The 278,666-nt window shown below is 52.7% G+C and overlaps 6 protein-coding genes and 1 long non-coding RNA gene across 9 annotated transcripts; 4 read left to right on the top strand and 3 right to left on the bottom strand.

Annotated features, from left to right (window-relative positions):
* Nucleotides 1-7,056: 7,056 nt before the first annotated feature.
* On the top strand, nucleotides 7,057-10,713 carry LOC135183234 (SKI family transcriptional corepressor 2-like). Its single transcript, XM_064158174.1, has 4 exons — nucleotides 7,057-7,061; nucleotides 8,430-8,660; nucleotides 9,569-9,768; nucleotides 10,112-10,713. Exons 1-4 carry the CDS (start codon nucleotides 7,057-7,059, stop codon nucleotides 10,711-10,713), a joined length of 1,038 nt encoding a protein of 345 aa, XP_064014244.1.
* On the top strand, nucleotides 10,437-22,792 carry INSYN1 (inhibitory synaptic factor 1). Its single transcript, XM_064157235.1, has 2 exons — nucleotides 10,437-11,045; nucleotides 22,034-22,792. The coding sequence occupies exons 1-2, from the start codon at nucleotides 10,827-10,829 to the stop codon at nucleotides 22,754-22,756; spliced, it is 942 nt and encodes a 313-aa protein (XP_064013305.1). The 5' UTR covers nucleotides 10,437-10,826; the 3' UTR covers nucleotides 22,757-22,792.
* Nucleotides 22,793-50,678: 27,886 nt separating this feature from the next.
* LOC135182786 (zona pellucida sperm-binding protein 3-like) lies at nucleotides 50,679-57,476 on the bottom strand. The gene is made up of 9 exons (XM_064157234.1): nucleotides 57,058-57,476; nucleotides 55,389-55,504; nucleotides 55,202-55,305; nucleotides 54,902-55,079; nucleotides 53,782-53,902; nucleotides 53,600-53,691; nucleotides 53,378-53,523; nucleotides 51,054-51,167; nucleotides 50,679-50,851 (listed from the first exon to the last, which is right to left on the bottom strand). The coding sequence occupies exons 1-9, from the start codon at nucleotides 57,463-57,465 to the stop codon at nucleotides 50,709-50,711; spliced, it is 1,422 nt and encodes a 473-aa protein (XP_064013304.1). The 5' UTR covers nucleotides 57,466-57,476; the 3' UTR covers nucleotides 50,679-50,708.
* A 7,598-nt stretch (nucleotides 57,477-65,074) lies between these two features.
* CD276 (CD276 molecule) lies at nucleotides 65,075-90,980 on the bottom strand. Of its 2 annotated transcripts, XR_010305312.1 has the most exons (9): nucleotides 90,898-90,980; nucleotides 84,814-84,953; nucleotides 78,640-78,990; nucleotides 76,795-77,091; nucleotides 73,954-74,094; nucleotides 70,473-70,514; nucleotides 69,115-69,150; nucleotides 65,768-66,138; nucleotides 65,075-65,732 (listed from the first exon to the last, which is right to left on the bottom strand). XR_010305312.1 is itself a non-coding variant. In XM_064157236.1 (8 exons), the coding sequence occupies exons 2-8, from the start codon at nucleotides 84,860-84,862 to the stop codon at nucleotides 66,116-66,118; spliced, it is 939 nt and encodes a 312-aa protein (XP_064013306.1). In that variant the 5' UTR covers nucleotides 84,863-84,953; nucleotides 90,898-90,980; the 3' UTR covers nucleotides 65,075-66,115. The 2 variants fall into 2 exon arrangements, 1 of the variants encoding a protein (XP_064013306.1); XM_064157236.1 differs by having other exon boundaries at nucleotides 65,075-66,138.
* A 20,741-nt stretch (nucleotides 90,981-111,721) lies between these two features.
* Nucleotides 111,722-188,979, top strand: NPTN (neuroplastin). 2 transcript variants are annotated; one of them, XM_064157238.1, is made up of 8 exons: nucleotides 111,722-112,038; nucleotides 152,871-153,039; nucleotides 158,856-158,950; nucleotides 171,583-171,716; nucleotides 175,196-175,469; nucleotides 185,482-185,491; nucleotides 187,038-187,111; nucleotides 187,494-188,979. In XM_064157238.1, exons 1-7 carry the CDS (start codon nucleotides 111,951-111,953, stop codon nucleotides 187,096-187,098), a joined length of 831 nt encoding a protein of 276 aa, XP_064013308.1. In that variant the 5' UTR covers nucleotides 111,722-111,950; the 3' UTR covers nucleotides 187,099-187,111; nucleotides 187,494-188,979. The 2 variants fall into 2 exon arrangements, with proteins under 2 accessions (XP_064013308.1, XP_064013307.1); XM_064157237.1 differs by having other exon boundaries at nucleotides 185,470-185,491.
* On the bottom strand, nucleotides 188,580-221,769 carry REC114 (REC114 meiotic recombination protein). The gene is made up of 6 exons (XM_064158173.1): nucleotides 221,572-221,769; nucleotides 219,222-219,311; nucleotides 199,887-199,970; nucleotides 195,696-195,908; nucleotides 192,267-192,335; nucleotides 188,580-189,214 (listed from the first exon to the last, which is right to left on the bottom strand). The coding sequence occupies exons 1-6, from the start codon at nucleotides 221,767-221,769 to the stop codon at nucleotides 189,053-189,055; spliced, it is 816 nt and encodes a 271-aa protein (XP_064014243.1). The 3' UTR covers nucleotides 188,580-189,052.
* Nucleotides 221,770-234,634: 12,865 nt separating this feature from the next.
* Nucleotides 234,635-241,396, top strand: LOC135182792 (uncharacterized). The gene is made up of 2 exons (XR_010305315.1): nucleotides 234,635-234,718; nucleotides 241,259-241,396. It is a non-coding gene; the product is annotated as an uncharacterized LOC135182792 (long non-coding RNA).
* Nucleotides 241,397-278,666: the final 37,270 nt, after the last annotated feature.

Here is a 278,666-nt window from a genome sequence, read left to right as displayed (position 1 = left end):
CCCAACGACCAGAAATGAATGAGGGGAAGAAGCCACCTTCAGTTGCACCACTTGAGGGGCACCCAGAGGCACCCAAATGCAGCAGCTCCTAGCTCCATGCATCTGCCTCAGGGAGAGATCCCAGGTGAAGGTGGCTTGATAGGGATCCTTTGCCTCCAGCCCTGCTCTGCAGCGAGTGGAACCTCATTAACAGCACCAAAGAGCCTCGTTAAAAGCAGCCCAGACCTCAGAGCGTCCAGAGAGGGAGGGAATCAGGAGGGGAAGCCTTGAGAGCTAAATGCCAAGGAGAAGATGCCCATCGTGGGGGTTCTCACTCGTGCCAGCTCCTGCACAGCTTACACTGGGACAGATTTTGCTTGCAGAGGTCTTCCAGGTCAGTGAGCCTAAGCTTTAACTCAAGCAGGACAGGTCAGCACTAAGCCACATCCCTCAGCATCTTATCTACACGTGCCTTGGACACCTCCAGGGGCAGCGACTCCCTGGGCAGCCTCGGGCCAGGTTTTAACCCCTCTCAGCAAAGACTTTTCACCTAATCTCCAACCCAAACCTCCCCTGGCACAACTTGAGGTCCTTTCCCTCGATCCTGCTGCTTCTTACCTGGGAAGAGAGCTCAACTTCCACTTCACTACAACCTGCTCTCACATGGACTGCAGAGTGAGAAGGTCTCTCCTGAAGCTTCATCTTGAGCAGAAGAAAACTCCTTGCTCTGAGCCCTAGCAGGGGCAAACAGAGCCTCCTTAAAGCCTTTTGTTCTGCTGCTCCCACCCTCCCCAGGTGGGCTGCGTTAGGGCTGAAAGCCCTGCAGTGAGTGATGGAGTGCCCCTGGCTGCTGGGGTGGTGATTTGCTCACCTGCCTCTCTCTCCCTCTCTCCCTCTCTCCCTCTCCCCCTCTCCCCCTCTCCCCCTCTCCCCCTCTCCCCATTCTCTCTCTCATTCTCTCTCCCCTTCTCCCCCTCTCCCTCCCTTTCTCCCCTTCCCTCTCTCTGTCTCTCTCTCTCCTTTCCTTTTTCTCCCTCTCTGTTTCTCTCTGTCTCTTTCTCTCCCTCTCTCTCTATCTCTCTTTCCCTCCCTCTCTCCCTCCCTCCCTCTGTCTCTCTCTCCCTCTCTCTCTCCCTCTCTGTCTCTATTTCTTCCTCTCTCTGCCTCTCTCTATGTCTCTATTTATCTCCCTCTGTCTCTCTCTCTCTCTTCCCCTTCCTCTCCCTCCATCTGTCTCTCTCTTTCTCTCCCTCTCCCTCTCTCTGTCTCTCTCTCCCTCCTTCTCTGTCTCTCTCTATCTCTCTCTACCTCTCTCTCTCCTTCTCTCCCTCTCTCTGTCAAGCTTGGCTTCAACACCTCCAGCCACAGCCACTCCACCACCTCCCTGGGCAGCCCATTCCAATGCCAATCACTCTCTCTGCCAGGAACTTCCTCCTCACAGCCAGCCCAGACCTGCCCTGGCACAGCTTCAGCCTGGGTCCCCTTCTGCTGCTGCTGGCTGCCTGGCAGCAGAGCCCAACCCCAGCTGGCTACAGCCTCCCTGCAGGCAGCTGCAGGCTGCACCCCCCCAGCTCCCTCAGCCTCTCCTCACAGGGCTGTGCTCCAGGCCCCTCCCCAGCCTTGCTGCCCTGCTCCAAACACCTTCCAGCACCTCAGCAGCTCTCTGCAATGGAGGAGCCCAGAGCTGGACACAGCACTGCAGGGGTGGCCTGAGCAGTGCTGAGCACAGGGGCACAAGAACCTCCCTTGTCCTGCTGCCCACACTGCTCCTGAGCCAGCCCAGGATGCCATTGGCTCTGCTGCCCACCTGGGCACTGCTGCCTCCTCTGCAGCTCCTCTCTGCCACCACCCCCAGCTCCCTCTCTGCCTGCCTGCTCTCAGCCACTCTGGCCCCAGCCTCTAGTGCTGCTTGGGGTTGTTGTGGCCAAAGTGTGGCTGGTGATCAGCCTACTACCTTCTAGCCTCTTCAGGGATGATTCCTCATCCTCCTCCTCAGACTCTTCATCATTTTCCTTGGATTCTTTCTCCTCCTCCTTGGACTCTTCATCCTCCTTCTTGGACTCTTCATCCTCTTCCTCAGTCTCTTCCTCCTCCTCCTCGGACTCTTCATCCTCCTCCTCAGACTCTTCAACCTCTTCCTCGGTCTCTTCCTCCTCCTCCTCGGACTCTTCATCCTCCTCCTCAGACTCTTCAACCTCTTCCTCGGTCTATTCATCCTCCTCCTTGGACTCTTCATCCTCCTCCTCGGTCTCTTCATCCTCTTCCTCGGATTCTTCCTCCTCCTCCTTGGACTCTTCATACTTTTCCTTGGTCTTTTCCTCCTCTTCCTCAGATTCTTACTCCTCCTCCTCAGTCTCTTCACCTTCTTCCTTGGTCTCTTCATCCTCCTCCTCAGACTCTTCATCCTCCTCCTTGGATTCTTCCTCTTCTTCCTTGGATTCTTCATCCTCCTTCTTGGACTCTTCATCCTCCTTCTTGGACTCTTCATCCTCTTCCTCGGTCTCTTCATCCTCCTCCTTGGACTCTTCATCCTTCTCCTCGGACTCTTCATCCTTCTCCTCGGACTCTTCATCCTCCTCCTTGGATTCTTCATCCTCCTTCTTGGATTCTTCATCCTCCTTCTTGGACTCTTCACCCTCTTCCTCGGTCTCTTCACCCTCTTCCTCGGTCTCTTCACCCTCTTCCTCGGTCTCTTCACCCTCTTCCTTGGTCTCTTCATCCTCCTCCTCGGACTCTTCATCCTCCTCCTTGGATTCTTCCTCCTCCTCCTTGGACTCTTCATCCTCTTCCTCGGTCTCTTCATCCTCTTCCTCAGATTCTTCATCCTCCTCCTCAGATCCTTACCAGACCCCCTGCAGCTCTTCCCCAGCAGGCAGGACCTGAGCTGCTTCCTCTCACCTGCTACCTCCTCTGGGTCACCTCCTCACATCTCTCCCAGCCAATCTTCAGGGGGGAGAGGTGGAACCGACAGAAGGGTGCCAAACTCACTGCCCCTCCAACCAAAACACACCAAAACCCAAGCAAGCCCAAACAGAAAGAGGAGCAGAGAGAGGAGGAAAAAAAAAGGGCTCTGCAGAGAGCAGCTCCAGTTAATCAGAAATTAGCTCTGTGCCAGTGAGTCACGGCAGGGGATGCCACACAGCAGAGAGCTCCACCGCCAAGGGCACCTGCCGGCAGCATGACAATGGACCACCAGCTCCAGCCCCGAGGCTGCCCTGGGACATTAGAGAGGACAGAAGGGACCTCTCGATGCTTAGCATCCCCCTGCTGAGCTTAGCCTGCAGGAACCAGCCTGCCGCGACCCCCCTGGATAAGCAAAGAGCCTGCAAAGCTTTGCAGAGAAATCTCCTCCCAGCAGTTTGTTCCTGCTGGAATGGGAAAATCCCCAGGAAAAGCTGCTGTAATGAAAAGCATAAATAAAGACTGCAGGGGGAGGGAGGGAGGCAGGCAGGCAGGGAGAGAGAGATGAGGGAGGTAGGAAGAAAGCTGCTCCTCTCTCTCTCTTTCCATCGTGGTGCTGTCATAGGCTTCCCAGAGGGACAACTTCCACTCTCCATGAGTGGGGTAACCAAAGCTGGGCAGCATCTGGGGATGCTCCCCAGCTCCTCCAGGAGACCCTGAGGAGGGTGGGATGAGGTAGGAGAGGATCTGGCAGGGAGATGAGTGAAGTGGGAAGAAAGCTGCTCCCCTCTTCCTACCTTGGTGCTGTCATATCCTTCCCAGGGGGGAAACTTCCACTCTCCATGAGTGGGGTAACCAAAGCTGGGCAGCATCTGGGGATGCTCCCCAGCTCCTCCAGGAGAGCCTGAGGAGGATGAGATGGAGTATGAGAGGGAGATGAGGGAGGTAAGAATAAAGCTTCTCCTCTCTTCCCACCTTGGTGCTGTCATATCCTTCCCAGAAGGGCAACTTCCACTCTCCATAAGTGGATAGCAAAGCTGGGCAACATCTGGGGATGCTCCCCAGCTCCTCCAGGAGACCCTGAGGAGGGTGGGATGGAATAGGAGAGGACCTGAGAGGGAGATGAGGGAGGTGGGAAGAAAGCTGCTCCCCTCTTCCCACCATGGTGCTGTCATATCCTTCCCAGGGGGGAAACTTCCAATCCCCATAAGTGGGGTAACCAAAGCTGAGCAGCATCTGGGGATGCTCCCCAGCTCCTCCAGGAGACCCTGAGGAGGGTGAGATGGAATAGGAGAGGGAGATGAGGGAGATAAGAATAAAGCTGCTCCTCTCTTCCCACCTTGGTGCTGTCATATCCTTCCCAGAAGGGCAACTTCCACTCTCCATAAGTGGATAGCAAAGCTGGGCAACATCTGGGGATGCTCCCCAGCTCCTCCAGGAGGCCCTGAGGAGGGTGAGATGGAATAGGAGAGGACCTAATAGGGAGATGAGGGAGGTGGGAAGAAAGCTGCTCCCCTCTTCCCACCATGGTGCTGTCATATCCTTCCCAGGGGGGAAACTTCCACTCCCCATAAGTGGGGTAACCAAAGCTGGGCAACCCCAGCTCCTCCAGGAGACCCTGAAGAGAGTGGGATGGAGTAGGAGAGGACCTGAGAGAGAGATGAGGGAAGTGGGAAGAAAGCTGCTCCCCTCTTCCCATGGTGGTGCTGTCATAGTCTCCCCAGGGGGGAAAGTTCTGCTCTCCATATGTGGGGTAACCAAAGCTGGGCAGCATCTGGGGATGCTCCCCAGATCCTCCAGGAGACGCTGAGGAGGGTGAGATGGAATAGGAGAGGGAGATGAGAGAGGTAAGAATAAAGCTGCTCCTCTCTTCCCACCTTGGTGCTGTCATATCCTTCCCAGAAGAGAAACTTCCACTCTCCATGAGTGGGGTAACCAAAGCTGGGCAACATCTGGGGATGCTCCCCAGCTCCTCCAGGGGAGCCTGAGGAGAATGAGGTGGAGTATGAGAGGGAGATGAGGGAGGTAAGAATAAAGCTGCTCCTCTCTTCCCACCTTGGTGCTGTCATATCCTTCCCAGAAGGGCAACTTCCACTCCCCATAAGTGGATAGCAAAGCTGGGCAACATCTGGGGATGCTCCCCAGCTCCTCCAGGAGGCCCTGAGGAGGGTGAGATGGAATAGGAGAGGACCTAAGAGGGAGATGAGGGAGGTGGGAAGAAAGCTGCTCCACTCTTCCCACCATGGTGCTGTCATATCCTTCCCAGGGGGGAAACTTCCAATCCCCATAAGTAGGGTAACCAAAGCTGGGCAACCCCAGCTCCTCCAGGAGACCCTGAGGAGGGTGGGATGGAATAGGAGATGACCTGAGAGGGAGATGAGTGAAGTGGGAAGAAAGCTGCTCCCCTCTTCCCACCATGGTGCTGTCATATCCTTCCCAGGGGGCAAACTTCCACTCCCCATAAGTGGGGTAACCAAAGCTGGGCAACCCCAGCTCCTCCAGGAGACCCTGAAGAGAGTGGGATGGAGTAGGAGAGGACCTGAGAGGGAGATGAGTGAAGTGGGAAGAAAGCTGCTCCCCTCTTCCCACCATGGTGCTGTCATATCCTTCCCAGAGGAGCAACTTCCACTCCCCATAAGTGGATAGCAAAGCTGGGAAACACCTGGGGATGCTCCCCAGCTCCTCCAGGAGACCCTGAGGAGGGTGAGTTGAGGTAGGAGAGGACCTGGCAGGGAGATAAAGGACATGGGCCAGTCCCAATGAACGTGAGCTGATGAGAGCTGGGTGCTGCATGACCTAGCCCAGGATGTAGAGGTGGGAAGCAGCATCCTCAGAGAAGCTCCTGCTGAAAGCTGTTAACCTCCACTAAGTTCTTTGTGCTTTTGAGCTTTGAAAAGCATCAAATCAAAGCAGCAAAGAAATGCTTGAAAGAGCAGGGAGCAGCCTCCTTTGTAGCCTTCCTCCACTGATGAAGGGTCCAGCAGCAGCTGCAAACGTGGTGCCCATCCCAGCAGGAGCCAGGCAGGACAGAGGAGCATCTCCCTCCCTCCAGCTACCCAGAGCTGAGGCTGCTCAGGGCCAGGCCTGCCCCTCAGCATGGGACCGGCTGAGGATGTCCACCCTGGGCTTAGGAGAGAAGGAAAGCAGGAGCAAAGGGGGAGGGGAGGATCGCTGTGGGTTTGGCTTCTCGGCTGTCTCAAAAAGGCTGAGCCTTTCTGGCCCCTTCTCAGCAGCAGAGCTCGCTGGCACCCCCTTGTTGCACCTTCAAACACCAGCCAGAGGGCTTCATAAGCTCCTAGGAAGCACAGCTCCAGCCTCCAGCCTCTCCCTGGAGGCTCTGAGCATCCCTGCAGGGCTGTCTCTGCTGCCTTAGCCTCACCACTGTGGACAGGGTTAGCCAAGGCACTCAGACACCTCAAGACATCAATCCAGAGGGGTTTAGGTCCTGGGAAGCACAGTTCCAGCCTCCAGCCTCACACTGCAGGCTCTAAGCATCCCTGCAGGGCTGTCTCTGCTCCCTTAGCCTCACCACTGTAGACAGGGCTAGCCAAGGCACTCAGACACCTCAAGACATCAATCCAGAGGGTGCTGGAAGCTCTTAGGAGGCACAGCTCCAGCCTCCAGCCTCTCCCAGGAGGCTTTGAGCATCCCTGCAGGGCTGTCTCTGCTGCCTTAGCCTCACCAGTATGGACAGGACTAGCCAAGGCACTCAGACACCTCAAGGCATCAATCCAGAGGGTGTTAGGAGCTCCTAGGAAGCATAACTCCAGCCTTCAGCCTCTCCCTGGAGGCTTTGAGCATCCCTGCAGGGCTGTTTCTGCTGCCTTAGCTTCACCAATGTGGACAGGGCTTTCCAGGGTGAGCTTTTGGGCAGAGCTACCACTCAGGGTCCTGCTCTCCAGCACTGGCAATGGGTGGGTTTGAGCATCCTTTATCAACTTGGCTCAGAAAGAAAGTCCCTGCAGGGCTGCTGGTACCCATCAGAGATGTTCACAAGCAGATGCCTGAGGGAGAGGAGGAGAAGAGCAGGTCATGGGTGGAGTCGTGTGTCCTCCCCAGCCCACATCTCAGCCCCTCCCTTCATCCCTTGCTGTAGTTGACTCAATCCTCCCCTGAGGCAAATCATTTGGTGTCTTCTGTTGGATCCACTCCGGAGGTGAAGCCTCTCCCAGGTCCATGTGGTTAGTTCAGGGTGGGTTTCCTGGAAGCATCACCTCCACCTTGGCTTTCTGCCTTCCTTCCCCACATCCCTGTCCTAACAGCCCTGCAGATTTTTGCCTCTGCCCAGCTGGAGGTTTCCTGTTTCTCATCCAGAACTGGATGCAGGACTCCACCTGTGGCCTCATTTGGGCAGAGGAGAGGGAGAGGAGAACCTCCCTCAACCTGCTGGCCCTACTCATCTTTGCATGGGTGGTTTCCAGCTGAGCAGAAGTGGAACAGATCTGCTCTCTGAGGGCACTCAGAGTGGGGAGACACTGGAACAGGTTGCTCAGGCAAGTTGGGGATGTCCCCTCCCTGAAAGTGTTTTGAGGCCAGGTTGGACAGGGCCTGGTGGAAAGTGTCCCCTGCCCATGGGGGCAAAGGGGTCAGAACTGGATGACCTTTAGGACTCAAACCAATCTATGAGTCCACGAAACCAGAACCTGGCTGAGGAGGAGATAAGTGTGGTGGTTATCAGGGCACCTAAGTGGGCACATTGCCCACCCTGGCAGAGCTTCAGCTGCAAGCTACTGCATGGGGAAGCTTCCTGCTGATTCTTTCCACCCCAGCCATGTGGTTGGCCTGGCAAACATCACCTCCACAAAGCTCTGCCCAAAGAGGATGCTCCACCAACCACCCAAGCAGGGCAGCCCAGCACTGGGCATCCACCTGTGACCTGAATGCCCTTTGGGCAGCAGAAAGAGCTCCCTTTTGGTGGTGGTAGTGGTGGTGGTGGTGGGAACAGCATCATCTTGCCCACAATCTGCTTGGTTCCAAGGCCAAAAAGTGTGCTCAGCACTTCTGAAGGTACCCAGGGAGAGGCCATCCGTGACACATTGCCACCTACCGTCACAGTTCAACCCTAGGAGCAGAACCTCCCTTTCCTCCCGCTTCTGGATGGGTTTTTTTTCCCCGAGCTGGATCTCTCCTTTGAGCTGATTCCCTCCCCTCGGTGTAGCCCACCCAGACCAACCCCCCACCCCACGCACGGGCAGGCCTTTCCCGTGCTTTGCTAGGCTGATGCTCCTTCACCCTGAGTCTACTGATGGCTTCCTACAGGCTCCTGCAGCAACCAGCCCCAAACGTGACCCGCAGGGACGGCAGGAGGAGGTTTCACAGCCAGCCAGGACCGTCCTTAGCGAGCCCGTTCCAAGGAGGGGCAGACAGAGAGGGGGGAAACTGAGGCACAGCTCCTGCCCTGAGTAAGCGACCCCTACCCCCAGCACTGCCTCGCTTTCCCCGAGGGCTCTGGGCCCCCTCCATCCCCTCTGCCCACCTCGCAAAGGCTTTCCCGGCCCCTTTAAGCCCCCCCCCGCCCGGCAGAGGCTCGGCCCCTTTCTCTGACACAGCAACCGCCGGAGAGAGCCGAAGCGGGGAGCCGCGGGCAGCGGGGAGGCTGCGGCCGGGGCCGGGGGTCGGTCGGTGCCCGGGGGGGGGGGTGGGGTGGGGGGGCGGGCCGGGCTCCCACCGCCGCTCCGCCCGCCCCATGGCTCTGCCCGGGGCGCCGGGCGCCGCCCGCCCCGCTCCGCCCGCCCGGTGCCCGAGGAACCGCCGGCCCTGAACCGGCAGCGCTGCCGCCGGTCGGTCCCGGGGGCAACTGGGGTGGGGAAGGGAGCTGGGGGCTGGGAAGGGAGGATGCGGAGGCAGTGGGGAGAGAGGGAAGGGGAGTGGGAGGGTGGGTGAGGGGATGAGGGTAATGGGGATGCGGGGATGCGGGGATGGAGGATGCGGGTAGCGGGGAGAGAGGATGAAAGATGCCGGTACCGGGGATGGAAGGGTGAGAACAGCGAGGATGGAGGCTGCGGGTACCGGGACTAGAGGCTGCGGGTAGCGGGGATGGAGGATGAGGGAAGAGAGGATGAAAGATGCGGGTACCGGGCACGGAAGGGTGAGAACAGCGAGGATGAAGGCTGCGGGTAGCGAGACGGAAGATGCGGGTACCGCCGTCCTCCATCCCTGGTGCCCCAGAGGATGCGAGTACCAAGGATGAAGGATGCGGGTGTCGGGGATGAAGGATGCGAGCAGCGGGGATGGAGGATGCGGGTACCGGGACTAGAGGATGCGGGTACTGGGGATGAAGATGCGAGCATGCCTGGACCCCCCCCCCCCCCACCACCACCTTCCCTGTGCACACCCCCGAGATGGGGGGATGCGCCCCCCTCCCATCCCGCACCACCCCCGCCCGTGCTGTTCTCCCCCCGCATCCTCACACACACAATCCCCCTCCCCCCCCCCCCGGCCACGGAATGAAGGGGGGCGGAAGGGGGGGGGGGGCATTTGAGGGCAAGGTTGGGTTCCTCTCCTCCTTCCTTGTCTTGAACCCCGGAGGACGATGGCGGTGGGATAGTCCCTGCGGGGGGGGGGGAAGGTTGCCTGACCCCCTCCCCCCATCCCCCAAAGCGAAGGAGTCCCCTGGGACATGCTCCCCCCCCCTGCCCCCAGCCAGGGAGGGCTGTCACCTCTGGTAACATCTCACCCCTTCCAACAGCGACCGAAGGGAAGTGGCCCCCGGGCTCCTCTTGTGCCAAGCAAAAGCCCTGAGGGAGGAGGAAGAAGAGAAGGAGGAGGAAGAAGAGAAGAAGGAGGAGGAGGAGGGGGAGGAAGGAAGAAAAGGAGGAAAAAAAAAAACAACCCAAGCCAGGAGAAGGAAGAGCTTGGGCTGGAGCCAAGGCAGACCTGGATCGGACGGTAAGTCGCTGAGCTGCACGGCTGTCTGTCTGTCTGTCTGTCTGTCTGTCTGTCTGCCTATCCATCCATCTGGCTCAGCGACTCCCCCGCCCAACGCTGTGCCCGGTCTGCAGGTCTCCAGCTGGGGAAGGCAACAGGAGGGGTGCCAGGTTCCATCCTTCCCCCTCAAACAGGAGGGTGGGGGTGTGGGGGGGGGGGGCTGCTATGGGGCTAGCTGGGGGCTTGTCCTCATTCCCCGGGCTGAGATCGAGACAAGGTGGGAGCGGGCAGGACCCCCCCAGCCCAGCAGCTTTCGGGCTCCTGAAGGGATGGCTTCTGCAAGTCTGTCTGTCTGGCCTTGCAGGAGGGGACGCTGGACTCCCTCAGGACACCTGTGCCCAGCCAGGAGACCACCCCCGCCACCCCCCCACCCCCCCAGTGCTGGAGACTCTGGAGCGAGGAGAACCTGACCCTGCCGACGGGGAGCAGCACTGCCCAGCGAGGTCGGGGGAGGGCGAGCATCCTCCTCCCTGGAACCGGGGAGCAGAAGAGTCGTCAGCCTCTGGATTCCCTCTTCCCGGGACATCAGACACGCTCTTCCCCTTCTCCCTCCTCCTCCTCCTCCTCCTCCTCCTCCTCCTCCTCCTCCTCCTCCTCCTCCTTCTCCTCCTCCTCCTCCTCCTCCTCCTCCTCCTCCTCCTCCTCCTCCTCCTCCTCCTCCTCTCCCAGCTCCTCCGCAGCAGGCAGGGACATCCCTGCCGGGCTCGGCAGCTCTCTCCCTCCTCTTCTCACTCCATCACCTCCCCGCATCCCGCCGGGACCGTGGGTTTAGCTCCGTCCTACTACAGCATTCCCACCTCTGCATGGTGCATCCCGAACCTTCTGACCGCTCCGAATCGGAGCCCTCCGACCTCGCAGGGAGGCGAGAGTGCGGCTGGGACTTTCTTGGAGGCAGGGCAACGTTAAGATGTTGAAAGGTCCCCGGCCGAGAGGGGCTGCGTGGACGCCAGGCCACCCGGCTAGAGGGGAGCAGGATGGACAGAGCCGTTGGGGCCGGGAATCGAGGCCGGTAGGGAAGGATGGACTCCCAGACCTGCCAGGACAGGCAGCCCAGTGACCACCCCAGCAGCAGCAGCAGCAGCAACAGCAGCAGCAGCAGCAGCAGCAGCAGCAGCAATTGTAGCAGCAGCAAAAGCAATTGTGAAAGGGAAAGGATCCGGAGTCGGATGAAAATGGTGATCGGGCAACTGGAAGGCATCTTACAGGAGCTCAAGGAGGTGGCCAAGGAGCTCCGGGAGGTAGGAAAACCCTGGAGGGGGTAGGGGGTGAGGGGGTGATGGCATCCCCGTCCCTGCACGGCTCAAATGGGTGGCTTGGCACTGCCCTCTCTGCCCGTGCCCAGCTCAGCACTCGCAGCCCACCAGCCCCAGGGGGAACCTGAGGTGGCACAGCCTGGCTGATGGGGGGGGGGGGGGGGGGGTAGGGAAAGGAAGGAAGGAAGGAAGGAAGGAAGGAAGGAAGGAAGGAAGGAAGGAAGGAAGGAAGGAAGGAAGGAAGGAAGGAAGGAAGGAAGGAAGGAAGGAAGGAAGGAAGGGGGAGGGGATAGAGAGAGAACGAAATGAGATGCGGGTTGCAAAATCGCTCTTGACCTTGACACGGAGGTTTGCTCGGGGTCAGGGGACCCTGCTGAAGGTGCTGGGGGAAGGTGGGGGGTGAGGAGGTGGCAAGAGAGCACCCTAAGGTCACAGCGGGACTGGGGGAGCTGTTGGCACCGTGCCACAGGCAGCTCTGCTCTGCCTCGTAGCGGCGAGGACCTGCGCGGGGGGGGGGGGGTAAAGGTGGGGGTGGGGGGAATGGGTGGTTGAGGGATGTTTTCCCAACCCCCTTTTTGGAGCAGGGATGTGGATGGAGAGGGGAGAGTGGATCCCTTTGGCACTGCAGAGAGCAATGAAAACGTAGCATCAGACCTGAGCGAGATGAGGAGGGGGGGGGGGGGGGGGCAAAGCCTTAGGGGCTGTCCCTCTAACCTGGCTGGCGGGGGGGGCTCATTGCTCCAGCAGAACCCCCTCACACTATGCATATCCACAGCCCCAAAGTGTGCTTAGGAGTTTCCTGCCGGCGCTGCAGAGCTGCTGGGGTTGGGAATTCAGCACCACCACCACCGTAGCTCAAATATTTGGGCCACTCATCCCCCGGGGTGGAGGGGAATGGGGTGGGGGTGGGCTGGATAATTTAGGGGCACCTCTGCAGAGGATGCCAAGGTTGGGTAAGCCTCTGTGGCAGGAAGGTCTTTGCATCCTTGCATCCTTCAGGCAAGTTTGGGGAGAGATATGTATATATCTCTATCCCCAGAGCAGTGCAAAAGCTCTGGGAGAGGCAGAAATGGGTGGGGGACTGCCACAGAGCATCCCCCTCCCAGGCTGGTGACATTTGGGTGTCACCAAGAGAGTGCTGATCAAGGTGGACCGATGTCATCCTCGGTGCAGAGACAGCTCCGGTCAGGGAGGTGACATCTTCCAGCCTGAAGCATCCACTGGGATGCAGTGGCCTGGTCTGGGGTGGCTCTGTGTGGTCCAGGAGGGTTTAGGAAGGTCATCCCGCTGGGAAAACTGGATCTGGGGAAGGGGTAGGGGGGGAAGGGCCATGCTACATCCCACCACAGGGAGGTCATCCCACTAGGAAAACTGGCTCTGGGGAGAGGGGGGGAAGGGGGATGCTGCATCCTAGCACACAACCCCCACTGGGTCTCTGTGAGGGCTCGACCTGGCCTTGGAATCCATGGGGATTTTCCTTTCCTGATCCCTTCCTGCAGCATAGAGCAAACCTGGGCACCCAAAGCAAAAAGTCCACCCCCTCTCTGATGCCTGCAGCACCAAGAGGGGAGCCCCAAAGCAAAAAGTCCAATCCCTCTCTGATGCCTGCAGCACCAAGAGGGGAGCCCCAAAGCAAAGAGTCCAACCCCTCTCTGGTACCTGCAGCACCAACAGGGGAGCCCCAAAGCCAAAAGCCCAAACCCCCTCTGATGCCTGCAGCACCAAGAAGGGAGCCCCAAAGCAAAGAGTCCAATCCCCCTCTGATGCCTACAGCATCCAACAGGGGAGCCCCAAAGCAAGAAGTCCAACCCCTCTCTGATGCCTGCAGCATCCAACAGGGGAGCCCCAAAGCAAGAAGTCCAACCCCTCTCTGATACCTGCAGCACCAACAGGGGAGCCCCAAAGCAAAAAGTCCAACCCCTCTCTGATGCCTGCAGCACCAACAGGGGACCCCCAAAGCAAAGAGTCCAACCCCTCTCTGATGCCTGCAGCACCAAGAGGGGACCCCCAAAGCAAGAAGTCCAACCCCTCTCTGATGCCTGCAGCACCAAGAGGGGACCCCCAAAGCAAGAAGTCCAACCCCTCTCTGATGCCTGCAGCACCAAGAGGGGAGCCCCAAAGCAGAAAGTCCAACCCCTCTCTGATGCCTGCAGCACCAACAGGGGAACCCCAAAGCAAAGAGTCCAACCCCTCTCTGATGCCTGCAGCACCCAAGAGGGAAGCCCCAAAGCAAAGAGTCCAACCCCTCTCTGATGCCTGCAGCACCAAGAGGGGAGCCCCAAAGCATAAAGTCCAAACCCCCTCTGATGCCTGCAGCACCCAACAGGGGAGCCCCAAAGCCAAAAGCCCAACCTCTCTCTGATGCCTGCAGCACCAAGAGGGGAGCCCCAAAGCAAAGAGTCCAACCCCTCTCTGATGCTTGCAGCACCAAGAGGGGAGCCCCAAAGCAAAGAGTCCAATCCCCCTCTGATGCCTGCAGCATACAACAGGGGAGCCCCAAAGCAAGAAGTCCAATCCCTCTGATGCCTGCAGCACCAAGAAGGGAGCCCCAAAGCAAAGAGTCCAACCCCTCTCTGATGCCTGCAGCATCCAACAGGGGACCCCCAAAGCAAGAAGTCCAATCCCCCTCTGATACCTGCAGCACCAAGAGGGGAGCCCCAAAGCAAGAAGTCCAATCCCCCTCTGATACCTGCAGCACCAAGAGGGGAGCCCCAAAGCAAGAAGTCCAATCCCCCTCTGATACCTGCAGCACCAAGAGGGGAGCCCCAAAGCCAAAAGCCCACCCCCCCCCCCCCCTGATACCTGCAGCACCAAGAGGGGAGCCCCAAAGCAAGAAGTCCAATCCCCCTCTGATACCTGCAGCACCAAGAGGGGAGCCCCAAAGCAAGAAGTCCAATCCCCCTCTGATACCTGCAGCACCAAGAGGGGAGCCCCAAAGCAAAGAGTCCAATCCCCCTCTGATACCTGCAGCACCAAGAGGGGAGCCCCAAAGCAAAGAGTCCAACCCCTCTCTGATGCCTGCAGCATCAAGACACCAAGAGAGGAGCCCCAAAGCAAAGAGTCCAACCCCTCTCTGATGCCTGCAGCATCAAGACACCAAGAGGGGAGCCCCAAAGCAAGAAGTCCAACCCCTCTCTGATGCCTGCAGCACCAAGAGGGGAGCCCCAAACCCCTCCAATACATCACTGCTTAATTAAGGATGCTTGTAACAGCATTAATTGGGAGGCAGAGCTCTCTTCTGTTTACCCCCCAGCTCACTTCATGCCCCTCCAGGAGCTTAAAGAGGCTTTCAAAGTGATGGCAGCTGTGGAGCCCATTGATGTGAGGCCAGCTGAGACCACCAGGAGCATACTACCTCCTGCTCACAGGCTCACAGGATGTTAGGGGTTGGAAGAGACCCAAGAATCCACCCCCACCCCCCCCCTCATCCCTGCCAGAGCAGGACCACACAATCTAGGTGGACCTTCTCCTAGGCTATCCCTGTTCACTGGTGACTTTGGGCTCTGGACTGTGGGATGAGGTTGACCTTCTCCTGTGTTGTCCCTGCCCAGCATGGCTCCTGATCCCTGGACTCAGCTGGGACTGTAGGATGAGGTTGATCTTCTCCTAGGCTGTCCCTGCTTCAGCAGTGATGTTGAGCTCTGGACTGAACTGGGATCTTGGGATGAGGTGGACCTTCTCCTAGGCTATCCCTGCCCAACAGTGCTCCTGATCCCTGGACTCAGCTGGGACTGTGGGATGAGGTTGACCTTCTCCTGTGCTATCCCTGCCCAGCAATGCCTCTGATCCCTGGACTCAGCTGGCACTGTGGGATGAGGTTGACCTTCTCCTGTGCTATCCCTGCCCAACAATGCTCCTGATCCCTGGACTCAGCTGGCACTGTGGGATGAGGTGGACCTTCTCCTGTGCTATCCCTGCCCAGCAAGGCTCCTGATCCCTGGACTCAGCTGGGACTGTGGGATGAGGTGGACCTTCTCCTGTGCTATCCCTGCCCAGCAAGGCTCCTGATCCCTGGACTCAGCTGGCACTGTGGGATGAGGTTGACCTTCTCCTGTGCTATCCCTGCCCAGCAATGCTCCTGATCCCTGGACTCAGCTGGCACTGTGGGATGAGGCAGACTGTTGGGCTTGTGAGGGGAGGATTTGCTGGGGGCTCACCATCCCTGCTGGCACCAGAGCCTGGTTTAGGTCCCATCCCTGCTTCCCAGGAGCAGTTCCCACCTGAAGGAGGTCATTCCACACATCCCTTGGAGTCAGGGCTGCTGTCTGAGCAGATTCCTTCCCTCTCTCCCTGCTTCCTTCTTGTGTTTGATTATTCCCCAGTGCTCACAGCTGGGCTGGATGATGCACAGAGAAGGTGAGGGAGTAGAAAGGAGGCAGGAGGAAGGCAGGGATGGCACTTCCACAGAGCCCTGCCCTTCCATAACCCCTCTGCCAGCTCTGGCCTTGTTCTGTGATGCCACCAGGAAGGAGCTACCTCAGGAGAAGGGCAACCAAGCTGGTGGAGAATAGGGCTGAGAGATCTGGGGGTGCTTAGCCTGGAGAAGAGGAGGCTGAGGGGAGACCTCATTGCTCTCTACAACTCCCTGAAAGGAGGTTGCAGTGAAGTGAGGTTGGGCTCTTTTCCCTAGCACCAGGTGCTGGAATGAGAAAAAAGGGCCTCAAGTTGCACCAGGAGAGGTTTAGGTTGGAGAAGAGGAAAAGTTTCTTGGCTGCAAGAGTGGTCAAGGGTTGGAGGACCTCAGAGGGGCTCAAGCAACCTGTGACCATGGCACTTGGGGACATAGTTTGATGGCCATGGTGGGGTTGGGTTGACAGCTAGACTTGACCTTAGGGGCTTTTTTTTCCAGCTGAAACAGTTCTGTGATTCCAGGAGGTCCAAAACATCTCCACCTGAAGACTGAGCTCCTTCCCAGCCTCTGGGGTGTTAGTGCTGGGAGGCTCAGAAACCATCCATGGGATATATCCAGGGATATTCAGGGCCTTATGACAAAGGCATGGAGTGAGGGAATGAGTAGTGATGGCTTCAGAGTGGAAGGAGCTGGATTTGGATTAGGCATTAGGAGGAAATGAGGGAATGAGACACTGGAAGAGGTTGTCCAGAGAAGGTTGTGAGGAAGAAACTGGATTTGGATTAGGCATTAGGAGGAAATTCATCCTCACAAAGGCACTGAGACACTGGAAGAGGTTGTCCAGAGAAGGCTGTGGGCAAGAAGCTGGGTTTGGATTAGGCATTAGGAGGAAATTCATCCTCACAAAGAGACTGAGACACTGGAAGAGTTTGTCCAGAGAAGGCTGTGGACAAGAAGCTGAGTTTGGATTAGGCATTAGGAGGAAATTCATCCTCACAAAGGGGACTGAGACACTGGAAGAGGTTGTCCAGAGAGGGTTGTGGGGAAGAAGCTGGGTTTGGATTAGGCACTAGGATGAAATTCATCCCCACAAGGGACTGAGGCACTGGACCAGGTTGTCCAGAGAGGGTTTTGGAGTCTCCAAGCCTGAAAGTGTTCAAAATTCATCCCCACAAGGGACTGGGACACTGGAAGAGGTTGTCCAGAGAAGGCTGTGGGCAAGAAGCTGAGTTTGGATTAGGCATTAGGAGGAAATTCATCCTCACAAAGGGGACTGAGACACTGGAAGAGGTTGTCCAGAGAAGGTTGTGGGCAAGAAGCTGAGTTTGGATTAGGCACTAGGAGGAAATTCATCCCCACAAAGAGACTGTGACACTGGAACAGGTTGTCCAGAGTAGGTTTTGGAGTCTCCAAGCCTGAAAGTGTTCAAAATTCATCCCCACAAGGGACTGGGACACTGGAAGAGGTTGTCCAGAGAAGGCTGTGGACAAGAAGCTGGGTTTGGATTAGGCATTAGGAGGAAATTCATCCCCCCAAAGGGACTGAGACACTGGAACAGGTTGTCCAGAGAGGGTTTTGGAGTCTCCAAGCCTGCAAGTGTTCAAAATTCATCCCCACAAAGAGACTGAGACACTGGAAGAGGTTGTCCAGAGAAGGCTGTGGGCAAGAAGCTGAGTTTGGATTAGGCACTAGGAGGAAATTCATCCTCACAAAGGGACTGAGACACTGGAAGAGGTTGTCCAGAGAGGGTTTTGGAGTCTCCAAGCCTGAAAGTGTTCAAAATTCATCCCCACAAAGAGACTGAGACACTGGAAGAGGTTGTCCAAAGAAGGCTGTGGGCAAGAAGCTGGGTTTGGATTAGGCATTAGGAGGAAATTCATCCTCACAAAGGGGACTGAGACACTGGAAGAGGTTGTCCAGAGAGGGTTTTGGAGGCTCCAAGCCTGAAAGTGTTCAAAATTCATCCCCACAAAGGGGACTGAGACACTGGAAGAGGTTGTCCAGAGAAGGCTGTAGGCAAGAAGCTGAGTTTGGATTAGGCATTAGGAGGAAATTCATCCCCACAAAGAGACTGAGACACTGGAAGAGGTTGTCCAGAGAAGGCTGTGGACAAGAAGCTGGGTTTGGATTAGGCACTAGGATGAAATTCATCCCCACAAAGGGGACTGAGACACTGGAAGAGGTTGTCCAGAGAGGGTTCTGGAGGCTCCAAGCCTGAAAGTGTTCAAAACCAGGTGGAATGGAGCCTTGAGCAACCTGCTCTAGTAGGAGATGCCCTTGCCAGTGGCAGAGAGTTGGAGCTGGATGATCTTTAAGGTCCCTTCCAACCCATCCTAGGATAGAAACAGAAGCAAATATCCCTGCGGGTCACCCTGGGTGCAACCCTCCCCTCCCAAAACTCCCATGGGAAAGCTCCTATCAGCCCAGCAGCAGGATCCCAGCAGCCAGGGGAAGGCAGCACCGAAAGGCTTCTCCTGCAAGCCTTTGGCAGGGAGGAAAATCCTCCCTGCAGTCCCTGAGGCTAAAGAAGCCCTTTCAGAAGGCTCTAATCAATAGGTGATCAGCTGGGATGGCTTGGGGGGAGGGGAGGGAAGTCCACTTCTTTGCCAGGGCTTGGGGAATGTGAGGGATGGCTTTGAAGTGTGATCAAGCAAAGGATTCTGACATCCATGGCTTGCTCATTCCTGAGCAGCAGCTCCGGGGAAGAGAGAGGGCCCCCCCTGAACCCAGCTTTAGCTGGTGAGCTCCCATTAATCATTCAGCCCTCATGAAATATTTACTCCCCTTGCCTGAGCCAGGGAGTGGGATGGGGAGGTGTGGGAAGGTCCTTGCTCCTGCACTGCTTGGGCTCTTGGAGGCTCAGCAAGCTTTGAGGTGGATATTTTCTCCCTGTGGAGGAGGGGGATTGATGTTGGGGGGAGGGGGAGAATGTTGTCATTGACCTGGCCCTGAGCAAAGCCTTTGGCACTGTCCCACACCACATCCTGGTCCCCAGGCTGGTGACACAGGGCTCTGGTGGGTGCACCACTGGATGGGTACAGAACTGCCTTGGTGGCTGCACCCAGAGAGTGGCTGTCAATGGCTCCATGGCCAAGTGCAGGCCAGGGACAAGCAGAGCCCCTCAGGGATCAGTCCTGGCCCCAGGCTTGGTCAGCATCTCTGTGGGTGCCATGGGCAGAGGCACTGAGTGCAGCCTCAGCAAGTTTGCTGCCCACACCAAGCTGTGTGGTGCAGCAGCCAGGCTGGAGGGCAGGATCCATGCAGAGGGAGCTGGGCAGGCTGCAGAGGTGGGCACAAGCCAAGCTCAGGAGGTGCAACAAGAGCAAGGGCAAGGTCCTGCAGCTGGCTGGAGGCAATGGCAAGCAGCAATGCAGGCTGGGCAGTGCCAGGCTGGAGAGCAGCCCTGAGGAGAGGCACTTGGGGGTGCTGCTGGAGGAGAAGCTGCACAGGAGCCAGCAGTGAGCACTTGCAGCCCAGAAAGCCAAGCAGAGGCTGGGCTGCAGCAGCAGCAGTGTGGCCAGCAGGGCCAGGGAGGGGATTCTGCCCCTCTGCTCTGCTCTGCTGAGAGCCCACCTGGAGTGCTGCATCCAGCTCTGGAGCCCCTGGGCCAAGAGGGCTGTGGAGATGCTGGAGAGTGTCCAGAGCAGGGCCAGGAGGATGCTGAGAGGCTGCAGCAGCTCTGCTGTGAGCACAGCCTGAAAGAGTTGGGGCTGTGCAGGCTGGAGCAGAGGAGGCTCCCAGGGGACCTTCTGGTGGCCTTGCAGGGTCTGCAGGGGGCTCCAAAAAAGCTGGGGAGGGACTTTGGAGGCTGTGAAGGAGTGTCAGGAGTGGGGGGAATGGAGCAAAGCTGGAGGTGGGGAGAGTGAGGCTGGAGGGGAGGAGGAAGTTGTTGAGCAGGAGAGTGGTGAGAGGCTGGAATGGGTTGCCCAGGGAGGGGGTTGAGGCCCCATGGCTGGAGGTGTTTGAGGCCAGGCTGGCTGAGGCTGTGGTCAGGCTGTTCTAGGGTAGGGTGTCCCTGGGCATGGCAGGGAGGTTGGCACTGCCTGCTCCTTGTGCTCCCTTCCAACCCTGCCTGATTCTGTGATTCCATGAGTGGTAGGAACTGGGGTTTGAAGTGGGAATGAGCTCAGCACATCCTGCTCAGAGCCCACTGGGGCCGTGGGACCATCCCTCTGCTCCAAGCTCTCTGTCTGGCCATTGAAGTCTCATCCCCTGCAGATGAGAGCTGAGCACCCCTGGGCACCCAGCTCCTACCTTCAGGGCACTTAGGCACAGCAGAATGAGGCTTCTTGGGATCACCATGCACGAGGTCAAGGGGAAATGGTTTTGCTCCCTCTTTTGCCACTGCCAGGTACCTCTGCTTTGGCCAGGGCTGCTCTGCTGGCACCAACAAGGTGAATCCTAGAACCAAGCAAATTGGAAGAGAGCTCCAAGCTCAGCCAGCTCAACCTAGCACCCAGCCCTGGCCAAGCAGAGAATCAAGCAGGTTGGAAGAGAGCTCCAAGCTCACCCAGCCCAACCTAGCACCCAGCCCTGCCCAACCAACCAGTCCATGGCACTAAGTGCCCCAGCCAGGCTTGGCTGCAACACCTCCAGCCACAGCCACTCCACCACCTCCCTGGGCAGCCCATTCCAATGCCAATCACTCTCTCTGCCAGCAACTTCCTCCTCACATCTTCCCTTCTTGGTCACCCCTGTGGACCCTCCAGCACATGCTAAGGATACCCCAACCCTCCCTGCCTGTTTGTAAGGGGAGAGAACCACCCCCCAGCTCTCCAAGTGCCAGGGGGTGACACCATCACCATGGTGTCACTGCTGGATGCCAGGCAGTGGGGCTGGGACCTGATCCATCACCTTCCCCTGAGCTCTATCTGGCAGCACCCATGGCCTCAGCTGAAAGAGCTTTGACAACCTGCCTCAGGAAGGAGAGAAGTGGAGGGGGGGGGAGGAAAACCCCAAATCCTACTTTACATTTAAATCCTCTGTGAGCACCAAGTGTCACAGAGGTATTTAACACCTCCCCCACCACACACACACACACACCCTGGTTAAAATAGAAAGAGCTCCTAAAAATAGTCCCCCAGAAGGAGCCAGGGCTGATGTGGGGCTGCAACTGATGGCATTGACCTGCAGCTGGCTGGAGGCAATGGCAAGCAGCAATCCAGGCTGGGCAGTGCCAGCCTGGAGAGCAGCCCTGAGGAGAGGCACTTGGGGGTGCTGCTGGAGGAGAAGCTGCACAGGAGCCAGCAGTGAGCACTTGCAGCCCAGAAAGCCAAGCAGAGGCTGGGCTGCAGCAGCAGCAGTGTGGCCAGCAGGGCCAGGGAGGGGATTCTGCCCCTCTGCTCTGCTCTGCTGAGAGCCCACCTGGAGTGCTGCATCCAGCTCTGGAGCCCCTGGGCCAAGAGGGCTGTGGAGATGCTGGAGAGTGTCCAGAGCAGGGCCAGGAGGATGCTGAGAGGCTGCAGCAGCTCTGCTGTGAGCACAGCCTGAAAGAGTTGGGGCTGTGCAGGCTGGAGCAGAGGAGGCTCCCAGGGGACCTTCTGGTGGCCTTGCAGGGTCTGAAGGGGGCTCCAAAAAAGCTGGGGAGGGACTTTTGAGGCTGTGAGGGAGTGTCAGGAGTGGGGGGAATGGAGCAAAGGTGGAGGTGGGGAGAGTGAGGCTGGAGGGGAGGAGGAAGTTGTTGAGCAGGAGAGTGGTGAGAGGCTGGAATGGGTTGCCCAGGGAGGGGGTTGAGGCCCCATGGCTGGAGGTGTTTGAGGCCAGGCTGGCTGAGGCTGTGGTCAGGCTGCTCTAGGGTAGGGTGTCCCTGGGCATGGCAGGGGGGTTGGCACTGCCTGCTCCTTGTGCTCCCTTCCACCCCTGCCTGGTTCTATGGCCCCATGATTCTGTGACTCTATGCTTCTATCTTCCACCCCCTGCCTCAGTTTCCTCACCCTTAGATCTGCACTTTCCAGGGGGAGGAGGTTGTTGTTGGCAGCTCCTCATGGCTGAGTGTGAGGGGCTGAAGGGCCCCACAAGTTTGGACATGTGGTCACAGGGGACAAAGCAGACCCCACGGCTTGGGAAGGTCCCTCAAAGGTCATCTTGAGCAGGGCCACCTCCAACTAGATCAGGGCTGCTCAGGCCCACAACAGAGCCAGATCTTGAATGTCTCCAGAGTCAGATCACGTTGGGAAGGGCCATACTGGGCACCCAGGGGCACCCAAGTCTTCCCCATGGTTGCTGTGCCACTGCCTGAGCTTTAGTCCCTGCTGAGGCTCTCCTAAACCAACTCCACTTGTGCTGAGACCTCCCAACTCATCACACCGGCGGTGCCGGGGCTGAGGGGAGGGGGAAGGGGAGGAGATTTAGTTGTTATCACAGTATCATCAGGGCTGGAAGAGACCTCACAGATCATCAAGTCCAACCCTTTACCCCAGGGCTCAAGGCCAGACCATGGCACCAAGTGCCACGTCCAGTCCTGCCTTGAACAGCTCCAGGGACGGCGACTCCACCACCTCCCCGGGCAGCCCATTCCAGTAGCCAATCACTCTCCAATCCAATCACTCTATTAAGGAGCAAACCCAGGAGAGCCCTGCCCGCTGACTCCTCCTTGCCCATCTTCCTGTCCCTCTGTCCCCAGGTGGTGAGCCAGATCGACCGACTGACGTCCGACTTCGAGTTCGAGCTGGAGCCCGACGACTGGACCACGGCGACGGCCAGCAGCACCTCCAGCAGCGACAAGGGGGGAGGCGTCTTCGAGCTGGGGCCCCTCGATTTCCCCACCTCCGACATCCTCTCCGACAGCTGGGAATTCTGCTCCTTCTTGGATGCTTCCACCCCTTCCGACCCGGGCGACGCCGTCGAACCCCCGCGGGCTCAGCCTCCTCCCCCGCCGCTCCGCCAGCCCGATTACCGGCTGATGAACGGGGGCATCCCCATCACCAACGGGCCCAGGGGAGGAGGAACCCCGGATTCATCCAGCGAGGAAGCCTTCAGCACCACAACCACTCAAAAGCTCACCTCTCACCACCGCCCCGCCGGGACCCGGGAACGGGTCCGGTTCAGCGACAAGGTGCTCTACCACGCACTGTGCTGCGACGACGACCGGGACGGTGACAGCACAGCGTCGCCAGGGGATGATGGTGGTGGTGGTGGTGGTGGCTCCGAGGAGCCTACCCGTAAAGTGACGGCTGGACCACCTTCAAAGCATCCTTCTGCCAGCAGCAGCGGTAGCGGCGGGGGTGGTGGAGCCGCAGGGCGGCGGCTGACGAGGAACAGCAGCACGCAGACGGTGGCCGACAAAAGCACCCAGACGGTGCTGCCTTATGTGCCAGCCAAGCAGAGGCTGAAGAACAAGAACTGACACCCGAGCATCTCCTCCACACGGATTTGGGGGATGGGTGGGGTGGGAGAGGGTTGAGATCCCTGGGGATGGGGAGTAAAAGGGCAGGGTGGGGAGGGGGAGGGGACAGAGAGAGAAGAATTAATATATATATATATATATAAATAAATAAATATAAATATCTATATTTCAATAAATCCATACTCCTAATAAAAAAAAACAGCAACGTGCAAAAAGGTGGCAAAAGAGAAGAGAAATAGTCCCAAAATTCCCTACCCCCTGGCTTACTGAGCTCAGGGAATTTTCAGCTCTTCTTCTTGACTTGGGTTGGTTGAGATTTTCACCTCTTCTTCTTTACTTGGGTTGGTTAAGATTTTCACCTCTTCTTCTTTACTTGGGTTGGTTGAGGAGATTTTCACCTCTTCTTCTTTACTTGGGTTGGTTGAGATTTTCACCTCTTCTTCTTGACTTGGGTTGGTTGAGGGTTTGGGGTGTTTTTTTTTGGGGGGGGGGTTGGGTTTTTTGTTTGGTTTGGTCTTGGGGTGAGTTTTATTTGCTTGGTTAGTTTGGGTTTAGTGGTTTTGCTTTGGGTTGGGTTGGGTTTTATTTGCTTGGTTGGTTTGGGTTTAGTGGCTTTGGGTTGGGTTGGGTTGTATTTGCTTGGTTAGTTTGGGTTTAGTGGCTTTGGTTTGGGTTGAGTTTTATTTGCTTGGTGGGTTTGGGTTTAGTGGCTTTGGTTTGGGTTGAGTTTTATTTGCTTGGTGGGTTTGGGTTTAGTGGCTTTGGTTTGGGTTGAGTTTTATTTGCTTGGTGGGTTTGGGTTTAGTGGCTTTGGTTTGGGTTGGGTTTTATTTGCTTGGTTAGTTTGGGTTTAGTGGCTTTGGTTTGGGTTGGGTTTTATTTGCTTGGTTAGTTTGGGTTGAGTGGTTTTGCTTTGGTTCAATTTGGTTCAGTTTGGTTTAGTTTGGGGTTTCTTGCTTGGTTGGTTTGGGTTTAGTGGTTTTGCTTTGGTTCAATTTGGTTCAGTTTGGTTTAGTTTGGGGTTTCTTGCTTGGTTGGTTTGGGTTTAGTGGTTTTGGTTTGCTTTGATTTGGTTTGATTCGGTTCAGTTTGGTTTGGGGTTTTTTTGCTTAGCTGGTTTGGGTTTAGTGGTTTTGGTTTGGGTTGGGTTTTATTTGCTTAGTTAGTTTGGGTTTAGTGGCTTTGGTTTGGTTTGGGTTTTATTTGCTTGGTTGGTTTGGGTTTAGTGGTTTTGGTTTGGTTTGGGTTTTATTTGCTTGGTTGGTTTGGGTTTAGTGGTTTTGGTTTGGTTTGGGTTTTATTTACTTGGTTACTTTGGGTTTAGTGGCTTTGGTTTGGGTTGGGTTTTATTTGCTTGGTTAGTTTGGGTTTAGTGGTTTTGGTTTGGGTTGGGTTTTATTTGCTTGGTTGGTTTGGGTTTAGTGGCTTTGGTTTGGTTTGATTTGGTTCAGTTTGGTTTGGTTCGGGGTTTCTTGCTTGGTTGGTTTGGGTTTAGTGGCTTTGGTTTGGTTCAATTTGGTTCAGTTTGGTTTAGTTTGGGGTTTCTTGCTTGGTTGGTTTGGGTTTAGTGGTTTTGGTTTGCTTTGATTTGGTTTGATTCGGTTCAGTTTGGTTTGGGGTTTTTTTGCTTAGCTGGTTTGGGTTTAGTGGTTTTGGTTTGGGTTGGGTTTTATTTGCTTAGTTAGTTTGGGTTTAGTGGCTTTGGTTTGGTTTGGGTTTTATTTGCTTGGTTGGTTTGGGTTTAGTGGTTTTGGTTTGGTTTGGATTTTATTTGCTTGGTTGGTTTGGGTTTAGTGGTTTTGGTTTGGTTTGGGTTTTATTTACTTGGTTACTTTGGGTTTAGTGGCTTTGGTTTGGGTTGGGTTTTATTTGCTTGGTTAGTTTGGGTTTAGTGGTTTTGGTTTGGGTTGGGTTTTATTTGCTTGGTTGGTTTGGGTTTAGTGGCTTTGGTTTGGTTTGATTCGGTTCAGTTTGGTTTGGTTCGGGGTTTCTTGCTTGGTTGGTTTGGGTTTAGTGGCTTTGGTTTGGTTCAATTTGGTTCAGTTTGGTTTAGTTTGGGGTTTCTTGCTTGGTTGGTTTGGGTTTAGTGGCTTTGGTTTGCTTTGATTTGGTTTGGTTTGATTCGGTTCAGTTTGGTTTGGGGTTTTTTTGCTTGGTTGGTTTGGGTTTAGTGGCTTTGGTTTGGGGTGGGTTTTATTTGCTTGGTTAGTTTGGGTTTAGTGGCTTTGGTTTAGGTTGGGTTTTATTTGCTTGGTTGGTTTGGGCTTAGTGGCTTTGGTTTGGGTTGGGTTTTATTTGCTTGGTTGGTTTGGGTTGAGTGTTTTGGTTCGGTTTAGTTTGGGGTTTTATTGCTTAGCTGTTTTGGGTTGAGTAGTTTTGGTTTGGTTTAAATTGGGGTTTTTTGCTTGGTTGGTTTGGGTTGAGTGGTTTTGGTTTGGGTTGGGTTGGGTTTTATTTGCTTGGTTGGTTTGGGTTGAGTGGTTTTGGTTTGGGTTGGGTTTTATTTGCTTGGTTGGTTTGGGTTTAGTGGCTTTGGTTTGGTTTGGGTTTTATTTGCTTGGTTGGTTTGGGTTTAGTGGTTTTGGTTTGGTTTGATTTAGTTTGGTTTGGTTCAATTCGGTTCAGTTCAGTTTGGTTTGGGTTTTTTTTGCTTGGTCGGTTTGGGTTTAGTGGCTTTGGTTTGGTTTGATTTGGTTCAGTTTGGTTTAGTTTGGGGTTTCTTGCTTGGTTGGTTTGGGTTTAGTGGGTTTGGTTTGGTTTCCTTTGGTTTGGTTTGATTTAGTTTGGTTTGGTTCAATTTGGTTTGGTTTAGGGTTTATTTGCTTGGTTGGTTTGGGTTTAGTGGTTTTGGTTTGCTTTGCTTTGGTTCACTTTGATTTGGTTTGGTTCGATTCGGTTCAGTTTGGTTTGAGGTTTATTTGCTTGGTTGGTTTGGGTTTAGTGGTTATGGTTTGCTTTGGTTTGGGGTTTTTTTTGCTTGGATGGTTTGGGTTTAGTGGTTTTGGTTTGGTTTCCTTTGGTTTGATTTAGTTTGGTTTGGTTCTATTTGGTTCAGTTCAGTTTGGTTTGGGTTATTTTTGCTTGGTTGGTTTGGGTTTAGTGGCTTTGGTTGGCTTTGGTTCAATTTGGTTTGATTTGGTTTGGTTCAATTCTGTTCAGTTTGGTTTGGGGTTTTTTTGCTTGGTTGGTTTGGGTTTAGTGGTTGTGGTTTGCTTTGCTTTGGTTCACTTTGATTTGGTTTGGTTTGATTCAGTTCAGTTTGGTTTGGGGTTTATTTGCTTGGTTGGTTTGGGTTTAGTGGTTTTGGTTTGCTTTGGTTCACTTTGATTTGGTTTGGTTTTATTTGGTTCAGTTTAGTTTGGGGTTTATTTGCTTGGTTGGTTTGCTTTTAGTGGTTTTGGTTAGGTTAGGTTCAGTTTGGTTTTCTTTGGTTCAGTTTGGTTTGATTTGGTTTGGTTCGATTCAGTTCAGTTTGGTTTGGGGGTTTTTTGCTTGGCTGGTTTGGTTTTAGTGGTTTTGGTTAGGTTTGCTTTGGTTCAGTTTGGTTTGCTCCAGTTTGGTTTGATTTGGTTTGGTGTTTTTTAGGTTGATTGGTTTGGTTTTAGTGGTTTTGGTCTGGTTCTGTTTGTTTAAGTCTGCTTTAGTTGAGTTTGGTTTGATTTGGTTTGGGTTTTTTTTGCTTGGCTGGTTTGGTCTTAGTGGTTTTGGTTAGGTTTGCTTTGGTCCAGTTTGGTTTGATTTGGTTTGGTGTTTTTTTAGGTTGATTGGTTTGGTTTTAGTGGTTTTGGTTTGGTTCTGTTTGTTTAAGTCTGCTTTAGTTGAGTTTGCTTTGATTTGGTTTGGGTTTTTTTGCTTGGCTGGTTTGGTTTTAGTGGTTTTGGTTTGCTCCAGTTCAGTTTGGTTTGCTCCAGTTTGGTTTGATTTGGTTTGGGTTTTTTTGCTTGGCTGGTTTGGTTTTAGTGGTTTTGGTTAGGTTAGGTTCAGTTTGGTTTGCTCCAGTTTGGTTTGATTTGGTTTGGTGTTTTTTAGGTTGATTGGATTGGTTTTAGTGGTTTTGGTTTGGTTCTGTTTGTTTAAGTCTGCTTTAGTTGAGTTTGGTTTGATTTGGTTTGGGTTTTTTTGCTTGGCTGGTTTGTTTTTAGTGGTTTTGGTTAGGTTAGGTTCAGTTTGGTTTGCTCCAGTTTGGTTTGATTTGGTTTGGTGGGTTTTTGCTTGGCTGGTTTGGTTTTAGTGGTTTTGGTTAGGTTAGGTTCAGTTTGGTTTGATTTGGTTTGGTGGGTTTTTGGTTGATTGGTTTGGTTTTAGTGGTTTTGATTTGGTTCTGTTTAAGTCTGCTTTAGTTGAGTTTGGTTTGATTTGGTTTGGGGTTTTTTTGCTTGGCTGGTTTGGTTTTAGTGGTTTTGGTTAGGTTTGCTTTGGTTCAGTTTGGTTTGCTCCAGTTTGGTTTGATTTGGTTTGGGTTTTTTTGCTTGGGTGGTTTGGTTTTAGTGGTTTTGGTTAGGTTAGGTTAGGTTCAGTTTGGTTTGGTCCAGTTTGGTTTGATTTGGTTTGGTGGGTTTTTGGTTGATTGGTTTGGTTTTAGTGGTTTTGGTTAGGTTAGGTTCAGTTTGGTTTGGTCCAGTTTGGTTTGATTTGGTTTGGGGTTTTTTTGCTTGGCTGGTTTGGTTTTAGTGGTTTTGGTTTGCTCCAGTTCAGTTTGGTTTGCTCCAGTTTGGTTTGATTTGGTTTGGGTTTTTTTTACTTGGCTGGTTTGGTTTTAGTGGTTTTGGTTAAGTTCAGTTTGATGAATTTTGGTTTGATTTGGTTTGGTTTGATTTGGTTCAGTTCAGCTCAGTTAGGTTAGGTTTAGTGTTGGGGTTTTGGGTTTTTTTGGCTGGCTGGTTTGGTTTTAGAGGTTTTGGGTTGGTTTGGTTCAGTTTGCTTTGATTTGGTTGAGTTTGGTATTATTTCTTTTGGCTTGATTCAGGTTGGCTTGGTTAGGTTTGGGTTTTTTGGTTGGTTGGTTTGGTTTTAGTGGGTTTGGTTCAATTTGGATTGGTTCAGTTTGGTTTGGTTTGACTCTTTTTGGTTCATTTTGCTCTGGTTTGATTCAATTTGGTTTGGTTTTGACTTTTTTGCTTGGTTGATTTAGTTTCAGTGGGTTTGGTTCAGTTCAGTTTGGTTTGGTTTGGGGTTTTTTAGCAGCACATGGAAGTGTTGGAGCCAGTGCAGAGGAGGCCACCAAGATGCTGAGAGGGCTGCAGCAGCTCTGCTGTGAGCACAGGCTGAGAGAGTTGGGGCTGTGCAGCCTGGAGAGGAGAAGGCTTGGAGGAGACCTTGGAGTGGCCTTGCAGGGCCTGAAGGGGGCTAGAAGAAGGCTGAGGAGGGACTATTGACAAGGTCTGGTAGTGAGAGGAGGAGGAGGAATGGGTTTGAAGTGGCAGAGGGGAGATTGAGACTGGATTGAAACTTCAGGCCAGTTCATAGAATCATGGAATCAGGAAGGGTTGGGAGCACAAGGATCAGGCAGTGCCAACCCCCCTGCCATGGCCAGGGACACCCTACCCTAGAGCAGCCTGACCACAGCCTCAGCCAGCCTGGCCTCAAACACTTCCAGCCATGGGGCCTTCAGCTTTTAGCTGAAGCCTTCAGCATCTAAAAGGGTTGGTCCAGCAGCTGGCCTTAGAGACAAACACCTTGTACCACAGAACCTTAGAATCCCAGAATCAGGCAGGCTGGAAGAGAGCTCCAAGCTCAGCCAGCCCAACCTAGCACCCAGCCCTGCCCAACCAACCACACCATGGCACTAAGTGCCCCAGCCAGGCTTGGCTGCAACACCTCCAGCCACAGCCACTCCACCACCTCCCTGGGCAGCCCATTCCAGTGCCAATCACTCTCTCTGCCAGCAACTCCCTCCTCACAGCCAGCCCAGACCTGCCCTGCCACAGCTTCAGCCTGGGTCCCCTTCTGCTGCTGCTGGCTGCCTGGCAGCAGAGCCCAACCCCAGCTGGCTACAGCCTCCCTGCAGGCAGCTGCAGGCAGCAATGAGCTCTGCCCTGAGCCTCCTCTGCTGCAGGCTGCACCCCCCCAGCTCCCTCAGCCTCTCCTCACAGGGCTGTGCTCCAGGCCCCTCCCCAGCCTTGCTGCCCTGCTCCAAACACCTTCCAGCACCTCAGCATCTCTCTGCAATGCAGGAGCCCAGAGCTGGACACAGCACTGCAGGGGTGGCCTGAGCAGTGCTGAGCACAGGGGCACAAGAACCTCCCTTGTCCTGCTGCCCACACTGCTCCTCAGCCAGCCCAGGATGCCATTGGCTCTGCTGCCCACCTGGGCACTGCTGCCTCCTCTGCAGCTCCTCTCTGCCACCACCCCCAGCTCCCTCTCTGCCTGCCTGCTCTCAGCCCCTCTGGCCCCAGCCTCTAGTGCTGCTTGGGGTTGTTGTGGCCAAAGTGCACAACCCTGCCCTTGGCCTTGTTCACTCTCATCCCCTTGGCCTCTGCCCACCCATGCAGCCTGGCCAGGTCCCTCTGCAGGGCTCTGCTACCCTCCCACAGCTCCACAGCTGCTCCTAGCTTGGTGCCATCTGCAAACTGACTGCTACTGGACTCAATCCCCTGCTCCAGATCATCACTAAACAGATTGACCAGGACTGTGCCAGGTCCCTCTGCAGGTTATGTCTCCATCCCACACCTCCAGGAGGGCACAGGCAGGAGGTTCAGCCAGCCCTGGCACGGGGGAGCTGTGGGATGGGACAGCTCTTCTCCATTTCTCTGCATGTCAACAGCTGGTTACTTATTCATTGTTAGGAGCTCTTTACAGCCTGGCCCTGCTGTAGGAGAATGATTAATAGATGTGGCTTTGTCCTTTAATAACTCATCCCAGAGGATGCCAGCAAGAGCATGAGGCAAAGAGCCAGAGCTGCATGAGGAGATTGCTCTTTGGCTGAACAAAGATGATCTGACAAAGTAGGGCTGGAGCTCCTCTCCCATGAAGACAGGCTGGGAGAGTTGGGATTATTCCACAGGGAGAAGAGAAGGCTCCAGGGAGCACCTCAGAGCAGAGATTCAATGTCTGGAGGGGACCTACAGGAATGTCTGTCTAGAAGGACATGGAACAATGGGACAAGAGGCAGTGGTTTGACACCAGGGCAGGGTGGGATTAGGCTGGAGGTGAGCAGGGAATTCTTTGCTGTGAGGGTGGTGAAATACCAGGAAAGGTTGCCCAGAAAGGTGGTGGAGACATCCAAGGTCAGCAACTTGATCGAGTTAAAGATGCTCCTGGTCAGGGCAGGAGGGTTGGACAAGAGGATCTTCCAAGGGTCCATTCAACAAGGCTACCTTCCAACCCAATGCATTCCATGATCCTGTGACATTCCAAGGTGAAAAGGAAGAGTCCATTCAACAAGACTAGCTTCCAGCCCAAAGCATTCCATGATCCTGTGACATTCCAAGGTGAAGAGGAAGAGTCCATTCAACAAGGCTACCTTCCAACCCAAAGCATTCCATGATCCTGCCACCTTCCAAGGTGAAAAGGAAGGGTCCCTTCAACAAGGCTACCTTCCAACCCAAAGCATTCCATGATCCTGCCACCTTCCAAGGTGAAAAGGAAGGGTCCCTTCAACAAGGCTACCTTCCAACCCAATGCTTTCCATGATCCTGTGACATTCCAAGGTGAAGAGCAAGAGTCCCTTCAACAAGACTACCTTCCAACCCAATGCATTCCATAATCCTGTGACATTCCAAGGTGAAGAGGAAGAGTCCCTTCAACAAGGCTACCTTCCAACCTTATGCATTCCATGATCCTGTCACCTTCCAAGGTGAAGAGGATAGGCTCTACCTTCCAACCCAAAGCATTCCATGATCCTGCCACCTTCCAAAATGAAGAAGATAGGCTCTACCTTCCAACCCAAAGCATTCCATGATCCTGCCACCTTCCAAAATGAAGAAGATAGGCTCTACCTTCCAACCCAAAGCATTCCATGATCCTGCCACCTTCCAAGGTGAAGAAGATAGGCTCTACCTTCCAACCCAAAGCATTCCATGATCCTGCCACCTTCCAAGGTGAAGAGGAAGAGTCCATTCAGCAAGGCTACCTTCCAACCTAATGCATTCCATGATCCTGCCACCTTCCAAGTTGAAGAGGATAGGCTCTACCTTCCAACCCAATGCATTCCATGACCCTACCACCTTCCAAGGTGAAGAGGATAGGCTCTACCTTCCAACCCAATGCATTCCATGCTTCTACCACCTTCCAAGGTGAAGAGGATAGGCTCTACCTTCCAACCTAATGCATTCCATGATCCTGCCACCTTCCAAGGTGAAGAGGAAGAGTCCCTTCAACAAGGCTACCTTCCAACCTTATGCATTCCATGCTTCTACCACCTTCCAGGGTGAAGAGGATAGGCTCTACCTTCCAACCCAATGCCTTCCATGATCCTGTCACCTTCCAAGGTGAAAAGGAAGAGTCCCTTCAACAAGGCTACCTTCCAACCCAAAGCATTCCATGATCCTGCCACCTTCCAAGGTGAAAAGGAAGAGTCCCTTCAACAAGGCTACCTTCCAACCCAAAGCATTCCATGATCCTGTCACCTTCCAAGGTGAAGAGGAAGAGTCCATTCAACAAGGCTACCTTCCAACCCAAAGCATTCCATGATCCTGCCACCTTCCAAGGTGAAAAGGAAGGGTCAATTCAACAAGGCTACCTTCCAACCCAAAGCATTCCATGATCCTGCCACCTTCCAAGGTGAAAAGGAAGGTTCCATCCAATGAGGCTACCTTCCAACCCAATACATTCTATGACTCTATGATCTGGGGCCCATCTCCATCACCTGAAGTCCTGCAACGAAAGCACCAGAGGGCAAACTGAGGCATGCTGTGGGATCAAGGAACTCCAACTCAGGCACAGCTTGCAGGCAAAGCTGCTAACCTCCAAGCTGGGGCTGTAAAGTTGGTGCAGGCAGGGCCATGGGGAGCAGGGTAAGAGCTCCTTCCACCCCACACCTCCATTAGGAAGGGACTGAGAGCTTTATTCCATGCTCTCTGGTAAATCCAAGTGGCAATGGTGACAAGCTCAGGATTGACCTTTTGGAACCACAGATGGAAAATCTCCTTCAACCTAGGGTAAGTACAATGGGGGCCATGTCCTTGTTGCCCCTCCACACACCCAGAGGAGGCTTCTTCTTGTTACTCAGAACCAAAACCTGATGGGTTTGAGGTGTTTGGAGTAGAATTCACCAGGATTGAATTGGTTGTGTGCACAGGAGGCCCTCAGCATCCCTGCCTTGGGTCAGGAAGAGTGTGGGCAGTAGGAGCAGGGCAGGGATTGAGCCCCCTGTGCTCAGCACTGGTGAGGCCACACCTGGAGGACTGGGGTTGATCTGGGGCCCCTCACTCCAAAAATGGACATTGAGAGGCTGGAGCAGGTCCAGAGAAGGGCAATAAAGCTGGGAAAAGGTCTGGAGAACAGGGCTGGGGAGGAGCAGTTGAGAACAGGGCTAGGGAGGAGCAGTTGTGGGACCTGGGGGGTGCTTAGCCTGGAGAAGAGGATGCTGAGGGGAGACCTCATTGCTGCCTACAGCTCCTTGCAAGGAGACTGGAGTGAAGTGGAGTTAATTCTTCTCCCAAGTATCAGATGATAGAATATGGCCTGAAATTGTGCTAGGAGAGGGTTAGAATTGGGGCTGAGGAACAATTTGCTGCAAGAGTGGTCAGGGATTGGCAGAGGCTGCCCAAGGAGATGCTGGAGTCCCCATCCCTAGAGGTGTTCAAGCAGCCTGTGGCTACAGAATCACAGAATCAAGCAGGTTGGAAGAGAGCTCCAAGCTCAGCCAGCCCAATCTAGCACCCAGCCCTGGCCAGTCATAGACTCAAGCAGGCTGGAAGAGAGCTCCAAGCTCACCCAGCCCAACCTAGCACCCAGCCCTGGCCAGTCATAGACTCAAGCAGGTTGGAAGAGAGCCCCAAGCTCAGCCAGCCCAACCTAGCACCCAGCCCTTGCCAGTCATAGGCTCAAACAGGCTGGAAGAGAGCTCCAAGCTCAGCCAGCCCAACCTAGCACCCAGCCCTGGCCAGTCATAGACTCAAACAGGCTGGAAGAGAGCTCCAAGCTCAGCCAGCCCAACCTAGCACCCAGCCCTGCCCAACCAACCAGACCATGGCACTAAACACCTCATCCAGGCTTGGCTTCAACACCTCCAGGGATGGTAACTCCACCACCTCCCTGGGCAGCCCATTCCAATGCCAATCCCTCTCTCTCTGGCACTTGGGGCCATGCTTTGGTGGCTGTGGTGGGTTGATGGTTGGACTCCATGGTCCTAGAAGTCTTCTCCAACCCAAACAGTTCACTGATTCCACAGAAGCTGTAAGTTGCAGCACAGGAGGTTCCATCTCAACACAGAGGGGAAACTTCTTTACTGTAAGGGTCACAGAGGATGGGTTGGACTCTGATCTTCCAGGTCTTTCCCAGCTGTGATTCTGGGATGGAAGAGACTGGCCCAGATGGTTGCAGAGAAGCCACTCAAAGAAGTCAAATGGCTCTGCAACACCAGTAACAGTTCTTAATGATGCCATTAATTGCACCACCAACCCAGTTATGAATGATATGGGCTGAATGTTAAGGTGAATGAATGGACTTTGCTCTTGCAGGGACAAGTTTCATCTCATCAGGCTTGGGAGGGCAACAGGGGATGTGCAGCCAGAGCTGGACTGCAAGAACACCTTGACTTTAATTAAGCAATTAATGAGCTGCAACAGGTTGTGGCTGCCCCTTCCCTACAGGTGTTCAAAGCCAGGCTGGATGAAGCCCTGAGCAACCTGATCTAGTAGAAGATGTCCCTGCCTATATCAGAGTGTGTGTGGGGGGGTTGGAGCTAGGTGAGCTTTGAGGTCCCTTCCAACCCAAGCCACTCTACAGCTGCTCCAGCAGCCCAACGACGTCTCCATCCCTCAACCCCTTCCCTGTCGCCCAAACCCTGTGTGTGAACACCCAGAGAGATGCCAGAGGGGGAAAAGGAAGGAGCAAATGGATCCTATTTCCTCCAAGAAGCACCAAAGCAAGCAGCAGACAAAAGGAGGACAGGAGACAGTGACCCAGAACTGCCTCTGCCCTGCATCCCTGCTGGGTTTTTGGCTGGGGAGGAAGCTCTGCCCGGAGCCAAGCTTGGATGGGGCTTGAAGCAGAGCTCCAGTTTCAGCTTCCAGCCTCCAACTCTGACCCTCCCAACAGCTCCTCTCAGAGCTGACCTGAATTATGAGCAGCTCTGCTGGGCTTTGTGTTTTGAAGAGAACTCCTCTGAGCTCACCCAGTCCCTTGGGCACGCAAAGGCCAGTTGGGAACTTCTCCCCCACCACCACCACCACCACCAGCCAGAAGATGATGTCTTGGCTACATCTCGCTGGGGTGAGGGCTGAAAATAGCCTCCAAGTACCTGGAGACTTCACTTCTGAGCTGGCTGGCATGAAAGGCAGCTAGCAAAGTGGAGAAGAGGATACTTGGCAGCCTGAGGAAGAGATTCAGCTCAGGCTTAGGCTTTGAGATGCTGCAGCTGGGGGGTAGGGAGTCCAAACTGCACCCACAGCTCCCTCTGCTCATCCTCACCACCTCTGGCATGCCCACACTGCACCCACAGCTCCCTCTCTTCATCCTCACCACCTCTGGCATGCCCACACTGCACCCACACCTCCCTCTGCTCATCCTCACCTCCTCTGGCATGCCCACACTGCACCCACAGCTCCCTCTGCTCATCCTCACCACCTCTGGCATGCCCACACTGCACCCACACCTCCCTCTGCTCATCCTCACCACCTCTGGCATGCCCACACTGCACCCACACCTCCCTCTGCTCATCCTCACCACCTCTGGCATGCCCACACTGCACCCACACCTCCCTCTGCTCATCCTCACCACCTCTGGCATGCCCACACTGCACCCACAGCTCCCTCTGCTCATCCTCACCACCTCTGGCATGCCCACACTGCACCCACAGCTCCCTCTGCTCATCCTCACCACCTCTGGCATGCCCACACTGCACCCACAGCTCCCTCTGCTCATCCTCACCACCTCTGGCATGCCCACACTGCACCCACAGCTCCCTCTGCTCATCCTCACCACCTCTGGCATGCCCACACTGCACCCACACCTCCCTCTGCTCGTCCTCACCTCCTCTGGCATGCCCACACTGCACCCACACCTCCCTCTGCTCGTCCTCACCTCCTCTGGCATGCCCACACTGCACCCACAGCTCCCTCTCCTCATCCTCACCACCTCTAGCATGCCCACACTGCACCCACAGCTCCCTCTGCTCATCCTCACCACCTCTGGCATGCCCACACTGCACCCACAGCTCCCTCTGCTCATCCTCACCACCTCTGGCATGCCCACACTGCACCCACACCTCCCTCTGCTCATCCTCACCACCTCTGGCATGCCCACACTGCACCCACAGCTCCCTCTGCTCATCCTCACCACCTCTGGCATGCCCACACTGCACCCACAGCTCCCTCTGCTCATCCTCACCACCTCTGGCATGCCCACACTGCACCCACACCTCCCTCTGCTCGTCCTCACCTCCTCTGGCATGCCCACACTGCACCCACACCTCCCTCTGCTCGTCCTCACCTCCTCTGGCATGCCCACACTGCACCCACAGCTCCCTCTCCTCATCCTCACCACCTCTAGCATGCCCACACTGCACCCACAGCTCCCTCTGCTCATCCTCACCACCTCTGGCATGCCCAAATCCCAACCCACAGATGCTGCCTTTTTATTTCTCCTTTAGATCTTTTTGGATCTGCTCCTAGTGGACTGCAGCAACTTCTTCCCCCCACCCCCTAACCAGAGCTGGGCTTTCTCTGCCACAGCCTTGGCTCACACCAGGCTAACCCCCAAACCTCTTCAGCTTTCTCTGCCACAGCCTTGGCTCACACCAGGCTAACCCCCACACCTCTTGGAGCTTTCTCTGCCACAGCCTTGGCTCACACCAGGCTAACCCCCAAACCTCTTGGAGCTTTCTCTGCCACAGCCTTGGCTCACACCAGGCTAACCCCCAAACCTCTTGGGCTTCCTCTGCCACAGCCTTGGCTCACACCAGGCTAACCCCCACACCTCTTCAGCTTTCTCTGCCACAGCCTTGGCTCACACCAGGCTAACCCCCAAACCTCTTGGAGCTTTCTCTGCCACAGCCTTGGCTCACACCAGGCTAACCCCCAAACCTCTTCAGCTTTCTCTGCCACAGCCTTGGCTCACACCAGGCTAACCCCCAAACCTCTTCAGCTTTCTCTGCCATAGCCTTGGCTCACACCAGGCTAACCCCCAAACCTCTTCAGCTTTCTCTGCCACAGCCTTGGCTCACACCAGGCTAACTCCCAAACCTCTTGGGCTTCCTCTCTCATAGCCTTGGCTCACACCAGGCTAACCCCCAAACCTCTTGGGCTTCCTCTGCCACAGCCTTGGCTCACACCAGGCTAACCCCCAAACCTCTTGGAGCTTTCTCTGCCACAGCCTTGGCTCACACCAGGCTAACCCCCACACCTCTTGGGCTTCCTCTGCCACAGCCTTGGCTCACACCAGGCTAACCCCCAAACCTCTTCAGCTTTCTCTGCCATAGCCTTGGCTCACACCAGGCTAACCCCCACACCTCTTCAGCTTTCTCTGCCACAGCCTTGGCTCACACCAGGCTAACCCCCACACCTCTTCAGCTTTCTCTGCCACAGCCTTGGCTCACACCAGGCTAACCCCCACACCTCTTCAGCTTTCTCTGCCACAGCCTTGGCTCACACCAGGCTAACCCCCAAACCTCTTGGAGCTGGGAAAAGCATTTCTGCCCCCCTCTCCTTGCCTGGCATGGGCTGGCTGGAAGGCAGCTGCTTTGTTTTGAGAGGCTGAAGCTGTGCCTCCTGCCTTTGCCAGCTCCTCTCGTTCTCTCCTCGCTCTTCTGCAGCTGAATTGCTGCAAGCGCTGGCCCAGCGCTTCCCACCAGGCTGCTGCACAGCTGCAAGAGGAGAGCTCCTTCCTCCTCCTCCCCTTCAGCAGCCAAACCTATCCTGTGCCCTGCAGCAAGGCCATCAGGACTCTCCCTCTTCGTTTTCACCCCTCCATCCCCAGCAAGAAAAGGAGCATCCTCATCCTCCTCCTCCTCCTCCCACCACCCAACAGCTCCACTCCCCTTGGGTCTGCTGCTGCATCTTTCCCCCTCCGATTTTGCTCCTCGGTGCAGTGAGCTGCAGGTCGCAGCCTCCCTGCCTCTGCTTATCTCCAGCCTCACAGCCAGATAAGTGCCTGGGGGCTGTTATCTCCTCGCTAGCTGCTGCCGCTGCTGCTGCATGGGGAGGAGCAAGAAGCCCTGTGCCAAGCAGAGCACAGTTATGCCTATTCCCCCCCCCCCAACCAGTTGTCTAACCCCCCACAGTCATGCCTATCCCCCCCAGTTATACCTATCCCCCCCACACTTGCCTACCCCACACACAGTCGTTATCCCCCCCCAGTTGTCTCTCCCTCCACATCTATGCCTATCCCCATCTATCCCTACCTCCCCCCCCACATATCCCTATCCCCCCCACATCTATCCCTATCTCCCCCCACATCTATCCCTGTCTCACCCCACGTCTATCCCTATCCCCCTCACGTCTGTCCCTCTCTCCCCCACATCTATCCCTATCTCCCCCCACATCTATCTCTCTCCCCCCCACATCTATCCCTATCTCCCCCACATCTACCCCTATCCCCCCCCATCTATCCCTATCTCCCCCACATCTATCCCTATCCCTCCCCCTCATCTATCCCTATCTCCCCCACATCTACACCTATCCCCCCCCACATCTATCCCTATCTCCCCCACATCTACACCTATCCCCACATCTATCCCTATCCCCCCCCACATCTATCCCTATCCCCCCCCATCTATCCCTATCCCCCCCCATCTATCCCTATCCCCCCCCACATCTACACCTATCCCCCATCTATCCCTATCCCCCCCCACATCTATCCCTCTCCCACCCCCACCGCAGCTCAGCCTATCCCCAGCCCTGCCCCTGCTGTCTGCATGGGTCCGGGGCCGTTCCGAGGGGGCTGCTGCCCTGCAGCCACTGATGTGCTCCAGCCCAGACACCTCTTGTCCTAAGGGCAAGGCCAGCCCCAGGCTGCTGCTGCTGCTGCTGCCACCAGGCTACAGAGACAACAACCTCTGGCTTCAACCTTGCCCAGCACTGGAAGAGAAAGGTGGCTTCAGGGACACCCCCAAGCTCTGGGTGGCTCAGCACTGGGGTGGGGGGGGTGGGAATTCACCTCGCTGCAAGCTGGCAATGAGAGCAGCTCCATCCCCCACATCCCACCCAACACCTCTCTGGGCTCTGCCAAGCAAGCAGAGCCCTGGCAGCAGCAGTGGAGTGGGGATGTGCAAGCCAAGCCTGGCCAGACAGGGGCCTGGACTGGGTGCTTATGGCCACAGCATGCTTAATTCATGCTCATTTGAGCCTGGCATTGGCCATCCTCTCGTTTCCCAGCTTGCTGGAGGTCTCTGCACCACAAGGGCAGCTGCCAGGGCTGTGTTTGTGGATGGAGCAGTGGGCTCCAACCTCCCTGCAGGGTTGCTAAGCCATGGATGGATGGATGGGGACAGCTCTTCTGCTCTGCCAAGAGCTGGATGGGAAGCTTGGAGAGATCCCTAGCAGCAAGCCAGAGCCTTCACCCCAGCCTTAGGGGCAAGCCAACATCCAGCAGGGAGCTCAGGCCACTTGGCAAGGTGGGGAGGGTGAGGCTGTTGCAAGGCTTTAAGGTCCCTTCTGACCCAAAGCATTCAATGATGCAGAGGATGAGGCAAGGTGAGGATAAACCTGTGGGCAGTGGGCACGAGTGGAGAGCAGCAACCCCCAGTGCAAGGAGGGACCAACAACCCTGAGCTGAGCTTCAATCAGACCCTGGGGGGGCTTAGGTGAGGCTGCCCAAGCCATAAACTGCCCCTAGAGGAACCAGAGAATGGTTTTAGGTTGGAAAGGACCTCAAAGCTCAGCCAGTTCCAACCTCCCTGTGCCACAGGCAGGGACATCTCCCACTAGAACAGGTCACTCAAAGCCTCATCCAACCTGGTCCTGAGCACCTCCAGGGAGGTTGTGGAGCACAGAACCACCCCTGACACTCTGTGATCCTGTGACATCTCTGAACCCTGCACACGGGACTGATGCTGCCAGGGTAAGGCAAGTTGGAAACAAAAAGCCTCTCTCTGCAGCTGACTGGAGGCAATGGCAAGCACCAATCCAGGCTGGGCAGTGCCAGGCTGGAGAGCAGCCCTGAGGAGAGGCACTTGGGGGTGCTGCTGGAGGAGAAGCTGCACAGGAGCCAGCAGTGAGCACTTGCAGCCCAGAAAGCCAAGCAGAGGCTGGGCTGCAGCAGCAGCAGTGTGGCCAGCAGGGCCAGGGAGGGGATTCTGCCCCTCTGCTCTGCTCTGCTGAGAGCCCACCTGGAGTGCTGCATCCAGCTCTGGAGCCCCTGGGACAAGAGGGCTGTGGAGATGCTGGAGAGTGTCCAGAGCAGGGCCAGGAGGCTGCTGAGAGGCTGCAGCAGCTCTGCTGTGAGCACAGCCTGAAAGAGTTGGGGCTGTGCAGGCTGCAGCAGAGGAGGCTCCCAGGGGACCTTCTGGTGGCCTTGCAGGGGGCTCCAAAAAAGCTGGGGAGGGACTTTTGAGGCTGTGAGGGAGTGTCAGGAGTGGGGGGAATGGAGCAGAGCTGGAGGTGGGGAGAGTGAGGCTGGAGGGGAGGAGGAAGTTGTCGAGCAGGAGAGTGGTGAGAGGCTGGAATGGGTTGCCCAGGGAGGGGGTTGAGGCCCCATGGCTGGAGGTGTTTGAGGCCAGGCTGGCTGAGGCTGTGGTCAGGCTGCTCTAGGGTAGGGTGTCCCTGGGCATGGCAGGGGTTGGCACTGCCTGCTCCTTGTGCTCCCTTCCAACCCTGCCCGATTCTGTGATTCTTATCTCCACACCCTGGAGGCTACAGCGATCTGGCTCTTGCCTTGACCTTGGGCTGAGGGCTGGCTGAAGCCCTCCTTGTTTACAGGGCAGCACCCCCTAGGTATGTTCCCCTCCCCCAGAGCCATCCTGTCCAGCTGAGCCTGCTGCAAGGGAGCTGCAGCAGAGGAGCCCTGGAGGTACTTGTAAGACAAGGGATGACATGCTTGATGGGACTTCTTAATTAGATCTCACTAAGCCAAAATGTACCGGGGCTCCCCTGGCAGCACAACGTCAGACAAAACATTAATCACGCTCCAAGTAAATAATTAAAACGTTGGAAGCTCTGGGAAGGGAAGAGAGGAAAATAAAGCAGCAGGAAAAACAGGGAAAAGAGAAACTGAAGGCGTCAGCAGAGAGCCCCTAACGAGTGACACTGCAGGCTGGGGCCAGAGTGGCTGAGAGCAGGCAGGCAGAGAGGGAGCTGGGGGTGCTGGCAGAGAGGAGCTGCAGAGGAGGCAGCAGTGCCCAGGTGGGCAGCAGAGCCAATGGCATCCTGGGCTGGCTCAGGAGCAGTGTGGGCAGCAGGACAAGGGAGGTTCTTGTGCCCCTGTGCTCAGCACTGCTCAGGCCACCCCTGCAGTGCTGTGTCCAGCTCTGGGCTCCTGCATTGCAGAGAGCTGCTGAGGTGCTGGAAGGTGTTTGGAGAAGGGCAGCAAGGCTGGGGAGGGGCCTGGAGCACAGCCCTGTGAGGAGAGGCTGAGGGAGCTGGGGGGGTGCAGCCTGCAGCAGAGGAGGCTCAGGGCAGAGCTGATTGCTGCCTGCAGCTGCCTGCAGGGAGGCTGTAGCCAGCTGGGGTTGGGCTCTGCTGCCAGGCAGCCAGCAGCAGAAGGGGACCCAGGCTGAAGCTGTGGCAGGGCAGGTCTGGTCTGGCTGTGAGGAGGAAGTTGCTGGCAGAGAGAGTGATTGGCACTGGAATGGGCTGCCCAGGGAGGTGGTGGAGTGGCTGTGGCTGGAGGTGTTGCAGCCAAGCCTGGCTGGGGCACTTAGTGCCATGGTCTGGTTGGTTGGGCAGGGCTGGGTGCTAGGCTGGGTGAGCTTGGAGCTCTCTTCCAACCTGCTTGGTTCTGTGATTCTATTCTATGATTCTCTGGGCAACCTGCTCCATTATTACACCACTCTCATTGTGAGCATCATCCTCCTGATGCTCAGCCTAAACCAACCCCACTCTAGTTTGAAACCATCAAGTCTAACCTTGGAAACCTCCTTGGATGGATTCCTTCTTCCTCCCACCCCTTCCCTTGGGAACAAAGCACCACTTGGTGCAACCTGCTCCATTATTTCACCACTCTCATTGTGAGCAGCTTCCTCCTGATGCTCAGCATAAACCAACCCTACTCTACTTTGAAACCATCAAGATTCACCTTGAAAGCCTCCTTGGATTGGTTCCTTGCTTCCTCCCATCCCTTCCCTTAGGAATGAAGCATCAAATCTAACCTGGAAAACCTTCTTAGGTGGATTCCTTCCTCCTCCCATCCCTTCCCTTAGGCATGAAGCATCAAATATAACCTGGAAAACCTCCTTGGATGGATTCCTTCCTCCTCCCATCCCTTCCCTTAGGCATGAAGCATCAAATATAACCTGGAAAACCTCCTTGGATGGATTCCTTCCTCCTTCCATCCCTTCCCTTGGCAATGAAGTACCAGAGCCCAAACCAACCCTACTCTAGTTTGAAACCATCAAGTCTAACCTTGAAAGCCTCCTTGGATTGGTTCCTTGCTTCCTCCCATCCCTTCCCTTAGGCATGAAGCACCAAATCTAACCTTGAAAACCTCCTTGGATGGATTCCTTCCTCCTCCCATCCCTTCCCTTGGGAACAAAGCACCACTTGGTGCAACCTGCTCCATTATTTCACCACTCTCATTGTGAGCAGCTTCCTCCTGATGTCCAGCCTAAGTCTGCCTTACTCTAGTTTCAACCCACCACATTTAACCCTGGATGAGATCCTTCCTCCTCCTAACCCTTCCCCAGCACACCCCTTGGGATCAAAGCTTGCTGGGAAGGAAGGAGTCCACCAAGCACCAGTTTACTCCACTGCTACTTGCTGGTAATGAAGGCAGCAAGCACTTGGAGCTGCAATCCAAGCAGGGAGGTGCTAATGAACAAGAAGTGCTGCATTAATTCATTAGCAGGGAATTACACTAAATTAGCTCAGCCAAACTTCCATTTCCCAACAGTGTTTTCCAGCCACTTTGGCTCCTTCATCACCATTGACACTGCAGCACTTCTCTTTCCTTGTCTCTCCTGGCAGCAGGAGCACAAGAAAGGACTTCACTCCAGTTCCCTAGGGGAGTGGTTTTGCCTCTCAGATGGGGATAAAAACCTGTCAGAGGGACAAGAATTTCTCCTTGGGGGGGCTTCAACTCCAGGTCTGCCCAGGGAAAAGGAGAGGTTGGTTTGGATAAACAACTGAGGGGCTCAGGAGGTGTTGTTGTAAAGGTCTAGGAGAGGCTGGGATCACAGGACACTAGGGGTTGGAAAGGACCCAAGGAGATCATCAAGTGCAACCCCCCCCCCCTGCCAGAACTGGTGTCTGCTGATCTGCCATCCACCAAGCACCTGGGTGAGAGGCAGAAGTCAGCAAGACCTCAGCCAGCTCCAACAGCAGCACCCAAGAGAGCCCTGCAGTCACAGGCTCACAGGATGTCAGGGGTTGGAAAGGAACCAAGAGGATCATTGAGTCCAACCTTCCCCTGCCAGAACTGGTGTCTGCTGATCTGCCATCCACCAAGCACCTGGGTGAGAGGCAGAAGTCAGGGAGCCCTCAGCCAGCTCCAAAAATAGCATCCAGGAGAGCACTGAAGTCATAGGCTCCCAGGATGTCAGAGGTTGGAAGGGAGCCAAGAGGATCATCAAATCCAACCCCCCTGCCAGAGCAGGAGCACACAATCCAGCTCAGGGCACACAGGAACACATCCAGACAGGCCTGGAAAGGCTCCACACAAGGAGACTCCACAGCCTCTCTGGGCAGCCTGTGCCAGGGCTCTGTGAGCCTTACAATAAAGAAGTTCCTCCTTGTGTTGAGCTGGAACCTCCTGTGCTGCATCTCCTTGTCCTATCCCTCCCTGAGACCAGTTCTAGAGCACAGCCCTGTAAGGAGAGGCTGAAGGAACTGGGGGGGTGCAGCCTGCAGCAGAGGAGGCTCAGGGCAGAGCTCATTGCTGCCTGCAGCTGCCTGCAGGGAGGCTGTAGCCAGCTGGGGTTGGGCTCTGCTGCCAGGCAGCCAGCAGCAGAAGAAGGGGACCCAGGCTGCAGCTGTGCCAGGGCAGGTCTGGGCTGGCTGTGAGGAGGAAGTTGTTGGCAGAGAGAGTGATTGGCACTGGAATGGGCTGCCCAGGGAGGTGGTGGAGTGGCTGTGGCTGGAGGTGTTGCAGCCAAGCCTGGCTGGGGCACTTAGTGCCATGGTCTGGTTGGTTGGGCAGGGCTGGGTGCTAGGTTGGGCTGGCTGAGCTTGGAGCTCTCTTCCAACCTGCTTGAGTCTGTGATCTATAACCTGGGATGAAGGCACAGAGGACACTGTCAGCAAGTTTGCTGGTGCCACCAAACTGGATGGAGTGGCTGCCACACCAGGAGGCTGTGCTGCCACTCAGAGAGACTTAGGCTGGAGGACTGGGCAAGGAGAAATTGAATTCATTTCAACAAGGATAAGTATAGAGTCTGGCACCTGGGAAGGAACAGCCCCAAGGACCAGGATAGGTTGGGGACTGAGCTGTTGGAAGGCAGAGAAGGGAAAGGATCTGGGGGTCCCAGTGGCTGGGAGGCTGACCCTGAGCCAGCAATGTGCTCTGGTGGCCAGGAGGGGCAATGCCATCCTGGGGTGGGTTAGAAGGGCTGTGGTGAGTAGATGGAGAGAGGTTCTCCTGCCCCTCTGCTGTGCCCTGGGGAGGCTGCATCTGGAGCAGTGTGTGCAGTTCTGGGGCCCTCAGAGCAAGAGGGACATAGAACTGCTTGAGAGAGTCCAGCACAGAGGCACAAAGATGCTGAAGGGAATGGAACAGCTCTGTTAGGAGGAGAGCCTGAGGGAGCTGGGGCTGTGCTGCTGGGAGAGGAGACTCAGAGGTGACCTCAATCATGGCTCTGAAGGTGTGAAGGTGACAGCCAGAGGCTGGAGCCAGGCTCTGCTGGGGGATGCCCAAGGACAGCACCAGGGGCAAAGGGCAGAAGCTTCACTTAAACACAAGGAGGATTTTTTTCCCTGGGAGGGTGCCAGAAGCCTGGCACAGGCTGCCCAGGGAGGGCTGTGGAGTCTCCCTCTCTGCAGGTATTCAAGACTCACCTGGATGTGTTCCTGTGTGATCTGCTCTGGGTGCTCCTGCTCTTGCAGGGGGGATTTGGACTGGCTGAGCTCTGGAGCTCTCTTCCAGCCCCTGCCATTCTCTGCTTCTATGATCATCTTCCTCTTCATCACTTGAAGGGAGGTGGTGGAGTGGCTGTGGCTGGAGGTGTTGAAGCCAAGCCTGGCTGGGGCACTTAGTGCCATGGTCTGGTTGGTTGGGCAGGGCTGGGTGCCTCTCCCCAGCATCTCCATGGAACAGGGCACTCAGGGCAAGCTGGAGACACCACACAGCCTTCTCCCCATTATTCACTGCCCACAAATTGATTGTTCTGCCAGCAGCTCACAGCTTCCTAATTAAGTCTTTACTCAGCTGCTCACACGTGTGAGGGCAATGAATGCTAATCAAGCCCACAAGCAGCAGCCCCCAGCCTGGGGGGTCGATGTGGATGGTGGCTGGGGAAGAGCAGGTGAGCTGAGCAGCCACAAGAGCTCTGCTTTCATACCCCCCCCCAAGCAAGTGCATAAGACTGAGTTAAAGCAGGCAGGGGGAAGGCAGCAGCACAGCCCTAGCCAGAGGTCCCACAGGACCCCAGCAGGGTGAGGTGTGGAAGGGACCCCCAGAGATCACCCAGTCCAAACACCCTCCCCTAAAGCAGGGGGCACCCAGAGCAGCTTGGCCAGAACCACCATGGGCAGGTGGGGGTTGGAATCTCTCCAGAGGAGACTCCACAGTCTGTCTGGGAAGGTCGTTCCAGGCCTTCAGCACCCTCACACCAAACAAGTGTCTCCTCATCTTCAAATGGATCTTGCTGGGTTCCACTCCGTGCCCCTTGCTTCTTGCCACAGAATCAGCCACAGAAGCAGGCAGGGTTGGAAGGGAGCACAAGGAGCAGGCAGTGCCAACCCCTGCCATGCCCAGGGACACCCTACCCTAGAGCAGCCTGACCACAGCCTCAGCCAGCCTGGCCTCAAACACCTCCAGCCATGGGGCCTCAACCCCCTCCCTGGGCAACCCATTCCAGCCTCTCACCACTCTCCTGCTCAACAACTTCCTCCTCCCCTCCAGCCTCACTCTCCCCACCTCCACCTTTGCTCCATTCCCCCCACTCCTGACACTCCCTCACAGCCTCAAAAGTCCCTCCCCAGCTTTTTTGGAGCCCCCTGCAGACCCTGCAAGGCCACCAGAAGGTCCCCTGGGAGCCTCCTCTGCTCCAGCCTGCACAGCCCCAACTCTTTCAGGCTGTGCTCACAGCAGAGCTGCTGCAGCCTCTCAGCATCCTCCTGGCCCTGCTCTGGACACTCTCCAGCATCTCCACAGCCCTCTTGGCCCAGGGGCTCCAGAGCTGGATGCAGCACTCCAGGTGGGCTCTCAGCAGAGCAGAGCAGAGGGGCAGAATCCCCTCCCTGGCCCTGCTGGCCACACTGCTGCTGCTGCAGCCCAGCCTCTGCTTGGCTTTCTGGGCTGCAAGTGCTCACTGCTGGCTCCTGTGCAGCTTCTCCTCCAGCAGCACCCCCAAGTGCCTCTCCTCAGGGCTGCTCTCCAGCCTGGCACAGCCCAGCCTGGATTGCTGCTTGCCATTGCCTCCAGCCAGCTGCAGGACCTTGCCCTTGCTCTTGTTGCACCTCCTGAGCTGTCCTCTTGCTGGGCACCACAGAGAGGATTCTGGCCCCATCCTCTTGCCCCCCAGCCTTTAGCTCTTGCTGACAATTGCTCTGACCCCCTCTGGGGCTGCTCTTGTCCAGGCTCTCAGTTTTTGCTCCTCACACAGATTCTCCAGGCCCCTTAGCAGCTTTGTAGCCTCTGCTGGACTCTCTCCAGTAGTTTCCTGTCCCTCTTGAACTAGAAGCTCAGAACTGGGCACTGCTGCCTCCTCTGCAGCTCCTCTCTGCCACCACCCCCAGCTCCCTCTCTGCCTGCCTGCTCTCAGCCACTCTGGCCCCAGCCTCTAGTGCTGCTTGGGGTTGTTGTGGCCAAAGTGCAGAACCTGCCCTTGGCCTTGTTCAGTCTCATCCCCTTGGCCTCTGCCCACCCATGCAGCCTGGCCAGGTCCCTCTGCAGGGCTCTGCTACCCTCCAGCAGCTCCACAGCTGCTCCTAGCTTGGTGTCATCTGCAAACTGCCTGCTGCTGGACTCAATCCCCTGCTCCAGACCATCACTAAAGACACTGACCAGGACTGTGCCCAGCACTGCTCCCTGGGGCACAGCACTGGTGCCAGCTGCCAGCTGGATGTGGCACCATTCACCACCACTCTCTGTGCCCAATACCAAGCCACATCTTGGATTAAGTCTAACCTCAAAGCTTGGCTTAAAAGCTCCTCCTGAGCCTAGGAAAGGAGGTGGTGCTGGCAACACCTGCCCAAGATGGGAACTGAACTTTCACACCTGGGAGAGCCTGCAAGAGAGATGTGACCCCCCAGGCAAGCACAGGTGTGCTGGGGCAGGGGACAAGATGCTGGTCAGTTTGGAGAGCAGGAAGGGAGAGGCTTCAGGGATGAGTGAAGGGCCTTAAGACAGGTGGTTAGAAGAGGACTATGCACATTGAGCTACCTGTAAAGGTAGCTCCAGCTCCCACCAAGAGATCTCTGCTGCATCACAGCTTAGCCACAGCCTCACTGCATTTGGACCTTGCCAAGGAGGAAAAGTCAAGGCCAAAAAAAAAGAAAAGGAGGTTTTAAATCTCCTGCAGCTCCTTCAGGAAGGAGCTTGTGCATAAAACATGCAGGCTGGCAGCCTGATCTGAGCAGGCTTCAGCCAGGAAAGCAGCTTACATGGCTGCCTCGTTTTCTTCCACCTGATTATTTCAGCTCAGCTGCTTAATTCATTGACAAGAGAAGCAGGAAACCTTTGCCCAAAGCACATCATCCCCTGGGCTTTCAAACAGAGCTGGCTCAGGGGAAGGAGGTTCCTGCTCCACACCATGCCAAGCCCATGCAGAGCAAGGACCAAAATGTCCCTCCTGGAGCTGAGGAATCTTCTTTGCAGAGCTCTGGCTGCAAGAACTTGAAGTTGTTGAGACCAGGAGGATGGAGGAGAGGGGGGAAAAGTAGTCAACAGGCTTGGGGATTCTCCCAGCAAAGCACACAAGGGCCACCAGGACCAACCAAGGTGACATGCAGGCTCCAAGGACTCTGCTCACCCAGGGCCTCACTGCAGCAGAAAGCTGATCAGTTGGCCTGGTGCTGAGCTATGGTCCTCATGGCACAGAATCAAGGTGAAGGCTGGAGCCAGTGGTGTTCTCCAGGGATCAGTTCCCCAGGATCATCATCAAAAGGTGATCAGTTTGTCTGATGCTGAGCTATGGTCCTCATGGCACAGAACCAAGGTGAAGGCTGCAGCCAGGAGTGTTCCTCAGGGATCAGTTCCCCAGGATCACCATCAAAAGGTGATCAGTTGGCCTGGTGCTGAGCTATGGTCCTCATGGCACAGAACCAAGGTGAAGGCTGGAGCCAGGAGTGTTCCTCAGGGATCAGTTCCCCAGGATCATCATCAAAAGGTGATCAGTTGGCCTGGTGCTGAGCTATGATCTTCATGGCACAGAACCAAGGTGAAGGCTGTAGGCAGTGGTGTTCTCCAGGGATCAGTTCCCCAGGATCACCATCAAAAGGTGATCAGTTGCTCTGATGCTGAGCTATGGTCCTCATGGCACAGAACCAAGGTGAAGGCTGGAGCCAGGAGTGTTCCTCAGGGATCAGTTCCCCAGGATCACCATCAAAAGGTGATCAGTTGGTCTGATGCTGAGCTATGATCTTCATGGCACAGAATCAAGGTGAAGGCTGTAGCCAGGAGTGTTCTGCAGGGATCAGTTCCCCAGGATCACCATCAAAAGGTGATCAGTTGGCCTGGTGCTGAGCTATGGTCCTCATGGCACAGAACCAAGGTGAAGGCTGGAGCCAGGAGTGTTCTCCAGGGATCAGTACTGTGGAAGAGTTTTGTTCTGTACCTTGATCAATGACCTGGATGAGGGCATTGAGGCTACCCTCAGCAAGAGAAGAGGCTGAGGGAGCTGGGGGGGTGCAGCCTGCAGCAGAGGAGGCTCAGGGCAGAGCTCATTGCTGCCTGCAGCTGCCTGCAGGGAGGCTGTAGCCAGCTGGGGTTGGGCTCTGCTGCCAGGCAGCCAGCAGCAGAAGGGGACCCAGGCTGAAGCTGTGGCAGGGCAGGTCTGGGCTGGCTGTGAGGAGGAAGTTGCTGGCAGAGAGAGTGATTGGCATTGGAATGGGCTGCCCAGGGAGGTGGTGGAGTGGCTGTGGCTGGAGGTGTTACAGCCAAGCCTGGCTGGGGCACTTAGTGCCATGGTCTGGTTGGTTGGGCAGGGCTGGGTGCTAGGTTGGGCTGGCTGAGCCTGGAGCTCTCTGCCAACCTGCTTGATTCTATCACTGGCCAGGGCTGGGTGATCCTGGAGCTCTCTTCCAACCTGCTTGGTTCTATGAGTCTATGAGGGGGTGGCTGAGAGCCTGCCAGGTTGTGCTGCCACCCAACCAGAGTGGGGCAGGCTGAGTGCAGGCAAACCTTATGAAGCTCAGTAAGGACAAGTGCAGGATCCCCTACCTGGGGAGGGATAACAACAGGCACTAGTACAGGTTGAAGGCTGCCCTGGAGGAGAACAGTTCCATGGGGAAAGACCTTGCAGTGCTGGTGGGCAGCAAGTTCTGCCTGGGCCACCAATGTGCCTTTGTGGCCAAGAGAGCCAATGGCATCCAGGGGGGCACCAGGAGAAGTGTGGCCAGCAGGGCAAGGGAGGTTCTGCTCCCCCTCTGCTCTGCCCTGGTGAGACCACACCTGGAATACTGTGCCCAGTTTTGGACTCTGCAGTTCAGGAGAGACAGGGACCTGCTGGGGAGAGTCCAGCAGAGCCAGGAGGATGGCTGAGGGACTTGAGCATCTCCCCCATGGAGAGAGACTGAGAGGCACAAGGATGAGTGGGGGACTTGATCATCTCCTTTGTGGAGAAAGCCTGAGAGCCCTGAGGCTGTTTAGCCTGCAGAAGAGAAGGCTGAGAGGGATCTGCTCAGTGTCTATCAGTAGCTGAGGGGTGGGGGTCAAGTGGAGGGGGCCAAGCTCTTATGGGTGGTGCACAGCAATCAGCAATGGATGCAAACTGGAGCAGAGAAGGTTTCAGCTCAACCTGAGGAGAAACTTCTTTAGAGTGAGGGTGGCAGAGCCCTGGAACAGGCTGCCCAGAGAGGTTGTGGAGTCTCCTGCTCTGGAGCCTTCCCAAACCCACCTGGATGCATTCCCGTGGGAACCACCCTGGGTGATCCTGCCTTGGCAGGGAGGGGTTGGACTGGATGAGCTCTGGAGGTCCCTTCCACCTCTAAGGTTCAACCCAGGTAGCACCTCAAGCCACATGAGCCCCCATCAGCCACGGGAGGATGAACTCCTCCAGCTTTCACATTGGACTGGAGGGGATCAGTGCTCCTCAGGGGTGCAAGGACCACACAGCCCAGAGCAAGACCACCACTGCTGAGGGAGATGTGTGCCACTCGAGCTGCTGAGCAGAGCAGCTGGTGTCCAACACACCACTTCAGGAGCTGTAGCACCAAGAGCTCCTCCTCAGCTGCAGCTACACCAGGCAAAACACACTTCAAGCCTTCAGCAGCCCAAGGCAGGAGGTCAGGAGAAGCACATGATGTGCAGAAGGGGAAGCTGCAGAGCAAGGAGAGCTTTGAAGACCCATCTCATGCAGCTTGACCCAGTTGAAGCATGAGGAGGACTCCCATAGCCTTCAGCACAGCACAGAACCCCCAAAGCTGCTGCAAGGAGAGGTCAGGAGGATCTGGGCAGATCAGCTGAGAGCTTTCTCCCTTTGTGTTCTACACAAGACCAGTTTAAAGGGGCAAACAGCTACTGGTCCAGCCCCTCTGAAGTCATCCTTTCCCCCTGCCCTTGCAGTCACTGCTCCCTGCTCTCTGTGCAGCAGAGGCCACACCAAAACTAGCATCCATCTTCAGGCATCTTTACACCATCATCCCTAGCCCTACCCGCAGCAGCCAGCCCCTGCCAGCCCCAGCTCTGCCCCCCAGGAGCCAGCCCCAGCTCTGCCCCCCAGGAGCCAGCCCCAGCTCTGCCCCCCAGGAGCCAGCCCCAGCTCTGCCCCCCAGGAGCCAGCCCCAGCCCAAATCTGTCCCACCTCTACCTGCAGGAGCCAGCCTCAGCCCCAACCTGCCCCAGCTCTGCCCCCAGGAGCCAGCCCCAGCCCCTACAGCAGTTCTACCTCCTGGGGACTTAGATGTGCTCTTCAAAAGGCACTGCCTCCTCAGCCAGGCTGCAGCAAGCCCAAGACAGAAGGTGCTGTCATCTCACCCATCAGTATCACCTCTAACAAGGAGCACATCAGGACTCCTAGGGTCAGGAACCCATTGGGCAGCACCAATTCTTCCCTCACTGACCTGAAAAGAGGCCCCAGACCTTGCCTGCAGCCAGGCTTGAGGCACAGGATCATGTCCCAGGCAGCCAGCACAGGCCATGGAGGAAGTCCTCCTGCAGAGAGACACCTTCCAGTGCTGTGTTCTGGGAGATGCTTCCAGGTGGCACCAGCTCTCCACAGCTTCCATCCCATCCCTGCTTGCTTTGGTGGCTTCCCAAGAGCTTGTGGCCACCAGCCCAAGGTGATGGTGTCTGAGCACAGCCCCAAACCCTATCCAAGGAGACCACAAGCTGACTGCTGTCACCTCTCCACTGAGGACACAAGGACAAACCTCTCTCTTTATTAGGCTTCAGGAGGTAGAGACACTCCAGGAGGGCAGTTGCACTTCCTGCACCCAAGGAAGAGGCCAAGGGCAGTGAAGCTCAGCAGGGTGGCTGCTAGGAGCATGGCAACTTCAACCAGCATAGGAAGTCCTCCTGCAGCATCTGGGAGAGAGGAGAAGCAACTTACTAACACATCCTATATGACTTCCTACCACCAGGGAGTGGATAAACCTGCAAGCAGCTGCTCCTCAGGCTCTCTTTGGATGGTTAGAAGCTCTCTGCCCAAGTGTGAAGCCACCTGAGGGATTCTAGGCTAGGACAAGCTCCCAGCTGAGGCCTGAAGACACAGTTAAAAGGCACCTACCATGTGTGGTCTTCCCTTCAAGACCTTCTGAGGACCTCCATAAGCCCTGAGCTGAATCAAGGATGAGGAGGGGTCCAAGGGAGACTTCAGCCTCTGCCACACTTGAGGAGCCACCTAAAAGTAGAGGGGCATGAAGGGGTTCAGAAGAGAGAGCTCCTGCTTAGCCTGGGTTTGAGGGCTGAAAGATGAGCTCCCCAAGAGCAGCTCTCCAGGGGTTTTGGAGGGCACACAGCTGGAGGTCATAGAAGGGTTTAGGTGGGAAGGGATCTCAAAGCTCAGCCAGTTCCAACCTCCCTGTGCTAAAAGCAGGGACAGCTCTCACTAGAACAGGTCCCTCAAGGCTTGATCAACCTGGTCCTGAACACCTCCAGGGAGGTTGTGGAGCACAGAAGCACCCAATGTGATCTTTGATCACATTGGGTGCTTCTGTGCTCCACAACCTCCCTGGGCAACCTGTGCCAGGGTCTCACCACCCTCAACCTGTGCCAGTCTCTCACCACCCTCACTCTAATGAGCTTCTTCCTAACATCCACTTTCAATCTCCCCTCTGCCACTTCCAACCCATTCCTCCTCCTCCTCTCATTCCCAGACCTTGTCAATAGTCCCTCCCCAGCTTTCCTCTAGCCCCCTTCAGACCCTGCAAGGCCACTCCAAGGTCTCCTCCAAGCCTTCTCCTCTCCAGGCTGCACAGCCCCAACTCTCTCAGCCTGTGCTCACAGCAGAGCTGCTGCAGCCCTCTCAGCATCTTGGTGGCCTCCTCTGGGCTGGCTCCAACACTTCCATGTGATGCTTGTGCTGGGGACTGCAGAGCTGCACACAGGAATCCAATTCCTTCACCCAAGACCATGGGAGAGAGAGGTTGGGTATGTCCTTAAAGCAAGATGAATTTGCTACAGACCTTCCAGCACCTTGACCACCCCATCCTGCGGGCACAAAAGGCCAAGGGTAAGGTCCTGCACCTGGGTGGGTGCAATCCCAAGCACAGCTCCAGGCTGGGTGGGGAATGGCTGAGAGCAGCCCTGAGGAACAGGCCCTGGGGGGTCTGGGCTGATGCAAAGCTCAGCCTGAGCCTGCAGGGTGAGTGCAGCCCAGACACAAGCCTGTGCTGGGCTGCAGCCAGAGCAGTGTGGGCACAGGGCAAGGGAGGGGATTCTGCCCCTTGGCTCTGCTCTCCTCACACCCCACCTGCACTCCTGGGGGCAGCTGAGAGAGTTGGGGCTGTGCAGGCTGGAGAGGAGAAGGCTTGGAGGAGACCTTGGAGTGGCATTGCAGGGTCTGAGGGGGGTTAGAGGAGGGACTATTGACAAGGAATGGGAATGAGAGGAGGAGGAGAAGGAATGGGTTGGAAGTGGCAGAGGGGAGATTGAAACTGGGTGGTAGGAACATAGGCTAAGGGTGGTGAGACCCTGGCACAGGTTGCCCAGGGAGGTTGTGGAGCACAGAATCACCCAATGTGATCAAAGATCACATTGGGTGATTCTGTGCTCCACAACCTCCCTGCAGGTGCTCAGGACCAGCTTGGATGAGGCTTTGAGTGACCTGTTCTAGTGAGAGGTGTCCCTGCCTGTGGCACAGGGGGATTAGAACTGGCTGAGCTTTGAGGTCCCTTCCAACCTAAAACCATTCTCTGGTTCCTCTAGGAGCAGTTTATGGCTTGGGCAGCCTCACCTAAGCCCCCCCCCAGGGTCTGATTGATGCTCAGCTCAGGGTTGTTGGTCCCTCCTTGCACTGGGGGTTGCTGCTCTCCACTCGTGCCCACTGCCCACAGGTTTATCCTCACCTTGCCTCCTCCTCTGGATCATTGAATGCTTTGGGTCAGAAGGGACCTTAAAGCCTTGCAACAGCCTCACCCTCCCCACCTTGCCAAGTGGCCTGAGCTCCCTGGTGGATGTTGGCTTGCCCCTAAGGCTGGGGTGAAGGCTCTGGCTTGCTGCTAGGGATCTCTCCAAGCTTCCCATCCAGCTCTTGGCAGAGCAGAAGAGCTGTCCCCATCCATCCATCCATGGCTTAGCAACCCTGCAGGGAGGTTGGAGCTCACTGCTCCATCCACAAACACACAGGGGAAGCTGCCCTGGCACAGGTTGAGGGTGGTGAGACCCTGGCACAGGTTGCCCAGGGAGGTTGTGGAGCACAGAATCACCCAATGTGATCAAAGATCACATTGGGTGCTTCTGTGCTCCACAACCTCCCTGGAGGTGTTCAGGACCAGGTTGATCAAGCCTTGAGGGACCTGTTCTAGTGAGAAGTGTCCCTGCCTATAGCACAGGGGGGTTGGAACTGGCTGAGCTTTGAGGTCCCTTCCAACCCAACCCATTCTGTGGTACCTTGCTGGGAGGAAGTGTCTCTCCTCACACGCCTTGCTGGCCATCTGGCTGCAGGGTTGAGTCTCTGGGAGTATCCTCTATGCAAGGGACAGTTGCTGGTCTCACAGCAGCTGCAGATGTCTGCAGTCCCCTCCACAGGAACCCAACTGCAAGAGAATGAACCTTCAAGTCCTCCTCCCCAAGCTGGTCTCCCCCCCATCCCATGTGCAAGCATGGACTCACAGGCTGCTGGCTTTGTTGAAGGAACAGGCTTTGTTCAGTGGGTTTGGGGCTTGGTCAACTGGAAAGACCTTCAAGTGGCAGGTGATGTAGATCTGGGAGGGCCAAGAAAACAAGAGCTGAGGATGCTGAGCTCAGAAGTTGGCAGCTTGGGGGGGGAGGAAGGTTGGACCACCACATCTCACCAAGTTGCCATTGTCTCCTGCAAACCTGAAGGCATCAACCATGAACTGAAGTGTTTCCTGCCTTGGCCTTGGGGAGATGAAGGTTGAAGTGGTGTCTTCTGATCTGCCATCCACCAAGCACCTGGGTGAGAGGCAGAAGTGAGGGAGAGCTCAGCCAGCTCTAAGAGTAGCACTGCAGACACAGGCTCACAGCATGTCAGGGGTTGGAAGGGACCCAAGGAGATCATCAAGCCCAAGCCCCCTGCCAGAGCAGCACCACACAATCCAGCTCAGGGCACAGAGGAACTCTCTGGGGAGCCTGTTCCAGTGCTCTGCGACCCTTACAGTAGAGAGGTTCATAGGATTGGAGGATGTCAGGGGTTGGAAGGGACCCAAGGAGAGCATCCAGTCCAACCCCCCTGCCAGAGCAGGGCCACACAATCCAGCTCAGGGCACACAGGAACACATCCAGACAGGCCTGGAAAGGCTCCACACAAGGAGACTCCACAGCCTCTCTGGGCAGCCTGTGCCAGGGCTCTGGGACCCTTCCAGGCAAGAAGTTCCTCCTTGTGCTGAGCTGGAACCTCCTGTGCTGCAGCTTCCATCCACTGCTGCTTGTCCTGTCCCAGGGAGCAGTGAGCAGAACCTGCCCCCCCCCCCTTCCTGACCCCCAGCTCTCAGTTATAGACATTGATTCAATCCCCTCTCAGCCTTCTCTGCTCCAGACTAAGCAGCCCCAGGGCCCTCAGCCTCTCCTCACCAGGCACTGCTCAGTCCCCTCAGCATCCTCCCATCCCTCTGCTGGACCCTCCCCAGCAGATCCCTGTCCCTCTGCAACTGGGGAGCCCCAAACTGAAGGCAGTGCTCAAGATGAGGTCTCAGCAGGGCAGAGCAGAGGGGCAGGAGAACCTCCCTTGATCTGCTGGCCACACTCTGCTGAGTGCCCCCCAGGACCCCATTGGCCTCTTGGCCCCCAGGGCACATTGCTGTGCCATGGATGCTCTCCCCCAGCACCCCCAGCTCCCTCTCCTTGGGGCTGCTCTCCAGCAGTCACCTCCCAGCCTGTCCTGCTGCAGTTTGTTCTCCCTCCCCAGGTGCAGGACTCTGCACTTGTCCCTGTTGGACCTCATTTGGTTCTTACCCACTGAGGTCAATTAAGGCATATAGAGGAGAGGAGCTCCTGTCAGGGCTCAGGGTAGCAACACAATCATCCACAAAGAGCCTGAGAGGGATGTGGTTCCCAGAAGCAACCTCAGCCTGGAGATGCAGGCTTTCTCCCAGCTGGAAGCCATTGGAAAGCCTCTCAGAGCTCCAGTCATCTGGAAGGGAGAGGCAAGGTTAGAGGCCAGCCTGCACCAACACACATTGCCCTCTTTCCACATGGGAAAGCCACCCCAGGAGTCACTCAGGAGGCAGAAGAGGCTGCCAGGTCTGCACCCACCGTTCATGAGGCGCAGGGAGAACATCAGCTCCTCCTCCACTGCCAGGGTGGAGTAGAAAGGAGCCCATGTGGGCTGCACAGCATCACTGCTCACGTTGCTCTTCCTAGAGTGGGAGAGAGGCAGGTCAACAAAGCTGCCAGCATCACCTGGGGGCCCCACAAGAGGCAGAGCTTCCATTGCTCTCACCTGGGGTAGTGACACTCGATAGGCACCACGGCTGCGGTCGTCCTTACGATGACCAAGTTGGCAGGAGAAGGTTTGTAGGACAGGCTTGTTCTGTAGATCAGGGAGTCTGGGGTCATCTGGAAGGGAGATTTGGGAGAGCTGACACAAGGCAGGAGCACGAAGTAGTCAACCAGAAGCTCAGCACAGGAGGCAGGCACAGATGCTTCAGCTGAGAGGGCTCAGCTCACTCTCTATGCTCCCAGTCCATCACACACAGGGTGCCACAAAGCTTCATGCTGACCCCCCAAAAGATGCCAGCACAGGAGGCAGACACAGATGCTTCAGCTGAGAGGGCACAGCTCACTCTCCATGCTCTCTGTTCAGCACATCCAGGGTGCCACAGAGCTCTGTGCTGACCCCCCAAAAGATGCCAGCACAGGAGGCACACACAGATGCTTCAGCTGAGAGGGCTCAGCTCACCCTCCATGCTCCTGGTCAGCACATCCAGGGTGTCACAGAGCTCTGTGCTGACCCCCCAAAAGATGCCAGCACAGGAGGCAGGCACAGGTGCTTCAGCTGAGAGGGCTCAGCTCACCCTCCATGCTCCTGGTCAGCACATCCAGGGTGCCACAGAGCTCTGTGCTGACCCCCCAAAAGATGCCAGCACAGGAGGCAGGCACAGGTGCTTCAGCTGAGAGGGCTCAGCTCACCCTCCATGCTCCTGGTCAGCACATCCAGGGTGCCACAGAGCTCTCTGCTGACCCCCCAAAAGATGCCAGCACAGGAGGCACACACAGGTGCTTCAGCTGAGAGGGCTCAGCTCACCCTCCATGCTCCTGGTCAGCACATCTAGGGTGCCACAGAGCTCTGTGCTGACCCCCCAAAAGATGCCAGCACAGGAGGCAGGCACAGGTGCTTCAGCTGAGAGGGCTCAGCTCACCCTCCATGCTCCCAGTCCATCACACACAGGGTGCCACAGAGCTCTGTGCTGACCCCCCAAAAGATGCCAGCACAGGAGGCAGGCACAGGTGCTGAGAGGGCACAGCTCACCCTCCATGCTCCCAGTCCAGCACACACAGGGTGCCACAGAGCTCTGTGCTGACCCCAGCAAGGTGCCAGCTCTGCCAAAGCTCACTCTGAAGGACTTTGCCCCCCCCCAGACCAGGCAGGCTGTAGGACATTAGGGTCTCCAAGCCTCCTCCCTGGAAGCTCCAGGCAGCTCCTCTCTCTGAGATCTGCAAGCCTCTTCCCCTGCTTCTCCAGAGCCCCCCACTGCAGCCCCAAGCTGTGCCCACACCCTCACACCTGCAGCTGCATTCAGCCAAGTCCTAACCCCACCACAGCCCTTGCCTGCTGTTGACATGTTGGGCTTAAGGATGGCATCTGCACTCCAAACCCCAGCTCTGCTGTGGCCACACCACCCCTCAAGGGAGAGCTGCTGCAACCAGGTGAGATCCTCCTCACTCCAAACCTTGCCACCACCACCCTTGGCCAGCTCATTTGATCTTTGCCAGGACAAGTTGGGCAGCCTGACAGTTCACTGCTCCTCAGCAGTTCAGGTTGTCCACCACAACTCCCACTGGACCACCCAGCTCTGGGCAAAGCCCACAGAGGGTTCATTTCCTACACAGCACCCCCCAGAGATGGAGAACCCCCTCCAGAACCCCCTCCTCACAACATCCCACCTCACCTGCAGGCTGCTGCCACACTCATGCAGCCCAGCCACGAAGGTCACTGTGCCCTCAGCAGCACTTTGGGCCACAGGCAAGCAGGAGGCTGAGCCCAGGCTCAGGTCTGTAGCCTTGACCAGACGTCCTGTGCCAAAGAGGTCCCTGTGCACAGTGACCACCATCTGTGCCTCCTGGCACTGCACAGCCACAGGGTGCAAGGGGGCAGCTGCCTGCAGCTGGGAAACATCCACCCATGCCCAGGGAGAGGGCTGGGAAAAGAGAGGCACACGAGGCTGGCTCCAAGAAGAGTCCCCCCTGACCCTCAAGACCCCCAAGCTCCTTTGAGGGAAGCTCCAAGGGCTGGAAGCTGCTGCTCCAGCCAGCACCCAGTAAAAGCAAGCAACACCCAAGCTGCCTCCAAACCCCATCCTGACCCACAGAAGAAACAGTCCTTGGAGAAGGGGCTTGCTCAGGAGCCTTTTATATCAGCACTCCCAGCAGCCCCAGCCCAGATGAAGCACACCTGGGGACTGCAGGCAGGTCCCCACCCAGGCAGGAGCTACTCAGAACAAGGTGGACTCAGCTGGCACCATCCATCCCACCCTCTGGAGGTGTGGAGAGTGATTGTTCCTGGCCCTGCCCCTGGGAATTGCCCCACAGCAGTTTGTCCCATGTCTCTCTGCCTTGCCAGCTTGGGGTGGCACCATCTGCTGCCACCTTGGGGGCTAACTGGCCACAAGTCCTCTGCCCAGAGCCTTCTCATGCAGCATATGCATGAGATTAGGATTGTGCTGGGTTAGGAACTGGCTGGAGGGCAGAGCCCAGAGAGTGGTGGTGAATGGTGCCACATCCAGCTGGCAGCTGGCACTAGTGGTGTCCCTCAGGGATCAGTGCTGGGCCCCATCCTCTTTAACATCTGCATAGATGACCTGGATGAGGGCATGGAGTCAGGCATCAGCAAGTGTGCAGATGACACCAAGCTGGGGGCAGATGTGGCTGGGTTGGAGGGCAGAAGGGCTCTGCAGCAGGACCTTGACTGCCTGCACAGATGGGCAGAGGCCAAGGGGATGGTGTTCAATAGCTCCAAGTGCAGGGTGCTGCACTTTGGCCACAGCAACCCCATGCAGAGATACAGGCTGGGGTCAGAGTGGCTGAGAGCAGCCAGACAGAGAGGGATCTGGGGGTGCTGATTGATACCCACCTGAACATGAGCCAGCAGTGTGCCCAGGTGGCCAAGAGAGCCAGTGGCATCCTGGCCTGCATCAGCAATGGTGTGGCCAGCAGGAGCAGGGAGGTCATTCTGCCCCTGTACTCTGCACTGCTCAGACCACACCTTGAGTGCTGTGTTCAGTTCTGGGCCCCCCAGTTTAGGAGGGACATTGAGATGCTTGAGCGTGTCCAGAGAAGGGCAACGAGGCTGGGGAGAGGCCTTGAGCACAGCCCTACGAGGAGAGGCTGAGGGAGCTGGGATTGGTTAGCCTGGAGAAGAGGAGGCTCAGGGCAGACCTCATTGCTGTCTGCAACTACCTGAGGGGAGGTTGTGGCCAGGAGGAGGTTGCTCTCTTCTCTCAGGTGGCCAGCACCAGAAGGAGAGGACACAGCCTCAGGCTGTGCCAGGGGAGATTTAGGCTGGAGGTGAGGAGAAAGTTCTTCCCTGAGAGAGTCATTGGACACTGGAATGGGCTGCCCGGGGAGGTGGTGGAGTCGCCGTCCCTGGAGCTGTTCAAGGCAGGACTGGACGTGGCACTTGGTGCCATGGTCTGGCCTTGAGCTCTGTGCTAAAGGGTTGGACTTGATGCTCTGTGAGGTCTCTTCCAACCCTGATGATACTGTGACACTGTGATATGAGGTGGAGTCAGTTTTGGTCACCACCATGGCAAGGGCTTGGTGGGACTCCCACAGGCATCTCTGCCCTGGTCTCCCCCATCTCATCCACACTGGTGAAGGGGCTGGAGAAGAGGAGAACAAGGGAGGAGTGGATGAAGGAAATGAGCTTGGGAATGGGGAGGCTGAAGGGAGACCTTCTGGATCTCTGCAGCTCCCTGGAAGGGGATTTGAGCCAGGTGGGGCTTGGTCTAAGTTCTTCTCCCTAGTAACAAGTGACAAGACAAGAAGGAATGGCCTCAAGATGCATCAGGGGAGGCTTAGAGTGGACATTAGGAGAAACTTCTTCACTGCATCATAGAATAGCTTCAACTCCAGAGCTGTCAGCCTGACCTCAGTGCCAGGCAAAGGCATGGAACAGGCCATCTTGAGTGCCATCACAAAGCACCTACAGGGTGGCCAAGGGGTCAGACCCAGTCAGCATGGGGTTAGGAAGGGCAGGTCCTGTCTGACCAACCTGAGCTCCTTTTCTGATCAGGTTCCTGCCTGGTGAGTGTGGGGCAGGCTGTGGATGGAGTCTGCCTGGGCTGCAGCAAAGCCTTTGGCACCTCTGCCACAACAAACTCCTGGCACAGCTGGAAGCTCCTGGCCTGGACAGATTCACTCTGATATGGGTCAAGAACTGGCTGGAGGGCAGGGCCCAGAGAGTGGTGGTGAATGGTGCCACATCCAGCTGGCAGCTGGCACCAGTGCTGTGCCCCAGGGAGCAGTGCTGGGCACAGTCCTGGTCAACATCTTTATTGATGGTCTGGAGCAGGGGATTGAGTCCAGCAGCAGTCAGTTTGCAGATGGCACCAAGCTAGGAGCAGCTGTGGAGCTGTTGGAGGGGAGCAGAGCCCTGCAGAGGGACCTGGCCAGGCTGCATGGGTGGGCAGAGGCCAAGGGGATGAGAGTGAACAAGGCCAAGGGCAGGGTTGTGCACTTTGGCCACAACAACCCCAAGCAGCACTAGAGGCTGGGGCCAGAGGGGCTGAGAGCAGGCAGGCAGAGAGGGAGCTGGGGGTGGTGGCAGAGAGGAGCTGCAGAGGAGGCAGCAGTGCCCAGGTGGGCAGCAGAGCCAATGGCATCCTGGGCTGGCTCAGGAGCAGTGTGGGCAGCAGGACAAGGGAGGTTCTTGTGCCCCTGTGCTCAGCACTGCTCAGGCCACCCCTGCAGTGCTGTGTCCAGCTCTGGGCTCCTCCATTGCAGAGAGATGCTGAGGTGCTGGAAGGTGTTTGGAGAAGGGCAGCAAGGCTGGGGAGGGGCCTGGAGCAGAGCCCTGTGAGGAGAGGCTGAGGGAGCTGGGGGGGTGCAGCCTGCAGCAGAGGAGGCTCAGGGCAGAGCTCATTGCTGCCTGCAGCTGCCTGCAGGGAGGCTGTAGCCAGCTGGGGTCAGGGCTGGCTGTTAGGAGGAAGTTCCTGGCAGAGAGAGTGATTGGCACTGGAATGGGCTGCCCAGGGAGGTGATGGAGTGGCTGTGGCTGGAGGTGTTGCAGCCAAGCCTGGCTGGGGCACTTAGTGCCATGGTCTGGTTGGTTGGGCAGGGCTGGGTGCTAGGTTGGGCTGGGTGAGCTTGGAGCTCTCTTCCAACCTGCCTGACTCTATGATTCATGATTCTCTTCAGCAGCACAGCAACCAAGCAAGCTGAAAGGATGCCCATGGGGGGACCTATGGGCAGGCAGCATCTCAAGATCCTCCCTAGAACCCATCCCTAGCTATGCCCACCCTGCTCAAGCAGGCTGGCAGAGAGCTCCAAGCTCAGCCAGCCCAACCTAGCACCCAGCCCTGCCCAGTCATAGACTCAAGCAGGTTGGCAGAGAGCTCCAAGCTCAGCCAGCCCAACCTAGCACCCAGCCCTGGCCAGTCATAGAATCAGGCAGGCAGGAAGAGAGCTCCAAGCTCAGCCAGCCCAACCTAGCACCCAGCCCTGGCCAGTCATAGACTCAAGCAGGTTGGCAGAGAGCTCCAAGCTCAGCCAGCCCAACCTAGCACCCAGCCCTGGCCAGTCATAGAATCAGGCAGGCAGGAAGAGAGCTCCAAGCTCAGCCAGCCCAACCTAGCACCCAGCCCTGGCCAGTCATAGACTCAAGCAGGCTGGCAGAGAGCTCCAAGCTCAGCCAGCCCAACCTAGCACCCAGCCCTGCCCAACCAACCAGACCATGGCACTAAGTGCCCCATTCAGCCTCTGCTTCAACACCTCCAGCCACAGCCACTCCACCACCTCCCTGGGCAGCCCATTCCAATGCCAATCACTCTCTCTGCCAGCAACTTCCTCCTCACATCCAGCCCAGACCTGTCCTGGCACAGCTTGAGCCTGGGTCCCCTTCTTCTGCTGCTGGCTGCCTGGCAGCAGAACCTATCCTGAGCCATCTCCCCCCACTCAAGACAAAAAAAGGTTTTCCTTCTGTTTGCTCTTTTCCAACCAAAACATATTCCAGGATTCTCTCCAAACCCAGGTCCTGGAGTGCCATCCAAAGTGGCACATTCAGAGGTGTGAAGTGCCCCTGGGCTGTGTGTGTGGGGGGTGTGTGTTGGCAGCCTGGTCCAGGCTGGATTTCATGGCTATCTGCTCTGGGTAATTGTAGCTCCGGTAATGAAGGCATCTCAAGCAGCTTCTTTGCATAGAAAGCAGAGGTACAAAAGCTGATCTTCCCCTAACAGCAGCTGATAAGTGACTGGCAGGCATAATCAAGAGATTAATTGGCCCTGGTGTATTAATGATGCTAATTGGCCCCAGCTGCTGGGGCGTGAGGCGCGATGACTACGTCGCCCAGCTGGATGAAGAGCCTAAGGGGGTCACTCTCAGCTGCCTGACAGGGTGGCAGAGCCTCTTGAGATGGGGGGATATGGGGTTTAGGCTGAGTGCTTGTCCTCTTGATGTGTTTCTTTAAGTGGGCCCCCAGGGGAAATGGGGTTTGCTGCCTGGGTTGGCTTCCTCCTGGCTTGCTAGGACCACAGGGTCCCAGAATGAGTTGGGTTGGAAGGAAACCTTCAAGGGCATCTTGCCACAGAATCATTCAGGTGGGCTCTGCTGCCAGGCAGGCTGCAGCAGTGGAAGGGAACACAGCCTCAAGCTGTGGCAGGGCAGGTCTGGGCTGGATGTGAGGAGGAAGCTGTTGGCAGAGAGAGTGATTGGCATTGGAATGGGCTGCCCAGAGAGGTGGTGGAGTGGCTGTGGCTGGAGGTGTTGAAGCCAAGCCTGGCTGGGGCACTTAATGCCATGGTCTGGTTGGTTGGGCAGGGCTGGGTGCTAGGTTGGGCTGGCTGAGCTTGGAGCTCTCTTCCAACCTCCTTGATTCTATGACTCTAGAAGACCCCTGGGGTCACCAAGTCCAAGCATTGACCCTGCTCTACAAAGTTCACTCTTAAACCATATCCCCAAGCACTACATCCAAAGGTCTTTTAAACACACCCAGGGTTGGTGACTCCACCACCTCCCTGGGCAGCTCATTCCAATCCCTGACCACTCTTGCTGGGCACAAATCCTTCCTCACATCCAGTCTAAACCTCCCCAGGGGCAGCTTGAGGCCATTCCCTCTTGTTCTGTCACTGGTTCCCTGTGAACAGAGCCCAGCACCAACCTCTCCACAACCTCCTTTCAGGCAGCTGTAGGCAGTGATGAGGTCTCCTCTCAGCCTCCTGTTTTTCCCTTCTGCCCAGTCTAATCCTGCCCTGTTGTCCAACCTCCCTGCAGGGACATCTCTAGCAGGGACATCTCTAACCAGATCAGCTTGCCCAGGACCCCATTGGGTTTGACCTTGAATGACCTTGATCTGTGGGATGGGCTTGGGTCCCTTGGGGTTGGGGGGACCAAACGAGGAGCTGGATGAGAAAAGCTCCCATCAAGAGCATGGAGCTGCACCCAAATTCCAGGTGGGATCCACTTCCCTTGCTGGTCCATGCATTAAGCATTGGCTGTTGTCTCTCCAGAGCATGAATAATGCCACACAAGCTCAGACCATCCCTTTCTGTCCCTCCCTTGCCCCTGCTATGCTTATGAGTGATGAATAAATGATACAACAAGAAAAACCTCTCTGGCAGCTGAAGAGCTCTTTATTAATTCAACAGGCTGTGGGGCAGCTCCAAACTCAGCTCATCCCTCGGCTAGGTTGGTGTCTCTCTCACCCCTGCAAGCTGGGTTGGCTCAGGGGAGCATCCAAGAGGATGGGAGGTGATTTTCCTGCTGCTCACAGCCCAGCAGCTGGACATGGCACTGAAGGTCCAGGGACTGATTCAACTCAGCCTCCTGCAAACCATCTCTGTGGGGAACCAGGTCACAAAGAATCATGGAATCCCAGAATCAGGCAGGCTGGAAGAGAGCTCCAAGCTCAGCCAGCCCAACCTAGCACCCAGCCCTGCCCAACCAACCAGACCATGGCACTAAGTGCCCCAGCCAGGCTTGGCTGCAACACCTCCAGCCACAGCCACTCCACCACCTCCCTGGGCAGCCCATTCCAGTGCCAATCACTCTCTCTGCCAGCAACTTCCTCCTCACAGCCAGCCCAGACCTGCCCTGCCACAGCTTCAGCCTGGGTCCCCTTCTTCTGCTGCTGGCTGCCTGGCAGCAGAGCCCAACCCCAGCTGGCTACAGCCTCCCTGCAGGCAGCTGCAGGCAGCAATCAGCTCTGCCCTGAGCCTCCTCTGCTGCAGGCTGCACCCCCCCAGCTCCCTCAGCCTCTCCTCACAGGGCTGTGCTCCAGGCCCCTCCCCAGCCTTGCTGCCCTTCTCCAAACACCTTCCAGCACCTCAGCAGCTCTCTGCAATGCAGGAGCCCAGAGCTGGACACAGCACTGCAGGGGTGGCCTGAGCAGTGCTGAGCACAGGGGCACAAGAACCTCCCTTGTCCTGCTGCCCACACTGCTCCTGAGCCAGCCCAGGATGCCATTGGCTCTGCTGCCCACCTGGGCACTGCTGCCTCCTCTGCAGCTCCTCTCTGCCAGCACTCCCAGCTCCCTCTCTGCCTGCCTGCTCTCAGCCCCTCTGGCCCCAGCCTCTAGTGCTGCTTGGGGTTGTTGTGGCCAAAGTGCACAACTCTGCCCTTGGCCTTGTTCAGTCTCATCCCCTTGGCCTCTGCCCACCCATGCAGCCTGGCCAGGTCCCTCTGCAGGGCTCTGCTACCCTCCAACAGCTCCACAGCTGCTCCTAGCTTGGTGTCATCTGCAAACTCACTGCTGCTGGACTCAATCCCCTGCTCCAGATCATCAATAAAGATGTTGAACAGGACTGTTCTCCCCTTGATGGATGAGGGCAGCCCAGTGTGAAGCACTGTGGTGGCAGCAAGGGACAGATGGGGTTGGGCTGAAAGGGGGACATAAAAGTTGATAGTTAAATCTTTCCATCTCTAATGCAGTTACAGTGGAAGCTGCACCCTAGAGACCACACTGAGCCTGGGAAGTGTTGTCTGAACCAGTGGAAGCTGCAGCAGAGATCACACTGAGCCTGGGAAGTGCTGTCTGAACCAGTGGAAGCTGCAGCAGAGACCACACTGAGCCTGGGAAGTGTTGTCCTAACCAGTGGAAGCTGCAGCAGAGACCACACTGAGCCTGGGAAGTGTTGTCTGAACCAGTGGAAGCTGCAGCAGAGACCACACTGAGCCTGGGAAGTGTTGTCTGAACCAGTGGAAGCTGCAGCAGAGACCACACTGAGCCTGGGAAGTGTTGTCTGAACCAGTGGAAGCTGCAGCAGAGACCACACTGAGCCTGGGAAGTGTTGTCTGAACCAGTGGAAGCTGCAGCAGAGACCACACTGAGCCTGGGAAGTGTTGTCCTAACCAGTAGAAGCTGCATCAGAGACCACACTGAGCCTGGGAAGTGTTGTCCTAACCAGTGGAAACTGCAGCAGAGACCACACTGAGCCTGGGAAGTGTTGTCTGAACCAGTGGAAGCTGCAGCAGAGACCACACTGAGCCTGGGAAGTGTTGTCTGAACCAGTGGAAGCTGCAGCAGAGACCACACTGAGCCTGGGAAGTGTTGTCTGAACCAGTGGAAGCTGCAGCAGAGACCACACTGAGCCTGGGAAGTGTTGTCTGAACCAGTGGAAGCTGCAGCAGAGACCACACTGAGCCTGGGAAGTGTTGTCTGAACCAGTGGAAGCTGCAGCAGAGACCACACTGAGCCTGGGAAGTGTTGTCTGAACCAGTGGAAGCTGCAGCAGAGACCACACTGAGCCTGGGAAGTGTTGTCCAAACCAACCCCCAAATTTATTTGTCAAGGCACACCAAAATAAACCCAAAACTCCTCCTTCAGGGTCTGCATTTTAAATAACTACAAAAAACCAGCAGAAGAACCATCCAGGGGGGCACAGCAGGGACAGCTTCCAGAGCAGGACTAAGGGACACACTGCTCACCCCAGCAGCTTGGGCACCCCCATGTACCCAGCAGTAGAGGGAGAAGCCCCCCACCTCCACCCCAGGACACACATGGGATGGGCAAAGACCCCTGATCCCATGGGAAATGTGATGGCTTGACCCCATGAACCAGCCAGATTCATCCTCACCAGCACTTTAGCCCCCAAAAGCATCAGACAGGGGTGGGGAGGCCTTCACCTGGCCAGCAGGTGTGTGTGTGTCCCCCCAAGCCCCTGCCCTTTGGCCACCTTGCAAACCTCCCCCCAGGTTAATCTGAGAACTGTCCCAGTTGGATGCTGCATTTAAGGCAAAAAAAAGTCCAGTGGGTACCACAGTGGTGCAAAGTGAGAACATCTTCTGCACAGCTCCAGAGCTGTCAATCCACCCAGGCTGAGAGCATCACCTCTGCTGCCCCAGGCCTGGGGCTCAGGCAGGTCCCATCCATCTTCCTGAAGCCTCCAGGGCTCTCTTGGGTGCTCCCAGGGACCTCGCTGAAGGGCTCTGTTGGGTGCTCTCAGGGACCTCGCTGAGCCCAGCACCTCTGGGCTTGGAAAGGGCACCTAAACCTGCCCAAGAAGGCAGCTGGAAGTGGTTGGCTTGGCTGTGGCCATGCTGGGAGGAGAATGCTTGAGCCTGGCTGCTCTCAGCTCCACGCAGGGATGGGCAGAGAAGAAGCTTTCACCCCACGCAAATAGGGTGGCAGAGACTCAGCCTCTCCCCAGCCTCAGGGCATCTCAAAGACGTGGCTGGCAAGGGAGGAAGGTGATGGGGCTTGAGGGTGACGAGGTGGGCAGCAGGTCTGTGCCCTCCACAGGGGACCCAGAGCTCATCCTCAGCTGGTTCAGGGCACAGGGGGGGTCCCAGCTGCCATCAATCGATATCTTGCTCGTTACCTGGGGGGGACACAAACCAAAACCACCTCCAATCAACCAACCCCTCCAAAGTAAAAACCAAAGGCCAACAACAAATTGGCAAAGCCTTCAGGAAAAGAAAGAAGCAGACAGAAAACTTCACAGGTCCCAAATGAATGAGGCTCCACCAGCTGCAGGCTCTCCTTGTCCTCGGGCACACCTAAGTGTGTTTTGCATCCTCCATCCTCCTGGCTAGGAGCATCCCACATGGGCCAAGCAAAAAACAAACCCCCCAGGAGATGTTGAAGCTTCTGGCTGGGAGAAAAGTGGTGGAAGAACACAGGTGGAGATGTTCTCACCCGTGGGGTGAAGCAAAGAGGTTGCAGCAGGGATGAGGGAGCCACAGAGGCTGTGCGAAGCCGAGCGCAGGCTGCGGCAGCTTGTGAGGGGGAGATAAGGGCTGGGGGAGGGGAAAAGGGGGGGGAAGAGAGGAAATTTGGAGGCAGTTGATGCTTCACTAAAGGTGTGAAGGGGAAGGGAAGGCTTTATAAAGCTAGGGGAGGGGGTGGGGGGTGGATGGCATGAGAGGAAAAGCAGGAGGGAGGGGGAAATGGGCAGCGATTTGCTGGCAGCAGAGGGCAAGGCTCTGCCTTTAATAAAGGTATAAATTAATAGATTGAGACCTTGGGAGGAGGAGGAGGAGGAGGAGGAGAGGGCAGGGAGGATAAGCTGACCAGGCAGGGAAAGGGTGATAGGCAGCCAACACTGGGGCTGTTGGCAGCAGTGAGCTGGGAGGTTGGGTGGAGATACCTCAAAGGCAGAAATAAGAGGTGGGACTCTGATTTTCCTGCATCTCTCAGAACCATAGCACCAGGCAGGGCTGGAAGGCAGCACAAGGAGCAGGCAGTGCCAACCCCTGCCATGCCCAGGGACACCCTACCCTAGAGCAGCCTGACCACAGCCTCAGCCAGCCTGGCCTCAAACACCTCCAGCCATGGGGCCTCAACCCCCTCCCTGGGCAACCCATTCCAGCCTCTCACCACTCTCCTGCTCAACAACTTCCTCCTCCCCTCCAGCCTCACTCTCCCCACCTCCACCTTTGCTCCATTCCCCCCACTCCTGACACTCCCTCACAGCCTCAAAAGTCCCTCCCCAGCTTTTTTGGAGCCCCCTTCAGACCCTGCAAGGCCACCAGAAGGTCCCCTGGGAGCCTCCTCTGCTCCAGCCTGCACAGCCCCAACTCTTTCAGGCTGTGCTCACAGCAGAGCTGCTGCAGCCTCTCAGCATCCTCCTGGCCCTGCTCTGGACACTCTCCAGCATCTCCACAGCCCTCTTGGCCCAGGGGCTCCAGAGCTGGATGCAGCACTCCAGGTGGGCTCTCAGCAGAGCAGAGCAGAGGGGCAGAATCCCCTCCCTGGCCCTGCTGGCCACACTGCTGCTGCTGCAGCCCAGCCTCTGCTTGGCTTTCTGGGCTGCAAGTGCTCACTGCTGGCTCCTGTGCAGCTTCTCCTCCAGCAGCACCCCCAAGTGCCTCTCCTCAGGGCTGCTCTCCAGCCTGGCACTGCCCAGCCTGGATTGCTGCTTGCCATTGCCTCCAGCCAGCTGCAGGACCTTGCCCTTGGCCTCCATCAGAAAGCTGCCACTGGCCTGTTGCTGGGGAGGGGTTCTGCATGGTGAGGACCAAGTTCACCTCTTCTGCAAGGGAGCCAGAGGCCTGGAGCAGGCTGCCCATGAGTGGCTGTGGAGTCTCCTTCTCTGGAGTGATACCAAACCCAGCTGGGCATTGTGATTCTGGGCAAGCTGCTGTGGCTGCCCCTGCTTTAGCAGGGGGGGTTGGACTGGATGATCTCCAGAGGTCCCTTCCAATCCTTCCCCAAGGCTGGGATTCTGTGTAATTGCTCTAAGCAAACAGCTGGCAAGACTCAAAAACACCCCAAGTTCCTCCCAAATGACCTGGGGTGGTGGCAGGAAGGTTTTTCCCAGCCCCAGGGTGCCCAAGAAAAGGAAGGATAAGAGCAGAAATCCATCAGAGCTGTCACCTGCATCACTCTGGTGGCCAGAGCAAGCACAGGCCAAACTGAAGTGGAAATGGGTGCTGGGAAAGAACTGAACTGGGAAAATCTGACTGAAAATTAGGTGGGAGGAAGAGGAAAAGAAAACTATGTTGAAAACTAGGGGAGAGAAAGGCCCAAGAAAACTCAAGTGATGGATGATGGAGATGCAACAGAAGCTTTACACCTAGATCTGAGCACAGCTACACAGATTCAGAGTGGGTTGGGTTGGAAGGGACCCTCAAGATTGGTTTTCCTTGTGGTCTGTGCACCAGGACACAACCAACCATAGAGCCATGGAATGTGTGGGAAGGGAGCTTCAAGATCATCCAGGTCCAACTTCCATCCCCTGCTGTGGGCAGGGACATCTCCCACCAGCCCAGGTGGCTCACAGATTCAGAGTGGGTTGGGTTGGAAGGGACCCTCAAGATTGGTTTTCCTTGTGGTCTGTGCAGCAGGACACAACCAACCATAGAGCCATGGAATGTGTGGGAAGGGAGCTCCAAGATCATCCAGGTCCAACCTCCATCCCCTGCAATGGGCAGGGACATCTCCCACCAGCCCAGGTGGCTCACAGATTCAGAGTGGGTTGGGTTGGGTTGGAAGGGACCCTTGAGATTGGTTTTCCTTGTGGTCTGTGCAGCAGGACACAACCAACCATAGAGCCATGGAATGTGTGGGAAGGGAGCTTCAAGATCATCCAGGTCCAACCTCCATCCCCTGCAGTGGGCAGGGACACCTCCCACCAGCCCAGGTAGCTCAAGGTCTCATCCAAGCTGTCTTTGAACACCTCCAGGCAGGGGGCATCCACAAACACCTCCTTGGGCAACTTGTGCCAGTGCCTTCCCACCCTCACTGCAAAGAATCTCTTCCTCCTCTCCAGTCTCAATCTGCCCTTGTCAAGCTTCATCTCCAGCATGCCTCAGAAGCAGCCTTGCTCCTGAGGCAGCTGCTGGGCTGCACTCACCATCGTTGTCCTCCAGGTTCTTCAGAGGCTGCAGAGCTGTGAAAAGCAAAACAGCTCTGAGTCAGACCCCACCCCTCTGGGATGAGGCTTGCAAGGAAATGCATCCCCACAGTATACAGCCCCACGGTGGGAAACCCACTCCAAACCCTCCACCCAGCCACTTCCATCACAAACCAACTCCCAGGTCCTAAATCCTACCCCCTCAGACATACACACAGCTCATTCCTGTGCCAGCAGTCACTGGGGTTGTGATTAACCCTTTGGATGACAGCAGAGCACCACCAGTGCTATCCAGCAGCAGGTTGGGTCAGGGAGCTGCCAGCCAGAGGGGTGCATTGAAGAGTGAGGGAGCACAGTGAAGGGTGCAAAGCATTCCAGGGCACATCCTTGTGTCAGGCACAGTGGCAAGAGGAGGCTCTATGAGGTGCTCACATCACAGAATGGGGTGGTTTGGAAGGGATCTTAAAGGTCATCCAGTTCCAACCCAAAATGGGTTGGAAGGGATCTTAAAGGTTATCCAGTTCCAACCTAAAATGGGTTGGAAGGGATCTTAAAGGTTATCCAGTTCCAACCTAAAATGGGTTGGAAGAGATCTTAAAGGTCATCCAGTTCCAACCTAAAATGGGTTGGAAAGGATCTTAGGGATCATCCAGTTCCAATGTAAAATGGGTTGGAAGGGATCTTAGAGATCACCTAGTTCCAACCCAAAATGGGTTGGAAGTGATCTCAAAGCTCATCCAGTTCCAACCCAAAATGGGTCAAGTTGGAAGGGATCTTAAAGGTCATCCAGTTCCAACCCAAAATGGGTTTGAAAGGATCTTAAAGATCATCCAGTTCCAACCTAAAATGGGTTTGAAGGGATCTTAAAGATCATCCAGTTCCAACCTAAAATGGGTTGGGTTGGAAGGGATCTTAAAGATCATCCAGGTCCAACCTAAAATGGGTTGGAAGGGACCTTAAAGATCATCCAGTTCCAACCTAAAATAGTTTGGATTGGAAGGGATCTTAAAGATCATACAGGTCCAACCTAAAATAGGTTGGGTTGGAAGGGATCTTAAAGGTCATCCAGCTCCAACCTAAAATGGGTTGGAAGGGACCTTAATATCATCCAGTTCCAACCCAAAATGGATTGGGTTGGAAGGGATCTTAAAGCTCATCCAGTTCCAACCCAAACTGGGTCAGGTTGGAAGGGATCTTAAAGGTCACCCAGTTCCAACCCCCCTGGCATGGGCAGGGAAAGCTTTCCCCAGAGCAGGTTGCTCATGGCACCATCCAGCCTGGCCCTGAACACCCCTCTGGGGAGGGGGCATCCAAACCACCCCTAGGTCGTGGATAATAAGCAAGCATCATGCACCCACCTGTCTTGGGCTCTTCCCCCTCCTCCTCCTGCTCCTCTGTCCCTGCAAAAGAGCATGTGAGGCACCTGCCAGCCTGCAGCCCAGTGCCCACCCTGAAAGCCACCTGCCCAGGGCAGCCAAGCTGAGCTGACTGACAGACTCATAGAATGCTTTAGCTTGGAAGGGACCCCAAAGATCATCCAGTTCCAACCCCCCTGCCATGAGCAGAGACACCTTCCACCAGCCCAAGTTGCTCAAGGCCTCATCCAACCTGGCATTGGACACCTCCAGGGAGGGGACATCCACAACCACCTCCCTGGGCAACCTGTGCCAGTGTCTCCCCATCCTCACTGTCAAGAGTTCCTTCCCCATCTCTACTCTCAATCTCCCTTTTCCCAGCTCAAAGCCATTGGCCCTCATCCTGTCACTCCCAGCCCTTGTCAAAAGTCCTTCCCCAGCTCTCCTGTGGCCCCCTTCAGGTACTGGAAGGTTGCTCTAAGGTCTCCCTGAAGCCTTCTCCAGGTTGAACAGCCTCAACTCTTCCTGCCCAATTCCCCTTGGTCCACCACACAACCCAGGATCTGCGTGGATGGAGCCACTGGGGATGCTCAGGGAGGAGACAACAAGTACCCACCTGCACCCAGCAGCCCACAGGGCTGTGCCAGGCTGGCACAGCTCCTGCAAGCAGAGCAGCCAGAGCCAGAGCTGCAAGCCAGGCAGACCTCCCTATTTATAGCACAGCCACCATCTGGAGTGGCACTGGGAGAGTGGCTTAGCAGGCAGAGCACAGCTCCCCCAGGACACCCCAGTGCCACCAGGAGATGAGCACCCTCCTGCAACACCCACCAGGCTGCCACTCTGCCTTGGAGCCTGCAGGACCTTTGGAACCTTCCACCAGGCTCTTCCTGGCCAGAAAGACCAGTAAAAAAATGATAACAACCTCCCAAAATCACTGCTCCTGCCTCTCGTGACTCTGCCAGGCTGGTGGTTGGCAGAGCCCCCAGCAGAAGGTCATCTGCAAGGGTGTGCAGCCCTCAGTTGTGCAACACCACGGGTTGGGAGCTGTCTCCTGATGCTCAAGGACTGAGGTCACAGCCTGGCCTGGGGCCATGGCTGAGTGTCAACTGTGCTGCAGATCCCTTGGACGAGCAGAAAATGCTCTTAGGCTAGACAAAGGGAGGGGAAAAAAGACACCAAAGATCTCTTTGGCTTTTAGATGGACACCTGGGAAAGTGCCATTCCAGCCTGGAATCTGCTGGGGTGAGGGGGGGGGGAAATCCTCTTATCCCTGCTCTGGCTGGGGACATCTGTCAGCCAACCACTCTAGTGGCTTTGTGATGGACAGGGAGGGGGAGGAGGAGGAGGAGGAGGAGAAGGAGGAGGAGGAGGAGGAGGAGGAGGAGGAGGAGGAGGAGGAGGAGGAGGAGGAGGAGGAGGAGGAGGAGGAGGAGGGGGGAGGGAGAAGAGGAGGAGAGGGAGAAGAGGAGGAGAGGGAGGAGAGGAGGAGAAGGTGAGGAGGAGAGGAGGAGAAGGAGAAAGAGGAGAGAGAGGAGGAGAGGGAGAAGGGGAGAGAGAGAGGAGGAGAGGGAGAGAGAGAGAGGAGGAGAGGGAGAAGAGGAGGAGAGGGAGGAGAGGAGGAGAGGGAGGAGAGGAGGAGAGGGAGGAGAAGAGGAGAGGAGGAGAGGAGGAGAGGGAGAAGAGGAGGAGAGGGAGGAGAGGGAGGAGAGGAGGAGAGGAGGAGAGGAGGAGAGGGAGGAGAGGGAGGAGAGGAGGAGAGGGAGAAGAGGAGGAGAGGGAGGAGAGGAGGAGAGGGAGAAGAGGAGGAAAGGGAGAAGAGGAGGAGGAGGAGGAGGAGGAGAAGGAGAAGGAGGAGGAGAAGGAGGATGAGGAAAAGGAGGAGAGGAGGAGGAGAAGAGGAGGAGGAGGAGGAGAAGAGGAGGAGAAGGAGGGGAAGAGGAGGAGGAGGAGGAGGAGGAGGAGGAGAAGAGGAGGAGGAGAAGGAAGAGAAGAGGAGGAGGTGGGGGGGGAAACAGCAGCCCTGAGGAAAGAAGCTGCAGGTCCTGGCAGGGAAAAAGCTTCAGCAGAGCCAAGGCAGGCAGGCAGCAGGAGAAAACAAGCAGGGCCAGAGGGAACAGCAAAGCTGCTGCAGCCATTTTCAGAGCACAGCAGCACTCTTAAGGCAACAAAGCACAATCCCCACCCCCACCCCCCCCCAGTCCTACTTTTCTTGGGCAAGTAACTCTCCAGAGTCTTCATGCAAACAAAAACCCTCACCCAACCATCCTCCCAAGCAGCAGAAGGAGGCAGAAAGCAAGAGCAGGAAGCAGCTCTCAGCAGTTGGCACTTTGCCAGGGTGGCAAGAGCCAGAGGCAGCTTCGTGGAGGTGAGCAGAGAGTCCTAAAGTCATTCTGGTTGGGAAAGACCTTGAAGATCATCCAGCCCAACGATGCTCTCCCTCTGCCAAGGCTGGTGTTAAACCCCAGCTCTCAGCAGCACAGCTCTGAAACATCTGCCCAGGGATGAGGATTTAACCATCACAGGCTCACAGGATGGTAGGGGTTGGAAGGGACCCAAGGAGAGCATCCAGTCCAATCCCACTGCCAGAGCAGGGCAATGCTACCTAACACAGATCACAGAGGAGAACATCCAGACAGGGCTGGAAAGGCTCCACACAAGGAGACTCCACAACCTCTCTGGGCAGCCTGTGCCAGGGCTCTGGGACCCTTCCAGGCAAGAAGTTCCCCCTTGTACTGAGCTGGAACCTCCTGTGCTGCAGCTTCCATCCACTGCTGCTTGTCCTGTCCCAGGGAGCAGTGAGCAGAGCCTGTGCCCCCCTCCTGACCCCCAGCCCTCAGAGAGTTATAACCATTGATTAAATCTCCTCTCAGTCTTCTCTGCTCCAGACTAAGCAGCCCCAGGGCCCTCAGCCTCTCCTCATCAGGCAGTGCTCTCCAGTCCCCCTCATCATCCTCCCAGCCCTCTGCTGGACCCTCTCCAGCAGATCCCTGTCCCTCTGCAACTGGGGAGCCCCAAACTGAAGGCAGTGCTCAAGATGAGGTCTCAGCAGGGCAGAGCAGAGGGGCAGGAGAACCTCCCTTGCTCTGCTGGCCACACTCTGCTGAATGCCCCCCAGGACCCCATTGGCCTCTTGGCCCCCAGGGCACATTGCTGTGCCAGGGATGCTCTCCCCCAGCACTCCCAGCTCCCTCTCCTTGGGGCTGCTCTCCAGCAGTCACCTCCCAGCCTGTCCTGATGCAGTTTGTTCTCGCTCCCCAGGTGCAGGACTCTGCACTTGTCCCTGTTGGACCTCATTTGGCTCCTCTGTGCCCAGCTCCTCAGTCTGCTTGATGATGCCACCCCAGAAGCCTGGCCCCAAGAGCTGCACGCCTCCGACTCCACCCTGCACTGCTGACCACAACCCTCTCAGCTCCCTCCTTCAGCCAGTTCTACACCCACCCCCCACCCCCCCCATGCCTTGTGGAAGGGGCAGCCAAGCCTTTACCTGCGTTTTCCTCCTCCTCCTCGGCGCTCTGGCGGATTTTCTTCTGGCAGACGTAGAGGAAGACTACCAAGAGGACCACGACGCACACCGCCAGCGCCACCGTCAGCCAGAGAGCCGCCGTGGGGAAGGCCAGGGGTTGGCCTGGCCAATGGAGCAAAGAGAAGCATCACCACGATCAGCATCACTGCCCAGCTCAGCTCTGCCCAGCAGGAGGAACCAGCAGCGCCACCCACAGCCCCTGGTGGAGGGAGGCGATGGAGCGAGGGGTGGCTCTGGCTGGCAAACCCATGGGGTCTCTAGCTCTGGCCTCCAGCTGCAGGGCTGCATCTGGCCTGGGGAAGCTGCAGGTGGAGTCAATCCCTCAAGGATAGAATCATAGAGTCGAGCAGGTTGGAAGAGAGCTCCAAGCTCAGCCAGCCCAACCTAGCACCCAGCCCTGGCCAGTCATAGACTCAAGCAGGCTGGAAGAGAGCTCCAAGCTCAGCCAGCCCAACCTAGCACCCAGCCCTGGCCAGTCATAGACTCAAGCAGGCTGGAAGAGAGCTCCAAGCTCAGCCAGCCCAACCTAGCACCCAGCCCTGCCCAACCAACCAGACCATGGCACTAAGTGCCCCAGCCAGGCTTGGCTGCAACACCTCCAGCCACAGCCACTCCACCACCTCCCTGGGCAGCCCATTCCAATGCCAATCACTCTCTCTGCCAACAACTTCCTCCTCACATCCAGCCCAGACTTCTCCCAGCACAACTTGAGACTGTGTCCCCTTGTTCTATTGCTGGTTGTCTGGGAGAAGAGACTAACCCCCACCTGGCTACAACCTCCCTTCAGGTAGTTGTAGACAGCAATGAGGTCAGCCCTGAGTAGATTCCACAGAATGGGTTGGGTTGGAAGGCACCTTCAAGATCATCCACATCCAACCCACCCTGTCATGGGCAGGGACACTTCCCACTAGCCCAGGATGCTCAAGGCCTGATCCAACCTTGGCATTCAACACCTCCAGGGCAGCTCAAGGCTGCAGTGTGGTGAGGTTTTGTCATCTCTCTTGATTGACTTTGCCCAGGTAACCTTGGTTGTCAAAACATCAAGTGGGGAGGAGATGATGCCCTTGGCTGTGTTTTAGAGCATGGGCTGGCTGGTGCTGGATGTGCCAAGGTGCCCACTACGGCCTCATTATTCTGGCCCTGTGCTCAGCACTGCTCAGGTCACCCCTGCAGTGCTGTGTCCAGTGCTGGGCTCCTCCATTGCAGAGAGCTGCTGAGGTGCTGGAAGGTGTTTGGAGAAGGGCAGCAAGGCTGGGGAGGGGCCTGGAGCACAGCCCTGTGAGGAGAGGCTGAGGGAGCTGGGGGGGTGCAGCCTGCAGCAGAGGAGGCTCAGGGCAGAGCTCATTGCTGCCTGCAGCTGCCTGCAGGGAGGCTGTAGCCAGCTGGGGTTGGGCTCTGCTGCCAGGCAGGCAGCAGCAGAAGAAGGGGACCCAGGCTGAAGCTGTGCCAGGGCAGGTCTGGGCTGGCTGTGAGGAGGAAGTTGTTGGCAGAGAGAGTGATTGGCACTGGAATGGGCTGCCCAGGGAGGTGGTGGAGTGGCTGTGGCTGGAGGTGTTGCAGCCAAGCCTGGCTGGGGCACTTAGTGCCATGGTCTGGTTGGTTGGGCAGGGCTGGGTGCTAGGTTGGGCTGGCTGAGCTTGGAGCTCTCTTCCCACCTGCTTGATTCTATGATTCCAGAAGCTCCCCAGGCAACCTGTCCCAGTATCTCCCCACCCTCACTGTGAACTCTCTTAACCTTCAAACAGTTCAAGCAGCAGCTGAGCCTTCACTTGCCAAGAGGCTCAAGAGAAGCATTAGTTGATGCTGCACCCATTCCTTTTCCCCTCTCACCTCATGCCACATGGCACTTAGTGCCATGGTCTAGTTGATTGGATAGGGCAGGGTGCTAGGTTGGACTGGATGATCTTGGAGGTCTCTTCCAACCTGGTTGATTCTATGATTCTATGGCCAGGAAGGATGGAGACATCTTCCCCCCAGGTTCTGGATGGCCTGGCAGGAAGCAGCAGGGCTTGGGGGGCACCCAGAGTGTTGGGAACCAATTTTTTTCCCCAGAATATTGCCCCTTCTTCAGATAAAGCCTTGCCCCAAAGGCTGCCCCACCACAGGCAACCCCCCCAAGGCCAACCATTCACTCATGCACCTGGAAAAGCCACCCCTCTGTCCCCATGCAGCAGCACCAGCAGCCACACAAGTTTTCCTGCATGAAAATGGTGCAGCCAGCCAGAAAAAGTTCATGTTCCACCAGGGACCCACTTCCCCAAGCCATCAAGTGCCATAGCAAGGGCAATTAAACACTAATGAATGCCAATAGGGAGCACAGGAGGTTCTAAAGAGCTCCAGGAGGGCAGCAGTTGAAGCTTGGAGCAAAGCACTGAGGCTGAACATGCTTCCTGAGCTGGAATCTGAAAGGGGGGGGGGGGGGGATTGGTGCAGCTGGGATGATGAACCCTAAATCAAGAGCACCCCATGTGCCATGTGCTAAGGAGAAGACAGACAACTGCTGCCTCTGCCCTGGGTTGGCTCCCTGTGGAGGTGGTTGAACAGGGATGGGGCAGTTAACAAACCTGGAGCCTAAGAACTAGACACCAGTGCTAGGTGGGGTGTTGGTGTGGGATGGCAGGAGAGGCCAGCACAGCCCCAGGCCACCCATGTAGGACCACGAGGAGAGAGGCAGAGCAGACATTGGGTAGCAACTCCAAGGGTGGCTTTGGGCCACAGTAGGGATGCCAGAGTCACCACGGTCACCTTCTTCAGCTAGAGCCCATCCCTGTCTTCCCCCACTTTTAGCCCTCACTGGCTCACCTGTGATGGTGACAGAAGCTTTGGTCTCCTGCTGCAGCACTGGGTTGTGCACCAAGCAGGAGTAGGTGCTGCCAGGCTCCACCAGCACCTGGAGGACACTGTTTACTTCAAAGAGACCTTCCTCGTTGGCCACCTGGGATGTGGTGATGTTTTCTGTGATGTTGCTGCCTTGGCTGTCCTGCCAGAGGATGTTGGCCTCAGGGTAGCCACGGGAAGCATGGCAAGTCACTGAAGCCAGGTCTCCTGGCTTCAAGTCCTTGTGGGGCTCCAGGTTGACAGTGGGCTTCGAGTAGGGAGCTGCAAGGGAGAGGACAGACAGCCTGACACAGCGAAGAAGACCAAAAGGATGAGGATCTGGAGCAACACAGTGAGGTTAGGCAAACCCCAGGCTAATGAGACAAACCAGCTGAAGCCTCGTGGGCACACTTACAGGTGGCTCCTCAGCTGAGAGCCTCTGCACCACCACAGGGCAAGGACCACATCTCCCCCACCACCACCCAAGCAACGTTTGGGGGAGTATCACAGTGTCACAGTGTCACCAAGGTTGGAAGAGACCTCACAGAGCATCAAGTGCAACCCTTTAGCACAGAGCTCAAGGCCAGACCATGGCACCAAGTGCCACGTCCAGTCCTGCCTTGAACAGCTCCAGGGACGGCGACTCCACCACCTCCCCGGGCAGCCCATTCCAGTGCCCAATGACTCTCTCAGGGAAGAACTTTCTCCTCACCTCCAGCCTAAATCTCCCCTGGCACAGCCTGAGGCTGTGTCCTCTCCTTCTGGTGCTGGCCACCTGAGAGAAGAGAGCAACCTCCTCCTGGCCACAACCTCCCCTCAGGTAGTTGCAGACAGCAATAAGGTCTGCCCTGAGCCTCCTCTTCTCCAGGCTAACCAATCCCAGCTCCCTCAGCCTCTCCTCGTAGGGCTGTGCTCAAGGCCTCTCCCCAGCCTCGTTGCCCTTCTCTGGACATGCTCAAGCATCTCAATGTCCCTCCTAAACTGGGGGGCCCAGAACTGAACACAGCACTCAAGGTGAGGTCTAACCAGTGCAGAGTACAGGGGCAGAATGACCTCCCTGCTCCTGCTGGCCACACCATTGCTGATGCAGGCCAGGATGCCACTGGCTCTCTTGGCCACCTGGGCACACTGCTGGCTCATGTTCAGGCGGGTATCAATCAGCACCCCCAGATCCCTCCCTGTTTGGCTGCTCTCAGCCACTCTGACCCCAGCCTGTATCTCTGCATGGGGTTGCTGTGGCCAAAGTGCAGCACCCTGCACTTGGAGCTGTTGAACACCATCCCCTTGGCCTCTGCCCATCTGTCCAGGCAGTGCAAGGTCCTGCTGCAGAGCCCTTCTGCCCTCCAACCCAGCCACATCTGTCCCCAGCTTGGTGTCATCTGCACACTTGCTGATGCCTGACTCCATGCCCTCATCCAGATCATCTATGCAGATGTTAAAGAGGATGGGGCCCAGCACTGATCCCTGAGGGACACCACTGGTGCCAGCTGCCAGCTGGATGTGGCACCATTCACCACCACTCTCTGGGCTCAGCCCTCCAGCCAGTTCCTAACCCAGCACAGAGTGTTGCCATCCAAGCCATGGGCTGACAGCTTAGCCAGCAGTTTGCTGTGGGGGACAGTGTCCAAGGCTTTGCTGAAGTCCAGACAGAGCACATCCACAGCCCTCCCCCCATCCACCCAGCGGGAGGCGCCGCTGGTCGCTCTCGGACACAGACCTGACTTCACAGGGGCACCACAACCCCTCAGAGGAACAGAGAAGACCAGAGAACCCTCCTCCCTGGGCAGAGACACGGGTGGGCACCCCACAGCCCACCTCTCCACCTCTCACCTGCCACTTGCAAGGCGACAGCGGCGCTGCTGTAGTCCCGGACGCGGACGAAGCAGGTGAAGGTGCCCTCGTCGGAGATCTCCACCCGCCGCAGCAGCAGGGAGACGTTGCCCTGGGCCAGCTGGTCGTAGAAGAGGGTGGTACGGTTGGCATAGCCTTTGCTCTGGTCTGCCAGCTGGTCCTGGCCACCAGAGAACCTGTGCACCGAGCGCTGGGTGTCCGTCAGATGCCAGATGAGAGTCAGGTCGTTGAGGCTGAAGTTGGCGTCGGGGGAGAAGGAGCAGTGCAGGGTGGCATCGTGGCCAAAAAGACCAACCACGGGCTCCTCTGGGACCTGCAGGTCCATGGCACCTGTGGGAGGGGGGGAAGGGCAGAAGCAGGTGGTGATGGGACCCTGCTGAAGCACCTCTTTAGGAGCAGGGGTTGATCTGTTGGATGGTAGCAGAGCCCTGCAGAGGGACCTGGCCAGGCTGCATGGGTGGGCAGAGGCCAAGGGGATGAGACTGAACAAGGCCAAGGGCAAGGTTGTGCACTTTGGCCACAACAACCCCAAGCAGCACTAGAGGCTGGGGCCAGAGGGGCTGAGAGCAGGCAGGCAGAGAGGGAGCTGGGGGTGCTGGCAGAGAGGAGCTGCAGAGGAGGCAGCAGTGCCCAGGTGGGCAGCAGAGCCAATGGCATCCTGGGCTGGCTCAGGAGCAGTGTGGGCAGCAGGACAAGGGAGGTTCTTGTGCCCCTGTGCTCAGCACTGCTCAGGCCACCCCTGCAGTGCTGTGTCCAGTTCTGGGCTCCTGCATTACAGAGAGCTGCTGAGGTGCTGGAAGGTGTTTGGAGAAGGGCAGCAAGGCTGGGGAGGGGCCTGGAGCACAGCCCTGTGAGGAGAGGCTGAGGGAGCTGGGGGGGTGCAGCCTGCAGCAGAGGAGGCTCAGGGCAGAGCTCATTGCTGCCTGCAGCTGCCTGCAGGGAGGCTGTAGCCAGCTGGGGTTGGGCTCTGCTGCCAGGCAGCCAGCAGCAGAAGAAGGGGACCCAGGCTGAAGCTGTGGCAGGGCAGGTCTGGGCTGGCTGTGAGGAGGAAGTTCCTGGCAGAGAGAGTGATTGGCACTGGAATGGGCTGCCCAGGGAGGTGGTGGAGTGGCTGTGGCTGGAGGTGTTGCAGCCAAGCCTGGCTGGGGCACTTAGTGCCATGGTCTGGTTGGTTGGGCAGGGCTGGGTGCTAGGTTGGGCTGGCTGAGCCTGGAGCTCTCTGCCAACCTGCCTGACTCTATGATTCATGATTCTCTTCAGCAGCACAGCAACCAAGCAAGCTGAAAGGATGCCCATGGGGGGACCTATGGGCAGGCAGCATCTCAAGACCCTCCCTAGAACCCTTCCCTAGCTATGCCCACCCTGCTGGCAGTGAAACTGTCCCACATCCAGTGCAGAAATCATGGGGCACTGCTGCCTTCTGCTGCCAGCTGTGGCCGTGGACACCCAAACTTGCACCTCTCAGGGCCAGGCAGCTCCACTCCTGTCCACCAGGACAGAGGGTCGGTGGATGGCAGCAGACGAAGGACTGCGTCCCCAGGAGGAGCCAGCTCTGGGCAGCACCACGACCAGGCTGGTAGGCACTAGATGGCACCAGTGCTTCAGTGTGATGCCAACCAGCTTGCCACTGCACCACGCCAACTTCACCCCGGTGCCAGGGGACGATGCCAACCACGGCGCCGAGCCGCGGCGGGATGCCAGCCCTGCCCATTGCGTCAGGGAGCGATGCCAACCGTGCCAGGGCTGATGGAGTCTCCGTGCCCAGAGCTGAACCTGGGGTGCTTGTTGGCAGTAAGCAGACCCTCAAAGCAGACCCAGGGCACCGTCAGGGTTTGCTTCCATTCCACCCCCACCAATCTCCCCTCAAACCGAGGACCTGCTTCATATTCTGATGCCAGCACCACTGCAGAGCTGGCACCCACAGCAAGTATCTCCCTGGGGATGAGGGCAGCAAGGAGACAGCAGAATGACAGAACTGTTTTGGTTGGGAAAGCCCTCAGGAGATCATCAAGTCCAACCATTCCCTCACTCTGCCAAGGCTGGCCCTTGGCACCACACCTCCAGGGATGGGGATTCAGCCACCTCCCTGGGCAGCCTGTGCCAGGGTTTGAGAAGCCTGCCAGGGAAGAAGTTTCTTCTAATGTCCAACCTAAATCTCTCCTGGGGTGCAACTTGAGGCCATTTCCTCTTGTCCTATCACTTGTTACATGGCAGAAGAGACCAACACCTATCTGGCTCCAACCTCCTTCCAGGGAGCTGCAGACAGCATTAAAGTCACTCCTCAGCCTCCTTTACTCCAGACTGAAGGACCTCAGTCCCCTCAGCTGCTCCTCATCAGCCCTGATCTCCAGACCCTTCTTTGTTGCCTTTCTCTGGATCTCTTCCAGCACTTCAGTGTCCTTCTCAGAGTCAGGGCCCCAAAACTGAACCCAGTATTCAAGGTGTGGCCTCCCCAGTGCTGAGCATAGGGGGACAAAGTGATTGCCACACTATTGCTGATCCAAGCCTGGCTGCTGTTGGCCTTCTTGGCCACCTTGGCTCATGTCCATCCAGCAGTCCACCAACACCTCCAGATCTTCCTCTGCTGGGCAGTTTCCAGCCACCCTTCCCTAAGCCTGGAGCATTCATGGGGTGGTTGTGACCATCAGATTTGAAGCAAGAGCAGAAGGACAAGGAGCTGCAGGAAGGAGCTGGATGGAGGAGAGCTGCCAGGAGCTGCAGACGGGCAGACAAGCAGGAGAAGAGCTCTTGGGCAGCCTGCCTGGCTCCTGGCAGGCTCGAGAGCTTCATGTCTGCCTCCAGCTAATAATAAATGGGAACAGTCCCCAGCCTGGCCACAACTGCTGCTGGCTGCTGAGCTCCCCAAAAGGATCCAGTCTTGACAGCTCTCCCAGGTTGAGGTGCTGCAGTCTGGGCTGGGGTAGGAACTGCAGCGCAATGGGGACACACCCAAAGAAGTTCAATATCTTTGTTGATGCTCTGGAGCAGGGGATTGAGTCCAGCAGCAGGCAGTTTGCAGATGGCACCAAGCTAGGAGCAGGTGTGGAGCTGCTGTGACAGGACAAGGGGTGATGGTTTGACCTGAAAGAGGGAGATTCAGACTGCAGAGAAGGAAGAAACTGTTTACACTGAGGGTTGGCCAGACAAGTGGTGGATGCCCCTTTCCTGGAACCATTCAGGGTCAGGTTGTTTGGTGCTCTGAGCAACCTGCTCTAGATGCAGATGCCTGTTCAATATCTTTGTTGATGATCTGGAGCAGGGGATTGAGTCCAGCAGCAGTCAGTTTGCAGATGGCACCAAGCCAGGAGCAGCTGTGGAGCTGTTGGAGGGGAGCAGAGCCCTGCAGAGGGACCTGGCCAGGCTGCATGGGTGGGCAGAGGCCAAAGGGATGAGACTGAACAAGGCCAAGGGCAGGGTTGTGCACTTTGGCCACAACAACCCCAAGCAGCACTAGAGGCTGGGGCCAGAAGGGCTGAGAGCAGGCAGGCAGAGAGGGAGCTGGGGGTGCTGGCAGAGAGGAGCTGCAGAGGAGGCAGCAGTGCCCAGGTGGGCAGCAGAGCCAATGGCATCCTGGGCTGGCTCAGGAGCAGTGTGGGCAGCAGGACAAGGGAGGTTCTTGTGCCCCTGTGCTCAGCACTGCTCAGGCCACCCCTGCAGTGCTGTGTCCAGTTCTGGGCTCCTGCATTGCAGAGAGATGCTGAGGTGCTTTTCCTTTGCATTTGCTGCATCCCAACCCAATTAAGCTCACTGTTTTCAAGACTATTAGAGAAGAAACAAATACCCAAGTGCAATGCTGATAATTTGATGAACTGAACTCTTGTGGGTTGTGCTCAGCACTCAGGCTCTAGAGAAAAAATCTTATGAGGAGCAACTGAGGGAGCTGGGGATGGTTAGTTTGAGAAAGAGGATGGTGAAAGGAGACCTCATTGCTGAAGCCCTACGAGGAGAGGCTGAGGGAGCTGGGATTGGTTAGCCTGGAGAAGAGGAGGCTCAGGGCAGACCTTATTGCTGTCTGCAACTACCTGAGGGGTGGTTGTGGCCAGGAGGAGGTTGCTCTCTTCTCTCAGGTGGCCAGCACCAGAACAAGAGGACACAGCCTCAGGCTGTGCCAGGGGAGATTTAGGCTGGAGGTGAGGAGAAAGTTCTTCCCTGAGAGAGTCATTGGCCACTGGAATGGGCTGCCCGGGGAGGTGGTGGAGTCGCCGTCCCTGGAGCTGTTCAAGGCAGGACTGGACGTGGCACTTGGTGCCATGGTCTGGCCTTGAGCTCTGTGGTAAAGGGTTGGACTTGATGATCTGTGAGGTCTCTTCCAACCCTGATGATACTGTGATACTGTGATACCCAAAGGGGCATTGTGGACAGGCTGGAGCTGGTCTCTTCCACAGGTAATTGGAGACAGAACAAGCAGGAATGGCCTCAAGCTGAGGCTGGGTAGGTTTAGATTGGACATTAGGGAAAAGCTTTTCACAGAGAGAGAGTGGTCAGGGACTGGAACGAGCTGCCCAGGGAGGTGGTGGAATCAACCACCCTAGAAGTGTTTCAGAGTCATTTGGATGTGGTCTAAGGGGAATCTGGTAGAGTAGGGTTACAGGTTAGACTTCGTGATCCTGAGGGTCTTTTCCAACCTGGATGATTCTATGTGATTGTGTGTGCTGGAACATGTCCAGAGAAGGGCAAGGAAGGCTGGGGAGGGGCCTGGAGCACAGCCCTGTGAGGAGAGGCTGAGGGAACTGGGGGGGTGCAGCCTGCAGCAGAGGAGGCTCAGGGCAGAGCTCATTGCTGCCTGCAGCTGCCTGCAGGGAGGCTGTAGCCAGCTGGGGTTGGGCTCTGCTGCCAGGCAGCCAGCAGCAGCAGAAGGGGACCCAGTCTCAAGTTGTGCCAGGGAATGTCTAGGCTGGATGTTGTTAGGAAGTTGTTGTCAGAGAGAGTGATTGGCATTGGAATGGGCTGCCCAGGGAGGTGGTGGAGTGGCCGTGGCTGGAGGTGTTGCAGCCAAGCCTGGCTGGGGCACTTAGTGCCATGGTCTGGTTGGTTGGGCAGGGCTGGGTGCTAGGTTGGGCTGGATGAGCTTGGAGCTCTCTGCCAACCTGCTTGATTCTATGACTGGCCAGGGCTGGGTACTAGGTTGGACTGGCTGAGCTTGGAGCTCTCTTCCAACCTGCTTGATTCTATGACTGGCCAGGGCTGGGTGCTAGGTTGGGCTGTCTGAGCTTGGAGCTCTCTTCCAGCCTGGCTGATTCTAGGATTCTAAGTTGCAGAGCTTCAGGATTCCCCTTGCCAGGGCTTTGCCACAGCAGCTGCAGCAGGCTCCTGCTGAGGGGGGCTCATGTGCCACAGAAGCCACCACACTCATCACATTGGTTGGGTTGGAATGGACCTTCAAGATCATCTACTTCCAAGCCCTGCCATGGGCAGGGACACTTCCCCCTAGCCTGGGTTGCTCAAGTTCTCATCCAACCTGCACCTTCAGGGCGCATCTACAACTTCCCTGGGCAACCTGTTCCAGTGTCTCCCCACCCTCTCTGTGAGGAATTCCTTCCTCACCTCCAGTCTCCATCTCCCCTCTCCCAGCTCAAAGCCATTGTCCCTCACCCTGTCACCACAAGCCCTTGTCAAAAGTCCCTCCCCAGCTCTCCTGTAGCCCCCTTCAGGTACTGGAAGGCTGCTCTAAGGCCTCCCTGGAGCCTTCTCCAGGCTGAACAGCTCCAACTCTCACACTGGGTGATGTCCTGAGCAGCTGCAGGCCCATGAAACCAGGAAAACCACAGGGAATTGTGATCCATGCACCTTTGATGGGAGGAACATAGCATTCAGAACATACCCAAACACTCAGAGGCTCACAGATGTCAGGGGTTGGAAGGGACCCAAGGAGATCATTGAGTCCAACCTCCCCCTGCCAGAGCAGGGCCACACAATCCAGCTCAGGGCACACAGGAACACATCCAGACAGGCCTGGGAAGGCTCCACACAAGGACACTCCACAACCTCTCTGGGCAGCCTGTGCCAGGGCTCTGGGACCCTTCCAGGCAAGAAGTTCCCCCTTGTGTTGAGGCAGAACCTCTTTTGCTGCAATTTTACACCCATTGCTCCTTGTCCTCTTCACAGGCAGCACTCAGACCCTGCCAAGCCAAATCCCCACCCAGCTCTGCTCACCTGCCAGGCTGAGCACCAGCATCCCCAGGGCAAGCAGGGAGCTGAGCATCCTCGACGTGGGCGATGCCCGGGTAAGGAAGCAGAAGCAAGCACGGCCCTGGGTGTCCTCAGGAGGAGTCTCCTCTGTCTTGCAGCAAGTGCTGGGGGGAAAAGGGAAGAGAACACTAAGACGGAGCTGGGAAGGAGGGGCAGAGAGGAGGGAGGGGCAGAGAGGAGGGAGGGCAGGGGTCCAGCACCCCTCCCCCAAGCCTCAGGAGCACCCACCCTGTTGCAAAACGCAGCCAAGGGCCATCGGGGACCTGCTGGCCCCGGAGGCAGCTCTTGCGCTGGAGGCGCTGGCCGGTGTCCGGGGGAGCCACGTGTGCCTCTTCCCTCCTCGCTGCATCTCCTCCCCTTTTGTTTCTGCCTTTCCCCGCAGTCTTGGGCTGTTACATCCCTGCCTTCCAAGAGGAGGTGTCCCAAACGGCTTTAAAAAACCCCCTCCAAAACAACCAACGAGAAGTGGGTCGCAGATTCCCAGCTCCACGGCTGGGAAGCTCATCCCCGCGAAGCAGCAGCAAAGCCTCCAGCAGGAGGTTGCTTCCTCACCATCACCACCACCATCCCCTCAAAAAAAATAAACACTGGGAATAAATCCAGAGGTTCCTGGATGCGAGGGCAAGCTGCCCGGCACCTCTGGCCACCGTGGATGCCAAGAGCTAGCCAAGAGCTTGCCAGCTGCGTTCCTCCCTGGGAGCAGAAAGGAGCCGCAGGCAGCCCCGTCCCAGCGCCTCGCCGCTCCGCCCGGAGCCCTCCAGGCGCGGTGGAGTTTTCAGCGCGTTCATTTGTTGGCATTAATCACAGTGTCACAGTGTCACAGTGTCACCAAGGTTGGAAGAGACCTCACAGATCATCAAGTCCAACCCTTTAGCACAGAGCTCAAGGCCAGACCATGGCACCAAGTGCCACGTCCAGTCCTGCCTTGAACAGCTCCAGGGACGGCGACTCCACCACCTCCCCGGGCAGCCCATTCCAGTGTCCAATGACTCTCTCAGGGAAGAACTTTCTCCTCACCTCCAGCCTAAATCTCCCCTGGCACAGCCTGAGGCTGTGTCCTCTCCTTCTGGTGCTGGCCACCTGAGAGAAGAGAGCAACCTCCTCCTGGCCACAACCTCCCCTCAGGTAGTTGCAGACAGCAATAAGGTCTGCCCTGAGCCTCCTCTTCTCCAGGCTAACCAATCCCAGCTCCCTCAGCCTCTCCTCGTAGGGCTGTGCTCAAGGCCTCTCCCCAGCCTCGTTGCCCTTCTCTGGACACACTCAAGCATCTCAATGTCCCTCCTAAACTGGGGGGCCCAGAACTGAACACAGCACTCAAGGTGTGGTCTAACCAGTGCAGAGTACAGGGGCAGAATGACCTCCCTGCTCCTGCTGGCCACACCATTCCTGATGCAGGCCAGGATGCCACTGGCTCTCTTGGCCACCTGGGCACACTGCTGGCACCAGAACAAGAGGACACAGCCTCAAGCTGTGCCAGGGGAGGTTTAGGCTGGAGGTGAGGAGAAAGTTCTTCCCTGAGAGAGTCATTGGACACTGGAATGGGCTGCCCGGGGAGGTGGTGGAGTCGCCGTCCCTGGAGCTGTTCAAGGCAGGACTGGACGTGGCACTTGGTGCCATGGTCTGGCCTTGAGCTCTGTGCTAAAGGGTTGGACTTGATGATCTGTGAGGTCTCTTCCAACCCTGATAATACTGTGATACTGTGATACCTCCCTGCTCCTGCTGGCCACACCATTCCTGATGCAGGCCAGGATGCCACTGGCTCTCTTGGCCACCTGGGCACACTGCTGGCTCATGTTCAGGTGGGTATCAATCAGCACCCCCAGATCCCTCTCTGTCTGCTCTCAGCCACTCTGACCCCAGCCTGTATCTCTGCATGGGGTTGCTGTGGCCAAAGTGCAGCACCCTGCACTTGGAGCTATTGAACACCATCCCCTTGGCCTCTGCCCATCTGTGCAGGCAGTCAAGGTCCTGCTGCAGAGCCCTTCTGCCCTCCAACCCAGCCACATCTGCCCCCAGCTTGGTGTCATTGGCTCTCACAGCAGCAGCAGGAACAGCTTGGGCCATCGGCACCTTCCTTCTTAAACCTCTTTCCAGAGGGGAAGTGGCAGCCCCAAAGCTCTGCTCAGCTCCCCCGGGGCGGGGGGTGTGGAACTGAGGCGTGGCTCTGCAGCAAGAGCTCTGCAAGAGCATCTCTGTCTCTTGCGAACCTTCTCCTGAGGATCTTTCAGGGGAAACAAATCACTCGGCAGGGGTTTTGTTTGGTGGGTTTGCTATCTTAAACCACATCCCAACCTCCCTGCCTCTTCCCGAGGCAGCCCCGTGCCAAAGGCTGGGCAGCTAGCAAAGGAAGCTGTGGTGGGAGAGGGCACCGGGGCAAGGGAATCTGTGACTCATCTCCCTCCTCACGCTGGCCCCAGGAGCTCTTTCCTTTTCCTGGTGCTGCTAAAACAACTCTCCTAGAAGCCTCCTGACCGGAGTGCTGCCAGATCGTCTCTGAGGTGTCAACAGGAAGGGGATTCCCCACATCCCCAAGCCTCCCTCTCTGCAGTCTGGAGTCTTTTGGGGTGCCTGTCACCTTTTCGTGGCTCAGCTTCCCCATTCCTGGGGTGTAAGCCCGAGGGTGGGCTGGGTCCTTCACCTAAGCTTTCATAGAATCACAGAACTGGTTGGAAAGGACCTCTAAGGTCACCCAAGTGGCATCATCGTGGCCATCAAACCACGTCCCCAAGTGCCACGGTTGCAGGTTTCTTCAGCACCTCCAGGGATGGGGACTCCACCACCTCCCTGGGCAGCCTCTTCCAATCCCTGACCACCCTTGCAGCAAAGAAATTCTTCTTCATCTCCAACCTAAACGTCCCCTGGCACAACTTTAGGCTGTTTCATTGCAAATTGGGCTTTAACAATACCCCCACCCCCCAAAAAACCCCTTTGGAAGAGGCACATACACAGCCAGCTGCTGTCTAACAACACCCAGATTCTCAGCTGCCAAATTATCCCCCCATAAGATGGGTGGAGGTGCCAAGAACACATCTGCTGGACCAGGGAGGTGTCCTCACACACCAATCTGAGTCAGTCCCAGTTTTGGGGGTGCCTGTGCTGAGTCCCATGCTCTGATCCACATTATCCCCCCATAAGATGGGTGGAGGTGCCAAGAACACATCTGCTGGTCCAGGGAGATGTCCTCACACACCAACCTGAGTCAGTCCCAGTTTTGGGGGTGTCTGTGCTGAGTCCCATGCTCTGATCCAAATTATCCCCCCATAAGATGGGTGGAGGTGCCAAGAACACATCTGCTGGTCCAGGGAGATGTCCTCACACACCAACCTGAGTCAGTCCCAGTTTTTGGGGGTGCCTGTGCTGAGTCCCATGCTCTGATCCAAATTATCCCCCAATAAGATGGGTGGAGGTGCCAAGAACACATCTGCTGGTCCAGGGAGATGTCTTCACACACCAACCTGAGTCAGTCCCAGTTTTTGGGGGGGCCTGTGCTGAGTCCCATGCTCTGATCCACATTATCCCCCCATAAGATGGGTGGAGGTGCCAAGAACACTCCTCACACACCAACCTGAGTCAGTCCCAGTTTTTGGGGGTGCCTGTGCTGAGTCCCATGCTCTGATGCCAAATTATCCCCCCATAAGATGGGTGGAGGTGCCAAGAACACATCTGCTGGACCAGGGAGATGTCCTCACACACCAACCTGAGTCAGTCCCAGTTTTGGGGGTGCCTGTGCTGAGTCCCATGCTCTGATCCACATTATCCCCCTATAAGATGGGTGGAGGTGCCAAGAACACATCTGCTGAACCAGGGAGGTGTCCTCACACACCAACCTGAGTCAGTCCCAGTTTTGGGGGTGCCTGTGCTGAGTCCCATGCTCTGATCCAAATTGTCCCCCCATAAGATGGGTGGAGGTGCCAAGAACACATCTGCTGGACCAGGGAGATGTCCTCACACACCAAACTGAGTCAGTCCCAGTTTTGGGGGTGCCTGTGATGAGTCCCATGCTCTGATGCCAAATTATCCCCCCATAAGATGGGTGGAGGTGCCAAGAACACATCTGCTGGTCCAGGGAGATGTCCTCACACACCAACCTGAGTCAGTCCCAGTTTTGGGGGTGCCTGTGATGAGTCCCATGCTCAGATGCCAAATTATCCCCTCATAAGATGGGTGGAGGTGCCAAGAACACATCTGCTGGTCCAGGGAGATGTCTTCACACACCAACCTGAGTCAGTCCCAGTTTTGGGGGTGCCTGTACTGAGTCCCATGCTGAGATGCCAAATTGTCCCCCCATAAGATGGGTGGAGGTGCCAAGAACACATCTGCTGGTCCAGGGAGATGTCCTCACACACCAACCTGAGTCAGTCCCAGTTTTTGGGAGTGCCTGTGCTGAGTCCCATGCTCTGATCCACATTATCCCCCCCAAAAGATGGGTGGAGGTGCCAAGAACACATCTGCTGGTCCAGGGAGGTGTCCTCACACACCAACCTGAGTCAGTCCCAGTTTTTGGGGGTGCCTGTGCTGAGTCCCATGCTCAGATGCCAAATTATCCCCCCCATAAGATGGGTGGAGGTGCCAAGAACACATCTGCTGGACCAGGGAGGTGTCCTCACACATCAATCTAGGTCAGTCCCAGTTTTGGGGGTGCCTGTGCTGAGTCCCATGCTCAGATGCCAAATTATCCCCCCATAAGATGGGTGGAGGTGCCAAGAACACATCTGCTGGTCCAGGGAGATGTCCTCACACACCAACCTGAGTCACTCCCAGTTTTTGGGGGTGCCTGTGCTGAGTCCCATGCTCTGATCCACATTATCCCCCCATAAGATGGGTGGAGGTGCCAAGAACACTCCTCACACACCAACCTGAGTCAGTCCCAGTTTTGGGGGTGCCTGTGCTGAGTCCCATGCTCAGATGCCAAATTATCCCCCCATAAGATGAGTGGAGGTGCCAAGAACACATCTGCTGCTCCAGGGAGATGTCCTCACACACCAACCTGAGTCAGCCCCAGTTTTGGGGGTGCCTGTGCTGAGTCCCATGCTCTGATCCAAATTAACCCCCCCATAAGATGGGTGGAGGTGCCAAGAACACATCTGCTGCTCCAGGGAGATGTCCTCACACACCAACCTGAGTCACTCCCAGTTTTGGGGGGAGCCTGTGCTGAGTCCCATGCTCTGATCCAAATTATCCCCCCATAAGATGGGTGGAGGTGCCAGGAACACATCTGCTGGACCAGGGAGGTGTACTCACACATGAGTCTAGGTCAGTCCCAGTTTTGGGGGTGCCTGTGCTGAGTCCCCTGCTCTGCTCCTCTCCTCTCCTACCCAAAGTTTGTGCCAAGGAAGAGCCCAGCTCTGTTCTGGACTATTTTTAGCCCTCACTCAAATTCTTGGTTGGCACAGCAGAAGGTCCCTGGTGGCAAGAGAGGACCCTGAGGGGGGGACATGACCTGCAAAAGGAGGTGGGGGTGCAAGCCCCAAATCTCAGGTAGGGATTACCGGGGGGAAGGAGGGGGGAGGGGACGACACACAGACGATATTTGACGATGGAAAGGAAGGGGTTGGGTTATCCTTGTGCCCACCCGAGCGAAAGAGGGGCACAATCGCTGCCTCTTGGAGCTGGAGCTTACCCCACGCCTGGGGTGGGGTCTAGCTCCATCCATCCGATCGGACGGATCCCGAGCATCCGGCGGTGCCGCTTCGCCTGCATCCCAACGGGACCCGCGGCAAGAGGAGGGGACCCCCAAACCCCCACACCCAAGTCCTCCTCGGGCACCCAGCGCTGCAGAGCACAGCTTAGGGCTGGGGGCACCGAAGGAAGCAGCCTCATTCATTCCGCCCTCCCGAAACAACGCCCGGGCTGCCAGGGCCGTGCCGCGGGAGGGCAAACGGGAGCGCCGCCGCCTCCTCCTCCTCCTCCTCCTCCTCCTCCCGGGACGGCTCCCACCGAGTCACCCCACTCCCCGCCACGTCCCCAGCGCCCGGCCGAGCCGGGTCGAGCCGAAGAGGTCCGAGCCGAGCCGAAGAGGGCCGAGCCGAGCGGACCGCGGGCACTTACCGGGAAGGCGGCGCAGAACGGAGCGGCCGGTCCCGGGGCGGCGGCCCCGGCCCCGATTGGCTGCAGCCGCTTCCTGCTGGGGTCCCGCCGGAGGCGGAGGAGGAGGAGGAGAGAAGGAGAGAGAGGAGGAGGAGGAGGAGGAGTCGGGGCCGAGGTGGAGGCCGATGCTCAGCTGGGGTCGGGCTGAATGGCGTCGGGCAGCGAGGTGCAAGCAGACAGCGGCTTGGGGCACACAGAGGTGGGGGATTGGGGTGCATGGAGGCAGGGATTTGGGGTACACAGAGGTGGGGGATTGGGGTGCATGGAGGCAGGGATTTGGGGCACACAGAGGTGGGGGATTGGGGTGCATGGAGGCAGGGATTTGGGGTACACAGAGGTGGGGGATTGGGGTGCATGGAGGCAGGGATTTGGGGTACACAAAGATGCTGGGGGATTGGGGTGCATGGAGGAAGGGGTTTGGGGTACACAAAGATGCTGGGGGATTGGGGTGCATGGAGGCAGGGATTTGGGGTTCACACAGAGCTGGGGGATTGGGGTGCATGGGGATGGGGAGGTGAGAAGCACCATGCCAAGGCATTTGGGTCCATGGAGCCAAGGATTTGGGGTGCATGGAGCTGGGGCATTGGGAGAGCACAGAGTTGGGTGAGAAGCACAGAGCTGGGTAGGAAGCACAGAGCTGGGGATTTGGGGAGCACTGAGATAAGGAATTGAGGTGCATGGACCCAAGGAATTAGGGTGCATGGACCCAGGGAATTAGGGTGCATGCACCCAGGAAATTAGGGTGCATGGAATCAGGGGTTGGGGAGCACCAGGACAGGAGGATTTGGGTGCACAGGACTGAAAGATTTGGGTACCCACAGCCTTAGCACAGGGGTGCATGGGACCAGGGTGCACCAAGCCAGGAGATGTTGGGGTGCACAGAGCATGAAGCACTTGGAGGTGCAAACACACAGACCCAGGGGACTGGGGTACGTGGAGCCAGGGATTTTGGAGGCTTCAGAGCAGGGAGATTGGGTGCACAAAGCCATGGGATTGGAGCACTCATGCCTGGGGTCCTCGGGGTTAATGGAGCCCTCGGATTGGGAGGATTGGAGTTTGCAGAGCTGGGCTGCGGTGAGGCGAGGAGGGCTGAGCCAGCTTCCCCTAGGAGAACACAAAAGCAGCTGGAATTTCCCTGCAGGGATGGGGGGTGGGGGGGGCACGAATCTAGCTAATGATTGAGCCACAGCAGCTGCCTGCAGCTAGCAGCAGCCCCACCGTGTGCTCCGTGGAAAGTTCTGGTGGGGGCAAGAAAGGGACCCCCACATAGCTGGGAATGGACCCCCAAATAGCTGGGAACCATAGGCTTGGAAGGGGACCCCCACATAGATGGGAACCATGGGTTTGGAAGGGGACCCCCACATAGCTGGGAATGGACCCCCAAATAGCTGGGAACCATGGCTTTGGAAGGGGACCCCGAAATAGATGGGAACCACTGTTTTGGAAGGGGATCCCCACATAGCTGGGAACCACTGTTTTGGAAAGGGACCCCCAAATAGCTGGGAATGGACCCCCAAATATCTAGGAACTGTGGTTTTGGAAGGGGACCCCCAAATAGGAACCATGGTTTTGGAAGAGGACCTCCACATAGCTGGGAACCATGGGCTTGGAAGGAGACCCCCACATAGCTGGGAATGGACCCCCAAATATCTAGGAACCATGGTTTTGGAAGGGGACCCCAAATAGCTAGGGAACAATGGGTTTGGAAGGGGACCCCCAAATAGCTGGGAAACATGGTTTTGGAAGGGGACCCCCACATAGATGGGAACCATGGGCTTGGAAGGGGACCCCCAAATAGCTGGGAATGGACCCCCAAATAGCTGGGAACCACAGTTTTGGAAGGGGACCCCAAATAGCTGGGAACCATAGGCTTGGAAGGGGACCCCCACATAGCTGGGAAGAACTGCTTTGAAGGGGACCCCCAAATAGCTGGGAATGGACCCCCAAATAGCTGGGAACCATGGGCTTGAAAGGGGACCCCCACATAGATGGGAACCATAGGCTTGAAAGGGGACCCCCACATAGCTGGGAACCATAGGCTTGGAAGGGGACCCCCACATAGCTGGGAACCATGGGTTTGGAAGGGGACCCCCACATAGATGGGAACCATAGGCTTGGAAGGGGACCCCCACATAGCTGGGAACCATAGGCTTGGAAGGGGACCCCCACATAGCTGGGAACCATGGGTTTGGAAGGGGACCCCACATAGATGGGAACCATGGGTTTGGAAGGGGACCCCCACATAGATGGGAACCATGGGTTTGGAAGGGGACCCCCAAATAGCTGGGAACCATAGGCTTGGAAGGGGACCCCCACATAGATGAGAACCATAGGCTTGGAAGGGGACCCCCACATAGCTGGGAACCATGGGTTTGGAAGGGGACCCCCACATAGCTGGGAACCATGGGTTTGGAAGGGGACCCCCACATAGATGGGAACCATAGGCGTGGAAGGGGACCCCCACATAGCTGGGAACCATGAGTTTGGAAGGAGACCCCCAAATAGCTGGGGACTAGAGTTTTGGAAGGGGACCCCCAAATAGCTGGGAACCATGAGTTTAAAGGGGGACCCCCACATAGCTGGGAACCATGGGTTTGGAAGGAGACCCCCAAATAGCTGGGGACTAGAGTTTTGGAAGGGGACCCCCAAATAGCTGGGAACCATGAGTTTAAAGGGGGACCCCCACATAGCTGGGAACCATGGGTTTGGAAGGGGACCCCCAAATAGCTGGGAATGGACCCCCAAATAGCTGGGAACCATGGGTTTGGAAGGGGACCCCCAAACAGCTGGGAGCCACAGTTTTGGAAAGGGACCCCAAAATAGATGGGAACCACGGTTTTGGAAGGGGACCCCCACATAGCTGGGAACCATAGGCTTGGAAGGGGACCCCCACATAGATGGGAACCATGGATTTGGAAGGGGACCCCCAAATAGCTGGGAACCATGGGTTTGGAAGGGGACCCCCACATAGATGGGAACCATGAGTTTGGAAGGGGACCCCCAAATAGATGGGAACCATAGGCTTGGAAGGGGACCCCCAAATAGCTGGGAACCATGGGCTTGGAAGGGGCTCCCAAATAGTTGTGAACTATGGTTTTGGAAGGGGACCCCCAAATATTTGGGAACCACGGTTTTGAAAGGGGACCCCCACATAGATGGGAACCATGGGCTTGGAAGGGGACCCCCAAATAGCTGGGAACCATGAGTTTGGAAGGGGACCCCCACATAGCTGGGAACCATAGGCTTGGAAGGGGACCCCCACATAGATGGGAACCATGGGTTTGGAAGGGGACCCCCAAATAGCTGGGAACCATGGGCTTGGAAGGGGACCCCCACATAGAGGGGAACCATGGGTTTGGAAGGGGACCCCCAAATAGCTGGGAACCATGGGTTTGGAAGGGGACCCCCACATAGCTGGGAACCATAGGCTTGGAAGGGGACCCCCACATAGATGGGAACCATGGGTTTGGAAGGGGACCCCCAAATAGCTGGGAACCATGGGCTTGGAAGGGGACCCCCACATAGAGGGGAACCATGGGTTTGGAAGGGGACCCCCAAATAGCTGGGAACCATGGGTTTGGAAGGGGACCCCCACATAGATGGGAACCATAGGCTTGGAAGGGGACCCCCACATAGATGGGAACCATGGGCTTGGAAGGGGACCCCCACATAGCTGGGAACCATAGGCTTGGAAGGGGACCCCCACATAGATGGGAACCATGGGTTTGGAAGGGGACCCCCAAATAGCTGGGAACCATGGGTTTGGAAGGGGACCCCCAAATAGCTGGGAACCATAGGCTTGGAAGGGGACCCCCAAATAGCTGGGAACCATGGGTTTGGAAGGGGACCCCCAAATAGCTGGGAACCATAGGCTTGGAAGGGGACCCCCACATAGATGGGAACCATAGGCTTGGAAGGGGACCCCCACATAGATGGGAACCATGGGTTTGGAAGGGGACCCCCACATAGAGGGGAACCATGGGTTTGGAAGGGGACCCCCACATAGCTGGGAAGTACTGCTTTGGAAGGGGACCCCCAAATAGATGGGAATGGACCCCCAAATAGCTGGGAACCATGGGTTTGGAAGGGGACCCCCACATAGATGGAAACCATAGGCTTGGAAGGGGACCCCCACATAGCTGGGAAGCACTGCTTTGGAAGGGGACCCCCAAATAGCTGGGAACCATGGTTTTGGAAGGGGACCCCCAAATAGCTGGGAACCATGGGTTTGGAAGGGGACCCCCAAATAGCTGGGAAGCACTGCTTTGGAAGGGGACCCCCAAATAGCTGGGAGCCACAGTTTTGGAAGGGGACCCCAGAATAGATGGGAACCACGGTTTTGGAAGAGGACCCCCAAATAGCTGGGAACCATGAGTTTGGAAGGGGACCCCCACATAGCTGGGAACCATGGGTTTGGAAGGGGACCCCCACATAGCTGGGAACCATGGGTTTGGAAGGGGACCCCCATGATGATTCCCCATCTAGGAGAGTTAGGACCTGAGATGTGCAAGGCACTGGGGCACCGACTGCAGTTTGAGTGGAACATTCCCTCCCTGCCTCCTGGAGAGAGTTCTTTTTGGGGTGCTGCAGCCCAGCTGGGCTCTGGGGGTGCTGCCACCAGCACTGCCACAACCCAGCAGGTCGCTTTTGGCTGGGGCTGGGCCCCCGAGTTGAGCTTCCTCCCACGCTCCCATAAACAAAGAGCTCCTTTTATACCACCGCAGGCAGGCAGGCGCCCAGCACCGCTCCCTAACCCCCACTGGGGGATGCTTCGGGACCAGCACCGGGCAAAGGATGGCAGCAGGAAAGGGGGACGAGGAGGAAGAAGAGCAGGGAAGGAGATGGGCTCATTGCAAGGCAGATTTCACAGCAGCACACACACCCCCCAGGTGTCTCCCCAAAGGAAGCAGCTTCTCCAGTCATAGAATCACAGAGTCAGGCAGGGCTGGAAGGGAGCACAAGGAGCAGGCAGTGCCAACCCCTGCCATGCCCAGGGACACCCTACCCTAGAGCAGCCTGACCACAGCCTCAGCCAGCCTGGCCTCAAACACCTCCAGCCATGGGGCCTCAACCCCCTCCCTGGGCAACCCATTCCAGCCTCTCACCACTCTCCTGCTCAACAACTTCCTCCTCCCCTCCAGCCTCACTCTCCCCACCTCCACCTTTGCTCCATTCCCCCCACTCCTGACACTCCCTCACAGCCTCCAAAGTCCCTCCCCAGCTTTTTTGGAGCCCCCTTCAGACCCTGCAAGGCCACAAGAAGGTCCCCTGGGAGCCTCCTCTGCTCCAGCCTGCACAGCCCCAACTCTTTCAGGCTGTGCTCACAGCAGAGCTGCTGCAGCCTCTCAGCATCCTCCTGGCCCTGCTCTGGACACTCTCCAGCATCTCCACAGCCCTCTTGTCCCAGGGGCTCCAGAGCTGGATGCAGCACTCCAGGTGGGCTCTCAGCAGAGCAGAGCAGAGGGGCAGAATCCCCTCCCTGGCCCTGCTGGCCACACTGCTGCTGCTGCAGCCCAGCCTCTGCTTGGCTTTCTGGGCTGCAAGTGCTCACTGCTGGCTCCTGTGCAGCTTCTCCTCCAGCAGCACCCCCAAGTGCCTCTGCTCAGGGCTGCTCTCCAGCCTGGCACTGCCCAGCCTGGATTGCTGCTTGCCATTGCCTCCAGCCAGCTGCAGGACCTTGCCCTTGCTCTTGTTGCACCTCCTGAGCTTGGCTTGTGCCCACCTCTGCAGCCTGCCCAGCTCCCTCTGCATGGATCCTGCCCTCCAGCCTGGCTGCTGCACCACACAGCTTGGTGTGGGCAGCAGAGCAGAGGAGAAGGGGAGAATCACCTCCCTGGCTGCTCCAGCCCTCTGAGCATCCTCGTGGCCCTTCTTGGCTTTAATCTGTTTTTCACAGGAGTCCTCTTGACACCACCAGCCCTGGCCATGGCTCTGAGGCTCTGGTGGCTGCAGTCTGTGTCCCAGAGCCAGGTGCTTGTGTGGGAGGTTTAGGTCTTTCATTGCTTCAGCAAAGGAAGCTCCTCACCCTTTTGATTACAGAGGAACATTGCAACCACTGAACCTGGAGTGCTTAAAATTGCAAGGCAAACAAAAATAACCCCAAACATGCTATATTTGAAACCTCTGGTGTTGTTTTCTTCCCCCTTAACAAAGGATTTTGTAGTGACAGAGCTGGGAATGAGGCTGCCCAGCTTGACCCTTGCAGCACAGGTGACAGCAGCAAGGAGGAGAAAGGATGGAGCCAATGCACTTGAAAAACCTGTGGCTAAATCAGGAGCTCTGTGCTGAGGTGCCCTGCAAATCATGGAATGGTTTAGCTTGGAAGGGACCTCAAAGCTCAGCCAGTTCCAACCCCCCTGTGCCATAGGCAGGGACATCTCCCACTAGAACAGGTCACTCAAGGCTTCATCCAAGCTGGTCCTGAGCACCTGCAGGGAGGTTGTGGAGCACAGAAGCACCCAATGTGATCAAAGATCACATTGGGTGCTTCTGTGCTCCACAACCTCCCTGGGCAACCTGTGCCAGTGTCTCACCATCCTCAACCTGTGCCAGTCTCTCACCATCCTCAACCTGTGCCAGTCTCTCACCACCCTCAACCTGTGCCAGTGTCTCACCATCCTCAACCTGTGCCAGTCTCTCACCACCCTCACTCTAAAGAACCCTTTCCTAGCATCCAGTTTCAATCTCCCCTCTGCCACTTCCAACCCATTCCTCCTCCTCCTGTCATTCCCACACCTTGCCAATAGTCCCTCCCCAGCCTTCCTGGAGCCCCCTTCAGACCCTGCAAGGCCACTCCAAGGTCTCCTCGAAGCCTTCTCCAGGCTGCACAGCCCCAACTCTTGTAGCCTGTCCTCATGGCAGAGCTGCTGCAGCCCTCTGAGCATCTTGCTGGCCTCCTGTAGGCTTGCTCCAACAGTTTCATGCCCTTCTTGTGTTGGGAGCATTTCTCCTCCCCTGCCCAGCCTGGTGTGGGTAGTGCTGGTTGTGCAGCAAGGCTGTGTGATCCCAGCCTGTGCTGGCTCCAGCTGAGGAGCTCCTGCACACCAGACACAAGCCATGCCAATGCTGTTGGCACATTGGCCCCATCCTTTCTGAGGGCTGGCAGAGAAGACTCAGCCATCAGCCCCCCCAGTGCTGCAGCAGGGAGACAGGAGTGGGCTGCAGAGACCTTCTGTGTGAGGTGATTTACTCTCCCACAGGCATAGAAGCATAGAATTGTCAGGGCTGGAAGGGACCTCAAGGATCATCCAGCTCCAACCCCCACCCCTGCCACGGGCAGGGACACCTAACACTAGATCAGATTGCTCAGAGCTACATCCAGCCTGGGCTTAAAGATCCCAGAGAGGTTGTGGGGTCTCCTTCTCTGGAGCCTTTCAAGGCCTGTCTGGATATGTTGCTCTGTGATCTGTGTTAGTATTTCCCTGCTCTGGCAGAGGGGTTGGGCTCGATGATCTCCTTGGCTCCTTTCCAATCCCTACCATCCTGTGAGCCTGTGACCTTCAGGGATGAAGCTTCCACCACCTCCCTGGGCAACCTGTGCCAGTGTCTCACCACCCCCATGCTCAAGAACTTCTTCCTAACATGAAGCACCTCCAGCACCAGAGCTCAGCAACCCCAAAGTTGCAGGTGGAATCCAAGGGTTCATAGAATCAGGCAAGTTGGCAGAGAGCTCCAAGCTCAGCCAGCCCAACCTAGAACCCAGCCCTGCCCAACCAACCAGACCATGGCACTAAGTGCCCCAGCCAGGCTTGGCTGCAACACCTCCAGCCACGGCCACTCCACCACCTCCCTGGGCAGCCCATTCCAGTGCCAATCACTCTCTCTGCCAGGAACTTCCTCCTCACATCCAGCCCAGACCTGCCCTGCCACAGCTTCAGCCTGGGTCCCCTTCTTCTGCTGCTGGCTGCCTGGCAGCAGAGCCCAACCCCAGCTGGCTACAGCCTCCCTGCAGGCAGCTGCAGGCAGCAATCAGCTCTGCCCTGAGCCTCCTCTGCTGCAGGCTGCACCCCCCCAGCTCCCTCAGCCTCTCCTCACAGGGCTGTGCTCCAGGCCCCTCCCCAGCCTTGCTGCCCTTCTCCAAACACCTTCCAGCACCTCAACATCTCTCTGCAATGCAGGAGCCCAGAACTGGTCACAGCACTGCAGGGGTGGCCTGAGCAGTGCTGAGCACAGGGGCACAAGAACCTCCCTTGTCCTGCTGCCCACACTGCTCCTGAGCCAGCCCAGGATGCCATTGGCTCTGCTGCCCTCCTGGGCACTGCTGCCTCCTCTGCAGCTCCTCTCTGCCAGCACCCCCAGCTCCCTCTCTGCCTGCCTGCTCTCAGCCCCTCTGGCCCCAGCCTCTGGTGCTGCTTGGGGTTGTTGTGGCCAAAGTGCAGAACCTGCCCTTGGCCTTGTTCAGTCTCATCCCATTGGCCTCTGTCCACCCATGCAGCCTGGCCAGGTCCCTCTGCAGGGCTCTGTTACCCTCCAATAGCTCCACAGCTGCTCCTGGCTTGGTGTCATCTGCAAACTTACTGATGCTGGACTCAATCCCCTGCTCCAGATCATCACCAAAGATATTGAACAGGCATCTGCATCTAGAGCAGGTTGCTCAGAGCACCAAACAACCTGACCCTGAATGGTTCCAGGAAAGGGGCATCCACCACTTCTCTGGCCATCCCTCAGTGTAAACAGTTTCTTCCTTCTCTGCAGTCTGAATCTCCCTCTTTCAGGTCAAACCATCACCCCTTGTCCTGTCACACCAGGCCCTGCTCAAAAGCCTGCCCTCAGCTTTCTTGGAAGCTCCTTGAAGCACTGAAGGTGTCCCTGAAGCCTTCTCTTCTCCAGGCTGAACAAGCCAAGCTCTCACAGCAGAGAGCTTCCAGCCCTTCTATCACTTTTGTGCCCTCTTCTGGCCCAACTCCAACGAGTCCCTGTCTCTCCCGTGCTGAGGACTCCAGAGCTGGCTCCAGCACTGCAGGTAGGGGTCTCATCAGAGTGGAGCAGAGGGGCAGAAAGCCCTCTCTTCATCTGCTGGCCATTTCATGCTGCTCCCTCACAAAACATCACCTGAATCACCCACCAGCATCACTTGATGCACACAGCAGGGAGTCTGAGGCTTCATTACATCTTAAATCTCCTTAGACCCCAGCTTCTGCCTGGGAGATGCCACCAGGGACTAAGCAGCAGGAGCCAGCAGAGCCATGGGCAGCAGATCTCTCTTGTCAGCCTCCACCACTTGGTTGTTGCTCACCATCTGCTGTGTGAGTTTCTAAGGCAGAGCCTGCTGTCAGCCTACAGACAGAGACACAGCCTGGACCTCTCCTGGGCAGCATCCTCAGTGCTCCAGCAAAAGCCTCTCTGGCACAGCTGCAACCCTAAAGTAACTCTGTGAGAGAGTCCAGCACAGAGGCACAAAGATGCTGAAGGGAGTGGAACAGCTCTGTTAGGAGGAGAGCCTGAGGGAGCTGGGGCTGTGCTGCTGGGACAGGAGGAGACTCAGAGGTGACCTCAGCAATGGCTATAAAGGTGTAAAGGTGAGAGCCAGAGGCTGGAGCCAGGCTCTGCTGGGGGATGCCAGGGACAGCACAAGGGGCAGTGGTGGAAGCTGAGGCATAGGAAGTGCCATGGAAACAGGAGGAGGATTCTTTTCTTTGTGAGGGTGCCAGAAGCCTGGCACAGGCTGCCCAGGGGGGCTGTGCAGTCTCCCTCTCTGGAGATATTCAAGACCTGCCTGGATGTGCTCCTGTGTGACCTGCCCTGGGTGCTCCTGCTCTTGCAGGAGGGTTGGACTGGATGAGCTTTGGAGGTCCCTTCCAGCCCCTGCCACTCTGTGATTAAAAGCTCTGTGATGCCACTGCTGTCCCTGCAGACACAACAACCATCCCTTTGCAGCCTGGTTTCCTAGAGGAGAGGAAGTGCTGCTCCCACTGCTGGCTGTCCTTCCCCTCAGGAATGCACAAGCAAACTGAAACCAGGTCAAGGCCAAAGAGGTGGTTTGGTTCCTACCAGCTTGGCTCAAAATTCAGCAGGAGTCAGAGCAATGCCCACAGCCCCAGGGTGGCAGCCAGCTTGCCTTGCAGAACATGGCCTGGCTGCCCATCAGCAGCTCCAGCCTCACCATAAACTGAGAGGAGACAGGGAAGAAGTGCCTACAGCAGTGGGAAAGAGATGATCAGAAGGTAAATGAAGCCTTGAGAGGGAGTAAGGCCCAAAGTGCTGCTCCTGCAGCAGCTGACTTAAGGAAGCTGAGTGCTACTGAACCACATTTCCAGGCTCAGCCCATCCTGTGCTGCACAGAACCCAGCTTCTTCCAAGAAAAGCCCTTCTCAAAGCAGCTCCTCTGTCTCAGCACCATCATCCTCCTCCTCCTCCTCCTCATTCTCCTCTTCCTCCAAGCCAGCTGCCAGCAAGGAAAGGAGCAGAGCGACGGCAGAAGTCACCACCGAGCTTGCTTGTGGCTCACACTTGAGGCTCAGATGCATTGCAGCTGTCCCATGGCAACGTCTCAAGCTTATCCCACCCAAGATCCACACCATTATCCCTGTCACAGCCCTCCCCACTGCCATCTGCTTGGAGCTGAACCCCCCCCCCCTCGACAGGTGGCTGGTGGGATGGGAAGAGGAACCTGCCAGCTTTGCAGCACGGGATACACCAACCTGCTCCCAAACCTCCTCCTGCCTCCTCAGGAACAGTCCCACAAGGAGATTCCCACTCACAAAGCCAGGCCAAGGAGCTGAAAAGCAGCTGCTTGTTCCCCCCACCCCTGCCCCAGGCTTTTGTGCAGCAGCTGGATGGGCCCTGGGAGAAGGTTGGCAGCGTTGGACCTCCCTGAGCCACAGCAGGACCCTGCTGGGTATGTGGCTACAGGGCCTGAGTGAAATACCCAATGCAAGGGCCAGCAGCAACAGTGGAGTTTCAGGACAGTTTGTTGTGCTCAAACAGGCTTCCCCTGGCAGGGCTTGGGATTCTGCAACCTTTAGCCTGGGCTGTGTTTGCACTGTGCTCACAACCAGCCCAAAGGAGGGCAAATGTCAGCAGAAAGCTGAGAGAGGATTGTAGAATCAGGCAGGTTGGAAGAGAGCTCGAAGCTCAGCCAGCCCAACCTAGCACCCAGCCCTGGCCAGTCATAGACTCAAGCAGGTTGGCAGAGAGCTCCAAGCTCAGCCAGCCCAGCCTAGCACCCAGCCCTGGCCAGTCATAGACTCAAGCAGGTTGGCAGAGAGCTCCAAGCTCAGCCAGCCCAGCCTAGCACCCAGCCCTGCCCAACCAACCAGACCATGGCACTAAGTGCCCCAGCCAGGCTTGGCTCCAACACCTCCAGCCACAGCCACTCCACCACCTCCCTGGGCAGCCCATTCCAGTGCCAATCACTCTCTCTGCCAACAACTTCCTCCTCACAGCCAGCCCAGACCTGCCCTGCCACAGCTTCAGCCTGGGTCCCCTTCTTCTGCTGCTGGTTGCCTGGCAGCAGAGCCCAACCCCAGCTGGCTACAGCCTCCCTGCAGGCAGCTGCAGGCAGCAATGAGCTCTGCCCTGAGCCTCCTCTGCTGCAGGCTGCACCCCCCCAGCTCCCTCAGCCTCTCCTCACAGGGCTGTGCTCCAGGCCCCTCCCCAGCCTTGCTGCCCTTCTCCAAACACCTTCCAGCCCCTCAACATCTCTCTGCAATGGAGGAGCCCAGCACTGGACACAGCACTGCAGGGGTGTCCTGAGCAGTGCTGAGCACAGGGGCACAAGAACCTCCCTTGTCCTGCTGCCCACACTGCTCCTGAGCCAGCCCAGGATGCTTCTACACTCTCCTCATCTGCTTTTTGTGGAGACCACATGGCCTTGCAACCAAGGTTTATTAGCATTCAGGAACCATTCCCAAATGTCTCTGGCATCCTGGGCTGCAAAAGAATCACCTTAGATAGAAGATGTCTTCAAGATTATCAAACCCATCCATTGTCTGCCTCTACCACATCCCTCAGCACTACAGCTCTGCCTCTTTCAAACCCCTCCAGGGGTGGCAGATTCAACCAGCTGCCTGAGCAGCCTGTTTCAGTCTTTGAGAGCCCTTTCAGTGAAGGAGTTTCTTCAATGTCCAACTTAAACCTCCCCTGGTACAACTCATAGAATCAGAGAATCAACCAGGTTGGAAGAGAGCTCCAAGCTCAGCCAGCCCAACCTAGCACCCAGCCCTGTCCAATCAGAGAATCAACCAGGTTGGAAGAGAGCTCCAAGCTCAGCCAGCCCAACCTAGCACCCAGCCCTGTCCAATCACAGAATCAAGCAGGTTGGAAGAGACCTCCAAGCTCAGCCAGCCCAACCTAGCACCCAGCCCTATCCAGTCAACCAGACCATGGCACCAAGTGCCTCATCCAGTCTTTTCTTGAACACCCCCAGGGATGGTGACTCCACCACCTCCCTGGGCAGCCCAGGCCATTTCCTCTCATCCTCCCACTTGTTACTAGGGAGAGGAGACCAACAGACACCGGTAGGCTCAGAGCTGCTTTCCTTTCCATGCATTCACCCCCCAGGCTCAGCAGCTCTCTCCTAAGGTCCCTCTGAACACATCCTTTGCTCTTCTTCAGATGTTGCCCTGCCCAGCTGATCCTCTCTTTTATTTCCCCCTCTCCCAAACTAGTTCTGCTTTCACAAAGCAGACAGGGAAGGAGGTTTCAAACTTTCCACTGCAAACTGGCTGGGTTTTTTTCTCCCCCTCCCCTCCTCCAGCCTTGCTTCCCTTAAAACCCTAATTCCAACCACTTTAATTGTAGATTATTTTTCTCTCTGAATTGTCCTCCTGGATAATTTCTCTTCTCTCAGTGCTAGCTGTAGGGAGCACAATCTTATCTTTCAGCTCCAGCAAGGCAGACAATTTCCTATCTTCTGATGCCTCCTGCTCTTTACTGTGTTGGGGCTTTGTTAGAGAGTTGATTAAAGCAAAATTGCTTCTTTTTTTTTTCCCTTGCAGCAATTTCCCTGCAATCCATCCCAGAAATGCCCAAAGATTCAGAGTCATCTTTCACCAGGCTCAGCTGTTCGTGGCTATAAAAGTCCTCCCTGCTCAGCCTGCAGTGGCTCTAATTCTGTAGCAGCCACAATGTTTGCCATCAATTAAACCTCCCCTCCTGACATTCCTCCAAGCTTTTGTGGGTGAAGATACTGAAGACATCCAGCCCAGCCCCTAGCCACTCACTGCTATCCCTCACTGTTCATTTTCTCCTCTTGATAAGAAACTCCTCTGCTCAGAAATGGCTTTTCTTTTTGACAGTTGCATCCAGAAGCTTTCCCCCCCCCCCCCCTTCCTCAAGTCCTTTCCTCTTCATCTTTTGTTTCTCAAAGATGCAAAAGCAGGCTGAAGAAAAACATCCCCAACAGGCACTGAGTGTTTGTTTCTCTCAGTTTAGCTCATTTACAAGCAGGGCAATGGAAGTCTCAGCCCTGAATCCACTTCTCAGGGGTTGTAAAAATACTTTCTGGCTCCCCTAGGGTGACTCAGGAACTTTGGATTATCCTCAGCCACTCAGCAGAAAGTTTCTGGAGCTGGAGAGTGCATTCACAGAGAGAGTGATTGGCATTGGAATGGCCTGCCCAGGGAGGTGGTGGAGTGGCTGTGGCTGGAGGTGTTGCAGCCAAGCCTGGCTGGGGCACTTAGTGCCATGGTCTGGTTGGTTGGGCAGGGCTGGGTGCTAGGCTGGGCTGGCTGAGCTTGGAGCTCTCTTCCAACCTGCTTGGTTCTATGATTCTGTAATGATTCTATGACACCTGAGTTTCTGGAAGGTCTTCAGCTGCCCCAGCTCTCTGTCAAAAACTTCCTCCTCACAGCCAGCCCAGACCTGCTCTGGCACAGCTTCAGCCTGGGTCCCCTTCTTCTACTGCTGGCTGCCTGGCAGCAGAGCCCAACCCCAGCTGGCTACAGCCTCCCTGCAGGCAGCTGCAGGCAGCAATGAGCTCTGCCCTGAGCCTCCTCTGCTGCAGGCTGCACCCCCCCAGCTCCCTCAGCCTCTCCTCACAGGGCTGTGCTCCAGGCCCCTCCCCAGCCTTGCTGCCCTTCTCCAAACTCCTTCCAGCACCTCAGCATCTCTCTGCAGTGGAGGAGCCCAGAGCTGGACACAGCACTGCAGGGGTGGCCTGAGCAGTGCTGAGCACAGGGGCACAAGAACCTCCCTTGTCCTGCTGCCCACACTGCTCCTGAGCCAGCCCAGGATGCCATTGGCTCTGCTGCCCACCTGGGCACTCTGCTGCCTCCTCTGCAGCTTCTCTCTGCCAGCACCCCCAGCTCCCTCTCTGCCTGCCTGCTCTCAGCCACTCTGGCCCCAGCCTCTAGTGCTGCTTGGGGTTGTTGTGGCCAAAGTGCACAACCCTGCCCTTGGCCTTGTTCACTCTCATCCCCTTGGCCTCTGCCCACCCATGCAGCCTGGCCAGGTCCCTCTGCAGGGCTCTGCTACCCTCCAACAGCTCCACAGCTGCTCCTAGCTTGGTGTCAGCTGCAAACTGACTGCTGCTGGACTCAATCCCCTGCTCCAGATCATCAATAAAGATACTGAACAGGACTGTGCCCAGCACTGCTCCCTGGGGCACAGCACTGGTGCCAGCTGCCAGCTGGATGTGTCCCCTGAGCAATCCCAGCCTCATTGTCTTGCTTTCATTTTAACCAGCAGCGTTTAGTGGAAGGTATTGGCGTTTCTGCCTGGCTGCCCACACCACCACCACCCGGGGGGGAGGTCGATGGGAAGCCATCAGAGCACAGCTGTCTGCTTTTGTGTCACTGGGCTGCCTCCAGGCTCCTTGAACCAGGCTTGAGCACCTCATGAAGTGACATCCATTCGTGGGTGCTCCTTTAGGGAGAGACACAAGGAGCAGGGGCACAGGAGGGAAGAGCCAAGAGCCCAGGTGGCTTGTGCAGTCCTTTGGGGATGGCACAAGCTCTTTGCAGCATCACAGGATGTTAAGGGTTGGCAGGGACCCAAAGAGATCACTGAGTCCAACCCCTCTGTCAGAATCTAGTAGGTCACCCAAAAACACATCCAGACAGGCCTGGAAAGGCTCCACACAAGGAGACTCCACAACCTCTCTGGGCAGCCTGTGCCAGGGCTCTGGGACCCTTCCAGGCAAGAAGTTCTTCCTCATGTTGAGCTGGAACTTCCTTGTGCTGCAGTTTCCATCCATTGCTCCTTGTCCTATCCCAGGGCACAACTGAGCAGAGTTTGTCCCCTCCCTCTTGACCCCCAACCCTCAAATACTTATAGACATTGATTCAATCCCCTCTAAGCCACCAGACCAAACAGCCCCAGGGCCCTCAGCCTCTCCTCACCAGGCAGTGCTGCAGCTCCTTCATCACCTTCCTAACCCTCCCTTGGATTCTCTCCAGCAGATCCCTGTCCCTCCTGAGCTGAGCAGCCCAGAACTGGATGCAGGTGAGGTTTCATCAGGGCAGAGTAGAGGGGGAGCAGAACCTCCCTGGCTCTGCTGGCCACACTCCTCTTAAATGCTCCCCAGGGTCCCATTGGCCTTCTTGGGCACATTGTGACCTCTTCTACCTCTTGAGCAATCTGAGCCTCAACCTTGCAAGGCTGAGTGACAAGAACTGGGGGCACTAAGGGCCCCAAGCAGCCCTTTGTCTGGGACAGCCACCCACAGCTGCCTATTTAAACTCAGTCCAGTGCCCTCAGTTTGTGTTTGAGCTGTCTCTGGTTCGCCCTCAGCTACCCCTGTACCTAACTATGGGTCTTTGTTGATTGGAATCCTGATCTCCCAGCTTGTATTGGGTCTGTTTTGTCACTTTGGACCTGCCTGGGCACCACTTGGCTGTGCCTGACCCTGGTTGCCCTCACCAGGGTTAATCCTGACCTATGGATTGACTTCTCAGCTCGATGCCAAACCTACCTTTGATGTCTGGGACTCCTGGCTGACCCTGATTGCCTCCTGCTCTCCTTACTCAGGTGCTTTGGGGCTGCTCCTTCCTGACCAGCCATGGTATCCCCCTTGCTTCCCCATTCCTTAGGGAGCAGTGCCCTTAATGCCCCCTGACACAACCCCCCTGCTTGTTCTGGGCACCAAAGCCAAGCCTGATCCTTAGGCTAACAAAACATGCCAGGAACAGCCTGGGTGACAAAGTGTCCCAAGCCACCACCCCACACAGGACACAGAGGTGAAGAGGCCATTTCCCTGCTTTTCTGCCTCTTCCAGGAGGTGAAGCTAAGCTCTACCTGCAGGCACTGCCCAGCCTGGCTTGTGCTCACCCTGAGCAAGCCCTGCACTAATCCATGGGTGCCACCTGCCGTTTACTTGTGATGGCTTCAGCCACGGCTTCACCTTTGCCTCCTGCAGACTGCTCCAGGTGGTCAGCTTTTCCCCTCTGCCTTCTTGGAAGCCTCTTGGGAATGAGTTTGGCTGCAGCATGACTATCCCTGTGTGCATCCTGCCCGTGGCTGGCTGGAGCTGCTCCCAACAAAAGCATGAGGATGAAGAGGTCAGGGGATAGCTTTTGTGTGTCTGTCATTGGAAACTAAGCTCTTAGACCTGCTGCCCTATAAAAAAGTGAGTGGAGGAAAACATCACTGCATGGCTGAGCTGGATGAAAAAGTTGGTAGGTGAGAAATGCTTCGAGGTTGGGTCAGAAAAAGGGAGTGTGGGGGGGGAGGAAATCACTTTCCTTTCATCCTCCTTGCTTCTTCCTTTGCAGAAAATAAGGTTGGTCAAGCTTCAGATGTTTAGCAGCAATGCTTGGGGCAGGGTGGTTGGAAAGCAGGTTGGTGGGGAAGGATTTGGGGATGCTGGTGGATGTGCAGCTGAATGTGAGCCAGCAGTGTGCCCAGGGGGCCAAGAAGGCCAGCAGCATCGTGGCCTGTAAGTGTGTGCAGAGGGAGTAGGGAAGTGACAGTGCCTCTGTACTCAGCCCTGGTACTGGGTTCAGCTCTGGGTGCCACAGCATAGGAGAGACATTGAGGTCCTGGAGCGTGTCCAGAGAAGAGCATTGAGGCTGGGGAGGGGTTTGGAAGGTGTCATATGAGAAGAACTTGGAAGGCTAAGAGGAGATCATATTGCTCTCTGTAACTACCTGAAAGGAGGTTGGTGTTGGTCCCTTCTCCCTGGCTAATGACAGGACAAGAGGAAATCATGGAATCATAGAATCAAGCAGGTTGGAAGAGAGCTCCAAGCTCAGCCAGCCCAACCTAGCACCCAGCCCTGGCCAAGCAGAGAATCAAGCAGGCTGGAAGAGAGCTCCCAGCTCAGCCAGCCCAACCTAGCACCCAGCCCTGGCCAGTCATAGACTCAAGCAGGCTGGAAGAGAGCTCCAAGCTCAGCCAGCCCAACCTAGCACCCAGCCCTGGCCAGTCATAGAATCAAGCAGGCTGGAAGAGAGCTCCAAGATCATCCAACCCAAGCTAGCACCCAGCCCTGCCCAACCAACCAGACCATGGCACTAAGTGCCCCAGCCAGGCTTGGCTTCAACACCTCCAGCCACAGCCACTCCACCACCTCCCTGGGCAGCCCATTCCAATGCCAATCACTCTCTCTGCCAGGAGCTTCCTCCTCACAGCCAGCCCAGACCTGCCCTGCCACAGCTTCAGCCTGGGTCCCCTTCTTCTGCTGCTGGCTGCCTGGCAGCAGAGCCCAACCCCAGCTGGCTACAGCCTCCCTGCAGGCAGCTGCAGGCAGCAATCAGCTCTGCCCTGAGCCTCCTCTGCTGCAGGCTGCACCCCCCCAGCTCCCTCAGCCTCTCCTCACAGGGCTGTGCTCCAGGCCCCTCCCCAGCCTTGCTGCCCTTCTCCAAACACCTTCCAGCACCTCAGCAGCTCTCTGCAATGGAGGAGCCCAGAGCTGGACACAGCACTGCAGGGGTGGCCTGAGCAGTGCTGAGCACAGGGGCACAAGAACCTCCCTTGTCCTGCTGCCCACACTGCTCCTGAGCCAGCCCAGGATGCCATTGGCTCTGCTGCCCACCTGGGCACTGCTGCCTCCTCTGCAGCTGAAGCAGTTCTGTGCAAACAGCTGCAGTGTGTTGCTGCCTTGCTCCCATGGTTTTGGCACACTGAGGCATCCTGCTGTGCAAACACCCTGTCTGTGTGTGTGTGTTTTGAGTCTGGAGGAGAGAAGACTGAGAGGGGATCTGATAAATGAATCTAAACATGTGAGGGCTGGGAGCCAGAAAGGAAGGGACAGGGACAGCCTCTGCTCACTTGTGCCCTGGGATAGGACAAGTGGCAATGGATGGAAACTCCAGCACAGGAGATTCAGCTTCAATGTTGAGGAGAAACTTCTTTACTGTGAGGGTCCCAGAGCCCTGGCACAGGCTGCCCAGAGAGGCTGTGGAGTCTCCTTCTCTGGAGCCTTTCCAGCCCTGTCTGGATGTGTTCCTGTGTGACCTGTGCTAGATTCTATGGTCCTGCTCTGGCAGCAGGGCTTGGACTGGATGATCTCCAGAGGTTCCTCCCAACCCTTAAAATCCTGTGATCTTCTGTGTGTCTGTCTACTGCTGTGTGGACCTGTTGGTCCTGGACCTGAGTTTTCCCTGGCATACCTAGCTTCACCTCAACATGAGGAAGAACTTCTTGCCTGGAAGGGTCCCAGAGCCCTGGCACAGGCTGCCCAGAGAGGTTGTGGAGCCTCCTCCTCTGGATCATTTCCAGCCCTGTCTGGATGTGCTCCTCTGTGATCTGTGCTAGATTCTCTAGCCCTGTTCTGGCAGGGGGGTTGGCCTCAAAGCTCTCTGGAGGTCCCTTCTGACCCTCAACGTCCTGTGCTGCTGTGATCTAGCAAAACAAGAGCATGCTGAGCTGGTTGCAGAGAAGAAACAGCAAAGCCTCCTGCTAACTTGGGCGCAGGCCTCTGGCTGCATGAGTCACTGCGAGCTGCCATGGTTACGAAACCAGCATCACTCTGCAGACACCAACCATGCTCTGAGGCAAGCACATCCCCAACTAGCTCCAAACTTGGAGAACAGTGGCACGTAGGTAAGGCCTGATGCTGAGTGGGTGTCTGCAGAAAGGAGACTTTACCTTCTGGAGCTTTACCTTCAAGCAGGCAACGAGCAGAAAGGAGAGCCCGGCTCGAAACCTTGATTTTGAGATCTTCCTTTTGCCCAGCGGTGGTTTGCAAGAGCTGTTGCTGTCAGGAGTGTTCCACAGAGAGAGGAAAAAGAGGATGTTGCTGCACCACGGCAAGACAACAAACAGTAGTGTCCCACACAGCTGATTCAGCTGGCACACGACGTGAGTCATGGAAAGGCACCATGGAGATGCTCCGGCGTGGCGCAGGGGAAGGGCTGATGCACATCTTGGCACTGCATGGCATCCTCGGAGAGTTAAGGGCAGCCGGGATGAGATACAGCACCGGGAAGAGCCCAAAGGCTTCTGCTCCGCTATGACCTCAGCCCTGCGAAGCTGCAGCTATTAAGCCCTCAATCGATGCTTCCCCTCCTTAAAAGTCCTCAAGTGCTCAAGCAGTGATTTCGCTGGCTGCAAGCCAGCCGCAGGGTTTTCATGGCAAAGGTGTGTCCGAGCCTGGTCTGCAGGCTTGGAATCACACCAGCACTAAAAAAGAGCTCTGTGTGCCAACCATCAGCTGAGAATAACCAGGCCAGGGTAAAGGATGTGGGGGGCAAAGCCGAGAGGCTGCAGTGAGGGAAGAGGGGGGAGCAAGGGCACAATCTGCTGCAGGCTGTGCTTGGATCAAACAAGCTCCTGCTCCCAAGGTGGTTTGGATGTCACCACAAAGACAGGAGGTGCTGCACTCATTGCTCCAGGTTCACCAAAGCCTACAGAAGACTGGAAATGGAGGCAAGCTGAAATCCAATGGGATGAGACTGAACAAGGACAAGGGCAGGTTCTGCACTTTGGCCACAACAACCCCAAGCAGCACTAGAGGCTGGGGCCAGAGGGGCTGAGAGCAGGCAGGCAGAGAGGGAGCTGGGGGTGGTGGCAGAGAGGAGCTGAAGAGGAGGCAGCAGTGCCCAGGTGGGCAGCAGAGCCAATGGCATCCTGGGCTGGCTCAGGAGCAGTGTGGGCAGCAGGACAAGGGAGGTTCTTGTGCCCCTGTGCTCAGCACTGCTCAGGCCACCCCTGCAGTGCTGTGTCCAGTTCTGGGCTCCTCCACTGCAGAGAGCTGCTGAGGTGCTGGAAGGTGTTTGGAGAAGGGCAGCAAGGCTGGGGAGGGGCCTGGAGCACAGCCCTGTGAGGAGAGGCTGAGGGAGCTGGGGGGGTGCAGCCTGCAGCAGAGGAGGCTCAGGGCAGAGCTCAGTGCTGCCTGCAGCTGCCTGCAGGGAGGCTGTAGCCAGCTGGGGTTGGGCTCTGCTGCCAGGCAGCCAGCAGCAGCAGAAGAAGGGGACCCAGGCTGAAGCTGTGGCAGGGCAGGTCTGGGCTGGCTGTGAGGAGGAAGTTGCTGGCAGAGAGAGTGATTGGCACTGGAATGGGCTGCCCAGGGAGGTGGTGGAGTGGCTGTGGCTGGAGGTGTTGCAGCCAAGCCTGGCTGGGGCACTTAGTGCCATGGTCTGGTTGGTTGGGCAGGGCTGGGTGCTAGGTTGGGCTGGCTGAGCTTGGAGCTCTCTGCCAACCTGCTTGATTCTATGGTTGGCCAGGGCTGGGTGCTAGGTTGGGCTGGCTGAGCTTGGAGCTTTCTCCCACCCTGCTTGAGCCTATGACTGGCCAGGGCTGGGTGCTAGGTTGGGCTGGGTGAGCTTGGAGCTCTCCCCCACCCTGGTTGATGCTATGCCTCTACGCTCCTACTTCCCAGCAGCAGCCGCAGCCTCCTCCTTCTCCTCCCCCCCTGCCCCCCTCCCCCCCTCCCCGCCCCTCCCTCCGCCCCCTCCAACTCTCGCGAGAGCAGGCGGCGGCGTCGCCGCGAGAGCGGGCGCAGCGCTGCGGTAGGAGGTCGGCGGAGAAGGACGGAGCCAGAGCCGCTGCGCTCCCGCCGCCGCCGCCCGCCGCCCGCCTCAACCCCCCCTTTCCCTTCCCCTCCCGCCGTCCCCCCTGTTCCACCTCCTGCTTCCCCCTCCCCTTCCTCCCTTTTGTTTTAGTTTTTAATCCCCTGGCCACCGAACAGGAGGATGCCGCGTTCCGGGCCGCTCCCCGCCGCCCTTTCGCTGCTCCTGGCGACGGCTGCGCTCCTACCGGGACCCGCCGCGACGCAGAACGGTGAGGGCGGCGGCGGCGGTGGGGCGAGGGCGAGGACGGGGTGGGGGCGACGCGGGGTTGTGGTGGCAGATCGAGGAGGAGGCGGCAGGAGAGGGGGGGTCGGAGACGGGGACGGCATCTTGCTGTGAGGGCGACCGGTTGCTACGGGGGCGGCCACGGTGGGCAACAGGGGTCAGGAGGAGGGGGGGGACGCTGGGCATGGGTTTGGGGAGGGGGCTCGGCCGCTGCCTGAGGGGGCTCGGCCGCTGCCTGAGGGGACGCGGCCGCTGCCTGAGGGGACGCGGCCGCTGCTTGAAGGGGCTCGGCCGTGCTTGAGGGGGCTCGGCCGCTGCTTGAGGGGGCTCGGCCGCTGCTTGAGGGGGCTCGGCCGCTGCTTGAGGGGGCTCGGCCGCTGCTTGAGGGGGCTCGGCCGCTGCTTGAGGGGGCTCGGCCGCTGCTTGAAGGGGCTCGGCCGCTGCTTGAGGGGGCTCGGCCGCTGCTTGAGGGGGCTCGGCCGCTGCTTGAGGGGGCTCGGCCGCTGCTTGAGGGGGCTCGGCCGCTGCTTGAGGGGGCTCGGCCGCTGCTTGAGGGGACCCGGCCGCTGCTTGAGGGGACATCTCCCCCCCCACCGCCCTCCTCCCTGCTTTTTCGGATCCCCCGGAGGAAAAGCGAGGGGGGGGGAGTGGGTTGGCAGGGCCGTGCCGCGGTGGTTCGTTCCCCCCCCCCCCTCTCCCCTCTCCTCCTCCTTTGCTTCTCCTGAGGCGTCTGGTCCTGCCGGTGAAATGGAACATCTCCCGCCTACTAAACCTGCATCTGCCGGGCTGCCTTAAATCATTTATCATGCAAGAAAACCCTAGTTCCTTAGCAACTGAAGAGGGCCTCTGATAGGAGCGTTAAAGAAGGGGAGAGGATGAAAAAAAAAAACCAACACGACAAAACCCCCCAACCGAAAAAAAAACCCCACCACACCGAAAAAAAAACCCCAAACCCCACCGACCTCAGCAGCCCACCCTTTTTTCCCCTCCTTGGAGGATGGCATGAGCTAAATCTAGCGCGGCATGCCGCCTCCCTCCATGAGTTTGCAGCCAAGTGCATGACAATTAGTGGCAGGGAGAAGCAGGGCCAAGAGGCTGCTCTAACCTCCTGCTTGAAGGAAGGTCCTGCAGCGCTGATCAAAATGCAGGTCTGCTCCTGCCAGCCGAAGGCGAGAGCCAGCCGCCGTCAAGGCAGGCTTGGTCTGCTCCGGCAGTGCCCAGGCACAGGCTTGCTGGAGCCGCTTCTTACGCAGTAGCGTGGTGAGGGTAATGCCAGGGATGCTTTGGCCTGGAAACGATGTGAAGGGCAGGGAGCCTGGCTCACAGGAGGCTCTGGTCTACGTTTACTGGGGAGATTTTACCTAGAAGGGAAGGAATACCCTGCAGATAAACCAATCCCCTCTAAGTTTTCATCCTTTCGTTCTCCTCCATCCTTTCTGCTCTGCCGCTTTCCCTCTGGTGAGGTGAATTCTACCTTGCAGCTTGAGGTCCACCTCTCTTGGCTGTTTTCTCTGTGAGGCTTTCAGCATGTTGGGTGAATTTTACCTTGCAGCTTGAGGTCAGCCTCTCTTGGCTGTTTTCTCTGTGAGGCTTTCAGCATGTTGGGTGAATTTTACCTTGCAGCTTGAGGTCAGCCTCTCTTGGCTGTTTTCTCTGTGAGGCTTTCAGCATGTTGGGTGAATTTTACCTTGCAGCTTGAGGTCAGCCTCTCTTGGCTGTTTTCTCTGTGAGGCTTTCAGCATGTTGGGTGAATTTTACCTTGCAGCTTGAGGTCAGCCTCTCTTGGCTGTTTTCTCTGTGAGGCTTTCAGCATGTTGGGTGAATTTTACCTTGCAGCTTGAGGTCTGCCTCTCATGGCTGTTTTCTCTGTGAGGCTTTCAGCATGTTGGGTGAATTTTACCTTGCAGCTTGAGGTCTGCCTCTCTTGGCTGTTTTCTCTGTGAGGCTTTCAGCATGTTGGGTGAATTTTACCTTGCAGCTTGAGGTCAGCCTCTCATGGCTGTTCTCTCTGTGAGGCTTTCGGCGCGTTGGGTGATGATAGGAAAGATGTAGATGGAAGAAATAACATCCCAGAGATTCCAGGTTGGAATTGCTGCCTTAGGTTGTGCAGATCTTGCAGTCTGAAGTTAGAACCGAGCCTCACACCTGTCTTTCTTAAAACCATGCAGAGGAGGCCTTGGCATCCATGCTGTGTGAGTGAAAACTACATGTTCTGCAGTACGAGGGACTTTCTGTGGAGCCTGGAAAGAGTGTGGACAAATCCCACTGGGATTCAGTGGGGATTTTAGGGGCTTGACTTCATGAGCTTCCAGGGAGGTGCTGGTTGGGCTGAGTTGTGGATAAAACCTGGTTCTGTGTTGCAGGGATGCTGTCTGCTTCCTCTGCTGGCTGTGCCATCACTGTCGCAGGATTAATCTGCCCCTATTGTGTATTTGGGTGGAGTGAGGTGAGCTATCCTCTGACAAGCACATTAAATGGGTCGTGAGCCTGCAGTTAGCAAAGGTGTCAAATGCTGGCAGCTGTTGTCGTGGTTCCCAATAGCTGGTAGGCAGTGCAAACATTTGGTGGTTGACGGCAGTTACATGCCTGGAGGTCAACAATTTGAGGCTAGATGGAAGGTTTTAGCCTTTGAGTGCCTTAATCATGGTTTCCTTTCCTGACATGAAGCTAATCGAGCAGTGGTAGGTTTCTTGGCATGAGGTGAGACTGCAGAACCCCTGAAATCCAAGCAATTAAATGGCAAGGCAGAGCCTTTGAGTGTTTGCATTCCTGTAGGAGTTTACACAGGTGAGTGGAAACCTTGGAAAGGAGTGGAGCACTTGAGGCCAAGTGAAAGGTGGATATCCTTCTGAATAAGGTCTGTTGCTGGTGTTGAATTTTTACTCCAACTTGAATGCTGTTGTAAGAAGTTAGAATGGTTTGGGTTGGAAGGCACCTTGGATATAATCTAGTTCCAACCCCCATGCCATGGGTAGGGACACCTACTAGACCTGGTTGCTCAAGGCCCCATCTGTCTTGGCTTTCAACTTACAGGCTTGGAACCTCCACAGCTTCTCTGAACAACCTGTTCCAGTGCCTCACCACCCTCATGGAGAAGAATTTCCTCCTAATGTCCAATCTAAATCAATCTTCTTTCAATTTGAAGTCATTGTCCCTCATCCTGTCACTTCATACCTGTGTGAAAAGTTGCTCTCCAGTGCTCCTGCAGCCCTGTTCAAATCCTGGGAGGCTGCTCTGTGGTCTTCCCAGAGCCTTCTCCAGGTTGAACACCCTCAGCTTTCTCAGCCTGGCCTCATAGCAGAGGCATTCCAGCTCTTGCATGTTTTTATGGCCTACTCCAACAGGTCCCTGCCTCTCCAGAGCCAGCCCTGGCACTGCAGGTGGGATCTCAGCAGAGCACAGCAGAAGGGCAGAATGGCTTCGCTCCCTGTGTGCTGGGGATCAGCCCAGGGCACAGCTGGGGCTGGGCTGTGAGTGCATGGTGTCATGTTGAGCTTCTCATCCACTAGACCCCCTGAGACTTCAGCACTGCTCTCTATCCATTCTCCACCCAGCCTGGCTTTGTGTTTTGGATCTCCTTGGCTGAGGTGTACTGTAGGCCCTGCTGCAGAGAAACGGTTGTCTTTCAGCAGGTAATGTCCAAAGGGATCTTGTGAAGCAGAACAATTTGTCTTTGGCGTGATGAATAGGTGCAGCCATTTCCTGCAGAGTGTGTGCTCCTTGTCGGTCCTCAGAAAAAGGTGCTTTGAGCAGGGGTGTGCAGGTATGTCAGTGGCAGCACCTTGAGGAACAAAACCTGTCTGGCACACAGGTGTGTGCTTTGAAGGGATCTGGAAGGATCCCAGAGTGCTTGTGGAAGAATCACCTCATCCATTATTGACGTGGAGCTGTCAGTGCAGTGAAAGGGGATAGTCCCAAGTGCTGTTGAATGTACAGTGACACCACATGAGCTCAGGATGGCAGAAGAATGGGCATGGACTTGTTGGAGCTGCAGGGCAGAGAAGATATCCGGTGGCATCCCAAGTATCTTTTGGAAGCAGCCTTTTTCCTGCCTCTTAGAGCAGCTGGCTGCTGAATTAGAATCACAGAATCAGTCAGGGCTGGAAACGACTACAAGGGTCACCTAATTCCAACCCCCCTGCTGTGGGCAGGGACACCCTACCCTAGATCAGGCTGGTCAGAGCCTCATCCAGCCTGGCCTTAAACACCTCCAGCCATGGAGCCTCGACCACCTCTTTGAGCAGCCCATTCCAGGCTCTCACCACTCTTGTGCTGAAGAACTTCCTCCTCACGGCCAGTCTGAATTGCCAGTGATCTTTCCCCACCTTCCCCACGAATTAGTGTAATTCAAAGTATTTTGCATCAGGCTCACCTATAGATTTATGCTTATTAAAACTGAAAGTTGGCTTTTAATGCTCATCTGGATTGTTTTTAAAGCTCTTGCATTGACCTAAAGGTCACAGGAAAACAAAACAAAATGGCATGTTGGAAATTCAACTTGTCCTGAACTTTCTGGTAAACTTGTCAGGCTCTTCGAAGCTGCATTTCTGATGTGCTTCAGCTCATCACTGCTATCCACAGCACAGTTCCAGATGAAGTGACAGGAAGAAGGGTTAGAAAAGGAAGAGCTGGAAAAAGCCAGGCTGTGAAGATGATCTGTGTTAAACCTGTGTTTTCTGACTGGTATTTGTTGGAAAATCGCTTCAGTGCATCCCACACAGACAGCATCCTCATGCAATGGTGCTTGATTTGGTTGTTGGTGGTGAATAATGTGCCTTTTCCAATTGCTGGCTTTTAAACTTTGCAGATGCTTGCTTAAAAATAAAGTCTTCACTGTGCTAACTCATCTTGGACTGCTTGGATTTGGAGTGGCATGGCTCTGTTTTTACTGTCTCAGGAGGAAGCTTGAGTTGCCCCTCCCCATGAAACCTGCAGTGTTTCTTCAGCATGCCAGCTGAATGTGAGTTGAGTTGGCAACCAAAGTTCTTCCATTTTCAGAGCTTTGGTCTGGCAGAGTGCTCTTAGACCCCAGTTTTGGGGAGGAGAGAGTTCTTCAACACATTCTAAAACTGAAAGCTGGCTGGGTTATTCAAAGATAGCTGGGAAGTTAAAAATGAAATGAAGTGGTCCTTTTTTAGCTCTGTTCCCATCATATTCTGCTTGGAGCAATGAGAAGGAGCTGATTAGCTGGCTGGAAATCATAGAAATGGCTTAGGCTGGAAGGGACTTCAGAGATCATCCACTCCAGCTCTCAACTCGACTTGATTGCCTGAGGCTTCATCCTCCAGGGAAGGGACAGCCACAACCACTTTGGGCAACCTCTTCCAGTCTTCCTACCCTCATACTGCAGAACTTCTTCCTGAGCTCCACTCTAACCCTGCTCTCCCTCAACTTCAAACCATTCCCCCTTGCCCTGTCTCTAGACACCCTTGGGAAAAGTCCCTCTGCAACCTTCCTGTGGGATCCCTTCAGGTTGCTCTAAGGTCCACAGGGAGTCTTATCTTCTCCAGGCTGAAAACCCCAGCTCCCTCAGCCTATGCTTGTAGCAGAGCTGCTCCAGTCCCCTTGGATCATCTTTGTGGTCTCTGAACTTGCTCCAACAGGTCTGTGTCCTCCGTATGCTGGAGACACCAGAATTAGATGCAGTATTCAAGCTGGGGTCTGGCAGAAACCATCATAGAAATGACCACAAAATCAAGAAAGAGAAGGGTCTTAAAACGAGTTCCTTCTTAAAAGAGCAAGAGAAAAGCCTTCCTTTCATCCTGGTGATGCTATTTTTGCCTGCTGCTTCTCATCCATTTTGCACTGATTGTATCCTGACACGAATTTAATGGTCCCCAGATGAAACTAAGAAACGGTTTCATGCAGCGTTTCTGGAGCCTAAGTGTGGGCTGAGCATGGAGGAAACCGTTCAAAGTTCTCTTCTCTTCCCCACCATTGCTATTCTCCTTCCTCCTACAACTCCCCGAGTTGGAAACTTAAATACAAGCAACATGACTAATGTGTACAACACTGGAAGATTGCCCCGAGTTCTGACAGCTCTCAGCTGAGGGGTGAAGAGGCGAAAACTGCTGTTAACTGACATTTCAAACAGGAGGTTTAATGATGTGGAGAAGCAGCTCAAAGCCAGCGACAGAGATGCACTGAGGGTGTTAACTGCCCTTGCAACAGGCTGCTGCAGTGAAGACAACTTTCTTGTTCAAGTCATGAATGGGATGCGTTCTCTCCCTCACAATGAGCTGTTGCTTCTGCTGCAAGTACTACTGTAGAGGAGGCAATTGTAAGGGCTGGCATTGTAAAGGACAATTCCTAGCCTGTGATTCATCTTTGCCTTGTAAAACCAAGAGTTTTCCAGCTCTTCTTAACTTCAAGTACTGGAGGTTGAAAGTACTGATAAGGTTGAAAGTCAGATAAACTCTTTCTGCTTATTTATGAGCTGAAAAGTTATCTAGAAATCTAATCTAAACCTTTGTCTTTTGCCTTTTGTAGGCTTTCTATTCTTTCTATCCTTGCAGTTTAGAGTGGGGGTGGTGGATGCTGCCCTCTCATCATGCATTCTTCCTTCTTCAGCTTAATTGTCAGGGTTGTTCTGGATAAGTTGTGTTTTCCTGGCTGTTCTTGGTGGCTTTCAGTGGATTTTCCCTCTGTCGCATATTATCTGGACTGATGTGTACAACTGGACACAGTTCCAGTTGGGACCAGACCAGGATTCAGTGGAGTGGAAGGATTACTCTATATGTCTTGCATATGGCATTTGCCTTTGGGTCACAAGACAAAGGGTTCCCTACAATCGAACAGTGTTCAGTGGGATCCTTTATGGTGGTCTGACCTTACCTTGCAGGACTGCTGCTTTGCATTGCTTTACTGCCTAAACCAAGTAGTTCCTACATGTTCTTATTAAGTGGCATCTCAGCATCTTCTGATCACAGGATGTCAGGGGGTGGAAGTGACCCAAAGAGATCATCGAGTCCAATCCCACTGCCAGAGCAGGACCATGCAGTCTAGCTCAGGTCACCCAAGAATGCATCCACATAGGCTTTGAAAGTCTCCAGGGAGGGACGCTTCACAGCCTCTCTGGGCAGCCTGTGCCAGTGCTCTGGGACCTTTCCTGTCAAGAAGTTCCCCCTTGTGTTGAGCTGGAACCTCCTGTGCTGCAGCTTCCATCCATTGCTCCTTGTCCTATCCCAGGCAGCAAATGAGCAGAGCCTGTCCCCCCCTTCCTGACCCCCAGCCCTCAGATAGTGATAACCATTGATTCAATCCTCTCTCAGTCTTTTCTTCTCCAGAATAAGCAGCTACAGGTCCCTCAGCCTTTTCTCATCAGGCAGTGCTCAGTCCCCTCATCATCCTCGCAGCCTTCTGCTGGACCCTGTCCAGCAGATCCCTGTCCCTCTTCAGCTGGGGAGCCCTAAACTGAAGGCAGTGCTCAAGATGAGGTCTCAGCAGGGCAGAGCAGAGAGGGAGGAGAACCTCCCTTGATCTACTGGACACACTCTTAATGCAGCCCAGGACCCCACTGGGCTCTTGGCCCCCAGGGCACACTGCTGTGCCATGGATGCTCTCCCCCAGCACCCCCAGGTCCCTCTCCCTGGGGCTGCTCTCCAGCAGTCACCTCCCAGCCTGTACTGGTGCAGTTCATTACTCCTCCCCAGATGCAGGACTCTGCACTTGTCTGATGTGTTATCTGTAGTTAAAAATGCTACTTTACCTTCTCAAGCATGCACCCCTGCTTTGGTTTTATCAGCTTAAGAGACCCTCTAGCCCACTGTCAGTCTTATTTCCTTCAGTTTCCCACCTAGTTGCTTATATGTCTCATCAAACCCACGCTTGTGGTACATGGAGCTACATTAATGAGGTTTTATTTTTGGTTGTGAGGCTCTTGTGGAGGGCAATGTTAAAAGCTTTACTGAAATTAGGAGAACTGAGTTGCTTTTCTTCCTGTAGAGTCACCTTTGAGTTTTACTTAATTTCTCATAGGAGGTTAAACTCTGTTGGGCATTGCAGCTTGGTTCTTGGGTGGGAGTTGGTCTGTTATCTATAGTATCAGGTGATAGGATGAGAGGAAACAACCTGAAATTGAGAGAGAGGGGGGGATTAGGTTGGAGGTTAGGAAAAAAATCTGACATTGACAGAGGCTGCCCAGGGAGCTGGTGGAGTCCCAATCTCTGGAGGCATTCAAGAAACGTGGCCGTGGTGCTTGGGGGCACTATGTAATGGTCATGATGGGGTTGGATTGATGGTTGCATTTGATGATCTTAGAGGTCTTTTCCAACCAAAACAATTTTAGGATTCTGTGATTCCCTCTCCCAGTCCTTTCTCTGGTTTTGAGTACTTTCAAGGAGGATCCTTCCATTCTTCCTGGAGACTGGATTTGGATTCACTGGTCTGCAGTCACAGTTGTTACATTTCGGTGTTTTAATCATGGGCACTGCCTGCCCTTTTTCTTTTACCCACCTTTCATTAGTGTTGCAGAAGAAGCTGAGTTAAACCTGGCAGCTTGGCACCCCCAAACATTCCAAAACAACCCATAGACAGGTTTTGCAGCTCTTCTCCAAGATGATTTATCGCTGTGGTCATACTTGGTTTTCAGTGGCATGTGCCATGGCAGAATCCCTTTCCAGTCCTTGCCATGTACCTGAGCTTTCTGCCTGCACCAAAGCTGTGCCAAGATGATCCCTTAGTAGTAAAGATGCCATGGCAGAGCATGAAAATCTAGCACCTGATGCTGCACACAGTCCATGAGATGCTTGACCTTTATATTTATGGTTGACCTTATTTACCAAGCTGCTTATCAGTATTTTATCAAGATTGTAGCAGCTTTTTTTTCCCCAGGTAATTCATAGAATCATAGAACCAAGCAGGCTGGAAAAAGACCTCCAAGCTCATCCAGCCCAGCCTAGCACCCAGCCCTGCCCAACCAACCAGACCATGGCACTAAGTGCCCCAGCCAGGCTTGGCTTCAACACCTCCAGCCACAGCCACTCCACCACCTCCCTGGGCAGCCCATTCCAGTGCCAATCACTCTCTCTGCCAACAACTTCCTCCTCACATCCAGCCCAGACCTGCCCTGGCACAGCTTGAGACTCTGTCCCCTTCTTCTGTCACTCAGCCTTGCTACTCTTCTCCAAACACCTTCCAGCACCTCAACATCTCTCTGCAATGGAGGAGTCCAGAACTGGACACAGCACTGCATGGGTGGCCTGAGCAGTGCTGAGCACAGGGGCACAAGAACCTCCCTTGTCCTGCTGCCCACACTGCTCCTGAGCCAGCCCAGGATGCCATTGGCTCTGCTGCCCACCTGGGCACACTGCTGCCTCCTCTTCAGCTCCTCTCTGCCACCACCCCCAGCTCCCTCTCTGCCTGCCTGCTCTCAGCCCCTCTGGCCCCAGCCTCTAGTGCTGCTTGGGATTGTTGTGGCCAAAGTGCAGAACCCTGCCCTTGGCCTTGTTCAGTCTCATCCCCTTGGCCTCTGCCCACCCATGCAGCCTGGCCAGGTCCCTCTGCAGGGCTCTCTAATTCTGGAATGAGACATGATGAGGGAAAAAGATTGGCTGTTAAAACAAAGCTCAGGGGTTCTCACATCTCCATATCAAATATAATAGTTCACATCATGATAATTATCTGAGCCATTATTTGTGTGCCTTTAAAACAATCTTACTTGCTGTGCTACATTTATCTTCATTCTAAATGAATGTTCATTCCAAATGTGGTGTTGTTTTTTTTTCAGTGTTGAGATTGAATCTTATCTTAGTGTAGTTTCAATCTGGATTGAATGTCCTCTTCTCTCAGAATTCAGAATTGTTAAAGCTGGACAAGAGCTCCAAGATCATTGAGCCCAACTGTTAACCCAGCACTGCCAAGTCACCACTAAACTGTGTGCCTCAGCACCACATCTCCATGGCTTTTAAACACTTCCAGGGATGGAGACTCTACAGCTGCCCTGGGCAGCCTGTTCCAGAGCTTACCCAGTCTTTCAGCCATTAAATTTGTTCCTAATGTCCAACCTAAACCTCTCACTTAATGCAACTTTAGGCTATTTCCTCTTATTCTGTTGCTTGTTACTTGGGAGGAGGGACCAATCCCCCCATATGACTGCATGAAGCTGTGGAGAGCCTGAAAGTGTCTTCTCAGCTTCCTTTTCTCCAGGCTAAGCAACCCCAGCTGCTCCTCACATGATCTTTTTCTCTAGACCCTTCACCAGCTTCATTGCCCTTTCCTGGACACTCTTCAGCCCCTCATTTTCTTTTAATGAAAAGCCCCAAACTCAACCAATGTACAACTTGCTGTTCTCTTGTCCTATCACCTTGTTACTTGGGAGAAAAGAGAGACTGACCTCACTCCTACTTCACTCCAACCTCCTTTTAGCTGATGAGAGAAAGAAGGTCTTGAAAGTGTTTATCTCATAGTAAGATAACTGCTGTAGACTTTGAAAAATTCATGCCCTGTTGATAAGCTTGGAGCTTATTTGGGTCATCAGCATGGTTGAAGTCACCACTTGCTGACGCAAAATCATTCAAGAAATAAAGATATCAGCTTCTGAAGTTGTGAAGGGTTCCTCACCATGTGGTGTCAGAAGCTGTAGGTTTCTGCTAGAGGTAAGAATGAGAAGGGTTTTGGGCAGCAAGGTGGGGTTGTATTGTCACCATCCTTGTTCTGAATAAGGTGGGAATCAGCACTGTCATGGCAGCTGGTATCTGGGCTGCTGGAAGGTGTGTGTGCCTGGGGCAAGTGTGAACGATGGGCTCTGATCAGATGCTGAGTAAATCTGACCCAGAATGGCCCACTGTTGGAAGAGCTGGAGGATGAGTGAGCCTTTACCTTGCCCTTAATGGCTTTGATCTTGAAATAAGATAGGAGAGCAGAGCTCTCAGCTCTGCGCCCACCTCTGAAGGAGGGAGAGGAATTCTCATTTCCACTATTTGGAGGTGTAGTTGAACCTTTAGTATGTGAAGTGGAGTCTCAGGGACACAATGTAACAGTTATTTTAGCTTTTGATACCAGGTTGGAAGCTTTGTGGTACAGAATCATGGAATTGTTTCAGTTAGAAAAGACCTCTAAAATGATCCAAGTCTAGCTGTCAAACTAACATCACCATAGCTGTTAAACCATGTCCCATAGTGCCACGTTCACACAATTCTTCATCACCTCCAGGGATGGTGTTCCCTCCCTGGGCAGCCTGTTCCAGTGCCAGATTTTTTTTCCTAACCTCTAACCCTCCCTTGGCACAATTTCAGGCCATTTCTGTCACCTAAGGAGAGGAGCCCAACCCCTACCTTACTGCAGCCTCCTTTTAGGGACTTGTAAAGAGCCATGAGGTCTCCCCTGAGTCTCCTCCAGGCTGAACACCCCCAGTTCCCTCAGCTGTTCCTCACCAGTCCTGTTCTCTAGACCCTTCACCAGCTTTGTTGCTCTTCCATACATCCACACAAAAGCAGGGGCAGGGAGGTTCTGCAAGAAGAGATTTTCCAGACCAGAAACAGAGTGCTCAGGACAGCAGGTGATGAGCAAAATGGATATTCATTGTGAGGCTTTTATTGTAGAGGAAAACTAGATCATTTTGTCCTGTTCTGGTTTGTATAAAGGCAAAGAAAGTCTTGGATTGCTCTAATTTGTGTAAGATTGTCTTACATTGTGTTTTAGGAAGTCACAGTAACTGATCTGTTGAGCCAGAGTGCTGCTTAGTCGCCAAATGGAGCAGCTACTCCCTGCTTCCTACATGATTTGAGTTCTTGCTAGCTTGGAGTTCACAGGGATCATGATGGTCCTCCTTAGAGCTTCCGTGCTTGTTAGGAAACCTCATGTAAATGTGTTTTCTAGCAGGTGTGTTGACGATGTGGAGAGGAAGAGGAATAGAATGGGCTAGAAAAGGGAAGGCTGCCTCCTAGAGATGTGACAAAGGCTCTATGTGAAACCCTCTCCCTTCCCAAATGGAGGAGGGCGGAGGGAGACTGATGGGGTGGGAAAAACGCTGATCCAGTGGGGGTGAAAAGAACAATCTCATGGAATAGAGAAAAAGAAACACAAACCAGTATGGAACCCAGTCCCTGAGGGCACCATTTGCACTGCTGGTGCTGGGGGCAGGCACTGGGAAAGTCCCACCAGCAAATGGTAACTGGACTGAGGAACTGGATTCTGGCACTAGATTCAGGAATACAAGGATGGGAAAGAGGCTTGCCCATGGTGCTCCCTCATCTTTCTCCTGCAGATGCCCTCCACGGGCTGCAATCCCTTGTTGGGCAGTTGAGGCTCACCTGTGCTCTCTGCTCCACCCTGCAGGTGCCACCTCTGCCTTCCTGCCCCCCAAGGTGAGACACAAGATGTGGCAATGCCCTCAGTGTGCCCAGGAGCAAGTTTAAGTAAGAAGCTTTCTGCAGCCCAGCCCTTGGCAGTGGCTGTCTCCAACAGTAGCTCTCTGCCCTGGCTGTGCAAAGCTGCCCTGAGCTTCAGAAAGTGCCTCAGTGAGCAGAGCCTGAGCTGAATAGTCACAGCACTAAGCAGAATTGCTTCTGTTGTGGCTCAGACCAGGACAGCAAAAAAAATTGAATCTGGGAGATTGGCAAAAGTGCCAGAACACATTTTAGGTTAAAAAGAGACCATTGAACTGAAATGCAAAGAAAGAGCTTGACAAGGGATATGGCAGTGCTGGAAGCTCTCAACAGACACCATGGCAGACCACAGGCAGACTGAAATACTCTGGTGAAAGCTTACAGCAGGAATTGGACTAAACAGATGCCTGAGTGCATTTTAAAACCCAGTAGCTACCATATTGAGCATTCTTGGAGTATGATTTGGTATTTGGCCAAGTTTGTTGGAAAAGCTTTGCAATGGTTGATCTACCATAACAGGTTCCACTCACAAGTACTGAAGTATTTTAATTCCACTCATATTCATTCAGAACACCTCATAATGCATTAAGTGATGCTAAACTGGTTTAAATGCCATTACAAATCAGACTTCAGCTGCACTTGCTTTGTTGTGTTGGGCTGCAGTGGGGATCTTTGCCTTTGAACTGTTGGTAGGTGAGGTTAGCCTTGAACTAAAATTTCAGTGTCACAGCAGGTGAACTGGTTTGGATTCCTCATTTGAGCAGGTTAGAATTGTTGTTATCAGAAGGTAACACAAGCTGATGGAGCAGAGAATTAGAAGATCCATAGAGCTGTTGAGGTTGGAAGAAACTGTTGAGATCATCATGTCTAACTGCTTGGCTAAGGCTTGCAACCCTATCACTACTGCTAAGCCACTGCCACTAAACCATGTCCCTACACACCACATCCACATATCTTTTAAGTCCCTCTGGGGATGGTGACTCCTCCACCTTCCTGGGCAGTCTGTTGCAGTGCCCGAGAACCCTTTCTAGGAAGAAATGATATCCTAATACTCAACCTGAATTCTCTCCTGGCACACCTTGAGGCCTTTTAGTTTTGCCCTGTCACTTGTTGCATGTGAGAAGAGGCCAACCCTCATTTAGCTTCAACATCTATAATGTCTATAAGGCTAAGTCTACCTGAACCAACCTTTTACAAGGAGCTTGATGTTATTTCATCCTCTCTTTGTAGCTTTAAACACTCAAGGTTGCAAGCAGCTGACTCCCACTCTCTCATGTTTTATATTATTATGTATCTTGATGGTTTTTATAGAAGTGTGGTGACTTCACCAGCAGGTTGAGGGAGGTTCTGCTCCCCCTCTGCTCTGCCCTAGGGAGGCCACCGTTGGAGTCCTCTGTCCAGTTCTGAGCTCCCCAGTTTGAGAAGGACAAGGAGCTGCTGGACAGAATCCAGCAGAAGCTACAAAGCTGCTGAGGGGCCAGGAGCATCTCTACGAGGAGGAAAGGCCCAAGGCTGCCCAGAGAGGTTGCAGAGTCTCCTTCTCTACAGACTTTCAAGACCCATTTGGATGTGTTTCTGTATGACCTGTCCTCGGTGATTCTGCTTTGCTTAAGGGAATTGGACTTGATCTCCAGAGGTCCCTTCCAACCTCTACCATTCTATGATGATGTGACCCATCCAGGTGCAAACAAGTGGTTTCTCTTCAACCAAGTGGTAAAGTGTGAGTATGTCTTTGGCATACTGAAGGGCTGGATGCAGCTGCTTCCAAATTGCAGATTGTCTCTGGCAGTAATTTGCAAGAGAGATGTTTTGGTGATTCTTGGGTAGTTGTTCTTGGGGAGCTTAACACATTTAGGTTGTTACTTCTTGGTTTTGCTTCAGGAAGTGCTATTTGGTCCCTGTGATCTTAGTGTGGTGGGGGTGGAAAGGGACCTCTAGAGATCATCTAGCCCAACCCTGTGCTAAAACACGGTCACCTAGATTGCAATGTCCAGATGGGGTTGGAATCTTTCCAGAGAAGGAGACTTCACAACCACCCTGGGCAACCTGCTTCAGGATTCCAGCACCTTGACTCCAAAGAAGTTTAAATGGAACCTCCTGGCTGCCTGTCTTGTCATTGGGTGCCACTGAAAAGAGCCTGGGCCATCCTCTTGCTCCCTGTCTTCTAGATGTTGATGATCATTGATCAAATCCCCTCTGGGGCTGCTCTTCTCCAGGCTCTCAGCCTTTGCTCCTCACAGAGGTGCTTCAGGCTCCTCAGGGTCTTTGTAGCCTCCATTGGGCTCTCTCTGGGCAAGCCTGCTCCAGGGTTTCAGTGCCCTGACAACAAAGAATTTTTTCCTCCTCTTCAGGAAACCTCTTGGTTTCCAGTTTGTGTCCATTGCTCCTTGCCATGTTGCTGGGCACCACTGGGAAGAGCCTGGCCCCATCCTCTTGCCCCCCACTTTCTGAGCATTGAGACGATCCCTTCTTGTTCTGTTCCTCTCCAGGCAAAAGAGATCCAGAATCTACCTCTGCCAGTTATTTCTGTTTCTCTTCATCCTGGTACTTACTGCTCTTAGAAGCTTCCTTCCCCCTTTACTCTAGTTGTGTTCTCTGCTTTCTGCTACCTTTGAATTTGTGTTTCTGTAGCTGACTAGCACCCATCCTACCATGCTTTAGCTCACATTCACCTTCAGGTTTCCTCTTCCAGTGTAAGTGTTGTCACTCTGACCTTAGTGTTTTTACAACTATTTGAGCTTTGTCCTGTTTTTGCCACTTCTCTATGCAAAACAGTTGGGAGTGATGCTTGAGTACCTGGCTATAACCATCTGGGACTGAGAGAGCTTTTCTGCTCACTAATACAACACTGATAGAAATGTTGTGTTTTCATTTCCTTCCCTTGTGTTAATTGTGCTTAGATTGGTGACAGTGCAGCTCTCCCCACTTTTTTTTCCCACCCCTCCCTGTAACTTTACAAGAGAGAACCACATGTGGGAATGCAGCATCCCTTGAGTACCTTCAGTCCTGTGTCCAGTTGTGGGCTCCTCCTTTGCAGAGAGATGTTGAGGGGCTGGAAGGTGTTGAGAGAAGGGCAGCAAGGCTGGGGAGGGGCCTGGAGCACAGCCCTGTGAGGAGAGGCTGAGGGAGCTGGGAGGGTGCAGCCTGCAGCAGAGGAGGCTCAGGGCAGAGCTCATTGCTGCCTGCAGCTGCCTGCAGGGAGGCTGTAGCCAGCTGGGGTTGGGCTCTGCTGCCAGGCAAGCAGCGACAGAACAAGGGGACAGAGTCTCAAGCTGTGGCAGGAGAGGTCTGGGCTGGCTGTTAGGAGGAAGTTGCTGGCAGAGAGAGTGATTGGCATTGGAATGGGCTGCCCAGGGAGGTGATGGAGTGGCTGTGGCTGGAGGTGTTGCAGCCAAGGCTGGCTGGGGCACTTAGTGCCATGGTCTGGTTGGTTGGGCAGGGCTGGGTGCTAGGCTGGGCTGGTTGAGCTTGGAGCTCTCTTCCAACCTCCTTGATTCTAGAAGAGTCACATAGCACTGGAATAGGCTTCCCAGAGAGGTTGTGGGGTCTCCTTCTCTGGAGACTTTCCAGGCCTGTCTGCATGTGTTCCTCTGTGATCTGTGCTAGATTGTGTGGTCCTGCTCTGGCAGGGGGGTTGGTCTCGATGATCTCTCTGGGTTCCTTCCAACTCCTAACATCCTGTGATCCCCTTCCTGGCTGTTTGCTTCCAGAAGCAGGCTGCTTGCTGGAGACAGGACAATTCTCATCCCAGGTTTGAGGATGCTGAGCCTCCTGTGAGCTGTAGATGTGCAGTATGAAGGGCTTACTTTTTGACTTGGTTGAATTTTGATCTGACAGGTTTCTCACCATCTCACTGCACGTTCTGCAGCAGCTTATGGTCTCACTTCAGGCTATAAGATGATTTGAAGCAAAGCTGCACTTTTTTGGGTCTCAGACTCCTGAAGCTCCTATTTTTAGCAATACCAGGATCGATTTAGTGACCCCAATCTTGAGCCATATGGAGTAAGGGGAAAAAAAAAAAGAGGACAAGTTTGGTTTGGTTTCTAGGAAGGGAATGAGTTGGGAAAATGGAACAAAAATGCTAGGACAGAAAGAAATAGCTTTTAAGAAGCTATAAATAACAGCCCAGGCAGGAACTGTAAAAGGACATGGATGAATGCTGTGCTGTTTAGAGTATTCTCTTTCCCTCCTCCTCCTGTCTTGCTTTCAGTGCACACAATAAGGTACCTGGATTTTTAGTGCAGCTGGGAGCTGGAGCCTGTTTGCCAGTGGCCTACATTCCTGGTCTTTAGCAGAGCATCGTCTTCCATTGTCCCTTTACTTTTGTCTCTTCTGGGCAACAGATTAAGTGCAGAGACGATTTCTCCTTTCAACAGCACCTTCCAAATGTTAACCTGGCGTTTACTGCGCAGCCAGCACCGATGTGAGTGTGCCTTGTCCTGTGTTGCTCTTTTTCTGGTGCGACAAAGTGAAATACACTTCTCATGCCCTGAGGGGCTCTCAGAATCTGTGCTGTCCTCCTCTTTCTGCAAACTGACCCAGAGCTCTTCCTTCTTAGAGATGGAAAATTACTACATAAAAGCTTTCTCAGTTCTTTGTGGGTATATGAACTGGTTCTAGGGTGGCAATGAAAATATCACCTTTGGTTTAGGAGAACCCTCTGCAGCAAAATCTTGAATCACACAAAGTTAGACATTGGAAGGGGCCTCCAGAGATCATCCAGTCTCAGGGCTCTCAGCCCTTCTTCCCCACAGAGGTGCTCCTCAGCATCTTTGTAGCTTCCCCTGGGTTCTCCAATCTATCTCTCTTTAATTGGAGAGCACAGAATTGGACACAGGACTCCAGCTGTGGCTTAAGTAGAGTGAAGGGGATGGAGAACCTCCCTCAACCTGCTGGCCACACTCTTCTCCAGGCACCCCAGCAGATAATTTACCTTCTTGGCCATGAGAGCACACTGCTAGCTCCTGGTGAACTTGTTGTCCCCCAGCACTCCCACACCTTTCTCCTTGGTGTTGCTTTCCAATACCTGTCCTGGTGCAGGAGGTTGTTCCTCCCCAGCCTCAGGACTGTGTGCTTCTGCTTGTTGAGCTTCATGAGGTTCCAATCCACCCAGCTCTCCAACCTGTCCAGGCCCTGGCTGAATGGCAGCACAGCCTGCTGGGGTGTCAGTCACTCCTCCCCATTTGGTACCATTAGCAAACTGCCTGAGGGTTCACTCACTTCTTCATCCAGGTGGATCCAAAACTGGACCCAGTACTGGGGAACGCCACGAGCTACAGGCCTCCAACTAGACTCTGCAGTGCTGACCACAACCCTTTGAGCTTTGTCCTTCAGGCAGTTCTCAACCCACCTCACTGTCCACTCAAACCCAGAGAAACAGAATCTTTGAGTCTGGAAAAGACCTCCAAGTCCACACTTGCTCAGAGTGCACTGATTCCTCTGTCCATGGCACTGACAAAGATGTCAAACAGCACTGGAGCCAGCACTGACCCCTGAGGGATGCCACTGGTTTGCAGGTGGACATTGTGCCCTCAATCACCACTCTCTGGGTGCCACCATCCAGCCAATTCCTTATCCAGCAGTGTTCCACCCATCCAGTCTGTGTTCTTCCAGCTTGCTGACCAGGATGTCGTGTGGGACAGAGTCAAATGCCTAACTTGGGTCCAGTTGCTGTGTTAGATATGAACACCAGGCAGGTTTAAATTGAAGCTCTGCTGTTCTGTGTTGGGAAGCTGAAGTCTTTCCTGTTGCTTTCCAAGGAGTGGGTTCCTGGTGGTTAACTCTCATTAACTGGTCGTTAATTTGCATTATACAAGAGTCTTTCTGTTCCTGTGTCGTTCTGCTGTAATATTTTTTTGCTGCAGCAATATTTCTGTGGTGATTTAAAGAATTAAATCTAATAACATGCTGACTTGGTCAGTATTTTGTTTCCTCTCTGCTAGATGAATTTAAGTATTTTTTCCCTGTTTGTGGGAGAAGTATAAATGGAAAGAAGAGGAGGATAATGCCTGCCTCTTCTGAGGATGATTCAGGTTTAATCTTTGGCAAAACCTCTGAAGATCTGGTCTGCAGCTTCCCCATGGAAGGAAATGTCAGAAATGCTTCTTGAGGTGTTCAGAGCAGCTCTGGCAGCTCTTCAGAGCAACCAGGCACCTAAAAGCAGTGTTTGCTGCATGACACTGTAGGTCCAGAGGAAGCCACAAAAATGATCAGGGGGTTGGAGCAATTCTGCTACACTCACAGGCTGAGGGAGCTGGGAGTGATTCAGCCTGGAGAAAAGGAGGCTCTGGGGAGACCTAATAGCAGTCTGCCAGTACCTGAAGGGAGTCTACTCCACCTGGAGTACTGGGTGAAGTTCTGGAGCCCCCAGCATAAGGATATGGAACTGTTGGAGCCAGTCCAGAGGAGAGCCATGAAGATGCTCAGAGGGCTGCAGCAGCTCTGCTATGAGAACAAGCTTCAAGAGTTGGGGCTGTGCAGCTTGGAGAAGGGAAGGCTTCAAGGAGACCTTATAGTGGTCTTCAAGTATCTGAAGGGAGCCTACAGGAGGGCCGTGGAGGGACTACTGACAAGGTCTTGTAATGTCAGGACAAGGGGGAATGGGTTTGAACTGGCAGAAGGGAGATTTAAACTAGGTGTTAGGAAAGGGTTCTATAGAGTGAGGGTGGTGAGACACTGGCACAGGTTGCCCAGGGAGGTTGTGGCTGCTCCCTCCCTGGAGGTGTTCAAGGCCAGGTTGGATGAGGCCTTGAGCTACCTGTTCTAGTGGGAGGTGTCCCTGCCTGTGGCACAAGGGGGTTGGAACTGGGTGAGCTTTGAGGTCCCTTCCAACCTAAACCATTCTTTGATTCTGTGAAGGTTGGGGAGAGGCTGTTTACAACTGCCTGCAGTAAGAGGGCAAGGGGCAATGGCTTCAGAGTAGAGCAGAGCAAATTTAGATTGGCTGGTAGAAACAAGTTCTTTAATATGAAGGTGGTGAAACACTGGAACAGGTCGCCCAGAGAGGTGGTTTGAGGCTTCTTCCCTGGAGATATTCAAGCTGAGGCTCGACAGGGCTTTGATCTAGTTGAGGACGTCCCTGCTGACTGATGGGTGGGGGTGTTGGACTGGGTGACCTTTGGAGGTCCTTTCCTGCCTGGACCATTCAATGATTATGTGGCTTTAATGAGGCCTGGTGGAGCATCCTGCACGGACAAGCACATGTCACAGCTCCTTCAGGTGACCAGGTTGGGTGCCCGGTGCCACAAGCCGCTTCGAGTGTTCTCTGAGTGTCTGTAGCAAGGAGATGATTTTGCTTTCAGATGAGTTTATAGCTCAAAGTCTTGCTAGAGGGAGAATGTGGCTACTTAGTCAACCTGATTATCACTTCTGTGTATGCTTTGCATCCCTAATCAGTTGACTGAAGAGTGAAAACTGCCTGAAGTCACTTGACTGTTGCATCAGTCCTCCAACGCCAAGCCCTTCAGTCTGTAGCCCTCCTGGGGGAACGTTTTCTGGTGGTGCCTCTAGCATGTGATGATGACAAACCTCTCTGGGATTTAAAGAGACTTTAATATTAAAAGATTGGATTGTGTTCCCCTGTCATTGCCTCTGAATTGAGGTCTGTGTCCTCGGAGGAACAACCTGCTGTTCTCCTGGAGTCATTCAGATGGCTTTCTTATCCATCTTTGTTTGATTGGTCTTGTGTAAGTTGCTGGTCCAACCTGAAATGCCAGCCAAAGTTACTCAGACTTTCCTCTTTTAAAGCACAGGCTTGAAATGCCAGATAGCTGAAGGTAATTCTGTTTCAGATGCTGCCTTCTCTGCTGCTTTGTGGTGTAGGTGATCTGCTTCAGACGTGGCTAGGAGTAATTCTTGAGTGGTCATAAGTGGTTTGGATTGGAAAGGACCTCAAAGATCATCTGGTTCTAACTTCCCTGACCTGGGCAGGGACACCTCCTACCAGATCAGTTTGCTCAAGGCCTCATCCAACCTGTTTCAGAATATTTCCATTCTTGAAGCCAGCACAGCTTCTCTGGGCAACCTGTTCCAGTGCCTCAGTTCTCATGGGGAAGAACTCCTTCCTAAGATGCACTGTAAATCCAGCCTCTTGCTGTTGGAAGCCATTACCCCATATCCTGTCACTCCATGACTTTGTCAGAAGTCCCTCTCCAGCTCTCCTGTGGCCCCTTTCAAATCCTGGAAGGGTGGTTTAAGGCCTCCCCAGAGCCTTCTCCAAGCTCAATAACCCCAACTCTCATCAGAGAGGTGCTTCAGCCCTCAGGTCGTGGTTGTGGCCTTCTCTGGCCCCACTCCAACAGGTCCCTGTCTCTGCTGTGCTGAGGACTCCAGAGCTGCCCCCAGCACTGCTGATGGGGTCTCAGAAGAGTGGCAGAATGCCCTCCCTCCACCTGCTGCCCACACTGCTGGGGATAAGCCCAGGGCATGATTGTCTCTGGTCTGAGAGTACACAGTGGTGGATCATGTTGAGCTTCTCATCAACCAGCTCCCTTAAGTCCTTCTCATGACTGCTGTTTGTGCTGAGGATTGCTTCAACAGAGGTGCAGGGCCTTGATGTTCTTTAACATTTTGAGTTAGGAAGGAAGGAGTATTTGAAAGGGAGCAGACACCATCAGCAGGCAGGTTAACCTGTACTTCACACTGACCAGAGCTGTCTTCAGGGTGCCTCTCCACCAGTTGTTTGTTTGGAGAGTACTGATCCAAGCAAGCAAGGCTTGGAGCATCCTTGCTTATACTCCTTCAACTCTTCTAGACAGATGGGGTTAAAGAAAAAGCAAGATTTGCCAAGGAGGGAGCTATAAATTGAAGGGAGGGCTTGCATCAGTTAGAAGGTGAGTAGGACAGGGACTGCAGAACACACTTTTGGAAGAATGACCTTATCCCATGCCTGCTCCTCATCTGTCATCTGAGCAGCCTGTCCATGCACACCACACCTTTAGTTAGCAGTTGGTAAGTCCTTTGCAGAATTGGCAAGCTAGAGACAGAGCCTTACAAAGAGAGCACTTCTGTTTGCTTCCTGGTTTCAGGTGGGATCGATTTCAGTGCTGTTCCAATGTTTTTCCACTAGCTCAGTGCCAGGTTTCCCAGTTCTGTGTAAAAGACTTAAGTCAGTGTTCAGTTAGCTCTTCAGACTGTGCTCTTTTGTTGTAGCAGAGAACTAGAACTTTGTTCTTTCAGATGAAGAGCCAGGAAAAGATCTGCAAACTCCTACAAATGTGATTCTAGCCAGCAGGTTAATGTCAATATGGAGCCAAAATGAGAGAGCAGATACTTAATTCCTGTTCTGCCTATCCTTTTCTTGCTGCAGATTGACAGAGTCTCAGCATGGTGGGGCTTGGAAGGGACTTCTGGAGATCATTTAGTCCAACCCCTGTTGCTAAAGCAGAGTCACCTACGGCAGCTTGCCCAGCATCTCAATATCCAGGTGGGGTTAGAATCTCTGCAGAGAAGGAGACTTCACAGCCTCTCTGGGCATCCTGCTCCAGGCCTCCAGCACCTTCATACCAAAGAAGTATAGATGGAACCTCCTGGATTCCAGTTTGTGCCTTGTCCTGTCAGTGGGCATCACTGAAAGAGCCTGGCCCCATCCTCTTGCTCCACATTCTCTAGGTGTTGATGACCATTGTTCAGGTCCCCTCTGAGGCTGCTCTTCTCCAGGCTCTCAGCCTTTTGCTCCTCACAGAGATACTCCAGGCCCCTTAGGGTCTCTGTAGCCTCTTCTGGACTGTCTCCAGTAGTTCCCTGTCTCTCTTGAACTGGAGAACCGAGAAGTGGACATACCTGTGGCCTCAGTATGATTGAGTAGATGGGAAGGAGAACCTCCTTTGACCTACTGGCCACAATCTTCTCAGGGCACCCTAAGCTACCATAAAATAATTGCATTTGAAAGTCATTGTGGTGTGAAGCTTTCTGTTTGGGGGAGGCAATGGGACCAGAGGACCTTCAGAAATCCTTTCCAGTCTTGAGTTCCCTGATGGATAACCCAGAAGCTGATCACTGTGTCCTTTCTCCATCCATCCTTGCAGAGCAGTGTCTCTTGGCTTTATGGGGCATTGATATTCCCAGGATGGCCTCACCACAGCCAAGGCTCTGAAACCATTTACTTAAGGACTTTCTGAATGTTACCTGAGGGGAAAAAAAAACAAAAGAGTTTGTCCATAAATCTCTGTACATCAAATTAAGGGAGGCTTTCTACTGCAGAGAGAAGTGAGGAATGGTTGGTCTGAATCCAGCAAATGTTAATCCTCATCTCTGTCAGATCTGGAGAAGGTAATTCTCAGGTTGCCCTCTCTGTGAGATGAATCTTAATGCTGCAGCATGAGCTCATGCATTTTGTATGATGCTCTCTGGGCAACATCTTCCTCTGGAGCGAGGCAGAACCCTACCTTCTGCTATATAAAGCTGCAAGATGAGATTGCAGGAATTCATTCCATGCACTGCTCCAGTTCTCAGGGTGCTTATAGATGATGTAGGCTCCTTTGGATAGCTGAGAAGTGATCCAAGCTGCTGCTGTAGGATTGGGCAAAACAAAGCAGCAAAATGAATGGCAGATTCAGTTGGTGGAACTGGTGTGGTGCATGTAGGAGGCTATCCAAAGGTTGGTGCAGCACATGCTGGTTACTGGTGCCACAGCAGCTGCTGGGTAAGACTCTGCCCAGAGGACAGGGAGTGCACTTCAACCCTTGTCAGTGAGGTGACTGAGTCCAAACCCATTTCTTACAAGTGATGTGATTAAAAACCCTGCTGTCTACTGATAAAGGCATGGGAAAACCATCAAACTGATCACTGATAGGTGAAAACAAGCAGTGTGCTTCAGTGCTTTCCTTGGAATTGAGAGGTCTTCACTCTTCTCCTCCAGCTGGCATCGTGGCTTGCACTTTCCTATAGGTTTGACCAGTATCAGATTATAAAGGGACATTAAAGATCATCTAGTTCCAGTGCTCTGCCATGGGCAGAGATAGCTCCTGCTAGCTCAGGTTGCTCAAGGCCCTGTCCAGCCTGGCTTTCAATGCTTCTAGTCCTGGAACTTCCACAGCTTCTCTGGGCAGCCTGTTCCAGTGCCTCACCAGCCTCATGGGGAATCCAGACTGAACTCCAACTCTTTGTAAAATATCCCTTCCCAGCTCTCCTGGAGCTCACTTCAAATCCTGGAAAGCTGCTCTAAGGTCCCCCTGGAGCCTTCTCCATGCTGTTCAACTCCTACACTCTCCACTTGTCTTCACAGCAGGAGTGCTTCAGCCTTTTGGATCATCTCCATGGTCTCCTCTAACAGGTCCTTCCTGTGGTGGAGGCTCCAGAGCTGGCCCCAGCACTGCATATGCAGAATAGAGTTGGGAGCATCATTCCCCTCATCTTTGGCTCAGTAAAGGTGAGCATGGGAAAGGAACTAAACGTTAATTAGGCTGCCTTTTTCCCATCCTGCTTTGACAAACTCTTGCTTTGCTGCCCTCACAAAACACATCACTTCATTAACACCCTTCAATGAAGGAGGTGGTGGTGTTAATTAGCCAGGGGACCAGTCCCCAGTTACAGATGATGCCTGGGTTTTCAAAGCCTGGGTGACAGGTGAAATGAAGAGGGCAAAGGAGCAGAGCAACTTCTTATTGTACTTTTACTTGATGTTCTTCTGCAAGCTGGAAGGGACACTGTTGCTATGGAAAAAGTGATTATTTTCACCCTTTTCCACCTTTTTTTCTTCATCTCATGTGCTGAAGAGAGCTGTGAAGCCTTTGTGGGCTGCCCAAGTTCATCTGTGCTTGAATATATTAATGAAGTCTTTACAGATGGCACTTGGGCTTTGTCCCCTTTCCTGATACTATTCCCTGGAGCTCCAGCCATGCTTTGAACCTTTGGATCTTGGTCTGTACTTTAGTAGAAGGTGGTTGTCTCCAAGCCAGTACTAACACAGCACTCAGGAGTGTGTGAATTGTTTGCATTTGGTGCTTCCTCTTTTGGGTCCTGAAAAGTGCAGGGTTTTTTCTTAAACCACTTGATCTGCTGTACTGGAATGAACCTGCTTACTCTGAAACTTGTGCTGGTGGTGGTGAAGCCTTGTTTTGTTTTCCCTGTGCAGAGTTCACAACATTTGGGCAAGCTGGAAGAATTATTATTGATTTATTAACTCATTAAGAGATCAAAGTGCATAATTGTGCCAGAACAGCAATTAGGAGAAAGATGTGAAAACAATTTAATGGAGAGACCTGCCTGAAAGCTTCAAACTTAAGGCCTGTTTTGGGTGGCAGAACTTCATAGAGTTAGGGAATCATTAAGGCTGGAAAGACCTCCAGGATCAGTGAGTTCAACTGCTAAGTCCCCACTAAACCATGTACCTCATCACCATGTCTAGATGTTTTCTGAACACTTCCAGGGGTGGTGACTCCACTGCTGCCCCAGACAGCCTGTTCCAGGGCTTAACCTGTAGCCACGTGGGGGGTTGGTCTCTTCTCAGCCAGCCAGCAATAGAACAAGGGGACACAGTCTCAAGTTGTGCCGGGGGAAGTATAGGCTGGATGTTAGGAGGAAGTTCTTCACAGAGAGTGATTTGCATTGGAATGGGCTGCCCAGGGAGGTGGTGGAGTTGCCCTCCCTGGAGGTGTTCAAGAAAACACTGAATGAGGCACTTGGTGCCATGGTCTAGTTGACTGGATAGGGCTGGGGGATAGGTTGGACTGGATGATCTTGGAGGTCTCTTCCAACCTGCTTGATTCTATGAATGAATTTCCATGAACCACACAAAGTAGTTGCTTCTAATGTCCAACTTAAACCTCCCCTGGCACAACCTGAGGCCATTTCCTGTCATCACTTGTTACTAGGAAGAAGAAACCAACACTCACCTCACTTCAGCCTCCTTTCCAGAGAGTTGTGAGGAAGAAGAAGGTGTCCCCTCAGGCTCCTTTTTTCCAGGCTGAACAATCTCATTTCCCTCAGTTTCTCTTCACAAGACTTCAGAAACTCTTTGTCCTTTGGCCCATGTTTTCTTTCTCAATAGAAGAGGAATTCACCACACAGTAAAGATAGGATCAGGAGAGGATCTTACTTGATGAAGTGTGCTGCTTTGCCCTGGACTGTAACAGTTCTTTCTTAACAGTTATCATCTCAAGCATGAGGATGTTCTTGAAGGAAACTCCGTGTGGGTCACCTCTGTATGTTCTTGAGCTTGTGTCCTACTTCCAGCCTCTCTGCACAGCCTGTTCTGCCCTTATGCTTGCTAGCTACTTCTTCCCTGATCTTTGCAGGCTGTTTTCAATCTAATCTCCTTTTGCTGTCTGATGTTGATGGTCTTGTGCTTGTTTTCAGCTTGCCTTCATGCTTGAGATACTTAAACCTGAGGGAAACCAAGTTTGCAATTTCATTTAAACCTGAATGTTCCTCTCCTGGCTGGGGATGCCTTAACATTTCTTTTCCTAAGGTAGCACATTGCTTGAGGTTTTTAAACCCTTTCTTTATCCCAAACATCAGCTTGGGAAGAGCAATACTCTACCTTTCTTGTTTCTCTGGGGCTGCTGTTGTAGCAGAAGAGTCAATCTCACATTAAGTGCCAGCAACTAAAGGTTATTTAAATCAACAGCCCAGTCATTTCTGCAAACCAAGGATGGATTTGGTCAGGCACAGTTCTTAGGCTGATGGATTATCAATCTCTTTCTCTCACATACACAATCCTGCTTTGTGTGTTCATTTTAGCAGTTGGGAAGCTCCTTGGTCTTTGCATTCCCGAGTTTAAGCTCTTCACAGGGAGCTCCAGCCAAGATAGAGTACAAACCTGCTCTGCAGGTTTCAGAAGTTGCACTAAAGTACAGCTGAACATTTCCACACACTTCTAATGCACATAAATTTCTTGTCTTTTGTGGTGTTTAATCCTGCAATTTGACAAGCTCACAGCTTTTCTCCTGCTCCCAGATGAGCTGGACCTGCCTTTCAGCAGGCATTTGTTCTTAATCTGGGTTTAGTGGCTCTTCCCTACAATGCATGTTTTAACATCTAGAGTTTGCAGACACAGAGAGCCCTGCTGCTGCTCTGTGGATTTCATTAGGCTTTGGCAGAATATTCATGGGTTGCTTCAGGTTGGAAGGGATCCTCAAAGGTCATCTTGTCCAACCCTCCCTGCATTCAGCAGGGACACCTACCTAGATCAGGCTGCTCAGAGCCTGTTAGACCTTGAATGTTGCCAGGGATAGAGCCTCAACCACATCCCTGTGCAACCTGTTCCAGTATTTCACCACTCTTACTGTGGAGAACTTCCTCCTCATGTCCAACCTGAATCTCCCCTGCCTTAATTTCAAACCATTGTCCCTCAGCCTATCACTCCAATCCCTTCTAAACAGTCCCTCCCCAGCCTTCCTGTAGGTGCCCTTCAAGTATCAGAATGCTGCTCTGAAGTCTCTCTGGAGCCTTCTCTTCTCCAGGCTGAACAGCTCCAACTCTCTCAGCCTTCATAGGAGAGATGCCCCAGCTCTCTTACCTTTCTGGGCTCCTCTGGACCTGCTCCAGCAGGTCCATGTCCCTCTTATGCTGGGGGCACTAGAGGTGGACAGATTACTCCAGTGAGGTCTCCCCAGAGCAGAGGGGCAGGATCCCCTCTCCATCTCTGGCCACACTGCTTTGAAGCAGCCTGGGCTGCAAGTGTCCGTTGCTGGCTCATCTCCAGCTTCTCACCCACCAGTACTCTCAGGTCTTTTTCTGCAGGGCTACTCTCAATCTCATCATCTCCCAGCCTGGATTGATACTGAGGCCTGCCCTGACCTAGATGCACTTTGCTTTATTGAACCTCATGAAGTTCTCCACAATCTACTTCTCCAGCTTGTCTGGATGGCTCCCATCCTGTCCTTCAGTCATGTATTACATCTGGAGACTTCATTTGCTTCTCTAGTTTTAGACCATTCATCCATTTCTTTCCTCACAGTTGTTAGGTGAGATCAAATCTTCAGTAAATGAGCATCACTTCAGAAGTGATTTAATATTAGTGCCACTTTGTTCTCCTGTCCTTCAGCAGTGAATACCAACAGTCCTTGGTTGGCAGCACCACCTGAACCATTAGGCATTGTTTTTTCTTGCCTTCTTGGTATGTCATGAAGACTTAGAAGATCTTCTGAGGGATGTTTAGCAGTAGGTTTTCCCTTTGTTCTTTTCTGCCTGATAGCAATTAGCTTTAAAAATAGCCCAAACGTGAACAACCTTCCCCCTCAAACACCTTTTTAATGAGGGAAAACTCGTGTGACAGAACAACTCATCTCTGACTAGAATGAAATGCAGCTGGCAGCACCATGAGCATCACAGCTCCAGCTGGATATCTTCTGGGAAGCACTTGAAGGTGCTGGTTCCTGTTGTATTTGGCATTAAGGATCCACTTAAGATGGCACAGAATCATAGAATGGTTGGGGTTGGAAGTGGCCTCTAGAGATCATCGAGTCCAGCTGCCCTGCCAAAGCAGGATTACCTGGGGCAAGTCACCCAGGAATGCACCCAGATAAGGCTTGAAAGCCTCCAGAGCAGGAGACTCCACAACCTCTCCGGGCAGCCTGCTCCAGCAGCAAAGTTGCTCCTCATGTTGAGTAGAACCTCCTGGGTTCCAGCTTGTACCCACTGTTCCTTGTCCTATCACTGGGTACCACCACAAAGGGCCTGACACCTTCATCTTGACTTCCACCCCTCAGATATTGAGAGATATTGATCAGATCCCCTCTTAGCCTTCTCTTCTCCAGACTAAACAGCCTCAGGGCTTGCTCTCTTTCTTCATAGGAGAGATGTTCAAATCCCTTGTAGCAGAATGATCCTGTCCATAGGTCTGTATGATCTGTAGATCCTTTCCCCACCCTCCCCAGAACCCTGACCTCTGGGAGCTGCAGTTCTCCTCTGCTTTCTTGGTCAGAACTGACACTTCAAACCCAGGAGCTGAAAAGAATTCTTGCAGCTTCCACTTGGGAAAGGAGACAGCCAGAAACTACAAATAAGGGCAGGTTTGGGCTTTCAGATGGATCTAATATAATCACTCAACAAAACCTTGACCTCTTGCCTTGCTCTGTTTGTGTTTTGTTTCGTATTTGCCCTTTTGATGTCTCTAGAGTTGTGCAGAGCATAGTAAGAACAAAGCAGCAACTGCTTGGAGAAGACCAAGTAAGGAAACTGTTTGGCTCTGAAAGCCTTTGCAGTGAGAGCAGTGAGATCTGTATTTTGTCATCCTCTGTTTGCTTCTGAAGGATGGTGGAAACCACTGCCTGTTGCCAAAAAGCAGCAGCACTTCAGTTCCAGATCCATCTTGTCTTGTGGGGAGCATCCCCTGTAGTATTCAGCCTTTGTCTGCTTAGTCCCAGCAGGTTTCTGCTCTTTTTGTAGCTTCTGGCTAGAGATTTGAATGGGAAGTGGCCCTCCGGCAGATGTGGAGCAGCTGGAAGCACCTCCTCGACTTCCTGGTGCTGTTTGATGTCTTTGCCTTTGTTCCTGAGTGACTGAAAATGCAAAATGTGAACCTAGGGCTTGGGTTTGGAGTTTTTAGTACTGTGCCAGTCCTTAGTGATGCTCAGGTCTTGCTGTTTGCTCCGTGGAGGCTTTTCCTACAGACATTCTGCCCAGCCAGGATTTTATGCCAGCCTGGAATACTTTTTTCTCTTGGAGGGAGGGGGTTAGAAGGGCCACCAAATCCAGTTTGTGGTTATTCTTTCTTTGCCATCGTTTTTCTTGTCAGTGGTGCCCAGTGACAGGATGAGGAGCATCTGAACAGGAGGAGGAACCAGAGAGGGATCTTCTTAATGAAGAGCTAAAATATGGGGGGCAGACTCTTGTCAGTGGTGCCTAGTGACAGGACAAGGGGCAGTGGGCACAAACTGGAACCCAGGAGTTTCCATCTGAAGGTAAAGAGAAACTTCTTTGCTGTGAGGGTGCTGGAGGCTTGGAGCAGAGTGCCTAGAGAGGTTGTGGAGTCTCCTCTGGAGGTTTTTCAAGCCCTACCTGGATGGGTTCTGTGTGGCCTGCCCTAAGTGGCCCTGCTTTAGCCATGGGGTTGAACTGGATGATCTGCAGAGGTCCCCTGCAGCCCACAGCATGCTGTGATTCTGGAGTTAGCGGCAGCAGTGCCATGGTTAGCCAGGGCTGGCACTGAATACATCATAATCTGAGACATTGTCTTTCAAGAGGATTTGGAACTGCTGGAAATGGAGGGCTTAAAACTTAAAGCCCAGAGAATTTTTGCTCAAGAGACCTTTTGATGCAGTTGTCCAGTGTAAGCTTTTCTAATTATTTTTAGGCTTTGTGCAAAAAGTTCTAATACTTTTGAGAGCTTAACCAGTGCAGAATCAGATTCAAACCCAAAAGCTTTTGATAGTTTATTTTATTCAAATTACTGCAACTCCTTTAAGAAGAGGATTTAGAGGGAGGACTCTTTCATACCACAGATGTCTTTTGTGGAGTCCCAGCAGCAGAGCAGCTCCCAGTTAGTGGAGAGCAGCTCCCAGTTACACTCCTTTGTGGATTCATTGAATGGTTTGAGTTGGAAGGGACCTTCAACATCTCCAGTTCCTATCCCCCTGCCATGGGCAGGGACACCTTTCCCTAGACCGCGTTGCTCAAGACCTTATCCAGCCTGGCTCTGAACACTTCCAGGCTTGGAACCTCCACAGCTTCTCTGGGCAGAAGTCATCTCTTCACAGAGCCTGGGTCAGAAGCCTTTCTGGTAGAGAAATGGGTGCCTTGTAACTAGGCTAGCTGGAGAAGTAGGATGGAATTGTAGTTTGAAAGCAGTTTGGGTCACTTGAGCTTTGGCTTCAGGGATGCAGTTCATGATAGGGAAGTTCATCATTGTTTGGTGGAACCTGTTGAAAGGGAGTCACATTATGAGGAACCTTCCTTGAGCTGCTGACATCTCTTTAGCAATGTTATAGTGGAAGACAAGAAAGCAAGGCTCTACTGTAGCCACCAACACTTGGAGAGAAGCAAACCCATGCTACAGGCCAGCAACAGCTCTGCAGTCTATGCTGCATGCTGGCTCCACCTCTACTCAGCACTAGTGAGGCCACACTCAAATCCTGGGCTCAGTTTTGGGCTCCTCACTCTAAGAAGGACATTGAGTGCTGGAGTGTGTCCAGAGAAGGGCAACAAAGCTGGTGAAGGGTCTGGAGAACAGGGCTGGGGAGGAGCAGCTGAGGAAACTGGGGGTGTTTAGCATGCAGCAAAGGAGGATGAGGGGAGACCTCAATGCTCTCTACATCTCCTTGAGAGGAGGTTGGAACCAGGTAGAGATTGGCTCTTTCCTCTCTAGTAATAATTGATAGGACAAGTAGAAATGGCCTCAAGTTGCACCAGGGGAGCTTGAAGTTGGACATTGGAAGAAAATGCTTCCTTGAAAGGGTTCTCAAACTCTGGAAGAGGCTGCCCTGGGGAGGTGGTTGAATCCCCACCCCAGAGTTGTTTCAGAGCCTCAGAGCTGTGGTGCTGAGGGCCATGGTTTAGCATCAGCCTTGGTAGAGTTAGAGAATGGTTGAGCTCCATGATCTTAAAGGCTTTTTCCAAGCAAAATGAGTCAGTTGCATCCATGCTGAGATAGATTCTGGCCTCACTGTTCAGTTTATGCCTCTGTGAGAATGCAAAATCTTCCTCCTTCAGCATCCCTTGAAATGAGGACAGTCCAGCAGAGCAAGATTATAACCTGCCTACTGCAGCAGTGTGAGAACAGTGTGATCCTTGCTACCAAGGAGCAGCGACCACGGTGTTAGTGCTGTTTACAGTGGCCAGTAATGAGTGCTCTTGTAGTGCTGTAGCTTTTCTTCCTTCCCTGCAGCAGTGGGTTGTTTGCTGCAGCATTGCTGCTGAGCTGTCGAGTAGGAGGCTGGAGAAGTCCTTGTCAAGTTGAGTTGGTGTCTGAGGTTTTGAGTCTTTATTCTTGCAGCTGTGATGTGCAGCTACTGAGCAATTGCTCTTCAGACAGGACTGCTGGCTAGGAGGAGTTCCTTCATGTGAGCATTGAAGACTCAGAAACTTGTTTGCTTGCCCAAGTGTTTATGTAGAGATTCCCAGATTGCATTGGGTTGGAAGGGACCCTTAAAGGTCACTTTGTCCAAACCCCTTTCACTCAGCAAGGACATCTCCAACTAGATCAGGATTCCCACGGCCACATCAAGTCTGATCTTGAATGTCTTCAGGGACAGGGCCTCAATCACATCCCTGTTTCAGTGTTTCACCACCCTCACTGTGAATAGTTTCCTCTTAATGTCCAACCTCAGTCTGCCCTGCTCCAGATTCAAACCATTGTTCCTTGTCACTCCAAGCTCTGGTCAGAAGTCTCTCCCAACCCTCCCATAGCCTCCTTCAGGTACAGGAAGACTGCTGTAAGGTCTTCCCAGAGCCTTCTAAACAACCCCAACTCAGCTTATCTTCATAGGAGAGATTCTCCAGCCCTCTGATCATCTTTGTGGCCTCCTCTGGACCCGCTCCAGCAGGTCCCTGTCTCTCTTGTTTGTGGGGGACCTAGAGTGGGGACCCAGAGCAGTGCTGCAGGTGAGATCTCACCCTGGTAGAGTGGCAGAATCCCCTCTCTCCATCTGCTGGCCACTCTTCTTGTGATGCAGCCCAGGATGTGATTTGCCTTCTCAGCTGCATCTTTAGTCCCATCTTCTCATCTAGCTGCCCATGTACGACTCCTTCCTTCACTGTTTCATGATGTGTGTGTGAGGAGTTCATCAGGAATCTCTCCAAGGCTTTTTCAGTCCACTTTTTTATTTTCTGGAGTCTGTTGAATTGCCTTCTCCATCTTCTCTTTGAATTAGAGCCATGAACGTGAGGAGAGGGATGAAACAGCGCAGAGTTGTCAGCTCTGCAGCCCTCAGCTGGCTGCTGAGGAGCCCTGCTGTCTGGGGAGCACAGCCCTGTGCTGGGTTTTGCTGCATAATCTGTCTCAGCAGCTGCATTCTAATCTTTTCCTTCTAGAGGGAGGGCTTGGTGGGGGAAGAGACTAGCTTTAAGGCAACGTTGCTTTCAGTAGATACCTTTGAAAATAGGATTGAAGGACAATTTAGCATGTCTGTGCTCTTAGCAGGGCTCTGAAGCTGGTAAGTATTGAAGGATTTCAACCTATAATAAGGATATTTTGGCCTGAGCACCAATGTCAGTGTAACATCCCCCCTGCAGAATCCTGGGGGCTGCTGAACTAGCTTTGATGCTGTTTCATTTCCTAACTAATGAATCAGTCTTTGGGCCTGCCTGTGTGTGTGCATCACTGAAATTCCCTTTACCTTAGAAGATTGTGAAGCTCCTGGAGCTGTGGTGATCCAGCTACTTCAGGAATGTAGGTCACTTGTGTCTTAGGGAATTCCCTGCCTCCTAAGTCCAAAACAGATGGAAGAAGAGATCCAAGCAGAGTTCAAAGGGCAGCAGGCTGTGGTTTTGCCCTTTTTTTTCCCCCTGTAGACAGCTCATATAAAACAAGAAGTCTCTTCAGAGAAAAGACATCTGGCCATGAACACACATAGCAATTACAAGGACCACACCACTGAAACAGCCTTGACAACCCCCTCAAAGTGTCCTGGGTCTTGCAGGTACCTTCTAGCTGTTGTGTGTGGGAGCCTGGAGCTGCCCAAGAACATCTACCCCCAGAGTAGCAAGGATCAGCACTTTATCAGAATTAATCAGGTTGGAAAAGACCTTCAAGATCGTTGAGTCCAACTTATCACCTAACACCTTCTAATTAACTAAACCATGGCCCTAAGTGCTTCATCCAGCCTCCTTTTAAACACCTCCAGGGTGAATCTTAGAATCGTTTAGTTTGGAAGAGACCTTTCAGCTCATGGAGCCCAACTATTAACCCAGCACTAAACCATGGCCCTCAATAGCACATGGGTTGGACTGGATGATCTTGGAGCTCTCTTCCAACCTGGTTGATTCTATGATCTGCACAACTTTGGACCCCTTCCAGGGATGGGGACTCCACTACTGCCCTGGGCAGCCCATTCAGATCACCGAGTCCAACTTCTCACCTAACACCTTCTAATTAACTAAACCGTGTCCCTAAGTGCTTCATCCAGCCTCCTTTTAAACACCTCCAGGGTGCTGTGAATCTCAGAATCATCTAGTTTGGAAGAGACCTTTCAGCTCATCGAGCCCAACTATTAACCCAGCACTAAACCATGGCCCTCAGTAGCACATGGGTTGGACTGGATGATCTTGGAGCTCTCTTCCAACCTGGTTGATTCTATGATTGGCCAGAGCTGGGTGCTAGGTTGGACTGGATGAGCTTGGAGCTCTCTTCCAACCTGCTTGATTCTGTGATTGGCCAGGGCTGGGTGCTAGGTTGGACTGGATGATCTTGGAGGTCTGTTCCAACCTGTTTGATTCTATGATTGGCCAAGACTGGGTGCTAGGTTGGACTGGATGAGCTTGGAGCTCTTTTCCAACCTGTTTGATTCTGTGATTGGCCAGGGCTGGGTGCTAGGTTGGACTGGATGAGCTTGAAGGTCTCTTCCAACCTGCTTGATTCTGTGATCTACACAGCTTTGAACCCCTTCTAGGGATGGAGACTCCACCACTGCCCTGGGCAGCCCATTCCAGGCCTATTGACAACCCTCTTTGGTGAAGAAATTGCTCTTAAGATCTGCCCTGAACCTCCCATGGCGCCAAAGAAGCTGCGCCTCCCGCGGGAGCGTTCTGCTCTCCACCTCCCAACCTTCATCCCCGAGGGCTGCTTCTCCACGTCGTGCTTTTTGACTGGCAGCTGTCTGGTTGTGGATGCTGATGTCTTACCTAACTCTGTTGTTTTCTTTCCTGCACCTCATTGCTTTGCTCTTGACGAGATCTTGTTTTCTGCCGCTCTGTCACTGCGTTTCTGCTGCCCCTTCCCTTTAGCCGGGTTTGTCAAGTCGCCCATGTCAGAAACTAGACTCACGGGGGACGCCTTTGAACTGTACTGTGATGTGGTTGGGAACCCCACTCCAGAGATCCAGTGGTGGTATGCTGAAGTCAACCGGGCTGAGGCTTTCAAACAGCTGTGGGACGGCGCTCGGAAGCGCCGGGTCACCATTAACACTGCCTACGGGGCCAATGGGGTGAGTGTGCTGAGGATAACTCGCCTTACCTTGGAAGACTCTGGCACTTACGAGTGCAGGGCCAGCAACGATCCCAGGAGGAATGACTTGAGGCAAAATCCCTCCATAACGTGGATTCGAGCCCAGGCTACTATAAGCGTCCTGCAGAGTGAGTCCGGCACCTTACAGTAGTGGTTCTGTAGTACCTATAGAGGCAGTTTAGTGACCCTTGCCCCCCACACCCCTCCCTCCTCTGCTCCCCACACCACCCTCTGTTACCTTCTCCTGCTGTTTTCAACCCCGTGCTGCCCCTCTGCCTGTAGTGCTGGTGTTGTCTGCCACCTTTGTCTCTTCTCCTTAGAATCAAAGGACTTGGGGTGGGAGAGGGAGGGGGAGAGGGAAATAAATTCTCTGGCCCTGTTGTTGTAGCCCAGTGGTGAATTTGTGTCTCTTCCCTGCCCCTCTTTAGTTGTGTAGTAGCTTTCCTAACTTTGGCTTCTCCATGAGTGCCTTTCTGTTGGGTTTCTGTGTTCTTCCTGGGTCTAACCATTTGCCTTTTTTTTTCCCCCCCTCCTTTTCTTTATTTCTTCTGTTCTCTTGGAATTTCTCTGAATGCTTTCTCACGAGGTTTTGGTTGCTGTACAGACCCTTCCCCCCCAATTACACGTGACCTTGAACCTTCAGATTTTTCCATCCAGTCATGGTGTTTCTTTTCCTTTCTGAACAGCAGCTTGTTCCTAATGAGTTCTCTGATGCAGCAGCACTGAACTGATGAAGCTATTCTTAATCCAGCCTGTGAAAGGGGAGGGGAGGAGGAGGGGGGAATATCCTCCCCGTGGTGCTCAACTAATAACTTGAGCTAAATGATTTCTATCTGAGAATGCAACTTCTGGCAGCAGCAGCCAAGCTTTCAGAAGCAGAGGATATTGTTGACCCACAATTGCTTTTTTGTTCTTTGTTACAAGACTTTTTTTCTACCTTCAGCTCACTTTTACAACAGTCCCAGGCAGGATTTGGGACACTTGTACCATCAGAGTTCATAGATTCAGAGAATGGATTGGGTTGGAAGGGACCTTGAAGATCATCCAGTCCCCATGCCCCTGCCATGAGCAGAGACACGTTCCACTAGTCCAGGTTGCTCAAGACCTCATCCAGCCCCCGAGGCTGACCTTATTGTGGCCTTTCAGTATCTGAAGGGGGCCTACAAAAAAGCTGGGGAGGGATTTTTTTAGGCTCTCAGAGAGTGACAGGACTGGGGGGGGATGGAGCAAAGCTGGAGATGGGTAGGTTCAGACTGGCTGTGAGGAGGAAGCTGTTGAGCAGGAGAGTGGTGAGAGGCTGGAATGGGTTGCCCAGGGAGGGGGTTGAGGCCCCATGGCTGGAGGTGGTTGAGGCCAGGCTGGCTGAGGCTGTGGTCGGTCAGGCTGCTCTAGGGTAGGGTGTCCCTGGGCATGGCAGGGGAGTTGGCACTGCCTGCTCCTTGTGCTCCCTTCCAACCCTGCCTGATTCTATGATCTCCAAGAGAGGGAGCATCCACAGCCTCCCTGGGTAACCTGTGCCAGTGTCTCACCGCCCTCTCTGTCAAGAATTTCTTCCTAATCTCCAGTCTCCATCTCTCCTCCTTTAGACAGAAGAACCCTGATTTATTTTGTGAAAGATGCCAAACTCCTGCAGTTGCTAACAAGATGAGTTATAGGTAGAGTGAATTAAAATCTGCAACACGAGTCTGCTGCCCGGAGGTAAAGCAGAATTTACTCTCTCAGTGATTTTTCAGTGTCTCAAAGTATCAGAGAGCAGAATGCAGATAATGTCCTGCTGTTCTCCTCTGTGCATGAACAAACCTTTGATCTACCACCAGGTTTACCTGGCTACAAAAAGTCCAACTCTGTAATTAAGTCTCAGTTATGAGTTTGGGTACCTGCAAAACCCCTCCCAAAAACAATCTCTAAAGCGTGGTGCTGCAGTCAGCACTGCTGGATCAGAGACCTTCCCTTTGGAAAATGGAAACAGCATTGAGAACCTGGGGAAAAACAGATGGTGGATACAGTGATGTGGGCTGCATTGACAGTTCAGTTTGGTTGCTCAACTCAAACCTGCTCAGCTTCCAGCTCTGATGCTTCATTCTTCCTCTGTCCTTTGAGCTGCCAAAGGACTCGGATGGGTAGATCACCTGCATGACCTGTGACAACAAGAGCAGTTGCAGGAGATGACAGTGCCTTGAAGCTCACACCAGTGTCTGCTAGGAATAGATGTCTCTTAGACACCTCTCTGCCCTTCTTAGGACCTTTAGTTACTCTTGAGTGTGGTAAGTCTGTGGTGGTCCTGTGCTCCTCTTGCTGTTTGCAGTCAGTTCTAATCACCTGCTGAGGGAGAAAATTCCTTTTCGTGTCACAAGTGTGGGAATGGAGTCCTGGGAAGATGTCTCCATATGGAAAGATTTTTCTTTTCCTCTCTCAGGCTCTTGCTACTAACCTGCTCCAAGGATAGAAGCTATAACCTTTCCTCTTCCTCCCCAGTTAACATCACCTGGTTGCATCTGATGCTACTAGTTCTGGAGTGTGTTTCATAACTTCATTGCCAAGTGCCTTGTGCCCAGCACCATTCGTCTGCTTCTGTGTTTGTCATGGAGTGTGGGGCAAGTGTTGAATGCTGTAATATTCTGTGTGTTGGGAGACCTGACCAGGAAACACACCAGGTGGGCATTAAACTAGATCACAGGATGTTAAAGGTTGGAAGTGACCTCTGGAGGTCTTCCAGTCCAAACCACCCTGCCAGGGCAGGACCTAGCACAGGTCACACAGGAACACATCCAGATGGGGCTTGAAAGTCTCCAGAGAAGGAGTTATTTCCCTGCATCAGTGTTCTGACACTGAGTTATGATTTCCAGCACACTACTAAGCACATTTTCCAAGCATACAAGGTTTTTCCTGGGGCTGGGGCTGGCCAGTGGTGGCATAATTTTAACAGAACAATTTTGTACCCAGTTTTTGTAGGTTGGAAGGGACCTTAAAGGTCATTTTGTTCCAACCCCCCTGCTATAGACAGAGACACCTCTCACTAGACCAGGTTGCTCAAGGCACCATCCAGCCTGGCTTGGAGCCTCCACAGCTTCTCTGGACAGCCTCTTCCAGTGCCACCTCATCCTCATGGGGAAGAATTTCTTCCTAACGTCCAATCTAACTGGACCTTCTTCCAGTTTGAAGCCATTACCTGTCCCTACAGACCTCTTGGATTGCATTCTGGACCCAGACAGATGTGTACAGTGAAAATCCTCAGCCTGGGAACAGGAAACACAGCTGCAAATGTGTGGTGATACAAAGAGGTCTGTGAGAAGAGTCAAAACCCATTCAGTAGCCAACAGTTTTTCAGCAGTTAGCTTGCAGTCCTGCTATGAAATAGCTGTGGGAAGACTGCAGGCAGCCCCCCCAAGAGAGAGGCAGAGGAGGGACAGAAGTCAAATGCTTTTGCCATGTCAATAGTAGGCAGAGAGATTTTTCTGCCTGCCTCTCTGGGCAGTAATCTAAGCCCTTCCTTTTGGACAGAGGAGTGTCTGATGTGATGAAACCAAACCATTTGTGCTGGGTGTTTTCCACTTCCCCTCTTTCTGTGTCATAAATTTGTGTTCCATGTGCTTTGCAGATGAATATCCAAGAGCCTGCCTGCATCTGACCGAGCTTCTGTTCCAAATGTGTTACCTAACAGAATTTGCAGGATTAAAAAACCCTCTCTGCTGACTGGCAGAAAAAAAAAACCCAAGCCCAGAGATGCTGAGCACTGACCACCTTCCTCACCCTCCTGCCCTTTGCAGTGGAGGCAGCTGGTGCTGGTGGGAGTGTGCTGAGTGAAATGAGCCAGCTGGCAACAGCTTCCTCCTTGGAATTCATTTCACCCTATAAGGGATGCATCAAAGGACTCCCAGCAGTGTTGCCATGGGGGAGCCAGCCTCAGCAGTGGCCTTTAGGTGAAGCTGAAGCTGTAATGAGTGCTAGATGGATGTATTTTTGGAAGGTGGATAGCAAGGATTCTTCCATTCCCTTGAAGCTCTCTAGCAAGGATTCTTCCATTCCCTTGAAGCTCTCTGATCCTGTGTTGAAGTATCAGACAATGGTTTGAGTTAGAAGGGACCTCCAAAGGTCATCTAGTCCAAACTCCCCTGCAGTAAGCAGGAGCATCCTCAACTAGATCAGCTTGCCCAGAGCCTTGTGGAGCCTCAGCTCGGATATTTGCAGGGATGGAGCCTCAAATCTCTCTCTGGGCAACCTGCGGGGTTGGGTTTTGGGGTTTTCTTTTTAGCAATGCTTGAAAACAGCTGTGAGCCACAAGACCTTTTTCCTGTTTGGGAAGAAATCTATCTCTAACTGCTCTGCAAAGCAGGAGGAGCATCTCTCTCCACCATCCTACCAAAAGGTGGTTCTCACATGTAAGGGCAGTGCCTTCGTAGCATCTTACCACTCCTGAAAGGCTTTCTCCTGCAGGAAAAAAGGGTGAACATGCTATTACCAGGCAAGATTGTGGTGTGAAGCAGCTTGGCTTTGGTTGCTCCTGCAGGCAGCAACATGTGTGACTCATGGCCTCTTTATGCAGCAAGGCTCCCGTGTTTTTTTCTTTGTAAATGTTTGTTTGAGGCTACTTTAGAAATGAAATAGCTCCCAGCTCTCATTTTAACGTGGTGTCTATTCTGGTTTTATTGTTGTTCTTAAGTCTGGAAGGCTACTTTCAGCCATCCCTCAGCAGATTTGTGCCTTATTCACACTTAGACACATGCTGGAAGCACAGACATCAAGCAGTGTGGCCAGGAGAGCCAAGGGCATCCTGGGCTGGCTCAGGAGCAGTGTGGGCAGCAGGACAAGGGAGGTTCTTATGCCCCTGTGCTCAGCACTGCTTAGGCCACCCCTGCAGTGCTGTGTCCAGCTCTGGGCTCCTCCATTGCAGAGAGCTACTGAGGTGCTGGAAGGTGTTTGGAGAAGGGCAGCAAGGCTGGGGAGGGGCCTGGAGCACAGCCCTGTGAGGAGAGGCTGAGGGAGCTGGGGGGGTGCAGCCTGCAGCAGAGGAGGCTCAGGGCAGAGCTGATTGCTGCCTGCAGCTGCCTGCAGGGAGGCTGTAGCCAGCTGGGGTTGGGCTCTGCTGCCAGGCAGCCAGCAGCAGAAGAAGGGGACCCAGGCTGAAGCTGTGGCAGGGCAGGTCTGGGCTGGCTGTGAGGAGGAAGTTGCTGGCAGAGAGAGTGATTGGCATTGGAATGGGCTGCCCAGGGAGGTGGTGGAGTGGCTGTGGCTGGAGGTGTTGCAGCCAAGCCTGGCTGGGGCACTTAGTGCCATGGTGTGGTTGGTTGGGCAGGGCTGGGTGCTAGGTTGGGCTGGCTGAGCTTGGAGCTCTCTTCCAACCTGCCTGACTCTATGCAAGTTGTGGTGTTTGAAATACATCCTGTGCACAGGATGTTCTCCTTAGAGACAGGGAGAAGGGCAGAAATCATGCAGGAGGCCTGGCTGAGGGTAACTGTGCCACACTCTCTATGGGGCTGTCTGTGCCATACAGAGAATGATCTCAATTCAAGCCTCCACAGGTAGGGAAACCAATAGACAGAGAAGTTGCTTGAAAAGAAGTTGCCAATATCTCCTGGTCACAGGACAAGTATTTTTCCCATGTTATGGAAGCATAGAATTGTTTCAGTTGGAAGAGACCTCTGAGATCATAGCATTATCAGGATCATCCAGTTCCAATCCCCCTGCCTTGGTCAGGAACACCTCACACTAGTTCAAAATGGTCAGAGCCATATCCAGCCTGGCCTTAAAAGACTTCCAGGGATGAAGCTTCCACCACTTCCCTGGGCAAGCTGTTCCAGTGTCTCACCACCCTCATGGTGCAGAAATTCTCCCTAACATCCAAGCCCCAGTCCTTCAACCTAAGTCCATCGTGGCCATTAGAATTAGTCAGACTGGAAAAGACCTTTGAGATCATCGAGTCCAACCCATCACTTAACACCTCATTAACTAAACCATGGCACTAAGTGCCTCATCCAGCCTCCTTTTGAACACCTCCAGAGATGGTGACTCCACCACCTCTGAGGGCAACCCATTGCAATGCCAATCACTGTTTCTGTTAAGATCCACGGCCCCAGGTGCCAGGTTCCCACATTTCTTGAACACCTCCAGAGATGGTGACTCCATCCATCTCCCTGGGCAACCTCTTCCAGTGCCTTCCAGTGTGTAGAGGATGATGAATGGTGGTGTGCAGACATCTGTAATGATGTTCAGTGTGGAAACAATAACCAGTCTCAAATCAATCTGTTTTTCCCATTTAGAGATGCTCATCCATGAGGTGCTGCCTTCACCAGCGGTCAGCTGTTTGATTGTGACTTCCTTGCTGTCTCCCAGATTAGTGCAGTGCCATTCCTTGTGTAGTCTCTTTTCCCCATTCCCAATTCCCCTCTGAGCTGTAGACTTAGCATGGTGCAGCCAAGGCTGGTTGGTATTGAAGGTGTCCTTGTGTTTCAGAGCCCAGGATCAATGCCAGCGAGGACGTCGTCATCCATGTGTATGGCCCAGCTGTCACATTGCAGTGTAACCTCACCACCAGCCCCAGCCCCCTTTCTGCCAGTTACTGGGTGAAGAATGGAGAGGAGATCCCTGGCACTAGAAAATCTACTAACACTACAGAATACAAGTAAGTCTCTTGGGAATAATCTTTGTGTTCCACCAGGGAGTGACCAACTTGGCAAAATCAGCTTTGGGATGTTGGAGAACTTTAGGGTTCGTGGTTCAGCCATCAGACAAAATGAGCTGAGCTGCAGTAGAGGATCCACAAACAAAATGTGTCTGTGAATAGTGTTGGAACGGTTCTGGAATGGTTATTGTCTGCAGCTGTCCTAGGTAGATCATGGAATCCACAAAAACCTACTGCTAGCTCATCTCTTCAAGAGGAACTCATTTAGAACTGGTTGGGTTGGAAAAGACCTTTAAGATCAAGTTAAACCATTCCTTAACTGGTGCTGAACCATGGCCCTCAGCACCACATCTCTGCATATTTGAAACCCTTCCAGGGATGGGAATTCAGCCACCTCCCTGGGCAGCCTCTTGCAGTCTCTGAGACTTCCAGTCAAGAAGTTGTTTCTAATACCCAACCTAAACCTCCCCTGGTGCAACTTGAGGCTGTTTCTTTTTTGCTTTATCACTTGTTCCTTGGGAGAAAAGTCCAACCCCTACCTGTTTCCAGCCTCCTTTTTAAGGAGTTAAAGAATGAGAAGATCCAGAGAGCAATTTACATCTTCTTTGGAGTGAACCCAGCATAGACACTCAGCTTAGTTTTCTCTTCCTCTGAGTACATTGTGCAGTCTCTCTCTTGCTGGTGGCTACAGAAAGATAGATCTGCAGCTGTAAGTTTTTATTGTGCAGGGAAATGCAGCACATAAATCACTGCCAAAATCAACTGCTTTAGTCCTTTTCTGGCCTTGGGAGATGAAGGATGATGTTGTCTGAGTTATTGCTGCTGAGTTGCCAGGGCTCCAGACCTGGCAGTGTTCCAGACTGAGTCGGATGGGACCTTGAGCAGCCTGATCTAGCAGGAGGTGTCTCTGCCTATGGCAGGGGGGTTGGAACTGGATGATCTTGAAGGTCCCTTCCAATCCAGAGCATTCTAGGATTTTCAGCATTCATCTGCTACACCTATGCATGCTCTGGCTTTGCTTTTGTCTTTAAGGATGTGGAGGAGGACAGAACTTGTCCAGCCACCTCTTGCATTTCGCTGTAGCTCGTGTGGAGCAGCAAATTTGTGAGGGCTTCTGTATTCCTGAAATGAGGCCACACCATAGAGGTGATGTGAACATAAGAGGCTTGCTCAGTGATGCCATCAGAGCTGCTTTGTACCTGTAACTTGATTGTTTTTTTTTCCCTTCCATGTGCTGCTCTTGATGCCAGTATGGGCAGCAAACCATCTTTGTCTTCATAGAATCATGAAGTGGTTTGGGTTGAAAGGGACCTTCAAGATCATCCAGTTCCAACCCCCTGCCATGGTCAGGGACACCTCCCACTAGCCCAGGTTGGTCAAGGCCTCACCCAGCCTGTTTCTGAACACTTCCAGGGAGGGGACATCCACAACTCCCTGGGCAACCTGTTCCAGTGTCTTCCACTCTCACTGGAAGGAATTTCTTCTTCATCTTCAGTCTTAATCTCCCCTCTCCCAGCTCAAAGCCGTTGTCCCTCATCCCAGCACTCCCAGCCCTTGTCAGAGTCCCTCCCCAGCTCTTCTGAAGCCTGCTTCAGGTACTGGAAGGCTGTGCTAAGGTTTCCCTGAAGCCTTCTCTTCTCCAGGCTGAACAGCTCCAGCTCTCCCAGCCTGTCCCCACAAGGGAGGTTCTCTAGCCCTCTGATCATCTTATTGCCCTTCTCCAGACCCACTCCAACGGCTCCATGTTACCCTTGTGCTGGGGACACCACAGCTGGACACAGTGCTCCAGGTGGGGGTCTCACAAGAGCAGGGTACTCTTAAGCCAAAGATGAAGATCACTTAAGCAAAGCCTTACCCACTTGGTGCTAACTTGCTCTTTGAAGACCTAAGTTCATTGCTGCCCTCCTTCTTCAGCTGTTAACACCAGAACTATGTTATAGAGCAGCTGATTTCAGAGAACAGTAAGGCTTGGAAGCCATCTCCAGAGATCAAGTCCAACCCCCTGCCAAAGTAGGGTCACCTAAAGCAGGTCACAAAGGAACTTATCCAGATGGGCATTGAAAATCTCCAGAGAAGGAGACTCCACAGTTTGCTGTGCCCTGTCCCTGCACCAAAGCAAAGCCTTCACTCTCAGCTGGCTTTTTTGCCATCTCTAACAGAGTCCTGTGGCATCTTTTCTACACAAATGTTGTGTCCTTCCACAGGATTAAGTAGTACTGAAAGCATTTCAGTGCCTCAGCAAAGCATCCTTTCAGCCACAGGATTATGGAAGGCCTGTTTGATTCTGATCAAGTCATGTTCAAGTTTGTTCTCCTTTTGTTTTCCACTTTCCATTATCTGGTCAGTTTTACTGCTTAAAGATATCACAGAATCAACCAGGTTGGAGGAGACCTCCAAGATCATTCAGTCCCACCTATCACTCTTGTTGTTTCCTCAGTACAATGTTAGGTGCTGGAGTGCTGCTTTAAAAGCTCTGCTTTCTCATCTAGCACTTCCCTTGATGAGCAGCCTTGTCCAAAAGCTGCAGAAGGTGCCTTGCCTCAAGATTACTGCATAATAATGCAGGAAAATGAAGTCTCAAGGCTGACTTCTCTATAATGTGTCACAAGCTTGACTGGAATTTTCCTTTCAAACCCTTTAGTAAAGAATGAATTCAAGTTTCCTTTCATTTTCAAGTTCGGGAGAGGGAAGAGCAAAGGTGGGCAGGCTGCTTTGTGTTCCCAGTGGATGAAGGGTTGGCAATCACAGGATGGCTGGAGGAGTTGGCAAAGAAACTTGCATTTGCCATATAGGCCTTCAATTTCTGCTCCTTTATAGGTTGCTTTGTGTAGGTCTCAAATGGAGACCTCAAATTCCTGCTCCTTTATAGGTTGCTTTGTGTAGGTCTCAAGTGGAGACCTCAAATTCTTGCTTCTTTATAGCTTGCTTTGTGTAGGTCTCAAATGGAGACCTCAAATTCCTGCTCCTTTATAGGTTACTTTGTGTAGGTCTCAAGTGGACACCTCAAATTCCTGCTCCTTTGTGACTTGTTTTGTGTACATCTCAAATGGAGACCTCAAATTCCTGCTCCTTTGTGTACATCTCAGGTGGACACCTCAAATTCCTGCTCCTTTGTGACTTGCTTTGTGTACATCTCAGGTGGCCACCTCAAATTCCTGCTCCCTTCTCACTTGCTTTGTCTACATCTAAGGTGGACACCTCAAATTCCTGCTCCTTTGTGACTTGCTTTGTGTATATCTCAAATGGAGACCTCAAATTTCTGCTCCTTTGTGACTTGCTTTGTGTATATCTCAAATGGAGACCTCAAGGATCTCTTAAGGGTCAGTTCAAAGGGTCTGAGGAGCCTTTCAGTCAAGGAGTTTCTTTTAATGCCAGGCTAACCCCACCCTGGTGAAACTGGAGGCCGTTTCTTCATGTCTTATCACTTGTTACTAGGGAGACAAGACCTAACCCCCTCACACCTGACTGCAGCCTCCTTTGGGGGAGGTTGTAGGTGCATGAATGTTGTAGTTCTCTTACTCTCCTCCCCCTCACTGCCCTTAACGCCTCATGGATAAAGAACAGTGTTCAGAGTGTGATTATTTAAAGGCTCTTTAGGCAGCTGCTCTCTGCCTTTCCCCCTCCCTGCAGAGTCAGGACAGCTCAGAGCTGGGTGGAGCTGTGCCATGGCAGCCAGGTGCCATGTCACCTTGACCAGCAGGGCTGCTGCTTGCAGTGCTTTGATGTCTGGGCACAAAAGGATCTTTTCCTGCTGTCATTCAGATAGTCTGTGACAAGTGGCTCTGGTTAGCCCTTATCTGAAAGACCTTAACCTTAGAACTAACTGCAGACTGGAGCTCTGGTGCTGGACACGTAGCTGAGGCCTGGGTCCAAGGATTGTCTTAAAATGAGCAGCTTTTTCCACCTGCCTAAGCACTTTCCATGTGTAATTAACTTCTTTTATTGCAGTGCTCTTCCTCAGAGTTTCTTTTTAGCTGTGTGTTCTTCATGTCTTTGAAAGAAAGAAAACCAAGAAGCCTTTTGGTGCGGGGAGGGAGGGTTGAGGAAAGCTCTGCCTTGCTGTGTGGAGATGGAAATGCTGTATCCTGTTGTCATGTACTGCTCTAGGCTCAAATGTCTTTTGCAGGCAAATAGCCCAACACATGTGTAGAGCTTTTAAGTCATTTGTATCCAAAAGCTTTTTAGAAGGACAGCAAAAGCTGGTGGACATGAAGTTGGCACCACCTTGACTGCAAAGTCATCTTGATTTTCTTCAATGGTTTGGGTTGGAAGGGGTCTTAAAGATCATCCAGTTCCAAGGTGCTGAAGGCCTCATCCAGCCTGGCCTCGAACTCCTTGTTGAGGTGCTGGAACATGTCCAGAGAAGGGCAACAAAGCTGGTGAGGGGCCTGGAGCACAAATCCTATGAGGAGAGGTTGAGGGAGCTGGGCCTGTTTAGCCTGGAGAAGAGGAGGCTCAGGGGTGATCTTATTACTGTCTACAACTACCTGAAGGGGCATTGTAGCCAGGTGGGGGGTGGCCTCTTCTGCCAGGCAACCAGCAATAGAACAAGGGGACACAGTCTCAAGTTGTGCCAGGGTAGGTCTAGGCTGGATGTTAGGAAGAAGTTCTTCCCAGAGAGAGTGATTGGCATTGGAATGGGCTGCCCAGGGAGGTGGTGGAGGCACCGTGCCTGGGGGTCTTCAAGCAAAGCCTGGATGAGGCACTTAGTGCCATGGTCTGGTTGATTGGTTAGGGCTGGGTGCTAGGTTGGACTGGATGATCTTGGAGGCCTCTTCCAACCTGGTTGATTCTATGATTCTATGATTCCTCCAGGTAGGGAGCATCCACAGCCTCCCTGGGCAACCTGTGCCAGTGTCTCCCCACCCTCACAGTCAAGAATTTCTCCCTAATCTCCAGTCTAAATCTGCCCTTCTCAAGCTTCAATCCATTGCCCACCATCCTATATTGGTGTTGTTAATAACACTCTGTCTGGTCTGCACCTGTTTTTCCCAGTTCCCAGATTCCCAGCATTCTGGGGGGGGTTGTAAGTGACCTCTGGAGATCACTCAGGGGCACCTACAGCAGCTTGTCCAGGATCACAATGCCCAGGTGTGTTTGGAATCCCTCCAGAGAAAGGAGGCTCCACAGTCTCTCTGGACAGCCTGTTCCAGCACCTTCACACCAAAGATGTTTCTTCCTTTGTTCACCTCCTGTGATCCAGTTCATGCCTGTTGCCCCAGGACACCACTGAGAAGAGATTCGTTGTCCCAAAGGTGACAGAAATTGGCACTGGGAAGTCACTCAGCCACGGACTGCTTTTTGAGACTTGTGGTAGCTTTCCCTGATTGGCAGCAGGTTCCTGTCAGTTGTGTACCAGCTTTTGCGGTTCTTCCCCCATCCAGTCTGAATCAGGAGACTGTGAAGGGAACAGTCCCATGCCATGGGATGAAAAAAGGAAGCAGCTTCTGAATGTCAGCTTTGGCTGCGTTTGCAGCTGGCCCTGCAGGTGCTACACACAGAGCATGCTTCTTCCTCAGGGGGTGGAGATCCCTGCCTCCTTGGCCAGTGACTGGAGCATATGCTGCACACTTCACAGGTGGTGAGCTCCTGCTTTGCTTCTCCAACTGAATTTGTGCTGCTTTCCAACCTGTTTGTGCTGGCAGAGAGCTTCCTTTACTTCAAGCAGGTCCACCTGGGAGACACACCTGGAGTGAACAAGCAGTGGCTTGCACAAGTCTTGGGAGGATGTGGGGACAATCCAATCTTAGCCTGCTCATTTGTTGATTGCTAACAGAGTGTTTAACATGGCTCATTTCTTCTCTCCCTGTCTGCAGGATTTTGAAGCCCAGAGCAGAAGAGTCAGGGGAGTACTTGTGCGTGTTTGTGTTCTCAAACTCTCCCATAGCCAACGCCACCATAGAAGTGAGAGGTACTCTGCTCTTTTTCCTTGTCTTTTCAGTTGTTTCTTCTCCCTCAAAGTCAAATGCTTGCACTCACTGTGTCATCTCCCTTGGTGCCTGTAAAGAGATAAGGCCTTTCCCCATGGGAAGTCTCCCATCCTTGGTTGTCGTTCCAAGGGAAGCCTTGAATGCAGGCACAGGGTGAAGATCTCACAGGTACAGGGAGTGTGAGGCTGTGGTCTGCACAGGAGGTACTGAAACACCTTCTAGCAGGTGTTTTGCACTCCTGTGGGTAACCCTGGCTGGCTGTCCAGCAGCAGAGATTGCTGTGGAATACAGATGTGCTCATGCAGCTGTATTCCACCTCCCCCCTGTGCCACAGTGAATGAGACCAGCTGGATGTGAACAGGAGCAGTGTCTCAGGTGTGGCAGCTTGGAACTGCTTTTTGCCTGCAGAAGCTGTTTCATTTGCTGGCAGTGCCTGGCTTCTGGGGCTGATGGATGCTCTGTGGCAGCTCTGTTAGCTAAGGGCTGTGCTAGACAATCCTGCCACCAGCCTGTGCACCTCTGGGACTGGAATGATAGAATTCTTTAGGCTGGAAAAGACCTTTGAGGTCATTGAGTCCAACCATTAACCCAGCACTGCCATGTCCACCACTAAACCATGCCCTTCAGCACCACATCTGCATGGCTTTTCAGTCTCCCCAGGGATGATGATTCAACCACTCCCCTGGGCAGCCTGTTCTACCCTGATGCTTATTTTATGTACTCTTCCTTCCAGCAGGCTGTCCAGGAATGTACTTGAGGTCCTGTCCCTCGAGACATTCAATATCAGACTCAACATGGCCCTGGGCAGCCTGATTTGGTTGGAGATGTCCCTACTCACTGCAGGGAAGGGTCCCTTCCAACCCAGTGCAATCTGTGAATCCCCAGCATCACATAGAGCTGCTTCTGCTGCTGTTTGGAAGCAGTGAATGGGAGGAGGATGTCTCACACTATCTCTTAGCATCCCTGCAGCCTGTCCTGATCAATACTCACTGATCATTGAGTACCAGAGCCCTATACCAAGCTGGCCTCTTTCCTGGCCCAGTCTGGTGCCTCAGTGCAGATTTGGATGGTCAGGTTTCCTGAATCCAAAGTGGCAGTAATTCAGCAGCAAGCATGCAGTGACAAATCTGTGCCATTCCCCTTAACCATTGCTCCCTGGAGAAGCAGCATCTTTTGAACCACAATTTCCTGAGGCTGAAGAATATTGCCACATCAATAAGTACCCTGACTGATAGGGTACCAAGAAAAGCTTGCTGCTTTCCTGTGTCTATTTAAAAATAGGGGGGGTTGAGGTTGGGTGAGGTTTTTTTTCCTCCAGTCCTCTTGCATAAAATGGAGCAAAAAATAGCCCCAGATGTAAGCAAATCTGCTGCAGGAGCTGTCTCTGCCAGGGAAAAGGAAATCTAAACCATGTGCTCAGCTGAATGTACCACAAGTTCCTGTTGGCCCAGGGTGGAAAAGGAGGGGGGGGGGAAGAAAGAAAGAAAGAAAGAAAGAATCTGACTGCACCTCTAAAATTAATGAGAATAAAAACTCAGGTGGTGCTTGGCCTCTGGCTGGTTAAGGTGTGAGGTTTGTCTTGCTAAATCATCTAAAATTGCCTTTATTAAGGTCTTGAGTGCTTTGTGCTTCCTCAGGGCTGCCCCTGGCTGACAAACCACTTCCAGAGGCAGGACATTTAGTAATAGATTTAAGACTTTTCCCAGCTTGGTATTATCTCTTCCAAAAAGCTTTCAGAAACGTTGGGCTCTCTGCTCTGCCAGGAGGGAACACCAAGAGAAGCTGGCAGGGAGTTCTGCAGGGACATGAAGTTTGCCATGGAAGAGAGAAAAGCCAATGAGTCTGAACTGCTGGCACCAAGGGCAGCAGGGGGAAGACAATAACTAAGCCTGCTAAATTACCTCCCATTTAGATCTGAATCTAGGAGCAGTCATCAGTTGATGACTCCAGCACCCCTCCTGGCAGCTTGCTCAGCAGCCCCAGTCCCAGAACTCTGTAAGCCTGTTCTCCACCTTCTCCTCACAGCTTCACAAGAGTGGCTGCTGGGCCTGGAATTCCACCTTGGCAGAGAGAAGAGCCAGGGGTTGCCTAGAGTGAGGTCTTCTGCAGAGCTTTGAACTGAAAAGACTTTCTGCTGTCTAACTGCTGGTGCAAACCACAGGAGCAATAACTTTGGTCTGCCTTTAAAGCACAGGGAGCTTTGCAGTCTCCTCCAGGTCCTCAGGCTGCACAGAAGTCCATGCTGAGCAGTGCTCAGCTGCACAGAAGTCCATTCTGAGCAGTGCTCAGCTGCACTGCTGCAGTTGAAACTTCATACAACCCTAGAATGGGTCGGGTTGGAAGTGACCTCAAAAATCATCTAGTTCCGACCCCCCTTGCCATGGGATGTGTCCTGCTAGACCTGGTTGCTCAGGCCCTGTCCACCCTGACCTTGAATTGGCATCACACATGGAATTTCTTGGCTGCCAGTGCCTCTGACCAGTATCCATGCCAGTGCCAAATGATGCACAGGCATTTGGTCCCTTGCAGAGGAAGATGCTCTCTGCGCTCCCTGCAGCTGGCTTTAAATACTCCACACCTTCAGCAGTGCTGACTCTCAAAGCAAGCAGCTTTATTTGATACTCCTTCATCTGTTGTAGAGATGTTACCTAGTTGTTAACTGAGGCATCTGATGTCTCATCCAGGCACCAACCTCCTCTGACCACACAGATGCCCTAATTCGATGCTTACCTGCAGGGGCTGGCCCTGGCGCAGCAGCGGTGCTGGAGCAGTCGTACACTGATTTCATTGCTCATCGTAGTTAAATCACAGTGTGGAACTGCTGATGCAGATAGAAAAAGATGGTTCTGGCTATGGAAGTTGCTCATGGACCAAAATAGGCCCTTCCTGACAACTTGTGAACAGCTCTAACAAATGCCTGGCAGCAGATGTAATCCAGGCTGCAGCGCTGCCATTTGCCTTTATGTAATGCTGCCTATTTTCTGCCTGGCTCTGGGCATGTGCTGTGTGTAGGGGAGCTCAGCAGGCAGGAAGATGAGCCCTGGGTTAGGATTGCAGGGTGGGGTTTTGTGCTTTGAAAGCAGGTTTGCTGGGTGGGGAAAAAAAATTGGTTAGGGCAGCAGGAGTGTAAAAAAGGGGAGCTCAGGGTGGGTTCCTAGCAGTGGCAGGAGTCTGGCTTCCCTCACACAGCCAGCTGGTGGATGAAGTGTCTGCTGGAGACCTCAGCCTGCTTGGAGGCTCCACAGAACCATTGAATGGTTTGGACTGGAAGGGACCTTAAAGATCATCCTGTTGAACATAGAAGGTTTCACCTCAACATGAGGAGAAACTTCTTTACAGTGAGGGTGCCAGAACCCTGGAGCAGGCTGCACAGGGAGGTGGTGGAGTCTCCTTAGATGGAGACTTGGAAAACCCACCTGGATGCATTTCTGTGTGGACTACCCTGGGTGATCCTGCTTTGGCAGGGGCTTGGACTGGATGATCTCTGGAGGTCCCTTCCAATTTCTGATGTTCTGTGCTTCTGTAGTTTTAACCTCTCTGCCACAGGCAGGGACACCTCCCACTAGCCCAAGTTGCTCAAGGCTCCACCCAGCCTGGCCTTGGGCACCTCCAGGGAGGAGGCATCCACAACAGAATCAGGTTGGGAAAGCTTCTCAGGATCACCAAGTCCAACCCAGATCCCTACTGTACAAGGCTGACCCTAAACCATATCCCCAAGTACCACATCCAAACCACCTTTAAACACATCCAGGGTTGGTGACTCAAGCACCAACCTAGGCAGCCCATTCCAATGCCTGTTCCAGTGTCTCACCACCCTCACTAGAAAGGATTTCTTCCTAATCTCCAGTCTAAATCTCCCCTCCTCAAGCTTCAATCCATTCCCAATCCAGTCCATCCAACCCTGGAAGTGTTCCAAGCTAGATTTTCTAGGCTCTTGAGCCACTTGGTGTAGTGGGAGGTGTCCCTGTCCATGACAGGGAGGTTGGAACTAGATAACCTTTAAGGTCCCTTCCAACCCAAACCATTCTGTGACTTTGGAGTCTCACTGCAGTTATCCCTAGGCTGCCAGGGGCATTGTGTGAGTGCAGCTCTAAGCTTGAAGCAGGCTGAGCAGATGCTGATTTTTCTGCCTTGAAGGAAGGGCCTCCCCTCCCCCTCTGCTGTGGCACTGCAGCCAGCTGGCTGAGAGGGCTGCAGGTGAGCAGCTGGGGACGCTTGCTGTGGTTATTTTCAGCAGGAGCAGTGTCTGCTCCCTGTCTGGAGGCAGTTCTTACACATCAATTGCTCTGTAGCCACCCACTGGAAATACCTGCAGTGCCTTTGCTGTGGTGCTGGAGCTCTGAACACTTGAAGATGACAAGGGAAAAAAAAACCAGACACTGAAGCATTCTCCCTCTGCAGTCTTTCTGTTCTTGGCAAGATCTTGGGAGGAGGAGGAAGGTGGAGACAAGGTTGTCTTTTTGGCTGCTGATACTCAACAGACCAGACAACCAGACCAGGGGGAAGATGTTGCCAGTTCCCTCTGGCTGCCCAGCATGGCTGAGGGAGGTTGTCTGTCCTCCCTGCCCTGCCTTCTTCCCAGCACAGGCTCCCTTCTTTCTGGGCATCTGGACCTTTGTAATGCCTCTTCCTCTAAGGCTTTCTGTCATTACCTCATCGAGGGGATTCTTCTGACCTCCCTCCTAATCCCTTACTCATTTTTCACCTCTCCTCTACCCTCCCTAGTTACTGTATTGATTTGAAGCGCTCAGACTAGTCCTGGTGCTGCTTCTGAGACACATAAAATTTGCCCTTTGTGGACAATGCTCATTGTATCTCCTGATTTCAGCTGACCTGGGGGCCCTGTTTCATGGGCAGTGCCCACGCTCCTCTTCTAGTCTGCCTCCAACCCAAGCAGCATGTTGGAAAAGCAGAGATGATCTCAGCAGCCTTGGCAGCTCTTGCTTCATAGATTCATAGAATGGTTCAGGCTGGAAGGGACTTCCAACCCTCCTGCCTTAGGCAGGGACAGCTCCCACTAGCCCACGTTGTTCAAGGCCTCATCCAGGCCTTCAACACCTCCAGGGAGAGGGCCACAACCTGCCTGGGCAACCAATTTCAGTGTCTCACCACCTTCACTGCCAATTTCTTCCTCATCTCCAGTCTCAATCCTCCCCTTTCTCAGCTCAAAGCCCTTGTCCCTTGTCCTATCCTTCCCAGCCCTTGTCAAATAGTCCCTCTCCAGCTCTCCTGGAGCCCCATAGAAGGCTTCTCTAAGGTCTCTCTGGAGCCTTCTCTTCCCCAGGCTGAACAGCCCCAACTCTCCCAGCCTGTCCCCACAGGGAAGGTTCTTCAGCCCTCTTATAATCTTCATGGCCTCCTCTGGACCCACTCCAGCAGCTCCAGGTCCTCCTTGTGCTGGGGACCCCAGAGCTGGAGGCAGTGCTGCAGGTGAGGTCAGAGCAGAGGGGCAGAATCCCCTCCCTGTGCTGCTGCTCTCCCTGCTCTGCCTGCAGCCAGCACACAGCTGCCTCTGGGCTGCCAGTGCCCAGTGCTGGCTCCTGGGGAGTTTGCCACAACTGACACCCCCAAGGCCTTCTCCTCTAGGCTGCTCTTGAGCCACTCCACAGCCAGTGCTTGGGATTGCCTCACCTCTGATCTAGGACCTTGCATTTGGCCTTGTTGAACTTCTGACTTTGACTTGGGTCCCTGTCTCGAGCCTGTGCAAATCCCTCTGGGTGGCTGCCTGACTCCTGCCTGTCTCTGCTGCACTTTCACAACAGTGTGCCAAGAATGAAGAAATCAGCAGCAGAAACCAGATCTTCTCTGAGCACAGCTGCATCTTGGAGCCACCTGAAGCAGTACACAGAAGATGCAGGTCACATTCTCCCTTCTTGTAGTACCTTTGCTGTCAGCTTTCCCAACAGCCTACCAAGGTAGACCAGGATTAGAATGAGAAAGCAGAAAACTCTTCCAGGGCACTTTTGTTTTTTTTACTAGGTCACCTAAAAGACAGAGTAGTTTTTGCATGCAAGAGAATATTTTTAGGTGCTTTTTGCCCTTGCTTTTAATTTTGTCCCTTAATGGGAACATTTGAAGGGCTTTTGTTAACTGGGGCATGGTTTGGAGGTGCCCTGCCTGTTAGTTCTGCTCTCCTTTAGTGGTGCTGGTTATGCAAACAGACAGAAAGCAGGAGCTGAGCACCTTGTATGCCTCAGGAAATGTCATTGCATGCCCTGTAACAAGAAGAGAGGGAAAAATATCCTCTTTTGGGGGCTGCATTAATGCCAGGAAGCTGCTGCAGTGCTTTTTGTGCCACTTGGGTACCAGAGGCACGGAGATCCAGCATTTGCTCTGGCACCAACCCCCTTCCTTTGGTGAGGCAATTCAAAACTATCCAAAGAAGGATGCTGTTGAGGTCAGCCTGGTTGTCAGGAATGGCTGCAGGTGTTGGGGGTTGATTTTTGGGTGGCTGCTAAGCAGAACTGGCCCTGCCTCTCCTTGCTCTTCCAGCTGCTGTTTCAAAGCAGCCTTCTGTTCGACCTGGAGAAGAAAAGGTTCCAGGGAGATCTTCTGGTGCCCTCTCAGTACTTAAAGGTGCCAAACAGAAAGCTGGGGACAGACTCTTTATCAGGGCCCTCTGTGACAAGCCAAGGGATGATGGTTTGAACTAAAAGAGGGAGACTTAGATTAGATGAAAGGGAGAGCTTTTATACACTGAAGATGGTGATCCACTTGCCCAGGTTGCCCAGGAACCACTGCAGGTTTGTTTAAGGCTCTGAGCAACCTGCTCTAGTTGCAGATGTCTGTGCTAACTGCAGGGGGAGGTAGGATTAGATGGCCTTCAGAGGTCACTTCAAGCCAAACCAGTCTGTGACTTGGCTTTCCTGTTTCACAGTGTGAGGATGAAACACTTGCCTGTCTTTTTATCAGGGCATCATCTTGGTTTCGTTGCCCTGGGAGCTGACTCAGCATGCTGGGCCCATGTCTGCACAGCCAGCTGGATCTGAACAGAGGTCTGGGTTCTCCTGCTTAGAAGCTGAAGCCAAATCTAAATCCTTTCTGAACAAGATCTGCTTCATTCTGGCTTTTTATCTGTTCCTGGCACTGAAGCAGAACAGTGTAAGGAGAATCTCGCCTGGTAGAGCTTCCCAGGCAGGGATTGCTCTGGGGCTAAAGCTGTGCCTGAGGCTGGGCACAGATTGGTTTTAATCATGGTCTGTGCAGCAGGACACAACCAGAAAGCCATGGAGTGGGTTGGAAGGGATCTTCAAGATCACCTAGTTCCAACCCCCCTGCCATGGGCAGGGACACCTCCCACTGGCCCAGGTTGCTCAAGGCCTTATCCAGCTTGGCCTTGAACACCTCCAAGGGAAGGGGCAGCCACAGCCTCCCTGGGTAACCTGTGCCAGTGTCTCACCACCCTCACTGTGGTGAGACACTGGCACATCTCTACTCTCAATCTCCCCTTTCCCAGCTCAAATCCATTGTCCCTCATCCTGTCACTGCCAACCCTTGTCAAAAGTCCCTCCCCAGCTCCCCTGGAGCACCTTTCAGCTACTGCTAGGCTGTTCTGAGGTCTCCCTGGAGCCTTCTTCAGGCTTTACAGCCTCAACTCCCTCAGCCTGTCCCTGCAGGGGAAGCTCTCCAGCTCTCTGATCATCTTCATGGCCTCCTGGACCTCCTCCAGCAGTTCCATGTCGTTCTTGGGCCACCAGAACTGCACACAGTGCTGCAGGTGACCCCCTCCAGCAGTTCAGTGTCATTCTTGGGCCACCAGAACTGGGCACAGTGCTGCAGGTGACCCCCTCCAGCAGTTCCATGTCGTTCTTGGGCCACCAGAACTGGGCACAGTGCTGCAGGTGACCCCCTCCAGCAGTTCAGTGTCGTTCTTGGGCCACCAGAACTGGGCACAGTGCTGCAGGTGACCCCCTCCAGCAGTTCAGTGTCGTTCTTGGGCCACCAGAACTGGACACAGTGCTGCAGGTGACCCCCTCCAGCAGTTCAGTGTCGTTCTTGGGCCACCAGAACTGGGCACAGTGCTGCAGGTGACCCCCTCCAGCAGTTCAGTGTCATTCTTGGGCCACCAGAACTGGGCACAGTGCTGCAGGTGACCCCCTCCAGCAGTTCAGTGTCATTCTTGGGCCACCAGAACTGGGCACAGTGCTGCAGGTGACCCCCTCCAGCAGTTCCATGTCGTTCTTGGGCCACCAGAACTGGGCACAGTGCTGCAGGTGACCCCCTCCAGCAGTTCAGTGTCGTTCTTGGGCCACCAGAACTGGACTCAGTGCTGCAGGTGGGGCCACAGCAGAGCAGAGGGAGAGAATCACTTCCCTCAATTCATGGCTCAGCTGTGGGTTGAGACTGAGCAGCATCATGCCCTGAAATATTTGTGTTCCACCTAGAGCTGTCCTCAGACCTTGCACCAAAATAGTGCCTGCCCTAGCAGAGCTGGAAATGGCTGCTGCTCAGCTGTGCCCAGCAAGGGCAGGGCAGGAGGTATTCTTGTCTCCTCTGCTCTCATTGGGATGACCTGAAGACAATGTCCTCTTCTTACAGAAGGAATATAATTATCCCTCAGCTGGAGGAGAACAGGAGGGCACCCTGCAGGAGAGGTCTGCATGTCCTAGAAAGCTTTCCTTCCTCTCTTGAGCTGTCAGCACCCTCACAGAAAAGTGGGCCAGCTGCAGAGCTCTGACTTGCTGTACCCTCTTGCCCTGCAAGGTTCTGCTTTGCCTCTCTGTCTGCTAGTAGATGGCAGTGAAAAATGAAGTGCTGACAGAAAGAGGCTGTGTGGGGCTTCAGCTTTCAGCTGATGGATCTCTTCCTGATGGGAGTAACTTGTAGTTGGTTTTGGCAGCCTGTCAGAGCCACTTCTGGGATGGTCACCTTGCTGCCTCAAGTCTGTCTCTTGTCTTCTGTCTTCGTGAGGTTGGAGGAAGTCTCTGCATTTCATCCTGAAGGAAGCAAAACCCTTAGGGAAGTCACCAAGCTTATCCAGCTCCTGCCTAAAAGAGGAGCCTAGAAAGGAAGAGAAGGGTTGGATGGGACCTCCAGAGATCATTGAATCTAACCCCCTTGCCAGAGCAGGATCACTCAGGGCAGGTCACACAGGAACATGCTCAAGCAAGTCTTGGAAGTCTCCTTCTAAGACTCAAATCCATTGCCACTCATCCTGGCACTCCCAGCCCTTGCCAAAAGTCCCTCCTCAGCTCTCCTGTAGCCCCCTGCTACAAACTGCTCTAAGGTCTCCCTGGAGCCTCCTCTTTGCCAGCCTGAGCAGCCCCAACTCTCCCAGCCTGTCCCCTCAGGGGAGGTTCTCCAGCCCTCTGATCATCTTCATGGCCTCCTCTGCACCCTCTCCAGGATGTCCATGCTCTGCAGCTAGCTGGCATTTGTCTAGCTTCATCTGTTGGTCCTGCTGTGTGTTCATCTACACTAACTGAACAGAATCTGGGTGGGCACAGGCTGGTAAAGTCCTTCCTCGTGAGGTGGTTTTCCTGGGCAGTGAGCTCTCGTTTTCAGCCCCCTGCTGAAGAGATGTTCATGTAGAGAGCAGGTAGAAAAGGACATTCAAAGCTTTTCCTGTGGCATCACTTCCTTAAGGCTTCTACCAGAGGTCCTGCAGTTAGTTTTTATTCCTGGTAGGCTTCTCTTTCTCTGCCAAGGAGCTGATCTCTGCATCCTCCGTGGCAGCCTGGAGGATCTCTTCAGCCTGTCAGTGCTTACTGACAGCTCTGGCTGGGCCTGCATCGGAGCCAAGCATGCAGCTAGAGGTTAATCATTCTGTTAAGCATGTTTGGCTGATTTGCTTCTCCAGAGATGCCTTCTCTGGTGAGCACAGCCAGGGTGAGCAAACCTTCTTACAGCCATCCTTCTGCTGCTGGGCAGAAGCTTCTTTCAGTTCTACCTCTGGCAACGTCATCACTCAGCTACATCCTGGTCCAAAAGGACTCTTGCAGAGGCAAGGCCCAGGATGTTTCCTGCAGTTGAGAAGTGCTAATTGCTTTAGCACCTCAAGCTTGCCAATTATTTTCCCATGTCACTCAGGGGAAGGGCAGGCTCAGCTGAGATGCTCCCTGCTTGCCTCAGGTCACAGTATCACCAAGGTTGGAAGAGACCTCACAGATCATCAAGTCCAACCCTTTAGCACAGAGCTCAAGGCCAGACCATGGCACCAAGTGCCACGTCCAGTCCTGCCTTGAACAGCTCCAGGGCAGCCCATTCCAGTGTCCAATGACTCTCTCAGGGAAGAACTTTCTCCTCACCTCCAGCCTAAATCTCCCCTGGCACAGCCTGAGGTTGTGTCCTCTTGTTCTGGTGCTGGCCACCTGAGAGAAGAGAGCAACCTCCTGCTGGCCACAACCTCCCCTCAGGTAGTTGTAGACAGCAATAAGGTCTGCCCTGAGCCTCCTCTTCTCCAGGCTAACCAATCCCAGATGTTTTGCTTGGCTTTGGTTTGCTGGGACTGGTCAGATCTGTGGCATTGCTTTAATTCCTTTGCTCTCCAACTGCAGATAAGCTGTCAAAAACCTGCCTGCTCCCTCTCTGCAGGGCTAGGGAAGGGGAGCTGCCCTTCAGCAGACCTTTTGGCTGCATTCCAGTGCCTGGGGGTCTTTCCCTGGAGCGCTGGGCCGGGATTAACAGCTCAGTGTCCTGCCATCACACAGCAGGCCACGTGTGACATAATTAGCAAGCTAGAAAGCGAGTGGCCTTTAAAGGTGGTCACTACAGCACCAGAGCCATCTGCTAAAGGGCAGGTTCAGCTCAGGCAGTCCATTGAGCCACCCTAATCCCTCGTGAGGCATTAGGCTGCCACAAGCTGCTGTGGCAACCCCAGCGAGCGGCACTGATGCGGCTGGCGGAGAAATTAACTCCCAGGACCCTCTGCTGATGGCTCAGGGCTGCCTTCTGCCCAGCTTCACCTGCAGCCTGTTTGTGTACAGGCCTGAGTTGGAGGGGGTTTGACTTCTGCTGCTGCATTACAGCTACTCAGAGGTAGCCAGGAGTGGTGTTGCTGGAAGGTGGAGGGAGCATCGAGCGTGGCAAAGTCCCAGGCTGGCTGTGGAGTGAAGCTAAGGTGGTGCTGCAGGGAAGAAGCCTTTGCTTCAGCTGCAGAAATGCACATGAGGACAGCAGCAGTTCAAAGCCCTGATGCCAGAGGCGAGTTGTAAGCAGAATCTCTGGCAGCTCTGTTTCAAAGCAGAGCACCAAGGACCTCCTGAGCAGTGAGGAGGGACATGTGGGTGTCCCAGTGGGGAGTGGCTAGGCCATCTTAGTTTTGTGGCTCAAGCTTGACAGTGAGGTTTCTCCTTTCTCTGTCAATCTGGCTGGCAAAGCAAGCCTGAGAAGGGGTCTTACAGATGTTCAGTTGAGATGCTGCTTGGAGATGAGTCACAGGAGTCACAGTTGTTCTTGCATGTGGGAAAGGAACAGCTTCCAGGGAACTTGTCACTTAGTTTCTGTTCAAGGAGCTTAAAATAACTGTTGGGAGTCACAGAACTTTAGAGGTTGGAAGGGACCTCCAGAGCTCATCCAGTCTAACCCCCCTGCCAAGGCAGGATCACCCAGGATGGTTCCCACAGGAATGGATCCAGGCAGGTTTGGAAAGTCTTCAGAGCAGGAGACTCCACAACCTCTCTGGGCAGCCTGTTCCAGGGCTCTGCCACCCTCACTCTAAAGAAGTTTCTCCTCATGTTGAGCTGAAACCTTCTCTGCTCCAGTTTGCATCCATTGTTCCTTGGCTTATTGCTGTGCACCACCCATAAGAGCTTGGCCCTCTCCACTTGACTCCCACCCCTCAGCTATTGGTAGACACTGATCAGATCCCTCTCAGCCTTCTCTTCTCCAGGCTAAACAGCCCCAGGGCTCTCAGGCTCTCTGCATAGGGGAGATGCTCAAGTCCCCCACTCAAACCCTTGTGGCTCTCAGTCTCTCTCCTTAGGGGAGATGCTCAAGTCCCCCACTCATCCTTCTGGCTCTCAGTATCTCTCCATGGGGGAGATGCTCAAGTCCCCCACTCATCCTTGTGGCTCTCAGTCTCTCTCCATGGGGGAGATGCTCAAGTCCCCCACTCATCCTTGTGGCTCTCAGTCTCTCTCCATGGGGGAGATGCTCAAGTCCCCCACTCATCCTTGTGGCTCTCAGTCTCTCTCCACAGAGGAGATGCTCAACTCCCCCACTCATCCTTGTGCCTCTCAGTCTCTCTCCATGGGGGAGATGCTCAAGTCCCCCCAGTTGTTCTTGTGCCTCTCAGTCTCTCTCCATGGGGGAGATGCTCAAGTCCCCCCAGTTGTTCTTGTGCCTCTCAGTCTCTCTCCATGGGGGAGATGCTCAAGTCCCCCAGCCATCCTCGTGGCTGTCTGCTGGACTCTTCCAGCAGGTCCCTGTCTTTCCTGAACTGGGGAGCCTAGAACTGAACACAGTATTCCAGGTGTGGCCTCACCAGGGCAGAGCAGAGGGGGAGCAGAACCTCCCTAGCCCTGCTGGCCACACTTCTCCTGATGCACCTGAGGATGCCATTGGCTCTCTTGGCCACAAGGGGCACATTGCTGGCCCATGCAGAACTTGCTGCCCACAACCAGCAGCTTGTAAACACAGAGGGCTTGGGGGGGTTTTGCCTTTTGTTTTGTAGCTACTCCTGACATCACCGGGCACAAGCGCAGCGAGAACAAGAACGAGGGGCAGGAGGCTCTGATGTACTGCAAGTCTGTGGGCTTCCCACATCCCGAGTGGGTCTGGCGCAAGAAGGTCAATGGAGTGTTTGAGGTAAGCAGCCTGGGCTGGCAGGGGTGGTGCAGCCTGCCACAGCCTCCTGGGAGGAAGGAAACGGCCACCCTGGGCTCAAGGGTGGAGTGTTTTAGGTGCCTTGTGGAAATGGAGGTTCCCCCAAACTCTGTGAGTGAGCGAGGCTGAAGGTTTCCTGCAGCAGGGAGGAAGAAAAGGGGGTGTGAATTGGCTTGGTGTGAAGTGTGGCTCATTGCATGGCTGCTGGGAAAAGCTATCGTAGAATCAAGCAGGTTGGAAGAGAGCTCCAAGCTCAGCCAGCCCAACCTAGCACCCAGCCCTGGCCAATCACAGAATCAATCAGGTTGGAAGAGAGCTCCAGGCTCAGCCAGCACAACCTAGCACCCAGCCCTGCCCAACCAACCAGACTATGGCACTAAGTGCCCCAGCCAGGCTTGGCTGCAACACCTCCAGCCACAGCCACTCCACCACCTCCCTGGGCAGCCCATTCCAATGCCAATCACTCTCTCTGCCAACAACTTCCTCCTCACATGCAGCCCAGACCTGCCCTGCCACAGCTTGAGGCTGTATCCCCTTCTTGCAGAGCCCAACCCCAGCTGACTTCAGCCTCCCTTCAGGTAGTTGTAGAGAGCAATGAGCTCTGCCCTGAGCCTTCTCTTCTGCAGGCTGCACCCCCCCAGCTCCCTCAGCCTCTCCTCACAGGGCTGTGCTTCAGGCCTCTCACCAGCTTCGTTGCCATTCTCTGGCACCAGCACGAGGCAGAGTTGAGGGTGTCTGCCACAAATTGCAAGGTGCAGGCAGTGAGGCATGACCTAAAATTGCTTTGGGTCATAAATGTCTCAAGGTGTTCTCCAGTGTTGCCAGCTGGCTGTGGCAGTGGCACCTGGTAGGTTTGAACCATAGAATGGGTTGAGTTGGGAGGGATCTTAAAGATCATCCAGTTCCAGCCCCCTGCTGTGAGGAGGGACACCTCCCATCAGCACAGGTTGCTCATGGCCTCATCCAACCTGGCCCTGAACACCTCCAGGAGGGAGTAGCCATAATCTCCCTGGGCATCCTGTTCCATTGTCTCCCTACTCTCACTGGAAAGAATTTCTGCCTCGTCTCCAGTCTCAACCTCCCCTCTTCCAGCTCAGATCTACTGTCTCTTGTCCTCACAGCCCAGAAGGCTAATGGCAGCCTCAGCTGCATTAAAGCAGAGTTGCCAACAGATCCAGAGAGGTGATTCTGCCAGACCTCTCCTGGAGTACTGTGTCCAGCTCTGAAACCCTCAGTATAGGAAGGATGTGGACCTGATGAAGCAGGTCCAGAGGAGACCATGAAAATGATCAGGGGGCTGGAGCAGCTCTGCTGTGAGGACAGGCTGAGGAAGCTGCAGAACCTTCCCTATGGGGACAGGCTGGGAGAGTTGGGGCTGTTCAGCCTGGAGAAGAGAAGGCTCTGGGGAGACCTAATAGCAGCCTGCCAGTACCTGAAGGGGGCTACAAGAAGGCCACAGAGAGACTGTCTGCAAGGGCTGCAGGGACAGGATGAGGGCAATGGCTTCAGACTAGAGCAGAGCAGTCATCAGGGGCATCTTCAACTAGATCAGGCTGTCCAGAGCCCTGTCAAACCTCTTTGAATATCTCCAGGGATGGGGCCTCAACCACCTCCCTGGGCAACCTGTTGCAGTGTTCCACCACCCTCATGGTAAAGAACTTGTTCCTAACTTCCAATCTAAATCTCCTCTCATTTCAAACCATTGTCCTCTGGGAACAGTCCCTCTGCAGCCTTCTTGTAGCCCCCTTCAGCTATTGGAAGGCTGCTTTTAGGTCTCCCCAGAGCCTTCTCTTCTCCAGGCTGAACAGCCCCAACTCTCCCAGCCTGTCCCCATAGGGAAGGTTCTGCAGCCCAATGATCACCTTTGTGGCCCTCCTCTGGACCTACTCCATCAGCTCCACGTCCTTCTTTTGCTACAGACACCAGAACTGGAGGCAGTGCTGCCTCGGCAGAGCAGAGGGGCAGAATCTCCTCCCTGTGCTGCTGCTCTCCCTGCTTTGGTTGCAGCCAGCACACAGCTGCCCCATCTCCTTCAGCCTGTGCTCACAGCAGAGGTGCTCCAGCCCCGTGATGATTATGCTCACAGCTACTGGTGTATGATGGACTTCAGCAAAGCCTTTGACACAGTCTGTCACAAGAAGCTCCTAGTCAAGCTGGCAGCTCATGGTTTGGACAGATACACTCTGTGCTGGATCAAGAACTGGCTGGATGGCAGAGCTCAGAGAGTGGTGGTGAATGGTGCCACATCCACTTGGCAGCCAGTCACTAATGGTGTGCCCCAAGGATCAGTGCTGGGCCCAGTCCTGTTCAATATCTTTATTGATGACCTGGACGAGGGCATTGAGTCCAGCATCAGTAAGTTTGCAGATGGCACCAAGCTAGGAGCAGGTGTGGAGCTGTTGGAAGGTAGGAGAGCCCTGCAGAGGGACCTGGCCAGGCTGCATGGGTGGGCAGAGGCCAATGGGATGAGATTTAACAAGGCCAAGGGCAGGGTTCTGCACTTTGGCCACAACAACCCCAAGCAGCACTACAGGCTGGGGACTGAGTGGCTGAGAGCAGGCAGGCAGAGAGGGAGCTGGGGGTACTGATAGACAGTAAGCTGAAGATGAGCCAGCAGTGTGCCCAGGTGGCCAAGAGAGCCAATGGCATCCTGGCCTGCATCAGGAGCAGTGTGGCCAGCAGGACAAGGGAGGTTATTCTTCCCCTGTACTCAGCACTGCTCAGGCCACACCTTGAGTGCTGTGTCCAGTTCTGGGCCCCTCAATTCAAGAAAGATGTTGAGGTGCTGGAACATGTCCAGAGAAGGGCAACAAAGCTGGGGAGGGGCCTGGAGCACAAATCCTATGAGGAGAGGTTGAGGGAGCTGGGCCTGTTTAGCCTGGAGAAGAGGAGGCTCAGGGGTGATCTTATTACTGTCTACAACTACCTGAAGGGACATTGTAGCCAGGTGGGGGGTGGCCTCTTCTCCCAGGCAACCAGCAATAGAACAAGGGGACACAGTCTCAAGTTGTGCCAGGGGAGGTATAGGCTGGATGTTAGGAGGAAGTTGTTGCCAGAGAGAGTGATTGGCATTGGAATGGGCTGCCCAGGGAGGTGGTGGAGGCACCATCCCTGGGGGTCTTCAAGCAAAGCCTGGATGAGGCACTTAGTGCCATGGTCTGGTTGATTGGATAGGGCTGGGTGCTAGGTTGGAGTGGATGATCTTGGAGGTCTCTTCCAACCTGGTTGATTCTATGATTCTATGATGGCTGAGCCTCTTAACGAGGCTGAGAGCAGAGGCCATCAGAGTAGCAGGTTTCTGGTGGTGCTTTGAAGCAGAGTTGTACTTTTCCCCTGCCTGAAGCAAGCAGCCTCTGCCAGGACACCTCACATCCCATCTAGCTTCCACGCCCTAGAAACGAACAGGCACCAAAGCTTCCTAAACCTCTTGCTTCTTCTCCACCTTTTTCTCCTTTCTCCAGGACATCAACAACTCCTCTGGCAGGTTCTTTATCACAAACAAAGACAACTACACCGAGCTCAGCATCACAAACCTACAGATCAACGAGGACCCCGGCGAGTACCAGTGCAATGCCACCAACCAGGTCGGCTCCGTCTCGGTCACCACCATCCTGCGTGTGCGCAGCCACCTGGCTCCCCTCTGGCCCTTCCTGGGCATCCTGGCAGAAATCGTTATCCTGGTTGTCATCATAGTCATTTATGAGAAGAGGAAGAGGCCGGATGAAGTCCCAGACGGTAAGTGTGCCCCGAGGCACTTGTAAAGAGGAGGAGCACCAAGCCCTGGCCAGGCGGAGCCAGCTGCTGGAAGCAGAACGAAGTGAGGCTTGGTGACAGGAAGGACCAGCAACTCAGTTCCTCCAGCTCTGAGCTCTTTGCTTTCTTCTCTGCTCCCTCTCTGAACATTAAGCCCAGCAAGTCCAGAAGTGTTGTGCTCACCCTGGGTTTCCCAAAACTCTCAGACCGTGAGGTGGGAGGGTGATTGCTGCAGTAGCTTTAAAGCTTCTCCTGCACAAGGGGTGTAGCACTCCTGACCCTTTCCTGCTGTGTCAGCCCTGAGGAGCCCTGCACATCAGCCCTGAGGAGCACAGGGCAGCACAGAGGTGTACTAATCCATGGTGGCACTCCCTCTTCCACATGGCATCCAGATTGGCCACTGGGCAGGTGTTGTAAGGAAGCATTCCCACCTAAAGGGATTGGGACCACAGGGATATGCTGCAAAAGCAAAACGTTTTCAAAGAGTGGAGGCAGGGCTCTGATTTTGCTGTGCAGTTGAGTTTGTGTTTAAGGACTGCTCCAGAAACTTCACCCAGTTTTGTAAGAGTCCCCTGAGGTCAGTTTTGTGAAGCTGGTGGCACTCACTAGTTACAGCCTGCTTGGTGCACACACACACACAAAGGATCAACTCTTGCATCTCTGAGCTGCTGCTGCACACCTTCCCTTTTTCCAAAGCTGGGAGAAAGTTGAGGTTAAAAGGAGTCCTTGGAAGAACCACAGGGGGAAGCAGGGCTTTAAAGTGGCACTCAGCTACTTATCACAGTGTTTATCAAGCAAACCTATCCGAGGAAGCCCCTGTGAGCAGCAGCTGTGTGGTGAGAAACATACTGCAGGAGCAGGACACATCCAAGCCAGTGGAGCAAGCAGGTGCTTTAGCGTGTGGAGGGCACCATGCTGGATCAGCACAGGAAGCTGTGCATCATCAGCATCTTCCTGGGCTGGACAAGCTCTCCAGCGTGGTAGGTAACTTCCACAGGCAGCTGCGTGATAGCTTGTGGAGCAGTGAGAGAGGTGCTGAGGCTGTGATCTGCTCGTGGAGCTTGGGCATGGTGATCTTCGCTGTGCCCCAGGGAATGGACACAAATAATCCTGCCAGACCTTGACAAATGATGGCTGAGACTTGGCTCACTTCTGTAGCAGATCAAAAGTGCCTCCAGCAGTGCGTGCCTAGAGGAAACCAGCTTTAGATCTTAAGCTCTGGAGTGTCACCTACTGATTCTAGAGCATGCCTTGAGACTGCTCTAGGTGCGTAGCCAACAAACCTTACACTGTGTGGTGCATGGTCCTCTGCATATCTAACAGCTTCACAGCTGCTGAGGGGTTTGCCTTGGTCCTTGGTCCTCAAAGCAGCCCTCAGCCAGCCCAGAAAACTTCAGACAATTCCCCTGCTCAGTGGCACATCTCCCACACTGCTCTGCCACCCTGGCCTAGCTGTGATGTCAGGAAGGATCTCACCTCTGTGGTGGCTGCTTGTAGTTCCCTGCCTTTCAGAAGTGCATTTCGAGTTTCAGAAGGTGCAAAGCAAGACAGCAGATGGTAATTGGGTGATTTGAGTCATTACAGGGAGCCTCAGATGGCCTCCACCCAACCAAAATTGGCCTTGACCCGAGCAGATCACAGGGCAGCCACCACCGTAGTGTGTGTAGGTGGAGAGTTCACTCCCTGTTTGTGTCAAAGGCTGAAGTTTTCCTGTCTGGCTCTGGCTGCTCCTCAGATCCCTGAGGGACCCAGGCTCATCATCTCTGCTGGAGCTGTCTGAGATGATGAGCCAAGTAACCAAGGATACTAAATTTGCTTGCTCAGTCTGCTCTTACTTTAGAGGCAGCTAAGCTTGAGCCCCGGAGAGCGATGCCCCTCCGTGGTGGGCAGATGTTGTCTCTGTCCACTCTTGGAGGGCAAAACCTGACTATGACAATCTTGATACCTGTGTATGAGGAGGCACAATCAGCATAACATCTTCTCAGCTCAAGTCCCAACTTGAGTCTTGCCTTCCCTTGGACACTCCTGCATCTTCAGTGGCACCTGAAGCTTTTTGTGCCGTGGTGGTGGGAAAACACTCTCTGAGCAGAGGTGTTTGGTGAATGCATACGTGAGAAATGGTTGATGGTCTGCTGATTTCCACCCCTGGATGTCTTCCTGGGGTCATCCTCAGTTTCATTGTTTTGTTCAAGAGACTGTTAGGAAATGCCAAAGTTAATGTTTGAATGCAGTGGCCTCTGCTTAGTGCTGGGAATGGAACCTCTCTGCTCCCAAAATCAGACTTCCACCCCTGCGTGCTGCAGTGAGCTGTGGTGGGAACAGCAATGAGCCTAGAGCTGAGCCAGATAGGCTCTGAGCACCACAGTGCTTAACAGCAAATATTAGTTGGCAGCAGATGTGGCTGTACTCAGCTCTCAGCTGGTTTCCCAGAAGTGTTTGGTTTAGTGTTGCTTTTGGTGTTTGAAGCCCTAAGAAGGGTTGGGCTTGTGCCAGATCTTCATACCAAGCTGTTGCGATGAGAATCGTGGAGTGGTTGGAGTTGGAAGGGACCTTGAAGATCATCCAGTTCCAACTTCCCTGCCAGGGGCAGGGACACCTTCCACTAGCCCAGGTTGCTCAAGGTCTCATCCAGCCTGGCTCTGAACACCTCCAGGGAGGGGCATTCACCTCAGGTTGGAGCTGTTAGTGCCTCCTTGCTAATGGGAGGAAGGCCAGCGGGAGCCTCAGCAGCAGAGCATCCTCCCTGCCCGCCCTCCTCGCCGGGAGGTGGATTTTGTCCTTGGACCAATCTTAGCTTGGCCTGTCCTCTGCTGCAGATGAGCTGGCAGCCTCCAGTAAACAGCCTAAATGTTGGCCTGCAGGCTCTGTGAGGTGACATCCTTTCTAAGGCCAGTGAGGGGACCTTGAGTCCTGGGGTCAGTTTTGGGGCCTTCATTCCAGGAGGGATGTTGAGGGACTGCAGTGTGCCCAGAGAATGGCAATGAAGGTGGTGAAGGATCTGGGAAACAGATTGGTGAAGAGCAGATGAGGGAGCTGGGGTTGTGTAGCCTGCAGAAGAGGAAGCTGAGGGGAGACCTCTTTGTTCTCTGCACCTTCCTGAAAGGAGGCTGGAGCCAGGTGGGTGTTGATCTCTTCTGCCTAGTGACAGGATGAAAGGAGATGGCCTCAAGTTGCCCCAGGGGAGGATTAGGTTGGGCATTAGAAGAAACTTCTCTGAAACGGATCTCCAAGACTGACACAGGCTGCCCAGGGAGATGGTGGAATCCCCATCCCTGGAGGTGTTTAAAAGCCTCAGAGATGTGGTGCTGAGGGCCATGGTGTAGCACCAGCCTCGGCAGAGTGGGCAGAAAGGTTGAACTGGATGACCTTTGAGGTCTTTTCCAACCACAAGGATTGTAAGATTCTATGATTCTAAGCCTAACAACAGCCAGGGGCAGCTTTTTGGGCTGTGCTCTGTTCATCCCAAGCCGGAAGGTGGAGCTGGACTGTTCCAGACTCTGCTGACAGCAGGCACACTGAACCGGAGTCCCTTTACCTTTCTCAGCCACGCTGGCCTGCCCTCACTAGGGACAGAAGCTGCTCATCTCCCTGCTCCTTGAGGACTGTGGTGAACTGGGGATCATTTCACACCCCCCCCCCCCCACTTCAGTTTGGTAGTGAGTTGGCACATCCCCCACTCCACCTTGACTACTGAAGGCCTCTTTTTAGAGGAAGATGATGCTTCCTGCATCAGCCTCAGCAGTGTAGAACTCTCTGAGAAACCAAATCAGTAGCTTCAGTGTTTGTCTTTGCAGTGCACGAGAGGATCTTTGCAAGAACCTCAGAGCAAAGTGAGGTTCAGCCTCGAGAGAATAAGGCAGGGTTGAGAGCTGTGGGTTTTTTTTTTTTGGTGAAGGCTAAACAAAGAAGTGCCAAAAAGGGACTTTGGATGAGTTGATACTGACCAAACCCACTCAGCTGCTAGTGGGGAATGTGACTGTTTGGAGAGAAACATTATCTCCATCCTGGAAGGTGTCTGGGATGCTTTCCAGAGCACCTGGGGACTCTAGCCAGCCAAAATAAAGCCAAACTGAATTAATTCCATTTCCTTTTCTCTCACCTCAGTGTGGCACAGGCTAAAAATGGCCAGTGGGAGAGTGCCAACGAGCTCAGCTTTTGGCAGAGGCTGGAGGGGCAGCTACCTGCTTACGCTTGGAGCAGATCTTCTTCATGTCCTGACGAGCTGCAGAGTCAGGCTGCTTAGGTTGCAGAGTTGAGGGGATAAAGGGAGGCTAAGAGGCACTTTCCTGCTGGCCTAACAAGGTGTCACCTCCACCTGGGAGGACCTGGACGCTCCTGGAACTTTGGCATTTCCTGACTGCAGTCAGTTTTGCATGGACCTCGCTTGGTTGTGTTGAGTTCAGTCGCTTTTTACGCCACGGGACAGGGCTGCTCAGTAGCTCCTTGGCTGACATTTCCTCCTTCACATAATTGAGATCTGTCAGTTTATTCTTTTGGGTTTTTCTTCCTGCTGCTGCAGAGCAGAAAAAGGAACTTGGCACCTGTGAGGTCTGGATTTCCACCAGACGAGGTGTGAGGGTGGCAGCAGAGGATGCCCAGTGCCGGCGTGCCTGTGGTTTAGGGGTACTCTACTCCCCTGCTGGGAGGGCAGGTGACCCCCTCTTTGCCATCTAAATTATGTGCTGGAAGGAGGAAGGGAGGGCAGATTGTGCTTGAGGTTGTGCATCCTTTCTAAGAGAGAGCCTTGCCTCGCTTCCCGGCTGGTGGAGCAGTGGAGGGCTGGAGGGGCCGTGGGCAGCCCCGAGGGGGTGAGCGAACTCGCGGCCGGCCTGCGGTGGCTTTGGGTGATGAAAGCTGCATGAGCCTGGCATGTGGAGGCCAGAGATGCTGCATGTGCCCCGGGGAAGGGTTCCAGCAGGGCACTGCTGATGCGTTTGGCACAGAATGCAGGTTGCTTGGACTCGCCTTGAGGATGAAAGGAAGCAAACAGCTCTTTACTCCTCGGCGGGGATAGCTTAAGCTGCTTAGCGCAGATGGACGTAGCCATCAGCCACGGTGACCTGAATGTAGTGTGTCAGAGGGGGCCCGCAGGACGTGTTCTTTGCCTTGCTGGGGGATCAAACGGCCTAAGGTGAGCAAAGAGGCCGTTTGAAAGGGTGTGTCTGGGGTAAGTAGAAAGTAAAAACTCGTTGGCTGCATTCCCCTGGAGGAATGTGGAGAGTTTTTACTTCACAAGCCACCTTCCACACACTGTAGCTCGGAGCCAGGAGGCGACTGGCTTCTAACCTGTCCTTTCTCTCCTCTTTCATCCTTCTTCCCTTCTCATTTCTCAGCCTGATACAAAGACTTCCCTTAAATGCTTTTCTGCTCCGACCCTGCAGAGGCTCCATCCACCAACCCCTCCCCCCACCCCCTTCTTTCTAATAGCCTTTTGTTTTTCCTTGACTTTCCTTGTTCCTGCTGTTACTGTAAGTAACTTAAAGAACCAAATGTTGTCAACTGAAACGATTTGCTTGTGACTACTACCGTTTGGGGTTTGGTTCCTTTCTCTTTCCTTCTATCCAGATCCTTCTCTCCCATACTTAAAATCCAGCAAGGGGAGGAGTTGCTCCGACGGGCACAGGGTGAGGCTGGGGCTCAGCAGCAGGCATTGGTGTATTGGGGTGGCAATCAAGCAGCCTGGCTCCTCTGGGCCTCCTACGCCCTGTTTTGTTAGGTGCTGAATCCCTCCAGCCTGGTGTCACTGATCTGGGCCACACAAACACACTTGTGCCTTGGCTCCATTTCAGAGCAGCTACTCTTGGTGGTTTGCTTTAAGGAGCGAGATTTGTGTCCCACTCCCTCCAAGTTAATCCATGAAGACAAAGGGAAGAGACCCGAGTTGGGCAATGCTGCCTTGGAATCTCTGCCTGCAGCCAAAGCAGGGTGTGGGTTATGCTGGTGGCCCTGTGTGGCTGTGAAGTGCTCTCTGCTCCATCTGGAGCCTTCCATAAAATGATAAACTTCTTTTCCCACTCGGACAAGCACATCTCAGAATGCTTCTAAATGTTCTCCAGAGTTCTCAAGCCTCTTGGTCAGATTTTTCCCTCCTTGGAAAGCAAAATCTTAGAGGGAGCTTTGAAATTGCCCTCAGAATGGGCTGCCCAGGGAGGTGGTGGAGTCACTCTCACTGGAGGTGTTCAAGAGGAGACTGGATGGGGCACTTGGTGCCATGGTCTGGTTGATTGGATGGGGCTGGGTGCTGGGTTGGACTGGATGAGCTTGGAGGTCTCTTCCAACCTGCTTGATTCTGTCAAACAGGAGAATTCCACAGTGGTCTCTCTAAGGTTTTGGAGACACTGGAGGTTGTGGTGTCACACAAGGGCCCAAAGCTGCCTCAGATCCTGGCTTCGGCTTTGCCTTTTAAGCATGCAGAGATCATAGAATGGTTTGGATTAGAAGGGACCTCCAAAGGTCATCTGGTCCAACCCTGCTGTAGTCAGCAGGGACATCCTCCTCTCCAGGTCAGGTTGCCCAGAGCTCTGTTGAGCTTGACCTTGAATATCTCCAGGCATGTGGCCTCAACCACCTCCTTGGGCAACCTGCTGCAGTGTTCAGCACTCTAGTGCAGAATCTGTTCTGTTGATTCACTGATTCACAGATTGCATTGGCTTGGAGGGGATCCTCAAAGGTCATCTTGTCCAACCCCCTTGCAGTCAGCAGGGACACCTTCAGCTAGCTCAGGCTGCCCAGGGCCACATTGAGTCTGATCTGCCAAGGCAGGCCTGAGGTTTGCCACACATAGGTGTAAGACCCACCACAAAGCTGCTGGCCTCCCTGGGTAGGCCTTGAAGCAGCAGAAGTGCTGAGTCCCCAGGGATGCATCCGTTTGAGTCTTAGTGCTGGAAGGAGCCATTAGTGGTTCATTTTTAGCTGCCACCAGTCACAAGAGGCCACGTGAGAGAAATCTGACATTAAAAATAACCACCACAGCTTTTCCAAAGGAGGGAGAAAACTGAGGAACATCACAGCCACCGGCTAAATTGAGGCTGAAGGGGAGGGAAGGGGGACACAAAACATTCCCAGGCTGGGAGGAGGAGCGGAGGAGCTAAAGCCAGATCAATTTGCCAGCATCTTGCAATCTAAAAGCCCAGCTCTGTGTGCCTGGCGGGACTGATGGTGCCCCTGTTACACCATGCGCTGTGAAGCCAAGGGGAGCTTCAGGACCACGGGAAGCAGTAGTCACAGCAAGGGGCCGGGGGGTTGCAGACCAATGAGGGATTCCGAACTAAGCAGATCTGCCTCCTCCTCCCACTCGCAAAGGAAACTGCCGCCCAAAGGAGGAGGAGGAGGAGGGGGTTTGAGCGTGCTCAGTCCTCAAGAGGGGTCCAGAGCGGAGCGCAGCAGCGGCCCCGGGAGGCTTCTTGTGCGCGGCCGCAGGTTGCTTAGAGCAGAGCTCCTCCCGGCATGAAAGGTTTGCGGTGATATTGATGAAAACCTGTCGGTTACTATGACTTCTTTTTTTTGTTTGTGTTTTTTTTCCCCCCTTCAATTGCATCATACCCTTAAAAAAACGGTGGTAAGTGTGAGATCTGCATGCTTTGGAGTTTGTTTAATCTCCGCTTCAGTCTATACAACGCACAAGTCATGATGTTAACACTTCTCTCTCGAAACTTTTCCTCATTCACCTTCACAACTAATTCGGATTTCGGTTTTGCTGCTTTGGGTTTTTCTTTTCGTTTTTAATCTTGGTTGTTTTCTTTATTATGATTTCTTCTTTATTTTTTTTTTCCCTGTCCTGTTTCCCCCCTCCCCCTGATTTTCGCTGAGGTTTTCGGTCTTTGTCTGTACTGTTTCTTGGGGATGCTTTTTCCAGCAGTTAAAGTCGGCTGACAGGGCAGAGATAATTCTCCTTGGTCTGATTTTAATCTCTTGGGGTGTTTTTTTTTAAGCTCTTAGATGGGAAGAGTGGGACCCAAGTGGTGGTGAATCCACTACTCCATTTAAAAGTGCTCTTACCCCGGTGGCAGCCTTGATAAATGCTGAGCTTTTTTTTTTGTTTGCTTGTTTGGAGTTTTGTTTTGTTCGGGTGGTGGTGTTGGGGTTGTTTTTTTTTTCCTCCTTTTGAAACCACGCCAAAGTACTGACCTGAAACAGACAAAACGTTTTACCAGCGAAGGAAAAGCGGTCATGCTCTAGCCAGGGTGCAGTTTGATGTCTGAAGTCCAGCCAAACAAACTCTCAAAGAACGTTGCTGATGCTGGTTTAGGAAGCTGGGACAGGCGAATGGAGTCTGGCAGCAGCACGGCACAGCTCCGCTGGGCTGGGAGCCCCGATGGGAGGGGGGAGGAGGAGGGGGCTCGCTGGCTGCCCGAGGCTCAGCCTGCTTCTCACCCATCTTTTGTGACTCAAAAGATGCCCGCGGAAGGAAGTTGTAGAGTCACTCTGCCGTGCTTTGTGTCGCAGTACCTGATGTGTCTCTGTATATCTCCACTGTATATACAACAGCACATTGATGTCTGGTTGTCCTGACTAGTCCCAGTTCTCTCTGTCCCTTGTCCGATAGTCTACTGGACTCCTGTGGACACTGGTGTGTGGCTAGTCTGTTATTTTGGCTGTAAAGCTCTTGGTTTGTGGTTAGTCCTTTCTTTTTTTGAAGTACCTTCTTTTTCGTTGGGGTCACTGTCTGTGCTAGCGGTGGCTTTGCCTATCCGTTGTTGCCTTGACGAGGTACGGGTGGAAGTAATGTCCCCCCTGCGACCGACATTACTCCCGGCGTGTGCTCATGCGGATGCCTACACTCCCGAGACCGTAATCTCCATAACTGCTTCATGTGCACTAAAGCACCCTTGTGGAATCCTGCTGAGAGTTTCTTTAGAGGCTCCGATGCAAACCAGAGCCGATCCCTGCGGCACGAGGTGGCCGTGAATGGGTCCCACTCCCTCCCCCGAAAAAAAACCTCCCAACAGGAGTCCTTAACCGCCCGGATTGAATTTCCTCCCCCTCCCCCCCTTCTTTTGTGTGTGCTGCTGTTTCAGTGCACTTTCCTCTCGTGCGACTGCAGCTTGGGAGCTTGAGAACACACCCCAAAAAAACCCCCAAACCCTCAATGGGTCACAAAAGAGCTCTTTTGCAGATGATTTCCTCCTCCCCCATATCTGTGAAGAGACCCAGGCAGAGCAGGGCTGGCAGGCTGCTGGCCCTGGAGTCTGCGGTCTCTGGAGGTGTTCCAGCACCTCCCCAGCTCCTGGTGCTGTGGGATGCACACACAGCGCCTGCTGCTGCCCAAGGACTAACTCCTTGGGTTCCCTTGCATCTTCAACCTCCTCCCAACCTGGCCCATCCTGACGAGACGTTAAGAAAAGCAGAATGTAGACTGCCAGAATCGTTTGGGTTGAGAAAAGACCTTTAAGGTCATCGAGTCTTAACCATTATCTCTGCATAGAGGTTGTGTCATCCCCGGGGGAAGATGCTGAACCTGTGGGGCATGTCTCCTGTGGTGTGCAACCAGCAGTTGAAGAATGGCTTAAAATTGCTCTCTTATTTAAAACAAAACCCAAAACAACAACAACAACAAAAACCAACCCAAAAACCAAACTCAAAAGACTCCCAAAGCAAGAAAACAACCAGCAGGATTTTACAACTGAGACGTTGGTTTGTCCTCTCATCTTATTTCTTACGAGATTGAACCACTGGAACTTGGGGACAAGATGAGTTCAGTGCCCATATTGCAACAATCTGTCCGCTACAGTTGCAGTTCTTCATGACCAGCATTCCAAAGTGTTAACTAAACCCATCCAAGCCACACACCTGCCATTAAACCCCAGCCCCAGAGCAGTAACTCCATGGCTGCACCAGCCAGCAGAATGGCCTTGAGTGCTGTAGATAGATGGGTTTGCTGCTTGCCCTGCAGCTGGGGCACCCTGCAAACGCTGACACTTGCCTTTTCTTTCTTTCCTTGCCCTGCCTCTGCACCTGGATGGTGTCGGGATCCTCGCTGCAGATGATGAACCAGCTGGGCCAATGTAAGTGGGGTGGTGAGACAAGAGCTGAGCTGACTCGGAGGGTTGGTGGAGAAGGGACTGTTTGCATAGGGGATGGGACCAGGGGAAGTGGTTTGAAACGAGAGCAGAGCAGATTTAGGCTGGATGTGAGGAACGAGCTCTGTGCCATGAGGGTGCTGGAACACTGCAGTGCTTGGGGCCCCATCCCTGGAGACATTCAAGGTGAAGCTTGACAAGGTTCTGGGTAGCCTAGTCTAGTTGAGGACTGCAGGGAGGGTGGGACTGGATGAGCTTTGGAGGTCACTTCCAACTCAAAGCATTCTAGGATTCTGTAGGGAGAGGATCAGAGAATCACAGAATGACTTAGGCCGGGGTTGTTCATCCTGGAGAAGTGAAGGCTGCATAGAAACCCCCTGGTGGCCTTTCAGTGCTTAAAGGAGCCTCCAAGAAAGCTGGAGACAGACTTTTGAGCAGGGCCTGCTGTGACAGGACACGAGGGTGATGGTTTGAACTGAAAGAGGGCAATTCAGACTGCAGAGAAGGAAGAAACTGTTTACACTGAGGCTGGTGAGATCCTGGCCTAGGTTGCCCAGAGTAGAGGGAGATGCCTCATCCCTGGGACCATTCAGAGTCAGGTTGGTTGGGGCTCTGAGCAGCCTGCTTTAGTTAGAATCACAGAGTCACAGAATCAGGCAGGTTGGAAGAGAGCTCCAAGCTCAGCCAGCCCAACCTAGCACCCAGCCCTGGCCAGTCATAGAATGAAGCAGGTTGGAAGAGAGCTCCAAGCTCAGCCAGCCCAACCTAGCACCCAGCCCTGGCCAAGCATAGAATGAAGCAGGTTGGAAGAGAGCTCCAAGCTCAGCCAGCCCAACCTAGCACCCAGCCCTGCCCAACCAACCAGACCATGGCACTAAGTGCCCCAGCCAGGCTTGGCTGCAACACCTCCAGCCACAGCCACTCCACCACCTCCCTGGGCAGCCCATTCCAGTGCCAATCACTCTCTCTGCCAGCAACTTCCTCCTCACAGCCAGCCCAGACCTGCCCTGCCACAGCTTCAGCCTGGGTCCCCTTCTTCTGCTGCTGGCTGCCTGGCAGCAGAGCCCAACCCCAGCTGGCTACAGCCTCCCTGCAGGCAGCTGCAGGCAGCAATGAGCTCTGCCCTGAGCCTCCTCTGCTGCAGGCTGCACCCCCCCAGCTCCCTCAGCCTCTCATAGGGTTTGTGCTCCAGGCTCTTTCACCAGCTTTGTCACCCTTCTCAGGACACCTTCCAGCATCTCAACATCTCTTATGTCCCTTGCAGTCTAGATGACCCTTAAAGGTCCCTTCAAGCCAAACCAGTCTGGGAGGACTGAGGAGGATGAAATGTTTCTGAGGGAGAGTGAGCTGACAGACAGGGGAGGCGAATTGCACTGGGCACAAAGGGGGCAGGAGGGCAGTCTGAAGCCAAAAGGCAGCAGAAAATGCTGTTGCTTACTTACAGAGACCTTATTTCCCCCTCCTCCCCACCCCACCCCACCCCTTGCCTGTGACTGATTCTGATGCACGTTCCTTTATTCTTTTCCTGCAGGAAAACCAATTCCACAAACAATCACAAAGACAAAAACTTACGCCAGAGAAACACAAATTAAAAACGCTCATCATGTAAGTATGACCTGCACACCCCTGAGGGAGGGCCAGGCCAAAGCCTTCCCTCCTCTTCCTCTAGCGCTGGGGTTGTGTGGACAGAACTGGTTCCACGTAGGGAGGAATTAAAAGCTGCTGAGGAGGGGGCAGCTCTCACACCTCTCACACAGAGCGCCGGCAGCTCTCACACAGGCTGCAGGCAGTTAAACGATTGAAGTCTCCATAGTCACTGCTAATTACATGTCCCCAGCCCCCCTCCTCGCTCACTGGAGGCTAAGGTGTGGTCGGGGGAAAGCTGTTAACCTCCACGTAGATCCCCAGGAGCTGTGGTGGCAGGGGGTGGTGGAACTGCTGCCGGGCATTGACTGGCACCTTTTCTCCTCTCTCTTTTGTTTTGTAGAGCTTTAAGTTTCTGAGAGACTGATGGCAATATGACCTGCTAAATTTAAGGGTTGGAACTCTTGGTTCTAGAACTCCAGTTCTGTCTGGTTGTTATTCTTCTTTTCTTTCTTTTTCCTTTCTCCTCCTTTTCAAGTGAGCAACGATATGACTGTCTAAAGCATGCCTTATTTAGCCTCTCCTGTAAGGGTGACCTAGCCATTTTACTAATGCTTCCGTGTAGAAGGTGTAAACTCTTTCGGGCTTCGATGTGCTGTGAATGTCGCTTCCTTCTTTCTCTTTTGTTTTGAGTTGCTTTTCTTTCCCTCCCCTCTTCCCTGGGTCTATTTAAGCATTAGGAGTAGCGAGTCGGTCGCTTGCCCGCATGCGCCGTTTTTTCCTTGCCGTAGCTGTTAAGGTTGGCAGAGCTCCCCCCCAGCGCGCCGCTGCCATCTCCTGGGACTTGTGTGGAGCGTGGAGGAACTCGGAGAGCCCGAGGAGGAGGAGGAGGGGTGTAGGTGCGCGGTTCTAGCCGGGGCCGGGGTGGGTGAACCCAAACGACAGTCACCGTGTTTCATTTCGAAGCTGCTGATGTTCATTCCTTCCTGTGTGTCTGAAAGCGGAGAGAGTTAAAGGTGCTGGGAACTTAGAAACCCTGGAATCGATCTCAAGGGCTTTAACCCACGGAGAGAGGGAGACGCGGTGGGGGGAGGGGGTGTGTGTGGTGGTGGTGGGGGCGGTGCGTGTGTGTGTATGTGTGTGTGTGTGATGGAGGGGAGGAGGATATCCTCCAGTCAGGCTTCCAGAGGCTGGGATGATGGTGAGACTCGCTGGTGGTGGAAGGCAGTTGAAAACACAAAACTTTTTGGTTTATAAATATATATATATAGAGAGAGATGAAATTGCTTTTTAAGTGATGATGATGATGATTTTTGTTTGTTTTCTTATGTTAACTCCTGTAAATTCTCAAATCCTTTTGCACTGATGTGTTCAACATATTCTTGTACATTCAATTCAGGCAGACTTTTATAATTTCTCTTTGATTTTATTTTTTGGGGGGGGGGAGGTTTGGTTTATTTGGGCTTTTTTTTTGTTATTTTTTTTTGGGGGGGGGGGTTGGTTTCATTTTGGTTCTTGTTTTGATGATGAAAATGTTACAGCATGGTGATATTCTATGCAACTAGTTCCAAATCTGAGTTTGACACTGTAATTTTCCTCCTGATCTCAAAAGATTGTAGAAATAAGAGAACCTAAAAGGGTTTGGTTTTTTTTTTTTGGGGGGGGGAGGTTGTTTCAGTTTTTTTTTCCCCTCCCCCTCCTCTCTCATGACAGTGAGTAACTGTAGCTGCATGACCTCGTGTTCTGTGTATTTGTTGAAGTGCAATGATGTATAAACAAAACAACCAGAGAAAACAAAGTGGATTCACCTGTTTTTAAAAATAAAACACTGACCAAAAAAAAAAAAACCAACAAAAAAAGACAAAACAAACACCAAAAACCAACAAAAATCTGTCTCAGACTTTTCTCACCTGCACCCCCTGAGTTGGGGGGGGGGGGGAGGGGATGGGATTGATTCCTCACTCAACCTTCTGTCAGTTTTTTCAGCTCTTTCTCCACCTCTTCCACAAAAGCTGGGAAGTTCTGGTCCAGGAGGCAGAGGTGAATGAAGGGGCCCAGCTCCTCTGCCTGCCAGGCCGAGTGGTGGTACAGCCTGGGCAGCTCAGACTTCCTCCTCAGCACAGACTGCAGAAGCAAGAGGTAGAATCAGAGAATCGCCGAGGTTGGAAGGGATCTCAAGGATCATCCAGCTCCCAGCCCCTGGCAGAGGTAGGGACACCTCACAGGATGCTAGGGGGTGGAAGGGGCCCAATGGGATCATCCAGCTCCCAGCCCCTGGCAGAGGTAGGGACACCTCACAGGATGCTAGGGGGTGGAAGGGGCCCAATGGGATCATCCAGCTCCCAGCCCCTGGCAGAGGTAGGGACACCTCACAGGATGCTAGGGGGTGGAAGGGGCCCAATGGGATCATCCAGCTCCCAGCCCCTGGCAGAGGTAGGGACACCTCACAGGATGGTAGGGGGGGGAAAGGGCCCAAGGAGATCACTGAGTCCAACCCTCCCTGCCGGAGCAGGACCACACAATCCAGCACAGATCACAGAGGAACACATCCAGACAGGCCTGGAAAGGCTCCACACAAGGAGACTCCACAACCTCTCTGGGCAGCCTGTGCCAGGGCTCTGGGACCCTTCCAGGCAAGAAGTTCCTCCTTGTGCTGAGCTGGAACCTCCTGTGCTGCAGCTTCCATCCATTGCTGCTTGTCCTATCCCAGGGAGCAGTGAGCAGAGCCTGTCCCCCCCTGCTGCTGCCCAGCCCTCAGGTACTTATTTATCAAATCCCCTCTCAGTTTTCTCTTCTCCAGACTAAGCAGCCCCAGGTCCCTCAGCCTCTCCTCATCAGCCATGCCCTCCAGTCCCCCAGAGCCTCCCACTAGAACAGGTAGCTCAAGGACTCATCCAGCCTGGCCTTAAACCCCTCCAGGGATGGAGCAGACACAACCTCCCTGGGCAATCTGTGCCAGTGTCTCACCACCCTTACTATAAAGAACTTCCTCCTAACATCTAGTCTAAATCTCCTCTCTTCCAGTTCAAACCCATTCCCCCTCGACCTGTCACTACAAGACCTTGTCAGTAGTCCCTCCCCAGCCTTCCTGTAGGTCCTTTTCAGACCCTGCAAGGCCACTCCAAGGTCTCCTCCAAGCCTTCTCCTCTCCAGGCTGCACAGCCCCAACTCTCTCTGCCTGTCCTCACAGCAGAGCTGCTGCAGCCCTCTCAGCATTTTTGTGCCCCTCCTCTGGACTGGCTCCAACACTTCCATGTCCCTCTTGTGTTGGGGGCTCCAGGACTGCAGGTAGGGGTGAGCTATGTCAGGTTTGAAGGATGCAGTGTTTTGGGGAGGAGCAATCCCCTGCACCAGGACAGCTGAGGGGCGACCTGCTGGAAAGCATCTCTATGGAGAAGGCCCTGGGGGTGCTGGTAGACACCAACATGAGCCAAGAAAGGCCACTGGTCTCCTGTGGTGTATGGAGGTCAAGGGAGGTTCTTATCTCCCTCTGCTCTGCCCTAGGGAGGCCACCTCTGGAGTAGTGCATCCAGTTCTGTGCTCCCCAGTTCAAGAGACACAGGGAACTACTGGAGAGAGTCTTGCAGAGGCTACAGAGATGCTGAGTGGCCTGAAGATCATCCAGTCCAACCCTCCTCCTAAAGTAGGATCGTCCACAGCAGGCTGCTCAGGACTGCAATGGAATCTCCAGAGGAGGAGGCTCCACAACCTCTCTGGGCAGCCTGCTCCAGGCCTCCAGCACCCTCACACCAAAGGTTTTGCTCCTGTTCAGAAGGAACCTCCCGAGTTCCAGTTTGTACCCACTGCCCCTTGTCCCATCACTGGGCACCACTGACAAGCATCTGGCCCCATCCTCTTGCACCCTTCCCTTTAGCTATTGATCAGCCCTGATCAGATCCCCTCTGGTGCTGCTCTTCTCCAGGCTCAACAGCCACAAGGTTCTCAGCCTTTCCTCCTCACAGAGATGCTCTGGGCCCCTTAGCATCTTAGAGCAGCTTCCAAAATCCTCTGCTTCAATCATGGGGGCTTGCCGTGCTGGGGGCTTTGTTATGTAACTCAGGTCAGAGAGGCATGGGTGTGCTCAGCAGAGGCAGAGCTCCCTGGCAGAAGGGTTGCTTTGCCATGGGCATCGTGCTCCTGTCTGCCACAGGGCCCTCAGAACAGCCCTTGGTAGAAGCTGTTTATCCTCTTGGTCTATTGACAATTCCCAGCATCGCCTCTTAAAGCAGAGGCTGGTCCTGACAAGAAGCGCTGTGCCTTGCCGGTGCTGCCCTCTCGCTGCATTGCCCAAGGACAGTAAGTGCCGGGAAGCAGCAGGGGGTGTGGTACTGGGGCCTCTGCTTTGAGAGACAGGTCTGTACCAGGGAGCACAGGAGCTGCACTGCCGTGAAGAAACAGCGACCTGATCATCCTATGGAGGAAATGTTGACCTGATCATCCTATGGAGGAAATGTTGACCTGATCATCCTATGGAAGAAATGTTGACCTGATCATCCTATGGCAGAAATATTGACCTGATCAGCCTATGGAGGAAATGTTGACCTGATCATCCTATGGAGGAAATGTTGACCTGATTATCCTATGGAAGAAATGTTGACCTGATCATCCTATGGAAGAAATATTGACCTGATCATCCTATGGCAGAAATGTTGACCTGATCATCCTATGGAAGAAGGGTAAGAAAGAGCCAGAGGAGCAACTGTGGAAGCACAAGAGTCTGGAGAGAGTTTTCTCTCCTCTGGCACCTAACTGCAGTGTCCCCAAGTGAAGGAGGTAGCTTCCAGGCTTTCCCCTGTGCTGCACAGGGAAGCTGGCAGCTGCCCTGGGGGGGGGGGTGGACGTTCCACTGCTGGTCAGGTAGGATCGGTACGTTCAGACTTCAGCTAAGTCACTCCTGCAGAGTGCCAGACTGGCCAAACCATTTACTCAGCCGTGGCCCTCCGGTTTGCTCTGTGTGTGTGTGTGTGTCTTGTTTGTATGCAGAGGGGGCAACGACACCAGGAAATTCCCGGGATTGCAGCTCGTTTCCTAGCTGCAGGCATTGCACAAGAGCCACCTGGTGGTTTTGTGGCTACAGAGGATGGCAAGCTGCCGTGCAGCAAGGATGTCTGCCAGCTGTTTGCTGAGCCCAAGAGCTCCAGGTCCAGGGCAGAGTATCAGACCTCGCTGCTTTTACCTGGGCCAGCTGTGTCACAGATCTCCTTTCTCCAAGGGCTGTGCAGGAAGCCAGGCGAGGCTCAGCTCTCTAGAAGACAGCAATGCAGAGAAGGGCTCATGAGCAAGCAAGGTGTGGGGCTGTGCAAGGGAAGGCACTCCAGTTGCAGAGGCAGAGGGAAGAGAATGTGCTCAGCCACCTTGGGCAGCAGAAAGGCATCTTTCATGAGACCTGCACTGCACAGCTGCACAAGGCTTTAAGAATAGAAGCTGTGGAATAATGGCCCTGCAGTCAAACTGTCGTGCCTGAACTCAGGTGACTTCTAAACTACTTGCTGGAAGTAACTGGAAAAGAAAACCTCTGTGTGAGTGCTCTCTGCTTGCCTGGTCTGAGCTGTCAGCCCTGTCTTATGAGGCTCTCTTCTGGAGCAAGAGCACTGTTAATACCCACAGCTGGTGATCAGCAGTGTTCTGCCATTCAAGCCTTTTCTTTACCTTCCATTCCCTGCTTTATCTCACCAGGAAATGGGCACAGCACAAAGCACCAGTAAGGTCCTTAAAGAACCAGCAACAGAGCTTCAACAACAGCTGCCAAAGGTCATGGAATCACAGAATGGGAAGGGTTGGAAGGGACCTCCAGAGATAATATAGAGTCTAACTCCCCTGCCAGGCCAGGATCACCCTAGGGCAGGCCACACAGGGATGCATCCAGGTGGATTTTTAATGTCTCTATAGGAGACTCCACAACCTCTCTGGGCAGCCTGCTCCAGGGCTCTGTCACCCTCACAGCAAAGAAGTTTCTCCTCATGTTGAGGTGGAACCTCCTGTGCTTCAGCTCCTAGTTGCTGGTTCCTTGTCCTACCACTGGGCACCACCAAAAAGAGCCTGGCACCTTCATCTTGACACTCATCCCTCAGGTGTTTGTAGGCATTGATCAGATCCTCTCTCAGCCTTCCCTTCTGCAGACTGAACAGCCCCAGGGCTCTCAGTCTTTCTCCTGAGAAGAGATGCTCAAGCTCCTTCATCCCCTGTGCTTCCCTGGCAATGCTGTGAGGCAAACAGGCAGGAGGTTTTTTTTCCTCCATGCTTTCTTTACTAGACAGGGAAACACACTGGGTAGAGTGGAACCTTCCATCAGGAAAAGGATGGGAGCTGAAAGCTCTGACATTGCTTTTTCAGGGCTCAGTCTCTGGCCCAGTACTTTTATCCTATACCTGAGAGGTTTCCTGGCTGTAAGCTGCTAGGATGTTTCTTAGAGCTGCTAAACCTGCTCATGTGGATCCCCAGGGGGAGCTTATATTCAAGAGTTATCCCCCCCCTCAGAAACACCATCAGCCTTTACCCTTTGTCTTGGAGAGGGGAAGCATTCAGAACCAGCCCTGAAATGGCTTTCAGAGGTGTCAGGTTAAGCTCAAATCATAGAATCATAGACTCAAGCAGGTTGGCAGAGAGCTCCAAGCTCATCCAGTCCAACCTAGCACCCAGCCCTGCCCAACCAACCACACCATGGCACTAAGTGCCCCAGCCAGGCTTGGCTGCAACACCTCCAGCCACGGCCACTCCACCACCTCCCTGGGCAGCCCATTCCAATGCCAATCACTCTCTCTGACAGGAACTTCCTCCTCACAGCCAGCCCAGACCTGCCCTGCCACAGCTTCAGCCTGGGTCCCCTTCTTCTGCTGCTGCCTGCCTGGCAGCAGAGCCCAACCCCAGCTGGCTACAGCCTCCCTGCAGGCAGCTGCAGGCAGCAATGAGCTCTGCCCTGAGCCTCCTCTGCTGCAGGCTGCACCCCCCCAGCTCCCTCAGCCTCTCCTCACAGGGCTGTGCTCCAGGCCCCTCCCCAGCCTTGCTGCCCTTCTCCAAACACCTTCCAGCACCTCAGCATCTCTCTGCAATGCAGGAGCCCAGAGCTGGACACAGCACTGCAGGGGTGGCCTGAGCAGTGCTGAGCACAGGGGCACAAGAACCTCCCTTGTCCTGCTGCCCACACTGCTCCTGAGCCAGCCCAGGATGCCATTGGCTCTGCTGCCCACCTGGGCACTGCTGCCTCCTCTGCAGCTCCTCTCTGCCACCACCCCCAGCTCCCTCTCTGCCTGCCTGCTCTCAGCCCCTCTGGCCCCAGCCTCTAGTGCTGCTTGGGGTTGTGGCCAAAGTGCTGAACCCTGCCCTTGGCCTTGTTCAGTCTCATCCCCTTGGCCTCTGCCCACCCATGCAGCCTGGCCAGGTCCCTCTGCAGGGCTCTGCTACCCTCCCACAGCTCCACAGCTGCTCCTAGCTTGGTGCCATCTGCAATCGTTAATAAACAGTTGCATATTTACAGTTGTGTTTGCTGGCAAACAGGAGCAGGCAGATGCAAAAGGTGGAACACAATTCCTGGCTACTTAGCTGGCTCTCAGCCTTTTTCCTCCCCTGTATCATCCATGTGGAAGTTTCCCAGGTGGCTCCCAGCAGCCTTGTCTGAAATCCACACTGATAAAATGCCAGGTGAGTTTTTCCTGGTAGCCTTTCAGCTCTCATCCTCTGCCTCTTTACTGCTGTCAGTTAACCTGAGCAGAACCCATGTCAAGTCTCCCACCAAACTGGGAACTGCTATGCCTCACATTTGGTGCTGGTTCTGTTACTGGTTAGTAACCTGAGCCCTGCAATGATTGCTCCCATCACATCCAGGCTCCCTAGCTAAGGAAGAGTGCAAACTCCAGAGCAAAGCTTTCTCCCCACCTACAGGTCTCATCCCCTGTGCTTGCCAAGACTCTTCCTATGAACATCTGAGCTCTGAGCTTGGGATCCCATAAATGCCCTTCAAGGGTGGGTGACAGGAGGATGGGAGCAGGCTTTGTTCAGTGGTGCCCAGTGACAGGACAAAGGGGTAAGTAACAGGCACAAACTTGAACATAAGAAGTTCCATCTAAACATGGGGAGGAACTTAAGGTTAATGGAGCACTGAAATAGGCTGCCCAGAGAGGTAGTGGAGCTTCCATCTCTGGAGACATTCAAAACCCACTTGGAAGTGTTCCTGTGTGACCTTCTGTAGGTGAACCTGCCCTGGCAGGGGGTTGGACAGAATGATTTTCAGAGGTCACTTCCACCCCTACTACTCTCTGATTCTGTGTACATGACTTTTGGTTACTGGTGACCTTTCAGAGGCCAAACCTGAGGTGGTCTGGTTGCTCTGAAATGTTACAGCAAGCTTGAGGAGCAAGGACCACTTCTTTGAGCATTGTTCTTTCCTCTTGAGGCACAGCAAGAAAAGGGGAAGATGACAGCTTCAGCAGCTGACTTCTGACTCACTCTAGCTGTGGTCACTGACGAGGTTTCCTTGCACATGAGCTGAATTTTGGGTTTCCTATGTCACAGAGGAGGTCTCCCAGCTGCAAAACCAAAACTTGCCCTTGACAGGCCTCAGAGCTGCTTCTTTCTCTGGTTTTCCACCCCTCCGTTCCTGCTTACTTACTTGACGTAGCGCTGATGGGTTTTGGTCAGTGTCCCTCTCTTGGCTTTCACCACTCCCCAGCTGGCTGAGGCTGGGATGGAGCTGCTGGTTTGGCTCATCTGTCACCTGAACTGGTAGGTACTCTGCAAGTTTCTGAACACAGCTGCAGCAGAATTCCAGCATCTGCTCTTTCGCTGTGCCACCGAACTGCACCCGGAACATGCGGCATTCACTCTGCTCCGAAACCAGAGAGGAAAGCAGGTGAAGCCTCCAGCTGCTTTGCTTTCATTCAAGGCCTCTTGGGGGAAGCAAGTGAGAAAGTGATAATAGTTTTGGATTGTTGCACCAAGTTAAACCCAAAGAAACAAGCCCTGCCTGCTCTGCCTTCAGCAGCTAAAGCAGAAGACTCCCGAGTCACAGGCTCGCAGGATATTAGTGGTTGGAAGGCACCTCCAGAGATCATTGAGTTCAACCTCCCTGCCAAAGCAGGACCATATAAACTATTGCAGGTTGCATCCAGGCAGGGCTTGAGAGCCTCCAGAGAAGGAGACTCCACAACCTTTCTGGGCAGCCTGTGCCAGGGCTCTGTCACCCTTACACTAAAGAAGTTCTTCCTCCTGTTGAGGTGAAACTTCCTGTGCTGGAGTTTGCGTCCATTGCCCCTTGTCCTGTGCCAGGGTGCAAGGAAGCAGAAGCTTGGTTAGAAACACCCCAAGAGAGTGGTGAGAGAGCAGGGCCAGGTGTCAACTAATTAATTTGTCCAACCAAGGGAGCAAACTTTGCCATGCCAGCAGCTTTTAGATGTGTAGCAAGGGAATTAAGGCTTCCTTGTTGCTGCAGGTAGTATGCTGTAAGGATTGGCCAACTCTGGTCGGTTGTTTTGTGACTGAAATGAAAAGGAAATGACAAAGTTAGGCAGGAGATAGCTCTGGAATCTAACCTACAAATGCCTGTGCTGTGAGGGTCTTGGAGGTCTGGGTCAAGCTGCTCTGAGAGGTTGTGGAGTCCACTGGAGAGACTCCAACCCCTCCCTCCTGCCCACTGTGATCCTGGGCAAGCTGTTGTGGGTGCCCCTGCTTTAACAGGGTGGGGTTGGACTGGATGATCTCCAGAGGTGCCTTCCAAGCCCCAGCATGCTGGGATTCTGTGAAAAGGGAGGATGGAGGAGTTTGTTGTGCATAATAAGCTTGTCCTCAGCACCTTCAGCTCACACAAGGCACCTTGAGTGCCTGTTTAGGCAGGGGATTAATGGGACCTGCACTTTGCTCTTGACATTTCAAACATTTAAGGTGCTGGAAAAGAAGGGAGATTTCCTTACACTTGAAGCAGCCTGGTTGAGGCTTCTGAGCTTTCACAAACATCAACCCCAGGGTTTTTGTAGGACTAGACAGGCTGCCAGAGTGCTGACTGCAGGGACACCAGGAGAGCTTTCACTTCAAGGAGCTGCTCCTGACAGCCTGTGTGGTTACACATGTGTTATCTGAAGCTGCTTGTACTGCAGCAAGTGAGTTTTTAGGCCATCCTAAAGAGGAAAGCTTCTCATGGTACCTTTTAAAGGGAAACATGTCAAAGTGCTTTGAACTGTTGTGCTCCTTTTAACAGTGCTCACTTACACTGCTAATTAACTCAGACCTCACCTTCCCTGGCTTGGGATTCACTTAGGTTGAGAACTAATTAGTGGCTGTGCCAAGCAGGTGAGTTCTCCTTAGAAGAACAGGAAGGGAACTTGCATCTTAATCTGAATTCCTTTTGGAGGCTTTCCAAGAGCAATTTGGTTTAGTTACCTCTACAGTGCCCATATTAATTTTCATAGAATGGTTTGGGTTAGAAGGGACCTTTAAAATCATCTTGTTCCAGGCTCCCTGCCATGTGCAGAGTTACCTCCCACTAGACCAGGTTGCTTCAGGCCTTATCCAGCCTGGCCCTAATATCTTTGGGGAAAAGGCATCCACAGCCTCCCTGGGCAACCTGATCCTGTGTCTCAACACCCTCACTAAAGAATTTCTTCCTAATCTCTAGTCTTAAATCTGCCATCCTCAAGCTTCAATCCACTGCCTCTAGTCCTAGCACTACCAAGTCCTTGAGTGCTGTGCCCAGCTCTGGGCTCCTCCATTGCAGAGAGATGCTGGAAGGTGTTTGGAGAAGGGCAGCAAGGCTGGGGAGGGGCCTGGAGCACAGCCCTGTGAGGAGAGGCTGAGGGAGCTGGGGGGGTGCAGCCTGCAGCAGAGGAGGCTCAGGGCAGAGCTCATTGCTGTCTGCAGCTGCCTGCAGGGAGGCTGCAGCCAGGTGGGGTTGGGCTCTGCTGCCAGGCAGCCAGCAGCAGAAGAAGGGGACCCAGGCTCAAGCTGTGGCAGGGCAGGTCTGGGCTGGCTGTGAGGAGGAAGTTCCTGTCAGAGAGAGTGATTGGCATTGGAATGGGCTGCCCAGGGAGGTGGTGGAGTGGCTGTGGCTGGAGGTGTTGCAGCCAAGCCTGGCTGGGGCACTTAGTGCCATGGTCTGGTTGGTTGGGCAGGGCTGGGTGCTAGGTTGGGCTGGCTGAGCTTGGAGCTCTCTTCCAGCCTGCCTGATTCTATGATAGGGGAGAGTGAGGCTGGAGGGGAGGAGGAAGTTGTTGAGCAGGAGAGTGGTGAGAGGCTGGAATGGGTTGCCCAGGGAGGGGGTTGAGGCCCCATGGCTGGAGGTGTTTGAGGCCAGGCTGGCTGAGGCTGTGGTCAGGCTGCTCTAGGGTAGGGTGTCCCTGGGCATGGCAGGGGGGTTGGCACTGCCTGATCCTTGTGCTCCCTTCCCACACTGCCTGATTCTATGGTTCTGTGAGACCACTTGGGATATTTTTATGCCTTAATGCTTCTGCAAACAGGGCAAAGAGCTGGAACTGAGCTCTGGCAGCCACTGAACAAGAAGCTCATCCCCTTTTCCCAGAATTCCTGTTTCTGACTTGGAGATGAAGTCTCCAGTTAGGTAGAGATTAAACTAGAGACAGCTGCTTCTGCTGAAACAACAAAGCCCAGAAGCCATTAGGGGAGAAGAGAGAGCTCCTCTCATTTCAAACAGGCTTTGCTTCTGAAAACACCTGGTTGAGTCCTCAGTGGAGTTAGAAACTTCTGGGAGTGCATCTCAGGGCCGAGAACAGTGAGAGCTACACAGAAGCTGCTAACCAGCAAGTGCTGTTTAATTATTTACAGGCCAATCGACTGCTTTCCAGCTGATCCCAGGGGAAGCCCAGAAGCCTTTCATTGCCTTAAGCACCTGAATCACCAGGCTGGTGATGGTCAGGGGCCATGGCATGGCTGAAGCATGGTTTGGTTAGGCATTTTGTGGTCTGTGTGCCTGTAAGAGCATCCTTTCATCTCTTTAATTGTTTGCCATGGCAAGACAGATTGTGACAGAAAGAATGGTCTGGGTTTTTTCCCAGCTAACTCTCAGAAAGCAGCCTGAGTGTCTGCAGTTACAAAAGGTAGTGAGAAGATCTCTCAGTTCTTCCTTTGCCTTGCTCCTTCCAGATCCATTCTGTGCTCTAAACAGATTGAGAGAGGTGATTCTGCCACTCTGCTGTGGCAAGACCTCACCTGGAACACTGTGTCCAGCTGTGAGGCCTTTGTCACAAAGACTTGGACCCAATAGAGCCACAAAAGTGACTAGAGGGCTGGAGCACCTCTGCTACAAAGACAGGCTGAGAGAGTTGGGCTTGTTCAACCTGGAGACAAGAAAGCTCCAGGATGCTTTAGAGCAGCCTTCCAGTACCTGAAGGAGCCTACAAGAAAGCTGGGGAGGGACTTTTCCCAAGGGCTTGCAGTGACCAGATGAGGGCAGTGGCTTTGAGCTGGAAGAGGAGAGAGAGGAAGACTGGAGATTAGGAAGAACTTCTTTACTGTGAGGGTGGTGGGACACTGGAACAGATTGTCCAGGCAGGTGGTGGAGACCCCACCCCTGAAGACATTCATGGTCAGGCTCGTTGGGGCTCTTGAGTAGCTTGGTCTAGTGGAGAATGTCCCTGCTAACAGCAGGGGATTTGTATTAGATGACCTTTAAAGGTCCCTTCCAACCCAGTGCAGTCTGTTTCTTGTTTAATATCTTGAGGGGGGAAAAGCCCAAACCTTTCATCTGGACAACTGACAGTATCTGAGAACTTCAGGTTTCATTTGTCCAGCATGAAGAAATCTTCTCCAGATCTGTGTGGAGCTAGCAGAAACATGAAAAAGCAACTCAACCTACCTTGGCCTGTGCTTGAAAGAGCAGGCAGTCTGCTCTCCTCACTACCCTCAGCCACTTGTGGGAATCGATCAGTGAAAAGCCTTCCTGAAACAAAGCAGAGCACAAACGACTCCAACAGCAAACATGCAACACTTCAAAGCACACACCCTGGGGGTGCCATCGAATCCCTAGGTGAAGACAGGTCCTCTGCATGCATCAGCTTTTGCACCCAACAGCTTGCCAACCATGTGGGGTTTGCTGCAACAGGAGTTAAACCTGCACAGAGGTTTTAGGGATAGAGGCACTGAGTGCAGCCTCAGCAAGTTTGCTGCCCACACCAAGCTGTGTGGTGCAGCAGCCAGGCTGGAGGGCAGGATCCATGCAGAGGGAGCTGGGCAGGCTGCAGAGGTGGGCACAAGCCAAGCTCAGGAGGTGCAACAAGAGCAAGGGCAAGGTCCTGCAGCTGGCTGGAGGCAATGGCAAGCAGCAATGCAGGCTGGGCAGTGCCAGGCTGGAGAGCAGCCCTGAGGAGAGGCACTTGGGGGTGCTGCTGGAGGAGAAGCTGCACAGGAGCCAGCAGTGAGCACTTGCAGCCCAGAAAGCCAAGCAGAGGCTGGGCTGCAGCAGCAGCAGTGTGGCCAGCAGGGCCAGGGAGGGGATTCTGCCCCTCTGCTGTGCTCTGCTGAGAGCCCACCTGGAGTGCTGCATCCAGCTCTGGAGCCCCTGGGCCAAGAGGGCTGTGGAGATGCTGGAGAGTGTCCAGAGCAGGGCCAGGAGGATGCTGAGAGGCTGCAGCAGCTCTGCTGTGAGCACAGCCTGAAGGAGTTGGGGCTGTGCAGGCTGGAGCAGAGGAGGCTCCCAGGGGACCTTCTTGTGGCCTTGCAGGGTCTGAAGGGGGCTGCAAAAAAGCTGGGGAGGGACTTTTGAGGCTGTGAGGGAGTGTCAGGAGTGGGGAGAATGGAGCAAAGGTGGAGGTGGGGAGAGTGAGGCTGGAGGGGAGGAGGAAGTTGTTGAGCAGGAGAGTGGTGAGAGGCTGGAATGGGTTGCCCAGGGAGGGGGTTGAGGCCCCACGGCTGGAGGTGTTTGAGGCCAGGCTGGCTGAGGCTGTGGTCAGGCTGCTCTAGGGTAGGGTGTCCCTGGGCATGGCAGGGGTTGGCACTGCCTGCTCCTTGTGCTCCCTTCCAGCCCTGCCTGACTCTGTGACTGCATGGCTTAAACCTGAGCCTGCAGCTCCCGTGCCAAGATGAAGCCACCTTCTAATTTCCAAGTGCACTTTATCTGTGTGCCTGTGAGGAAGGTCTGCATGAAGTGCAGAACAAACCAAGCTGCAGCAGCTAGCTTGGCGTTGCTCTGCATCCCCTGAAGTTGCCCGAGAGGGCAGCAGAGGGCAGGCAAACCCGAAGAATGGGTCAGCAGTTGGCTTCTCTCAGGCCCAGGGAGGCTTTCTCTCCGGATGGAGCTCAGGTAAACAAGCAGCAGCTTCGCTAAGTGGATGAAGATGTTTTTGTACTCGGGTTGCATTAGCTGTCAGTCTCCTCAAACCACTCAGGCTGCTCAGCACTCTGTAACAACACTGCAGGCAGCTGAAAACATCGTGTAAAAATGGCAGGGCAATGGACTGTGTCTCCCAAGGTACCTTCCCCAGGCTGCCACAGTCTTTAGTTAGCAAAGGCTTGGGAGTAGGGCTGGAAAAAAACCCCAAACAGATCTGAGGGCAGGGAGGAGATTGCCTGCCTGTTTCAGCTCAACTGCTCATGCTTGCTTTTTTTGCATAGGTTGCTTTTCAGAGGTGGCCTAAAGGTCAAGAACCACATCACATCCTCCCCTTGGGTCAGCAGCAGTGTGGTTTTGCCAGAGGTATCATCCACCTGACCCCAGTCCAGGCTGGGAAACCATCTGGCATTCTGTCTTGGTACAGGGAGTCATCTTGGTAAGAGATTCCTGGCACTGCACCTCCAATTTGAACTGAACTCCCAAGAGAAGACTGTCTAGAAAGCACTGAAGGGTTGAACCACAGGCAAAGTGCACCAGCCACCTGTCAGGATAGGCTCCAGAATGGTAGAGACAGCATGCAAGCAGCATTCCCAAAGGCTCTGAGGTCAGAGGGAGAAAATCATTTCCCTCTGCACTTTAAACCAAGGTCATTTGAAAGGATGCTACAGGAGAGCTGGAGAGGGACTTCTGAGCAAGGCATGGAGTGACAGGATGAGGGGCAGTGCCTTCAAAGGGGAAGCAGCTCTATTTAGTGAGACTTTAAGAAGTTCTTCTTCCTCATGAGGGTGCTGAGGCATTGGAACAGCCTGCCCAGAGAAGCTGTGGGGGCTCTAAGCCTGGAAATCTTGAATGCCAGGTTGGACAAGGCCTTGAATAACCTGGACTAGTAGAAGGTGTCCATATCCATTGCAGGGGCTTGGAACTAGATGATCTTTAAGGTCCTTTCCAACCAAGATGAGCCAAACACCTGCATTGTGTTAGTTTGTACTGAGCACACTCAAAGTACCTCTAGGTGGGGCTTGTTAAGGGATAAAAGGCCTCAAGGTCAAGCTTCACTTCACTTTGTGGCTGCTGGTGAGTACCAAGCTGTTCTCTGCTTCCCCAGGCAGGAATCTGGATCCTCAGAGGGACAAACTGATAGCCCTCACACCAGAAAAGGGCATCTCAGTTGGTAAGCTGGAGTCCTCCAGCCGTGCTGCATGATGCAATTAGACTGCTGAAGCAGTGAAGAAGGAAGATGTGTCCTGTGTGCTGAGGGCTTCCTCATCCCATTTACAGACAGAAGTCCCCTCTGATGGCAAACAGCTGGAAGTCCCTGAAGGTCAGTTTGCAACAGTCAGGACTTATGCCTGGGACCCCACCTGCAGTCCTGGGGGCAGTTCTGGAGCATCCAGGACATGGAACTGCTGGAGCCAGTGCAGAGGAGGCCACCAAGATGCTGAGAGGGCTGCAGCAGCTCTGCTGTGAGCACAGGCTGAGAGAGTTGGGGCTGTGCAGCCTGGAGAGGAGAAGGCTTGGAGGAGACCTTGGAGTGGCCTTGCAGGGTCTGAAGGGGGCTAGAGGAAGGCTGGGGAGGGACTATGGACAAGGAATGGGAATGACAGGACAAGGGGGAATGGTTTAAAGTGGCAGAGGGGAGATTCAAACTGGGTGTTAGGAAAGGGTTCTTGGCAGTGAGGGTGGTGAGACACTGGCACAGGTTGCCCAGGGAGGCTGTGGAGCACAGAAGCACCCAATGTGATCAAAGATCACATTGGGTGCTTCTGTGCTCCACAACCTCCCTGGAGGTGTTCAGGACCAGCCTGGATGAGGCCTTGAAGGTTCTAGTGGGGGTTGGAACTGGCTGAGCTTTGAGGTCCCTTCCAGCCTAACCTATAGCAGGGGGTTGGAACTGGCTGAGCTTTGAGGTCCCTTCCAGCCTAACCTATAGCAGGGGGTTGGAACTGGCTGAGCTTTGAGGTCCCTTCCAGCCTAACCTATAGCAGGGGGTTGGAACTGGCTGAGCTTTGAGGTCCCTTCCAGCCTAACCCATTCTATGTTGCTATGATCTCTCAGCCTTTCCTCCAGTCCTTTAATCATAACCATACCTTCTCAAAACACTTGGACCAGTTCAGAACTGCTCACTCTGGACATGCAGCCAAGCCCCAAAACACTGCTAGAGAAGGAATTCCAGCAACTCCTGCTTTCCCTAGGCCACTTGGACTCCTCTTCATTTCAAATAGCTCCTGGTTTTTAATGCACACCAACTGGGTTTATTTAAATGTGGCTGTTCCCATATTAAGTCTATTTTTACCTCTCCTTTGACTGGGAGATGGAGGTTGCCCAAATGTTGTCTCCTTAAAATCATAACTGTTTTCAAAGCAATCATAAAAGGCAGCCCAGTGTTTAACTTTCCTACCAACTCTTTTACTGATGTTCCCCAGACTCTTATCCTTTTTTGTATGTCCTGCTTCTGAGGTCAAGCAAACTGGAAAGAAACAACATTTGGAATGTGTGTTTCTGTGCTCTTGATTTAGTCAACTCCAACCCTCCCCAAATGTGATTAACTGAAACTTAATTTACTTCAGGTTTAATTAACTGAAGAAGAAAGCAGGAAGCATTTCCTCTCTTCTTGCACCTTTGGTGGATTGTCTGTTGCCAAGCAGAAGCAAGTAACTAAAAAGAGGTAAAGCAAACAGAAAAGCAGAATCATTTGGGTTGGAGATCATTAAGATCATCAAATGCAACTCAACACTGCCAGGTCACCACTAAACCATGTCCCTCAGCATCATATCTATATTGGCTTTTCACTCCCTCCAGGGATGGAATTCCAGGTCACTTGTTCCTTGGGAGAAGGGACTGACCCCCACCTGCCTCCAACCTCACAGTATCACAGTATCATCAGGGTTGGAAGAGACCTCACAGATCATCAAGTCCAACCCTTTAGCACAGAGCTCAAGGCCAGACCATGGCACCAAGTGCCACGTCCAGTCCTGCCTTGAACAGCTCCAGGGACGGCGACTCCACCACCTCCCCGGGCAGCCCATTCCAGTGTCCAATGACTCTCTCAGGGAAGAACTTTCTCCTCACCTCCAGCCTAAATCTCCCCTGGCACAGCCTGAGGCTGTGTCCTCTTGTTCTGGTGCTGGCCACCTGAGAGAAGAGAGCAACCTCCTCCTGGCCACAACCACCCCTCAGGTAGCTGTAGACAGCAATAAGGTCTGCCCTGAGCCTCCTCTTCTCCAGGCTAACCAATCCCAGCTCCCTCAGCCTCTCCTCGTAGGGCTGTGCTCAAGGCCTCTCCCCAGCCTCGTTGCCCTTCTCTGGACACCCTCAAGCATCTCAATGTCCCTCCTCAACTGGGGGGGCCCAGAACTGAACACAGCACTCAAGGTGTGGTCTAACCAGTGCAGAGTACAGGGGCAGAATGACCTCCCTGCTCCTGCTGGCCACACCATTCCTGATGCAGGCCAGGATGCCACTGGCTCTCTTGGCCACCTGGGCACACTGCTGGCTCATGTTCAGGTGGATATCAATCAGCACCCCCAGATCCCTCTCTGTCTGGCTGCTCTCAGCCACTCTGACCCCAGCCTGTATCTCTCCATGGGGTTGTTGTGGCCAAAGTGCAGCACCCTGCACTTGGAGCTATTGAAGCCATCCCCTTGGCCTCTGCCCATCTGTCCAGGCGGTCAAGGTCCTGCTGCAGAGCCCTTCTGCCCTCCAACCCAGCCACATCTGCCCCCAGCTTGGTGTCATCTGCACACTTGCTGATGACTGACTCGATGCCCTCCTTTCAGGGAGCTGTAGAAAGAAGACAAAGCAGCTTTCCAGCCACTCTTTCCCAAGCCTGAAGTGTTCATGGGGTTGTTGTGACCCAAGTCCAGGACCCAGCACTTGGCCTTGTTGAACCCTGGCCTATCAATCCAGGTTCTGTAGAGCCCTGAATGCAGGAAAGACTCCAAGGACATGGTATCCACATCCAATTCCTCCTTTCCCACCCTGCTACCATTTCCATGCTTTGTCTCAGTGAGCAGTTCAACAAACCTGATGTGGCACAAGCAAAGCTAGATGGAAAAGGAGAGGGAATGGTGCAGATAAACTGAGGTCTGCATAACTAAGACTGACTCCATCAGTTTCCATCAGATATTGTCATTACAGCCCAGATGCTCCAGATTTTGCTCAGTTCTCAGTGGGAAGTAAGCCAAATTTTGCACCATGATAAGGTCTAGTCTGTTCCTCATGGCTATTCCATGTTGCCTCAGCCAGTACAGACTGGTTTCCAGCACTCAAAGTTGAGAGGAGAAGGGGAAACCTTCTTGCTCTCTTTCTTCTCCTCCAAAAAGAGGGTGGATTGAGGTGGGAGTTGGTCCTTTTTCCCCAAGCAAAACATGACAGGATGAAAGGAAACAGCCTCAGGTTGCACCAGGAGAGGTTTAGGTTGACCAAGAGGAACAATTTATTCCACTAAAGAGTTGTCAAGCCCTGGAACAGGCTGCACAGGGCAGTGGTGCTGTTGCCCATCCCTGGAGAAGTCTGCAAGCCAGGTAGAGGTGGTGCTGAGGGACATGGTTTAGGGATGGATTTGGCAGTGTTGGGTTAATGGATGGATGTGAGGAGTTTAAAGGTCTTTCTCTGCCTAAACTGTTCTATGATTCTGTGTCTGCCAGGAGTTAGGTGAGGGTAGGTGCTGGCAACTGCATGGCAATGTATCAGGATGATTTTCTATTTGTGCCTTGCTAGAGATACTGAATTGACTCTGAACCTGCTCTGGACACAGGAACTGTCATAGAAAAAGGTAGTTGTCCCTCCAGATTGCTGCTGACAGGTAACAAAGCAGCTGTGGTCACTGTTCTCCTTGGGCAAGTGATATCCATAGCTACTTCACAGCAAGGGCTGGGTGATGCTGGGCATGAGCAAAGGCAGGTGGCAGTGTAAGATCGATCAGGGCTACAGAGAAAAAGGCAACTAAGGACTGGGCAGGAATGGAAGACCTCAAAAGTTACCAATCTGAAGAGATAAATGGTAGCATTTTGATCACTATTGCTCAGTCACACTACTTATGTCACTCCAGGTGTACTGTAGAATCCACATAGAATCAACCAGGTTGGAGGAGACCTCCAAGATCATCCAGTCCAACCTAGCACCCAGCCCTAACCAGTCAACCAGACCATGGCACTAAGTGCCTCATCCAGGCTTTGCTTGCAGACCTCCAGGGACGGTGCCTCCACCACCTCCCTGGGCAGCCCATTCCAATGCCAATCACTCTCTCTGGGAAGAACTTCTTCCTAACATCCAGCCTAGACCTACCCTGGCACAACTTGAGACTGTGTCCCCTTGTTCTATTGCTGGTTGCCTGAGAGAAGAGGCCACCCCCCACCTGGCTACAATGCCCCTTCAGGTAGTTGTAGACAGCAATAAGATCACCCCTGAGCCTCCTCTTCTCCAGGCTAAACAGGCCCAGCTCCCTCAACCTCTCCTCATAGGGTTTGTGCTCCAGGCCCCTCACCAGCTTTGTTGCCCTTCTCTGGACATGTTCCAGCACCTCAACATCCTTCTTGAATTGAGGGGCCCAGAACTGGACACAGCACTCAAGGTGTGGTCTGACCAGTGCTGAGTACAGGGGAAGAATAACCTCCCTTGTCCTGCTGGCCACACTGCTCCTGATGCAGGCCAGGATGCCATTGGCTCTCTTGGCCACCTGGGCACACTGCTGGCTCATCTTCAGCTTACTATCTATCAGTACCCCCAGGTCCCTTTCCTCCTGGCTGCTCTCCAGCCAATCAGTCCCCAGCCTGTAGTGCTGCTTGGGGTTGTTGTGGCCAAAGTGCAGAACCCTGCCCTTGGCCTTGTTCAGTCTCATCCCCTTGGCCTCTGCCCACCCATCCAGCCTGGCCAGGTCCCTCTGCAGGGCTCTCCTACCTTCCAACAGATCAACAGCTGCTCCTAGCTTGGTGTCATCTGCAAACTCACTGATGCTGGACTCAATCCCCTCGTCCAGGTCATCAATAAAGATACTGAACAGGACTGGGCCCAGCACTGATCCTTGGGGCACACCACCAGTGACAGCTGCCAAGTGGATGTGGCACCATTCACCACCACTCTCAGAGCTCTGCCATCCAGCCAGTTCTTGATCCAGCACAGAGTGAATCTGTCCAAACCATGAGCTGCCAGCTTGGCTAGGAGCTTCTTGTGACACTGTACTAAAGGAAAATGCTTTCACAGACCTCTGAGAAAAGCCTCTCTGAAGGAGGGCCCTGAGAATTAAGCTGAAGCAGAAAACAAAGCAAGATTTTAGCAGCAGGTGAGACATGAGCACCTCTTGCATGAGGCAGAGAAGTCAAGAATGCTGGTCCAGCCTCACACCCACGAGGTGGGGAATACTTTTGCTCTGATTTTTACATCTCAGCACCCAAAAAGCTGCTGGCCAATGAGAGCTGTGATCTGTGGTGGAAGGTATTGTGTGGCATTATTGCTGTATACTCTAGAAACCTTTTGGTGCTAAGCAACATAAGAAAACAGGCACAGAGTATCCACTTGATGGTAGACTGCAAGGCCATTAAGCAGCCTCAGCTTAACAAGAAATTAATACACAGTAGAAATGTTCTTTTGTGTGAGAGTTCAGCTATGCTGGCTTGCATCAACTAGTTTGGATTCACTTATCCTCAGGAGACAGATGTTTGCAGATGAAACTGAAGCATGTGTCAACAACAGCTTTGGAAGAAAAAACTTTCTTTTTGGCCACAAACTTGCTGTGTATAATCTGCTCTTACATTACAAATGAAACTGAAGGCAAGGCAAACACAACGCCAGGATGCCACACATAACAGTGCCTCTGCAGGAGGAAAGGGATGTGAGGAAAGCACTGTTGTTGTCATGTTGTCACTGCTACTCTCCACTCTGTTTTCAGGACAGCTCCTACTGCAGGAATAAACACTAATGGCTTTACAGAATCGTAGAATCAAGCAGGTTGGAAGAGAGCTCCAAGATCATCCAGTCCAACCTAGCATCCAGCTCTGGCCAATCACAGAACCAAGCAGGTTGGAAGAGACCTCCAAGATCATCCAGTCCAACCTAGCACCCAGCCCTGGCCAATCACAGAACCAAGCAGGTTGGAAGAGAGCTCCAAGCTCAGCCAGCCCAACCTAGCACCCAGCCCTTGCCAATCACAGAACCAAGCAGGTTGGAAGAGAGCTCCAAGCTCAGCCAGCCCAACCTAGCACCCAGCCCTGGTCAATCAGCCAGACCATGGCACTAAGTGCCTCAGCCAGGCTTGGCTGCAACACCTCCAGCCACGGCCACTCCACCACCTCCCTGGGCAGCCCATTCCAATGCCAATCACTCTCTCTGGGAAGAACTTCCTCCTAACATCCAGCCTGTACCTACCCCAGCACAACTTGAGACTCTGTCCCCTTGTTCTGTTGCTGGTTGCCTGGGAGAAGAGGCCACCCCCCACCTGGCTACAATGTCCCTTCAGGTAGCTGTAGACAGCAATGAGGTCACCCCTGAGCTCCTCTCAGCCTCTTCTCTGGACTAAAAAATCCCATCTCCATCAGCCTCTCCTCAGCAGATCTGCTCTCCAATCCCCTCACCAGCTTTGCCACCCTTCTCTATAGCTGCTTCAGCACCTCAAAGAGACCCATACTATAGAACAGGAAGTGGAGGGAGGTGAAAGGCCAAGCCCAAACCTCAAGAAGGCAGGCAGACAGCAAGCTCAGTGGAATAAAGAATAAAAGGATGTTAAGCTCTGCATTATCTTTCCACATGCAGTTTGTTTTTCCCCCCAAATCTCTCAGAAGCTGGATCTTCAATCTTGTTAAGCTGGCTGATTGTGGAAAAGAACACACCAGGGATGAGCTCATTAAAGAGAGTGCTCTGTCCTTAGAGGCAGGAGAGCTAACTGGAACAGTAACCATGGGACACATGCAGCCACCCCTAAGACAGCCATGCCCAAGGGGCTTGGTCACCCATGAGTGTCTCGTGTCAAACTGCGATGGATTGGATGCAGGAGTCTGTGCTGCCAGGCATCAGTCATGGAATCATAGAACCAGCCAGGTTGGAAGAGACCTGCAAGATCACCCAGCCCAACCTAGCACCCAGCCCTAGCCAGTCAAGCAGACCATGGCACTAAGTGCCTCATCCAGGCTTTGCTTGAACACCTCCAGGGACGGCGACTCCACCACCTCCCTGGGCAGCTCATGTCCCTTAGGACCACATCTCTGCATCTTTGAGATGCATCTTCTAGGAGAAGCTGGGTGCTACTGCCCCTTCCAGAGTGAAGAGCAAAGATAATCTCCTAACCCAGGACAAACCTTGATAGTTCACAGTGAGAAATGAAAGTGCCAGAGAGAACTCAGAGCAGCCTTCCAGTACCTGAAAGGGGTTACAAGAAAGCTGGGAAGGGCCTTTTGATAAGGGCTTGTGGTGATAGGACACAGAGCAAAACCTTTGAGCTGGAAGAGGGTAGGTTTAGATTGGAGATTAGGAAGAAATTCCTGCCAGTAGGAGTGGGGAGATACTGGAACAGGTTGCCCAGGGTGGCTGTGGATGCCCTCTCCCTGTTCAAAGCCAGGCTGGGTGAGACCTTGAGCAACCTGGGCTAGTGGAAAGTGTCCCTGCCCATGGAAAAGCCTGGATGAGGCATTTAGTGCTATGGTCTAGATGACTGGATAGGGCTGGGTGCTAGGTTGGACTGGCTGAGCTTGGAGGTCTCTTCCAACCTGCTTGATTCTATGGGAGGGGGTATGGAACTAGATGATCTTTGAGGTCACTTCCAACCCAAACCATTCTATAAAGAAAAAAATCTGATTTTTGGTTGTTTTTTTTTTCCTAACCTATACCATAGTACATTAAGACTTGACCAGAGACCTAGAGAGACAAATTGGATGCTTATGAGGCTGGTTAAAGCTCTCCAAAGCATCCCATTAATAAGTCAAATGAAGCAGTTTCTTCTTAATTCCTGATACAAAATATGCACTTCCCTAGATCAATATCAGAAATTAAAACTCCTAACTTCAGGCCAAATATGTTTTAATTAACAGATATCACTACTTTTTAAAAGGAACTACTCTAATAGCTGAGTTTAGAAGAAGAGGAGAGTGAGAAAAGTAAAGATCAGAGCCCCACAGAACTCTTTACTGGTGGCAATCCCCAGTACACAGCCATTATGCAACAGGGACCTGTCAGGATGGCAAACATAAATGGGGAAGTGATGCAGAAAGATATTCAACATCCAAAAGGATTCCTGGCAAAGAAATCAACAAACTGAACCTGGCAAAAAGTTGGGTGAGAGTGTTGAGGGTAGGAAGGATTTACAGAGGGTCCTGGACAAGCAGGATAAATGGGCTGAGGTCAATGGAATGAGGCTGAACAAGGCCAGGTGCTGGGTTCTGCACTTGAGTTATGACAACTCCCTGAATGCTTCAGGAAGAGTGGCTGGAAACTGGCTGGTGGAAAAGGACTTGGGACCATTGGTCATAGCTAGCTGGAGATGAGCCACCCTGTGTTCAGGTGGCCAAAAAATGGCACCAGCATCCTGGCCTGGACCAGGAATACCGTGGCCAGCAGGACAAGAGAAGTGATTGTACCACTGTCCTCAGCACTGGTGAGGCCACACCTTGAGTCCTGGGATCACTTTTGGGCCCACCACTCCAAGAAGGACCTTGAGGTGCTGGAGTGTGTTCAGAGAAGGGGAACAAAGCTGAGGAAGGGTCTGGAGAGTGGGTTTGGTGAGGAGCAGCTGAGGGAACTGAGAGTGTTTTGCCTGGAGAAGGGGAGCCTGAAGGGAGACCTCATTGCTCTCTACAGCTCCCTGAAAGGAAGCTGGAGTGAGGTGGGTGTTGGTCTCCTCTCCCAAGCAGCAAATAGACAAGATGAGAGGAAATGGCCTCAAGTTGCTCTGAGGAAGGGCTTAGGTTGGACATTAGGAACAGTTTCTTCCACAAAAGGGTTGTCAAACCCAGGAGGAGGCTTCTCAGGGCAGTGGTGGAGCTCCTGTCCCTGGAGGGATTGCAAAGCTGTGTAGATGTGGTGCCGAGGGTCAAGGTTTAGCACCGGCCTTGGTGATCTTAAAGGTCTTTTCCAGCCTAATCAATGCAATGATTCTATGATCTCTGAACCACAGCAGTGGTACTAAGTCAGTGAAACTAAGATTTCAATCCCAGGATTACCAAACCTCCCTCTGGCATTGCAATCTACTCCCACTGAGCAGCATTAGCAGCCTGCTCACTTCCCCAGGTTTCCAGCAGATGCCCTCATTTATTGCACAGGGACCTTCCTCTACCCAAGGCACCGTTGTGAATATCATCTCCAAAATTTGGTGCATGCTTTGCAGGCAGTGCAAAGAGAGCATCAAGAACACCAGAATGTCTGCTGAATGCTTGCCTAATTAATGAGCTGGAATCTACTCCATCCTAAGCCCTGATGGTTTATTAGGAGTCATAAGGGGACCAGGAGGGCACTAAGGACGTTTAGTCTACGCTTTGAAAGATCAGGTCACAAATCAATTACTCTGGATTAATTTTATCCTATTAAAGAAGTCCTCTTTGCAATTTCAATTTGTTTAATTTGGGGGATATTAAGAATTCTAACAGCAGAATTAACTGCATCAAGTAAGCCACCAAAAATATCATTTTCACAGTATCACAGGGTCACAGTATCACCAAGGTTGGAAGAGACCTCACAGATCATCAAGTCCAACCCTTTAGCACAGAGCTCAAGGCCAGACCATGGCACCAAGTGCCACGTCCAGTCCTGCCTTGAACAGCTCCAGGGACGGCGACTCCACCACCTCCCCGGGCAGCCCATTCCAGTGGCCAATGACTCTCTCAGGGAAGAACTTTCTCCTCACCTCCAGCCTAAATCTCCCCTGGCACAGCCTGAGGCTGTGTCCTCTCCTTCTGCTGCTGGCCACCTGAGAGAAGAGAGCAACCTCCTCCTGGCCACAACCTCCCCTCAGGTAGCTGTAGACAGCAATAAGGTCTGCCCTGAGCCTCCTCTTCTCCAGGCTAACCAATCCCAGCTCCCTCAGCCTCTCCTCGTAGGGCTGTGCTCAAGGCCTCTCCCCAGCCTCATTGCCCTTCTCTGGACATGCTCAAGCATCTCAATGTCCCTCCTAAACTGGGGGGCCCAGAACTGAACACAGCACTCAAGGTGTGGTCTAAGCAGTGCAGAGTACAGGGGCAGAATGACCTCCCTGCTCCTGCTGGCCACACCATTCCTGATGCAGGCCAGGATGCCACTGGCTCTCTTGGCCACCTGGGCACACTGCTGGCTCATGTTCAGGCAGGTATCAATCAGCACCCCCAGATCCCTTTCTGTCTGGCTGCTCTCAGCCACTCTGACCCCAGCCTGTATCTCTGCATGGGGTTGTTGTGGCCAAAGTGCAGCACCCTACACTTGGAGCTATTGAACTCCATCCCCTTGGACTCTGCCCATCTGTCCAGGTGGTCAAGCTCCTGCTGCAGAGCCCTTCTGCCCTCCAACCCAGCCACATCTGCCCCCAGCTTGGTGTCATCTGCACACTTGCTGATGACTGACCTGATGTGGAGGAAAGGAAATAAGGGGTTGTGATAAACAGAACATGATTTGTCTTAAGAGTATGACCAGAAATTGACAGAGGTGCTGTGGAGATCCTCCTTGTAAAATTCCACTATCTACAGTATGCAAGCAGGAGATTCTTCTCCTGTAAAATATGCAGGCAAAAAAAAAAATAGGTCCTAAAAACATGTTATGTAATTTAATTCCAAAGGAAGAACTCTGGGGAGGAAAAAAAAACAACAACAACCAACAACAAACCCAAATACCCTTTGATTTGCATCACACATCAGAGATTTTTATGTTTCAGGCTCTGAATTTCCAGTTCCCCTCCCCTTCAGTCCATTTGGCTGATCACAAAATAGTATTTTTAGACAGAAGCAGTTGTCAGGATTGTCTCTGGTAGTGTCACTAAAGAATACTTTTGAGTCATCTCAAACTCATTTCCCCAACGTTTACCATTAAAATAAGTAATTTATTTGAGTAAACACTGCTGATGTCCACCACTAGTTCTTAATAGTAGCATGGAAAGGCTCTTCTGGAGCATTCTCAGACACTGTAATCAATTGATTCAACCTCAGCACAGAGCAAGGTGCACAGCACAAGGTAGTTCTCTAATCCACCTGGTTTAAAAATGCATGATTGGAGCCTTCTTTTGGGCAAGGAAAGAGGATTTCAGCTTCCATTAGTATAAAGATTGCTAGAAGGGAATAGATGAAATATTCCACTCTGTTGTTGCTCATGAAAATAAATCTGTAGGCTTCTGTATGTATTAACAAATAAATGAGTTGTCAGGAAAGATGCTGATATCAAGTCAGGAACATTTGAGTATTCTTCCTAGAGGTCATGATATTCATCCAACTAGCAATGAAATGAACATTTCCATTCAGATTCTCAGACTGTTTCAGGTTGGAAGGGTGCCTCAAAGGTCAGTTTGTCCAACCCTCCCCTGCAGTCAGCAGAGATGCCTTCAAGTAGATCAGCAGGGCCACATCACTAGTGGTGTTCCCCAAGGATCAGTGCTGGGCCCAGTCCTGTTCAGCATCTTTACTGATGATCTGGAGCAGGGGATTGAGTACAGCAGCAGTAAGTTTGCAGATGGCACCAAGCTAGGAGCAGCTGTGGAGCTGTTGGAAGGTAGGAGAGCCCTGCAGAGGGACCTGGCCAGGCTGCATGGGTGGGCAGAGGCCACGGGGATGAGACTGAACAAGGCCAAGGGCAGGGTTCTGCACTTTGGCCACAACAACCCCAAGCAGCAGTAGAGGCTGGGGCCAGAGTGGCTGAGAGCAGGCAGGCAGAGAGGGAGCTGGGGGTACTGATAGATAGTAGGCTGAAGAGGAGGCAGCAGTGTGCCCAGGTGGCCAAGAGAGCCAATGGCATCCTGGGCTGGCTCAGGAGCAGTGTGGGCAGCAGGACAAGGGAGGTTCTTGTGCCCCTGTGCTCAGCACTGCTCAGGCCACCCCTGCAGTGCTGTGTCCAGTTCTGGGCCCCTCAATTCAAGAGAGATGTTGAGGAGCTGGAAGATGTCCAGAGAAGGGCAATGAAGCTGGTGAAAGGCCTGGAACACAAACCCTACGAGGAGAGGCTGAGGGAGCTGGGATTGGTTAGCCTGGAGAAGAGGAGGCTCAGGGCAGACCTTATTGCTGTCTGCAACTACCTGAGGGGAGGTTGTGGCCAGGAGGAGGTTGCTCTCTTCTCTCAGGTGGCCAGCACCAGAAGGAGAGGACACAGCCTCAGGCTGTGCCAGGGGAGATTTAGGCTGGAGGTGAGGAGAAAGTTCTTCCCTGAGAGAGTCATTGGACACTGGAATGGGCTGCCCGGGGAGGTGGTGGAGTCGCCGTCCCTGGAGCTGTTCAAGGCAGGATTGGACGTGGCACTTGGTGCCATGGTCTGGCCTTGAGCTCTGTGGTGAAGGGTTGGACTTGATGATCTGTGAGGTGTCTTCCAACCCTGATGATACTGTGAATACTGTGAATACTGTGTTCCTGGTACAAGGTACAAAGCTAGGATAATTGTTACTCTGTTCCCTCAAAGCCAGGAGCCTCTGCTACATCAAAAGCTCTGAAAAGCAGGGCTTAGAAGGTAGATCAAAAGACTATAGACATCAACAACTTAAAGGATGCAGGTACTACACAGCAAGAAAGGGTTCTGTGAGTACATCTGAGGGAATTTCAGCACATACATGCTGGAGAACACCTTGCCAAGGAGAAGGAAACATTCAGGCCAAGATGCAGCAGTGAGAGTGCACAGTAAAAGCAGCAACTGAATCATTTCAACAAGGGCAGCGTTCTGGTGAGCTTGAGAGGTTCCCTCTGGAGCAGAAACTTCTGCATTATCCTCTGCGACAAAATGTCCTTTCTAATGGACCCCCTCACACACACACACACACACAGAGTGAGAGGATTTGGGCTGTGACAGATTCCAAAGAACTGTGTGTACTTAGTGGTGCAAAGCCTGTTTAGATAATGTGACAGGTTTTTGACAGCTCCTGAGAGCTGGAGATGAGAGAGATAGAACCAGTGAGGTTTAACCATTTCTACAGGCTGATTATGTCTACAGCCACAACACAGACTGCAGCTCTTTATTATGTGGTGACTCAAAAAAGGCTTTGCACGATTTCACCAGGGGCCTGTTCAGTTGTGCCTAGCTCTGACTCTACAGTCTCTGGCTTGAGCCAACCCCAGGCACAAATCCAGCCTGGGGGCAGACTGGGTTGAGAGCAGCCCTGAAGAAAAAAGACTTGGGGGTGTTGATTGCTGAGAAGCTTCCAATGAGTCAGCAGTGCCCTCCTGCAGCCCAGAAGGCAGCTGTGTGCTGGGCTGCAGCCAGAGGAGTGTGGCCAGCAGGGCAAGAGAGGGGGTTCTGCCCATTTGCTCTGCTCTGCTGAGACCTCACCTCCAATACTGTGTCTAGTTCTGGTGTCCCCAGCATTAAGAGTGACATAGAACTGTTGTAGCAAGTCCAGAAGAGAGCCACAAGGATGATCCCAGCACTACAGCATCTCTGCTATGAGGACAGACTGAGGGAGCTGGGGTTGCTGAGCCTGTAGAAGAGTACAGGCTGTCTTCCAACACCTGAGGGGAATCTGCAGGAAGGCTGGAGAGGAACTTCTCATGAGGGTGTCTAGTGACAGGACAAGGGGAATGGTTTTAAGCTGAGGGAGAGTAGGTTTAGACTGAATCTTAGGAAGTTCTTCAGTAAGAGGGTGGTGAGATTCTGGAATTGGTTTCCCAAAGAGGCTGTGGCTGTCCCCTCCTTGGAAGTGTTCAGAGCCAGGATGGATGAGGCCTTGAGCAACTAAGTCTAGTTGAGAGGTGTCCCTGCCCATGGCAGGGAGGTTGGCACAGATGATCTCTGAAGGTCCAGCCTAAACAAGTCTATGTTTCTATATTGTACCAATACATTTCACACCAGCTCAGCCCCTTATGCACAGAACACACCTGCAGCACAATCCCAGCTTGGTGCAGTCAGAGGGGCACCCCAAGGAACTGACAGTCAGCTTTCAAAATGCTCATGGCACTGCTTTTGTGTAACACCTCCCTAGTACTTGAAAGAAAGTTGTTAGTGTTGGCCTTAAAGTTGGCACAGAAGCATTGCCAAAAGAAATGTTTCAAAGGAACAACTTTTCCCCCCCCCCTCCTTTTGAACTATCAGGATTGCATCTTGGTGAGATTTACCAAGCATCCCTGTTCCACCTCTGCTCCGCACCGTTAGGCTGTGACTGTTACTGCAGTGCCTTAAATGTCTCTCAGAAGCTGAAGTCAGAAACTCCTCATCTGGCCTTTCAAGGCAGCTGCCTGAAAGCTTCACTAGCCACTAAAACTAAAAGCTGCAAGAAAGTGCTTTTCTCAGCCAAGTCTTTTTAAAGCTTTGCTTGTGCTTCCTGCACTCATCCCTCACCACTGCATGCTTCTATTTGCCCGTTGTTGCCTGCCAGATTCAGTCCTTGCCAGAGCTACAGCTTTTGTCTGAGCTTCTTTTTTTTGGCTCCTTAGTTGGTTGTTAAAACTTCCTTTTGCTTAGCCTCTAGATGGTTATCCCAAAGACATCCTAGAGAGCAATTTAAGTCTACTGAACAGTTACAGACTGAAAACAGGACTAGCTCCCAACACAGGGATCTGGTTGAGAGGGCAGCAAGACTCATTTCAGTTGAATTTAATTATTGGGACTTTTAATTGCTCCATCCTTTTTTTTTTCCTACTCAAGACAAGTGCTAAACTACTTTTCCATGCCTCACTTTTTACCTTGTCTAAGAATATCCATCTTGTCCTCACTAAATGTGGGAGCCATACACCATGTCTTGTGTGAGGGGTATCCAGACTGACAGCTGACAGCTCTCTGGTAGCTCATTCATTATCCATTCAACACTCTTAACATGCTCACAGGCCAAAGATATTCAAAGGTATGTTTGGTTTTACCCCTGAACTCAAGGTGTTTCTGTAAGTTTAAGACCTTTTAAGGTACACAGTAAAGACTAATTTGTAAGCTTTTACATATTTAAAGCTACAGCAGTGTCTCTTACACATTCTGTATCATAAAAACTCTTTATCTTAGAATCAGAATCATAGAATCAGGCAGGGCTGGAAGGGAGCACAAGGAGCAGGCAGTGCCAACCCCCCTGCCATGCCCAGGGACACCCTACCCTAGAGCAGCCTGACCACAGCCTCAGCCAGCCTGGCCTCAAACACCTCCAGCCATGGGGCCTCAACCCCCTCCCTGGGCAACCCATTCCAGCCTCTCACCACTCTCCTGCTCAACAACTTCTTCCTCACCTCCAGCCTCACTCTCCCCACCTCCACCTTTGCTCCATTCCCCCCACTCCTGACACTCCCTCACAGCCTCAAAAGTCCCTCCCCAGCTTTTTTGGAGCCCCCTGCAGACCCTGCAAGGCCACAAGAAGGTCCCCTGGGAGCCTCCTCTGCTCCAGCCTGCACAGCCCCAACTCTTTCAGGCTGTGCTCACAGCAGAGCTGCTGCAGCCTCTCAGCAGCCTCCTGGCCCTGCTCTGGACACTCTCCAGCATCTCCACAGCCCTCTTGGCCCAGGGGCTCCAGAGCTGGATGCAGGACTCCAGGTGGGCTCTCAGCAGAGCACAGCAGAGGGGCAGAATCCCCTCCCTGGCCCTGCTGGCCACACTGCTGCTGCTGCAGCCCAGCCTCTGCTTGGCTTTCTGGGCTGCAAGTGCTCACTGCTGGCTCCTGTGCAGCTTCTACTCCAGCAGCACCCCCAAGTGCCTTTCCTCAGGGCTGCTCTCCAGCCTGGCACTGCCCAGCCTGGATTGCTGCTTGCCATTGCCTCGCCCCAGCTGCAGGACCTTGCCCTTGCTCTTGTTGCACCTCCTGAGCTTGGCTTGTGCCCACCTCTGCAGCCTGCCCAGCTCCCTCTGCATGGATCCTGCCCTCCAGCCTGGCTGCTGCACCACACAGTGTGGTGTGGGCAGCAAACTTGCTGAGGCTGCACTCAGTGCCACTGTCCATGGCACTGACAGCCTTGATGCTGCAGCATCTTTCAGTGATTTGTAAAAGCTTTGTACTCTATTTATGAGCCAATACCTCTTTCTTAGCAGGTTTAGTATCTCCAGTTCTCTTTTATATCTTTATTATTTATTTGGGTGAGGGGATTGAGGGCATCAGCAGCAGATATGCAGATGACACTAATCTAAGCAGAAGTGTTGATCTGTTTGAGGGTAGGAATGTACTGCAGACAGATCTGAACAGGTTAAATTGATCAATTGAGCCAAACAGAATGAGCTTTAACAAGACCCAAGTGCCAGGTCCAGCACTCTGGTCACAGCAACCCCAAGTAACGCTACAGGCTTGGGGCAGGGTGGTTGGAAGGCAGCCCAGTGGGAAAGCATCTGCAGCACAGGAGGTTCCAGCTCAACACAAGGAGGAACTTCCTTACTGTAAGGGTCCCAGAGCCCTGGCACAGGCTGCCCAGAGAGGTTGTGGAGTATCCTCCTCTAGATCCTTTCCAGCCCTGTCTGGATGTGTGTCTGTGCGACCTGTGCTAGATTCTGTGGTCCTGCTCTGGCAGGGGAGATGGACTCTAAGATCTCCACAGGTCCCTCCCAACCCCTAACATCCTGTGATGCTGTGAACATCAGCAGCACTCACAGTAGTAAGTCTTAATTTAGCTTTTGAGAGCTACAGAACAGTGTTCCTCAGCATGAAACACTACGTTTAGTAATACTCTGCTAAACACAGACAGCAGCACAAGAGAATTACCATGAGCAAAACTGAAATGGACAGCTTCCTTTCAGTGAGAGACAACAGCAAGCTGAGAAGGGAAACAAAGTTAACACTGATGGTAATATCAAAGGAGAAATGTTCTTTAGACATGAGAAACTTACCAGGACTGTTTGCCCCTGGGAAATGAAGAAATGGCCAGAGACCACAATGGTAAGGAGAAGGTGGCCTGATTCTTCATTGGATTCAAAAACCTTTAGAAAGATAGAACAAGAATCTCATACTGTCAAGCACAGCACTTTCCATTTTAAGTGCAGAATAAAAGGTTTCAAAGGTCAGGTATATAACTTACCTCTCAGTAATGCCAACTTTCCCTCCACTCCCCCAGAGAGCAGGCATATTTAATACTTCATAGACTTATCTACAGCTCCTTGAACAGCTGCAGGGACTCTACCACCTTCCCTGGCAGCCTGTTGCAACCCCTCACCACTCTCTCAGTAAAGAAGCTTTTCCTAATGTCCAATCTAAACCTCCCCTGGCACAACTTAAGCCCATTTCCTCTTATCCAATGGCTGGTTACTTGGGAGCAACACCAGCCTCACCACAACCTCCATTCAGGTAGTTGTAGAGAGCAATAGGATCTCCCCTTAGCCTTCTCCAGACTGAACAAGCCCAGCTCTCTCACATGTTCCTTGTGTGATGCCCTCCAAACCCCTCCCCAGCCTCGTTGCTCTGTATGGACACGCTCCAGGACTTCAATGTCTTCCCTATGCTGTGGCACCCAGAACTGAACCCAGCAGTCAAGCTGTGGCCTCACCAGGGCAAAGTACAGAGGCACTGTCACTTCCCTACTCCCAGTGCACACAGTTACAGGCCAGGATGCTCTTGGCCATCCTGGCCACCTGGGCACACTGCTGGCTCATGTTCAGCTGCACATCACCAGCACCCCCAGATGCTTTCCCACTGGGCTGCCCTCCAACCACTCTGCCCCAAGCCTGTAGCATTACTTGGGGTTGCTGTGACCAGAGTGCTGGACCTGGCACTTGGGTCTTGTTAAAGCTCATTCTGTTTGGCTCAATTGATCAATTTAACCCGTCCAGATCTGTCTGCAGTACATTGCTACCCTCAAACAGATCAACACTTCTGCTCAGATTAGTGTCATCTGAATGTTTGCTGCTGATGCCCTCAATCCCATCACCCTAATAATTAATAGAGGTGTAAATGAGAACTGGAGATACTAAACTTGCTAAGAAAGAGGTATTGGGTGATAAATACAGTAGAAAGCTTTTACAAATCACTGAAAGATGCTGCAGCATTGAGATTTTTTCATAATACAGAATGTATAAGAGACACTGCTGTAGCTTTAAATATGTATAAGCTTACAAATTAGTTTTTACTGAACATGAGCCAGCAGTGTCCCCAGGAGGCCAAGAGAGCCAGTGGCATCCTGGCCTGCATCAGGAATGGTGTGGCCAGCAGGAGCAGGGAGGTCATTCTGCCCCTGTACTCTGCACTGGTTAGACCACACCTTGAGTGCTGTGTTCAGTTCTGGGCCCCCCAGTTTAGGAGGGACATTGAGATGCTTGAGCGTGTCCAGAGAAGGGCAACGAGGCTGGGGAGAGGCCTTGAGCACAGCCCTACGAGGAGAGGCTGAGGGAGCTGGGATTGGTTAGCCTGGAGAAGAGGAGGCTCAGGGCAGACCTTATTGCTGTCCACAGCTACCTGAGGGGAGGTTGTGGCCAGGAGGAGGTTGCTCTCTTCTCTCAGGTGGCCAGCACCAGAACAAGAGGACACAGCCTCAGGCTGTGCCAGGGGAGATTTAGGCTGGAGGTGAGGAGAAAGTTCTTCCCTGAGAGAGTCATTGGACACTGGAATGGGCTGCCCGGGGAGGTGGTGGAGTCGCCGTCCCTGGAGCTGTTCAAGGCAGCCCAGACCTGCCCTGGCACAGCTTCAGCCTGGGTCCCCTTCTTCTGCTGCTGGCTGCCTGGCAGCAGAGCCCAACCCCAGCTGGCTACAGCCTCCCTGCAGGCAGCTGCAGGCAGCAATGAGCTCTGCCCTGAGCCTCCTCTGCTGCAGGCTGCACCCCCCCAGCTCCCTCAGCCTCTCCTCACAGGGCTGTGCTCCAGGCCCCTCCCCAGCCTTGCTGCCCTTCTCCAAACACCTTCCAGCACCTCAGCATCTCTCTGCAATGCAGGAGCCCAGAGCTGGACACAGCACTGCAGGGGTGGCCTGAGCAGTGCTGAGCACAGGGGCACAAGAACCTCCCTTGTCCTGCTGCCCACACTGCTCCTGAGCCAGCCCAGGATGCCATTGGCTCTGCTGCCCACCTGGGCACACTGCTGCCTCCTCTGCAGCCTACTATCCACCAGCACCCCCAGCTCCCTTTCCTCCTGGCTGCTTTCCAGCCACTCAGTCCCCAGCTCGCTTGCTCCACAGCAGCCTCCAGGACCCCACTGGAGCCACTCAGTGCCACCGCAAGCGGCCAGCTCCCACCGCCTCCTCCCCGCCCCTCACCTTCCAGGAGGTGTTTTGCTCTTCGTGCTCGCTATCCCTCGGGGGCAGGAAGCGGCCGTAGCGCTTCAAGGGCCAGGTGGTGGCGCCGCCGAGGACGGAGGTGGTGGCGGCGGCGGCGGGGCCGGGCGCTGAGGCGGGGCCGGGCGCTGAGGCGGGGCCGGGCGCTGAGGCGCTGCCAGCCTCGCCCGGCGCCGCCATCCCGGGGCGCTGAGGCGGCTGAGGGAGCGCAGCCGCCGGGGCACGGCGCGGGAGCTGGGCGGGAAGCGGGGACCAATAGGAAGGGGCAGAGAACGCGGGGAGGGGAACTGTTACCCAATCAGCGGGCGCCGCTCAGGCAAGAGCCAATCAGAGAACGCGTCCAGGCGCGGCCGGGCCGCGCGAGGGCTGGGTGGCCGCGAGCTTCGGGGCAGCTGCGTCGCTCCCCTCAGGGCTTCGCCAGGCTGCGCCGCGCCGGGACCGGCTGGGCTGTGCTGTCCCGTCCCGGTTTTGTGTTCCTTTGGGCTCTCGATTTCCCGAGGGGCTGCCGGCTGATGCCTCCTTTTCTCCCAGCACCCCTCCAGCTCTAGCCATGCGGCAAGACGGCCCGGCCGTGCCGAGGGAGGAGAGAGAAGCGCGGAGCCCTGGGCGCCCGCCGCCATTTTGTGGGGGCTGACGGAGCGCCCTGAGTGCAGCGCCGCGGCGAGAGGCAGCCGTGGAGCCCTGGCATCGGGCAGGTGAGGAGACAGCTCCGAGCTCAGCCTGACCAACCTGGCACCCAGCCCTGGCCAGTCATAGACTCAAGCAGGCTGGAAGAGAGCTCCAAGCTCACCCAGCCCAGCCTAGCACCCAGCCCTGCCCAACCAACCACACCATGGCACTAAGTGCCCCAGCCAGGCTTGGCTGCAACACCTCCAGCCACAGCCACTCCACCACCTCCCTGGGCAGCCCATTCCAATGCCAATCACTCTCTCTGCCAGCAACTTCCTCCTCACAGCCAGCCCAGACCTGCCCTGCCACAGCTTCAGCCTGGGTCCCCTTCTTCTGCTGCTGGCTGCCTGGCAGCAGAGCCCAACCCCACCTGGCTACAGCCTCCCTGCAGGCAGCAATGAGCTCTGCCCTGAGCCTCCTCTGCTGCAGGCTGCATCCCCCCAGCTCCCTCAGCCTCTCCTCACAGGGCTGTGCTCCAGGCCCCTCCCCAGCCTTGCTGCCCTTCTCCAAACACCTTCCAGCACCTCAACACCTCTCTGCAGTGGAGTTGCTCACCGGCCACAAAACATCAGTGGAAGCTGACCACGGCGTTAGCAAGCATCCTTCCTCAGGTGAGATATACCCAAGTGCCTCTAGAAATGCTGTTTTAAACTCTAAATCACCTTTTAGGGGGGTTTTGGTTGGTTTTTGTTTGTTTGTTTGTTTGTTTGTTTTGTGTGCAAGTGCTGTGCTGCCTTCACAAAACATCAACAGTGCATTTGAGGTACCTGAAGTGCAATGTGTTCAATACCAAACCCCACTTCTTTCTGCAGGTCGTTAGCCAACCCAGATCTGTTTGGTTGGATTAATTAATCACTGTGGCAATCCTCTCCCCATTCTGCTTCCTCTCTGCCATTGTGTTGCCCCTAAAATTATGTCATACTATGCTTGAGGAATAAAGAGTGATGGTGGAATGACTCATAATAGGACTGCACTTAGGTATTCCATTTATAGGAGGTCTGTTGGCCCATTAACAACAAACCCGTGTGCATTAGCCAGTCAAGGGCATGGAGGGGGCATGGAAGAGTCATTTTCCATTCAGGAAGATGCAGGTGATCATCAGCTAACCTGAGCAGGCTTGGGGGTGCCAGTCATCACTGGCCACTGCTAAGCCATCTGCCTGTAGTTTCTATCCCAGTTTTGAGCATTGCCTGCTGGCTGCAGCACATAACTAAGGTAAAGCTTGGATCTGTAGTAATGACACCAAGCTAGGAGCAGGTGTTGATCTGTTGGAAGGTAGGAGAGCCCTGCAGAGGGACCTGGCCAGGCTGCATGGGTGGGCAGAGGCCAATGGGATGAGATTGAACAAGGCCAAGTGCAGGGTTCTGCACTTTGGCCACAACAACCCCAAGCAGCACTAGAGGCTGGGGACTGAGTGGCTGGAGAGCAGCCAGGAGGAAAGGGACCTGGGGTACTGATAGACAGCTGAAGATGAGCCAGCAGTGTGCCCAGGTGGCCAAGAGAGCCAATGGCATCCTGGGCTGGCTCAGGAGCAGTGTGGGCAGCAGGACAAGGGAGGTTCTTGTGCCCCTGTGCTCAGCACTGGTCAGGCCACCCCTTGAGTACTGTGTCCAGTTCTGGGCCCCTCAATTCAAGAAAGATGTTGAGGTGCTGGAACATGTCCAGAGAAGGGCAACAAAGCTGGTGAGGGGCCTGGAGCACAAATCCTATGAGGAGAGGCTGAGGGAGCTGGGGGTGTTTAGCCTGGAGAAGAGGAGGCTCAGGGGTGATCTTATTACTGTCTACAACTACCTGAAGGGGCATTGTAGCCAGGTGGGGGGTGGCCTCTTCTGCCAGGCAACCAGCAATAGAACAACAAGGGGACACAGTCTCAAGTTGTGCCAGGGTAGGTCTAGGCTGGATGTTAGGAAGAAGTTCTTCCCAGAGAGAGTGATTGGCATTGGAATGGGCTGCCCAGGGAGGTGGTGGAGGCACCGTCCCTGGGGGTCTTCAAGCAAAGCCTGGATGAGGCACTTAGTGCCATGGTCTGGTTGATTGGATAGGGCTGGGTGCTAGGTTGGACTGGATGAGCTTGGAGCTCTCTTCCAACCTGCTTGATTCTATGATTCTATGATATAAGAAAAATCAAGGAATGCTGGTGTGATGGTTTGGGTGTTCCCTGCCCCCCCACACACTTAAGAGGTCACCCAGACTAGTCTCAGTCGGCTCTGGGAATATAAATGAAGCTGTTTATTTACAGCTAGCACAATATACAAGCAGATATTCACAGTATATGCAGTTATAGACAGAAATATACAAGGTAGAAGGTAATACAGAAACACAACTCCCCTCCCAGAAACCTGAGTCCCCAGGAGGGGCTCTCAACCACCCCTGCACCTTCCCCCTGCCCCTCTCAACCTTACCCCAGTCCCAAGGAAGAATAGAAGTTCAGCCAAGAGGTTAAGAACCAAAAGTGAGTGGAAGGTGAGGTTAGGGAGCTGCAGCTCAGTCAGAAGCCCAAGGCAGAGTGAAAATGGTGAGAGTGTTATCTAATGCTTTCATTTCTTCAGCAAGACTCTGAGGGGAGTAGACATCACCATTGTTTTCCTTTCACAGCCTATGATCTAGCTCTTCTCACCAAAATATTCTACCCTGCTTCAAACTATCACAGCTGGTAAAAAGGTCTCATAAACCAGATGCTCATTTTGAGGGTGTCTGTGACAAACTGTAAAGTACCAAACTCTGCAGAGATGTTTGTAGTAATGAGTTGGTAACCTGCAAACCTAAACGAGGGCTACTGTAGGAGTGTCTGCAGCTACTCATTGGAGATCTGTGATAAGCAATCTTGTAAAGACCCAGGCCTGCAGTGGCTAAGGAAAGCAGGCAGGAGATACAGGTGAAGCAGGGATATCCTGACATCAGCAACAATAAGGGTCTGCTGAGCAGAGATGAGAAAGACCCTGGAAGGAAGACTGTGTGGGATATTCATCGCAGATAACCATTCCAGACCAGCAGGGTTGGAATCGTTGGAATTGGGGTGGAGAATGGGAAAATACTTATGTTAATGAACTCCAAGAAATAACTGCAATAACCCTACCTCCTATTGGGAATATGCCTGCTCTTGTGACATAAACTGTGGCTTGTGCCAGCATGGGGTGTGCAGGATTGATGGAGCCATCCTGCCTGCACCCAGCACTGTAATAAACCACAGCTACTGCAGAACTCTGCAGGAGTTTTGGGGTTCATTTCGCAGGTCAAAATTGCAGTTTAGATTAAGCAGAACAAAAGAAGTTTATGACATTTTGGCCACAACAGCCCCAAGCAGCTCTACAGGCTGGGGACTGAATGGCTGGAAAGCAGCCAGCAGGAAAGGGAGCTGGGGGTACTGATAGATAGTAGGCTGCAGAGGAGGCAGCAGTGTGCCCAGGTGGGCAGCAGAGCCAATGGCATCCGGGGCTGGCTCAGGAGCAGTGTGGGCAGCAGGACAAGGGAGGTTCTTGTGCCCCTGTGCTCAGCACTGCTCAGGCCACAGCTTGAGTGCTGTGTCCAGCTCTGGGCTCCTGCCTTGCAGAGAGCTGTTGAGGTGCTGGAAGGTGTTTGGAGAAGGGCAGCAAGGCTGGGGAGGGGCCTGAAGCAGAGCCCTGTGAGGAGAGGCTGAAGGAGCTGGGGGGGTGCAGCCTGCAGCAGAGGAGGCTCAGGGCAGAGCTCATTGCTGCCTGCAGCTGCCTGCAGGGAGGCTGTAGCCAGCTGGGGTTGGGCTCTGCTGCCAGGCAAGCAGCACCAGAAGAAGGGGACCCAGGCTGAAGCTGTGGCAAGGCAGGTCTGGGCTGGCTGTGAGGAGGAAGTTGCTGGCAGAGAGAGTGATTGGCATTGGAATGGGCTGCCCAGGGAGGTGGTGGAGTGGCTGTGGCTGGAGGTGTTGGAGCCAAGCCTGGCTGGGGCATTTAGTGCCATGGTGTGGTTGGTTGGGCTGGGCTGGGTGCTAGGTTGGGCTGGGTGAGCTTGGAGCTCTCTGCCAACCTGCTTGATTCTGTGATTCTATGATCTTTAAAGTCCCTTCCAACCCAAACAATTCTTTGATTATAGATAATGACTTCATGTATAGGGTTAACCTATTACTCAACCTACAGTGGTTTAATTTGTTAGAAAATAGAAGACTGACATTTATGTGACGTGGCCATTGTGTTTTTCATCTGTTCTTTACACCCTGAGAACCACATAAACATCAGGGGAACTCTTTCCATAACAAACAAGTTTACAGCGTTTTCAGAAGGAAGGTGTTTATCTGAACCTTTTGCAGAGAGGGAAACACAGGCAGAAAGGCATTAAACGACTTGACAAGGTCATCCAGAAAAAATCAGTAATGAAGCTGGGAATACAGCATGGGTCTCCTGGCTGCCAGTTGCCTTCTCTAATCACTGCTGCTCCAGGAGGATTTCTCAAGTTGTGCCTGTCAAGCGTTTGGAATTGGCCTGTAGACTTGGGACTTTGTTAGAAACCAAGAAGCTAAGGCTGGATTGTCAGAGAAAAGCTAGTATGAGTATTTATAGGGAATCTTTTCTCTCCTCATTCAGCTGGAGTTCTATGGAAAATGGTTTGTGTGCAGCATTTTCTAGTGACAAATTCCAAGAGTGATTTCTGGCAAACCTGCTAAGGGAGGGAAACAAACCCTCAATAGTTTTATAAAAGTAAAAACCTTCAAACTGTGGCTTGAAAAGAGGCAGAAGTAAAACAAAAGCAGCAGATAACTCCCAGCAAGTGCTATAATAATAATGGATTAGGGAGACAGCACATTAAAAGATGTTATTAGGGGGACATAAAGCCAGTTCTAGCCTGTGAAAGGCTGTACATATTATGGTTTGGCTTCATTAGTCTACTAGTTTGCTTTTATTTTTTCTTGGAGGGGGGAGAGTTGTGAACACTTTATGCTTTTCCATGTGGATAAAGTAAGGTTTTAACCAGGAGAAATGAGCATTGCCTTCATCCTGGTGCCCAAGCTCTTGCTGATTGTGGTTTGGCTGGGGAATTGCATGATTAGTTGTGCATTCAGAGGGCAGAGGTGTGGGAAGGTGGTTCAAATGTTATTGTGTAAAAAGCAGCCTCTGGAGAGGTTGCCAATTTTTTACAGTGACAGAACAGAATGGGGAAGAAGGAGGCTGGTGGGGGAGCCTGCAGATGAAAATGTATTTCATCAGAGATGAGATAGCGAGTCCTGTGTACGTGCTGAGGGTTTATCATTGTGCTGTGCTTCAGATGTGCTGGAGGCTTTGTGGGCTGCAGTGGTCAAAGTTAATTCTCTCACTGTAAAAGTCCTGTTAATAAGATAGAAAAACTCTGCCAGAAGCAGAGAGATCCCTGTAGGAAGAAAGATCTTATTCTGTTCCTGTACAAGATGGATTTGATAATGTGTTAATAATCATTATATAACAGTTGGCCTTGGTCTTAGGCATTTTGCTGAGCCATCTACATTATTGATTGTTAATAATAATGGTGGTGATAAGAGCAGCAATAAAATCACATTACCACAATGGTATTACCATGTGTGAGTGGAGATGGTCCCCCAAGTGCAAAGGATGGGCTGGAGTAACTTAAACAAATTGGACAAATAATGTGTTGATGAAACAGAGACTGCCAGATGCATGAAATGGATAAAAACAGCAACAAAAGGTATATTTTAGAAATACTGGAGGTTTCCCTGTGGTACTGATGACTTCCCAGCTGTGTTAAAAGGGATAAATAGGGTTTCTCACAGTGGCAGAAATATCAGTCTGGTGAAACTGTTCTGTTCAGAATACTTGATTTATTGCATCGATTGTTCTAATACACAGCTTTAGCTTGTGCTGCAGAATTGCTTGGGTTAGAAAAGACCTCTAAGATTACTGAGTCCAACCATCAGTCATTAAACCATGTCCCAGCATGCCATGTCCACACATTTCTTGAGCACATGCAGGGATGGGGACTCTGACGCCCCCCTGGGCAGCCTGTTCCGATCCCTGACCACTCTTGTAGCAAACAAATTCCTCAGTTCTTTGCATTTCCAACCTAACCCTCCCCTGGCACAATTTCAGGCCATTTCCTCACATTCTGTCATCTGATATCAGAGAGAAGAGACCAACCCCTACCTGTCTCCAGCCTCCTTTCAGAGAACTGTAGGGAGCCATAAAGTCTCCTCTCAGCCTCCTCTTCTCCAGACTACGCAACTCCTTAATTCCCTGATCTACTTGTCCCCAGCCCTGCTTTCCAGTCCCTTCACCAGCTTTGTTGCCTGTCTCAGGACACACTCAGTGTCTGTCTTGGAGTGAGGAGCCCCAAACTGAACCCAGTATTCGTGGTACTTTGTAGTAGTTAGAAGCCTTCCTCAAATCTTGACAGGTTCATTCCATTAATCATCACTTCACAGAGTTAGTGGTAGCTGCTTCCACCTGAACGTGATCTGCCACTCTGCAGCCTCACTGCCCAGACCTCTCGGTGCTGATGAAGTTACAGCACCTTAGAATTTGATTATTACAGAGCAGTATCTTCAAAATATCTTCACCCCATTCTGCCAACATAAGTCAGTACTGAGGGAGATGAGCTTTGACTCCTCTTAATGCAGGCACATGTGCTGTCCTGGGCTCCAGTAGGATGTTTCTGCTGTCCTAAGGTGTCAGATGTTCATCTAGGAGGAGATCTCATTCCCCAGCTGCTGTGAACTGCAGTTGTTGATTTTTATCAGTTTATATCCTGTTTTACTTCTTTCCTTGTCAAGAACTACCCCTTGCAATGAGCTTTGCATTTTTAAGTGAAACTGGTGCCTTTCTGACTGAATCTACCTCATCTGTTGTAAGGTAGGAGCAAAGTCTGGTGTTAGGCATCAGGCTCAAAGTGTAATTTGCAGAGTCCCTTTTTTTCCTTAAGGGTCATATCAGTATTAAGACTGGATTTAAGCACCACAAGTATTAGAGGGTCCTTTTAGCTCAGCATCTTCCCACAATTTTAAGCAACTGGTCTTTCTCATTTTCCAAAGTCATAGCATTTCCTCCAGTGAAGTCTTCATTTAGGCCTTTTGTTCAGAAGCTACTCAGTTTCAGGGTGTCTCCAGAAGCTGATTCCCTAAATTCACATATTGCTTCTCTAGTGGAGACATTCCCAGCCTGACAAGGGTTGTGTTCCTAAATGACATCTTTGTCTTACTTTATCTTGTGTGATTTAACTGTCACTGCCATCTACAAGATGTAGAAGAGGTCTGAATCCATTGTCCTGTGAGTAGCCAGTGCTGACAGTAGAACTTGTCCACAGTCAGCAGGAGCAAGCAAAGAGAGCATGACTGAATTTGCATAGAGACCCCTTACTTAATCACAGAATCATTGGATGGTTTGAGTTGGAAGGGATGATCAGAGATCATCTACTCCAACCTCCACTCCAGAAAGGACACCTCTTAACTGGACTTGGTTGCTCAAGGCCTCATCTAACCTAGTCTTGAACAACTCTAGGGAGGGGACATCTACAGCTTCTGTGGGAAGCCTCTTCCAGAGTTTCACCACCCTCTTACTGAAGAAATTCTTCCTAACATTCAGTCTAAACCTACTTTCCCTCAGCTTAAAACCATTCTCTGTTGTCCTGTCACTAGACAATCTTAGGAAAAGTCCCTCAGCAGCCTCCCTGCAGGTTCCTTTCAGTTGTTGGAAGGCAGCTGTGGAGTCCACCTGGACTCTTCTCCAAGCTGAACAACCCCAGCTCCTTCAGCATATCCTCATGAAAAGGTGCTCTAACCCTTGGATCATTCTTGTCACCTCATCTGGACTCACTCCAACAATTCCATGTCTGTCTTATGCTGGGGACACCAGAACTTAACACAGTATTCAAGGTGGAGGTCTCAGCAGAGCAGAGCCAAAGGGCAGAATCCTTTCTCTTGCCCAACTGGCCACACTCCTCTGGCTGCAGCCCAGCACACAGCTGCCTTCTGGGCTGCAGAAGGGCACTGCTGGCTCATGGAGAGCTGCTCAGCAACCAGCACCCCCAAGTCCTTTTCTTCAGGGCTGCTTTCAATCCACTCTGCACCCAGGCTGGATTTGTGCCTGGGGTTGTCCCAACCCACATGCAGGACCTTGCACTTAATAGAACTGTAGAATCATAGAATGGTTTAGGTTGGAAGGGACCTCAAAGATCATTCAGCTCCAACTCCCTGCCATAGGCAGGGACACCTCCCACAAAAACAGGTCACTCAAGGCCTCATCCAACCTGGCCTTGAATACCTCCAGGGAGGGAGCAGCCACAGCCTCCCTGGGCAACCTGTGCCAGTGTCTCACCACCCTCACTGCAAAGAACTTCTTCCTAATATCTAGTTTGAATTTTCCCTCTGCCAGTTTAAACCCATTCCCCCTTGTCCTGTCATTACAAGACCTTGTCAGTAGTCCCTCCCCAGCCTTCTTGGAGGTCCCCTTCAGATACTGGAAGGCCACTGCAAGGTCTCCTCGAAGTCTCCAGGCTGAAAAGCCCCAACTCTTGTAGTCTGTCCTCATAGCAGAGCTGCTGCAGCCCTCTGAGCATCTTCATGGCCCTCCTCTGTTGTGTGTTTTGAGACTCTTCTATAAAGCCTCAGACATTTTACAGTTTATTAAAAACATAAATTATTTGCATTCTATTTATTTCTTTTGAAGTTCTCTAACTTAACTCCTTGGACAGATTAAGGAGCCTCACATATTTGCCATTGACATAAACATCTCCCTCCTTCCCCCAAACACCCATCACTGTCAGTGGAGCTGGTTTGCTGAGTGCCTTTCATTTTCCATGACCTTGAAAACATCAGGGCATTTATTAATTAATTCAGATTTACAGATGGGTGGAGGGGAGAATTGCAGATTGGAGATGAGCCATTGGTGGTATGCCCCTCATTTGATGAGGACTGTAGAATGAGATACAGTCCTGGCCACTGCCATGATTTCCCCTCCCAATCAATTGTGGTTTTCATTTGACCATTGGTTAAATAGTGACCCTGGCAGGAAGAGAACAGCCTGGATTTGGAGCCATTATTCTAAAGTGAATTTCTGACAGACTTGGATATGGCCAAGAGCTGTAATTATCTCTGCTTTGTAATTCCTGCACTGATTAACTCTGCATGTTTCCTGTGCGCTGTTATAAACACAGCAATAGCAGAAGGGATTTCTGACTAGTACACAGCTCTGTCAAAGTTTATTTCAGCCCAAATATACACCAAACCATTAAGAGATTTTCTAAAGAAAATAGATACTTTTCCCCTCCTCAGGCTACTTTGAACTGGTTTTAGCAGCTCTTGCAGTGAGCCAGTAGTGAAAAATGCCTCTTTGATTCTCTCTCTGAGAGAGATGTTTATGAGAGTTCTAGAGAAGGAAGAAAATATGTCTTGAGCTTTGGTGTTTTCTCACAGGGTATTATCTTCCCACCACCCAGGTTCTTTCTGAATTCCCTTTCTAGACTACTGATGCCTGGGTATTCAACCTAGGACTTGGTGGAGCAAGTCAGTGGCAGATTCTAGTGCCCCTCTGTCCATGCCAGGAGAGAAGAGGTTGGAATGGAAATAAAATGGAATGGAATAGAATAGAATATTTCCATTGGAAAAGCTTACACTAGAGTGGAATGATAGGTTGAAAATTCAAAGCATCCTGTTCCAAATACAGAGTCATTTAAAGCAGGGAATAAAAGTCTTTTTGTGCTGATAGAGACATGATGTTTTGAAATAGAACTGAGCAGTTGCTGTGCCTTCCAGTCAAATTCTATGTGGTGCACTCAACCCACCTTGCCATGATCAACTGTCCCTCTGACATAGCTGTATTTAACACTGGTGAAGCCACATCTTGAATACTGGGTTCAGTTTTGGACCCTTCACTCCAAGAAGAAGCTTGGGGTGCTGGTACAGATGCAGAGAGAGGCAGCAAAGCTGGTGAAGAGACTGGAGAATAGGGCTGGTGAAGAGCAGCTGGGGGAACTGGGATTATTGAGTCTAGAGAAAAGGAGTTTGGGGGAGAACCTTCTAAGTCTGTACAGCTCCCTGAAAGGAGGCTGTAGCAAGTTGGGGAGTGGTCTCTTCTCCCAATTAACAAGTGACAGGACAAGAGGAAATGGCCTGAAATTTGCCAGGGGAGATTTAAGTCGGATGTGAGGAAGAATTTCTTCCCTTAAAGGGTTGTCAGGCCCAGGTACAGGTAGCCCAGGGAAGTGGCAGAATCATCACCCATGAAGGAATTTCAAGCTGCAGAGATGTGGTGCTGAGAGATATGGTTTAGTGGTGAATTGGCTGTGCAAGGTTAGTAGCTTGGCTTGATGATCTTAAAGATCTCTTCCAACCTAAACAATTCTGTGTTGCTACAGCCTGGATTATGTGCCACACTAAAAAGAGCCTCAAGTCCCCTGAATCCCACACTGCTTAGGAAACAAGCAGCAGAGCACTAATAAATTGAATTTACTCCATCTCCCCTGTGTTTTGTATTAATCAGAATAGCATTATAGGATCAGGGATATGCTTACATAACAAAATGTTCTCCTTCAGCTTAAGGTTAATGTAGTTACTCTTATCTACCACACAGAAGATGGAGGTCTTCATCTCCTGCAGCAGTCTATCAGTAACTTCCACAAGAGGTACTTACATTCTATGCCAGAAATCTCTAAGCCAGGGAGTGGGTTATTAAACACTTGGAGTTTCCCCAGATCATGTAATATCACATCCTGCAGGCATTCACTTCTTACCAAAGGTGCCAGAAGCATTATGTGTAGAAGAAGCATATTGATCAGGAGCAGGTAGTGTTACACAGGAAATCTTTGTTTGCTTTGTTAGCCTAAACCAAACATTAAAAGCTCTCAAAGGCCTTTGCTCTGGCACTGGATTTCATGTGGTGCAGTGTAGAAGTTGTGCTGCTCTGTCCTGTAAACATTGTGTGCTTGTTAGGTAAAATATGTGAGATTCAGCACTTTGGGTCAGGTTCCCCTTAGCCTGCAATGGGAACAGTGGGTGGAAAGAGCATTCCAGTACCTCAGTGTTTGAGTGATTCAGAGACATTTGGCAATTCAGGGAGCATTCTGGGAGATTATCTTCTGTGAATCAATCTGGGGCTCATGATAGCTCCCTGTTCCTGAGTTCTGCCTTCTTGTTTATCATAAGAAATTCATCAGTTAAGTTGCCATAACTGCAGATATCAATCTCTGATGCTCCTATATGATGCAGGTGGCCAAACATAGCTCTCCTCCTTTATCCCTGATTTCTTTGTGGACATTTGCCAAGCAGACAAGTGTGATTAAGCTTTGGATATTTCTTCAAGATACAGTTTTGTAATAACTTATTTTTATAGAATCATAGAATTGTTTCAGTTGGAAAAGACCTCTAAGATCATCAAGTCCAACCGGCAACCTAAGACCTTGACCATTAAACCATGTCCCCAGGTGCCATGGCCACACTTTTTTTGAGCTCCTCCAGGGATGGGGACTCCACCACCTCTCTGGGCAGCCTCTGCCAATCCACTTTGGCAAACCACTCTTGGAAGAAAGAATTTTTTTTTCCTAATCTCCAACTTGAACCTCTCCTGGTACAATTTCAGGCCATTTCTTCTTGTTCTATCACCTGATACTAGGGAGAAGAGACCAACACCCATCTCACTGCAACTTCTTTTCAGGCAGTTGTAGAGACCAATGAGGTATCACAGTGTCACAGTATCACAGTGTCACAGTATCATCAAGGTTGGAAGAGACCTCACAGATCATCAAGTCCAACCCTTTAGCACAGAGCTCAAGGCCAGACCATGGCACCAAGTGCCACGTCCAGTCCTGCCTTGAACAGCTCCAGGGACGGCGACTCCACCACCTCCCCGGGCAGCCCATTCCAGTGTCCAATGACTCTCTCAGTGAAGAACTTTCTCCTCACCTCAAGCCTAAATTTCCCCTGGCGTAGCTTGAGGCTGTGTCCTCTTGTTCTGGTGCTGGCCACCTGGAAGAAGAGAGCAACCTCTCAACCTCCGTTTCTCCAGGCTGAATATGCCCAGTTCCCTCAGCTGCTCCTCACCAGCCCTGTTCTCCAGACCCTTCACCAGCTTCGTTGCCCTTCTCTGGATGTGTTCCAGCACCTTAATGTCTTTCTGGGAGTGAGAGACTCAAAACTGAACTCAATATTCAAGGTGTGGCCTCACAGTGCTGAGTATGGGGGCATGCTCACTTCTCTAGTGAGCTTTCATCTCTGAGCCTGCTTTAGTGCCTCTTGGACAAGAATTTGTTTTGTTTTCTATGGCTCTATACTGCCAAGCATAAGCTCCCCTTTTCATAGATATGGAATATTTTCTCTGTACTCTCCAGTTACCTTGTTGCTAATTTTAATCTAGCAGGCAGCTGCTTAGTTCAGTCTGATCTAGCTGCTGCATGAAAACTGAGAGATACCTCTTGTCATTCTCTGCAGAACCTGCCTCTGATTCTGATCAGCCAGCAAGTTCACAACAGTTTTGCCAGCTCCAGCTGATTTCATCTTGATATTGTTTGACAGAAGGTAAGAATGAGAGCTTCTCCCAGTCTTTCTTGTTGTTGTTACACAAGACAAGAATAGACAGGGAGGCAAATAAACACAATCTTAGTTGTTATTGTCAGCCAAAAAAAAATCAAGTGTGATAGATGGAATGCCATTTGTGATAGAAGATGCTTTGTTTTCCTATCTTGGCATTCCAGAGATAGGATATTTGCTAACATTTAACAACAGCCTGATGTCAGTGGAAAATTGAAATGTCATTTGATATAAACTCTCACATAAATCATGAAAAATGTCGTTTTTAAGAGACATTTCTGCTGTGTGAACAGGAGTGAGGCTGAGGGTCATGGTAACAGGGTCATTCTCAAGCTGTTTTTGCTCTTCTCAAGCTGCAAAGCAAAACCACCCCCTTTCAAAAAGACCCCATGTTTTTAGTATTTGTTCTAAAGGCAGATGTAAAAATGACTTAATTACAACACTGCTAATGTCAAATGATTGTGTTTCGTCTGTGCCTTGAAGAGGCTGACAGGGAATATTGTAACTTGAAAGATAAAGGAGTGGAAGGGAATGGTTCTACATCATGCAAGCATTTCTAGTGCTGAAGTCTGTTCCATAACTTGAGTACTGATCAATTCTGGGCCCCCCAGTTTAGGAGGGACATTGAGATGCTTGAGCGTGTCCAGAGAAGGGCGACGAGGCTGGGGAGAGGCCTTGAGCACAGCCCTACGAGGAGAGGCTGAGGGAGCTGGGATTGGTTAGCCTGGAGAAGAGGAGGCTCAGGGCAGACTTTATTGCTGTCTGCAACTACCTGAGGGGAGGTTGTGGCCAGGCGGAGGTTGCTCTCTTCTCTCAGGTGGCCAGCACCAGAAGGAGAGGACACAGCCTCAGGCTGTGCCAGGGGAGATTTAGGCTGGAGGTGAGGAGAAAGTTCTTCCCTGAGAGAGTCATTGGACACTGGAATGGGCTGCCCGGGGAGGTGGTGGAGTCGCCGTCCCTGGAGCTGTTCAAGGCAGGACTGGACGTGGCACTTGGTGCCATGGTCTGGCCTTGAGCTCTGTGCTAAAGGGTTGGACTTGATGATCTGTGAGGTCTCTTCCAACCTTGGTGATACTGTGATATTCTATGTAGTGTGACTGTGTGATAGCCACTCCTCTAGAGAATCTACAGATGACTTAAACCTTCCAGCACTGCAGCATTCTTCACAGAGAATGATTGGCATTGGAATGGGCTGCCCAGGGAGGTGGTGGAGTCACTGTCCCTGCAGGTGTTCAAGAAAAGCCTGAATGAGGCACTTAATGCCATGGTCTGGTTGATTGGCCAGGGCTGGGTGCTAGTTTGGGCTGGATAATCTTGGAGTTCTCTTCCAACCTGCTTGATTCTATGATTCTGTGATTTCTTTCCCCCAAAATGACTATTTTGGTGTGATTTCCATACATCCTTAACTACAGATTTCTTCATGCTTCCTGAGTGGCCAAGCAGACCTGTTAGAAAGAAGGTATCATAAAGGCTGCTGCATTAAATTAATGAAGCTGACTGGATGCTGGTGAACTTTGCCTGTCTTTCTTGGGAATAACAACCTGAAGGTTCATGGGATTTGTGCTTCTGACCATGAAGGGCCAGACTGGCTGCACAGATTAAGGGTAGTTTAGTGCCATGAAAAGGTACTGGGCAAGATGACCCTGCTTTTATCATCATGAGCACTGGCTTTTTCCACTTGTAGGTGCCTCACCAGTGGAGTAAAAGCTGGTGCAGCAGAGTGCCTGTGTATCTAAAGCAACATAGAAGCAATTTGAGAGTGTTTGTCAGTTTCAAAGGTATTGTTGGGCAGTGCACAGCAGAGAATATTTAACTTGGCTTTTTGGCTTAAGTGCAGACTCCTGTGCTTGTGGTAAAGCTAAGCACTCTCTGTACTGAGGAGAAATGATCCTTTAAATCTGCTTGGGTTTTTCATTTCCATTCAAAACAACATGGCAAAGTGACACAATCTGCAGCTTCCCTTGTCTTGTTAGAATGTTGTTTCTTAGGGTATTGAAAAGCAGAGGAGAGTAGGCTGCATTAATCTGTGAGTTGTGATGAGCTGTGAAACAAAGAGGTAGCCCTTCTAACCAGAGAGTCCTTGAGATGTAGTTTGCTAGAAGCTCTGAGAGTTGTCCTGGTCTCAGCCACAACAGAAGCAGTTCTGCTTAGTGCTGTGAATTTTCAGCTCAGTTTCTCCTCAGTGAGATACTGAAGTTCAGGGCAGGTTTGCACACTCAGTGGCTACTCCTGGCAGGGAGAAGCTGATGGGGAGAGTCACTGCCAAGAGATAGGCTGCAGAAAGGCTCTGGCCTCTCTAAGGAGTTTCTCCTGGGCAGACCAAGGGCACTGCTGCATCTTGTTCCCATTGTTGCAGTACAGTAGGTCAGAGGTGGCACCTGCAGGGAGGAGCAGACAGGGCAGGTGGCTCTCAACTGCTCAACAGGGAATTGCATCCCATGGAGGGCACCTTCAGGAAAAAGCTGAGAGATCAGCAGGGTCAAACCTCTTCTTCACTGGCTGGTGTCCCAGGGGGACTCCGTGCCTTCCACTCTTCATCTCCATCCCTGTGTTCCTGAATCCAGTTCCCATCTGATGCTCAGTCCAGACTGGGACTTGCCCAGCAGCAGTGGTGGCAATGGTGCCCTTGCTGCCATCAGGGATTGGATTCCATACTGGTTTGTGTCTCTGTGTCTCTATTCCGTGGAATTGTTCTTTCCATCCCAGCTGGCTTAGTTTCTTTCCCAGCCCATCAGTCTCTCTCTCCCCTTTCTCTTCCCTTTGGGAATGGAGAGAGGCTCATGGAGAGCCACTGGCCCTTGTCTGGTGGCCAGCCCTGCTGTGACCCTTAACAATAGTTTAACAGGGAAATGTTTTGATAGAAAAGGGGTGAATACAAATGAAAATGTGAGGGTAAAGCCAGCTGAAAGTCTGCAGCGTGGCACACTGAGCGTACATGTGTGGTCTCCCTTCTCAGAGGAAACACGAGTCAGAAGATCCTGTGAGCTGCATCATGAGCATGCCTACTGACTGCTGTTGGAGACTGGAATCCAGCTATACAGATCTTTACTCTGCATCTCTGTGTTTGTTCTTCTACCCCAGGATCCTTTTCTTAGGTCAGAGTTGTGCTTTTGTAGTTGCTTCTTTGACTAAGAGAAACCACAGCGGAATCTCTGCTGTATTAACCACGAAATCCAGGCAGCAATCTTTATCAGTGTTCAAGTTTTGAAAGCAAAAAAGCTGTTTTATCCATCCTTTTATGAAGGAAACTCCCTTTATTCATCCTTAAAAAGTATCCAGACAACCCAAAGCAAAAGGAACACTCAGCAGCTGGGGAACTGGAGTTTCTTTGAATCTGACATGCATGCACACACATTATTCATTCCACCAGCATGCATTCTTCCTCTCTCTTTTACTGCTTATTATTAAAGCCTTCAAGATACAAGAGCTCATGTCCAGAAACAACTTCTGTCAGTTACTTAATTGCTAAGTGACCTTTTCCTCTATCTGCCAAATCACTTAAGTCCTGGCACCACTTATTGGTATTTAATATATACCATGAAGTGCCACTTGGTTTACAGATACTTAGCTCTGAACTTAGCTCATCTCACACAACTTTTTCACAGACTTATTCCTTCCATGAAGAAGGATTTTCAATTCATTTCCTGTAACCATCCTGCAAGCAGACAAAACCAGGTGAATCCTCAGCTTTGTGAAGAATGAGAGGAGACAACCATTAGAATCACATTCTCGTAGGCTTTAATTGGAGAGTTTTGTCTGCCCTTAAAATGGTTCTAAACTTAGTGAGAATAACCTTCAGAATCAGGGGGGGCAGGCATGGGGAGACACTGCAGTGTTCAGTGCCTCCTCACTGGAAGAGTACAAGGCAGAGCTGGACAAGGCCTTGAGCAGCTTGGTCTAGTGGAATTTGTCCCTGCCCATGGGACCCTAGGGTTGGAACTAGTTGACCTTTAAGGTCCCTTCTAACCCAAACCACGCTATGATTTTATAACAGTGGGGAGGGAACAAAGTACACAACACAGGATGGTTTTCTGTAGCTCAGAAGAGGATCTTTTGCAGTCCCAACTGCTTTTACAACTTGTCCATGCTATAGGCCCCCCTTCATTGTGCAGTCTATAAAGTACACAACACAGGATGGTTTTCTGTAGCCCAGAAGAGGATCTTTTGCAGTCCCAAATGCTTTTACAACTTGTCATACCGTAGGCACCCCTTTATTGTGCAGTCTATAAAGTACACAACACAGGATGGTTTTCTGTAGCTCAGAAGAGGATCTTTTGCAGTCCCAACTGCTTTTACAACTTGTCATGCTGTAGGCACCAGTTCACTGTGCACCAGCACTGTTTTAGGCAACTAGCCTACACCTGTGGGCCAAAAAAGAAACTGAGTAAGAAGTGCTTGCAGCAGGCAGCTTTGACCTGATCCAAGGTGTCTGTGCCTGTAATATGAAATACAAATGTATCACCCTGTTGCTGTCATAGGAAATTATGCAGGACAATAGAAATAGAGGAGTAGGTAACAGGATTGAGGACAGGCTGAAGGGCAGAGCCCTCTGTCAGGGACTTGTAGAGTGACAGATATGTTAGAGCTTCTAAAACTTCATCTGGGTTGTGTGCCAAAGGGATTCACAGATGCACAGATTGCATCAGGTTGGAAGGAACCCTTCAAATCTCCCTGCAATTATGAGGGACACCAACTAGATCAGGCTGCCCAGGGTCACATCAAATCTGATATTGAATGTCTTCTGGGATGGGGCCTTAACCACATCCCTGAACAACCTATTCCAGTATTTCACCACTTTCATTGTGCAGAACTTCCTCCTAAATGTCCAGCCTAAGTTTGCCTTTCTCCACTTTCAAACCACTGCCCCTCATCTTGTCTCTGCTTGCCTTTCTGAACAGTCCTTCTCCCTGATACTTCCTGAAATGTATAGATATATTATTGCAAGGCTATAGAAGAACATTCAAGAAAGAGATGTCCAAAAAGTAGTTAAAATCAGATAGACCAAAAATCACTCCTCTATCTGTGTGCTTCCAACTTCTCTGAAACAGTGTGAAGATCCAGAAGATACTGGCAAGTCATTGCTGATTAAAGAGAACAAGTCAAGGAGCCCAGGTTCCAGCTGATGGCTTTTCTTATATGAGAGTTTACAAATTCCATTACAGTCATGTTAACTTCAGAATCATTCTTGCTGGCTTTCCCCATTGAAGTGCATTGCTTGAATCTTGATAAGAGAAAAAGCAATTAGAGATTTGGCTCAGAGACAGGCAAGGGCTGTGTCTGGTTTGCTGTGTGCCTTTTCAGTATTCATTTTTCTTCTTGCTTTTGCACAGTGAAAGGACACAATTTATTTTTTCAGTTGAATTGAAATATTTTGGGGATGGTGTAGAATCAGGGTTGGAAGGGAGCACAAGGATCAGGCAGTTCCAACCCCCCCTGCCATGCCCAGGGGCACCCTACCCTAGAGCAGCCTGACCACAGCCTCAGCCAGCCTGGCCTCAAACACCTCCAGCCATGGGGCCTCAACCCCCTCCCTGGGCAACCCATTCCAGCCTCTCACCACTCTCCTGCTCAACAACTTCCTCCTCCCCTCCAGCCTCACTCTCCCCACCTCCAGCTTTGCTCCATTCCCCCACTCCTGGCACTCCCTCACAGCCTCAAAAGTCCCTCTCCAGCTTTTTTGGAGCCCCCTTCAGATCCTGGAAGGCCACAAGAAGGTCTCCTTGGAGCCTTCATTCATCCTGCACAGCCCCAGCTATTTCAGTCTGTCCTCACAGGAGAGGTGCTCCATCTGCTCATTCCAGTGGCCCTTCTCTAGACACGCTCCAGCATGTCCACATTGTCCACATCTTTCTTGTCCCAGGGGCTCCAGAGCTGGATGCAGGACTCTAGGTGGGGTCTCAGCAGAGCACAGCATAGGGGAGAATCCCCTCCTTGGCCCTGCTGGCCACACTGCTGCTGCTGCAGCCCAGCCTCTGCTTGGCTCTCTGGGCTGCAAGTGCTCACTGCTGGCTCCTGTGCAGCTTCTCCTCCAGCAGCACCCCCAAGTGCCTCTCCTCAGGGCTGCACTCCAAGCAGGGTGGTGAGACACTGGCACAGGCTGCCCAGGGAGGTTGTGGGTGCTCCCTCCCTGGAGGTGTTCAAGGCCAGATTGGATGAGGCCTTGAGCAATCTGTTTTAGTGGGAGGTGTCCCTGCCTATGGTAAGGGATTGGAACTGAGTGATGCTTGAGGTCCTTTCCAACCTAAACCATTCAATGATTTCATTATGAGGTGATTTTATTCCTTCAGCATGTTCACCTGCTTTCTGTGACCTTGATTGTGAATTGATGTATCTTCAACAGCACAACATGTACCTGTGTTCACTACCTGCATGTGTTTGACTGCTCAGATCACACAGATGTATTGCTTTGGCAGGTGTTATACCTAGTGACAGGGCTTCTGTCTGTCTATACCTGTCTGCCAATTCAAAGAAGAGTGGGCCTAAAGCCTCTCTTTCCTGAAGCTAATACACATTCTACAACTGTCCTAGATTCACCAAAAGGGAAAGCAGAAAGAACATTTCCTCCTCTGCTCCTCACTGAACAGTAAGTCATACCTGGCAGAGACAAACCTTTCAGGGGACCATCAGTCCTGATACAGAGCTATTAAATGTCTGAAAATTCACCATCTCCTATTGTAATTGGTTCTGAGAGTTGGTCATCTTGCTTTTAAAATGCTCTCTCTGTTCATCTCCCATTTACTGTGAGACATTTATTATCCATATGTCTTTCTGTGCTTGCTTACAGAGTTCTTTGGTTGTTAGTGTAATGGCTTCTTATAAATAACCCTATCACCTCCTAATCCTCTTTTATGACACAGTCTGGAATTACAGAGTAGAAAGTTTTTGGTTGGAAAAGCCCTTTAAGGTCATCAAGTCCATCCATTCTCTAGCTCTACCATGTCTGGTGCTAAACCATGGCCCTCAGCACCACAGCTCTGCCCCTTTGAAACACCTCCATTGATGGGAATTCAACCACCTCCCTGGGGAACCTGTTTCAGTGTTTGAGAACCCTTTCAGTGAAGGAGTTTCTGCCAATCTCCAACCTAAATCTCCTCTGATGCAACTTGAGACCATTTCCTCTTGTCCTATCACTTGTTATTAGGGAGAAGAGACCAACCCCCACCTGGCTCCAACCTCCTTTCAAGGAGTTGTACAACATGAGGAGGTCTCAGACAATCTCAGTGATGGTTTAAACATATTGAACTCTTATTTTACTTTAAGGTATTCTTTTTCCTGGATCTTCATGGTTCTTCCTCACTAGGCAGCTGCTTGCAGTCCTTGGTCACAAAAGCCCTGACTGCTGCTGCAGGGAGTACCTATCAGGACTACTGCCTTGTCACAGGATACAGCCCCCCAAGTCTACAGGCATTTATGTATTTTGTTTCTACCTATGAGGAGAGGCTGAGGGAGCTGGGGTTGTTTAGCCTGGAGAAGAGGAGGCTTGGGGCAGAGCTCATTGCTGTCTACAACTACCTGAAGGGAGGTTGTAGCCAGGTGGGGATTGGTCTCTTCTCCCAGACAACCAGCAACAGAATGAGGGGACACAGTCTCAAGTTGTGCCAGGGGAAGTATAGGCTGGATGTCAGGAGGAAGTTCCTCACAGAGAGAGTTACTGGCATTGGAATGGGCTGCCCAGGGAGGTGGTGGAGTCACCATCCCTGGAGGTGTTCAAGAGAAGACTGGATGAGGCACTTAGTGCCATGGTCTAGTTGACTGGCTAGGGCTGGGTGCTAGGTTGGTCTGGATGAGCTTGGAGCTCTCTTCCAACCTCCTTGATTCTATGATTCTGTACTTTGTTACATCAGCTCAATTTACCAAAGTGCTCTCTGTGGTGTGCTGACAGAGAAACCATTGTTTATCACCTTGCCAGTCGTTGTGTCATTCCCAGAGGCAGTCAGCAAAGATTTGGCATGGATGTGGATCCTCAGGAAGTGAGTTTGAATATCTTTCTGTGTGGTTCTATGTGTGCAGCTGCACATTTCTGTTTGCTGTGTCAACCCTGTTAAATGCTGGATTCAGAGCTATTCTTTCTGGTCCCTTTGTCCCCTATCAACTTTGACAACTCTACCAAGATGGATTTGCTTGGCAATCTGATTCCCTGCTTGTTCTTCTTGTGTTTTAAGGATAAGGAAATCTAATTTCTGCCCCAAATTCTAGTTCTGCAAGAAGCCATGTGCTGAAGCTTTGCCAAATGGAAAGCCTGTGCATTCCCAGGGAAGCAGTAACACCTACATCTGCTGGGTTTGTGCATCAGTTGTACAAATGGTGCCATTTAGGTGCTAGTTTTTGTTAAATTGTAAGCAAGGGAGCACTTTGATTCCACTCAGTCAATTTGCAGCAGCCTTTCCTTGTGCTGAAACACGGTCAGAATCCATATCCTGCCTCAAAAAAATCTTTCATTCAGTGAGTTTAAAATGATTGCCACTTAGTTTTGCATTCAGCAGGCTTGCAGACTAGTGTATTACCTGGCAATTTGATCTGTGTGAAGGAGTTTTCTTCTGTAATTTGTATCTGCTGCAGTCCCAAGGTGAGGAAGTCAATAGAATGCTGGTCTGTTTGGGCTCAGGCTTCCTTTTGAACTGTTTCTGCCCAAGATGTACAGTCCTGTCTAGAAAATAGGTAGCATGAGACAGCTAGTTTCTGCTGGAGCACAGAGCTGTTTTCATGGGATGGAGGGAAATTGCAGGGTTGGCATTTCTGTGGTGTTACTGATATGAGGGCAAGAGGGAAGAAGAGAGAAGAACAAAATCTGCTTGTTTACATTGGTTGCTAGGCAGAGCACAGACATATCTTTGCCTTTCCTGTTTAGATCTCTGATGCCAGATGTTCTTCATCTGGCTGTGAAATGACTAACAAAGAATAGACTGATAGAATCATTTTGGTTGAAACATACCATTAAAGTCATCAAATCATCTCTCCTGGAGAAGAGGAGGCTCAGGGCAGACCTCATTTCTGTCTACAACTACCTGAAGGGAGGTTGTAGCCAGGTGGGGTTGGTCTCTTCTGCCAGACAACCAGCAATAGAACAAGGGAACAGAGCCTCAAGTTGTGCCAGGTGAAGTATAGGCTAGATGTTAAGAGGAAGTTCTTCCCAGAGAGAGTGATTGGCATTGAAATGGGCTGCCCAGGGAGGTGGTGGAGTCACCATCCCTGGAGATGTTCAAGAGAAGACTGGATGAGGCACTTAGTGCCATGGTCTAGTTGACTGGAGAGGGCTGTGTGCTAGTTTGGGCTGGATGATCTTGGAGGTCTCATCCAACCTGGTTGATTCTATGATTCTATGACATTGATACTAATTTGGTCATTTCATTACATTTTCATTTTGACCTGTGGGTCTTCTCTTCATGATCCTCTGCCCGAAAGAGAGCATCAGGTGATAGAGCAACTGCTAGGGTTTAGCCCCAGATATGGGCTAAACATGGACACATCAAGCACATCAGCACTCCCTCCCTGCTTAGTGTCATCTGCAGTCTCACTCAGGGTACCTTGATCCCCTCATCCAGATAAAGATATTAAAGAGAACTGCCCCCAGCACTGAGCCCTGGGGAACAGCACTTGTGACTGGCCACCAACTGGGCTTACCTCCATTCACCACCACTCTTTTGGCCTGGCCATCAGCCAGTTTTTCAGCCAGCCAAGCCTCCACCCATCCAAGCCATGAATGAATAAGGATCCTGGAACACAGAGCTGTACAAAGTGAGGGTCATGTTCTGGGCTCTCTCTGAGTTTTCTTTGCACTGAAAAGATTCTGTATATTCCTCAGTCTGTGCTGTCCCTCTGTCCCTTAGTTGGGACTGCCACTGCTCTGCTTCATGGTTTTGAAGAGAGGCCATGCTGAAATGAAGTCACAGTTGTGCTGCATTCCTGCTGCAAGTGGGACTTGAGAGATTAAAGCTGCTTCCTGAGTTACATGAATCTATCTTATTAGATCCTAATTAAGTACAGAATTACATTGGAGAGAACCCTCAAAGTCCATCTTTTTCAACCCCCCCTGCAGTCTGCAGGGACACCTCCAACTAGAGCAGGTTGCTCAGGGGCTTACCAAGTTTGACTTTGAAAGTCTCCAGTGATGAGGCCTCTGCCACATCCCTGGGGGACCTGTTCCAGTATTTCACCACTCTCATTGTGCAGAACTTCCTCTTAATGCCCAGCCTAAATCTCCCCTGCTCCGTTTCAAACCATTGCCCATTGGCCTATCACGACAGGCCCTTCTAAACAGTTCCTCCTCAGCCCTCCTGTAGGTCCCCTTCAGATACTGTCATGCAGCTCTAAGGTCTCCCTGGAGCCTTCTCCAGGCTGAACAGTCCTAACTCTTGCAGCCTGTCCTTGTAGGAGAGTTGCTCCAGCCCTCTGGTCATCTTCATGGATTCTTTACACAGGAATCCAGCTCCAGTAGCTTATTATGATCATGACAAACAAGATATTTCTACCAACTATGTATTGCTTCATTCCCACTGGAATGAGTTTCTAGACCATACAACAAATGGTTCCAGCCACTCAGACGCCAGTACCATGCCTCAGCTCAGCAAACACTGCAGCTGCTCAAAAGTGCAGGGTAATTGTGGTGCACACTTTGACCCTGCTTGTCTAAGCAATCAGTAACTCAGGGAAAGGTTGCAGCATATTCCTGTGGGAGATGGAAACTTCTTTCTTGTGTAGCAGGGGATGTGATTAATTCTGACTGTGTTGACACAAGGTTATTGAAGAGGATTTCCTAGCGAATGGGCAAATCCATTCCCAGCAGAACATCATTACAGAGATGTCAAGCAGACTCCCACTGTGTTCTGAAAACCCACCCCAAGGCTGCATCAAACCAGCTTGGGGTGTGTGAAAGCAAAAGTTACAGAGCAATAGCTATCAACATGTGTGGTTTGTAGTATTGTGGAGCTGCAAAACAGTGTGGTTAGCCTGGAGAAGAGACTGAAAGGGCATCTCATGAATGCTTACACATATGTGACTGAGTTAGAAGGCAGAAGGGCTCTGCAGCAGGACCTTGACTGCCTGGACAGATGGGCAGAGGCCAAGGAGATGGTGTTCAATAGCTCCAAGTGCAGGGTGCTGCACTTTGGCTACAACAACCCCATGCAGAGATACAGGCTGGGGTCGGAGTGGCTGAGAGCAGCCAGACAGAGAGGGATCTGGGGGTGCTGATTGATACCCGCCTGAACATGAGCCAGCAGTGTGCCCAGGTGGCCAAGAGAGCCAGTGGCATCCTGGCCTGCATCAGGAATGGTGTGGTCAGCAGGAGCAGGGAGGTCATTCTGCCCCTGTACTCTGCACTGCTTAGACCACACCTTGAGTGCTGTGTTCAGTTCTGGGCCCCCCAGTTTAGGAGGAACATTGAGATGCTTGAGCGTGTCCAGAGAAGGGCAACGAGGCTGGGGAGAGGCCTTGAGCACAGCCCTACGAGGAGAGGCTGAGGGAGCTGGGATTGGTTAGCCTGGAGAAGAGGAGGCTCAGGGGTGACCTTATTGCTGTCTGCAACTACCTGAGGGGTGGTTGTGGCCAGGAGGAGGTTGCTCTCTTCTCTCAGGTGGCCAGCACCAGAACAAGAGGACACAGCCTCAGGCTGTGCCAGGGGAGATTTAGGCTGGAGGTGAGGAGAAAGTTCTTCCCTGAGAGAGTCATTGGACACTGGAATGGGCTGCCTGGGGAGGTGGTGGAGTCGCCGTCCCTGGGGCAGTTCAAGGCAAGGTTGGACGTGGCACTTGGTGCCATGGTCTGGCCTTGAGCTCTGTGCTAAAGGGTTGGACTTGATGCTCTGTGAGGTCTTTTCCAACCCTGATGATACTGTGAGACTGTGATATCTAAACGTGGAATGTCAGGAGAATGGAGCCAGACTCTTCTCAGTGGTGTCCAGTGACAGGACAAGGGGCAGTGGACACAAACTGGAACACAAGAGGTTCCACATAAACATAAGGGAAAAATTCTTCACTTCAAGAGTGGTAGAGGACTGGAGTAGGCTGCCCAGAGAGGCTGTGGAGTCTCCATCTCTGGATAGATTTCAAACCTTCCTGGACATGTTTCTGTGTGATTTGCTCTGGATGATCCTGCTCCAGCAGGGGGATTGAACTAGTTGATCTTCAGAGATCCCTTCCAGCCTCCACCATTCTGTGGTGCTGTGACATGGTGCAGACTCATTATGCTGAAGAAAAACAGTGGCTCTGCAGCTTCCTTGTGTCTTCCTCAATCTTTGTTTCTATGTTTTCAATAGCTGACAATCCATTAGTCTCTAATGGATGGGATTTTGGTTCATGCTTCTGTGTTTTCAGAGACTCTGGTTCACATTCCACATTTTAAACTGCTTAACAGGTCACTGGCTCAATTCATCCTTCTCCAGACACAAACTTCAGTACCATCTGGAATGAGGTCAGCTCAGAAGGGAGGACTGGGAGGCAGTCACTCAGGCTGAGTGAGGCAGCCATGATGCTGTCAGGTAGAGAGATGTTTTCCTCAGCACTTGTAGCCCTTGCTGTTTGAAGGTACATGCCTACACTTGTCAGCTTAGTGAAGAAGGAGACTGGAGGAGCTTTTTCTGGCAGCAAGGGTAGGATTTCTTTCCTTTAGTGTAAAATTGTGCATGTTAGATGTTCACATCAATGCTGATATCTTTGTAGCCACTGGAGAAAAGGAGACACTACCAAATGTCCATCCCTTTCTAGATGCAGACATGCATGTGTAGGGTGAGGAACTGTCTCTATTGATTAGGGAGAGGTGAGTAAATGCCTTAGCTCTGCACTGCAGGCATCCATGTTTGGTCAAACAAATCATACATCTGACTGATGCCTTCATCACTGTTACCCTCTAGAAGGAAGCCAAGGACCTTGACAGATCTTTTTGCTTTGGATGCAAGGTGTGCATCTTCTTGATGTGTGCATATAGGTGGCTTGCAGATGCTTCTCACCACACTAAGAGGCTGTAAGAACAAGTGACAGGTATTACTCATGGTGCTCTAAGCACTGCTGAAAGGTGTTTTGGTGCAAGGCAATGGATGTAGCACAGATCTGTAGAGCTCCCATTCCATGCCTTAAGATTTAAGCATGCATTAAAACAGCTGGGGTGCTGCCCTGACTGAAGTGAAGCTCCTCTTCCACAGCATCACCTTTCTGTTGCTCCATGTTCACTGTAGTCAGTGGAAAAGTGTTGCAGTTGTGAAGAGTCACTGTTACCTCTTTGTGAAGCTCTAAAATCCTCTTGTGGCAAGTATTGAACAGCCTTGCCTGAAATTTGGGAAGCCTTCTCCTTTTCCACAGCCATTTCTGGTGGACAGAGCAGTGTGTCCTCTGGAAGGTGAAGATAGCTGGGAGTACCATTTGCTGTTTTCTGGTGCCACAGGAGGGCTAGATGTATCAGCACAAAGTGTTACAGCAGTTATCAGGACTGGTATTGATTGCAGGAGCACTCCTGACCCTGTGTGTGTGGATTCCCTTAGAAGCTTTTACTGCCTGTTGTGGTTGTAATACATAGAACCACAGAACTGTGCAGGTTAGAAGAGACCTTTGAGATCGTCACATCCAACCTCTTGTCTAGAGCCCACAGCCCCATCACTGCCACTAAACCGTGTCCCAAAGCACCACACCCACATGTCTTCTAAATCCCTCTAGGAATGGTGATTCCATCACAGGGCATCCTGTTCCAATGCCTAAGAATCTTCTCTGTGAAGAAATTTTCCCTAATATCCAACTTAAACTTCCCCTGGCACAACTTGAGGTCATTTATAGAATCATAGAATCAACCAGGTTGGAAGAGACCTCAAAGATCATCCAGTCCAACCTATCCCCCAGCCCTATCCAGTCTGATGCCTTCATCAAGGAAGCCAAGGACCTTGACAGATCTTTTTGCTTTGAATGCAAGGTGTGCATCTTCTTAATGTGTGCATATAGGTCCTGTCACTTGTTGCATGTGAGAAGAGACTGAATCCCACCTGACTCCAACCTCCTTTCAGAGAGTTATGGGAGGGTATGATTTTTCCCCTCAGCCTCCTCTTCAGAAGACTAAACAACCTGGGTTTCTTCAGCTGTCCCTCGTAAGACTCATGTTCAAGGTCCTTCAGCAGCTTGGCTGCTCCTCTTTGAACACCCTCCAGCACTTCAGTTGTCCTTCTTAGAGTTAGGGCTCCAAAATTGAACCCAGTATTCAAGGTGTGGCCTCACCGGTACCAAGTATAAGGCACTGTCACATCCCTAGATCTGCTGACCACGCTGATCCTGATCCAAGCCAGGATACCACTGGCCAAAAGCTTCAATTTGGTGGAGAGAAAGAAGTGAAAATGCATGGTGTAGAAGATGTCTTTTTATCCCAGTTTGCTTATTGGCCTCTTTGTCTAAGACATCATCATCAGTTATACCTTCTCCCCCTGTTTACTGTCAAAATCTGTTTTCAGAGCTATATGTAGTGGCAACAACCAGGAAAGGAAAAAGCAAGCTGTGATTTTACCCTTCAGGTACAGAGCAAAGTATCTCTTGGTGCTAAGAGATGCTATTTTCGAAGCATTACCACTGTCCCACTTATTCACTGGTCTGATCCATCCATCAGCCTTTCAAAACCCTGTAACAATGGCAAGGGAAAAAAAAACCCTTTAGAAATATCTGCTTGTCTTCCTTCTGTTTAATTGGTGTGTTGGGGGACTGAGCTCAAAAGCCTTTTTTTCCTTGTCAGCCTGTGTCCCAGTTCCTGCACTGCTGTGAGAGGTTGTCCTCCCCATGTCCCTGCTGGGTAGAACACAATGCTCCAGCACAGCTGCGGAAAGCTTTGGGTCCCTCTGCTGTATATTGCTGTCACTGACAACAGGAAGGAAGGAAGATGAACTCTTGAAGAGCACAGATGCACATGGTGCCTTTTTAAACTGCAGGGTAAAGTTCCATTTATTGCTAGCTGCAGTGAAGGATTTAAGTCCTGTAAGGGCCCAAATCCCCATCCTAGGTAAGCCCTGTGCCACAAGAACCTGCTAAGCCTGCGTGAAGTTTGATCTAGTTTACATTGTTCAAACAATAGTTCTAGAAGGTGGAAGTCCCTGGAGTTCAGTGTACAAATCTGGACCTTTGTTTTGGCCAGCTAAATGTAGGAGCAAGGACAGCAGATGGTTTATGAATGTGTGTGACAAAGAATCCTTTGTTAGCTCTGTTCTGGCTTTAAGGCACTTTTCTTTCCAGGGATCTTCACAGAAGTGCTAGCTACTCTTGAAATTACTTTAGTTACTAACTGTCCAGTGTTCAGACTGGAAACTAAAGAGAGCTTAACCTTGGAAGCCATGAAATGACAGATGACCCTCTTGGCAAGTTTGGGATGTAATCTTTCTTTTGATGAAGGGCAGGAAAAAAACATAGCAATTATCCTAGGAGGAAGCTGTTGATTGGACAGGGCTGGGTGCTAGGTTGGACTGGATGAGCTTGGAGGTCTCTTCCAACCTGGTTGATTCTATGAAGCCTTCTGGGAAAGTGAGCAGCACTGCAATCTACATGCTTGAGTGAGACATAGAGTGGTAGGGTTTGGAAGGGACCTTTGGAGATCATCTAGTCCAATCCTGTTGCCCAAGGAGGATCATCTAGTGCAGGCCACACAGGAACACATCTAGGCAGGTGTTGAAAGTCTCTAGAGAAGGAGACTTCACAACTTCTCTGGGCAGCCTGTTCCAGTGCTCTGTCACCCTTACAGTAAAGTTTTTCCTCATGTTGAGGTCAAACATCTCCTGTCTTGCAGTTTGTACCCACTGCCCCTCATCCTATCCCTGGGCACCACTGAAAGGGAACTGTGTGTTAACTGGCAGTTGAATGCTATTTGTTGTGAGCTCTGCAGCAGCAGCAGCAGCAATATTTTCTGCATTCTGTTGTACTGAGATTTTATAATCAATCAATCCAAATCAATATCACATGAAGGCAAATCAACCTAAGGAATGGAAACATTTTTCAGTGGGTACACTCATGCTTTCATATCTTTAGGAGAGGCTGAGGGAGCTGGGATTGGTTAGCCTGGAGAAGAGGAGGCTCAGGGCAGACCTTATTGCTGTCTACAACTATCTAAGGGGTGGTTGTGGCCAGGAGGAGGTTGCTCTCTTCTCTCAGGTGGCCAGCACCAGAACAAGAGGACACAGCCTCAGGCTGTGCCAGGGGAAATTTGGGCTGGAGGTGAGGAGAAAGTTCTTCCCTGAGAGAGTCATTGGACACTGGAATGGGCTGCCCGGGGAGGTGGTGGAGTCGCCGTCCCTGGAGCTGTTCAAGGCAGGACTGGACGTGGCACTTGGTGCCATGGTCTGGCCTTGAGCTCTGTGGTAAAGGGTTGGACTTGATGCTCTGTGAGGTCTCTTCCAACCTTGGTGATACTGTGATATTGTGAAAAGCTTAATATAAGAAATGGAGGCTGCACAGGGTTAACCCTCCTGGGGGAGTGGTCTTGAACCTGACCCCAGGTGGTCTTGACCTCTTCCCAGGGGTGGGTCTGAATGGTACCAGGTGTGGTGGTTAGCTCATTCCCCCTTCCTAAGATCCATATAAGCAGGGGGACTGCCTGTTTCTCTCTCTCTTCATCCCTGCTCAACAGCAACCACCACCCTGTTCCTGGTTCTCTTTGTTTCACCACATGGCCATCACCCACGAGGCAGATAAAACCCATTGCCATCAAACCTGGTTGTATATTTACCTGTTTTGTGTCTTGTTTTCCCCTCCCTATATCTTTGTAGCTTCCCTGCCTCATATACCTTTTATTTATTGTTAAACTTTTCTTCTTTTAACTTCCAAGTCACAGTGAGATTATTTATTTGGCTGTGCTTACCTTTCCTCTCTCTCCATCTAATTCCTTTTTACTTTGGGAAAGAAGGGGGAAGAGAGAAGGGCATCCTATAAATTGTCATTGGTTCTATCAACTATATTTGAGTCCAGACTTTGACATAGCTGCTAAATGATTCAAGGAGAAAAAACTTGTCCTATCTTTGTATGTGCCACTCTAAAAAGGGAGGAAGTTTGCTTTCTGTGACTCGTGCAGTTCTTAACAAACAAGGCAGGGTTTGGCTAGGATCAGAACTGAAATCACTTCAGAGAATCGTAGCATTGTTTTGGTTGGAAAAGCCCTCTAAGATCTCTGACTCCAAACATCAGCCTAAGATCACAATGGCCAATAAACCATGTCCCAAAGTGCCATCACCACAAGTTTCTTTAACACCTCCAGGGATGATGACTCCACCACCTCCCTGGGCAGCCTGTTCCAATGCCTGATCACTTTTGCAGCAAAGAAGTTTTTCCTAATCTCTAACCAGCCCCACCCTCAGCACAGTTTCAGGCTATTTCCTCTTGTTCTGTCAGCTGATAGAGAGCTGTGACCAATCCCCACCTCACTCCAACCTCTTTCCAGGGAGTTGTAGAGAGCAATGAGGTCTCCCTTCAGCCTCCTCTTCTCCAGATGCTCACTGTCCAGTAATGAAGAGAGGACATTATTTCTGGTTATCTACTGATGTAATCAGTGGCCACATCTTGAGTACTGTGTCCAGTTCTGGGCCACTCAATTCAAGAGAGGTGTTGAGGTGTGGGAAGGTGTCCAGAGAAGGGCAATGAAGCTGGTGAAAGGCCTGGAACACAAACCCTATGAGGAGAGGCTGAGGGAGCTGGGGATGTGCAGCCTGGAGAAGAGAAGGCTCAGGGGGGACCTCATTGCTGTCTACAACTACCTGAAGGGAGGCTGTAGCCAAGTGGAGCTCGGTCTCTTCTCTCAGGCAATCAGCAGTAGAACAAGTGGGCACAGTCTCAAGTTGTGCCAGGGGAGGTCTAGGCTGGATGTGAGGAGGAAGTTCCTGGCAGAGAGAGTGATTGGCATTGGAATGGGCTGCCCAGGGAGGTGGTGGAGTGGCTGTGGCTGGAGGTGTTGAAGCCAAGCCTGGCTGGGGCACTTAGTGCCATGGTCTGATTGCTTGGCCAGGGCTGGGTGCTAGGTTGGACTGGATGATCTTGGAGGTCTCTTCCAACCTGCCTGATTCTGTGATTCTGTGATTTATTCTTCAGGCTCTGCCATTCTCTAGTTGCTCTGTTTTCTTTGCAACCCTATCCAGAATTCGTAAGACCCTCTCTATCACGTCCTCTGTCTTAGTTAGTCCTGTGACAATCATTTCATTTTGCTCCTGACAATGAGTTACATGATAAATGCATGCAGAAGGAGAGAACTGCAAATGAGAATGGAATCATGGAAGAATTATTTCTTTACTTCCACCTGCAAGCATCCTTGCCCCTGTCATCCACACACACGCTGCCCTCACAAAGGTTACAGGTGAAATGTATCAGGGAGCAGCAGGAGTGGGGCTGCTCCCCAAGGAAAGGCAAGCCAGTGGGGAAGACCACAGCACAGGCCAGGCTGGCATCCTCATAACAGGGCACAGTCAGTCCCACAGCACCTCAGCTGGGCAAGCAAGAGCAGGGCAGCTGATGGTGATGGGTACCATCCTCATGCAAAGAGCAGGGTAGGTCCAAAGTCAGTCTAGGAAAGCTAATTAACTCAGAAACACTCATGGAACCAGGTTCAACTGCAGTACAGCTTCAACCAGGACTGGGTGCCCGGGTCTAAGTGTGAATGGAGCTCCTGCAGCAATGACCAGAGTTATTTAGGTGGGACAGTTTAGGTCTGTTGGTGCCCCAAGGACCCTAGCACTACAAGCTGAGCAGTAAGCTGTCTTTCAAAGAGGGGTGCTGGCTTTCCTGTGTCCTCACACCACAGTGCCTGACATTGTGAATGCAAAGTTGCTGCTCTCTTCGTTAGAATGAAACAAATCTACTACATCCTGTCACAGCCCAACTTTTGAAAGCCATTTATGGTAAAGCAATTATACTCTTTCCCAAAGGGCCATCACAAGGAAATTTGAAATCCAGGTTTATCTTCCCCATTTCCTTAACTGCTGTTTCCTGCAAATTCACAGGAGAGAATAAATGAAGAGCACACAGTAATACATGACTCTTGTGGAGGCTGCTTGGTGTCCAAAACACTGCAAACAGAAAGAGACGTCACATCATTGTTATGGTGACAGTGAAGTCAGTGAGGGATGAGCCTTCCCCCACCCTCAGCTCCAGCCAGGACAATTCCAGTGTAATATCTCCTCAGCCTGTGATGGATGCCAGCTGCCACTCATTAAAGCAGCAGGAGGCAATCTGCATCCATCCCTACCACATCTGATTTACTGGCCAACAGCTGGGAACCTTTTCTAAAGGAACTTGTTTCCACCCTCCTTTGTGTGTACAGCAGCCTCAGACAGGATTCTTTGCTTCCTCAATTCCTGCCTGTTTCATTTTGAGGCAACCAAATAGCTGACCCATTTCCTAGCCACTCTAGTGTCTTTATATCATAGAGTCACAGAACTGTTTAGGTTGGCAGGGACCTTAAAAATCATCTAGTTCCAGCTCTTCTGCCATGGGCACGGACACCTCCTACTAGACCAGCTTGCTTAAGGCACCAGCCAACGTGGCTTTCAATGCTTCCAGGCTTGGAACCTCCACAACTTCTCAGGGCAACCTGTTCTAGTGCCAGATCCACCACCCTCATGGGGGAGGATTTCTTCCTTATGTCTAACCTAAATCAAGCTTCTTCCAGCTTGAAGCCATCAGCCCTTATCCTGTCACTCCATGCCTTTTTCAGAACTCCCTCTCCAGCTCTCCTGTAACTCCCTGCAAACACTGAAAGGCTTCTCCAAGGTGTCCCTGGTGCCTTCTTTTCTCCAGGCTGGAACAACTCTAACTCCCTCAGCAGTGTTTCACTGAGTGATGAATCCTTTCAGTCCCATACAGGAGCAGCTCTACAGAAGCTGCTCATTAAGGGAGAAGCAATCCTTGTTTTCTCATTTGGCATTACAGGGTGCTGCTTAGTCATGGGTCCTGTGTCTTGGATCTGCCTGAAGCACCACATCTACAGAAGCTGTTTTAAAACACACTTGTGATCAGATTCTGGAGAGTTAAAGACAACCCAGCAACACTGTGCCATAACTGGTCTTCTTTGTGCTCCCTATTTTAGCACATTCTTAGTGAGAGAGCTTTGTGATAATCTCTCCCTAATCCTGCAGAAACCTGCTTTTTACTGGGCTGCCAAGGGCTCTGATCTGTAGAAGTTGGGTTTAGGATATAGATGCACTCAGGACAATAGTCTTTCTTAGCCTCATTGGGTCTTCCCAGGAATGATCTCTCTGATTCTCAGCCTCTATTTGACTCTTGGCTACTAGAAAGAGTCTTTGAAAACAGAGGATTCTTTCATGGGTAAACCAGGATGGGCTTACCAGCCTAGTGGTCTTCCTTTTCCCTTTTGATGAAAAATGAGCTCCAGTTCTACCTTCACTTGACTGACCAAAGAGAAAGCAACTGCCTGAGATACAGCTTCCACCTTCCAAAATAAACCAAACACTCCTGTGTAGGTCAAGTCAGTGATTCTTGTAGCAGTTTGAGCTAGACTACAACTAGTGGTACAAATACTAGATCTTTTTGTTCCACCAAGACATCTCATTTCATAGAAGAGGATATAAATATTAACAACTAATCAGTGTTCTGGCTAACAAAGGATCTCATTTTTCCATCATTCCAGCAACAGGTGTTGCTTTCTGTAGAAATCCAGCAGTTTCTGAGCCAGAGGACAGATCTGGGCACTGGTTATGACCTCAAGTGAAAGTTCCTCTAAAGAATTAGGAAGTCATGGATTTGATCTTGAATGATTCCTGAAAATCAGAAAGCAGCTGCTCCCCAGGAAGCTCTGAGAAGTATTTCAAGACTGCAGCAGCTCCCTCACAGGCTTTATTCCTGTCGTTCAGTTAACATCCTTGAGCTCCTTGTTAGTCTGTGATTTTCTCTCTTGTCTCACCCCTTGTCTTGGGTTCAAATGCAAGTTCCCAGAGACTCTTATAAATTTGGTAGACCCAATGACAATTTATAGAATTTATAGAGTTTATAGAGTGCCCTCCCCTCCTCCCCCTCCTTTCCCCAAAAGACAGGGAGAGAGATAAAAGGTAGGGACACCCCAATAAATCAATCTCACTCGATTTGGAAGTTAAAAAGGAAAAGTTTAACAATAACTTAGAAAAAAGGGATTGGAGGTAGGGGAGTTTACAAAGGATGAGGAAGGGAAAACAGCAAAATACAAAACAGGGATGGATACAACCCGAGTAGTGTGATGGTGTCTCTGCCTCGTGGCTGGTATACAGTATCAGTGTGTGTGTGCGGTCATGAACGCAGGTAGTGAGCAAGAGGGCGAAAAGAGGAAGAGACAGGAGAACTCCTGTCTTTTATACCACAGGAAGTGGGGGGAGTGGGCTAACCATCACCTGGAGTGTGGCCCACCCCTGAGGAGGGGCCGAGACCCCTAGGGTCAGGTTCAGGGTCACTCCCCCAGGAGTGTTAACCCTATACATTCCACCCCTTGGTTAGACCACTTCCACCTTCCTATGAAACAGTCTTCTTCTCCAAAGATGGGAAAAGTGTCCATGGGTTAAGAGTTTGTGAAGTCCTTCTTGGTCCCCGGCTGTATCTCAAGGCGATGTGCTCCTCTGGCCCGGTGCAGGTTGCTGAGATGTGAGCAGGGCAGGAACGGAAGAAAAGTCAGTGAAACAGGAACAGTTCTTGTTGGAACTCAGGAAAGTCTTTTCCCTCTGTGAAGAAAACATCAGGAACAGTCTCTCTTGGTGTCTGGCATCAGGGGAACAGGTGTAGATGAGATGGCTGTAGACATCCTCTGGAGGGAAGTCAGGAACAGTCTCTCACTGCAGGGCATCAGTGACGAATCAGATGCAGGGTTCTGGTTGGACGCCGTGGTGTGATGCGATGTTGTAGGACTCTGGATAGCTGCTGCTGTGATGTAGGTTCTGTTGGACGCCGTGTAGTGGTGAGGGTATAACTACAAAAACAACTTGTAACCCCTTATGAACTATAATACAAGTATTGCACAACTATGATACAAGTATTGCACAACTATGATACAACTATTATACAAGATAACCTGAAAGTATCTGGAACACATGGAATCAACTCTGAGATTTCAAAACCTTTTCAGCTAAAGAGAGATTTCTCTGAGGGACACACTCGATAACACCAGTTTCCATCATCACCCAGTATGTGTGACCAGGACCCTCTGCGGATACCACCCCTTTGATAGGTTTTCCCCCACCAGAGGCAGGAGCAACCCACACAGTCTTTCCCAGTAGATTCCTTTCACAGACCACAGGAACTCCATCTCCCTCAACTGTGGGCAGTAGGGCAGACTGAGCAGGACCAGCTCTGTTAACTGATCCCCTGCTGTTCACCAGCCAAGTGGCTTCTGCAAGGTGCTTCTCCCAGTTTCTGAGAGTTCCACCTCCCATAGCCTTCAGGGTGGTTTTCAGCAGGCCATTGTGTCGCTCAATCTTTCCTGCAGCTTGTGGGTAGTATGGGATGTGATAAACCCATTCTATCCCATGCTCTTTTGCCCAGTTGCTTACAAGGTGGTTCTTGAAATGGGTCCCATTGTCTGACTCAATTCTCTCTGGGGTACCATGTCTCCACAGGATGTGGCTCTGCAGACCCAGAATGGTGTTACGGGCAGTAGCATGAGGTACTGGGTACGTTTCCAGCCACCCCGTGCTTCCCTCCACCATGGTTAACACATACTGCTTGCCACTACGAGACCGAGGCAGAGTGATGTAATCAATCTGCCAGGCCTCCCCATACCTGTACTTTGACCACCTTCCCCCGTACCACAAAGGCTTCATGCGCTTGGCTTGCTTTATGGTGGCACAGATGTCACATTCATGGATAACCTGAGTTATGGCCTCCATGGATATGTCCACGGACCTGTCTCGGGCCCATTGGTATGTGGCATCTCTTCCTTGGTGACCAGAAGAGTCATGTGCCCACCGAGCTAAGAACAGTTCACCTTTGTGCTTCCAGTCCAGGTCAATCTGGCAGATGTGGGCAGCCTGGTCAGCTTGGTGGTTATGCTGCTGCTCTTCAGTGGCTCTGCTCTTTGGGATGTGAGCACTGATGTGTCGGATTTTAACTGGCAGTTTGTCCAGGCGTGCAGAAATGTCTTGCCAGAGATCAGCAGCCCAAATAGGCTTCCCTTTTCTCTGCCAATCATTTCTCTTCCACTCCTTCAGCCACCCCCATAAGGCATTTGCTACCATCCATGAGTCGGTGTAGATGTATAGCATTGGCCACTGCTCTCGTTCTGCAATGTCCAGGGCCAGCTGGATGGCTTTCACCTCAGCATACTGGCTGGATTCGCCTTCTCCATCTCTTGCCTCTGCAACCCTGCGTGTGGGGTTCCAGACGGCAGCCTTCCATCTTCGCTTGCTGCCTACCAGGCGGCAGGATCCATCTGTGAAGAGAGCATATGCCTTTTCCTCCTCAGGAAGGTCACTGTATGGGGGGGCTTCCTCGGCACGGGTCACTGTCTTCTCTTCTGCTGGCTTTCCAAAGTCAGTGCCCTCTGGCCAGTTGGTGATGACCTCCACAATGCCTGGACGCTCGAGAGTCCCCATCCTAGCCCTCTGAGTTATCAGAGCCATCCACTTACTCCAAGTGGCATCTGTGGCATGGTGCGGAGTCGAACCCTTCCCTTTAAACATCCAAGTCAGGACCGGAAGCCTTGGAGCTAAAAGGAGTGGTGACTCCGTCCCAATCACCTCAGAGGCAGCTCTGACTCCCTCATAGGCAGCTAGGATTTCTTTCTCTGTGGGGGTATACTTGGTCTCTGAGCCTTTGTACGCCTTGCTCCAGAACCCGAGTGGGCGGCCTCTTGTCTCATCAGGAGCTTTCTGCCATAGGCTCCAGCTAGGACCATTCTCACTGGCTGCTGTGTAGAGAATGTTCTTAATCTCTGGGCCGGTTCGAACTGGTCCCAAGGCCATGGCATGGACCACCTCTCGTTTGATCTGGTCAAATGCCACCTGCTGCTCAGGTCCCCACTCAAAGTTATTCCTCTTTCTTGTAACGTCAAAGAGGGGTTTCACAATTTGACTGTACCCGGGAATGTGCATCTTCCAAAAGCCCACAAACCCCAGGAAGGATTGTGTCTCCTTCCGGTTAGTGGGTTCCACCATAGTGGCCACTTTATTCACCACATCCATAGGGATGTGGCGTCGGCCATCCTGCCAGCGAACTCCCAGGAACTGGATCTCTCTGGCAGGCCCTTTCACTTTGCTTCTCTTAATGGCAAAACCTGCATCCAACAGGATATTAATGATCTTCTCACCCTTCTGGAAGACCTCCTCTGCTGTCTCACCCCATACAATGATGTCATCGATGTACTGCAGATGTTCCGGAGCGCCACCCTTCTCCAGTGCAGTCTGGATGATGCTGTGGCAGATTGTAGGGCTGTGCTTCCACCCTTGAGGCAGTCTGTTCCAGTGGTACTGGACCCCTCTCCAGGTGAAGGCAAACTGCGGCCTACATTCTTCTGCAATGGGGATGGAGAAGAAAGCATTAGCAATGTCAATTGTGGCATACCATTTGGCCTCCTTCGTTTCCAGTTCATACTGCAGCTCCAACATGTCAGGCACGGCTGCGCTGATTGGAGGAGTCACTTCATTCAGGCCTCGGAAATCCACCGTGAGTCTCCACTCCCCTGTCTCCTTTCGCACTGGCCATATCGGGCTGTTGAAGGGCGAGTGGCTCTTGCTGATGACAAGCTGCTGCTCCAGGCGGCGAATCAGCTGCTGTATGGGTAGCAGGGAGTCTCTGTTGGTGCGGTATTGCCTGCGATGAACTACACGAGAAGCAATAGGTAACTTGACATCTTCCACCTTGTGGGTACCAACCACGGAAGGGTCATCTGACAAGCCAGGCATGATAGACAGCTGCTCTTTGTCTGCAGTCTCTACAGCTGCTATGCCAAATGCCCACTTGTTCCCCTTCGGATCTTTAAAGTACCCTTCCCGGAGAAAGTCAATCCCCAGGATGCAAGGTGCATCAGGGCCAGTTACTATGGAGTGCTTCTCCCACACATTCCCGGTGAGGCTTATCTCAGCCTGCAGCACAGTCAACTCCTGAGACCCCCCTGTGACTCCTGCAATTGTAACAGTATCTGTCCCCCTGTGGCTGGAGGGGATCAGAGTGCATTGGGCACCGGTGTCTACCAACGCTCTGTACTTCTCGGCTTCAGAAGTGCCAGGCCATTTCACAAACACGTCCCAATATACTCTGTTATCCCTGGCCTCCGCCTGGCTGGAGACAGGGCACCTCTAATTCTGAGCAGTGTGACTGCATGAGGCACATGGACCTGAGTTACTGGCTTCACCACCCCTTGAGCGTGAGCGCTGCCTGCGGGACACTGGGGCAACCCCTCTTCTGGAGGAGTTATTCCCTGTGTTTGTCCCCTGCAGTTCCCTTACCCTGGCCGATAGAGCTGAGGTGGGCTGGCCATGCCATCTATCCATGTTTTCCCCATGGTCACACAGTGTTCTCCAGAGTGACCCCCTGTGTGTACCCTGTCTGCTCTGGGCTGGTCTCCTGCGGGGAGGAGGAGGAGCACGGCGGCGTGTGTTCCTTACAGCTGAGACTTGCACCCATTCTGAAGGTGAGGAGCAGTCATCCTCTGCCTTCTGCATTTCAGAGAAAGAGGCTTTCAGCTCGTTCATTTCTTGGGTGAGGGTCTCTACAGTGGCAATTAAGGTTTTCCTCGACAAACTGTCTTCAAACTGTCTTAGGTCATTCACAAACTCCCTGATTGTGGGAAGGTTGTTGGGGTCTCTGCCCAGCAGCAGTGCTCCCAATGTGGGGGCATATGTGGAAGGGGCACACTGAGTCAGTTTCTTTAAGAGGGCTGGCTTCATGCGGACATCATCAGGGTCCGAGGGCCTCTGGTCGGCTCCATAAATTATCTCTTGAACCGCCATTTGCCTCAGGTATGAGATCCCCTGTTCCATATCTGTCCATCTAAGGGGATGGAAAATCATGTCATCCTTAGTCGGGTACCTGTACCTCACAGCTATCAGAAGCCTGGCCCAAAGTGAGTGGGTACCATCGAGCCTTCCCAGCTCCTTATCCACACCTCCATCCCTCGACAAGGATCCCAGCTGTTTCGCCTCCCTGTGATCTAGGTCCACTGTTTCTGCTCCTGCATCCCAGCATTTCAAAAGCCAGGCTAAAAGGGACTGTCCGTTTGCCCTTGCATACTCCTGCCTTATGTGCCTGATTTCCTTTCTGGGCGTGGAGCTGATAAGGATCACTCCATTATCAGGTCCATTTCCAGCTGGTTGCTGTTGCTGGGGGGTGCTGGTTCCCGAAGAGGTCCCTTGCCCTGGATCGGCATCTGCGGGAGGGTTTTGATTTGATCTTGCTGGCCGCGTGGTTATTGGCGCTAGGTGAAGGGGGCTGGGCTGAGGGGGCAGGGTCCGGGGGGCTGCCCTGGGCGGGACCGGAGGCGGAGTTCGGGGCGGAGCCGCGCTAGGGGCGGTCTGCCCTGTCGCCCATCCCCCGCAGTTGCAGCTGGGGCAGTGAGGACCACCCCTCCCCCTAAGCACCCTAATGGCGGCGCCCACTCGATATTTCCACGTGTCCCAGTTCACCGCTATCTTATTAATTCCCAAACCCAAATTTACACACAGTGAAATAACAGCTATCCAGTACCATTTTTCCCCCAAAATATCTGGAGCTTCTGTGCTCCAATGCATATACTCAGATTGATTCCATGTTCCAGAAACATTTCTAAACACAGTGATATTACTAACAGAATTCAGGAAATAGGCATAGACTCGGGCAGGCAAATGCTTAGAATATTCCCAGAGCATATCAATGACAATCCAGAAGACATGGTAACTTATAAACTTTAACAGCCAGCCCCACAACAGCCATGCAAAAGCGTTAATGATTAAGACTTTCAGAATATCCATTTTTTAACTTCCAAATCTTCTCTGAAAGAATTCTTTCTATCGAGCCCCACGTTGGGCGCCAAATAAATTGTCTTGGGTTCAAATGCAAGTTCCCAGAGACTCTTATAAATTTGGTAGACCCAATGACAATTTATAGAATTTATAGAGTTTATAGAGTGCCCTCCCCTCCTCCCCCTCCTTTCCCCAAAAGACAGGGAGAGAGATAAAAGGTAGGGACACCCCAATAAATCAATCTCACTCGATTTGGAAGTTAAAAAGGAAAAGTTTAACAATAACTTAGAAAAAAGGGATTGGAGGTAGGGGAGTTTACAAAGGATGAGGAAGGGAAAACAGCAAAATACAAAACAGGGATGGATACAACCCGAGTAGTGTGATGGTGTCTCTGCCTCGTGGCTGGTATACAGTATCAGTGTGTGTGTGCGGTCATGAACGCAGGTAGTGAGCAAGAGGGCGAAAAAAGCAAGAGACAGGAGAACTCCTGTCTTTTATACCACAGGAAGTGGGGGGAGTGGGCTAACCATCACCTGGAGTGTGGCCCACCCCTGAGGAGGGGCCGAGACCCCTAGGGTCAGGTTCAGGGTCACTCCCCCAGGAGTGTTAACCCTATACATCCCTAACCATCCCGGCTGAATCCAGGGCTAGGCCTTCCTGTCGCTGTCTCTATTAAGCTCCTAAGATTCGTTTCTGAGTTAGCACAACAAGAAGGATTACGTGACAAGCAAACGAAGAACCAGTCAGATAATGGAGTTTTTAAAGTGGGGATTACTGGTGCTGAAGATGTAATGGCCTCTTTGATGCAGTTACTATCTATAGCCTAAATCCCTCTCAGTCTTTGGACTATTGACCTGTCACACTGAAAAGGCTCTTTTGCAGCCCCTATTGTCCCAAGAAAAGGAAAAGCTTTGAGCACAAACATCTTCAAGGCACAGGAAAGACACAGGGCCAAGAGATAAGCGCAGTCATTTGAAGGCATTTTCTTTCCTTCAAGCAGCATCTCAATGTTTTAGCTGAAACTGATCTCCTGATTTTATCTGTGGTGCTTTTTCTCTGAGGTATGCACTCAATAGTCTGTAATTTCTAAAGAGATCCTCAGCTGATCTCCTGGGGGCCAGAGTAGCAACCTTGCAGATCAGCAGCTGCTGCATAGGACTCTCTAAGGAGCTCTCAGAAAAACCCACCTGGCCTTGACTCCTTGGCCGTTGCTCTTCTTGAGGTGACTCCAGGCCTCTTGCACAGTCTGACTGGATATATAATGTTTACAACCTAAGCATAAAGAAGTAGCTGGATTTTGGGACAACTGGGATGGTTGGGTTTGATTTAGGAGATACCAGTTAATAGCAGCAGTGGAATAGTTTATAGAAATGAGGGACTTTTTAGCCTTCATCTATAATATAATGCTTGCTCTGCAGAGTTATTGTAAAGAGAACCTGTCCTGGCCCAGAGGGCAGTTGTGTCCTGGGATGCATCCAAAGAAGTGTGAGCAGCAAGACTAGGGAGGTGGTTCTCCCCCTCTGCTCTGCTGTTGTGAGATCCTACCTGAAGCACTGTGTCCAAAACAAGAACATAGAACTATTGGAGTGTGTCCAGAGGAGGCCACAAAGTGGAGTGTGTCCAGAGGAGAAACCTCCCCTATGGGGAAAAGCTGAAAGAGTTGGGGCTGTTCAGCCTGGAGAAGAGAAGGCTCCAGGGAGACCTTAGAGCAGCCTCCCAGTACCTGAAGGGGCTACAGGAGAGCTGCAGTAGGACTTTTGACAAGGGCTGCGAGTGACAGGACAATGGCCAGTGGCTTTGAGCTGGAAGAGGGGAGATTGAGGCTGGGGATTAGGAAGAAATTCTCTCCAGTGAGGGTGGGGAGACACTAGAGCAGGTTGCCCAGGGAGCTTGTGGATGCTCCCTCCCTGGAGGTGTTCAGGGCCAGGTTGGATGAGACCTCAGTCAGCCTGGTGCAGCGGAAGGCATCCCTGCCCATGCTGAGGGTGTTGATCTTGAAGGTCCTTTCCAACTGAACCCATTCTCTGAAACCTTTGCACTTTTGCCTAGAGAGCTCTGAAGTCTTTTGCAGACAGTTTAGCAGGTTCCCAGTCTTGTGAGGAAGCAAGGCAATGTCATCCTCCCTATTTTTCAGGTACAAGGTGCAATTCTTTCCCAAATTAGGGCAACTTTCTGCCGTACAGCAAAGCTGTGAAGACTGCCTGGAGGAACTGAACAGGAATAGCTGTGCTCACACAGGCACACAGACACACACTAGGTTCCTTCATTAGTTTCCAGAGCTCTGTGGGATACCTGGCAATTAGCAAATGTCAGACCAGTTTAATTGTCTCTGAAATGGAAAATATGTCAGTAAAAGAAAACTGGAGGGTGAAGTTACACTGTACAGACATTGCCTCCCTCTGTTTTGACTCTGCTCCTCAGCTGCATCCAAGGACAGGCCCATGGAAACCAGGGAGAGTGGAACTCATTCAAGTGCCTTGTCACACAGCTACCTTATCGAGCCTCTGTTACACAACAGATGCTGTCACTCAGGCAGGAGCAAGCCTCTCGCTGATGCTAACATGTTTGTTATGTTACACTACCCAAGTACACAGCAGCCAGGGCTTCTTTTTGCTGCCTCTTTCCATCTAAGGGCTCAAAAGACCTGTCCAGGAGCTTGAAGTAGAGAAGTGACTTGTGCAGTGACTTCAGAGTGTTTTCCAGGGCAGCTGTGCTTTCTCTTTCTGTGCTCAAGCTCTGCACATCAGAGCCATTCATGAAAGACATTCCTGCAGTAATAGGCAGAGAGAGCTGGGGTTGTTCAGCCTGGAGAAGAGTAGGCTCCAGGGCCAACCTTAGAGAAGTCTTCCAGGTATTTGCAAGAGGCTGCAGGAGAGCTGGAGAAGGACTTTTGCCAAAGGCATGCAATGACAGGATGAGGGTTGATGGCTTCAAAGTGGAAGAAGCTGGATTTAGATTAGACATTAGAAAGAAATTCTTCCCCATGCTGGTGTTGAGACACTGGAGCAGGTTGCTCAGGAAAGTTGTGGAGGCTCCAAGTGTTGAAAGCTGGGTTGGCTGATCAAGCTGGTCTAGCAGGAGATGTCCCTTCCTCTGCCAGAGGGGCTGAAACTAGATGATCTTTAAGGTCCCTGTCAACCCAACCCATTCTGTGATTCTATGGCTTGCATAAGTTTTGCACATTTCTCCTTTATCAGTTGCACTGCTGCTCCAGGGAAGCTCTCTTAGGCTTTTGCCCATGCTGCCTTTCCCTTCTCATTATAGTTCTTCATAACAAACTGAATCTTCCTCCCTTCAGCTACCTCATCACTTGTGTTGCTTGCTTTTTTTTCTGAAATCCTTACCAAATTTGCCAATGTCTTTATGATAAAAGAAGCCTATCACAGAATACCATGTTCTAGATGCAATTTCACTATGGTGGGAATGAAGACATTTTACTTTTGCCCTGCTTGATCATGCAATGCCACAGCAGATTCCTTCTTTCTCAGATTTCCTTTGGTTTCTCTTCCCTTTTGCTGATGCATTTTAGTGGAAATTTGCATCCAGTTTTCTCTTTGTCCTAAGGCCTCAGGTCCTAAGCAAGACTTGGGAAGGCTACCAGCATGCAGTTATTTATAAAAGCAATCCAACATCTTTTGATTGTTCTGGAGGGGGTGGGAGGGGAAGGACTTATTTATCAAGGTGGATAGAGCCAGTGACAGGAGTCCCTCAAACTACACTAGTTTAAATAGAACTAGATTCAGATAATGAGTCGTGACCAGAGCTGAGAACAGAAGAGAGGAACTCTGGTTACTCCTTTTCTCCATTAACTTTTGACCTCACATCTCAGATGATAGCACAGACACCTTCCTGACTGAGGAATGGCCCCTGCCTCAGACTGCTGCCTTTCATCTGCCTGTGGTAAGCTAAACACAATCAGCTAGGAATTTCTGTTATCCAGGGTGCAGGCACTCCAGAGCTGCCTGGCTGCAAGCTCCTGGATGGAAAGCAAAGTTTATTCACCAGAGCTGCTACAGACATCCTAGACTGCACTGTGGGAACTGATCAGTTTGGGCTGGAGCTGGTGTAGGTGTTACCTGTTACACAGGTAGGGACAAGGTGAAACTGCAACTGGAAAATTAGTTGGCATATCAGTGTCATACTAGAGAAATGGTATTGGTGGAGACCCTGGCCCTAAACCTGCATTCACCCCTGAGTAACTACCTGAGTGTGATGAAATCATCTTCTCACCCTCATCTTCTCTTTGGTCTCTGGCCACACCTTGAATGCTGGATTCAGTTTTGGGCCTCTCACTACAGGAAAGACATGGAGTTGCTGGAGGGTGTCCAGAGAAGGGCAACAAAAATGGTGAAGGGTCTGGAGAACAGGGGTAGTGAGGAGCAGCCAAGGGAACTTTGGGTGTTTAGTCTGGAGAAAAAAGATGCTGAGGGAAGACTTCATCACTCTCTACAACTCCTTAAAAGGAGGTTGGAGTGAGGTGAACATCAGACTCTTCTCCCTCGTGTCAGGTGATAGAACAAGAGGAAATGGCCTGAAATTGTGCCAGGGGAGGGTTAGATTGGAAATTTGGAATGATTTCTTTGCTGCAAGGCTGCCCAGGGGGATGGTGGAGTCACCATCCTTGGAGGTGTTCAAGAAATGTGTGGAGATGGCACTTTGGACATGATTTTGTGGCTGTAGTGGTGGTAGGTTGATGGTTGGAGGTCTTTCCCAACTGAAACAATTAGGCCTCTCAAACAACAGCTGCCTGTCAAGGTGTGTTTAATGCAGTGCCTAGCACAGCAGGGACCAAGTTTAGCTAGGATTGTCCTGTCACAAGAGAACAAGCTACAGAAACAGAGAGAATGGCACCCCCCACACAGAGTTATTTGAGCTGCAACAGGGCTAAATCCCACAGAATCTGCTGAGGACAAGACTAGAGGCAAAGGGAATTAAAGGATGTAAACCAGGTATGAGCTAAGACACACTGGGACAAGAGTACATGGCCTTAAGCTGGCCACAGGCAAAATTGAGGTGGAAAAATAGGAAAAGAGGTTCCTAAGCATTAGGCCAGAGATCCTCTGGAAGAATTCTCCACTAAGAAAGTTGGAGACAAAAGACCTACTTTTTTGTACTAACTATAAATGTCCATTGAAGTTCATTAGTAACAGGTCATACTTTATTGTATGCTTAATACTTTATTAAACATGGCCAAGTCATGAAGTTTAGCAACAGATTACTGCTCCACATTGTCCTTTCTCAAAGCTCTGTCAGACCTTCATTCTTTTTCTGGTCTTTTCTGGCTTCAGTCTCTATGTTGAGAAATGAACTGAGCTCTGATCAGAGAGTTTGAGCTGTGCTTTCTAAACCTGAGAAGCTGTAGCTTCCCAGTCAGGACTTTGAGCAAGAATTTGTCTGGAGCACATTGCCAGAATTAATCTAGAATGGTTTGGGTTGGAAGGGACCTTAAAGATCATCTATTTCCAACCCCTTGAGGAACACTTTCCACTAGCCCAGGTTGTTCAAGGCCTCATCCAGCCTGGCCTTGAACACCTCCAGAGAGGGGACATCCTCAAACTCCCTGGGCAACCTGTTCCCCTTTTTCACCGTCCTCACTGGCAAGAATTTCTTCATAGAATCAGTCAGAGTTGGAAGGGAGCACAAGGATCAGCCAGTTCCAACCCCCCTGCCATGCCCAGGTACACCCTAACCTAGAGCAGGCTGTCAGAGTCCCATCCAGCCTGGCCTTAAACACCTCCAGGGATGGGGCCTCAACCACCTCCTTGGGCAACCCACTCCAGCCTCTCACCACTCTCATGTTGCACAACTTACAACCAGGCTGAATCTCCCCACCTCCAGCTTTGCTCCATTGCCCCTAGTCCTGTCCCTACCTGATCCTTATCTCCAGTTTAATCTTCCTAATCTCCATCTTAAATCTCCCCTCCTCAAACTTAAATCCGTTCCCCCTCACCCTCATCCAATCATCCCTTGTAAAAAGTTCTGCCACAGCTTTCTTGTAGCCCCATTCAGATACTGGAAGGTCTTCCTGTAGCCTTCTCTTCTCCAGGCTGAGCAACTTCAGTTCTCTCAGCATGTCCTCATAGGGTAGGTGCTCCAGCCCTCTGATCATCCTCTTGGCCCTCCAGCATTCCATGTACCTCTTGTTCTGGATGCACCAGAACTGGACCCAGTGCTCCAGGTGGGGTCTCACAAGAACAGGGTAGAGGGACAGAGCACCTCTCTCATGCTGCTGGTCACACTAGTTTGAATGCAGCCCAGGATATGGTTTATGGAGGTAGTTTGTCCCTTGATTGCATCAGTCCACTTCAGGAAGTTTGCAGTTTAAGTGTAGAAGTAAATGCACATTCTTCACTGTCAGTGGGAATTGAGTCTCCACTCCCCTGCCTGCTAGGGCTGATTTACTCTGCAGGCTCCCCAGGCCTTGCCTGCTTCTGAAATAGGTCAGTCAGTCAATATGGAAAGTGGAACCTTAGCTAGTTAGAACAGGTGAGAAAATCACTGTCTTGGGTTTCAGCCCAAGCTGCTGATACAGCCTGGTGGGAAAATTACTTCAGTGGAAAAAGCTACCTTTGTGAAGGAACAAAGCAGAGAGGAATTTGAATCTGCTTCAGAGTGGCTTGAGAAACTTCACTTGGTATCTGCCTGCCTTTGTCCCACCTAACAATGGATTTGCTCCCAAGTACATAGGAGAAGAACAAGCCCAATGCTTCTTGGATTGTAAAGTTGCAGGGATCTTGAATATCTCTCCTGTGCAGAAAGCCTGAGAGCCCTGGGACCCTTTAGTCTGGAGAAGAGAAGGCTGAGAGGGGATCTTATCAATGTCTATAAATATCTCAGGGGTGAGTGTCCAGATGAAGGTGCCAGACTCTTTTCAGTGGTGCCCTGTGACAAGGAACAACAGGTACAAGGTGGAGCACAGGAGGTTCCACCTCAACAGGAGGAGAAACTTCTTCGGTGTGAGGGTGACAGAGCCCTGGAGCAGGCTGCCCAGGGAGGCTGTGGCATCTCCTTCTCTGGAGACATTCAAACCCACGTGGATGTATTCCTGTCCAGCCTGCCCTAGGTGATGCTGCTTTGGCAGGGGAACTGGACTCAGTGATCTCTGGAGGTCCCTTCCAGCACCTACTCTTCTGGGAATTCTGCCTGAGCAAATCAGTGTAACTCCTGGGCCAGTGGCATAAGTCTGACAGGACTGCTGGATGTGACATCCATCGGGGCCAGTCATAACCTCCATGCTCAGGCAACACTCTCCTGTAAGAGCTTGGCTTACAACATCCTTCTCCAGCAAGTTCTGCAGGCAGGCAGGCAGGCAGGACAAGCTTACACAGCCCCCTGTGCTTGAACAATCCACACAGTATGTGGAATGGGAAATACAGTCTGGATCCTTTGTTCCTGTTGAGGTCTTCCTTCAGCCTCCACTAGCCTCTTCCTGGGAGGTGAATCACAGCTGCTCTGTCCTGCTGCTGAATAATTTAGAGTCCTGAGACTCCTGTAAGGTACTATCTGATACTGCCCAGTCAGAATGTTCTTTAGGGCTTCCAGCACTTCTTTCTGAAAACATCTCAGCAGCTTTCCTGGCAAGGAATTCCTCCCTGATGCCTCAACCTTCCCTCACTGTTTTGTGTGTCAGAGTGAACCAGATCAAAAGGTTACATCTACTGAAGTAGGGAAGCTTTATTTCCCCAGCTGCCTCCTACACTCTGCTGCTTTCATTGCCTGTGGCTCTCATCAGGTGCCTTAATAAACTGAAGTGATCTACTAATCTGTCAGACAACTAAAGAAGCAAAACAAAAACCCTCCACTTTTTCTGTGTTAGGCAACAGAAATGTTTGTGAAGGTCCCATGAGTGCAAGGAAAGAAGAAGGGAAAAGGAGAGCAGAGCTGGAAGGTGAAGAAGACCTCTCTTTTTTCAGCATCTGCCAGCTGGTAGATCAGTGTGTGTCAAGCTACAGCTGAGATTTCATCCTAATATTTTCCTAAAAGGTGGGGGAAATGGAAAATTGAGAACCAAATTTCTCTCTCTTAACTATGAAAAATTACTACAGGTTAATTATCACAGGCCCCAAAGCCCATGGATGTAGTTACCCTTGCAGTTCTAGTTCTACATCTCTGTTGGCAAAGTTCACCCCTTAGTATCACAGTGTCACCAAGGTTGGAAGAGACCTCACAGATCATCAAGTCCAACCCTTTAGCACAGAGCTCAAGGCCAGACCATGGCACCAAGTGCCACGTCCAGTCCTGCCTTGAACAGCTCCAGGGACGGCGACTCCACCACCTCCCCGGGCAGCCCATTCCAGTGTCCAATGACTCTCTCAGGGAAGAACTTTCTCCTCACCTCCAGCCTAAATCTCCCCTGGCGCAGCCTGAGGCTGTGTCCTCTTGTTCTGGTGCTGGCCACCTGAGAGAAGAGAGCAACCTCCTCCTGGCCACAACCTCCCCTCAGGTAGTTGCAGACAGCAATAAGGTCTGCCCTGAGCCTCCTCTTCTCCAGGCTAACCAATCCCAGCTCCCTCAGCCTCTCCTCGTAGGGCTGTGCTCAAGGCCTCTCCCCAGCCTCGTTGCCCTTCTCTGGACACGCTCAAGCATCTCAATGTCCCTCCTAAACTGGGGGGCCCAGAGCTGAACACAGCACTCAAGGTGTGGTCTAACCAGTGCAGAGTACAGGGGCAGAATGACCTCCCTGCTCCTGCTGGCCACACCATTCCTGATGCAGGCCAGGATGCAGTAGGGAATATTCATCTCCTTGGATGGAATCTCAGGGAGACTCATGTGGTATAAGAAGGAACAAGAAATTTCTGGTCTCAGGGAGGCTACAGGGTGGTGTTTGGGTGTATGTCTGCATTCCTGTTAGAACTCAGCACGTTATTCTGGATGCAGACCATGCTCTTCTGCTTCATACTCAGCCTGCTTTCATCTGTCTGGAAATGGCAACTGCTTAGGATTTGATAAATGGGTGGAAAGGTTGTCCAGCCTCACTGCCATGTCAGCCTCAAGAAACTGGCTTATGTAACGAGGTCCTGGGTGATTCACAGCAGCCAGGGCTGGCCGGGAGAGACATTCTCCTGCTCTCTAGTGGTAGAAGAACAAAAAAAGCCAGCCTGTTCTGCTGCTTCAGAAGAAATAAACAACTTCATGCCTTGTTCTTACTGATCTGAAAGTAGATGCCAAGTGCCACTTAACCAACTTGGGAAATGGAAGTATCTAAACTACCCCAAAAAGAGCAAAATCCAGTTGAATCCAGTATAGATGTATAGAATCATAGAACCAAGCAGGCTGGAAGAGAGCTCCAAGCTCAGCCAGCCCAACCTAGCACCCAGCCCTGCCCAACCAACCAGACCATGGCACTAAGTGCCCCAGCCAGGCTTGGCTGCAACACCTCCAGCCACAGCCACTCCACCACCTCCCTGGGCAGCCCATTCCAGTGCCAATCACTCTCTCTGACAACAACTTCCTCCTAACATCCAGTCTATATCTTTGTATTTCTCCAGACCATCAGAACATGCTGAATTCTGGAAGCTTTAAAAGTGAGAGCTTTTTGCTTTCTTGGGAGCCCTTGCAGGAATGATCTTGCAGAGTGAAAACGTCTCACTGCCATGAGCAGGAGATGGTCCAGGACACACAGCTGCTCAGTTTGGTTACAGCCAGTAGATAGCAGCAGTAAGCAAGCTCGATCACCACTTTACTGCCACTGTGCAGGGGTAGGCAGAGCAGCAGAGTCTGTTTCATGCCAGAGTTGAGCAGCCTTGTGATGGGATTCAGGGACACCTTACAATGGCCTTCCAGTACCAGATTTTCACCAGGGCTTTTAGTGACAGGACAAGGGACAATGGCTTGGAGGTGGAAGAGGGGAGATTTAACCTGGAGATTGGGAAGAAATTCTTGCCAGTGAGGGTGGTGAGACAGCAGAACAGTTTGCCCAGGGAGGTTGTGGCTGTTCTCTCCTTGGAGGTGTTGAATGCCAGATTGGATGAGTCCTTGAGCAGCCCAGTCCAGTGGAAGGTGTCCCTGCCCGTGGCAGAGGGCTTGGAACTGGGTGATCTTTAAGGTTTCTTCCAACCTAAACTATTCTGTTACTATGAAAAGTGATGTGGTGTCCTGCCTGCTAAAGGAAGGTGGCAGCCTGGCCATCAGCACTGGCTGGTAGGGTCATCTCAAAAGCTGCTCCTGGCACTTCGGGGAAAGTCAGGGAGATGCAGCAGTGGTCTTGTGTCTGGGCATAGCTAACTGATTTCTTGCAAGGCCTGTACTGTCTTTTCAGAGCCTGGAAAATGAGGGATCAGCCAGTAAAACTGAAGGCAGAATTAGAAATAAAGTCCTTGCCCAGCCCCCTGCTTCAGCTCAGAACTCATTGGTTAATTGTGGCTAACGAGTGCCCACTGAGGGAGGACATCATCGCACATCCATCATCCCTTATGCTGGCATAGCCTCCGTGACCTGAGCTGTGTAACTACCACTGCCTCTGAGACTGGGGTCATGTAGTAAAAGCAGTAATAAGCTACAGGCTTACTGCCTGCCCCTCAGCTGAGGACACCATCCTTGAAGCCCCACCTGCAAACACATAGTGATAAACGTAGTGGAGTCTGTGCTAAATTAAAGATGAATGGATTTGAAACAGGCAAACAGTTCAGAACCTCTCTACAGCCTTGTATAGTAAAGCAAACAAAAGTTCCCTTTAAGGTTTGCTTTTACACAGGCAACTCAGAAGAGATGAGTCAGTGCTGGGAAAGTGCAGATTATTCCTTTCTTCTTCCCTATCCAGTGGAAAATAAGGAATCTAAGTGTTTGGTTTGATCTCTGGACAGGCAGCCCTCAGCTCAGCCGCCTTAGTCGCTCAAGTATCTATTTTAATCAGCATTACACAGCACCCCCTTCTGCTGAGAGGTGATGAGAAGTGGAAGTCCCTGGTCTGCCTTTCTTTGCCAGTCCCTGAGAGGCATTTATATACTGAAGAACAAGGAAAGTATAAAAACTCAATTACAGCAAACAGAGGAGAATCAATAAAGGAAGGAGAAGCTGGCAGCCACGCAGACGGGGACTCGTCTCCACGGCAGAGTCCTGCCACGCGACGCTAGGAGAACGTGGAGTGCTGGGATGAGTTATGAAGATTGATGTTTATGGTGATGACTTGCAATTGTGCTGTTTAAAAAAACCTCACCTATTTGGTAATGAAAACCTGCTGGCAAGAGCTGAGCAAAGAGGTGGAATTGCAGGAAGGGGAAAATAAGAGCAGTAAATCAAACGCTCTAAATCATCGGCAATGCACACTGCAATTAGGGGGTGAATTCAGGAAGGCAGAATTATTGGAATTGCAAACATAAATCCCTGTCGTGCATGTGCTGCCATTTCTTCTGGGAAGCACCTCTGGCACTTCCAGACTGACCTCTGTCAAGGGCAAAACGATAACAGCTGTCTCCCCACTAATGATTCCCATGGACTGGTCCCAGAGGAGGGCAATGAAAATGATAGAATCATAGAATCAAGCAGGTTGGAAGAGACCTCCAAGATCATCCAGTCCAACCTAGCACCCAGCTCTATCCAGTCAACCAGACCATGGCACTAAGTGCCTCATCCAGGCTTTTCTTGAAGACCCCCAGGGACAGTGACTCCACCACCTCCCTGGGCAGCCCATTCCAATGCCAATCACTCTCTCTGGGAAGAACTTCTTCCTAACATCCAGCCTAGACCTACCCTGGCACAACTTGAGACTGTGTCCCCTTGTTCTATTGCTGGTTGCCTGGGAGAAGAGGCCACCCCCCACCTGGCTACAATGTCCCTTCAGGTAGTTGTAGACAGTAATAAGATCACCCCTGAGCCTCCTCTTCTCCAGGCTAAACAGGCCCAGCTCCCTCAGCCTCTCCTCATAGGATTTGTGCTCCAGGCCCCTCACCAGCTTTGTTGCCCTTCTCTGGACATGTTCCAGCACCTCAACATCTTTCTTGAATTGAGGGGCCCAGAACTGGACACAGCACTCAAGGTGTGGCCTGACCAGTGCTGAGTACAGGGGCAGAATAACCTCCCTTGTCCTGCTGGCCACACTGCTCCTGATGCAGGCCAGGATGCCATTGGCTCTCTTGGCCACCTGGGCACACTGCTGGCTCATCTTCAGCTTACTGTCTATCAGTACCCCCAGGTCCCTTTCCTCCTGGCCTGATCAGAGGAATGGAACACCTCTGCTACAAGCACAGGCTGAGTGAACTGGGACTGTTCAGCCTGGAGAAGAGAAGGCTCTGGGGAGACCTGATAGCAGCCTGCCAGTACCTGAAGGGGCCACAAGAAGGCTGGCATAGGACTGTTTTCAAGGGCCTGCAGTGATAGCATGAGGGCAATGGCTTGAAATTAGAGAAGAGCAGATTTAGATTGATTGTGAGGAACAAGCTCTGCACCAGGAGGGTGCTGGAACACTGCAACAGCTTGCCCCATGCCTGGAGATACTCAGAATGAGGCTCAACAGGGCTCTGAGCAACATGATCTAGTGGAGGATGTCCCTGCTGACTGCAGGGAGGCTGGACTGGGGCTGGGTGCTAGGTTGGACTGGATGAGCTTGGAGGTCTCTTCCAACCTGGTTGATTCTATGATTCTATGATTGTGTGACCTTTGGAGGTCCCTTTCAACCCAAACTGTTTTATGATTCTGTAACAGCAGCAAGTTTTGGTTCAACAGAGGCTGCCCAGGCTTTGAGGAGCCCCATTTTATTGCCTTGGGAATAATGCTTTCAGATTTTGGGCCTCTGCATCAACTTTCACATCAATTTACAGGCTGATGTTTATTTATTTCTTGTCACTTTGATGTGATGTTCACCTGCTGAAGTGGCCCTGGATACACACAGCTGGATTGGAGCTATTGGTGGAGACTCCAGAGACCTTAGCTGACTTTGCCTGGCAGATTGCTCATTGTTACTGATTTGAAATGCAAAACAACCTTGAAGCAGCAGTGCCTTCTGCCTTTTCTGACTACAAGCCTTATCTCTTCTGGTTTTAAATTCCACTTCCTCTCCTTGGCTTGTGAAAACTTCCACTTCCTATTCATATAGTTGCCAGTATACAGTACCAGCAGCACAGGCTTCAAAGGTGAATAAGACCCTCTGAATAATAACATGGTACAGGCTATTGGCTACTGCATTGCAATCTCCTTTCTTAAACACTGAAAGGGAATCTTATCTAGTCATAGACTCAGAATTGTTGGAGTTAGAAAAGACCTCCAAGGTCACTGAGCCCAACCACCAACCTAAAATCACCATGGCCATTAAACCACCTCCCAGAGTGCTGTCCCCATACATTGCTTCAGCACCTCCAGGGACAGAGCCTGGGTTGTTTTTTTTTTTGCAGTCAGAGATGTAGAATCATAGAATCAGTCAGGGCTGGAAGGGAGAACAAGGGTCAGCCAGTGCCAACCCCCCTGCCATGCCCAGGGACACCCTACCCTAGAGCAGCCTGACCACAGCCTCAGCCAGCCTGGCCTCAAACACCTCCAGCCATGGGGCCTCAACCCCCTCCCTGGGTAACCCATTCCAGCCTCTCACCACTCTCCTGCTCAACAACTTCCTCCTCCCCTCCAGCCTCACTCTCCCCACCTCCACCTTTGCTCCATTCCCCCCACTCCTGACACTCCCTCACAGCCTCAAAAGTCCCTCCCCAGCATTTTTGGAGCCCCCTTCAGACCCTGGAAGGCCACAAGAAGGTCCCCTGGGAGCCTCCTCTGCTGCAGCCTGCACAGCTCCAACTCTTTCAGGCTGTGCTCACAGCAGAGCTGCTGCAGCCCTCTGAGCATCCTCCTGGCCCTGCTCTGGACACTCTCCAGCATCTCCACAGCCCTCTTGGCCCAGGGGCTCCAGAGCTGGATGCAGCACTCCAGGTGGGCTCTCAGCAGAGCAGAGCAGAGGGGCAGAATCCCCTCCCTGGCCCTGCTGGCCACACTGCTGCTGCTGCAGCCCAGCCTCTGCTTGGCTTTCTGGGCTGCAAGTGCACACTGCTGGCTCCTGTGGAGCTTCTCCTCCAGCAGCAACCCCAAGTGCCTCTCCCCAGGGCTGCTCTCCAGCCTGGCACTGCCCAGCCTGCATTGCTGCTTGCCATTGCCTCCAGCCAGCTGCAGGACCTTGCCCTTGCTCTTGTTGCACCTCCTGAGCTTGGCTTGTGCCCACCTCTGCAGCCTGCCCAGCTCTCTTTGCATGGCATCCCTGCCCTCCAGATGTCTGCTTTGAATGTGCATTGCAGATGGAGGTTCCAGTTTCAGGTTGTGAAGACAAACAGCTTCTGGAAACAGTGCATTTAGGGAAATGGTTAACAAAAGCTGCTTTGAGTTTAGTGACCACAGCTGGACTTTGAGTTTAAGAGACAATGTTGAACAAGCTCAAGTGAGGAGAAGTAGCTTGTTCCAGTGGTTATGGGATGAAGACCTGGGAATTCCTATGTTTCAGGTTCTACTTTGCCATAGCTTTGCTGAGAGGCTTTGGTGAGAGTCTCTGTAGTGAGCATCTTACTTATTTCATCTCATGTAGCACCAAAACTTGCTTCAGCAAGCAGTCACAAAGCTTGAGAGGGTGCAAATGTGCCTCACTTAGAAAATGAAGCAGCACCCAGTGTGTCTCTCTTTTGTCATTAGTAAAGAGGAAAATACTGGCAGTTGGCATCGTCCCAGCAGTGCATGTGGGAGTGGTAACATCAATTTCCAGTTCTCCCTGGGGAAAACACAGATCTAAGATCTAAACACTTCTGTCTGCTTGTCCCCTCTTTCAGGAAATCCTGTCTCTGGTCTGTTTAGAAAGAGAAACTAGGATGAGAAAGTGGATTTGCAAGGAAAGAACACCTCAAAATAATAGGAGTTTTTTGGGGATCTTTACCTTTTGAACTTTCTTCCTTTGCAATGTACAGCATGGGGATTGACCATGACTATGCATTAATTCAGAGCCTAGCATTGCCTTTGGGGTAGTAATCTCCCATCTGCCATTTAAGGAAGGGATGAGAGAAGTCCCCAGTTGAAGGGGGACAGGGATCTGCTAGAGAGGGTCCAGCAGAGGGCCACAAGGATGATTAGGGAACTGGAGCACAGCCTGATGAGGAGAGGCTGAGGGGCCTGGCACTTTTTAGTCTGGAGAAGAGAAGGCTGAGAGGGGATTTAATCAATGTTTATAAACATCTGAGGGCTGGGGGTCAGGAGAGGGAGACAGGCTCTGCTCACTGCTCCCTGGCACAGGACAAGCAGCAATGGATGGAAGCTGCAGCACAGGAGGTTCATCTCAACACAAAGGGGAACTTCTTTACTGTAAGGGTCACAGAGCCCTGGCACAGGCTGCCCAGAGAGGTTGTGGAGTCTCCTTCTCTGGAGCCTTTCCAGGCCTGTCTGGATGCATTCCTCTGTGATCTGTGCTAGATTGTGTGCTCCTGCTCTGGCAGAGGGGTTGGACTCAATCTTCTTGGGTCCCCTCCAACCCCTAATATCCTGTGAGCCTGTGAACTGAGGTTGTCCAGCCTCTAGAAGAAAAGGCTTAAGGGAGACCTTATTACCATTGGACCAGGACATAAAAGATGGCTACTAGGAAGATGGAGACTCCCTTTTTAAAGGAGTCCCATGGGAAAGGCAAGAGGTGATGGGGATGAGTTACTGCTAGGGGGTTTCTGACTGGCATCCTAATGTTTCCTCATGAGAACAGTCAGACATTGGAATCATAGAATCATAGAATCAACCAGGTTGGAAGAGACCTCCAAGCTCATCCACTCCAACCTAGCACCCAGCCCTATCCAATCAACCAGACCATGGCACTAAGTGCCTCATCCAGTCTTGAAGACCCCCAGGGACGGTGCCTCCACCACCTCCCTGGGCAGCCCATTCCAATGCCAATCTCTCTGGGAAGAACTTCTTCCTAACATCCAGCCTATACCTACCCTGGCACAACTTGAGACTGTGTCCCCTTGTTCTATTGCTGGTTGCCTGGGAGAAGAGGCCACCCCCCACCTGGCTACAGTGTCCCTTCAGGTAGTTGTAGACAGTAATAAGACCACCCCTGAGCCTCCTCTTCTCCAGGCTAAACAGGCCCAGCTCCCTCAGCCTCTCCTCATAGGATTTGTGCTCCAGGCCCCTCACCAGCTTCGTTGCCCTTCTCTGGACATCATCTCCCAGGAGAAGCAGTGGAGTCCCCTACATTGGGCAGCTTTTAGTCTCAGCTTGAGAGGATGCTGAGCCAGCTCATTTCTATTACATAGAAAGGTTGGACCAGATGATCCTTGGGGTCCCTTCCAACCTGGCATTCTGTGACTCTGTGCAAGGTAACCAATTTTCCTCCTTTTCCCTACATGAACCACCCAGAAGGTATTGAAGTGAATCTGCACCGACTCCGAGTTGCATCTTTGGTGCATGCTGAAGAACTGCTAGAGGGAACTTAGTAAATGAATGGTTGGTTGTTATTATTCTGTCTTCAGAATGGCTCCATCCATTCTTTAAATTGCTAGGTTAGTAGTCATTTAGCTTAGCTACAAGGCATTAATAAGACATGAAAGGCTGACTCCACTGCACTTGGAAATCCAAGCAGCAGAGACACCCCGACTGGGAAATCTCCTTTCATTTTCCACAGGAAAATGAACATTATGAGCCCAGCAAGGTTTAACCATTTGTAGGTTTTCATTTAGGCCACAGTGCTACACTCCCAGCAAGATATCTGGGAGAAGCCAAGAGACAGCCCTTGGGAACCCATTGTGAGTCTTTCTTTGAAGCAGGTCTACACTGAAACTGGAATTGTAATGGTCCAGCCTGGTAGGAGCTCTCAGTACACAGACCATGTATGTACTCCCATTTAGAATCATAGAATCAAGCAGGTTGGAAGAGAGCTCCAAGCTCATCCAGTCCAACCTAGCACCCAGCCCTAGCCAGTCAACCAGACCATGGCACTAAGTGCCTCATCCAGGCTTTGCCTGAAGACCTCCAGGGATGGTGCCTCCACCTCCTGCTGGCACAACTGTCTGACAAGTGTGTGTGAACCCTCAAGAGAAAAAGACCCAAAAGCCACATCTCCATCACAAGAAGGACATAGAATTGTTGGAATGAGTCCAGAGTAGAGCCTCAAGGCTGATCCAAAGGCTGAGGCACCTCTGCTATAAGCCTAGA

This window comes from Pogoniulus pusillus, chromosome 17 (assembly GCF_015220805.1).
Source record: "Pogoniulus pusillus isolate bPogPus1 chromosome 17, bPogPus1.pri, whole genome shotgun sequence".
NCBI classification, from domain to species: Eukaryota; Metazoa; Chordata; class Aves; order Piciformes; family Lybiidae; genus Pogoniulus; species Pogoniulus pusillus.
This window is presented reverse-complemented; position numbering and strand designations above follow the sequence as displayed.

What these genes read in the sequence shown, in the direction of transcription:
- LOC135183234 (XM_064158174.1), top strand. An exon ending in AACCGGCAGCGCTGCCGCCG is followed by an intron (nt 8,661 to 9,568) that starts GTCGGTCCCGGG and finishes CCCTTCCAACAG; the next exon opens with CGACCGAAGGGAAGTGGCCC. An exon ending in AGGCAGACCTGGATCGGACG is followed by an intron (nt 9,769 to 10,111) that starts GTAAGTCGCTGA and finishes CTGGCCTTGCAG; the next exon opens with GAGGGGACGCTGGACTCCCT.
- INSYN1 (XM_064157235.1), top strand. Translation starts at nt 10,827, where the DNA reads ATGGACTCCCAGACCTGCCAGGACAGGCAGCCCAGTGACCACCCCAGC. An exon ending in TGGCCAAGGAGCTCCGGGAG is followed by an intron (nt 11,046 to 22,033) that starts GTAGGAAAACCC and finishes CTCTGTCCCCAG; the next exon opens with GTGGTGAGCCAGATCGACCG.
- LOC135182786 (XM_064157234.1), bottom strand. Translation starts at nt 57,465, where the DNA reads ATGGGGTTTGGAGGCAGCTTGGGTGTTGCTTGCTTTTACTGGGTGCTG. An exon ending in ATCGAGTGTCACTACCCCAG is followed by an intron (nt 55,306 to 55,388) that starts GTGAGAGCAATG and finishes CTCCCACTCTAG; the next exon opens with GAAGAGCAACGTGAGCAGTG. An exon ending in CAGGAGACAATGGCAACTTG is followed by an intron (nt 53,692 to 53,781) that starts GTGAGATGTGGT and finishes TGGCCCTCCCAG; the next exon opens with ATCTACATCACCTGCCACTT.
- CD276 (XM_064157236.1), bottom strand. Translation starts at nt 84,862, where the DNA reads ATGCTCAGCTCCCTGCTTGCCCTGGGGATGCTGGTGCTCAGCCTGGCA. An exon ending in AGCTTCTGTCACCATCACAG is followed by an intron (nt 74,095 to 76,794) that starts GTGAGCCAGTGA and finishes TCCATTGGCCAG; the next exon opens with GCCAACCCCTGGCCTTCCCC. An exon ending in GGAGGAGGAGGAAAACGCAG is followed by an intron (nt 70,515 to 73,953) that starts GTAAAGGCTTGG and finishes GCTCTTTTGCAG; the next exon opens with GGACAGAGGAGCAGGAGGAG.
- NPTN (XM_064157237.1), top strand. Translation starts at nt 111,951, where the DNA reads ATGCCGCGTTCCGGGCCGCTCCCCGCCGCCCTTTCGCTGCTCCTGGCG. An exon ending in ACTAACACTACAGAATACAA is followed by an intron (nt 153,040 to 158,855) that starts GTAAGTCTCTTG and finishes CCCTGTCTGCAG; the next exon opens with GATTTTGAAGCCCAGAGCAG. An exon ending in CGCCACCATAGAAGTGAGAG is followed by an intron (nt 158,951 to 171,582) that starts GTACTCTGCTCT and finishes TTTGTTTTGTAG; the next exon opens with CTACTCCTGACATCACCGGG.
- REC114 (XM_064158173.1), bottom strand. Translation starts at nt 221,769, where the DNA reads ATGGCGGCGCCGGGCGAGGCTGGCAGCGCCTCAGCGCCCGGCCCCGCC. An exon ending in CCCAGGGGCAAACAGTCCTG is followed by an intron (nt 199,971 to 219,221) that starts GTAAGTTTCTCA and finishes GCTTTGTTTCAG; the next exon opens with GAAGGCTTTTCACTGATCGA. An exon ending in ACCCATCAGCGCTACGTCAA is followed by an intron (nt 192,336 to 195,695) that starts GTAAGTAAGCAG and finishes GCTGTCTTCTAG; the next exon opens with AGAGCTGAGCCTCGCCTGGC.